Source organism: Nycticebus coucang, chromosome 5 (assembly GCF_027406575.1).
Source record: "Nycticebus coucang isolate mNycCou1 chromosome 5, mNycCou1.pri, whole genome shotgun sequence".
Lineage (NCBI taxonomy): Eukaryota > Metazoa > Chordata > Mammalia > Primates > Lorisidae > Nycticebus > Nycticebus coucang.
In genome coordinates, this window is record NC_069784.1 from 51065414 (window position 1) to 51353771 (window position 288358).

A 288358-nucleotide genomic window follows, 5' to 3' on the forward strand; every position below is an offset into this window, starting at 1 on the left:
TTTGACACCAGCCTGAGCAAGAGGGAAACCCTGTCTGTACTTAAAAAAATAGAAAAAACTAGCTGGGCATTGTGGCGGGCACCTGTAGTCCCAGCTACTCAGGGTGGGTAAGGCAAGAGAATTACTTGAGCCCAAGAGTTTGAGGTTTTTGTGAGCCATGATGCTATGGCACTCTGCCCAGGGAAACAGCGTGAGACTGTCTCTGAATAAATAAATACACAAATACATAATAAATAAACAAACAAATATTTCTCCAGTCACAGCCTTTCCTACTTCCATTCATAATGTTTGTACTTTTAAGTTTAACATTGTAACAAATTCGGCAAATTTCTATGTGAACATAATAGTTGCTTTCTTTAAAACAGTCACTTTGAGAAACTGCACATCTATTTTAATAATGTTGTCATAGCTGCAGTTGCTGCTGGAGTTGCTCTTTGGGGATAACTACCTGATAATCTACTGAATGTATTTTAGTAGTGACAAGTCTGATCTTCGTAGGTGATTTTTCAAATTTTTACATAGCCAAGTCATTGTGACCTACCTTTAGTAAGTAAAGAGGGTGATCAAACTGGTAACAGTTTGTAGGTCAACAAATAAAAAGTATTATTGTCTTTGTCCAAATATATTTACACAACAGAAATTCCAAAATTGGTCAGGCCTGTAATTCTAGCACTCTGGGAGGCTGAGGCAGGTAGATTGTTTGAGCTCAGGAGTTTAAAACCAGCCTGAGCAAGAGGGAGACCCCATTTTTACTAAAAATAACAAAACTGGGTGTTGTAGCCTGTGACTGTAGTCCCAGCTACTCAAGAGGCTGAGGCAAGAGGATCACTTGAACCCAGGAGTATGAGGTTGCTGTGAGCTATGAGGCCCTGGCACTCTACCCAGGTTGACAAAATGAGACTGTTTCAAAACAAAAGAAAACAACACAGGAAAGAAATTCCAAAACTATTTCTGAGCAATTATATTATTTTGAGAAGAGTTTCTAGCATCCAAGAGTGAGTACTTTTGATACTGCTACTACTAATTGCTTTTCTGTTCTAAAAAGCTTATTAAAGTAGAGTTTGGGACATCTTAGGACGATGCTTATACTGACATACCCTTGTTCAATGTTGCTTTACATTCTAGTTCAACATCTATCGTGTGATTGGTGCTGGGGATGAACAGGCCACCGTCCTTTTCAGAAAGACCTCCTAATGTAGTTGAGAAAATAGAAATAGCAAGAATCTTGCCTGAAAAATTGATATTGTGGTAAGATAAAGAACCAGTACTATTAGGGGTAGGAATTCGGTACACTGTTGGCAGAGCCTTCTAAGGATTGAAATATGAATGATAATCATAAGTTCATCAAGAGACGGTGAGAAAGAGAGAAAGAGGAGTCGTTTTAAGCCAGGAGAACAAAAGGTACAAAATATGTTTGGGGAATCTCAAGTTATATAGTAGTGTTATTGTAAGAAGTTCACAATGAGGACAGGGAGTACAGGAGATGGGGCCCAGGGAGGGAAAGGCCTGGGTGTACCCTTTTTTGAAGTTTGGATTTTATCCCATAGGAGTCAGGGAGAGGCTCTGTGGATAGAATTTCCCATCCCAACAGGATTGTAAACTCCCACATCCAATTAGTCAGAATAGGTTTTGCTCCAACTCCCTCCCTCAGTTTTTTTTTCAAGATTGTCTCATATCCATTTCTTCTGACATCTACCTCATTAATTCAGGCCTTCATCACTCCATGCTTGGGTTGTTGCACAAACTTCTGACTGGTCCTGGGGTTCCAGTTCACTTCTTGTTCCTGACATTCAATTTTGTACAGGATTATCAGAGCAACCTTCCTTTCCATCAAGTCTTACCTCTGTTCAAAAACCTTCAGTGGTTTTCTGTCACCTGAGAGGTAATTGTCTCCTCATCCTTTCAGTTAACATTCCAAGTCTGCATAACGTGGCCCAAAGCCCCCTCCACTTCTTCCCTCCCTCATCGGCTTATTCCCTTGTGTCTACCTTTGCCTTTATGATGCTTCTCCCCTGGAATGAGAGTCACAGGGAACTCTTGTTTTTTAGAAGCCCACTCAGACCCAGGCCTTATCACATGTCACTCTCCTGCCCTGGAAGTCCTAGTAACTACTCTACTGGTTATATTCTCTTACTATTAGTATGTATAGAGCAGTGGTTCTCAACCTTCCTGATGCCAATACCCTTTAATACAGTTCCTCACGTTGTGGTGATCCCCAACCATAAAATTATTTTTGTTACTTCATAACTGTATGAAGTACAGTTTGCTGGTGTTATGAACCATAATGTAAATATCTGATATGCAGGATGTATTTTCATTGTTACAAAGGGGCTGCAACCCACAGGTTATGTAAATGATATATTTCCTATTTCCCTCTGCAATTAGTATTTTCACTATCATTTTGTTTTTAAGATTTATCCCTATAACATATATAAATACGGTCTTTTCAATTACTGTATTACATTTCATTTCGTAAATATACCACGCTTTATTCATCCATTCCTTTAAGGGTGGGCATGTAGGTTGTTCTTAATTTTTGGCTATTACAATGTTGCAATGAATATCCTTTGTTGGTCTCCTTGTCTGACACAAATTCTATTGACCTTTCAAGATCTTGCTCCTCCTTCCCCAATCCCTAGCCCGCCGCAGTTAAGTCTCGGTCCTCGAAGAAGCTGTGCATCTTTGGTGTGCTACTGTGCCAAGCACATTGCTACGCAGTGAGGCGCTTAAGAAATATCCGCTAAATGAAAGAGCGATTGAATGAATGGTGTAGCACGGTTACTACACCACCGGTGTAGCCATAGGGCCGTCCTGTCTGCACCGACGTTGGCGGCTCGGCCCCCATTCCCTTCGTTGACAGCACCAGTCTATTTCTACCGCATTCCTTTAGCTAGCAGGGGAGCGTGTGGATGTGTGGGTGTGCGGGGGCGACACCAATCTCCCTGGACCAGGTCTGCCTCTCCCCGCAAATCACCATCTCGCAAACTCCAGCGTTAGAAGTTCAGAGTCCGAGCCCCCACCCCCGGCGCCCTCGGGCAGAGGTACGGCCCAGCCAGGCGCTGCAGCACCAAGTTCGGGCGCGCAGGCCCCCGAGGCGGGTCGGGGAGGGGGCGTCTGACTACTCGAAGCGGATCCCTCCGCGCGGAGCTCGGCCGGCGCTTCTTCCTGCGGGAAACCCCTGGGTGCCCAAGGCCGCGCGGCCGCGGCGACAAGGGGGCGGGGCTTGCGGTGGGAGGAGGCGGCCGAGGCGGAAGGACACATGAGACTGCTTCGCTGCACACCCAAGAAAGTTTCAGCCAAGCTTCGGGCGGCGGCTGAGGCGGTGACCGAGTGAGCGGCGGAGTCGGGGAGCGGGGCGTGGAGGCTCTTAACGCCTGGGCGTTGGGAGAGTCGCGCCAGGCTGTGAGCCGCAGAGGCAGGAGGAAGGGAGAAGAAAGTGGGGCTCCTCTGTCGGGACCCCCTCCCCATGTGGATCTGCCCAAGCAGCGGCGGCGGCGGAGGAGGCGACCGAGAAGATGCCCGCCCTGCGCCCCGCGCCGCTGTGGGCTCTGCTGGCGCTGGGGCTGTGCCGCGTGGCCCCCGCGCGCGGTGAGTATGGTGCTGAGGGGCGCTGTCCCCCACTCCATGCCTCCCCCGCCCTGACCAGCCACCTGGGGCGCTCATTCCCCCCCCTTCCGCGCTCCTCTGTGCGCGGAGGCCGGGCTCGGCCGTCGGCGTGGAGCGGAGCCGCTCGGTTCCCGAAAGTTTAGAAGTCGTCGGGGCCCGTCTCGTGGCCGGCCCCTCCCTCGCCCTCCCCGCAGCTCCCCACGCGCGTCCTCTTCGGCCTGAGGGAGCACGGACCACGAGTTTCAGAAACTCCCTTCAGGGAGGATTTGGTTCGGGGAGTTGGGCAGTTTTGCCCTTCAGGTTCGGCGGTTACCGAGGCCGAGGGCGAGCCGTCTGAGCGGACCGTCACCGGCCGCGGGTGGGCTGAGCGAAGGAATGCCAGATTCCGGAGGACAGCGCGGGGGCAGGGCCTCCCAGCCCAACCGCTTGCACCTTCACAGCCAGACTCAGCTTTGCCAAAGTGTGTGTGTGTGTGTGTGTGTGTTTGGTTCGGATGGGGACAGAGTTTTGCGGCGCGCCCGGGTTTTGACACTCCCGTCGTCCTTACGAGCCGGGTGTGGTGCTGGTGTCTTTGAAAGGTAGGGAGGCACAAGCCGTAGGGAAACTGGCGTGGCTGCACGCTGGGGCACATGATTTAAAAATCTCAACTGCTGTTATTCTTTCCGAGGCGCCGGGCTCTGGTGCTGTTTCAGTGTGTGTATCCAGACCCAGGAATGTGGTGTGACGATCATCGACTCCTCCAACCTGGCAGCAGCCTTGGCCGCTCTTTTGGCATGGTTGGGGGTGGAGCAGGGGCGGGTGAGGAAAAGTGGATACGTGAATTCAAAGCGCTTCCTTAGAAAGCCTCTTTATGGTTGGGTATTTCCAACAGTCTTTCAGAAACATGGTTGGAGCAAGGAGAGGAAATCCAATCGCATCATGTCGTACCCAACCCACTCATACTTTTAGATTCTAAATTTCTTCAGCCTGGAAGAGGTGGAACGAGGTTGGGCTTTGGAGTCTTGCTTTGGAATCCTGGCTTCAAATCTCTGCTATATGAACTCACCAATAAAATGGGAATGAAATTACTCATTTTATAGGATTAATTTAAAACATGTATATTAAACCCATGGCACTTAAAAGGTGTTGAGAGAGTCCTTTCAGGGCAGAGACTGTGTTTTATTCTTTATGAACTCTGTACTTCCAGTGGGATGATGCTTTCTGCATGTTTGTTGAACTGAAAGGAGCCCTTTCTTCTTGAGTCTAATCTGAAAGAATTTTGCCTTTACAAAAAAACCAGTACATGAGCTTCATCTCTTTTCAAAGAACAGGTTAAGAAGATGATGAGCTTTGGAAAAACATGTTCTTTGTTATTGTTAATAGGCAACTGATATGCTAATCGCAGATGTGTAAAAAGAGAACAGATTATTTATCACCTGAAAACAGAACTCAGTTGTTCAAGTTCGAATTTCATACCCCTCTGGGTCCCTAAGAATTTCAGAAGTGGACCAGGAAGCTTCCTGATGGTGACACAAAACTGTTGTTTCTGAAACAGTTAATAAAGAGCATATGATAGTATTTTTGCCTTGCCTTTTTCTCTGAGTGAAAGCTTTGCTTCATCTGTATATTTAGGACGCAAAGGAATATAATCAATGAGAGTCTGAGGGTCACAATCCTTGCTCTACCATTAACTTGTTTTGGTAAATAACTTTTGTGATCTGGAGTCTCCTCAACTGGGAAACAGGACTAAAGGAATAACTTATTTTAGAAAGTTGTAAGGAATAATAAATATGTTTGTAAAATGACTTGAAAAATTTAAGTGTTAAATGATAAGATTGATGTCAGAACTAGGATTACCCTGACACATAGGGTTTCTTTCATTCTAGGACCTCAGTGTGTAAAACTGTGAGTTACTGCTATTAATAGCTAGCTTTTAAGTAGCTAAGTTGAGTGTTAGGTTGACTTGCAGGATAGGATTTAGATATTTTGATTTTTAGACAGGTGTTCTTTAGATGCCAAACTACTACAATAGAAGAGATTAAGATGTATGTTTCTTGGTACAGATCTTAAATTTTCTCAGAGTCTAGCAGAGAAGGCTTCTTGAATCCTCCTAATTTATTATTGTGTTTTGCCAAGGTACTAATTATAACACCCTTCCAAACTTTTGAGTGTTTCTGTCTTTGGCTTGTGTCCAATTGTTAATTTAAACATCACTGAGTTTCTAAGGCAGGGAACTGTCAGCCCATCTGTCTGATTGTCTAAACAGCTATCCAGGACCAGCCCTTGCTCCTTGTTTTCTTTTGCTTTGCAGTAGGAAGTGACTCCCTGATTTTGCTGCCTGCTAGATAATTTCTCAGCTGACTTATTCTCTTGCTTTTAAAGAAATCACAAAGAACAATTGTTTTGTTCTTTCATATGGAAATGAAATTTTCCTAAACCAATTTTCCCTTTTCTTTTTCTTCTTTCTGTATTATTATCATCCCTTTTGGGGGGGTGGAGTGGAAGAGAGTGATTTCTTCTGCTCTTTCATTTTTCCCTATGTTTGGATTTTTAATATATTTACCCACATCTCTTTGGCATCTCTCTGCCCCATTCTAACTCTACTGCCTCTCTTGTAAATTACTATGGTGCAAAGGAGCAACTTTTGGTTCACCTGGATTGTAGTTGCTGACCTCAAGACCTTTCGAGAATTTTTAATTTCAGTGGGATATGCTTGGATGCCTCAGAAAAGCATTATAATACATTTTAAAAATATCACACCCACAGAAATTCTATTCTGCCCACAAAATTTGCATCAATCTAGTTCCCACTCTCTGATGCTATTCCTAGTGATCCTCTTGCCTGCCCCTTCCATTGTGGTAGAACTCAGCTCTGTGTCTTGCCCGCATCTAAATTGGCCATGATGATTCTTGGACTTGACACTGAGGGATTCTGATACAGTAGGTCCGATCTGTATTTTCTCAGGGTTTACAAGTGATTGTGACAGAGTAGCCGGGATCCACTGATTAAGTACATTTTTGCCATTATCTGTGCCTTTAGGTAGGCTCTTTCTTTCTAAATTTTAGTCATTTCTATAACAAGTCTAACCTAACCATTCTAGAATTTAATGATTCTAACTCTAAAGGAGTTTTAAAGTTGCTAACATAAAAGCGATGGACTATGTCATTTCTTTTTTTCATTTGGGCACAATGAGTCTCCATTATCTCTTTAGAAGACCTTCATGTATTTGAATGATATACTCTGCACCCCACCTTTTCTTCTGTTACGGCATTATTCATATGTATCTTTGAACCCTTTATTTGTCTGTTATGATTTTAGAGTAAAAGACTCTGAAGGTGTGATTTGAAAGATAACATAATAAGAAATATTTGGTCTGGTGAGGTGGCTCAGGGTACCTGATTCATTCCTGTAACAATTTGAGAGGGCAGGGCAGGAGGATTGCCTGAGGCCAGGAGTTCAAGACCAGCCTAAGCCAGAGTGAGACCCTTTTTCTTCAAAAAATAGAAAGAGTAGCCAGGTGGGGTAGTGTGTACCTGTCTCTGGTCCCACCGGCTCAGGAGGCTAAGGCAGGAGGGTTGCTTGAAATCAAGAGGTTTTCTTTTCTTCTACTTTTTTTTCTTCATCAGTCTACCATGTGTGCAGTATTTTGTAGAAATAACTCAACAAGGAGCCAGAAGGCCAGAATTCTCCTGCGGGTCTGCTATTAATTGGTCTTAGGACCTTGTAGGACAGTGTTTTGGTCCTCCACTTTCTCATGTACCTTGTCTGTGGTCACAAAGCTGATCAGAGTTGAGATGAGAATTCCTCTGTCCAATCCTCCATCCAGTGCCTCACCAGTCTTCACACGGTTTCCATCTCATGTACAAACGAGCGTATGTACACAAAACACCTGTAACATCCGCAAATGCTTATTGTTAATGTGTGCATGAGGAAAAGATATCTTTTAATTTGTGTGTTTAATCTAATGCCCACACCTCTACGCCTATGCCTGGCATGGTGCCTTGACATCTAAAAGGCACTCCATAAATATTTGTTCAATTGAACAGTTACTTTTAGACTAGTATAGTACTCCCAGATGTTTTTAAAATACTATCTTCAAGAGTCATTTCTTACCTTACATTTGGGGAAAAAACCAAATTTTTCCCATCCCCACAACTTTCATTTAAACTTGCCATTTTGAATTTCTTTGTGTGTGTGTGTTCTTTCTTTTTTGTTTTCTTGATCACTTCTGCAATTTATAAAGGTCACTTTGACTTTGGAATCTAACTTCAAAGGTGCTGGCATCCACCCCCTGCCTCTCACTCAGATTTGCCCCACTGCTTCCTGTATTACTAGGCCAGAAATTTTTATCATTGTGTTTAGGGTTGCCACATCTTATTGTACATTTGTCATTTTGGGGACTAGTTGTTTTTAGAATACTCTTTTTAAAATTAAAGAGTTAATTAAATTTTTGTTTGTTTTAATAAACTCTTTTGAGATTTTTCATCTTGGGCTAGATATTGGAAACTTATACTAGACTGAGAGAATGTGTACATTGAGTAAAGTATATTTGTTTTTTCCCCACCAAGAAAGTTCCCCAAACACTCTACCAATAAAAACTAAAGGTAAGATAGGATAAATGAATATCTGAGACAACCACATAGGATATGAGTTCACTCCACCACAAGAATTTCCTCCTTGAGAGCAGAGACATCCCTTCTCTGTGCTGTAGAACATGTGTGTGTGGGATGTACCCAAAATTCATTGTCAGTTGAGTAGCAGGCCTTGGTCACAGCACTTTTGCCACTTCTGGGACATTGAGTAGGTGAGTCTGATGGTGAGTCTGGGTGTGCCTTTTTTCCTTCGAGGAGATAGGATCAGTTGAAAGCTGTCCCCACCTACAGACTTGTATGCTGTCCTTTTTTAATTGCTGTCTTATGCATTGGCATGAACCTTAAAATTCATCTAGTCCCTCTATCCATCTCCTGATGGATCTGATCCTCTGATAGCATCCAGTTCAAGAAAGAGCATACCCTCTCTGCAGCTGATTCTGTGTCCTTGGCCAGCTCTAATTCTTAGAAAGATCTTCTTATATTCAACTGTAATCTGCCTCCTCTGGACTTACACCCATTGACTCTTCTCAGGATCCAAAAAGGGGTGCTTTACATACCCTCTACTGAACTGACACTCACCCCTCCATGAAGCTGGTCCCATCTGGTCCTTAGGTATGATGGCTTACGTGAACCACCTTAGCCTTGTATGTTTCATAGCTTCCTACAGGTGAACACTGGTGGGAGCAAAGCGTTTGTGGGGCAGTGTTTCCCTTACCTCTCTTAGGATAAGAATACCTGCGTGTTTTGGAGATTCTGACTCAGTGGGTCTGGATTGGTGTCTGGGAATTTGTATGTTTAAGAATTAGTCAGGTGATTATTATATTAGGGAAGTTTTAAAATGACTGTGGAGAGTGACTCTAGGGAAGTCAAGGTTTTTTGTTGCTGTTTGGTTGGGTTGGGTTTTTGTTTGTTCTTTGATAGTGCTAGAGGTGGGTTGCTTTGATTGGGTCCTGTGGTCATTTTTATCCCCTTGCTGAATGCCTAGTTTACTATAGAAAAGGAAGTGGCTCTGTATAAAGATAGTAAAGTTGTTTGTTTTGTCGTCGTCTTCTTTTTTTTTAATCTGCTACCATCCTATGTCTCAGGACTAATGTGTGTGTCCTGCATGATTTTGGTGGAGGCCTCTTTATCTCTCCATCAGAATGTTACCTGAGATTCTAGAGTGCATAGAGGCTGCAGCATTTTTGGTGTCCACTAAGCAACTAAGGAATTCTGTCCTCCATCCTTGTGAGTGATGCTTCCTTTGAGGATGTCTGCTTTGTTAGCCCATGAGCACATATCTGGTGTCAGGAATTTCCCTCAGATGTGTTAGTGCCAGGCGATAAAAGGTCGCAATTCTGCTTGCGGCAATCCTGCTTGAGGCAATCCTGCTTTTGGGTGTGTGGGATGCTGGAGCAAATTAAATGAAAGGAGAATAAAGGAGGAATCTGCAGCCTCCTGAGCGGAACAGAGCAGTCTGCAGGAAGGGGCCCAGGACTACTACTCTTACAAAGATATTATGTCCTTGCTAGGGGAAGGAAGTGGCTTCAGATCAGAAAAGATATGCTGTTGGGCTTGGGATGGGAGAGATGATGCAATAGTCACTGGTGGTGATAGGAGGCTTGTTGTAGATCCGCTTTTTTCTCTTCTGTTTTTTGAGAGGAATATTAGCTCCATGGCAGAAAATATATCATGGCCTTATAAAAAAGAGTAAAGCCAAGAAAGGGGATGATAAGAGCTATAGCTTGGAGTGAGAAAAGCAAAGAGATTTTTATATTATTTATATAAGAAAATGTGTACGTGTCTGTGTAATTCTCTGGTGGGAGGCCTAGCTGTCAGCTCTAAGATTTATTATTTTCGTAGCTCTGCTGTCTTAGTGGTGTGTTGGGGAGTATTGTGGTGGGTTGTCACACTTAATTTGTGTGTTTCCCTTGGCATCATGGGGTAACAAGTGCAGGGTAGTCTGCTGTTGTAGATGTGTGGGAATCTGACCAAGCAGAGGATATGGTCCTGCCCCCAAGGAGCTGACGTCATCGCATCGCAGAGACAAGACAGATGAAACTAGAATATGAAATACAGTTAGTTATTCGTTTGTCTATACTCTGTGAAAGCAGTTTCCTGCCACCAGGGTGACCGAGAGCTATCCGATCTAAGGTGTAAACTCAGGTCCCAGTAGGGCAGGGGCTTAGCAACCCTCAGCTCACCCTTGTTGGGCTTTTCTGCTCTAGTGAACTGACTGCCATTTTCTTCTTTCTCTGTTGTAATTTAGAAGTATCAACACTTGAATTGGGAAAAGGACAAAGACCACCTTTTCTGGTGGGGGTGTAAGTATAAATTTGGCACATGTTGCCATGTTTGTTAGTGGGGTTGTGGCAAGACAGAGAGCTGTGTTCTTAGTCCTGGATGCCAAGCCTGATCTAGGACAAGTTATGGTGGAAATTTCTTCTTTGGAAGATCCAGATCTCAGTGGTGGTAGCTGAAGGAACTTCTTGTGATAGCCACCATGTAAGACTGAAGTGTGGTGTGGTCATGCCCAGCATTGCTGCCTCAGGTGACATTGATTAATCATACTAACATCTCCCTCACCCTTCTGTACTTGTCTTGGCAAAACCCTGCTCAACTAGCTCCTCAAGTGTTTGCAGGAGCTCCTGGGGGGTTTCATTTTGCTGTTCCTGTCACTCCTGAACTTGAGGTGAGCTCCCTTGGCCCAGCTATGGTACCTTGGTCTTCAGATCAGGCACTGAGGGTCTCTCTTCTCATTGGAGACTGAAGTAGCTTTCCCAGGAGGCCCGCCTAGGGCAATTTCTGGTCTCCAAGTCAGTTCCTTCTGCTGGATGTTGGGAGCTGGGCAGGGCAGTAATTCTGGGTTCTTTGAATACATCAGCCAAACATTGTGCCAAGGTGGACTCGTTACTGCACAAAGACAGGTTGGATCTATGGATGTTGCAGAACCTGTTTCTGGGTTAGGAGTAACTCTCTCACCCATATGTTTATTCATAGGAGGAGTGTATGTGTGTGTTTTGTGAGGTAAGGAAAATAATGATGGTAAGATTTTGATTGGAGTCAGATATTGTCTCCTTAATAATATGTTGTCTTTTAACAAATAGCTTTCCTTTAAAATTCAGTTTTGCTTGCTGAATAATGTGTTGTATGAGAAGCTGTGGTTACATTCTATAGTAAACTGCCTTGTTCAGAAACAGGTGCATTTTTAAATTGTTGTGTGCTTATTTTTCATCTGTTTATTCTTATCTTTTTTTTTGTGGAAAGATTCTGAAGGGTTTTTAAGCCTTGAGCCTTTTCAGCAGTCTATTTTAACTAGTACCTACCAGGGAGGGATTGCTCTGTTGGTATACTTATCTAACATTCAAATATATGCACAACTGAATATTGCTACTCCTCTTCTGTTGGGTTTCTGAATGGAGTAGTTACAAAACTAGATAGTGCTAATTGTTAACTTTTCTAAATGGTAAATGTGGTAAGTTGCTAAGACACTTCTGCTTAATTCTACTCTCTCACATGCTTTTGTTCAGAAAACGTGGACTTACTAAAGTTTGAGGACATGTATATTTTGATTATTATTTTTCATTACATTTTTCTTTGTGGTGAACGTGACTTTATTTGCTAGATCTACTTTAATTGGAAACATTAAGGACATTTACTTTATGTTGTCATTTAAAGCATTTTCTAATCTTTCTAAGGATATTTAGGGAAAAGACCATATGCTGTGAATCACACAAATCTTAGGCAAATCTTAGACATTCTGTTACTGTTTAAATTAAGTAACAAGATGTATAGTGGCTCCTGTGACATATATTGTCTAAGAGATTTAAGGAAAAATGCTGTAACTAAAAACGAATGTTGTAACAGTTTAAGGTAGGTTTACATAGCAACAGAATTATTCCTTATATTTACACACAATTAACTCATATTTATACTTTGATTTTCTCTGGCACGTTTATAAGTTTTTTTTTTATGTAATGAAATATATTTAAAAGTGATTAAGGATGTTTGAAAAATCTAGAATCACAATTATGCCACTGTTAGTATTTTAATATACATTTTTAGTATTTTTGTTTTTGATTCATAATATATGCACAATTTTCTATTCTGTCTTTAATTATTAGAAATATTTTTCATATTTTCAATCATTTTTCTGTTATTGTAATGGGATCCTAATGTACAATTTTATTATCCGCTTTTGCACCACTTGAAATACTACAAACATTTCTACATATACATAAATATTCTTTAAGAATATGGTTTTAATGGCTTCATACTGTTCTTTTTTTCTTGTTTTCCACTGAGACAGAGTCCCACTGTGTCCCCTGGGTGCTATGGCATCAAACTCCTGGGCTGAAGAGATCCTGATGAGGTGGGGGCAGTGGCTCATGCCTGTAATCTTATTACTCTGGGAGGCTGAGGAGGGTGAATTGCCTGAGCTCAGGAGTTTAAGACCAGCCTGAGAAATAGTCAGACTCCCCTCTCTAAAAATATAGCTGGGTGTTGTGGTGGGCGCCTGGGGTCCCAGCTACTCCAGAGGCTGAAGCAAAAGGATCCCGTGAGCCCAAGAGTTTCAGGTTGCTGTGAATTATGATGATGACACCTTGGTCTCTACCCAGGGTGATAGAGTAAGACTCTGTTTCAAAAATAAATGAATACATAAATAAAATAGAGACTCTCATGCCCCAGCCTCCTGAGTATTTGGGACTACAGGTGCCTACCACAAGGCCTGGCTATTTTTTTCTGCTTTTCTATTTTTAGTAGAGGTAGGATCTCAATATGCTCAAGCTGGTCTGGAACTCCTGACCTCAAGAGATCTGGTCTCAAGGAATCCTCCTGCCCTAAGCCTCCCAGAGTGCTAGGATTACAGGCATGAGCCACCACACCCAACCCATTCTGTTCTGTCTTAAGGATCCACCTTATTTCATCTAAACTGAAATCTGTTTTTTTGTTTCCAACTTTCATAATTGTAAATAATCTTGTTATGAACATGCTTATTCATAAATCTTGGTAGGAATATTTATTTCCTAACTTAAATTCCGTGGAGTCCAATTATTATGTCAAAGAGTATGGACCACTTTTATGGATTTTGATTCACACGTCAAATTTAATGTCAAATTTCCTTCCATATGGCTTGACCAAGTTAAACTTTCATTTGCAGCATATGAGAATGTCAGTGTTTCCAACAATTGTCAACACTAGGTTTTATTTTTAAAATTCTTTACCATTTGGTAAGTGTTAAATGCTGCTTCATCTTAATTTGTTTCTCTGAATGCTCCACTGTGTCTTTTACTCATTAAAGTATTCACTTTTTTAGTTACTGATTTGAAAGCTCTTTAACTATTAAGGGTATTAATACTTTGCCTATCTTAAATATGTCACAATATGTATAGCAGTAATTAGCAGGCCATAGTGCCAAACTGCTGCCAACATGGAGGTGAAAATTGTTCATTCGATGGGTTAATTTTTTTAAACTTTTGATTTCTAATGAGTTTAGTCAGTTTTTAAAGTAATTGTTAACTGGTATTTTCTGTAGCTACTTTAAAGTTCTAATCTGACTATATCACAGATCAACACATTGTTGTTATGTGCCCAGGAAATGTATATTTATTTTAATACGTAAGCAAAAATATGTTCGAGAAAAATGGTATATTCTAGTGCCAAATATATGATTTTGGGTGGGTGAGGCATAATCTGCTACAGTCCTTTCTTCCTGGATATCCAAGATGTTTGAGGCGTTTAACAGCCCTGAAAGGCAGGACTAATGCTATGTGCACCATGCATTGCGAATTCTGACACTGACCTCATTGATAAGCCTGTGCAGTGGTCTAGCCAGTTTGGTTAGACAACAGGATGACTAAGATTCTCTCCCCCTCCCCTCACCAAATTGATTAGTTGTAGGACAGAAATGACTGAAGCAACCTGTTGTTTTGGCACCCCGTGGACGCCACCTGTTTCTTCCATTCCTCCCTCCTCTCACTGCCCCAGTGCTGTGCTATGTGCACAGTGGGTAGGAGATCAATGTTGTTGCTGAAGAATGTTGCAATAAAGAAGAATAGATTGCTTTTTCCAAGCTTGTGTGTTTTTAAGGCACCCCACTGCTTTTGGCATTCTGCTCTCAGCTGAACTGTTCTGTGCTGAAGCCCTGCAGGTCTCAAGTGTTTGTTTCAGAGTAATTTCAGGCAATATGAATGCTTTCTTAAGTATCATTGGAATTTACTGGGCTGGTTGTTTGCCATCTATTACCATATTTAGCATGAGGAGACCTGGGGAATGAGCACATTTTTGACCAATGACAGAAGGAAACCTTTTTGGAAGATAGCAACTTTTTTTTTTTTTATGAGATAGTTTATAGAGAATGCTAGTGAGACTGAGACTTGAGTTTGTGTCTACTGATCTTTGTTTGTGTGCCTTTCCACAAAATAAATTTAAGAATGGGAAAAGAGATTTGATAGTGAAGTTCTTTTTTAACCCTAAGGTCTCTAATACCATTTCTGGGAGGAATAAGAGAATTGTTATGCCCAGTTTGTGCTCTGAGAGCATTAAACAGCAGGTGAAACAGCTGATTAAAATGTAGGTTGATGGGTATTACTCTTCATCTATCTCCTTTAGGCCTTATTAGAAGTTTCTGCCTTGTCCTGGTCTGAATTTATTATGGCCCAGCCCTTGTCTCCACCCTACTTTTGGAACCCTTAGCCTTCCCTATCTGGCTTAACATTTCTCTGCCTCAATTTTTCCATTTTAAAGATGAAGTTAGTATTTGGAAGGGTTGGTAAATATAATTAACATAAAAGTATTTTTATAGAACAAAACAACCCCCAACATTTATATGGTAATTTATAGTTTACAGAATACTGTTACACAATTGCCTCCTTTAATCTTCATAAAACTTAGCTGGAAACTGAGCCTCTGAGGGGTTAGGTGGCTTGTGTACCATTGTTTACCCCTAGGTAATAAGTGACAGAGCTGGGACTTAACTTTGTGGTTTGATTTTTTTAAACATTAGCTTTTTTTTTCTTTTTTAAAAAAGCATTAGTTGAATTTTAGATAGACTATTTGTCTATCATTCTGCTGTTTTACGTATATTTCCTCATTTAATTTACATGGCCATCCTTTGGGGGTAGACAGCATTTTTATCTCTATTACAGATAAAAACGTTGGAGCAGGTCATGTGCTTAGTGAGGAAATAGCCAGGATTCAAACCCCTGTCTGGCTCCAGAGACTCTGCAGTAAATTATGGTAGTTTATGTATATTCATGTAGTTACACTTCACAACAGTCCTGTGACATAGTGGGTAGGTACATGGTGAAACAGAGGCTTTTAACATGCTTAGGATAATGCAGTTAGGAAGCATTTGAGAGGTTTATTTGAGATTCATAGCTGGGTCTGTCAGTCTCCATAATCTCACTCATTCCAGGTACATATTTTTCCGATGTGTAATTAAATATTAATTAAAAAAAAAAACACCTTCTTGACTGATGCATTGATGGCCCTTGCCTTCTTTCAGTTGATTTCCATTGCCAGGACAAGTAGATTGAATTTGGAGGGAGAGGAACTGAATTCCTATTAAGAGTGAAGCTAAAATGGCCATAGCAATGAACTCTTCACTGGGCTGTGGCCAGTGAATGGCCCAACTTCTGTGGGCTCTGCATGGGTATATTACTGTTTGTATTTATGGAGACTTATTTTTGGGAGAGATGTTAGCGTTGGTGTGGGGGAGAAATTGGGTCTAAACTTAGAAGTCTAGGTCTAAACTTACTAGCCCTGTGTCTTTGGGCAAGTTTCTTAAACATTCTGTGCCTCAATTTCATTATTTTTACAATAAGGGTAGCAGCAATATTTAATTATTGGGGTTGTTATGAAGATTAAACTAGTTAATAATTGTTAGATTCATTGGAGAGTGTCTGGCACATAGTAAGTGTAGTAAATGATATTGTTGTTGGTGGTGTTATTTTATGTTGGGGTATGGACTGGAATTTGTTGCATTCAACGTTTGAAAATCAAAAGTGAATGAGTGAGGCACTTACCAAATAGTAGCTTCTCACCTTTGCAACATGTGGGTTGTTCACTGGTATTTCCTGATCTAAAGAACATTTAAGGGTTTTAAATTTGAGGCTGTTTCCTTGATGGGATACACTTTCAGTATGGAGACATTTTGTCTATGGCATATGTCATTTTACTGTGCTGTGCTCTGCTGTGCTCCGCAGACCCTGTGTTTTTTTATGTATGGAAGGTTTGTGGCAATCCTGTATTGAGGGGGTGGTGCCTGTGGCTCAAAGGAGTAGGGCGCGGGCCCCATATCCTGGAGGTGGAGGGTTCAAACCTGGCCATGGCCAAAAACTGCAAAAAAAAAAAAATCCCGTATTGAGTAAGTGTATTGTGCCATTTTGCCAGTAGCGTGTGTGCTCAATTTGTGTTTCTGTCAGCATTTTCTAGCCACTAAGTATTTTTAAATTAAAGTGTACATATACATTTTTTAGACATAATGCTGTTGCACACCTAATAGACTATAGTATAATGTAAACATAAACTGCCCTGGGAAAATAAAACATTTGTGTGACTTGTTCTATTGTGAAGGTCTGGAACCTGCTGTATCTCTAAGATATATCTGTACAAATTGCACTGATAGGTGTAAAATCATTTTTTCGTTGTTTATTAACCAGACATTTGTGGTTGGATATTATGTTTAGTACAGATATTGCAATTTTCTGTGGTACTAATTTGAGAATAATTTCTTATTGCCAAATTTCCTGTGATATGACAGGTATCAGCATGTACCATCCAGTGTTGCTGTGTGGAGTAATATTCTGAAGCCAGAGTGCTGGATATTTTAACTAGTCTTAAAGCAGTTAGTCAACTATCTCTGTTAGGCATTTTGAAATAATAAAATCACATTCTCTCTCTCTGAGACAGAGTCTTACTCTGTTGCCCTGGGTACAATGCCATGGTGTTGTAGCTCAGAGCAACCACAAGCTCCTGGGCTCAAGCCATCCTCCTGCCTCAGCCTCCCAAGTAGCTAGGAGTACAGGAGCCTGCCAAACTCCCAGCAGTTTTTTTGTTGTAGTTGTCATTGTTGTTTAGCAGGCCTAGGCTGGGTTCGAACCCACCAGCCCCAGTGTATGTGGCTGGTGCCCTAACCACTGAACTACAGACGCCGAGCCCCCATTGTCTCTTATTACAACCTCAGGGGCTCCTGGAGATTTTGGGATCTCAGGCCGGGAACCACCTCACAAAATCCATCCTTATTTTATAGATAAGAAAACCAAAGCCCAAAGAAATAAAGTGACTAGCCAAAGTGCTCAAAGCTAGGTCAGGGTTGAGGTCAGAATCCAAGCTCTCAGCTCTTCCACTATGCTCATGATTCAAGTGTTGTCTCAGTATGTCAGCCCATGGTTTTTGATGTCTGAAGAGGGTTAATGTCAGCCAACCATAGTGAAAAGAAGTAGTAAGGGTGCAGCAGAGGAGAGGTGTAGCCACGTTGAAGATGTCAGGGACACTAGCGAAGGAAGTATCTGCCTATGAGCTCCTGCGTGTACCTTTGGACTTCTTTATAGTAGCTAGGACAGCCCAGCAGGTCTGGTGTCATTAGCCATTCACCATTGGATTAGCCAGAATTGGTGGAGTTACTTTCTCAGAAAAGGCCTTCATATTTTAACGTTTGTTTCCCATTATGGTTTGCTTATTCTCAAGTTTTGGCAATCTTGAACAAATGGTTGTCAGGTTTTTTGTTTTGTTTTAAGGCAAAATTCCAAATTTTATTCTGTAGATTTAGTAAACTGTTTTCTACCTGCCACTCCCTTCTGCTTTCTCTATAATTATTTCTAAGACTTTGTTTTTCCATTGTGGGAGCACTATGAAAGGTTTTCTTTTACAGTCTGAGATATTTATAATTATGTGTAAGTACACAGTTTACAAAACATGTAAGTGGTACATTTATTAACTCAAATGTCTTTAAAACGTTTGAAACGTTTTCCAGTAATTTGTCTTTCTACAAAAGTGGCTGAAGCTGCTTTATAGTAAAAGAGAAGTACACACTAAGTTAGCAGAATTTTTGGTTATAATTAATATAGACACATGAGAATGTCACTTTGGAGGAACTGGAGGTATTTGCATGAAAATTGATCAAGGTAGAGTGAACAAAACACACAAACATCTGTTTTCATGGAGCTTATATGAGTAATAGTAGCTTCCATATACTGAGGGCTTATTATGTAGCAGATGCTTGGAAAGAAAGTACATTACCTGTTCCATTTAGTCCTTAAAGTGGATGTTATGATTCTTGTTTACAAAGAGTGGTCCTGCAGGTCACCCTGCTGGTACAGAGCAACCAGTGCTTGGCTCCAGAGCTGACACACTTCAGAATATCTGCTTGGTAGAGTCCTGTAGTCTCACAGATAAAGTAATTTTGTATGTAATAATGTTTTGTATACAGTACTAAACTGACTTATATTTTATTCTTCTTAATAATATAGTATGATATCTTAACTCTGAACACTTGCATTATATGAGAATGATTTAAGTTGCAAAATTTCATTTTGAGGAGTTTAGTTCTTTTAAATCGTTTTGTAACCAAGAGGAATGGATTTATATTTGTTGTAATCCATGGAAAGTGGTTTAGCATTTCTTTCCCTGTTGCTTCTTGATCCTCAAAGAAATTCTTCGGTAGATTAAGAACAGGAATGAATATGTAGCTTTTATGGTAATAAAAAAAATTTAGAAAGATTGAAAATAGCAATCCAGAGTCATATCTGTGCTCAGAAATGTTTTATGCTAGCTTTTTAATTACAAATAGGTTTTTCTTGCCTGTGCAGTTGTATTCTTATTGTAGTATTCTGAAAGCGATGTCAGAGGCCATGTAATGACTGGAATGCCTCAGCATCTGAACAATGGACATAGCCAGTCATTAAAACTACCCAGTACTAACCTACTTGGCCTTGGAGCTTTGGAATTCACTGTTTGTGGTATTTCTACATAGATCATCACAGAACAAGTGTGATAACCTTGCCTTTTCTGTGATTTTTTTCCTTGTTACTATCTTCTTTGTTACTAAAAACTAGTAGTCATCTATACTAATAGATAAGAGAAGTATGTTTAACACTAGTACATAATCCCAGATTATCTCTTCTGTTTTAAACCTGCCTGTTTAGACGTGTGGGCCCTTTCAAACATACTGACTTCCTCTGCAGGCTGCAGTTGTTTCAGCCCACTGTTTCAGGAGTTGAATGGTGCAGGAGAGAATGCACAGGGGTAGTAAGGAGAATAAAAGAGATAAATGGCAGCAATCATTATTCTTAATTATATCTCAGAATGAATTTTAGATGCCCTTTCTCGCTACATTTTGATTTTTACTTTAGCGTAGCTGGTGAGTTTGGGGATCAGACATACCTGGCTTTGACTTGTAATAGCTAATGATATTGGACAAGCCATTTAATTTCTGTAAGTCTCAGTCCCCTTATTTATATGATATGATGGAAACAGTAACATCTAACTTGCAGGATTGTTTTTAAATATTGAAAATAACACATTTAATTGTGCCTGCATGGTTCTGAGTATGAAATAGACACCTAAGTGTCCCCTAAACTTAAACTTCATTAGTCTCATGGCAATTCCCTCTTTGGAGGGTACAGGCAGGGAATACGTTTGGGCTTGGCTGCATTACCAAGGCAAGATTATAGATCACGTAAAGAACGGCCTAAAGCGCTATTGTCTAGTAATTTCAAGTTTGTAGATTAACTCAGTGTGATTAAAAAGCTTTTCTAACTCTTTTCATAATTCTTAGTTTGCAGTGTCTGGCCCTTTTCATCTCGGAAGCTGTTGGTTCATAGAAAAAAAATAAGGATTTGGAAATAAAGCTGAAGACTCTCCAATAATTAGGAGCCTATTTCCTTGCATTATTTGTTTCCCTCTTTCACTCTTGAGTCTTCATGGAAATTAATTTTGTAATGTTAGAAGTAGTTGGTTTTTGGCTTTGGGGAAGCTTATCTAATCAGGCATGTGAAGTGGCCTATGTCAGATTGCTGGGCCACAGGAGGCTAAGGGAGGTCGAGGAGATTATTGCACTTGCTTGTAATTCCTGAGCATGGCTGAATCACTGAGTAACAAAGCCAGTGTAGAAATTGTTGTGTGGAAATTGTTTTTAATTGTTTCTAAAAAGTTGTTCAATGTAGATATTCTGACCTAACATACTTACACCTCTCACTCCCATTTGTGCTGGGGGAAGAGCCCTCAGGATAATACAGATGTATGTGCATTTGAATTATGTTGTCAGATGGTGAGGATTTTCTGATTCACAGAAGTTTGGACTGGAAATATTTTATGCTTAATAATGCTTACTATGTTGTAAGTATAATACCTTAGGAGGCATGATTTTTTTTTTTTTTTTTTGAGACAGAGTCTCTCTCCGTCACCCTGGTACAGTGCCGTGGCGTCATAACTCACAGCAACCTCAAACTCTTGGGCTCAAGCAATCTTCTTGCCTCAGAGTAGCTGGGACTATAGGTGCCTGCCACAATGCCTGGTTAGTTTTTCTATTTTTAGTAGACATGGGTCTAACTCTTGCTCAGGCTGGTCTGGAACTCCTGAGCTCAGGCAATCCACCCACCTTAACCTCCCAGAGTGCTAGGATTACAGGCAGAAGCTACCGTGCTCAGCCAGTAGACGTGATCTTAATTGAGCCACAGATGAACTCTGCTAAGGGTGGAGGGGTGCTTAGCAGAATTCAACTGTATTTTAGTTGTACAGATGAGAATAAATAGTCTCAAATAGTTTCAGGGAATTCCTCTAGATCACATGGTTAGTATATGGCAAAGCCAGGGCTAGAACCCAGATTCTGATTTCCGAGGTGTTTCTTATTTCATTATACTTCATTACTTCCTCCATAATGTCCCTAAATCTGAATTCTGTGCCTCATGATATAGAAGGATTCTCTTATTTCTTTTTGGTAAGCATTGTCAGAGCATGACAGTCATGAAGCAGAATTTGAGGACTCTTTCCCAGATGGGTCAGTTGGCTTTTCTTTTTTTTTTTTAGACACAAAGTCTCACTTTATTGCCCTCAGTGGAGTGCTGTAGCATCACAGTTCACAGCAACCTCTTAACTCCTCCTTGGCCTACGCAATTCTCTTGCCTCAGCCTCCAAGTAGCTGGGACTACAGGTGCCCACCAGAACGCCCGGCTATTTTTTTGTTGCAGTTTGGCTGGGGCTGGGTTCGAACCCACCACCCTCGGTATATGGGGCTGGCACCCTACTCACTGAGCCATAGGCGCCACCCCAGTTGGCTTTTCTTAAAGCGTTCTGTGCCTGGTTTATTAATCACTTTTCCCCATTACCTAGACAGGGTGTTGATCCAAAATGAGATAGGCAGAACTGGGCTGACTCTGCTTAACCTATCACACCTTTCATATGCCCTGCCAGTGGGTCCATACTGCCATGTTCATTTATAGGTATTTTGTATTTTCTGATGTCTATTTCTCAGTGTTTTTCCTCAGCCATTTTTTTAATGGCTGAGTCTTAGTCCTTCCTGAGTAGGCTGAAGTTATTTTATTATTTCCTAAAGCTTCCCTAAAATTTCTCAAGAAAAGCTTGTACTGTGTACACTTTTGATGTAATTTTATTTCCTAGTTGTTGACATTTCTCCCCTTAATCATTATAATGTTAAATTCAAAAAGAATACAAATCCTGTATGCATATGGGCATGTCAGTATTGCGCTGTCACTTATGTAAGTGCAGTTTAGCATTTCTTCTTTTAATCAAAATGAGGAAATAGAAAATGTTTTGTTATGGTAGTTTTACACATACACCCATAAGGAAATGAGTATTGAGCCTCTGTGGGAACTGTAACTGATATATTTCAGGGAAGAAAATGCATGATGGCTGAAATTTTAATTCTGCCAATGTTCATGGGGAAAGAAAGAAAAATGAGCAGACTCACATATTACACTTTAGTTTAGCTTACTAATTCTGAGGCTGATAACTTATACAAGAGCCCCTGCCTTGTTTAGTCTGTTAATACGTGAAACTGTGCTTGCCTTTCCTCAGTGGTGCATCATTTCACAAGTTGGGCTTTTGTTTAAGGGAGCCTTCTGCCTTCTTTTTTTTTGAGACAGTCTCACTTTGTTGCGCTCAGTAGAGTTCAACACTCACAGCAACCTCCGACTCTTGGGCTTGCATGATCCTCTTGCCTCAGCTTCCAGTGTAGCTGAGACTACAGGTGTCCGCTACAATGCTGGGCTATTTTTAGAGATGGGGTCTCGTTCTAGGTCAGGCTGATCTTGAACTCCTGAGCTCAGGTAGTCTACCTGCCTCAGCCTCTAAATGGATGTAATTTTCTTAATAGAATATTGGGAGTATGTTATTTTTTTTTATTTCAAGACAGGTTGAAATGAATAGATTTGTTACGTTCACTGTAGTAAAGAAATATATATGGTTTTGATAAAATTTTAAATTTGAAAAGGGGCATATCTAAATTAAAAGTTCAACATCTCTGACTTGAGAGTGAGAACGTGTGCTTATGTTGGGAGGAGTAATAGATTTTGGAATGACGGTTTTGAAAACTTTTTTCATAATAGTGCCTATTCTCAATTGGCAGAGAATAGCTGCCCAGAATGCTGCATAGGTCTAGTGAAAAGACTTAGGGAAGTTGTAACTAGTTTAATAACCATCTGTGGAGTGACATAGATCGACACACCCAATTGCACAAGACCTGAGTCTGAGAACTGTTGATGTGTAGTCATCCCATCAGCATCTGCTCATCATTATCAACAATAATGGCTAAACTATTTCTTTGAGGCCACATGAAAAGACAGTATACCCACAGCACAGGATAAGTCAGATCTGACAAAAACAGTCCTCTGCATCCTTTGTTCCCAAATGTCTTCTAATCTTTTGTGAAGTTTTGAAAGAATTCAATTTACTTTTTTTTTTTAACGAATTTTCTTCTTAAATACCATGTCTTTCCTGCTCAAATCCCTGCCCAAACCAGGAGGGGCCAATGTGGGTCATTTTTCTAACTCTTTTGTCACTTAAAGCCTTCTGTGGCTTTATATTGTCTTATGTGTATGTAAATATTCAGTTTCTTTTTTATTTATTTATTTATTTTTATTTATTTTATTTTTTTGAGACAGAGCCTCAAGCTGTCACCCTGGGTAGAGTGCTGTGGCATCACAGCTCATAGCAACCTCCAACTCCTGGGCTCGAGCAGTTCTCCTGCCTCCGCCTCCCAAGTTGCTGGGACTACAGGTGCCTGCCACAACGCCTCGCTATATTTTGGTTGCAGCCGTCATTGTTGTTTGGCAGGTCTGGGCTGGATTCAAACCCAGCAGCTCAGGTGTATGTGGCTGGTGCCTTAGCCGCTTGAGCCACAGGCGCCGAGTCCAGTATCTTCTTTAGTTTATACTTTTGTCAAAACTGTTTTTAACCACATATATGGTACTTTCTAACATAAAACATTTTAGTCACTGAGTGGGAGGGAAGAAATCAGTTCACAGAGATAAATTCGTATGTAATAGTCACAAAACGCTTCCATGTGCATTGTATCTTTTATGGAGACAAGGCCATGTGTTCACTTGCAGAGATGAGGCAGAGGCCCTGTCAGGCCTAATGCAGTGTCTCACTACAGATCTTAGGGCTAGCTGGGAGCACCAAAGCCACATCTTCTGTCTGCTTCTTGGTGTATAACTGGATCATTATTGTATTGGCAGATATATGGACTCTTCTGTTTTAAAGGTAGGTATTCCTTTATCCTCGGAAAGAAAGTATGCTTAGAAATCCTTTCTAGAGTTATAAGAAGATAGTTATGTTTTCCTGTCATTTGATAAAAACCGTTTTTTTTTTTTCCTATATCTTGTGTCTGACTGTGACTTGGTGGCAATGCAGAGCTTCTGACTAAGGTGCCTTTTGGGAAATTAAGGTTTAATAGAAATTACCAAGCTTTTTCCATGGCTTTTGCAGAGGTAGGCTCAATCTGGGGATACAAGTATGTATTATTTGATTTATCCACACATAACCAACCTTAACTTTGGAGTTTTAGTTATCTGCTTATCTTTTTCTGAAGCGCGTATCTGTGCACAAAATGAATGCTTAATAAGGTCTCATTATTTTAGCAAATGATCAAACACAAGGTGAGCTTTGGTAGAGCAGTGCCATTGTAACTTAGGTGCAAGATTCCTGTGTGCAGATTGGCTAGGGGACCCAGTTCATTTTTTGAGGTCTAATGTGAAGTTTGAGGAAGCACCCTGAGCCCGTATTCTAGAAGTCCTGGAATGGACATTGTGAACTCAGGAAATGTGATTAAATAAAACATCACTTAACACATAGGTTTTGCCTTCCTTTCGGAGTCAGGCCTTGTGTTGAATATTAGAGTAGTTGCTTTAGAGGGTCTCTTTTGCCTAGCTTAGTTGGTAAGCTAAGGAGAAGCAGTTACTGGGTATGTTCCTGGACGTTGCAGCTAACTCTGAAGAGTCTGGGTTGAACTACATGAGCAACTAGTTCCTGGGACCAGTAAACATTGTGGGAGTCTCTTGGTTATACATGTAGCTCCTGGAGATGGCTTTTGGTTCCTAAATCATCAAGGTTTATAATAGTGTTTTTCAAACTTGAGTGTGAATTAAGTTTTAAAGGGCCTAATAGAACACAGATTACTGGGCCAACCCCCAGAATTTCTGATATGATAGGCCTGGAGTGGGATGTGGAAATTTGCATTTCTGACAGGCTCCCTGGTAATGCTGCAGCTATTTTGGGAAGTACACTTTGAGAACCACTAGCTTAGAGCACCTCAAGGTGTTTGAATTTTTAGACAGGGGGTGCTATGCGTGCTTGGCAGGGGTCTCTTCACAGCTCTTCCAGTGCATAGAGGTGACCTCTGGATGTATTAATTTCTTCAACAAAGAAATGATGGACACTGCTGTAGTTGCTAGGGAATATTGTGAAGAAAGCAGACAAAACCCTGTGTGGAACTTCCATGAGCATATCCCACCCAGGTCTGGGTTAACCGGTTATCAGTCCTGCTGGTTATGGATGCTTACAGGTGAGCCTGCTCCTTTCTTTTAGCCACTTTTCATTTATTTTGCCTTTTTTTTAAGAGTCTTTGAACTTACTCATAATGATATCGATATTATTGCTCATCACCATAACATTTTGAGGGCTTATTTTGTCAAGTTAAATGCTTTACATGCATTATCTTATTTAACCCTCAGAAAACCCTAGCACTTGAATCTCAGTTTAAAAGATGATGAACTCTGGGTAGCTCACCCAAGACCGTGCAGCTAATTAATGGTGGTGCTGAGTCTGACTGCAGAGCCACATTTCTTACTGAACGCTGTAGTTCAGTGTTTCTAAAACTGCAGAATGTGACCACTAGTGGTTATGAAACCAAATGGGGAGGTTTCAGACATTCTTAGGGAAAAAAAAGAGTAGAATAGAGAATATCACAGAGTAAGGATAAACAGTGTTTCTTGAAATTTTTGTTTTTGCTATGTACATAAATTTGTGAATATCGAGTTCTGGTATAAGATCTATTTTTTACTATAGGTCACAGTAAAATATGGTTCTAAACTAGTGCTTTGTTGACTATGGGACCATAGGTTACCTAATAATTTTTTTTTTAACAGATTAGAATATTTAGGGCTTCAAAAGTATATCATTTTTTTCTTTTTTTTTTGAGACAGAGTCTCATTATGCCGCCCTTGGTAGAGTGCTGTGGTGTCACAGCTCACAGCAACCTCAAACTCTTGATTCTCTTGCCTCAGCCTCCCAAGTAGCTAGGACTATAGGTGCCCACCACAACACCCGGCTATTTTTTTTGTTGCAGTTGTCATTGTTGTTTAGCTGGGCCAGGGCAGGTTCAAACCCATCAGTCTTGGAGTATGTGGCCAATGCCGTAACCACTGTGCTACGGGCCTCGAGCCAAGTATATCGTTTTTTAAGAGTGCAAAAATAGTCATCGGTAGGAAAAAGACAAGATATCTAACTTTGTCAAAGCCCCAGCTCTACTAATTTATCCCTTACACCATACTACTTGCTTAGAAGAGCACCATAAGGCTTGGGAATTGAATCTTACCTTTCCTCCTGATGCAGTGGTTTTCAACCTGTGGGTTGCGACCCAGAGGAACTGTATTAAAGGGCTGTGGCATTAGGAAGGTTGAGAACCACTGCCCTGATGGGAAGTATGTTATAGAACCTTTAGGGATGTTGACAAAACCTGAAAAGGGAAGCCAAATCTCAGCCTGCTTTGGGTAGGTGAAAATTCTGCCCTGGAGCCCCCAACATTTGCAGATAAAGATACATCATTTCTCCTGTTAGTTCTGGTATACTTGATGGAATGAGGGTAATAATATTAACTAACAGTGCTAGGCTGCAAGTGCATTTCATATCCTAGCTTGTTTCATTACTAATTATTTTGACGGGTTGGTCATGCCTGGGATGTGGACTCCGCTGCTTTGAGTGAGAGGGGCATTCTACCAGCGTGAGTCAGCACTTCTCTGTGCTGTCTTCAGTTCCTCATTTTGTTCCTGCTGAATCCAGAACTATTTTTCTCATAGCCTGGTTTACCTGGGGATGGTCTCAACGTTATTTTCTTTTGCTAGATAATATATCTTCATAATATAAAATTATGTGGATAATTTTGCCTTCTGTTAATTTTCCCCCCAAATTATTGAATTGCTGATTGGGTCAAGGACAGGGCTAGGGACTGTCATCATGATTATGTGATGGCAGATTTTGGTCTTTCATGCATAATGTTGCCCTAGGCACTTAACCCATAGGAGCTTCCAGACTATCTAGAAGTAACTGGGGGGGACCCTGGAAGTGACCTGAAAGTACTTCCAGCAAGTGCCCGTTAGCATTGTACAGCTATTCAGTCCATGGAGACTGAAGGAATGCAAAGTCCAGACCTCATCAGAGATGGGGAAGGGAGGCTGAGCTTGGTTGAGCCGGGTGGCTAGGATGTTCTAGTTGGAAGAATGATGTACCAGGGCAGGAAGCAGGGGAGGGTGGGATGAAAAACTTAACATGTCAGTAACAAAATACTAGTAGGAAGGAGCCCAGGAGGCCTGGAAGAGTGAAGTGGTGGGCCCATGGTCAAATGGTAAGATGACAGAGAGCCGGCATGAAACCCAGAACCCAGGCCATCATTTTGTGGCCTCTTTCATCCTAAGACATGTTCACCAAGGTGTCTCAGAGAAGAATGAATACCACTTACCATAGAGATGTGTGCAGATGGGATGCCAGGAAGATGTCAGGTCAGGTTTATCCTGTTTTTTAGCATTTTTCCAGCATATTATGTACCCTTGGGGGTATATGTAATATATCCTACTCTGTGAAATATAGAGGGATAAAGCAAGACCGTCCAAACCTAAAAAAATGTATGCCCCAAGAAAAACACTTTTGACGCTTTTGAGCATACACCCTTCCTCTTCATAAATATTTATAAGTTATAAATTATATAAACTCACAACTATTGAATCATACACACATACAGTAACTCTCAGTAAAGCATAATTTTTTTTTTACATTGTGAATATGCGGATGTGTAAAGATGTCTTCCAATACTCTAGGGATGGTCTTGTACTTCCCCCATCTCTAGGGTACGCATATCTTATTTTTCAGACTACTGGTCCAGTCAAATCTATTAGTTCTTTTGTTAGTAGGTTATCTTTTACTCCCAATATTTCTTTTTTTTTTTTTTTTGAGACAGAGGCTCATTTTGTTGCCCTCGGTAGAGTGCCAGGGCATCATAGCTCACAGAAACCTCAAACTCTTAGGCACAGGTGATCCTCTTGCTTCAACCTCCTGAGTAGCTGGGACTACAGGTGTCTGCCACAATGCCCAGCTAGTTTTTTTTTTTTTTTTTAAATGTGGAACGCTTCACGAATTTGTGTGTCATCCTTGCATAGGGGCCATGTTAATCTTCTCTGTATCGTTCAATTTTAGTATATGTGCTGCTGAAGCGAGCACCAACGCCCGGCTAGTTTTAGAGATGGGGTCTTGCTCTTGCTCAGGCTGGTCTGGAACTCTTGAGCTGAAGGTAATTCACCTGTCTCTGCCTCTTGGAGTGCTAGGATTACAGGCTTCAGCCACTGTGTCCCAGCATACTCCCAATATTTCTAATGTCCCTTTGCAAAGTGATTTTTGAATTGAAGTTTTAAATTAAATAGCTGTCCTTTTCTTGCCTGATAGCGATGGTTAAGATTTCCATTACAATGTTGAAAAGCAGTGGAGACAATGGGCAACTTTGCTTGGTTCCTGATCTGAGTGGAAACGATTTCAATTTAACTCCATTCAGTACGATATTGGCTGTGGGTTTGCTGTAGATGGCCTCTATCAGTTTAAGAAATGTTTCTTCTATACCAATTTTCTTAAGTGTTCTGATCATGAAGGGATGCTGGACATTATCAAAAGCTTTTTCTGCATCAATTGAGAGAATCATATGGTCTTTGTTTTTTATTTTGTTTATGTGATGAATTATATTTATAGATTTATGTATATTGAACCAGCCTTGAGACCCTGGGATAAAACTCATTTGGTCACGGTATATAATTTGTTGGATGTATTGCTGGATTCTGTTTGGTAGGATCTTGTTGAATGTTTTTGCATCAATATTCATTAGTGATACTGGTCTATAATTTTATTTTCTTGTTGGGTCTTTTCCTGGTTTGGGGATCAAGGTGATGTTTGCTTCATAGAATGTGTTGGGTAGTATTCCTTCTTTTTCAATATTTTGGAAAAGGTTGAGTAATACAGATTCTAGTTCCTTTTAAAAGGTTTGGTAGAATTCTGATGTGAAGCCATCTGGTCCTGGGCTTTTCTTTTTAGGGAGATTTTGTATAGTTGATGCTATTTCAGAACTTGATATAGGCCTGTTCAACGTTTCCACTTTATTCTGTGTAAGTCTAGGAAGGTGTTGCACTTCTAAGAATTGGTCTAATTCCTTCAAATTTTCATATTTCTGAGAATAGACTTTCTTGTAGTATTCATTAAGGATTTTTTGAATTTCTGAGGAGCCTATTGTTATTTCATCTTTGCCATTTCTGATTGATGAGATTAGAGATTTTATTCTTTTTTTTTTTTTTTCCTGGTTAGGTTAGCCAAAGGTTTATCTATTTTATTGACCTTTTCAAAAAACCAACTTTTTGATTTATTGATCTGTTATATAATCCTTTTGTTTTCAATTTCATTTAATTCTGCTCTAATTTTGGTTATTTCTTTTCTTCTGCTGGGTTGGGTATTGGAGTTTTCTTCCTTTTCCAGTTGCTTGAGATGTCCCATTAAGTTGTTAACTTCCTCTCTTTCCCTTCTCTTGAGGAAGGCTTGCAATGCTATAAATTTCCCTCTTAGGACTGCCTTTGTGGTATCCCAGAGGTTCTAATAATTCGTCTTTATTATCATTTTGTTCCAAAATTTGATAATTTTCTTCTTAATCTTGTCTGTGACTCAGCTATCCTTCAGCATAAGGTTATTTAGTATTCAGATTCCTGTCCTTACTGAGTTCAACTTTTATTCCATTATGGTCCGAGAAGATGCAAGGAATAATTTCTATTCTTTTAAATTTGCTGAGGTTAGACATCTGTGACCCAAGATGTGATCAATTTTGGAGGATGTTCCATGGGCTGATGAGAAGAATGTGTATTCAAGTTTGTTAGGATGAAATGTTCTGTAGATGTCTGTTAAATCCAATTGTTGAATGGTTAAGTTTAAGTCTAAAATTTCTTTGCTGAGTTTTTTATTGGAGGATCTATCCAGCACTGCCAAAGGAGTGTTAAAATCTCAGACTATTATGGTGCTGGAGGAAATCAAGTTGCTCATGTCTGTTAGAATCTCTCTTATAAATTGAGGTGCAGTCTGTTTGGGTGCATAAATGTTAATAATTGAAATCTTATCATGTTGAGTGTTAACTCTTAACAAATATGAAGTGACCATCCTTATCTTTCATTACTTTTGTTGGTTTAAAGCCTGTTGTATCTGCAAATAGAATTGCAACACCTGCTTTTTTCTGATTTCCATTTGCCTGAAATATAAATAACCATCCCTTCACCCTGACTGTATCTTTATCTTTTAAGGTAAGATGAGTTTCTTGTATGCAGCAGATATCTGGCCTGAGTTTTTGTAAGGTGATCAGTGGTATCCATATAGGGTCAGAGGAGATCAAACTTTCACTCTTTGCGGACGATATGATTGTATATCTGGAAAACACCAGGGACTGTACTACAAAACTCTTACAAGTGATAAAGGAATACAGCAGCGTCTCAGGTTACAAAATCAACACTTGTAAATCTGTAGCCTTTATATCTACCAACAATAGTCAGCTGAAAAAACAGTCAAGGACTCTGTTCTGTTCACAGTAGTGCCAAAGAAGATGAAATATTTGGGAGTTTACCTAACAAAGAATGTGAAAGATCTCTATAAAGAGAACTATGAAACTCTAAGAAAAGAAATAGCTGAAGATGGGGCGGCACCTGTGGCTCAGTGAGTAGGGCACCGGCCCCATATGCTGAGGGTGGCGGGTTCAAGCCCAGCCCCGTTGCCAAACTGCAACAAAAAAATAGCCGGGCGTTGTGGTGGGCGCCTGTGGTCCCAGCTGCTCGGGAGGCTGAGGCAAGAGAATCGCATAAGCCCAGGAGATGGAGGTTGCTGTGAGCCGTGTGATGCCACAGCACTCTACCCAAGGGCGGTACAGTGAGACTCCTCTGTCTCTACAAAAAAAATAAATAAATAAATAGCTGAAGATGTTAACAGATGGAAAAACATACCCAGCTCATGGCTGGGAAGAATCAACATTGTTAAAATGTCCATATTACCCAAAGCAATATACAATTTTGATGCAATCCCTATTAAAGCTCCACTGTCATACTTTAAAGATCTAGAAAAAATAATGCTTCGTTTTATATGGAATCAGAAAAAACCTTGAATGGCCAAGACATTGCTCAGAAATCAAAACAAAGCAGGAGGCATCATGCTACCAGACCTCAGATTATACTATAAATTGATAATGATCAAAACTGCATGTTAGTGGCACAAAAACAGAGAGGTAGATGTATGGAACAGAATAGAGAACCAAGAGATGAACCCAGCTACTTACTGTTATTTGATCTTTGATAAGCCAATTAAAAACATTCAGCGGGGAAAAGATTCCCTATTTAACAAATGGTGCTGGGTGAACTGGATGGCGACCTGTAGAAGACTGAAACTGGACCCACATCTTTCACCATTAACTAAGATAGACTCTCACTGAATTAAAGATTTAAACTTAAGACATGAAACTATAAAAATACTAGAAGAAAGTGCAGGGAAAACACTTGAAGAAATCTGCTTGGGTGAATATTTTATGAGGAAGACCCCCTAGCAATTGAAGCAACACCAAAAATACATTATTGGGATCTGATCAAACTAAAAAGCTTCTGCACAGCCAAAACACAGTAAGTAAAGCAAGCAGACAGCCCTCGGGATGGGAGAAGATTTTTGCAGGTTATGTCTCTGACAAAGGTTTAATAACCAGAATCCACAGAGAACTCAAATGTATAAGCAAGAAAAGAACAAGTGATCCCATCGCAGTCTGGGCAAGGGACTTGAAGAGAAACTACTCTGAAGAAGACAGGCACATGGCCTACAGACATATGAAAAAATGCTCATCATCATCTCTCATCATCAGAGAAATGTAAATCAAAACCACTTTGAGATATTGTCTAACTCCAGTAAAAACCAGAGGTATTGGTGTGGATGTGGAGAAAAGGGAACACTTGTGCCCTGCTGGTGGGAATGCAAACTAATATGCTCATTTTGGAACGATGTTTGGAGATCACTTAGAGATCTAAAAATAGACCTTGCCATTTGATCCTTCAATTCCTTTACTAGGTATATATCTAGAAGACCAAAAATCACTTTATGACAAATATTTTGCACCAGAATGTTTATTGCATCCTAGTTCATAATTCCTAAGTCATGGAAGTAGCCCAAGTGCCCATCAACCCATGAATGGATTAATAAATTGTGGTATATGTACACTATGGAATGTTATGTAGCCTTAAAAAAGATGGAGACTTTACCTCTTTCATGTTTACATGGATGGAGCTAGAATTTATTCTTCTTAGCAAAGTATCTCAAGAATGGAAGAAAAAGTTTCCAATGTACTCAGCCCTACTATGAAACCAATTTATAGCTTTCCTATGAAAGGTAGAACACAACTATAGCCCAAGAATAAAGGGAAAGAGGGAAGGAAGGGAGGAGGGGGCAGGTTGGGTGGAGGAAGGATAATTTGTGGTATCACACCTATGGTGCATTTTACAAAGGAACATGTTAAATTTACTAAGTATAGAATATAAATGTCTTAACACAATAACTAGGAAAGTGCGATGAAGGCTATGTTAACCAGTTTGATGAAAATATTTCAAATGGTATATAATAAACCCAACACATTGTACCCCATGATTGCATTATATACACAGTTACGATTTAATTAAAAAAAACAAAACTGTCCTGTGATAGCTGATGTATGTGAATTAAAAGATGTGTGTGAAATAGATGGAATCTGTCCTTGAGAAAGATACACTCTTTTTGCTATAAGGAGAATTAATAACCTTTCCTTCTGTGGTCTGTATTGCTATAAGTAAAACCCTTGTTTGATGTCATTAAGCCTTTCTATTCCACTGTTATAGTGATTGGCCTGATTCATAATCTAGAGGTAGGGCTTGACCTTTAGGTTGCTGATTTTTTTTTTCTTTTAAATATTTCAGCCCTAACTAGAGAGCAAGCCAGACATGAAAGAGCAATGGAATTGGGAATCTACCAGGCTTTCCTATGGGACCATGTTGGATGATACTGGTAGCATGCAACGGTTGTGGAATTGTTGTGGGCTTTGTGCAACCCATTCTATCACGCAAATTTGAGCATGACATGTAACTAAGAGTAAGGAAAGTAAGTTAGACATTTCATTTGACTTCAGACTTTGGGAGCCCAAAACTGAGGGTTAACTAAGATAATGATATTCTGAGAAAATACAGTGAAAGATTGTTTTGATAAGTAGTAGCATTTCCGTTTTTGTCATGAAGTAGAAAGGAATAACACTGCTCATCATTTATGGAGAGGCTCTGGAGAGCACATTAGAAAGAGGGATAGAACTCTGCCTACACAGGGACATGTATACTATGTATGTAGGTGTTTCTGAGTGTTTTTTTTTCAGTTGTGGGGATGCAAATCATTTTAATATTAGAGAAGCTCAGTTCATTACTGTTACTGGAAAAACAGGTTAAACCAAGCCCATGTCTTACTGAGGGTGAGTCAGCAGTGCCATTTTAGCATAAGGAGGGATAGTACATTAAGTGAATTATTCCAAGTCCTGTGGTTTTCCTCCAGCTGAGCAAAGACAGCTGTTGTTTCAGAAGTGGGGCTTAGATGCACAGAAAGAAGTTGCCCATTTCCTTTCTTTCCTGATTATAGTCATTTGGTTTTCTTTTTGGATGAGACTTTTCAAAAATTCATTTTCTTCTTATATTTCTATAATCAAATGTCCTGAATTTTGATGGTATTTATAGTATACATAGAGTATATTCTTTTTTTTTTTTTTTTTGGCTGGGGCTGGGTTTGAACCCGCCACCTCCGGCATATGGGACCAGCGCCCTACTCCTTTAGCCACAGGCGCCGCCCCATGGAGTATATTTTTTATTATAGACTTATCATAGTTTAAAATTCTATTTTAATTCATCTCCCATTTCAAGGTCCATGGTTCTGTGTGTCAGATAACCTTTTAAAAAATGTCATAAGGAAAACAGAAGAGAGATCTATTTTATTTAACATGCCATTATTTTCTGTAGTTTTTATTGGTGTGAATGTGAAGTAAGGTGGTATTTCATGGGGTAGTATACCACACTGTAGTAATAAAATGTATGCTTTTGATTTTGGAAGTAAGAGTCTGGTGTTCTTAACTTTGTGGAAAAGACAGTGCTGTGAGCTGTCTGAGGTTTCCTCAGTTGAGACCTGACAATATAAAGGGTTTGTGTTTGCATCGTTTATGTCTTGGTTTGGGAGGGTGATTTTTTTTGTCTTCTCTCCTCTCAATTGATTTCTGTACTTGGAGAGAAGCGGACCAGATAAGAAAACAGTCTATCTCCTATAGTATTTTTGGTTTACTGAATTAGTTACTACCCACCTTCTCTGAGTAGCAGATCATGCTCTTCCTGTTCATTGGTACAGTTTTTACTAAGTTAACTGCAGATGCATTCTTTGGAGGGATTCATTTCTAATCAAGTAAATTATGGGTACTTTGATAAAATAATGATGAGTTGCCTACTTTTTTGTAGGGTCACCGGTTTTTAAGAGTAAAATCTTACATGATCATTCATATAAACTGGTTCTATCTTTAACACCACAATTTCTTTTTGCTTCTGTAATGCTACCCTAGTAGTGAGAAGTTATAATTTTACAAAGAAAAAACTCTGAAGAATTTCAGCCATTCTTTTACCTTACAGGGTAGCTTTTTTGTTTTTGTTTTCATTTCCGCCCCCCAGAGGAATAATACATAGCAGCATATTGAATCCTAGAGTTGAGAAGTTCTCAAAATGGGCTTTTTGTTGTCGTCGTTGTGTGAAGGTGGGGCGATAGAGACGGATGGAGTCAGTCCTAAGTGTGTGTGTGAAGGGTGGTCTGATGCAGCTCTGGTGACCCTGCTTACCCAGGATTCAGTCCTGGCTTTGTTTTTGGTGAGCATTTGGTCATTAGGTGATCTTTGGTGGACATGTTTATGCACATAGCTGGTAAGTGGGTAAATATCTCTTCAAGAATATAATAGCTACAAATGTGTATTATGGAAGTTTGTAGGTTAAGGTGGATATCAGGTTTTTCTAACTGCATCTCTACAGATGGAGTGAGTAAAAGGAAAACCAGATTACTAGGTAAAAGACTTGTGTTCTGGTTCTGACTCAGACACCTTGATTTGTAAGACTTTGGGCAGATCTCTTTTTGTCTTTGAATTACAGTTTCTTCTTTTGTGAATTGATGCTAACATGCATGCCTCATAGGTTTGGTTGGTTGTTTGAAAATCTTTGTAAACTCTGAAGGTAACTTTTACTATAGCATTGTCTTTGGCCAGCAGCTCTGTGTATGGTCAGCCTGCTCAGGGCTGAGAAATTGGGGGTTGTAAGATGACTTTATGATATGTTTGGCCATGGTGTTCACATAAGTCCTGGCATGCTTATAGGTTTGGGTGGGGGAACATATATGGAAATCTGCTGAAAACTCCTGCCAATCAGGAACTGGGATCTAACCCTTAGTGCATATCTTGGGGTGCTGTCTGATGCCCCTGCCAGTCAGGAGCTGGGATCTAACCCTCAGTGCATCCTATGGGGTGCTGTCTGATGCCCCTGCCAGTCAGGATCTAACCCTCAGTGCATCCTGTGGGGTGCTGTCCGATGCCCCTGCCAGTCAGGAGCTGGGATCTAACTCTAGTTGCATCCTGTGGAGTGTTGTATGATGCCCCTGCCAGTCAGGAGCTGGGATCTAACCCTCAGTGCATCCTATGGAGTGCTGTCTGATGCCCCTGTCAGTCAGGAGCTGGGATCTAACCGCGTCCTGTGGAGTGTTGTATGATGCCTTGGTTTTTCTTCCTGAGGCCAAGTCAATACCAGCTCATCTTTGGGTAGAGTAGGTGCCTGTTACTGTCGTTTCGCTTGTAGTGCACTGATCTGCCAGCTCGTTTAGGATATGGCTGGCTAATTTTTTTTTTTTTTTTTTATTTTTGGCCGGGGCTGGGCTTGAACCCGCCACCTCCAGCATATGGGACCGGCGCCCTACCCGTTGAGCCACAGGCGCCGCCCATGGCTGGCTAATTTTTGAAATTCACATTATTAGTGTTATTCCTTGAGAATAAAGGGTTGTGTCTGTGAAGATTGCTGCTTTAGGATTATTTTCTGTGGAAGTGCATTGGCACATACTGAAGCTCACCATACTCACATTTATGAAGTTGTTCTATTTAACAATTTTAAAGCCATATTACATTGGATGGAGGAGAGGATACTAGATTCACTTGATGGTTTTTATATAAAACTTAGAGTATTTGAGGCTTTCTGTGATAACATATATTTAGGCTTATAGCCAAAATGATTACAATGCCTTGGTTTAATTTTTTCAGTGAGGTAATGTGTGCATTAGTGGGGAGGAGGGGAAATGTTATTTAACCACCAGCACTGCACTAATAACCACATTTGCTAAACCCTTTGTCCCTTTGCTTGAACTGAGAGTTACTTGCTTTAATACTGGTTTTCCTTAATCCTGTTAATGCGATGAGGTGATGGTGGGAAGGACATTCCCACTGGGCCTGTGGTGGTGTAACAAGTGAAACTCCCTTTGTAAATCCCTCTCTTTCAACATGAGTGTCACTCCCACGTCCCCAAAGTGGAATGAATTTTTATTGAGGAGAGAATTTTAAGAGTGCTAAAAGAGATTAAAGTACCTCCTCTGCCAGGTCATCCTGACCTTAAAAGGCTAGAATAAACTGTTGTTTTACAGATTTTCTTTTTGTTTTGTGGGAAACTAAAGACTTGTTTATCATTCTCTTGGAGGGAGATGGAAAACTACTAGGTCTGCACCTTTAGCAGTTTGGTCTGGCAAACATTTCCCAAGTACTTAGCATGTACTTGGTGTCACACATAGCTGGGTGGAAGCTAGGTGGAGTAAACATTATTTAGATATTACCCAGCTCCAGAATCAGCCTTCTCCTGGAACTCCCTTAGGTCCTCAGACAGGAAGAGTGTCAGCATATCAGATGGATGTGAGGTAGGTCAGGGCATCTGCTTTTTATTTTAAATCCCTCTAGGAGATTTTGACTTATTTATGAAAATGGGGGAAGCATTGCGCTCAAGAAAGCTAACGCCCTTTACAGTATTTACCCCCCAATTTTTAATTTAATATATTGGATTTATGCTGTTTCTTTTGATTTTCTGAGAACTCCAAATCGAAACTGGAGCAAGAGAAATCTTGGCCTCTACAGAAAACTTTTATAAAAGGTTTGCTAAATCAGATGTTGCTGCAAATGGAGAAATCTAGAGTTCCCTTATCTAGCTTGAAGACACAAAAACATGGGAAGTTAAAATTCCAGTGTGGTCACTTAATGTATGCAAAATTATCTTTGTCATTCTAGCAACAATTGAATGAGCAGATAGAACGCACTTGAGCATTTACAGGTCTTCACTGTATGTTGGTGATTTGGGCTGTTTCTATTAAAATGACTGTTCCAACTCCACAGAAATCTCAGTAGTCTTGGAGATAAATTCTTGCTTATACTCATAATAAAGAAAGAATATGAGTAGTTTAATGGCTATGGCGTTAGAGGACTAGTGTTTTTAAGAGAAATTGCTTATTGAAATTCTTAGCTCTTCATCACGTATCTTTAAATGTGGATGATGATGATGATGATTTGTTGACTGTGAGGCCCAAGTTATGTTGATGTGGGACATAAATTTATGTTTGAAAAAAAATTAAAGGAAGAGAGAAATTAAAAACAAAACTAAATAAAAATTGAAGGTTGGTGTTGTATTTTGTGTTTTCTTCTCTGCTTAGTATTTAATAAAGATTTGGCATTTTTCTATACGAAGGTTTTTGGCTTCAGGCACAATCTCGAAATGAGGATGATAAACATTTACCATCTCTAGATTTAGATTGTTTCCTCTACATTGCTAGCAGTGGTGTTCAGCTTTTTTCTTCTCTCTGCACATTGGAAGAAGAGTTGTCGTGGGTCACACATTAAATACACAAACACTAACGAAAGCTGATGAGCAAAAAAAAAAGTCCCTGCATATTTTCCATGTTATTTGACACCACTGATAAACAGTCCTCACATATAATCCACGTGTAGCCTGTGGGCCGCAGGTTGGACATCCATAAGGATTAGGATCTTGTGAGGTTCATGGAGCCACTGTGACCCAGATAATAATATAAAAATAACCCAGATGTTAGGACCTTAGCTTCTGCAAACTCTGACTTTACAGCAAGCAGTTAGCTCTCCATGTAGTTGGACTTTATGGAGACTTCCAGTCGTCTCTCCAGTATTTTCCCCATTTGGTTTTTGTAAATTTCCATGATTTTATATAACATGCAGCAATCTTAGATTTTCCCATTTTTATTTCTAAACATGATTTTGTTCTTTATTCTTTATATTTGGGGGGAAATCTCCCTTTAAGTTAACGAATACTAGAAATTGTCTACTCCATTTAAAGAGTGTTCTAAACAATCTAAACTAAATGCATACTTTGTTTCTTTTGGGTGGGTAACAAGATTATATATACTGTAGAACCCCCATAGTTGACCTCCTCCCTATATTTACCACCTTCTTAAATTGACATAATTTTCATAGTCCGGACATGCACCACATGTATGTATCAGTACAGTAGGCCTAGTTCCTTATGTTGACAACCTCCATATGTTGACCACTTTGTTACAGGTCTCTTGGGTGGTCAATTTACAGAAGTTCTGTTTTTATATTTTCCGGCAAGAATACTTAAATGTTTTTGCATGCATTTAAAATTAAGCAGTATTAACAAAATAGTCTTAAGAAAGCTTTAAAAAAGGCAGAGTTTATTAAAAGTGTAGGAAATTGGTGATAGGCAAAATTTGTCCCAATAACAGAACAGATATAAATAGTAGAACATATAATAAAAGATACCTGATAAGATGGTGGAATAACAGCTCATGTTGGTCTTTTTTGACCACTAAGCAGCATACAAATATATAATCTTTCGTATAGAGAATAATTTAATTTCTAGATGTGATATACCTTCTTCCTCTCTGTTGGGTTTTATTACTCCAAGATCCGGAATTTTTTCTACATGTAAATTCTGATTATTTTGGTCATTTTACAAAGAATTAGATACTTATGCTGAAGAAATACATTGAGGCTTATTTGGATGACATTGGTGCTTATTATTCCATGGATGTGTATCAGTAAATCTACCCATGGGGAAATGGTTCTTTACGAATTGTGGTTTACCATTCAATTGAAATTTTTTATTATTGCGTTTTCTGCCTTTGCCATTTAGATGTAAATTATTTTGACTTCTATCAACCTGTTTCAACCAGTTTTTACCGTAACACATGTGGAGGATAATGGGGGCTAGGAGTGGAAGGTGTATCTTTATTCATGATAATTTTAAGACTTTCAAAGGCATTTCAGGTTTGCAAAGATTGGAAAAGTACAATTGCACTTTCTCAAGTATCGATGCTTGTTAAAGGCTTGGAAAGTTTGCATCATTTTTTTATTCTCACTTTTTTACCTACACAAAGTGAAATCTGACACATAAACACATAGATTGATTATTGGGTTTGTTAGTAGGTTTTATCTTGTTACAGATAGATATCTAATTCATTGACTAGCATATTAAGTATTGAGTAGCTGCTGTGGTCCAGGCACTATTAGGTCCCAGGTATAAAAAGATAATCTAATTATGGTCACTGCCTTTATGGAATTTGCATAGAGATGGATCGAGAGATAGCCAGCACTTATAATACTTCTGCCTAAGATGAAATGGGAGCACAGGGGAGGAACATGTAAATCAAACTGCTGGGTCTCTGAGGCTGCTTAAGGAAGGTAGTGCAGATTATCTATGATTTGAAATATAGTAGGAATTCAGCAAGATAGAGAAGGAAGAAAGGGAGAGGAAATATTTTTCAGGTGAAAGAATGTATGAATGTATAGAGGTATGATTAGCAAATTGGCCACATCCTGATTTATGAGCATATATAGATTTATCACACATGTATTTCATGTGGTAGGGCTAAATGCATTAGTTTCATCTCCAAGACCCAGGAATTGAAATTTGACTCATTCATAAGGTAAATTTTTTTTCCCCTGCAGTTCTTAAAACAACAGAAAAATGAAAGAAGGAAAAATACAATACATAGTAGATTTCAATATAGAACAGCAAATATCAGTGAATTTTGGGGTTTGCAATAAATCCAACATTATAAAATAGGACAAAGTTAAAATTTAAAAAAATCAAAGATTATTCTAGATTTATTAACTTCACTGGAATGAATTTCTTTAAAAATGAAAATTCTATTAGTAATGTTATTTATTTGTAAGTTCAGTTAAATAAGTTAAGTTAAATTTGTAAGTTCAGTTTTATTGATTATATTTTCTTAAATCAAGGTATATTTTCAGTTTTTGAAAAGCAGTAGTATTTTTCTTTGAACCTTATAGCCTAATTCTTAATCTCTGGATCTAGTATCAACATCTCCTTGGTAGAAGATACATTTTCTATTACAGATAATGTATATGAAAAGCATAGAAATCCTTGGAATGCTATTAGGAATATAATGTTAGTATCTCCTCCCTTACTGCATTTTTTTTTCCCTTTTAATCAAGACAAATTTCAAGGAGGAAAATAGATGTTTCTCCGCTTTGTTTTTATTTAAATGTACCCTTGGGATTTGAAGCTTCCCTACTTCTGTTTGTTTGGATTTTTTTTAATGGCTTGATCCTAAAAAATGGAATAAAAAATTTAGTGAAATCTTTGTTTGAAATTGCAGGGTCCTATGAGAATTACTGCAAATCCCTGATGTCTCCTTGTCTGCCCTCAGTTCTCCTATTTTTGGTAATAATGCAAGCAGTCATTTTAGAAAACTGAGCTTTGTTCATTTTACTGAGTCTCTTCCAGAGGCCATGTGCCAGAAGCAACAGCAGCCAACTGCAGCTGAGATCCTAGGGCATAAACTCAAGACTTCATCTGTCTCAAATACTGCTACTTAAAATTTGCATAAATGTTGAAGAAAAAATCAAAAGAGCCCTGTGTAACTCCTCTTCTTATATTTTAGGAACCCCAGCCATTCAAGACATGAAAATGTCTTGTGAGCGAGTGGTGGGTGTATGTGTGAGCAGGAACAGATACAACGCTGCAGACAGGGTGCAGGATGTAAAAAAATCATGTGAGATAGACAACAAGACAGAGGCTTATTTGAAGAGGCTGCAAAGCAACAAGTAATGCCAATTTTAGAAGATTACATGTTAATGCAGCGAGTGAGACACACTGAAGGCTGCTCAGATTACACGGGCTGGGGTACAGACTTAATTACTCATGTTAGAGATTCCTAAAACAAAAGGAGGCTTTCAAGACAGTGATATGTAGCTGGCATGCTGTTTAAAAGCCCTGGAAAACCTAGGTATATGCCCAGAGGAAATTTTAAGGAAGATTTCATTAAGTTTGGATACCTCAGGCCTATCCCTAAATGGGTAAATTCCTGAGGCACTGGAACTGGTTAAAATCAACAGAAAGCTTATTCTGTTGCTTGCAGTTTTTATATATAATTGGGATAAATAAACTTGAATAAATACTAAAGCCTTATCTGGACTGAATTAGTGCTAAACAAAAAGGGTTTATGTTGTATTTCTGAAAGGTTCTTTTTGGAATGATTCTGAGATTGATTTAAGAGTGTATGCTGAGGACATACTTAATTCCTTTGTATTTTATTTAGAGCCAACTGGGCAGGTCACATTCTCTCTGCCCCTGCTCCTAACTTCCCTCCATTAGATTGTAAGGACAACCATAGGACAGGCAGAGTTTCACTAGAGTGTAATTTCCCTGCAATGCCTAGTAAAGGGCAGTGTTCAGAGTAGTTGTTCAATAGATTACTAGTGGATCTAGTGGATTACTAAAATTGAATGAAATTTTTGCTTATATATAGTATTTTACCTCTGTTGAATCACTTCTTATGCTTGCAGTGCTGTATCTTTTTAAAAGAAGAGCAGTGTCCTCTTTTGGGTGTGTGTTTGTAGTAGTTCATTATGTCTTTAATTAGATTGTTAGTAGTGGCAACTGGGAAGAATTTATTCCACTTATTGATATCATGTTCTAAATTTCATAGGGCTCTTCAGTTATTCCAGATTTCTCAGTTTGTTTAAAACTGAGGTTTGAGTGATATAACAAGTTTCCAAAAGGTGTCATTTATCATTAGATCAGTACCAAGAATTTAAGCATCTACTGTGTGTTAGTCTTTCTTTAACTTTTACTGTGTATCAGGCATTGTTTTTAATTAATTCAGTTAATTGTCATTAGGAAACTGAGAGAGATTTTATTTTACAGATGAAGACTGAAGCACAAAGAGGATACAGAGATAGTTCATGGTGGAACTAGAACTCAAACCCAGATCTGAGTGATTTCTGTGGCCACACTTTCAGCTGCTACAGTGTATTGCTTCAGAAAAGAAGAAATGTTGTCTGTTTTGTAACAATTTAAAAGTGAAAAAGCAGAGAGAATTAGAAGACAACATATAATAGAATTATGTGGCAAATTGTGAGTTATGAGTGTTAGCTTGTAAAGGATGGTGGCCCTGTGAGGACCAACCAAAACCATAAAGGGAAGCTTTGCGGGTGAGGCAGGAGGTTATGAGGCCTTGGAGCAATGCGTAGAATTTAGAAGGTAAAGGGGAAGGCAGTAGGCAGAGGAAGAGAAGATACAAGGAGAGGCGTGGAAGGAGAGGTGGCAGTCTGTTCAGGAAAGGGGATAAACTGAGCGGAGTGCAGTGGGAGTGGGAAGCAATACTGGGCAGGTAAGGGAGGCCCTGACCTTGAAGACCAGTGTGACGGTTCAGCCTAGCTGAAGTAAGAAATAAAAGTACCGGGCTTGGTACTGTGTGATGGTACTTCAGGGACCTCCCAGCTGGCTCTTCTGAGAGGCAAATTGAGTAAGTTCTGGGAGCCAAGGAAGAACTGAAAGTCGTCATTGCAGGTAGAGAGTAGTGGATTGACACATTACATGTGGTGCTTCTAGAAGGGTAGATGCTATTAGAATAAAATCTTTACCATTTTAGGGGAGCTGGGAAAATGGATGTCCTCAGTCTAGTCTAAAAAGGGGTTACTTGAATAAGCTTATCTAAGAAGGGAAAAAATAAAAAAAAGGAGCATTTCATATTCTTGACTTTTTCAAACATAAATCTGTGTCATTTTCCTTATTTTTAAAACAGCCTAAGTAATTCACCCTCCCTTGCAGAGTACAAGCTGTGATCCATACAGTGGTCTTTTGTCATCTAACCCCTGCCTGCCTCCCTGGCCTCTTTACTTTCCTCCTTAATAATCCTCAGCCGTACGAACCTAGAATATCAGTTTCATTTCCACCTTAAGGCGTTTGCAATGATTGTTTCCTCTTCCTGAGGGGCTTTTTCCTCCTATCTTCATGATGCTTGTTCATTTAAGTTTTAGCTCAGAGGATTTCACCTCAGGGAGACCTTCACACACTTAATCTATCTAAAGATGCCCACATGCCTTCAGCCTTTGTGTTTTCCATTACTAGGTTTCCGAAATGATTTTATGTGTTCATTCATTTTTTTATCTTTTTCTATTAGAAATAAAGTTTATGGGGATAGGGACTTTATTCCATTAGCTGTGGTATCTCTGACATTAGATGCTTTCTAAGTCTGTTCTGACTATTATAAAATGGTAGTCCTTAAACACACTGCCTTGAAAATGTGTGAAAATTGGAAGTGGCCACGTGATGGGTGATGAGATTGAAATTCACTACTTCTCTTTGATTTTTCTTTTTTTGGTTGAGGGAGAGGGGTGGGGAGGGCATGTGCAGATACACATGCATGCAGAGTAAGTAAGATTGATTTCAGCCAGCCAGTATTTATTGAGTGCTTGCTGTTTGTGGCTTAAGATGAAAACTGGGGTGGGGGGGGGCGATCATTCTTTGTTAGTGACTAATTTCTTAGAGTCAGTTAAAGCATCAATTTAAGTGTGTCAGCTGTCTAACTAAAGTATGATTTAGTTTCTCTTTTTTTAACTTTACAAACATGAATCTACTTTCTTTTTTTTTTTTTTTTGTAGAGACAGAGTCTCACTTTATGGCCCTCTGTAGAGTGCTGTGGCCTCACACAGCTCACAGCAACCTCCAACTCCTGGGCTTAAGCGATTCTCTTGCCTCAGCCTCCCGAGTAGCTGGGACTACAGGCGCCCGCCACAACGCCTGGCTATACATGAATCTACTTTCAATTTCATTGTTACATTTGGTTTACATTGGAAAAAATGTGAATTGAATTTGAGGTCTTTCCCAGTCTCACTTTTGTGGTTTCAAGTTATCAAAATTTTTAATTTCTCTTTATATGGCAAATAATTACAGTATTCATTTAGAAGTAGCCCTTGAGTAAGGCTGAATCCCCAATTTTACTTTATTATACTTTTAAATTATAATTGACAGTTTAAAATTATAAAAATTTATGACGTATGAATGGTATTATTATTTACAAATACATTTTGGAAAAATTAAATCAAGCTAGTTAACATATCCATCACCTCGAATACTTAACATTTTTTTGTGGTGAGAACATTTGAAATTTACTCTCTTAGCAATTTGAAATGCACAAAATTATTAACTATGTTTGCCATCAGTCTGAGGCTTTGTACCCTGCGGCCATCATCTCCCCACTGCCTCTCTAACCACCATTCTACTCTCTGCTTTTGAGTTGGATTTTTTTAAAATTCCACACGTAAGTGAGAACATGTGGTATTGCTTTTCTGTGCCTGGCTTAATTCATTTAGCATAATGTCTTCCAGTTCTTATCCATATTGTTGCAAATGATAGAATTTCCTTCTTTTTTTTTTTTGAAGAGTCTCACTATGTTGCCCTGGGTAGAGTGCTGTGGTGTCACAGCCCCCAGCAACCTCCAACTCTTGGGTTTAAGCAATTCTCTTGCCCCAGCCTCCCAAGTAGCAGGGTCTATAGGCGTCCACCACAACACCCGGCTATTTTTTGTTGCAGTTGTCATTGCTGTTTAGCTGGCCCATGCTGGGTTTGAACCTGCCACCCTGGGTGTATGTGGCTGGCACCTTAAACACTGTGCTATGGGTGCTGAGCCAGAATTTTCTTCTTTTTAAAGGCTAATAGTATTCCATTGTGTGTGTGTGTGTGGGTGTGTGTGTGTGTATCCACATTTTCTTTGTCTATTAAATAGTGTCTGTTGGTGGACATTCAGGTTAGTAGCATTGTGAATAGTGCTGTAATGAACAGAGTGCAGACAACTTGTCAAGAAACTGATCTCAAATCTTTGGGTTAACATTCAGAAGTGGGATTGCTGGATCATATGGTAATTCTATTCTAGTTTTTTGAGGAACTTCCATATTGTTTTCCATTATGGTTGTGCTAATTTCCATTCCTACCAGCAGAGTATAAGGGTTCCCTTTTCTACACATCCTGTGTATTCAAAGCAGTACATTATCATCTGCATCATTCAAGGCCCCCACAGTGGATTATTTTGTTTGGGGGATTTTTAAAGTAGACACTCATGCTTTATTTAGTACAGTGGTTCTCAAAATGTGGTTCCTTCGCCCTCTAGCATTAGCAACACCTGGGAACATGTTAGGAATGCAGATTCTCAGGCCCCCTCTGGGCCCACTCGATCAGAAGTTGAAGGGGTCAAGTCCAACACTCTGCATTTTAACAAGCCCGTGAGGTGATTCTGATGCTTATTAAAGTTTGAGAACCATGGATTAGTAAATGTTAAAGGTTCAAGGTAGCATGATCCCACAAATCAGCCAAATGGCATTAATTATTAGCCTGGTAAGCCCACCTCCTTTTTAGTCATTGAGTTTGATTGGTTCACTAAGGCTAGGCTATAAAGTTATTTGTTAGATTGATTGCCACATATTGACTTTAGGTTGTTTGTATTTCTCTGAACCTGTCACTGTAATGATTTGCCAGGACACTTAATAGGAACAGGCCATGATTTTTTTGCACCCTTGGCTTTCTGAGTCATGGGTGGTTGAGTCCACTGGTTTGATATGCCTTCCCCGGGTAGATTTCACCAGGTGCTGGGCATGCCATTCATGTACTTTTAATGAGGGAGCTGTGGGTGTTGATTCACAGGGAACCTTCAGGGGCATTTAGTCCACTCCCAGGTTGGTTTACAGACAGGGAAAGTGAGCCCCCATGAGGCTGTGCTGTGCTTGAGGTTGAACAGCTAGATAGGGTGGAGGCAAGAACTTCAGGCCTCCTGACCCCCTCCACTGTGCTGGGGTTCCTGCAGGGGACAGAGCTGCGGTATATTTTGTGCCTGCAGAACATTTCTTTCTTACTGAGACTTTTTTTTTTTTTAATTTAAAGAAAAAGAGTAAATAGAAAAAAGCCAGGAAGTTCTCACTGAAACTAATAAAAGTGTCTAAAGAGAATGAAAATATCAGTTTGAGAACTTTGGTATGGAGGAAATAACCTGACATTAACTGTTTTAATTATAGTTGTTGCATTGAGCTTATCAGTGTGGGAAGAGGGAGCATTTGAGTCTTACAGGGAAGTGGGATGTGGACAAGATGACCCTCTTCCTGAATCTGCCTGTTCAGGCCAGCATCCTAGTGACTGCCTGTGTGATCCCAGTAGCTGTCATGCAGAAGGGCTGGACTTAGTAAGAGACCGGGATGCTAGGCCCAGCAGTGCCACCAGCTGACAGGTGAAGAGGCCATGTAACCTCCCTGACCTTCACTTTCTAGTAAGGGGGTATGATATTATCACCCTGCCCACTTGAAGCATTATCAGGTAGTGGGAATGGTGTCTCTCAGTCTCTGGATTCAGACTCCCTAGGTTCAAATTCTGGTGCTCTCACTCCACTGGTTTGATAACAGGCAGGCCAGTAATCCTCTCTGTTCTCTCACTTATGGAATGAGTCTAATGAAGTTAACTACTTCATAGGGTTGTTGTGAAGACTGAATTAGTTCATCTATGTAAATTGCTTAGGACAGTACTTTGTATTTAGTAAGTACATTGTGTTAGCCGCTGTTGTTATTACTATTAGTATTAAAACCTGTGGCTCAGTGAGTAGGGCGCCGGCCCCATATGCCGAGGGTGGCGGGTTCAAACCCAGCCCCGGCCAAACTGCAACAAAAAATAGCCGGGCGTTGTGGCGGGCGCCTGTAGTCCCAGCTGCTCGGGAGGCTGAGGCAAGAGAATCGCGTAAGCCCAAGAGTTAGAGGTTGCTGTGAGCCGTGTGACGCCACGGCACTCTACCCGAGGGCAGTACAGTGAGACTCTGTCTCTACAAAAAAAAAAAAAAAAAAAAAAAAAAAAATAATTATTTTAAGGATGAGATGAGATTTCTGTAAACATGTTCTCAAATGATTCCACCACTTGATACAGTACTGGGCAAATAAAGGGCTCTTATGCAGTAATTGTTAATGGAGGAGTTGTTCTGACATCCGTCTTATGCCTGGGCTGCTGGTTTTGATGTCCAGAACGAGTGGCCCCAGAGCCTCTGCTACTGCACAATTCATGCATAGGGTGGTGTGGCTGGAGGAGACTCAGAGGTGGGACTTCTCAGTTTTGCTTTGAGATGTTTATACATGAATCATCCTAGGAGATGGATATCTTAATATGCCCGCCAAAAGAGTTTATGTGGTTCAATTTTGATTTTTATTGTTTGACTAGGTTTCTTTCTGTCTTGCCTTTCTGTTAGGATTCTTTATATATATATTACATATAAGACACATATATATTAGTTCATATTTTGGTGATGAAATAAAAGCTAGACAATCAATGAAGATGTTGTAATTATCCAGCAACTGAGTAGCAGACTTTAGGTAGACTTCTTCCTCTCCTGGCTGAGATCAGTGAAAGTGCTCTTCTTTTTTTGTTGTAGTTGTTTGTTTGTTTTTAATAGTCTGTTTGTGGGAGGGACTCAAGGGACTGGGGAAATCAAGAGTTTGAGAATTTTTTTTTTTTTTTAATATGTATAAAATTAACTTCTCATTTTATTTATTTTGATCCTTCCTCCACCACAATTTCTATTCATGATCTATTCCCTATTTTTCTATAAATAGAAAAGTATGAGATTATAGATCAATCTATATTAAAATATAGATAAAATATATTAAAATATAAAATATATTAAAATATAGATTATGTTTTACTCATTTATTTGTGTATTTCATTTGTCCTTTTTTTCTGGATCCTAATGTAGTGCTTGGTACATGTGAGGCTCTTAATTTTAGTTTGTTTAATGAGTATTGATGATCTTTCTGATTACTTCTTGAAGTGGCCTGCTTTAAAACTTCACCTGAAGGCTAATTCATTAATATGGTGACTTAGTATTTACCTTGTTATCTTCCTAAAATGCCCACTGATGAATCCTTACATTATTTATTTGAAGTATCCAAATCCCAAGATAATGTGGCAAGTCATAGATATTATAGCTTTTATTTTCTTGCTGTCATTGGGAGATAGAAGTGTAACACCTGGGGATATGGCAGCACAGAGAAAGAGCATCATTCAAGACCACAAAAACACTGTTGTAGAAAGAGACTTTTGAGATGAGCTTCTGCGCTCAAAGCCAAAAGATGAAAAACTGATTAAAATTCCCAGATCAGGTTGGATGTGGGAATGAATGTTGATCTGGATGATATTACACTTCTTTGGTGGCTGAGGGTTATGATTAGTGACTTATTTCTAATGTGTATTTGTTTTTATTTTTAGCATTGCAGTGTCGGGATGTCTATGAACCCTGTGTAAATAAAGGAATGTGTGTCACCTACCATAATGGCACAGGATACTGCAAGTAAGTTTTTTTTATCTTTGTATATTTTCTTATTACATTAGGATACTGTATAAGATTTGGTTTGATTTATCTATTTTTAATACTTCTGGGAAATGCTACTGGTTATTGAACTTTCTTTTTTTAAGAAACAGAGTCTTACTCTGTTGCCCAGGTTTGGATTGCGGTGATGTGATCACAGCTCGTTGTAACCTCAAAATGCTGGGCTCAAATGATCTTTCTGCCTCATCCTCCTGAGTAGCTGAGGCTACAGGTGCACACCACCATGCCCAGCTAAATTTTTTGAGAGACGCAATCTTTATATATTGCCCAGGCTGGTGTTGAACTCTTGGCCTCTGGTGACCCTCCAATCTCAGCCTCCCAAAGTGCTGGGATTAGAGGTGTGAGCTGTTGCACCTGGCTTGGTTCTTGAACTTTTCCTGATGCAGTTTTTTGGGGGGATGAGAATGGAAGGATGTGAATATTAGATAAATGGTTAATAAGAACTTCTCACTATTTTATTCTTGTCTTTGTCATTCTGAGAAAAGACTTTTCAGTGAGTGGCTAGTTATTATATGTTGAATGCATTCTTTTGAATTTTTCAGTTAAGGCATTATCTTCGAATCACCCTTCAACAATGTTAGCTATGATCTTCTTTTTAAGTCAAACCAAATAGATAGCAACTTTAATTCTGGTCAGTATAAGTGAATTTTACAGTCCTATGAAACTTTTTTTCTAGCATAAAAAAATCTAGTTTTGTAAGAGAGTGAGGAAGGAAGATACATCCACATGTGTGGGGTGGGCTGGGTTGCAGAGGCTGTGGGTGTACATCATGGGGGTTAGGAGTGACGATGAACTAGAATAACGGGGGCTAGTTCTTGGCTCAAGGACATTTTCTTTTTCATCTTCTCCAACCATCTAGTTTAGCCAGACTTTGAGGAAGTCTGTGAGATAATTTCATAAATAGCTTTTCTAGATTTCCTATAGACCATTTTTTCCCCTTCTATGTCAACTGAAAATTTTTGACAGGAAAATGTATCCAATCTATTTGGATAGATTCATGGGAAATCTTGAGAAAGTAAGACTTGATGATACGACATTTCTGTTCATTTTCTGCTTTTTTATGGGGTATAGCTTTTCTTTGCTTTGGGGGAGGTACTTGCTTGTTAGATATTTTAAGTATTTTAAGTGAGTTTATCCAATCTAATTGTGTTTTTTTTTTTTCTGGATATTCAATGGAATACCAAAAATATAATTATGATGTTTTTTCCCAATTAACTTTATTCTGACATGAGGATCTAAGTTCTTTCATGTCATAAACAAGATCTTTTTTCCAAGTCAGAAACAATTATTTTTCACCAAAGTGAAAATATTTTAAGCTGTGATGACAGTAAAGCTTAACAGTGGGTTGTTTGGATTGGAATAAAGATAACATTGGAAATGAAAGTTTTTATGTAACTGATTGTGGGCTGCTCACTTAGTTTTTCTAGTTGGAAAAAAATGTGCAGTGTGTTATCCTCCAAGAATGGAAATAATGACTGGAGATAATAAGGGAGGGAACTTAATACTTCAGAGTTGGCCACTGAAATCTTGTTTAGTCTCTCTGTGGCACTCTGGGCCACAGGTGCCGCTTTATTCCATTGTTCAGCTCTCTTGGTTGTTAACCCCTTGTGATATGATCACTTGATGTGTTTGTTTCTCCCACAAGATTGTGAGGTCCTGGTCTTCATGCATTTTGTATAGTTACTGCCTAGCACAGGACCTATTGCTTAACATTATGTTTTTTGAACTAAAAGGTGTGTAGCAGATATCATCATTCACATGTCTCTTAATTCATTTACCTTCAATAAAAAGACAGTAGTTATCTTCTTTGAGAGTTTTATTTGTTCCTTATAATATTCAAGATGATAACAACATGTAGAGAGGAAAGTCAATTAGTTCTATTTGGAGGTAATTCAACTTAGTGACTTATGCAGGGAGAATTTCAAATAGGCCCTATATGTTGGCCTGTATATTTGTGGTCTGACATGGGGAGAGAAAGTTTTTAGGGGAGACCAGTCTCTAAACACTTACCAGGAGAGGACTCTAAGGGTCACTTGTGGGAGGAAGCAGATTTGTGGGTTGCTAGCCTCAGACTGTCTTCCAGGGTCAAGGAGACAAAGCTGCCCTCAGTTTCTGAAGAAACACTGCTAGGAGTAAGGAACTCACTTTGTGGTTAATCAAAGTGGAGCTGTCTATATTCTGTGCCTGGATAGTGGTTAACTATTGATAGAATGGACCATGTGTGGATATAGTCCTGAGTGTGTCTCTCAGATATCTTTCAGCCTATTGTGAGGGAAACAGCTCCTGGAGAAAGGGAGAGTCAGAAGAAAAATTGGTGAGGCCATCCTTTTGGGAGACCAAGATGAATAACCAAACTTGTGAAAAGGGAATGTTTCCCTACTTCAGCAAAAGTAGTATTAGCATCTTCAGGAGTGGCAGGGTGAACATAACTGGACAGAGGGAAAGCAAGGCTAGAAGGCCAAGTCAATTTCCACGATGCTGTGCCAACCTCCACAAAATTTTAAGCAAAAATAATGTTGGTTTAGCAGACCTTTCAGTATATTTTCACCAACCTTGCATTTTTCCCTGGGGAAGGAAGGAAGTTCAGCTTATTTAGTATTATTTTCACCAAAATAGTAAATAAATATTAAAACACTTACAGGGTTTATAAAAATTGTCCCAGGCATGCAGAACATGTGATTATCTTTTTATTCATGAGATGGCTTAGTGGATTAAGAAGAGAAAATTGAAGCCAAATTTCTTTTATGAGGGGGTGGGAATTGGGAGAAAATGTTTTAAAGTAGACGGTATCTGACTAAACATTGACTAGCTGTTGACTCAGCTAGAATATAATGATTGTTTATAGAAATTATAAAAGTCCTTGATAATATCACATTGACAGATGAGGATAAGTACTTTTAAAGATTAGTTTTGCACTCAGCGCAACTGTTTCTTCTCAACTCTTAACAGCCTAAGTACCCTATCAGTCTGTGATTAGATTTTGATGCCAGACAAGGAGAACTTGTGTAATCTTGCCTAAAACTCAGTTACTGCTGCTAAATAGCTGCTGTCAGGTCTTAATAAAACCTCCTCACTACAGAGAGCTAAGACGTTTTATTTTTTCCCTTGTCATACTGGGAGGTATAAATATATAATTAAATTTGGATGTCATTAATCACTTTCAAGTTATTTGCTTTGGGCCTTCAAATATAAACCTTTCCAAATCCCAATTTGGTTAAAAATCATGGGGAGCTCAAGTTCACTGGGTTGATCTCGGGTAGGTGAGGTTATGAGTTTTACAATTTACATAATGTGCATTTTAAGGACATATTTATTGTAGTTAAAATCCTTGCCTGCCAATTCTTAACATCTGGGTTGTCTGCGGGTGTGTTTCTATCAACTCTTCTTTCACTTGACCATGGGGACAATTCCTTTTCACAGGTGTGATACTTTTTAATTATTCGCTGGACATGTGGGTGATACATTTTAAAGTTTACCTTCTACTAGAGAATGTTTTGTTCTAGTAGGTGGTTACATTGCTGGCATGTCATCTTCAATCTCTGGATGCCTGGCTTTAGACTTCGGTAGGGTAGGTTGACCTCTATTTTGTCCTTGGTTCAACTATATAAATCTGTAAAGATATGGTCTTTATTCCCAAAATGTGACCCTTCTAGAGTCACAGTGGAAAGTGTGAGGAGTTTACCAAGCTCTGGTTTGGCAGGACCTGGATTCAGACCTCTGTTTCCCCAACAGCAGTAGGAGCTGTCTGCTCAGTCCTCTCAGCTTCCCAGCTCTTGCTTCCTCTTGGGTTTCTGGACTTAATATTGCTCGTTCAGGAATCATTTAAGGATTTGAGCAGAGTTGGGGGCTCAGATCTTTAGGGCTACCCCTGTGGGGTTCTGTCTTTTCCAGGATTTCTTCTCCTCAAATCCTAGCTTCTGTGACTGCTCCAGGTACCTCTGATGCCTCAGCTCAATTAAGACTTCCATTTTCTGCCTGCACACTATTCCTCTTCTGCATAGACTGGGCAGTACCTCAGGGGTGAGACTGGCTATGTAAATTGGGTTCCATAAAGTTTGCTTCCTTCTTTTCCAAGGCTTGTATCTTTCCCATTTCTGCCTGCTTTGGGTTATCCTCTTGTGCCTTTAATATTTTGTCTAGAGTTTAAACTTGTTAGGAGCAAGATGGTTGGTCTGATATGATTTACTCTGTCATCATTTTTAATAATGAAAATTGGAAATACAGAGGGGTTTTTCAGAATTTCCTACGTACCACTAAGGAGGTGTCTAACGCAGTGTTTGTGAAACAATGTAAAGTCACTGAGATACACAGGCTTCTGTGGATATGTGTTTGCACTTGAGAATTTCTGCTTTTTGCCAAAGCGCCTATCTAAAAGCTAGATATAAATAAAGTCAATTATTAAAAGTATTATAAATAAATGTCATGTTATCTAAAATTTGCCCACTAGCTGTAATAAACATTGAACATTAATGGCTAACAATTTTCCTTGCCAGGATTAGGGAGGGGTAATGGTGGTGGTCCAGGCCTCCTAAATCCATCCATTAAAATTGGAGCCCTTGCCTTCTTTGTCCTTTTTATAAATTTCTGTATAGTAAGTAGAGAATAGAGACACTCAGAGGCTCTCAAAACCCAGCTTATCATGGAGGTTGTGTTGTCAGCATTTTCTTTTGCTGTTCCTCCAGGTAGACATTTTCAAAAATGATGACTGACTCAACATTTGCCCCTTCACTCACCTTCTTGTCAGTGCATTTGGTGCTATACAGGGGCATGTCAGATCAAAGAAGTACACAGGGAAATATCAACTGTTAAATCACCTTCTTCTCTGCTGAAACTGGTTCTCCCAGCTTCTTCCTTCAAGTGGGTGCCCTACTTAGCAGAACATCATGTACAGTAGAACCTCTATAGTTGAGCACCTCCTTAAACTGACCTAATTTTCATAGACTGTAAATGCACTGCATGTACATATCAGTACTATAGGCCTAGTTCCTTGTGTTGAATACCTCCTTAAGTTAATCTAATTTTCATAGACTGACATGAACTACATGTACTTATCGGTACAGTAGACCTAGTCCTTATGTTGACCACCTCTGTATGTTGACCAGTTTGTTACAGTCCCTTGGGTGGTCAACTTACAACTAAAACTATAAATAGTTTTTCTGGAGATGTTAGCCAGAAGCCTAGTCACTCTTCTATGGTCATTTTCTCTTTTTAACATAAAACAAGGAATGCTATCTTTTGGCTCACTAAGTACCTTTCACAAAGTTATCTTTTTATGAAATTTACTTAGGGTATGCCGTGTACCCCATGAAATAGATAAGTCTGTGTTAGCAGTTGCAGTTAATTGGTATTGTTATCCTATGTGTATAATTTCACACTTCTTTGAGAAGTCATAAAATAATTACCAGTTCATTAACCTGAACTTCTCAGAGAGGTTCAGAGTAAAGTCTGGTATAAAATGCCCGATTGTAATGTGGTCTTCTGTGCAGGAACCACCAGTGAATGGCAAGACTGGGACTAGGGCAAGGAGAGTGTAGCAGTTGCCTCAGATGGGAAATTTAAGGGGGTGCCAAAAACTCAGTAATCAGGAGGGGCACGGTGGCTCACAACTATAATCCTAGCACTTGGGGAGACCAAGAAGGGAGAATCATTTGAGCTCAGGGGTTTAAGACCTGCCTAAGCAAGAGCTGAGACCCTGTTTCTACCAAAAGTTGAGAAAATTAGCCAGGCCTGGTGGTGCATGGCTGTAGTCCCAGCTACTCAAGAGGCTGAGGATCACTTGAGCTCAGGAGTTTGAGGTTGCTGTGAGTTAGGCTGATGCCACGGCACTCTAGCCTGGGCAACACAGGGAGATTCTGTCTCTAAAAACCAAAACAAAACAACTTAGTAATCAAGGTCAATGATATTTTAATGTTCAAAAAATAAAAATTAATGCAAAAAAGATGGAAATAATCAAAATTTCAAAGAAGTCAGTATTACTGATTTTTTTTTTTCTTTTGCCTTAGAATCTAGTTATGTTCAGCCTGGCATTGGTGAGTGGATTAAGGTACCTGGAAGAGCCTTGTCTGGTGATGTGAAGGAGACATAGGTTTTTATGCCAGGGTAGACTAGTTTGAGTCCTAATTTCTATTAACAATCAAATCTTTGCTAGCTAGCATTTATCAAGCACTTATCATGTACTAGAGTCCATTCTCAGCTAAGCTCTTTAACGTGCGTTATTTTAGTTCCCATAGGAGGTAGTGTTAATATCTCCCTTTAACAGTAAGTGTATGTAAACTCAGAGAAGTTAAAGTAATTTGCTCAAGATCACAGTCTTTAGCTGACCTGAGATGTGCTTTTGGAAAATGTGCATCATTCTGAATCTCAGTTTGCCTGACGATGAAATAGGACAGAATTACCCATATTAAAATGGTAGTTCAAGCAGGACCTGCTGAAAAGAAAGTGTAGAACATTTGAAAGTATTTGTAAGGTAACTTTTTAGGTCAAGAATATGATTAAAATTTCACTTTATATAGTTCCAGAATTTAAAGTAGAGATGGTAGCATTAAGTAGTCCTGAGCATCTCGTGTAAAACTAGAATAGTGAAACTACTAGCAAACAAGGATGTGTTGCCAAGTCTTTGGTTATCTCAAATTAGTTCAGGTCCTGTACTGGTTGTTTCCTCTGATTGTATAATACATGTCCAAGCCCTCAATTGTCCAGAATAAACCAGAGCTGCCTGTTCTGTATGGAAAACATTTTAGTGGTAATGATTCTCTTACCTAGACCATGATAGTGCCTTAGTCATTTAACTGCCTGCCACTTTAAGATTTTTGAAATGTTGGTTCTTTTTTTTTTTTTTTTTTTTTTGTAGAGACAGAGTCTCACTGTACTGCCCTCGGGTAGAGTGCCGTGGTGTCACACGGCTCACAGCAACCTCCAACTCCTGGGCTTACGTGATTCTCTTGCCTCAGCCTCCCGAGCAGCTGGGACTACAGGCGCCCGCCACAACGCCCGGCTATTTTTTGTTGCGGTTTGGCCGGGGCTGGGTTTGAACCCGCCACCCTCGGCATATGGGGCTGGCGCCCTACTCACTTGAGCCACAGGCACCGCCCGAAATGTTGGTTCTTAATGTAAAAGTCAGACACATCTCCTTGAGGAATTATTTTATTGGGCAACTTGCCCATTCTGAAACCTCAGTCACCCTGAAAAGTATCTCAGGAACCTCCTTGACTTGAATTTTTTTTTATCTTAGTCTTATTTGTATATAATGTTTATGGTGTCTGATTCTCTGTTTCATATTGCTGTAACTTATGGCCATCAATTTGGGTCACTCGTCAAAAATGGGCAGTCCTTGGTTACTCATGAAAAGGTGACTCATTTCCTTCCAGGCAAAGGCTGACACTGACAGTCAGGGTTCATGATTTGTCTCCATGGAGGCAAATTCTCTAAGCGTGGGATAGCACCTATTCTTTCCTAAATTTTGTAAGAATTAGAGATGTCATCATTAGCTAGAGAAGTAAGATAGGTATTTTTATGCTGTGTTGAGAGGACACATGAAAATGGTGTCTGGATAAGGGTCCTATAGGAATTTACTTAAGTGGTTTATTCCCTGTTAGTTTAAATTTAGTGCTCCCCCCCCAGACCATTGTCTCACACACACACCTCAGTTACTTCTAGTCTTACGTAATTTATCAGCATGTCAGATTCCATAAAGAGTCTGAAATGCCTTTTGCCTTCTCCACTGAAGAAAACAGGCTCCCATCTTAGCCAGTTGTTTGGGGACAATTAGTAAGGCCTTTCTGTACCTTTTAGATTCAGGATTCTTTTTCATTCTATTTATCTTATTTTATTTATTTATTTGTTTGAGACAGTCTCACTTTGTCACCCTCAGTAGAGTGCTATGTTGTCCCAGCTCACAGCAACCTCAGACTCTTGGGCTCAAGTGATTCTCCTGCCTGAGCCTCCTGAGTAGTTGGGACTATAGGCACGCACCACAACGCCCAGCTATTTTTAGAGATGGGGTCGCCCTCTGGCTCAGGCTGGTCTTGAACCTGTAAACTCAGGCAATTCGCCCACCTCAGCCTCCCCGAATGCTAAGAGTACAGGCATGAACCACTGCACCCAGCTGTTTATCTTGTTTCAATATATTGTTCCTTTTCTTTTGCTTCTTCTTTGCTTTCTTATGCTTCCTGTGAGTGGTTGTGCAACAGTTCATTTACATAAGCATGTATTGACCTATCTGTGCACTTTATTTATTATTATTTTTTAATCAATTCACTTTAGAAGGGTGATAGGCAAGCACTGTGCAAGAAATAAAAGAAGGGGGGCGGCGCCTGTGGCTCAGTGAGTAGGGCGCCGGCCCCCTATGCCAAGGGTGGCGGGTTCAAACCCAGCCCCGGCCAAACTGCAACCAAAAAATAGCCGGGCGTTGTGGCGGGCGCCTGTAGTCCCAGCTACTCGGGAGGCTGAGGCAGGAGAATCGCCTAAGCCCAGGAGTTGGAGGTTGCTGTGAGCTGTGTGACGCCACGGCACTCTACCCAGGGCCATAAAGTGAGACTCTGTCTCTACAAAAAAAAAAAAAAAAAAAGAAAGAAAAGAAGGGATATAGCACAATTCTTGCCCTAAAGTGGGGCAGTGGTCAAGATTTACACAGCCACAGATGTTCAAGCATTCACATCAGCAAACATCACTGCATCCTTTGGTGGTATTGCCGAGAAGTTCAGAGGCAAGATTGTAGAGTCATTATACTAGGAGGTTGAAGGGACTTTGGAAAGCACCTTTCTTATATACTTTGTTTTATATGTGAGGAGACCAAGACTTAATACACCTAATGAATTACCGTGTATGATGTGAGTGATTAGAATGTAGAGTGGGAGTAAGAGCTCTTTTTCCAGACGCCGTTAAGCAGTCTAAAGATTCAGCACTACTTCTTCTCATTTATGATAACCACATGGGTACTATTATTTTTGAACTAGGAATCTCTTCAGACTGAACAGTAAGCTTTTTAAACTATCCTGCTTTTAGACATTTTTTTGGACTTTTTTGGACTTTGGAACTTTGACTATGGTAACCTACCAATATTAGGGAATAGAAAACAGTGTCCCAGGTTCCATTTTCTTCCTAGAAATCTTATTTAATTGTAACTAGGGTGGTGGGTTCAAATCCAGCCCCGGCCAAACTGCAACAACAACAAAAAAAATAGCCGGGCGTTGTGGTGGGCGCCTGTAGTCCCAGCTGCTCGGGAGGCTGAGGCAAGAGAATTGCGTAAGCCCAAGAGTTAGAGGTTGCTGTGAGCCGTGTGACTCCACGGCACTCTACCCGAGGGCGGTACAGTGAGACTCTGTCTCTACCAAAAAAAAAAAACAAAAAGAAAACTACTAGTCTCTAAAGCAGTGGTTCTCAACCTTCCTAATTGCTGCATTGTTACAAATGGAACAAAGGGGTCGGAACCTACAGGTTGAGAACCGCTGCTCTAAAGAAACTAGCAGTTCATGCTGTTGAGGTCACTTTGTGGGATGTTCTGTGACTCTGTGTTCCAGGTGGTTCGTGTAGCTGATCTTTTGTCAAAGGCTAGTGAAAAAGTAAAAAAAGTCCAAGAGAGAATGAGGATTGTGTATGTGTGTGCATGTTAGTCAACTGCATATGTTGGTGGAAAATGTAATTAAAAATGATCTACTCTATATGGGGGTGACCCACTTTGAGTAATTTAAGGGTGGGCAAGGGTTAAGAAGTATTCTATATATCAGGAATCTTAATTAGTTTTGACAATCCTTTGGGTAAATAGCTCAATCTAGTGGTTTTCAAACTTCCTGTATAATTAACTGAGTATTTGAGTGCTCTCTCTATGCCAGTCACTGTGTTAGGCACTTAGGGCCCTTAGTCTGTTGGCTAAGACACATAATTATAATAAAGGCTAATAGCGATATTTTGTGTCAGGGTTATGGGAGCAAACAGAGGGGGTGTCAAGGCTGTTTCTCGGCGCCTGTGGCTCAGCGGGTAGGGCGCCGGCCCCATATGCCGAGGGTGGCGGGTTCAAACCCAGCCCCGGCCAAACTGCAACAACAAAAAAAATAGCCGGTCATTGTGGCGGGCGCCTGTAGTCCCAGCTACCTGGGAGGCTGAGTCAAGAGAATCGCCTAAGCCCAAGGATTTGGAGGTTGCTGTGAGCTGTGTGACGCCACAGCACTCTACCAAGGGCGATAAAGTGAGACTCTGTCTCTACAAAAAAAAAAAAAAAAAAAAAGGAAATGTTTAAGTTGAGGCTTAAAGGAGTTTTAGGGTTTATCTATGAAAGGAGGATAGGGAAAAGTACTTTGGGCTGAGTTAACAGAATATACAAAGGTCTGGAGGGTACTTTGTAGTTTATTCTGGGAGCTGAAAGAGTTGAGTTTCTAGGAGTGCAGTGCATAAAGGAGAGATGCTCTCGAGAGAAACCATTTCTTGGTCTGTTTGAATACAATGTATAATGACAATCTAAGAATTCAAGAATCATTTATAACAGCATCTCTATATATTCATATTGTCCATACTCAGATGTGGACAACACACATTTAGAGAGTGATTTATAAAGATTGCAGACCCCTTGCAATAACTCTGCAGCTCATAGCTTGGGAACAAGTGGCGTAAGTCATTCATTTTTGTCTGTCCCTTTGAAGGTACTTTTCGTAAACTCCTATGTCTAGGGCATGTGGCTATGTTTTAATCACCAGTAGATACTTCCTTAGGGTCCAGTGCAGTGAAGTGTGGTAAGGTCCTGATTGTGTGCCGGAAGAGAGGAAAGATCAGTTCTGTCACAGCTATGACATGAGCCTTTCAATACTATTCCTGTACCTGGGCCCAGTCTTTCAAGTGATGACTGAAGAGACCAGGTGCTCAGCTCGGCGTATGAGTTCTGATCAATGAGCCCAGACCATAACCTGGAGGATAAGGGTGTTTGCACAGTTCTTGTATAGACAAAGAGCAGTTTCCCATTGTGATCACTACTCATTTCAGAGAAGATGAGTTGAAGTTGTGAAGTAACAGCTTTAAAGTCTGTAACGCTTCAGCTTCTTTTTGGTTTGCATTAATTAAAAGTTATGTGTTTATTGCTTTTTATTCAGATGAAGGGGTGAAAAACCTGAACATATATAAACTAAGGGAGATGGAGTTTCAGAAGATAATTCTCAGCCTCACAATTCCCCGTGAATTTCTTTTCCTGTGGGAAACTTTTAATTTGGAAGCATGCATCCTAATGTGGGAACCAAGATTAACATTTTCTGAAATACTTTTACAAGAAAAGCAGAAATGTTCTTCTATCCAGGAAGCTGAATTTACATAGTAGAAAAATGGGCTGCCCTGCAGTATTTGGTAGTCTTTGTGTGTCAGTTGTGATTACAAGTTTGTGTTGTGGGTGTGTGTGAATGAGAGAGAGACAGAGAGAGGGGAGGAAGAGAGAAGACACAGAGATTGTATATTTGTCTTTGTTTCCTTTTTATCAAACTGGCCCTAGAAAGTGTGTTTTACCACAAACAGTCCAGTTCTGGGCCCTCCTTCTATACATGATTGCTTTTTCTTTTTCTTTTTTTTTTTTTTTTAGTTCTTTTTGTTTTTTCTTCTGCTGAGTAAGCTATCGTGTTTTCTTTCTTTCTTTCCTTTCTTTTTGGGATGGGGGTGAGAGTGGGAGTGGGAATGGCAAGAAGTCACCATGACAGAGCTTCTTCCCTTTTCTTCCCCGTTACCAGGAAGTTAACTAGATGTCTTCATGCATTTTTTAAAAACATAGTTAGTAATTAGTATAACTCAGTTAATTACCTTTACACAAAGTTCCAGAATTAAAAAGTGCACAGTCTGACGAGACCTCATATGGGAGGCACTGGGTGGAGGGGACTCTGAGTTAGACCAGTAGATTGAGTTGGGCGTCTTGAACACCAGCCTAGGAATTTAGACTTGATTCTATAGGCTCTGGGGTGTCTACAAGTTTTCAGCCAGAGTCTTGGGAATTGAATGTTATATAGGAACTTTCACTGGTTATAGCCAGCTTTGGCTGTTAGCAATTATTTTTATCTACTTTAACAGGGGAACAGGAGAAAGGGCAGGAAACTAAGCTGGCATTATGGTTGTAGGAAAGAACAGACTGATTTGGGGCCTTTTCAAACTGCGGACCTTTGTTACTGACCGATGCTTAATTTGGTTTCTGGGTTTTGTTAGTTTTCCCCCCTGCCCTTACCTCATTCACCTTAACGACAGCTCCCCCACTCTAGAGCTTAGTTAGGGCAGGCTGCCACTGCGGATTGGGAGGCCGAGAGGCCCGGAGCAAGAAGAAAGTGGGTTGAAAGCAGAGTTCTGTTTAAAGAATTTTCTGCTGGAAACTAGCCCAGAGGGAGTAAAGAGGAGCTTTAATGAGGAGCAGCTGCAGTGCCGATGCAACCCACAGGAGACATTTTTTTCCCCTTCATTCCACATTCTGTATAGTTTTTTAAAAATCATGATTTTGAAATAGCTGTTTTGTAAAGCACAATTCTCTTTTTCTTGTATGTAGTGGGGTTTCACTTTGTTGTTTTCTTTTAATGGGAAAATCCTCCCTAAAAAATCTAAAGACAGAGCTGCAGCAAAACCCTGGATGCAATTTGGGCTTACCCTGCTGATACAGAACATTCAGGGGAGAAAACAAGGGGGGAGAACACTGGCTTTTATTTGGAAAAGGGGCTTATTTCCTGCTTAGACTTCAGTCATCTTGGAGCTGACACAAGCTGCTACACTTTTCTAAGCTTTTCTCTAGAGGAGTGGCTATTCACTTAGAAACGTGAAAGAACAATTTTTTCTGTCTGGTATTACTAAGGAGACTGATCCCGAGACGTGCAGCCATTGCCAGATAGGTTGGAATTGGTATTCCAGTCCCAGCTCTGCTGAAATCTGTGAAGTGGCTACGTGTAAACTAATCCAGGCTGCTGGTGACACGTGAGAGTTGGGGTCTGGTTTTCATCTGCCTCAGTGAGGGGGGATTGTATGGGGATCCTTTCAAAGGGAGTGTTTTCTAGTTCCATTAGGAGGAATCCCTTGTTTTTCTCTTGTTTCCACCCTGCTTTCCTCCCCCTCACCCGTTCCCCATGTGTTTGAACAGTAATAATGAAAAAGAGCATCTCTCTTCATGTCAGAAACAGCAGACTTTTAAAGAAAAAGTTATTAATTTATTTGTATAGACCTTGTAAATATTCAGACTAGTTTACAGAATTATATTACAGGGCAAAAAGTCTCCACAGCTTTCCCTGTATTCACAGCCTCATGTGTAAACTGTGTTCTTTCAGAGTTCCAAAGCTACAGTGGAGGGTGGAGTAGAAGGAAGTCCCTAGGAACTCCCTGCAGGAGGGATGCATTCATACAGTTTTGGGAATGAAAAGTAACTGTTCGATTTATTTGGTTATTTTTTTAGAAAGCTTTTTACATACTCCTATGTATAGTTCAAGAGGCAATATTTTTCAAAATTTGTGCTGGGTAACTTAATCAAATTAGAGATTTGTGAGAAAACTTGGGTGTTTACCTAGTTATGGTTCCAGCTTCTAAGCAAACTCAACTTGAGCCATCTCAAGAAGACAGGTATTTAAACCCTGGTTTCCAAGCAGAGAGACTTACTTACCATTTACACTATCAGGGTGTATGGTATCTTTACGTTACCAGGGATTTGTAAGTTGAAAGATCTGCTGTAGGAAACAGGTTCATTATTTCGGGTGCCTCACCTATTATTCCCTTCTTCCAATGTTTATAATTCTGCTTAGCTTCCTGGAGTGTGAAGGGTAATTCTGAGCCTCAGGATGACTTGTAGGGTTGATTTGGCTTGCACTGAACTAGGCAGGTCACAGTGTAGAGTTGGGATCACATGGCAGATTTGGACTGAGAGACTGGCTTTATCATGAAATTTAACTGCTTTGGAACCAGTTGCTTAATGGGACTGAGGTACTCATCGTATTCAAGGAATACTCGCTAGCTGTTTAGGACATACTCTTTCTCACAAAAACTATCTAGATGGGAGTTTCAGAGAAGCACAGGAAAGATGCAACAATGGCTGAAGTGCAGAAGAGCCACACCGGCAGAAACTATCAGTCCCAGCACAGCACAGAATCTGCTGTTGGAGGGATCAGAGGCAGGTGGGTGGTTGGGAGGAGGCCTGCTGGAAAACACAGGCTTAAGGAGATCTTTGAAAGTGGGAAGAAAGGAACATAAGTTGGAGACATCTCAGACAGGAAGCATAATACTACTCACTGGAAATTAGAAGGTTTTGATATGGTGGACAGTAGACAGGACTGTGGAAATAATCTGGAATGTTCGAGTCATGGATTGCTAACAGAGTTGCTGTTAAGATGGTTAGGTTGGGCAATAGGGCAAATGGCTTAGAGACTCCAAGGAACTCGGATTTTAAAGTCTGGGCCCTAATCGTAGTTTCTGAGCAGCAGAGTGACATCTTTAAACTTCTACTTGAGAAGGATTATTTTTTTAAGTAGTGTGCTTAGTTTCAGCAAGGAATTTCCATACTGTCCTTATGAAAAGGCGTGGGTGGGATGTTGGCCCAGTCAGGATGACAGAGCTGACTGAAGAGGTGCTTGTCTTGGGGTTAGACTTAGTAGTTCCCTTCAGTAGTACACTGTTACTGCAAGAACTAGTGAAGGTAGGGATACCTTTGTAAAGCTGGTGGCAATTGCTAGATTCACAGATGACAAACTTGGGGCAGGTCATTAGTTTTGGTGTCCTCAACAGTGCTAGAAGGGGTACAGACCAGTTGGTTTCTGAGGTGTGGCTCAGTGCTGAATTTTTGTGATCGAATATAACGTAAAAGTTGTCTCAATCAAAGGAACTAGGAGTAGAGATTCAACATGGTGAATTTAAAAGGAATAAATGACAGTTCAGTTACTGGGTTCAAAAAACATGTGGCACAATTGAGAATGAGAGAAATATGGCACAAAAGTTGTTCATGTGAAAGAAAGCTCTGAACTTTTTAGCTGAGTTTGTTTTTAGGAGCACGTAGTGGTATTTTATGGCTTCTAAAAAAGTGAACACAGCTTTGGGCTGAGATAGTAGAAGCATAGCGTCCAGGTCAGGAGGTGATGGTCCACGTCTGTGAGAACACACGTCTTATGCAGTTTTCTGTTTGGGGCCTCACATTTTAAAGAGTTTTTTAATGACTGGAATCCTGCAGTGGGAGGATGCAGGACAGCTCAGGATTGAATGAAGCACATGTGCTCGGGTCACATTTGAGTTTGCTTCCTGCCTGTACTGTCTGCTAACTGTGAAATCTTAATTTTTCTAAGTTTCAAGTTCCCCATATATATAGAATGGAGGAAATTATGACATTGTAAGGAGTGATCAAAGAGATAATAGCTATAAAAAAAGTAGCAAATGTATAGTATGTAGTAAGTGCTTAAAAAATAATGGTCATTGTAAGTATTATTACTATTGTCTTAAGCATAGAAGAATTACCAAAAAAGGTGAGAAATGTGGAAATAACTTCAAAGCACTGTACCCTGGGAAAAAAGAAAACAAAGGGTCAACACACCTATCTTCACATTGCCAGAGGGCTGTGTGTGAGAGGGAGGAGCAGTTTGTTCCTTTTCATTCTAGAGGACAGGCATAGCCTGGAAATTGTAGAGTGAAGGATTTTATCATTTTAAAAGTTAAGACAAAATTTTCCCCTTTAAAGTGTACAAATCAGTGGTTTTTAGTATTTTCACAGAGTTTGGGACCACTACCACAATCTGATTTCAAAATGTTTTCGTCACCCCCAAAAGAAACTCTGCCCTCCTTAGGAGTCACTCTCCGTCTGTCCTTTCCTTAGTCCTGACAACGTTAATCCACTTTCCATCTCTATGGACTTTCCTATGTTGGACCTTTCATACAAATGGGATTAAGTAATATTTGTCCTTTTGTGTCTGGCTTCTTTCACTTAGCCCGAAGTTCTCAGGGTTCATCCGTGCTGTGGCATGTTCCAGCACTTTATTCCTTATTATGACAAAGTAATATTTCATTATATGGATAGAGCACATTTTATTTACCCATTCATCAGCTTGCAGACACTGGATTGTTCCTTCTTTTTGGCTATTAATGATTATTGATTCTGTGAACATTTTTTTGTGTGGACATAAGTTTTTAGTTATCTTGGGTATACTTGGAGGGTAGAATTTGAAGAAAGAGCTTTCTGAACATGGGATCCTCCTACACTGTTTTTCTTTACTTAACAAATGCAGGGTGTTTACCATGTGCTGGATAGTGTTCTATGTGCTTTATCTATCTAAGTGTCTTGTTATTTAAAAACTTTATGAGGTAGGCACTGCTATTAAATCTGTTTTATAATGAGGAGGTTTAGTACCTTGCCCAAGATTACATATCTAGTAAATTGTGGAGTTGGATTCAAACCCTGAAATCCAGGTGGTCTGGTTCTAGAATCTATACACTTTGTTACTTTTTTTTTTTTTTTTTGATGGGATCTCACTCTGTTGCTTAGGCTAGAATATAATTAATATCATCACAGATGACTGCAACCTTGAACTTCTAAGCTCAGGAGATCCTCTTGCCTCAGCCTTCTGAGTATCCAGAACTACAACACACGCCACCATGCTTGCCAATTTTTTTTTTTAGTTTTTTGGTAGAGATGGGGTTTTGCTGTTTCTCAGTATGATCTCTAACTCCTGGCCTCAAGTGATCCTCCAACCACAGCCTCCCAAAGTGCTAGGATCACAGGCTTGCGCCACACACCTTGCCTAGAGTTGGTACTCTTAAATAGCAGGAACGATAATGACTTCATGAACTTACTCGATTCTTACTGTTTGGCGGGTACCATGCTACATGCTTGTATTCAAGCAGAGGCTGATGAACTTCTTTTAGAAATGTTTTAAAAATGATTATTTCATTGGGTAGAAATTACCTTTGTGTACCTTGAATCTCAAGGTTGTGTTATTCCCAGGATGGATGGAAGTAAAAGGCAAAGCCAGCAACAAGATGTCTAACCTGAGGCTTTTAAGATGATCAGAATTTGTATCTACAGGAAACTGTGAACATGAATAAGTATAGGAATTCAGCTAACAAGGCTTGTCAGAATATCATAATAAATTATCTGTTGCTTATGGGGATTAGCTAAAAGTGACTTAAAACTTGAGTTAGAAAACTGTGCCTCAGAAAAATGGATAACTAAAGTTTCATGGGAAAATTATCTCCCTTTTCAAGTGTTTAGCTTCATATAATGGTAGGATATATTAGGGGAGACAGATGGCTTTCAGAATATTTTGGAGTCGTTTACATGCAGGTAGTTGTTTTAAACTCAGTGAACAATGACAAGAGCAAGTGTGTGTGAGAAAAAAGAGCAGTGTAGCCGTGCAGCAGTACTTCCAGATGGTTGCGACTGAGGGGAAAGAAGTATCAGCAGTCTCAACTAAGACTTTACTAGTGGACTTGGAGATGGACAGAGCAGAGGCCAAGGAGAAAAAGATGAAAATGGTTCACGGAGTGGTCAGCAATCCCTCCTGGTGGAGAGAGAATTTCCTTGTGATGAAATCTCTGATTTCAGTAGTCTTACTGAGCTTGACAGGAAAATCATTGCTCTTAGAACATAGTTTCTAGGCAATGATTAAAATAAAAGCTTTGTTGCAAAGGAACAAAGTAAATAGATGGAAAAGAAAGAGAAATATCTGTGAAATTAGGCTATAAGCATAGATTGTTAGTTGTGAAGGCAGAATTTGGAAAAGGAAATAGTATTTGGGCGGCGCCTGTGGCTCAAGGAGTAGGGTGCCGGTCCCATATGCCGGAGGTGGCGGGTTCAAACCCAGCCCTGGCCAAAAACCACAAAAAAAAAAAGAAAAGAAAAAAGGAAATAGTACTTAATGAAAAATGTAGGTTAAAAGAGACTTATATATGTTTTAAGGTAAAGAGGTATCCAGCAGCCTGCAGGCCAGATATGGATTTAGGTGAGGACTTTTTTGCTTATCTGTGGTGTCAGATATCATGAAAATTATGTATGAACCTTTTTATTTTGCTCATCAGCTTTGTTAGTGTTTCTAATCTGTGGCTCAAAATAACTCTTTTTTCCCAGTGTGCATCAGAGAAGAAAAAGGGTTGGACATCCCTGCATGTGTGATGCATTTTTAAGTTAAGAAATCAAGTTCTTTTTTTTTTTTTAGAGACAGGGTTTCACTTTGTCGCCCTTATTAGAGTGCTGTGGTGTCACAGCTCACAGCAACCTCCAGTTCTCGGGCTTAGGTGATTTTCTTGCCTCAGCCTCCCGAGTAGCTGGGACTACAGGTGCCTGGCACAGTGCCTGGCACAATGCCTGGCTATTTTTTATTGCAGTTGGGCCGGGGGTGGGTTTGAACATGCAACCCTTGATATATGGGGCCTGTGCCCTACTCATCGAGCCACAGGCGCTGCCCTATCAAGTCTTTATTATTACATAAACAGTAGGTCTATTTCCAGACAAAGAAAAGATGTGTTTCTGTAGATCGGCTTTAGGAGAGTAAACCTGTTGTATGTTATATCTAAGTATTAGCTGACTTACAGGAGAATCCAAATCCTTCTTTACACTGAGTGGCCTAAGAGCCCCACACAGTCTGCATTCTGGTTACAGGTCTCAGCTATTCCTCCTATTCTTTTTTTTTTTATTGCCTTTGGTAAAGCCACAGCAGTAGGTCTCCAGGTCTCCTTGTTCCTTAAACATGCCAGGGCTGTTTCCTATCTTAGGGCTTTTGCAATTACTGTTCCCTCTGTCTTGAACACTTTTCCCTTAGATATCTACATGGCTATTCCCTCACCACATTCATGCCTCAGCTCAAATGTTGCTTTGCTATGAGGCTTTTGAGGCTTTCCTCCTCAAAACTGAAATATCTTTCTTTATTCAGCCCACACCTCTGTCCCCAACTCTGTCCCTTCCAGTTTTATTTTTTCTTCACAGCACTTAATTCCATTTAACGCGTATCTTTTACTTATTACTTTCATTTTTGTTTTCTCCTGCTAGAATTTAAATTTCATCAGTGCGAGGATTTTCCTAGTGCTAGGAAAAGCCTGGCACGTAATGGTCACTTAACATTTATTGTATGAATAAATGAATATTATGAGTTTAATATTCTTTGCGGAAACTCATCATTATTAATAAGCACATTGGATACTATTTATAAAATATGCTTCATTTATTCTCTACTCAAAGGCTGGCAAACTTTTTCTGTAAAGCGCCAGAGAGTAAATGTTTTCGCAGGCTGTGTGGTCTCATTGCGACTCCTCAACTCTTTGTTCTAGTCTAGTGCTATATAAGCCACAGACAGTCTGCAAATGAATGAGCAAGGTTGTGTTCTAAGAGTATTTATGGACACTGAAATTTGAATTTTACATAATTTTTAAATGGTACACAATGTTACCCTTCTTTTGATTTTTTTTCCCCCCAATCATTTAAAAATTTAACAACCATTCACAGACCCTATAAAAAACAGGCAGTGGGCCAAATTAGATCGACAAGTTATACTTTGCCAATTTCTAGTTTCATTGGTTTCTTAAATATATTTTACTTGAAACTTCTTTTCCCATGTTTGGTAGGGTGCAACAATGTAGATTAAACTTTAGAAACAGATAATTAAAAAATATTTCTGTTTGGCTTCAGAAACTTTTCATACTGTGTCATTTTTGTTTTCTTAGGAACCTTATGTTTATTAAATGCATTTGCATTCTCTTAGCAGATGCCACATGATACTGTTGGGGAGGGGATGGTACTACCCTGTTTCCCTGAAAATAAGACAGTGTCTTATTTTAAGGTGTGCTCCCAAAGACGTGCTAGGTCTTATTTTCAGGGGATGTCTTATCTTTCCTGTAAGTAGGTCTTATTTTCGGGGAAACAGGGTATGTATAGGAGTCCAGGAGCAAAGCTAGGCAAAGTCCACCCAGGTTTAAAAGTTTGCATTATTTATAAAGTGAATAACTCCCATATGGGAGAACCAAGAGTCATCAGCCAGGCCTAAGGCTGACGACTGTGATTGAGAATTGTGTTATAGTTTTTAACACCATTAGTAACATATTTCTTGATTTATAACATATTTCTTTTTATAACGTATCTCAGAGTTAATTTTACCTTTACTACATTGGCAATTTTTGCTCCTCTACTTAAAAAAAAACCTAAACTATTCTATTACCAAATCAAGCTGTGATTTTGATAAGGCATCAATTTTTCCTAAACAAGAATGAAGGAGAAAAAAAATGTTTTTCACTTGCAAAACGTTTTAGTATTTTTAAGTTTTTTTTCACATACTCCATTTCGTTCAGTTCTCACAACAATTCTGTGATTATGGGTAGCCCACTTAACTATGTAAAATGAGAGAGAATGGATAGTCACTGAGGATGCATAACTTGTCCAGGGTCATGGCACCAGGACTCTCACAGACAAGCCCTTCCGACCTTCTGAGGTACAAATGCCTCAGTGTTGCTTCCAGCCAGTCATTGGTTTTGGTGCTGTGAATGCTTCATTGCCTCTTGGTCTTTGGCTTCACCTACTCGTGAAGATGCTCAGAGTCCCAGCTGCTCCCTGCTTTGCCACACTCGCCTTGTATAGGTCTGGGAAGGGGTGCGCAGGGTGTGGCCAGTTATCTCACTGCCACTCTGGCTGCTTACCAGCTCTGTTTGCTCCTCCAGCCATTTCAGCTGCTGTACAGTTCCTCTGGGCACATTCTGTCTTAGTTCCCTAATAACTGGCCTTCCTTCTTTTCTCAGTAAATGTGACCCTTGAAGACCTCATTTAGTCAACCAACAGCTAATGAAAGGTCTTGGGTATGATTGGCAAAGACAGAAGGGAGGCAAACATGACCCCTGTGCTCGAGGTCCGGACAATTAAGAGAATCAGGACACCAGGGATCGGACATGGGAAGACATGATAAGAGGTAGTTTTAAGGGGGAGATGTAGAGTCTGGTTTATATGTGTTATCTTTGAGGTAATGAGGTGACAACCTTCTAGATTTGCTTTTGTATCCTCCAAAAGTAAAATGAAGGAATAAGCTGAACTGGATATCTGGGGCACCAGCCTAATAGTTATAGTTTATAAAAATTTATAGTTAGAGTCAAAGTCTTTGCTTTGTGTTCCCACCTTTTATGGAGTCAGCGCCCACTCTGTTGCCCATGCTGGGGTACAGTAATGTGATCATAGCTCACTGCAACCTCAAACTCCAGGGCTCAATGATCTTCCTGCCCCCCTGAGTAGCTGGGCCTATGAGTATGTGCCACCATACCCAGTTAACTTTTTAAATTTTTGTAGAAATAGCATCTTACCATGTTGCCCACATTGTGTCTTGAACTTTCCACTCTAAGTGAACCCTCCCACCCTGGCCTCCCAAAGTGCTGGGACTACAGCCATGAGCCACGGTGCTAAACCCCCTTTTTGTTCCTTTTAAATGCTTCTTAGAGGTTCCATTAAAGTAACCTCCTCATTATGAAAACTAAGACTTCCAGTGCCTTTTTGATATTGGTAAGAGACAGTTGTCATAAATATCACACACAGTTTGAGATAATTGTGCATCTTATCAATCACAGATTCCTCAATACTCCAATGTGGAAAATGTTACAGGATTTTATTCTTGAATCGTTTCCTTGCTTCACTTTGGTGTTTGTTTATATGGTATCTTAAATATTTCATGTTATCTTATGCCTTTTTAGTTACTAGAAAAACTACCTACTACTTCTGTAGTAACAGATCTTTAAATCTCCCTGTGAACTAGTCCTCATTCTTATACCTTCATCCTTTTGTCTGTTCAGTTTTTGCCACTAGAGTATAACCCAGAAAGTGAGGCACAGGCCAAGTGATGTTTCAGTGGAAACAAGAGAAAGAAGAACTTGTTTCTCAATGTTTAAGTGGGAAAAAAGCACATGATGTCTTGTATATTTTAAATGGGAGGGGATAAGAGAGTCACATTCATGCATTGTCATGTGAACATCCTAATCCTATCAAGTGGCTTAGTCAAAATGAGAAAGTGTGAGTGTTCCCAATTCTGTATGAAATCAGCACATTGTCCCCCATAAATGCCTTCATGTATACATGGTCTATGTGTTTATGATTTAATAAAAAGGAAATAAAAAGACACAATGAGAAAGTAAATGAATTTAAGCAGACAAGTGCACTGCAAAGAAGTACTGTGATGCATGCCAGCCTGCACCTACGGGAAAAAAGCTCCAGTGTGTTTTGTTTTGAGAGAGGGCCGGGCTCACTGGCCATAGTAGACCCTGACATCTGCCAAGTATTCTGACATCTGCCAAGATCAAAATGACACACAAGTATGTGGGTAAGTTTTATAGGTTGCACATTTAGGTCTCTTGATTCACTGTCTAAATGTTCTTTTGAACAGACTGTTAGTTTTTTTTACTGTGAGTTTTTGGACTTAAAAGAGGTCAGGTGTTTTCATGGATTTTCCTCTTTTCTATACAGATGTCCAGAGGGCTTCTTGGGAGAGTACTGTCAACATCGAGACCCTTGTAAGAAGAACCGCTGCCAGAATGGTGGGACCTGTGCGGCCCAGGCCATGTTGGGGAAAGCCACATGCCGATGTGCCCCAGGGTTCACGGGAGAGGACTGCCAGTATTCGACCTCTCACCCCTGCTTTGTGTCTCATCCCTGCCTGAATGGAGGCACCTGCCATATGCTCAGCCGGGATGCCTATCAGTGCACCTGCCAAGTCGGTTTCACAGGTAACTCAGGCCTAGACTTTCCTACTCTTAGCAGGCATCTCTATTTAGCATCTTTTAGGTCTTGGTATCTGGCTCTGAAGGGTCACCCAACTCTGGTGCACATTTAACATCATGATAAGGAACTGGAATGTTCCAGACAACTATCCTTAACTTCCTTTGAGAGTTTTAGGGGTGGAGAAGGAGAAAGAATGGATAAGATATTTAGAAGTATTTGACTGCTTAAAGTTTGTATGTCAGTATGGGCATCAGAATTGCTTCAGCAATACACTATCACCGGAAGAAAAGCTCTGATGCTGTTGGTTCCTCACTTGGAATTTCCTCTCTCTCAACATTTAGGGCACTGGATTTTCTGGTTTTCTAAACTTTGGTTGTTCTTTTTGCTTCTCCATTGCCTTGACCTTACTTACAGAGTTTTTGTGTTCCCTGGAGCATTGTTTTGAGCCCTCCTTTGAGCCATACCCCAGCTCTCCCTAGGGAGTCTCACCATCTTCGGTTGCCTCCTCTTCTGTCATCTGCTCAGTTGCTAACGACTCTCATAGTCACTCCTTTAGCTCCACCTGACCTTCAGGCTTGTGTTTTGAACTATCCCTTGCATATTCATCTCAGAAATTCTATAGGTGCCTCCAACTCTACATGTTGATAGAAATAAGTAGCACCAACATGTGCCCCAAATACCCGGACTAGAAACTGTCTCTCCTTTGTCTTTACCTCGCTTAAACTCAGTCACTTAGCCCAGTCATCTGTCTTCTCTCCATTTCCTCTGCCACTCTCTAGCTGAGGGCCATGCTATCTCTCACCTGGACTCCTGAAGTCATTTCTGAATGGGTTTTTTAATTTTATTCTCTCCTTGTCTCATTCAGCCATCATTTTACTACACCTTTAATTATAAATGCAAATCTTTCAACAAACTCATCTGCTTTTACAATGTGTGATGATTTTTCATTATCTACAGGTTCCTTGCAAGCATCTATATCCAGTCACTCCCGATTCTCCTCATTTCCCGAAAAGTGTCATACTTGAGATTGCCCCCACTTGCACATTCTTTTGCCTGGAATACCCTTTTCTACAACTGGTGATTGCCCAGTGTTATTTAAAACAGTGTCTTAGTGACCCTTTTATGATTCCTTTAGGCCAGTGATTCTCAACCTTCCTAATGCCTCCTAATGCCGTGACCCTTTAATACAGTTCCTTATGTTGTGGTGACCCCCAACCATAAAATTATTTTCATTGCTACTTCGTAACTATAATTTTGCTACTGTTATGAATCATAATGTAAATATCTGATATGCAGGATGTATTTTTATTGTTACAAAGGGGTGGCGACCCACAGGTTGAGAACCGCTGCTTTAGGCAATTTGTCTTTAAGTTTCTATTATTTTTATGTCACATTTTATTGCAATTGTTTTTTTACATACCTGAACAGATTATGGGTTCTTTAGAGATGAGCCTGGGCTTTATTCAAAGTGAACTGTAGTGTTTATTAAATTAGATGAGAAAAGGAGAAATATTCTCTATTTTTCCCCCTGCTTTAAGCACTACATCAGTGGTTCTATAAATTTCATAAACCAAACATGAACAATCTACTCAGAAGACTAGACTGGATTGTTAGTTTGGAATACTTGCTCTACAAATTTTTCCTGAAAAGATGTTGGTGGGGGGAGAGTTGATTAGGATGATCAATTACTTCTATCGTGATTATGGTAGTATTGATGATGTAAGTCACTGAGGAGATTTGGTGGTTATGAGAGTAATTTCTTCCCAGTCGTCAGTTCTGGGTTGTATAGCTACCATAAGGCAAAAGAAAGGGCATGCCCTGGGTAGTGCCTGTGGCTCAGTGAGTAGGGTGCTGGTCCCATATACTGAGGGTGGTGAGTTCAAACCCAACCCTGGCCAAACTGCAACAATTAAAAAAAAAAAAAAAAAGAAAGGGCATGCCCTATTAATAAAAATTATTTTTGAGTAGTGGAAATGCCAGTAATGTCTTTTTCATAATTAAAATATCACTCTGAACTAGTCCCCGATTAAAACTACTTCTTTTGCCCTTGAAAGGATTTATTCTTGGTGTTTTTGGTTCTGATCAACTTTCTAAGTTTGCCACTGTTGTCTGTCGCTTTGGTTAAGTTCATTCTTTTGGTTTTTGTGATAGTCCTGTACCTCACATAGTCGGACCTTACTAGTGCATTTCCATTCAGAGATGAAGAGGCAGAGGCAGAGGTTAGTGCCTACACATAACATGCCTGGGTAACCAAGTCCAGGGCCCTTTCTTTTTTCAGTTGTGGGTAAACATTGTGATATCCACGGTTACCAGAAGTAAGCATTTTTATTTCTTCTCCACTGTAAGTAAATACCTCTTAGTGGAATGGTGAAAAAATAGGAAGAAAAATTGCAGCTCCTTCATTTTTACCCTGCTTTGTACCCCTAGATTTATGTGCTATGCCCACTTTTTTTTTTTTTATTATTATTATTTTTTTTTTGTAGAGACAGAGTCTCACTGTACCGCCCTCGGGTAGAGTGCTGTGGCGTCACACCGCTCACAGCAACCTCTAACTCTTGGGCTTACGTGATTCTCTTGCCTCAGCCTCCCGAGCAGCTGGGACTACAGGCGCCCGCCACAACGCCCGGCTATTTTTTGGTTGCAGTTTGGCCGGGGCTGGGTTTGAACCCGCCACCCCATTGTGCCTTTCCCCTTTGATTGACATTTCCTGGTAGAAAATATGGCTATTTGCTCACATGCCACCCTTGTCCTCTGGCAAAAAAGCTCTCATGGCCCTCAGTTGCTTTTCTATGCGGGTCAGAGATTTGGAGCTTTTCCTAGACAACCAATTGGAGTATTAACAAATTCAGGGAGTTTTCATCTTTTTAATTTAAAAAATAAAAGGCTTAGGCTAATTAAACAAAGCCACATGAATACAACATTTACTATTTTCATGAGCATATTTTTTTTTCTTTTTCTGCCTCAAAGAATCTGCTTTGCTTGCCTTAGGGTCCAGCCTGTCAGAATCTTCTTGCTACTGTCCTTTCCTCTTGAGAGAGCCCAGAGTTACTGTGGTGGACTTCTGCCCTCATGATAGCTTCTGTTTCTTTTGATTCATAGAGAGGTCCTTCAGCATCTTCAGAAACATCAAGCAATATTTATAAGACAACAATTAATGTTTCCCAGACCAGAATGTGTTTGTGTTGTGTTTAAAGGACATAGAAGTAGTATTGGACTGTTTTTATCACCAAAGAAGTCAATTTAATTATTGCATGTTATGGCAAATACCAATGCATTTTACTCATTCTATGGACATGATATTATAGGGACCTAACCCTTGCCAGTGTGGCAACTGGTATACAACAGAAGGAAACAGCAACCTTGGCGTGTGTGTCAGGGGGCAGGGGAACATTAAGAATGACTTTAGAGATTGTGATTTTTGAGCAGAGTTGTCAGGATAAGCGAGAGTTTTCTAGGTAAACAAAAAATAAGATGGCATTTCAAATGGAGCAGCAGCATGTGCAAAGATTAGAAGATGTGAGAGAGTAGATTGATCCAGACCCTTATTTGCCACAGGGTCTGATGAAAATTCTGCAGGACTGAGCTTCATGTGACAAACGTATAGTTCCCTCCCTGTGCACTATCCATTGATTCTTTGTGTTTCCACTGAGGGTTTTGGAGCATACCCTGGGTCAGATGGTCTTGAGAAGCCTTAGATTTGGCCTTCTGTAAAGTTCAGAGGTTAGACTCCCCATGCAAGAGCTCCATGATGTCACGTATGGGGGAAACGGGGAATGGCATTGAGAGTGGGGCTGGCTTCTATTTCTGTGACCAATACTAACTTCTGTTATCTTTCCTTTAGGTAAGCTGTGCCAGTGGACTGATGCCTGCCTGTCTCATCCCTGTGCAAATGGAAGCACCTGTACCACTGTGACCAACCAGTTCTCTTGCAGATGTCTTGCTGGCTTCACAGGGCAGAAGTGTGAGACTGATGTCAATGAGTGTGATATTCCAGGACACTGCCAGCATGGTGGCACCTGCCTCAACCTGCCTGGTTCCTACCAGTGTCAGTGCCCCCAGGGATTCACGGGCCAACATTGTGATAGTGTCTATGTCCCCTGTGCACCCTCCCCTTGTGTCAATGGAGGCACCTGCCGGCAGACTGGTGACTTCACTTTTGAGTGCAACTGCCTTCCAGGTAAGGAGTTCCTTAGTCCTGGGATTGGGGACAAACCCCAGCAGGAGGAGGGTGGGAAGTGCAGCTCAGTGGCTCCTGTAGGACACTTCCCAGAGCAGGGAAAAAGGGAAGTGAGAATTTTGTGTGGGGTAGGTTGCTGGTAAGGGAGGATTTTTATGGGCCCATTGTGGTCCATAAACTGAGCAGGGGGTAATTTAAGTTGTCAAGGTTTATGATGATGAGTGGCTAGAAAATTGTTTATTGTCCCTTTGGAGAGGCAGTGAGAAATAAGAGGAACAGAGCTCTGGGAAAGGGGCAAGAAAATCTGGAATGGAAAAGAACACAGTGAGATTTGGACATTGAAAAATATGGATGCATGATTAATAAAGGGCTTTTAACTGAATTGCCACTAAAAATCAACTTTCCTTTTATGCTTTTGCCTCTAATGGTGTAATTCATTTTTTTCTTGTTCATCTAAATGAATCTATCCACCGTTTTGTGATTTTCCTTGGGCTGCTGGCCTCCAGAACCCTTTCCCGTGTACTGTCTCTGACTTTGGGGTAACCCTGCCCTAACTTGAGGTAGGGAGTTTTGAGACTGAAGAGGAGATCCTATGTGAATCAATGAGCACTTTTGATGAGATTCTGTATGAGAGACTGTGTGACACAATGCTTTGTCACACTTTTCACTGGTGAGAGTTCCCAGAGCCGCAAGCCAACGCCAAGATAGAAGCAAAAAGGACAACCAGCATCTGGGCGCTTGAGACGAGGTGTTCCACAGAGAGGGAGAAGGAGTGAGCCTGGCCAGCTCCCTTAACTCCTTATAAAATGATGAGGAGGCTGAAAACCAAGAATTTTGATTGGGAGCAGAACATGAGCAGCTGGAGCAGATGAATTACTAAGCAACAAAGATCCTGTGTTTATACAAATATCCTTAGTACAGAAACAAAAGAAGGAAAACTGTAGGGGGAAAATGTGCTAAGTTAGCAGAATTGTCTTAAAAAGAAGTTGTTCTAGCCCCTCTTTCAGAGTGGGGATCTTAGATTCTGGTGTTGTGGATATGGTTCACATAGAATGGGATTATCTGCTTTATCTTTTGGGGATTAAAGATCATAGTTTGGTCCCCAGTATAATACCACCAAATGGTGATTTATTAATTTCATTCAGTAAAAGTTTATTGACTGCCCGTTATGTTCTGGGTGCAGTGTTGTGTGCCTGGGGTGCAGCAATATAAGACACTGCCACGGTCAAAAAGAGAACTTGATATCATTTTAACTAAGATACAAGAACAAGCTATTTAATTGTATTACTTTTAGTTTCTCTTTTAATAAAGAATAGAAAATACTGTGATTCTAGATACTAAATAAATATTTATTAACTTAATATCACTATCACCCACATTATCTTGAAGTAGAAATAACTAAAATATAGATTTCTTAACCTCTGTATTTGTTTGCATTTTAAGGATTAAAGAGAGAAGTAGAAATGTAAACAATTTAATATTGCAAATATTATAGTAGTGTAATATTCTGAAACTAATTGGCTGGTATTTAAGGTGTGATTTATTGTTGAAAGCTAAATAATTTTTCAGTTTTAAGAAAATTACTTTAATATTAATAGTTATCTACAGCAAGTTGTTGATTTGGCAGCAAGATAATTGATGGGAAGTTAGAGAAGCCAATAAAGGAAGTTTTTAGCAGGGGAGAGTGATTATTCACTCCCATAGTCTCTGCATTGTTATCCATTAGCCATGATAAGAACTGTAGGGAATTCTGAGACTGTGTCCCGGAAAGGATCTGTCAAACAATAGTATCTCCTCCTTGAGAAAGGAAATAACCAGAGATTCCGCAGTCGAGAGGCTGCCAGGGCTAGTGGGATGGAGTAAGGAGATCTTGGCTGTCTCTTAGAATCTGGTGGTAGCGTAAGCAAGAAATTTATTTGCTCGCTGAAGGGTGTATGTGTGTGTTAGGATAAGGGGTGCAAGTGGGAAGAAGATTTGGCAAAGAGAAAACTAACATTTTTTGGTGAGTCAGGTACTATGCCAGGTACTTCCCTGTCCATTAGCTCAGTTACATAAAAACTTTGGGGACAGATATTATTTTCTGAGTTTTCCCACATGAAGAAACTGGAGTTTGGGGATGTTAAGTGATTTCCCCAGTGTTGCACAGATGATGTGGTTAGGCTGGGTCCTGAAACCCAGGCAGGTTACAAAGCCTATATTTTGTGCATCTTACTTACCACACTGCATCACTCATCTGCTACCTGAAGATGTGTTGAAGACATAGGAAACTTTTTGTTAAATGTTTTGGGCTATTTGGGTTAAAAAATATGTTGAATTATAAGAGAAATGAGATACTTCTAAGTATAATCAAATAGTATTTGTTACATATCTATCTTGTGCATTTATTTAAAATATATTGTGCATTTATTTAAAAATAAGTAGACTAGTTCTTGCCTTGCAAGGTCTCATGATCTAAAACAGGTAACTTCAGCTTTGGATGAACATATAGAAGGAAATAAAAAAAATTCAAAACAATAGATGATGCAGTAACACTGTGAATAAATACGTAAACAATTTGTAAGATTTCATTCTCATTGTTCTTAAGTCCTAGGTGGATTTTGCAAAGTGTTCACTTTTTTTTCATGTAGGGAAATAGTGCCTTGAAATGGTTTTCTTTTAAAAACCTCTTTCATAATGCAATGCCATCTCCTAACCCCTCTTTAATAATTATTCCCCACACTTATCAAGAGACTAAAATGCTACTTAAAATAATAGTCACCACCTCAATGTTAATAGCACCCGTATTTGAAAACAATTATTATTTTGGTTCTAAAAATGGGGAAACTAAGTCAGCAAGAAGCAAAATACCTTGTTAAAATATTGTACAACTCCCAAATGGCTGCTTCCCACCACATTTCATGTATTTGCCTTTCTAATTGAGGCCTGCCCTGGCCACCCTATTTAAAATTGTAACTGTTCTTCTGACCCCCTTAATTACTGACCTTGGTCTACTTTTTGTTTTCTTTTTCTGTAACTTCTATCTTCTTACTATATAATTTGTACCATGTAATTTGCTTCATTATGTCTATTGTTTATTGTCTGTCTTTTTCAGATTCTCCCTCTTCTCTCTCCAGAATGAAAGATAGGATCTTTGTTTTTGTTTACTGATGTATCCCAAACACCTAAGAACAGGGCCTGGCACATAATAAGCCACACATGTTTATTGGCTGACTGGCTATCCGAGTTGAGCATCATGTCATCATATTGAGGCTGTAACTGTACTCTCACTTCTTGGTGTCGCGCACCCTGGACTTCATTGGGCTTTCTCTTCTGTCCTCATGCACTCTAATACTGGAGAAGAAACTTTGGAATCTTTTCCAGTTCTGAGTTGGTGAATGCCATAGTGTTTATATTTAAATAGCCAAGTTCTAATTCTTTTCCTGCAAAGGTACTGTAGTCTCTGTGAGTGTATTTTAGTATTATTTTAGGACTCATGTGGAGGGAATTAGAACTGCAAAAATGACTCATTTTGTGTGACATAGAAAGAAACTTTTCTTGGCCGGGCGTGATGGCTCACGCCTGTAATCCCAGCACTTGGGAGGCCAAGGCGGGTGGATTGCCTGAGCTCACAGGTTCGAGACCAGCCTGAGCCAGAACAAGACCTTGTCTCTAAAAATACTTGGTGTTGTGGCCAGCGCCTGTGGTCCTAGCTACTTGGGAGGCTGAGGCAAGAGAATCACTTAAGCCCAGGAGTTTGAGGTTGCTGTGAGCTTTGATGCCACGGCACTCTACCAAGGGAGGCAAAGTGAGACTCTGTCTCAAAAAAAAAAGAAAAAGTGTAACAATGTAAGGAAAACAATTCTTTTAGAGAAAACTAATACAATCAAATCAAGGAACTGCATTTCATCTTCTTTTTGGAACAGTAACTGTCAATATTCTAGTTACTTCATGAGCTTTCATTGTATAAAGTCTTTAGCAGAAGCTAAAGGACCGGTACTCAGCCATAGTGATTTTAACATTAAAAACAAAATAAAGCATGAAAATAAGTTACTGAATCATTGACTGTCCTTATTTTGGGGTTAAGGCCAACCAGTGGGGAGAGACTGAGTTAGAATGGTTTTGCGTTTATGGATATTTTATTTTATTATTATTTTTCTTGTAGAGACGGAGTCTCACTTTATTGCCCTGGGTAGAGTGCCGTGGCCTCACAGCTCACAGCAACCTCCAACTCCTGGGCTTTGGTGATTCTCGGGCCTCAGCCTCCTGAGTAGCTGGGACTACAGGTGCCCACCACAACACCTGGCTATTTTTGTTGCAGTTTGGCTGGGGCCGGGTTCAAACCCGCCACCTTCAGTATGTGGGGCCAGGACCCTACCCACTGACCCACAGGTGCCACCCTGTTTATGGCTATTTTAATAAAATAGCGCAAGTAATCTGAAAACCGAGGGCGGTTTTGAATCTACTGGCAGTGCCTTTTGAGTTCACAGTTGGAATGGATGGTCCTCAATGTACTTTCCCTTTCTTTTTTCTCCCATATCTCTTTATGCCTCTGTGATTTCTTTTAAACTTCATAAAAAGCTGTCTGATCTCTCCTCTCCAAATCGTGAAGGTTATCCTTTGTAAACCACCTCAACACTTCACAGGCTGATTATGTGTAATATCCCCACAGCATTAAAATAAAGCTTAAGCACACTTTGTGGCTTTTGTATCTACTCTGTTGTTGCTGAGCTTAAGAACTATTAGAAATAATTCCCTCTTGTATTTTCATACTCAGGGGCATGTGATGTTCTCTTGGGTATTATGCTAATCATACTTTGGCAGGTTTCTCTGGAGCAGATGCAGAAATGATCGTACCACTTTCCAGGATGTATTGTTTTAGCTCCTTTGACTTGAATCCCACGTACAGTTTTACCTGATGTTCCTGGAAGTGCCTGTTGTTTTCTCATACTTGTCGTTTTGGTCTTGCTGCATCCTTCTTTTTAAACCTTCTTCCTCCATTTTATATAGGACCCACTCTTTATGGTTTGTCAAAGGCAAACTATTTCACTGAAATGCCTTCTGTATGTCCTTCCCCACGGGGAATAGAGCCCTTCTGAGGTCTCAGCACCTGCATATCTCTAGCATAGTACTTACCAAATTGATTGCCTGTTTATCTTTTTAAGTATACATTCTTTTTTATATTATTTCAAAATATTATGGGGGTACGCATGTTTTTGGTTACATGGATGGCTTTTGTTATGCTTGAGTCGGGGCTGTAAAGTGTGCCTATCACCCAGATAGTGTTCACTGTGCCTGTTAGGTAGGTTTTTGCCCATCCCCTCATCCTCTTCTCCCCTGCTTTGATTTCCACTGAGATTTATTTCCTCTGTGTTCATGTGCTCATCCGTTAGTTCCAATTTTACAGCAAGTACATATAATATTTGTTTTCTCATTCTTTAGATACTTCACTTAGGATAATGGTCTCCAGTTTCATCTAAATTGTTGTAAAAGGCCTTGATTCATCCTTAGTTCATGGCTGAGTAGTGTTCCACACTGTACATACAACATATTTTGTTAATGCATTCATGGATTGATAGGCACTTGGGGTTGATTCCACATCTTTGCAATTGTAAATTGTGCTGCAGTAAGCATTCGAGGGCAGGTGTCTTTTTGGTAAAATGACTTCTTTTCCTTGAATGAAAACCCGGTAGTGGATTTGATGGATCAAATTGATAGATCATTGGCAGCCCTACCAACAATGTGTAAGTATTCCTTTCTCTCTGCATCCATGCCAGCATGTATTATGTTTAGACTTTAAAATAAAAGCCATTATAACTGGGGTAAGATGATAGCTCTGTGTGGTTTGATTTGATGATTAGTGACGTTGAGCATTATTTCATACGTTTACTGGCCATTTCTCTATCTTCTTTTGAAAAGCTTCTGTTTATGTCTTTTGCCCACTTTTTAAGGGGTTATTTTTATCTTGCTTATTTGCTTGAGTTGTTTGTATATTCTAGTTATTAGCCACGTACTGGATATATAGCTTGTGAATATTTTCTCCTATTCTGTAGGTTGTTCATTTGCTCTGTTGATTATTTCCTTAGTTGTAGAGAAGCTTTTTTAATTTAATCAAATTCCATTTATTTATATTTGTTGTTGCTGTGATTGCCATTGGGTCTTCTTTGCCTAGGTTTCTATCTAGAAGTGTTTTTCTAATACTTTCTTCTAGCATTCTTAGGGTTTCTTGCCTTACATTTAAGTCTTTTATCCATCTTGAATTAGTTTTTGTGAGTGGTGAGAGATATGGATCCTGTTTCATTCTTCTGCATGTGGCTAAGTAGTTCTCCTAGCACTATTTATTGAATAGGGCTTCTTTTGTCCAGTGATATTGTTGTCTGCTTTGTTACAGATCAGTTAGCTGTATGTGGATGGTTTTACATCTGGGTTTCCTGTTCTGTTGCATTGATCTGTTTCTCTATTTTTGTGCCCATACCATGTTGTTTTGGTTATTATAGCTTTGTAGTATAGTTTGAAGTCTGGTAATGTGATGCCTCCAGATTTGTTCTTTTTGCATAAGTTTACTTTGGCTGTTTGGGCTCTTTTCTGGTTCCAGATGAAGCATAGAATTATTTTTTCTAGATGTGTGAAATATGACATTGGTATTTTGAAGGGGATTGCATTGAATCTGTAAATCATTTTAGATACTATGGACATTTTAACAATGTTGATTCTACCAGTTCATGATCGTGTTTTTCCATTTGCTTTATCACCTGTGACTTCTTTCCTCAATGTTTTGTAGTTCTCTTTGTAGGATCTTTCACATCCTTGCTTAAGTATATTCCTAGATATTTTATTTTCTTTGTGGCTGTTGTGAATGGCACTGAGTCTTTTATTTGACTCTCAGATCAACTGTTATTGATGTATAGGAATGCTACTGATTTGTGTACATTGATTTTATAACCTGAGACTTAGCTGAATTTATTCATCAATTCCAGGAGTCTCTTGGTGTGGAGTCTTTGGGGTTTTCTAGATGTAAGATCATATTGTCAACAAAAGTGATAGTTTGACCTCTTCTTTCCTGATTGAATACCCTTTATTTCTTTCTCTTGCCTGATTGCTCTGGCAGGGAATTTCAGCTCTATGTTGAATAGAAGTGACGGCAGTAGGCACCCTTGTCTTGTTCCAGTTCTTAGTGAGAATGCTTTTAGCTTTTCCCTATTCAGTGTGATGTTTGTTAAGAGTTTGTCATATACAGCTTCTATGCCTAGTTTGTTGAAGGTTTTTATCATGAAAAGATGCTGAATTTTGTTAAACGTTTTTTCTCCATCTATTGAGATGATTATATAGTCTTTGTTTTTGCTTCTGTTTGTGTGGTGAGTCACATTTATTGATTTGCATATGTTGAACCATCCTTGCATCCCTGGGATGAAGCCTGTTTGGTCATGGTTGTTTATTTTTTGATGTCCTGTTAAATTCAATTTGCTAATATTTTATTAAGGATTTTTGGAACTCTACTACCCAACATAGTGCCTGTCACAAATTGAGCATTAATGAATATTTGACAAACGAAAGAATTGAACATGGTAAACAGAAGAAAATTCTTACATTCTACAAATTTTTTAATGTACTTAACATTTTTTTGACTCCCCATGGTCTTGTCTTTGGCTTTTTAATGATAAAGTTAGAAAAAAGTAGGGATCATTGGGAGATATCAGGGGAGGCAGGTGGGAGTAGCAAGCCTGAAGAAGTGAGGGTCAAGGACATAGGGGAAGCCCTGGGGGAGGTGAGCTAGTGTGGGCCCAGTCAAGGATGGAAGGTGGTGCCATGAAAATGACCTGGGCAAGCACAGGACAGGGATTCTTGCATTTTCACATTCAGGGGTACTTAAAGTTTTCTTGAGGGTTATTCTAACTGTGTTTTTGAAGATTTGATTTTACGATAGACTTCTTCCCAGGAAAAAAAGAAGTAGCCTTGTACCTTGTTGCCTTCCTCCAATTCCCTGATTATTTTCCACGCTCTTTCATCCCTGTTCATGAAAGCTTTTCCTGAGGATTTTTGGCCTGGCCGAAGAGAATCCTGGTTGGGCCATCTTATCCTCCTATTTCTGCTCACTTCTTGCTCCTCTCCACTGAGCCTTCCTACCACAGTCTGAAAATGGAAAGACAGCGAGAGATGCTGTTATCTGTGTAGGATGACAGTGACTCTCTTCTGCTCCCCACCTTCGTTGCTGTCATTAATCAGTTAAGCGGCCTATGGTTTTATAACAGCACAGTCTTAAAATGTTTCTTCTAAGTTTAATTTCTCTCCTATTGGCCTTTTAAGGATGTGAATTGGCTTTAGGCTAGATTCCTTTTAGCATGGCCATGTGGGCTTCTCCATGAATCTGCTACACCCATCCCACCGACAGGTCTGGAGACTTGTCTGTTTTCCTTTCCTCTAAAAACTTAAAATATTTTCAAGAAGTGACTGCCTTGTAACTTATCTATATAGCATATAGTCTTTGCTCCCCATTTGAGTAGTATTTGAGCCTTTCCTCCCCATTTCTTATAAGAACTTGGTAGGTCTTTCTCAAAAGAATTCTGTATCTATTTTTAAAGCATAAATCCTGTCTAAATTTTGGAAGAGAACTGATTTGGCTTCAGTTTCATCAGACATGGGAACTTTTAACCTAAGGTCAGTTTTTCACATTGTTGAAAGGAAACTCTAGGGTTCCAGAAAACATACTGACTGAAACTGGGTAAAGTTTGTTTCAGCACTGATTCTGAACTGCTAGTCATGGAACCGTGGGCAAGTTAGCCATGTGGTGTTCCATTTCCCCATCTCTAACATGAGAAGATTAGCATAGATAATCTCTCCAATGGATGCTATAACACCATCGATCTATAATAATATTAGCTAATATGTGTAAGGCACTGTTTTAAGTGCTTTCTCCCTCTTATAATAGCTTTATTGAGATAGAATGTACATGTCATACATTTTGATCTTTTAAAGTATACTGTTTAGTAGATTTTAGTATGTTTATAGATTTGTGTAACCATCACCAGAATCAATTTTAGGATAATTTCTTTTTTTTACTCCAGAAGAAACCTGTACTTGTTATCAGTTATCCTCCATTTCTTATACCTCCCTCCCAGCTCTAGGCAACTACTGATCTACTTTCTGTCCCTATGTGTCTGTTCTGGACAGTTCACATAATGGAAGCATACAATATGCAGTTGTTGTGACTGGCTTCTTTTACTTAACATAGTGTTTTCAAAGTCTATCCATCTTGTATAAAAGCGTGTATTAGTACTTTATTCCTTTTCGTGGCTGAATGATATTCCTTTATATGGATTTACCACATTTTATTTATTCATTCATCAGTTGATTGACATTTGGGTTGCTTCTGCTTTAGGGCTATTATGAATAATGCTACTATGAACATTCTTGTACAAGTTTTATGTAGACATATGTCTTCATTTTTCTCAGGAATTTACTAATATGTAAGAACAGAATTACTGGGTCATATGGTAATGCTGTGTAACCTTTTCAGGATCTGCCAGACTGTATTCTAAAGTGGGTACCCTATTTTATATTCTAACCAGCAGTGTATGAGTATTCCAGTGTCTCTACATTCTTGCTAACACTTGTTCTTACCTTTTTTTTCAATCATTGATCACATCCTAATGGATGTGAAATGATATTTCCTTCTGGTTTTGATTTACATTTCCCTGATGGCTGATGATGTTGAGCATCTTTTCATAGGCTTATTGGTCATTTGTGTATCTTCTTTGGAGACTATCTACTCCAAAAATAACTCATTTTATAATTGAGTTATTTATCTTTTTATTACTAAGCTGTAACAGTTCTTATATATCCTACATACAAGTCTCTTATCAGATAATATGATCTGCAAATATTTTTTCTCATTCTGTGGACTGCCTTTTTACTTTCTTGGTGATATCCTTTAAAGGCCAAATGTTTTTAATTTGAAGAACTCCAGTTTATCTGGAGGCACTGTTTTTTTTTTTTTTCTTGTTGGTTGCACTTTTGGTCATATTTAAGAAGGCTTTGCTTAGCCCAACTTACAAAGATTTACTATGCTTCCCCCCCCCAAGAGTTTTATAATTTTAGCCCATACCTTTAGTTGTCTGATCCGTTTTGAGTTAATTTCTGTGTATGAGGAAGGGTCCAACTTTATTCTTTTACGTATGGAATATTTAGTTATCCCAGGACCATTTATTAAGTACTGTTTAAATGTAACTCATTTAATATTTACAATAACCCTTTGAAGTATGTCCTGTATATCCCTCAAGAAATTTTAAGTGTCTTACCCACTTTCACTCAGCTATTGCATTGCAAGGCTGAAAGTTGAGCCCAGATAGTTTGGCCTTGGAGGCTGTGCTTTTAAGCAGAATTAATTCTGTTACCTACCTCCTTACTTGCCTATCTAGGTAAGACAGGGAAGAAATACCTAAAATATAGTCAATAAGTCACAAAAAGAAAACATTATTTCTTACCTGTTTTGGTTATGTTTCTGCTTTCTTAATTTGTCTGTGATTGGTGAGTTCAGTTAGTTGTAACAGTGGCTAATACCAAATCAGCCACAGTTTCTGTTCCTTGTAGCTTAGCTATAAGGGCTTTACTATCTCCCTGACACCCTAGACAACCCTATTTAGTCTTAGTTACTAGAGAGAACAAGTTCAGAGGAGGATGAGCATCACCAGTTCTAGTGCACCACCAGACAATACCAGGTCTAGTTGTGCTGGGCCAGGAGCCCATTACCCCCAGAGCCTGAAACTGTATCTTTAACTTTTTGAAAGAATGTCTTTGTGACCAGTACTAGAGTAGGAACACAAGCCCTAGTCCTCATTCAGGGAGTGCTACCTGATGGGTCTAGAGTCAGCTTCACTTTTTTTTTTCATAATTCGGGATGGCCTTAAAAAATTCATCATTTTCAGGCTCATTAGTCTAATTCTATGACTTTTCATGTAGTTAAACAGAAATATGGTACATGATAAATTTTTAGAAATTCAGGTGTATTTTCATAGTCTTTCTCAGGCTTACTTAGTGATTCATCCACTTGAATGAATTGAGTACCTAATACTTGGAGAAACACAATTTCCTTTTCAATTATTTCTATCTTCCATGAAGTGATTTCTTGGCTACATGTTTTAATTTTTTGGCTACGTGGTTTATGTTCATTTACTTGACTGATGCCATATTCAGAAAAGCAAGCCATGTTCTAATGTAGCAGAGCAGATTCAGAATACCACATTAACTGTGGTAAGGAACGAACAAAACAATGTGTCACTAATGTCTGTCTCACAGACTAGACTGTCTAGTAAATGCCAGGGACACAGGGATTCCATCTCTTGTAATCGCTGTTATCTCGCCAGGACCTAGTGTAAGATCCAATAAATGTTTTCAGTGAGTGAGAGGAACCTTAAGGGATATTTTGAGGAGGCCAAATACTTAATCATGTTATATTTCACATAGGAGAATGTTCACTGAATATTGTCTTATCTTGAAGCTGGTAGTAGTCTAATTTATTAACTCAGTGGTTTGGTAGCCAGGAAAGAGAAAGGAAGAAGCCCAATATATAAATTACTGTGGGCAGTTAGGGTGAGAGTTAATGTGCTAGTTCCATTTTTCATATAAGAAAAAAATCAAGAGGAAGGAAGCAGTGCTATAAATTTAGAGAGGAGCATCAGGAATCTGAAGTGCTGGTAAGTTTAATTAGTAAAAATGCCACCCCATTTTCAGCCAGCTTTTAACATTTGTTTGGCAGTTTACTGATGATGTAGCATTTATAGCAATCCAGAAGGGCAGGCTGGGCAAGTGGAATTAGCCTTGTTTTACAGATCAGAAAGCTGATTCAGAATTTTACATTACCATGTATTAAATAGCTTGTAGGTGTGGAGATTGAGTCTTGACTCATATCTTTGTGGTTTAAGTTCAACATTTTTCCTATGTCCTTCCTATTCTCTTCCCCATCTAGTTAGGAGGCCTCCTTGAGTAGTCATCCCCACCTCCCCCCAAAAAGAAAGGAACTTCAATTTAATTAGGTAGTCTTTTTTCTGTTCTTCCTGTTAATCTAGTATGGAGCTGGGGAAATTTATTATCCTGTTTTGTAGAACTAGTGAATGTCTGTCCCAGTTGGACAGTTATCTTTCCTGGGATTTTATGTCATAAAAACTTTGAAATACTGTGAGGTAACTATGAAGGCATGTCACTGGCATAAGTAACTTTATCTACCTATGCTTGAGGCCAGGGAAGATTGGGGGATTTTTCATGTGGGGAGTCCTGGGTTGAGCAGCTGCTGGCTGGTGAACTGAAATGAAGCAGGTCTGTTCTGGCACCTGTGTCCTGTGGGAGAAGGGAAGGTTACTTCTGCTTTAGAAAGATTCATCCTTTTGTTCTTTTCTTACCAGGTTTTGAAGGGAGCACCTGTGAGCGGAATATCGATGACTGCCCTAACCACAAGTGTCAGAACGGAGGGGTTTGTGTGGATGGGGTCAACACTTACAACTGCCGCTGCCCCCCTCAGTGGACAGGTATGTGCAGTGTGGCAAGTCTACCAGAGTAGGGTGTGAATTGGTAACCAGAGGTATGAATTGGTAATCAGTAACACGGTTCCTGAAATCAGCACCTTTTCTGAATTATCTTGGGGCTGGTCTGGGAGCAGTGTGTGACTAAGCAGGATTTCCATGCTAGGTCTTTGGATGCAATGCTAATCCAGGATGTTCTCCTATGTTCACTCAAGGAAAGACATATTTTCACACGTATTATTGGGCAGCTGCTGTGAACTCAGTATCGTGTGGCATTAAGCTGATTATCTGGAAAAATCAGCATGTTATCTGCAGCATAGTAGATACTTAATAAATATTTGAGAGAAAAAAAAACATACTAAAATGCCAAAATAAATTGCATAGGCCACAAGAGCTCAGCGCGTATTGTTTGTTCATGGACAGAAATGAAATCTGTCTCATCATGTTGTTCTGTCCCATAGCCAGGCAGAGGGCTGCACAGGGACTCCTGGTGATGTCATTTTTATGCTGTCCACCCTACAGTTCCGTCTGTCTTCTATTTCTTTTTTCACACAGGACAAAGTTAGCTTTTTCTGCCTGTCACATTAGAAGAGTGATCTTGTTTAATTTACAGCCTCTTGGAAGTTTCTGACAGTGTCTTAATCAGGTTTTTCACTTATTTTTGAAAGTTTAGTGATTTTTATGCAGACATTTGGTTCTAATTTCTCTTTATATCTATACCTGAAAGAAGAGGCAATAAGAATTATTAAAGGACTAAGGACTGAATCTTTCTAAGAAAAAATGATCGACTTAATCTGGAAACCCAAGAAGTAAGTTAGTATTGTCAGAAAAAAACTAACGAACCAGAGATGGACTGTGTCCTGCAAGGAAGTCTTCATGTTGTATTGCAGCTATCACTACCTGATACTCCTTTAGCATCTCAGGATTGCTTTTCCTCATCTGTAGCATCTGATTATTTAGGGATTTAAATAATCCCTAATATTGATAGCTATAAACTATAAATAGCAAAAGACAAAAAGGACTTCAAACTTCAATAACATGATTTCCTGGAAGGGAATACATTTTTGCTTTTAATCTTTAAACTGCTCTTTTTTATGTTTTCCCACTGGGTTTCCTTAGAATGGGACTTCCCCTGGAATTTCTTCATGGTGTCTTGATTCTAGGACTTTACTCATTATCCTTTGCTGGTTCTATCATATTCTTTCTTCTTCTAGCTTTGCCATTTCTATAGTAGATTTTTCAGAGGGTATTTTTTAAACTTTAAAAAAATACTGAGAAGTTAATTATATGACAATAAGTAGAAAGATTTTAATTTTTTTTTCTTTTTAATGATCTTCACAGTATTGGGAAAAATGAGATTTGGAATTTGACTATTTTAATCTGCTTGTCCTGTGGGAGAGTGACTGTGTGGAACTGAAGCTTCTGATGCCGTGAAGATCAAATGACATTATAATTTCATTGCTGGTTTTTCTTTGATACCACACTTGGTTTTCTGCTTTGTTATTAATTAGGAAGGCCTACTCTTGGGGGCGACTTTTCCAGTGAAATGATACTTTACCAAAATTTCTTACTCCAGGAGGTTTAATAAATGCCACTTTTCTGTCAAAGTGCTTATAAAATATTTCTTTCTGTGTCTTTTATATTTCTAGAAAGGGTGGCATAGATCATAGATAAGTTAATGTGGCAATTTTTATTTATTTTGATCTGCTGTCTGTCATTTAGAGTGACCCTCAGTTTTTGATTTTCCACTAGTTTCCTTCCTCTTTGTCATTTTTTCATGCCAATTTTTTTTTTCTTTTTGGAGACTGAGTCTTGGTCTGTTACTTAGAGCTGGAATGTAGTTATATTATCATAGCTCATAGCAACCTCAGACTCCTAGGCTGAAGCGATCTTCTTGCCTCAGCCTCCTGAGTAGCTAGGACCATAGGCACCAGCTGATTTCTCTCTCTCTCTCTCTCTCCCTATACATACATATATATACATATATATATGTGTGTAATATATATATATAAAATTACTTTTTTGTCAGAGTTACATTTATGTTGCTTAGGCTGTTCATATACATTCTTCGATTTCCACTGAGAAGCCTTCAGGCTGCCCAAGGTCTTTTCTCTGTTATATAAAGCCCCATAGGGCCCCGTGTGCCTCCCTAGTCTTCTCCTCACCCATCCCAAGCACCTCATACTCTAGCAATAAGATCTGCTCCCAGCTCTGCTGTAAGGACTGTATTTTGTAACTTCATTCACACTGTTCCTTTTCTTTAGGTTTCCCTTCTCTAGTCCTCACCAATTTTTGCCTGCCTGATGCAGATCAAGTGGTTACTTTCTTCAGAGTGCTTCCACCGATCTCTCTCCAGGGAGAGCTAAGTGCTCTTCCCTGGACTCCCTTAGTACCCCATGCCTTCTTCTTTGGTAACATTCACCACCTTTATATTGATGTTAGTATATGCTTGATGTGAAGGAGATACCAATTTATGGGGTGGTTGAACTCTTGATGACAGTGGTTACCTACTACTCCTTACAAAACTTTGTTCTCAGTAGCATGTAGCTGAACTGGTTACCATCCAGCCCTTACCCCATTGTGAAGAGAAGAATAGAAGAAAAGAAGTTTGTGTCATGGAGTTCCATTTCTTTTTATTTTATTTTATTTTATTATTAAATCATAGCTGTGTACATTAATGCAATCATGGGGCACCATACACTGGTTTTATAGGCTGTTTGACATATTTTCATCACACTGGTTAAAATAGCCTTCCTGGCATTTTCTTAGTTATTGTGTTAAGACATTTATATTCTACATTTACTAAGTTTCACAAGTATCCTTGTAAGATGCACTATAGGTGTAATCCCACCAATCACCCTCCCTCTGCCCATCGTCCCCTCTCCCACCCCTCCCTCTCCCTGTTCCCCACATTTTTAGGTTATAACTGGGTTATCACTTTCATATGAAAGCCATAAATTAGTTTCATAGTAGGGCTGAATATATTGGATACTTTTTCATCCATTCTTGAGATACTTTACTAAGAAGAATATGTTCCAGCTCCATCCATGTAAACATGAAACAGGTAAAGTCTTCATCTTTCTTTAAGGCTGCATAATACTCCATGGTGTACATATACCACAATTTATTAATCCATTCATGGATCTATGGGCACTTGGGCTGGAGTTCCATTTCTATTGATGTTGGATCTATAAATTCAGATTAGTATTTTCTGCTTTATATTGAGCTAATTACCATTTTTAAAATTTTGTACAGTCTTTGCAATAACTATAATAGGAGAATTTATTGAATATCCTTTTTATAAATGATGATGCATATTTAAAAGGGTTAAATAATTTGCCCAAGACAAAAAGTGGCTGGGTTAGAGTTTGAATATAGGCTTACTGAACTCCAAATCTGTGGTCTTTATTTCTGTATAAAGTTGATTCTGTTAATTGCCTTGTCTATTTTCTGAAAATTCAATTTAAAATTTTATTATTCTAAGATTTAGTAATTTACACTTTATGTTTTTCCTTTTTTTAGAACCTGGCTGGTTACTTTGAGGTTAGAAGTTAACATTATGCAAATGTTTGGTGCTTTTGTCACTATACTGAAGAGTTTTATGAAAACTTTGTTCATAATCCCCTTTACAAGTTACATCTATAGAGTTTGGTCTGGCTTTTGAAAAAATAGAAAAAGTCAAGTGGGATAGAAAATGAAGTTGCCAGTTATCTGAAACAGAATATGTGGGATTATACAGCTGAAAACAAGCTAGGCGTTAATTTTAAATAAATGGAGATATGGAAATGTGCCTTATTTTTAGTAAGAGCCTCATAGCTATGGTTTTGTTTAGTAAGCGCACATACATAAAAGGCTAGTTCTTTTGTATCCAGTTTTAGACTTCAAGATGAGCAGAAATTTTGCCAGCTCTATTCATGGTCTGATTTGGGGTGAATATGTCAGTCAGAATACTTTTTTTAGAAGGGTTTATTTGCTTCTTATGAAACTATTATCTCTTACTTCATTGGGGTATTGGGAGAATCAGTGATGCAATAAAAAACTTTTCACCTTTTTGTTTATTCAGAAAACACCTATCATGCTAAACATTCTCGATTCTTGCTGTTCAGTATAGTGGTCATGAGTTAAATCTTGCTATTAAACATCTGCTGTGTGATTGGTCTGAACTGAGATGTGTTGTAACTGTATAATGCCTGATGTTGAAGTCTTAGTATATAAACAAGTAAAATATCATTTTAATGATGTTTAAATATTAATTAGATGCTAAAATAGTAATGTTTTAGATACATTACATTAAATAAAATATAATATTAAATTTAATTTCACCTGTTCCTTTTTACTTTCTTTTTAGTGACCACTGAACAATTTTAAAATTGTATCTGTGACTCTCATATTTCTGTTGGACAGCATTACTCTGGATTCAAAGATGGTCTGTGGGTATTATCTCTGGAACTGCTAAGTGGTAGTATCCATTCTGACTCTCAGAGGTAGAGGAATAGACTTGTAACCATTCCTAGGGGAGGTCTTATGTTGGCATCACTAGAAGAAAGGGTGTTAGCCTTGTACTGATTTGGTTCTGCATAATCTATGGGCAGAACTGTGTTGTAGCCCTAATTTAGGCCTTTTTAAGTATGGTGGCTATCTAAATAGAGTGTCTTTGTGCCTCCAAAAACGACCACTCTTCTGCACTAGCTTATGCTCAGGTGGAAAAAAGTAAATTGGGGCTCAGCGCTCGTAGCACAGTGGATACGGCCCCAGCCACATACACCAAGGTTGGTGGGTTCAAACCCAGCCTATGACAGCTAAAATAACAATGACAACTGCAATAAAAAATAGCTGGGCATTGTGGTGGGCACCTGTGGTCCCAGCTACTTGGGAGGCTGAGGCAAGAGACTCGCTTAAGCCCAAGAGTTTGAGGTTGCTGTGAGCTATGACCCCACAGCACTCTACTGAGGGCAACATAGTAAGGCTCTATCTCAAAAAAAAAAGAAAAGAAAAGAAAAAAGTAAATTGGTATTAGGGAATAAGGGTGGACAGATGGTTTAGTCCTTCATAGGAATCTTTCTGTAGAGATATATCTGAATAACTGGATGTTTCTTCAGGAAGTGGAAGTATACCTAAGGGTTTGGTGAAGACAGAGCACAAATGTATTTATTATACTGTGATTGGCTCCAAGCCATCTTATCAGAGAAGTTCTGTGCTGGGAGACCATTTAAGGGTAAAAAAAGGGTTTATAAAGGACTCAAAAATTTATTAGAACAGTGTAGATAAATGTTTTGTCTATGTAGATTGTTACTGGGATTTTCCTTTCAAAGGTTCATTTCCTTCAAAATTAAAGTTGACTCTAAGCTCAACTCACAAATTCCTCTCTGTGGCTGCTTTTGGTTTTGGGTTCACTCCTAGGGCAGATGTGATTTATTTTCCTGTGCTTATTATTAATCTGGAAGTGTAATTTCAGTTTGGTTTTAGAATAGTGCTTTGGGACATTAAGCAGAAGTGAACAATGGAAGTTAGGTGGGTGTAAGTCACATAAAACTGACCAGTTTTCTTCAGCTCTCCCTCTAGCACGAGGAGCCTAAAGAGTTGGTTGAGATTTCTGTTGTTGTTAGTTGCTCCAATTTCAGTAAAAATGTTTGACGTGAATTATCAAGTACACACGCAGAGGAAGTGGGTGGTTCCTTGAGTCTGGGAAAGGGTCTTTTCATCGTAGTATTTAATTTTGAGCCAGATGTTTCAGTCCAGCCTCTAGTTGGTAACATTTTTTGTAGCTTTGTTATAGTTTTTCCAAAAACTTTTCTGCCTTTTTTTTTGTTGTTTTTAAGAATATAAGGATAGAACTTTTCGTTTGAAAGTGGACATGATTTAATTATATTTGGGACTGCAAAGGCGGGTCCTAGATATAATTAAATCTCTCTATATAGATTCTTATCTATATTTTGCATAGGGAAACGCATCTCAAATTTCCATTTCTTACTGTCAGCTTAATTGTGGGGAATCTATAATAAGCCTATTTTCTGGAATTCTGCCTCTTCACCTCAATTCCAATCTCTTGTCAGTTAGACAGACTTCTAACATGTTTTTCCAGAGCACCCTGATCCCAGAGGTTCCAGAGTGGCCATTGTGGAAACAGGTGAGTGGATGGTGTAGCTCTGCAGATTGCTGGGGTGCCACTGAAGGATCTTTTCTTCCCTGTGGTCCATGACTCAGTGTCTAGCTTTAACTTAATTCATGTTTTTCAAGTTCCTGTGGAATAGTTGTGAGTAGTTTCAATAACATATTTACGGAACAGTCAACTACTTCAACCAGTCTACTGTGCTAGAGGCTATAAGAGACACAAAGAAAAGAAATTAATTTCTGTCTTTAAAGAGTGGTAAAATTTACCAGGAAGAAATAAGAAAATCTATACATAACTACAATAGGAGGTAGAAAGTATGAATGAATGTGAATTTGAAAGAAGCACGGGTAGGAATTGGAAATGATTTAAGTACTTGGTGAGGTAAGGGAGGAAATTGAGCAGAGTTCATTTCTGCTTACATCTGAGTAATGGGAGAATGTGGGGGCTGTTGACAGAGAAATAGGATAGAGATGATGGTAACTTTGAGGGGAGCATTTCCAGTGAAAAAGAGACATCAGGAGAACCCAGGAGCTCAGAATAAAGGTAGGGGGTGAACACTCGGCTTCTAAGTCATTTTGGGGGTACCACAGAATATGTAAAGTCTATAAAGGAAAGTGTGTGGAGTGAGAAGGGGGGGATTGAACAGAAACTTCTCTGATGAAGACAGATGCATAGCCAGCAAACGCATGAAAAAATGCTCATCATCCTTAATCATCAGAGAAATGCAAATCAAAACCATTTTGAGATACCATCTAACTCCACTAAGATTAGCCCACATAACAAAATCCCCAAACTACATGTTTGGCTTGGATGGGGAGAGAAGGGAATGCTTCTACACTGCTGCTGGGAATGCAATCTAATATGACCTTTTTGGAAAGAAGTTTGGAGAACACTCAAGGAACTAAAAGTAGACCTACCCTTTAATCCTGCAATTCCTCTACTAGTTATATACCCAGATGATCAAAAATTATTTTACAACAAGACATTTGCACCAGAATGTTTATTGCAGCCCAATTCATAATAGCCAAGACATGGAAACAGCCCAAGTGCCCATCAACCCATGAATGGATGAACAAATTGTGGTACATGTACACCATGGAATACTATGCAGCCATAAAAAGATGGAGACTTCACATCTTTTATGTTTACCTAGATGGAGCTGAAACATATTCTTTTAAGTATCTCAAGAATGGAAAAAAAAGTATCCAGTGTACTCATTACTACTATGAAATCAATATATAATCACCTACACACTTATGAATGGCAAAACATAGCTATAGTCCAGAAAGTAGGAGAGAGGGGAGAGGAGGGGGGAGGTGGGAGGAGGGAGGGTATTTGGAGGGACCTCACCTAATGTGCATGATGCAGTGGTACATTTCAAAACTGTTAAGAAAAGAGTATAGTTGTGATGGATGTGTTAGTTCAATGTAAGCATTTCACATTGTGTATCGAATCAGTACACTGAAACTCATAAATGCATCAATGTCCACAGTTATGATTTAATAAAATAAATAAACAGTAGTGAGTATTTGGACATGAAGTGTAAGAAAAATGTCTGCACTGCAGAAATGGATGAGGAAGGGGATCCAAAGAAGCAAGACAAGCAAAGGAGAGGCAGGAGAGGTGGGAAGAGAGCTCAGCCATGGGGCAACATTGAGTCGAAGTGATCAGCCAATAGGCTTGGCCTTGAGTCAACTCTATGCACTTCTAGGCAGCTCCTGTAATATTTTACATCTCTTACTGGATAGCCGCTAAGCTCACCCAATGGACTGTTAGCCTCTGGAAGACTGGGAATTGCTTTTACTTATTTTGACATTCCCAAAACAATTTTTTTTAAAACTATGGTTATTGAATGAGTGTCAACCAGCAGACTCCAATAAATATGGTAATTGCAAAAGCTTAATCAGAATTTTTGAGGTTATTGGAAATTTTCCGAAGCGCAGTTTCAGCACAAAGAAGAGAAGCCAAACTGCAGGAGGTTAAAGAGAAAGTGGGTGTTGAGGAAAGAGGAAAGGGAGTTTGGGGAGTGACTTTGCACAGACTGCAGAGAAAGGAAGAGTTTCCGACAAAGGAAGAGAGGGGTATAGGGCAGAACTTCAGGGGACAGGACCTGTGACCCACCACAGAGCCTGGGCTAGACTGTGAGGTCAGGCAGCCAGAGGGGGCACTGAGGCCAGCGTGTGGGAGGGGCTCACTCTGCAGGTTAGAGGGGGATAAATCAGGTGCAGGTGTGGGCATGGGAGGACGCCTGTCTGTGGTGAGGTCTAAAGGTGAGTGTGCTTGTGAGATGGCGTGAGCATGGAGCTCTGGCAGGTGACTAAGGTAAGAATCCTCGACTCAGGTAACCTTGTTGGCCCTCAGCCTAGATGTTGACTTCACCGGACACAGGAGAGACAAGAGGAGAAGAATCTAAGTTGTGTGTGGGTCGTTCAGGGAAGTGGAGGTTGGCCCACGAGCACAACAGACAGCAGTGCAGTGACCAAAATTACAGGGCTTAGGATTTGCATTTTGATAGGAAAGTGTGTTTAGAAAAGTTTGGACTTGAGTAACTTGACTTCCCTAATTATTTGTGTCACAAATGACACTGTATTTACTGATTCCCTACGTGTAAAATGGGGAATTCTTCTTTGTTTTCCTGTCACTCTGCAGATTTTGTTTATATGATGTGGTATTGAAGAATTCATTTTATATTGAACAATTCATTCTTATAATTATGATGATTGGATTTAAAAAAATATTCTTTATTTACAATGTTTTATAGCCCAATATATAATCTCTCAGATTAAGTTTTACATGGAACTTGATTTGTGTTAACCATCCCAATATTTGTCACAATTTTTTCATTTCTGAGTTCTTTATTTTGATTATTTTTTGAGTCAGATGCCGTATCTTTGAGTAACTTCTGTTTGCAGGGAAGGTACACGTTGGCCTATTTTCAGGACTCTTAGATATTTATAAAACCTCCTTTGATCTGTCGCTTTATACACTAAGGGCTTATACTCAGTGACTAGCTTGGGCCACATTCCTGGGAAGATCCAGTGTCGCTTCATGGCTTTTCATGATCCCACAGAATAGTTGTAAGTTACTTCAATAATAGATATTTCTTGAAGAATTATTACATCTAATATACATACTAGATACTGTTAGAGGCACAAGAAAAGATTCAGTTCTCTCCCTAGATATCGAATTCTTGGGTCAAACAATAATCTCTGGAAGCTTCTAGATGATTCCCTAGCCTCTTGTGGAGAGTATTATAGGGAAATCTAATATCAGAGGGGGTTTCCTCTTTCGTGGCAGCTATCCTGCCTTTCTCTCTCTGTCTTTAAAAACAAGTCTTTAGCCATTACTTGTCTAGGTATAACTCTCCTTATTAATTGTTTTTTTCCCTAGACTTGTTGAGCCCTTTGGATTTGCAGACTCAGATCTGTGCTCAACTCAGAAAAGAATGCCTTTGCCCCACCTTCAGGCACCCCATTACCTTTCCACTGAGTCTCCGTTCTTCTCCCCCCGACCTCAGATCTTCTCTTAATATTTTAACCTGCTTGGTTCTCCCTTTGTATTTACGAGAGGTTCTCACACTTTTCATGTTTTGTGTTCCTTGCGTGCAGTGTCAGTTCCGTACTTCATAGCTTCCAGTCCTGGTTTTTCTCTGCATTGTGCTCTGGTTTTCTTTAATAATTACTCTTCTCATCTAGATCCTCTGCCTCTCAGCCCTCTCCTTCGTCAGAGTCTGTCTGATGCCCTACTTGACTTTTCCTTTCTTTTAAAAACCTACATATGTGTAAATGTCTTGAGATCACAGAACCAATTTTTTCCTAAAACATATCAGCTTCAGAAGTGAATGATTTTCACAGTGTGCTTTCATTCCAACTTGAGTGTTCCGTGTTGTAGAATCTTTCAATAGGTGCCCTTCGGTTCTTTCCACCTCAGTCATTCTGCACAGAGTAACTGCTCGCTCCTAACGAGGGGAGGCTGCTGCTCTTTGGATCCCCTCACTCCCCACCTGCCAACAGCTGCTCCTCCCAGGGAGGTGAGGGGGGCTCTCTTATGTAAACTGGCCTGACAGCCCCGCAGCCTGAGGAAGTGAGCAGAGGGCCAGAGAGTGAGGGCCTCCCAGTAGCAGACTGAGCTGGGCACCACTTTCTCCTCCACGTGGAGAAGCTGCTGTCACAGAGGTCAGCTTTCTAAACGCCCTGGCCCGCCCCGGCCAGCTTCCACAGCTCGCCCTCCGTGGCTGAGCCTGGATGCTCTTTGGTGCTGCTGCATCTGGAATTTGCCCGAGATGCACTACAGGCTGTCTTGTTGCTATTGTGGCCACAGGGGTCTGGACTCCCAGGGCTTGGAATTGCTGCTGACCTGGAAGGGTGACATGAGTCGAGTCCGTTCTCCCTGCCGCAGAGTGGGCTTTCTCAAACACAAACGGACCGAGTTGTTGCTTGCTGAGAAGGCTTCAGTGGGCCCTCCTTGTCTTTGGATACAGCTCCAAGGCTGTTCGTGTCACTCCCTCGCCAGCCACATCTCCCCACTCTCCCGCGCATGCCTTGGAATTCAGCCCTGCTGGTCTTTTTCATTGCCTCAAATGAGCCATGCTCTGCCTTCTATTGAAGCCTGCACACATCACTTCCTTCTGCCTGAGATACTCTTCCCCCACCCCACCCTCCACACGCTCTCAAGCTTGCACACAACCTCAACCTGGCAGACTCCCCTGGGTTCTCTGCAGGCGTTCCTGTAGAATTTACACCTTCCAGTTTTTCTATTGTCCCTACTGTGTGCTCCCAAGGCAGCGAGTGTCTTTTAAAGCAGGTGTTATTCTATGTTACCACTGTTTGTAAGTTCTGGCAGGGAGAAGCCGTGACCGGTTCACCATTTCAGTCCAGTGTGCATAGGTCAGGGCCTGGTACATGGTGTGCACATGTGGGTGTGTATGTACACACACACACACACACACACAGGCAGAGCAGGTGTGCGCTGTCCTCATACATGTATTTGTTGAATAAGCAAACAAGCGAATGAATTGCAGCACTCAGCTTTCCACTTGTTCCTGGATTGACCTCATCTCTCAAAATTCACAGCTCTTCCCTCCCCGAAATACTTTAATATTTTTTTCATTGTGGCCCAGGTTTGTATTAAATCTGTACAACTGAACTAATGGTATATGAAGACTGTATTTGACAATCAGTATAATGCACTTTCACCATGTCTGGCATCTAGAAATAACCTGGTACATGTATTTTTACTGTTTGACGTCAGTAGTGGTGTCAGGAAATAAAGCTGAAATCTACCCTTTTATCTGTATTTCCCCGTTGGTGGAGGTGTTTGCAAGAGGAGGACCAGAAGAGTCCTGCCGGAGAAGATGGTTCTGACAGTGCTTGCTGGGGATGCTTAGGTCTCAGTTAAAGAAGGGAAGTGTCCACTGTGACGGGGATTTGGGACAGAGGTGAAGTGTTAATGCGGAAAGGGGAGGGGACCTTGTGTGTGTATAAGTGAGATGGAGTTTAGTGACAAAGGAATGGGATTGAGATGACAGATTTGTCTGTGGACTGGTGGATATAGATAAGGGGATCGTGGAAATTTTGGTGTGAACAGAACAGAGAAGATCTTCTTTGTTGCTATGAGAGGGAGAGTTGAAAGATGATTATTATTTGGAGATTAGGACGAATTCCGGGTGGCGCCTATGGCTCAGTGAGTAGGTGCCGGCCCCATATACCGAGGGTGGCGGGTTCAAACCCAGCCCCGGCCGAACTGCAACCAAAAAATAGCGGGGCGTTGGGACGGGCGCCTGTAGTCCCAGCTGCTCGGGAGGCTGAGGCAGGAGAATTGCGGAAGCCCAAGAGCTGGAGGTTGCTGTGAGTCCTGTGACGTCATGGCACTTTACCGAGGGTGGTAAAGTGAGACTCTGTCTCTACAAAAAAAAAAAAAAAAAGAGAGAGAGAAAACAGAAGCAGATAAACACTCATTCAGCATACACTTACTGAGCCATTCTTTTTTAAAATTTCAAATTAATATGAGGGTACAAATTTTTAGATGACAGGGTTCTCACTTCCATGATAAAGTTCCAGTTGCAAAAGAGCCCTCACCCCTGGGGTGTGCTATATACCCTGGCAAAGTGCACATTGGGTGAGATCCCGCCTCATGCCCTCCCTCCTTCTGCCAATCATCCTCCCCTCCCCTCCCACATCCTTCTTCCCTCTGTCCCCACACTAATAGTTTCATATGAGCATTTACTTGTTTATATATTGGTTTCATATTAGTATTGAGCACACTGGATATTTATTTTTCCATTCTTGCAATACTTTACTAAGAAGAATGTATTTCAGCTTGATCCAGGTAAATGTAAAAGATGTAAAATCTCCACTTTTTTTAATGGCTGAATAGTACTCCATGGTATACGTATACCACAATTTGTTGATCCATTCATGGGTTGATGGGCACTTAGGTTCCTTCCATCACTTGGTGATTATGAATTGAGCCACAGTAAACATTCTGGTGGAAATATCTTGTCTCAAAGTGATTTTTGTTCTTCTGGGTAGATGCCTAGTAATGGGATTGCAAGATCAAATAGAAGGTCAACTTCTAGTTCTTTGAGGATTCGCCATACTTCTTTCCAAAAAGGCTGTATTAATTTGCAATCCCACCAATAGGGCAGAAGTGTTCCCTTCTGTCCTCATTCATGCCAGCATCTGCTGTTTTGGGACTTTGTAATGAGGGCTAGTCTTACTGGGGTTATGTGATATAGGCTGGTTTAGATTTGTATTTCTTTGATGATTAAAGATGATGAGCATTTTTTCATATGTTTGTTGGCCATTTGTCTGTCATGTTCAGAGAAGTTTCTGTTCAAGTCTTTTGCCCACTTATAGAGGGGGTCGTTAGCTGTTTTCTCACTGTTTAATTTGAGTTCCCTGTAGATTCTAGTTATCAAGCCTTCATCAGATTCATAACATGCCAACATCTTCCCCTATTCTGAAGTCTGTGTGTTTGCTTTGTTTACTGAACAATTCTTGACTAGTGTTACTTGCTGGGCACTGTCCTAAGTGCTGAGGTCTCAGTGTTGCGGTGAACAGCTGCCACCATTTCTACATGGAACTGATGGTCTAGTGAGAAACACAGGCATTGATCATGTGAGCATCTAAGAAATTCTGAACAGTTAGAAATACCTTGCAGGAGGAGTAAAGCCTGTCTATAGAGCATATTAATAGGCAGAAATGATTGAGATTGGTTTAGGCAAGGTGAAGTCTCTTTGAGAAAGTGATATTTCAGCTGTGCCTTTAAGATTAGGCAGGCCCTGTAGACACCAGTGTTTACACAGAGTGTTTCACCTAGCTGTAGTCCCAGAAGGTTGAAGAACAGTCAGATGTGTCTTCTGCTCTTGAACTTCAGCAGTGGAATAGCAACTCTGTGTCTAGAGCAGAGGTTTTGTAGGATTGAGATTATGAAAATGCCGTGTTCTGATATGGAAAGAGACAAAACTCCAAAACTCGGGGGCCCAAGTGATGGCTGGTTGGAAAGATGGATCAGAAACTGAATTCTCTGGATTTAAACACTAAGTGTAAGGTGGCAGGACCAGGGCAAGGGCCAGCCAAGTTCCTCTTTCATATGTTTCTTGTGTGGGGATTGTTGTTGCAATGAGAGTTGACCCTTAACAAGAGCACTGATGTGATAAAACTTTTCCCACAGGCCTCAGAGTTGAGAGTTGAGCCGAAAGGTGAGGACTTCTCCACAAACTATAAGGCTCAGCAATCTTCATGTCGCTTTCCTTCCTTTCCCTTCCCTTTTCCCTTCCCTTTTTCCTTTTTGTGCCTGTTACTTGTAACTCCAAGTCAGAGTGATGGTTTGTTGCTTGTAACTTCAGACTGATATAGTTTGAGCTGTTTGCATCCCTGTGTGCAAGAGCTGTGTAGTGTCCCCACTCCCTTGACTAGAGGATGGTGTAAACAAAGGCCAGGCCATGGTTTTCATTTTAGTACAGACCTCTAAGGTTGACTCTGTTACATTTACTGCCAAGGCTGTGACATAACCTCATTTACTTATTGTAAAACCATAGGACGGGGAAACAAGAACAATCAGTGTTAAAGTGACCCTCGTCCTGAACCAGTACCAGGTACTCACGTTAGGAATGGTGGACTAGTAGTCATCTGACCAGTACCAGGTACTTACATCAGTAATGGTGGACAAGGAGTGTCGTGCCATCTGACCAGTACTAGGTACTTACGTCAGTAATGGTGGACTAGCAGTGTCGTGCCGTCTGACCAGTACTAGGTACTTACGTCGGTAATGAAGGACTAGGAGTGTCGTGCCGTCTGACCAGTGCCAGGTACTTACGTCGGTAATGGAGGGCTAGGAGTGTCGTGCCGTCTGACCAGTACCAGGTACTTACGTCAGTAATGGAGGGCTAGGAGTGTCGTGCCGTCTGACCAGTGCCAGGTACTTACGTCAGTAATGGAGGACTAGGAGTGTTGTGTTGTCAGAGCCTTAGCATGAGCAGCTGTCTTCTTCTTCTTTATCCGCCAGCAGTCAGCTTGGATTCCCCTTCTCTGTGTTGAATGATGTGCAATAATCCCACCTCCCCAAGTCTTTTTTAGCATGTGAGAATGTCTGTTTCTGCCAACCAGCTTTGTAAATGTGAAGAATTCCATGTGCCTCGCTGGTCCTCATTTCCTCCTCTGTGAACTGAGCATGTTACATTAGAGGGTGTCTCAGCTCTCTGCCTCAACTGTCACCAGTGTCTGACATGCACACTGAGGTGAATGGTAGGTACAGTCCCTGCCATCCTGGAGCTAACAGTGTGATGAGGGAAGGGGTTGCAAATAGAAAAGAAGCATCAAATCACAAAGTGTGAAATAGGCCAGGATGGATGGAAGGGAGTGGATGCAGTGGTGGAAGTCATGGGGAGGTGTGCACTTAGGGATCCTGTTATTATAGGACAGGTGACCAGGCCTGTGGGTAAGGGGAAGAGTGTTTGAGCGTCGAGCAGCAAGTGCAGAGGCCCTGAGGTGATGAGCACATGATTTCTGGGGTCTAGCAGGAAGCCTTGGTAGCAAGGGTAACCTGTATGGAGGAGAGTATGGATTTGAGTATGTTTACAGGTCCGAAATGATCTGCCAGAAAATTGTCACTGGTAATAGGTGGCTGGCAGTATTTAAGGTGTCACATAAGGATTTGATAGTTTGACATTTTATTTCAGATGAGTGGAGACTCATAGTGGGTATTCGAGAAGGGAGTTCTAAAAAACAAAATTACCATAGAGCCTCCATAATTGACCACCTCCTACAGTGGCCACCTCCTCAAGTTGACTGAGTTTTCATAGACTGGACATGCATCACATGTCCTAAGGCCTAATTCTTTAGGTTGACCACTTCTGTATGTTGACCAATTTGTTACAGCCTCTTAAGTCAACCTACAGGGGTTCTACTCAATTTTCTTTCTTTTTTGCCTGTAGAAAATGGAAAAAGGACCTAACTGGGCCTTAGTACTGATAATAAAGGGCAGTAGCTTACAGTATCTGCAGGTGGAAATTACTAAGAGGTTAATTATTTCCCCTGAAAACTTGCCTAACTGAGGTTTGTGCAACATATTGGGAGTTCACCAGCAAAGTGTGTGTGTTGACAGAAGTGTTGTTACATGCTGAGACTTGTTTCAGTTGAAGATTTAGGAGCATGGTTGGGCATGGAAAGAACGCAGCTCTCCCTTTTCACCAATGGCTTTTATTTGCTAGGTAGCTCATAACTTAACGTTCTCTCCCCTAACCTTATTAACAGAAAATTGTTTGCTTTGAGTTCCTCCTGCATTCTGCCATCCAACTCATTTTTAGATAGATCATCGATCATGTCATCTTCACTCCCCGCTTTGCTTGTTGTAGTGAACTTAGAATTCATATTTAAATTTAAAACCTCTGATATCCTTCTGTCTTTCCTTCTCGTAATATGCCAGCCACAGAATCCACTCCTGTCATTTTGATATCTTCAAGACCCTACATCTCTCAGTAAGCCTTCTCCTTCTAGGCCAGGCTGGTGTTTGTTGCCATGGAGTAGTGCAGAAAAGCCTAATAACTTTAGACAGTAAATCTAGTGCTTCCTAGGGGTGTCCAGCCTGCGGTCCACAGTGCACATGCGTATTGTTTGAGGACTGGCTTATCCGTGGTGCTGGATCTCACAAAAAGTATGCATGAACTTTTTTGCTTTGTTTTGTTTTTTGCTCATTGGCTGTCATTAGTGTTTGTGTATTTAATGTGTGGCCCACTGTGTGGCAGAAAAGAAAAAAGATTGGATACTTTAGGCACTGATACCAAGAGCTTTTCCTACCCCAATATCTAGTGACCTTTTTGGATTTATTCCTTTCTTTAGTGAGTGTCCCTTCACTATTTTTTGCATTATGTCTTCCCAGGATACCATAAGCTCCTGGGACCAGGGGCCTAGTCTGTAGATCCTATTGATCAAGTCCAGGGCTAGATGCTCAATTTTGCTGTGTGTAGTTGGAGAGAGTTAGAATGGCAGTGCTCTCATTTACCACCTTTTTAAACTTGGGAGCTTATTTACTTTCTGAGTCTTGGGTTTCTTATTTTCAGGCTTGTGCTGGGGAGGTGGTGACCTGCAGGACGTTTAGTGTCTCAGCAATTGGGAGTTTGGAACAAGCCATTGTAGTCATGGCCATCCTGGTTACCATTTTCCTCATACTGAACTCTAGAACTGGCTGATAAAATTATATAATAAGCCGAAAAAAACTTCTGGCCAAAATGAAACTGGGATAGAATGCCATTCTAAAAAAATGGGCCTGGACCTTAGGGATGGGTGATTCATCCTGTAGAAAGTTATTTATAAGCTAGTGTGCTCTCAGATCTCTTGATTCCATGTGTCTGACAAACACTGTCTAACAGATACACGGTTCTAAGGTGTTCAGGGAAGGCATTTCGTCTTCAAAAGTCATTCTCCATTTCACCATCCAAAAAATGGTGCAAGTTTGCGACCACAAGGTTTTTTTTACTAGTAAGCAGCTGTTTGAGCCCTCTGTTCCTCTTCCATCTGCTGCACTTTTCCATGCCTTCCTGCCCTTGCCCTAGGGAAAAGCAAGGCCTGCAGAGATGGTTTGATATGGTTCACACCTCACATCTTCCTTAGGAATTTTGGAGTCAGGAAACCCAGCTCTCTTATATTCTTCACACAGGCAAGTTGTTTTTACCTGAGTCTGTTTCCTTAGCTACAAATGAGATCATTTTTGTGACCACCCCAACCACAATGGCTGCTTCATCGTAAGCAATCAGTGTCTGCTGCTTCCCTTTTCTAGAATTCATTGCATGCATTGTTTGATTTGCCCAGTCTGTCTTAATACATTATTTCAGTGCCTGAGTATTATAATGCATAAGAAACATAGGGCTGGGCATAGTTGCTCACTCCTGTTTTTCCAGCACTTTGGGAGCTCACCGATGCAGGAGGATCCCTTCAGTCAAAGGGCTCAAGACTAGCCTGGGCAATACAGGGAGACCCCATCTCTAGGACCTCTGACCCAAAAAAGAAATAGCTGGGCTTTGTGGTGCATTCCTACTATAGTCTCAGCTACTTAGGAGGCTGAGTCATAAGGACCGCTTCAGCACAGGAGTTTGAGGTTGTAGAGAGCTGTGATGGTGCTAGTGCAGTCCAGTCTGGGGGACAGAGCAGGATCTCATTTCTTAAAAAGAAAAAGAAATACATACAAAATATTTTTAGACACCCATGACTTACATTTCTCGGAATCATCACAGATCCTTAATACATCTAAATTGATTGATGAGCAGCATTGATATCATAGACAAGACTCAGTGATTTTCCAAGTTACACCAGCTCTTCTACTTCTTGGTCATGTTTTCATTTCTCAATCCTGCCTGCATCCCAGTGACACAGCTGTCATTACTTTGAGCATTGTAAGGGAGCGACATTTTCTTTAATAAATGGCATCATTGGCCCTGGTCGAGAGGATTGCCACCGAGTACCCCTCCCTCCCTCATGAACACCCTGATGGCTCACCCCTTCCCTCCCTCTCTCACTCACTGCCGTAGTCATCCACTCATTCCTTCCTTCTCTTATTAACTCACTTTCTCACTCACTCAGTTTGTGTTGGTTGATGCTTTGGATTGCATTCCTCATCTCAAATTAGGTCACCCTTTTCCAACAGACATCTCTCAGAATGGGTATGCCACTGAATGAATTCAGGAGGAGTTGGGTTTCAGGAACAACTGGAACCAAGAACTTGAATGCCTCCATGATTTTATCTCCTGATTCACTCTTATCACTTTCTTTGCAGAACAGCCTCCTAGCCCTAGTCCAATAATTTGGGAAGGAAATACAGTGATGTAGCTTGGATCAGATTCTGGCCTTGGACCAGTCAGCTCTGTCTGATCATGTAAAGACATGGTGGTTCCTTCAGGAATTGTATGGATGGAGTGAGGAGAGAAACGTGGAAAGGGGATGCTGAGTACAAAGCTCCAGAGACTTCCACATACCTGTTCTGCCATCATAGGTAGCGGGTTTTTTGCTTGAAATATTAAATACATACATATATATATATCCCTAAACGCAGGCTCCTTGCAGCCATGTCTTTGAAGATGAAGGTGCCAACAAATAATTGCAGTGAAGTGATGCTAGTTTTGTAGTAATGGAGGTACATGTTAGATAGGAGTAAAGAGGAGGTGGTCTTTTGCTTAGGACAGACACAACCAGCCCCTGCCAGTGCTGATGGCTGCACAGCTGAGCATAGTGTAAGCCTTCAACAAATACATGAGCCAGTTGAACTGTTAGATATTCTGGGGACTAGGGAGAGCCTTGGAATTTTCTAAGTACAAACATTTTCATTAAGAGGCCTCTTTATCGGATTGCCTTTTAAAAATTATTTGTTGCCAGTGTAACCTGGCTTATTGTACCCTCAATGAATCCCCAACAATAAAAAAAAAAAAATTAAAAAAAAAAATTATTTGTTGCGTTTCATTTACAAAGCAGAAATGAAGGACACCTTGACCTTTGTTAAGTGTCACCAACTTGTCATGTTTTAGAGAATTCGTATGATCTAAATGTTAATTCCCTTTGATAGCTTTCTGAACTGGTTTAAAAGACCCCATGCAGGGCCAATTCATTTATTTATTTTATAGTTCTTGTGGCCTGGCACCTAACTGCTTTTGTTGATCACACATTTCTCGGTTGTAAGTTGGAGACTTCATCTTGTTCTTTGTGAAGGGCAGTGGCCTCCCTCAGAGCTGTAGGGTCTCATGGTCAGCGTCCTTCTCTGAGCTCTTTATCACACAGAGCATGATTTTTCCATCTCTTTTTACATTGAGTGGGCTCTTTGTGTTTTATTGTACAAATCTGCTTTCTTTAAGCACAGGGCCTCAAGCTGAGATCAGTGTGCCGCAGTCTCACTCTGGGCCTTGCCTTTCTTGTCCACACCTCCCCGGGGCTTTTCCTCATCCTTTATCTCTTCTCTCTATCCTTGCTTACACTAACTTTGTTAAAAATTATACTTTTTCGTTTGAGATAATTGTAGTTTCATAGGAGTTAATTTAGAGAGAAACCGTGGACCCTTTTCCAAGTGTTTTCCAGGGGTGACATCTTACAGCACAGTGTCATAAGCAGGACATTGACATTGCACAGTCCAGACAGTTGCCCTTAACATTTTGATGTGTACGTTCCTTCTTATTTTTTCTTTAGCCCCTTCATAGATTCCTCTCTCCTTGTTCTTTTTATTTGTGTCTTCATTGCCTCAGGGATTTAACTGAGTCAAGGGGTCCTACAGATCTCACCTTCTCTTTGATGGCTTGTCAGAGTTTCTAGGGGCAGTAACTTCTGAGCAAAGAGTTCTTCCTGAAATGACCTACCCTGAAAATCATTGGAAGGCTCCAGGGCCTTAATAAATTCGTGTTTGTGTCTGGTCTACTGTGAGCTCTTAAAGGTGAATCGTGTACAGGGACTGATATGGTACTAATCTTTTGAGACTCAAGGGCCATAATCAAAGGTCCTTTTCTCCCCAAAAGGACAGTTCTGCACAGAGGATGTGGATGAGTGCCTGCTGCAACCCAATGCCTGTCAGAATGGGGGGACCTGTACCAACCGCAATGGAGGCTACGGCTGTGTGTGTGTGAACGGCTGGAGCGGAGAGGACTGCAGCGAGAACATCGACGACTGTGCCTTCGCCTCCTGCACTCCCGGCTCCACCTGCATTGACCGTGTGGCCTCCTTCTCTTGCATGTGCCCAGAGGGGAAGGCAGGTAAGACCAGCAGGACAGAGCTGAAGAACAGGGGAGGGACAGGACTTCTGCCTTTTTTGTCATCCCGATAGCTGTGTTTTATGAATTACCATCTGCAGGAACATACCACTCAGGACTGTTCTTCTGGAAGTGTAATCTACTGGCCATAGTGCTATGGAGTTAGTCTTCCTCCTTACAACTGTATCTCTCCTCTCAACTCTATGTATTTTAGTTTTGCATTCCAAAAAAGGAAAGTTAGTAACCATGACTTGGGAGCATCTGCTGAAGTCCTTAAGATCTTAAGCTGAAAACCACCTATGGTATTATGACTAATAAATGGATTCACAGACTTTATTTGAAGAAGAAATAATATATTTACTCAAAAGGAGTTGGCAAAAAGAAGCATTGAAGTGCCTTTCACTTCTCAGTGTCTGACGCATACCAATGGCAGTTGGTTTTGCATGTTGACTTGTCTGTCCAGCTTAACCAGATATATGAAAACTGCTTTGGGGGGGTCACTTCCTGATCTCCCCCCTTTGGCATATGACAGTTTAAGGAAAGATTTTTACGGTCTGTAAAGTTAACATTGCTCAAGCCTGTCAATTTAACAGTTGCTAGTTCTAAGAGTAGGAGAGCACTGTAGGGAGGAATGAAATGGAAGAATAGTTTAGCTGAAAGAACTTCTATCCAGCAGTTTTGAAATGTCCTTATACCCTGCCTTTTCAAAAACCCCACCTCCAGCTTTGTGGAAGAAGCCTTAGTTACCTGTTTTTAAGTTAATTGCAGACTGGAAAATCCAGTTCCCATGTGAACTACACAAAACAGGAAGCCTAGTAAATATCTTTAGAGACCTAGGGGCACCTGAATCAGGAATGTTGCTGCTATTAAAAAACGCTGCCCCAGTAGAGACTAATGACATTCGGTTGCTTTTTTCTTCTAAGGCAAGTGAAATGTTGGTGGCCCCATGATCATAAGGTAACAGAATTTTGGGGAAGTAGGATGCCAGACAAAATACAGGATGTGTAGCCTATTTGAGACATACTTATACTTTAAAAGTTAATCTGAAATTCAAATCAACTGGGCTGATTTTATTTATTTGCTAAATTTGGCGCACTTTTAGTGTCTAACTTCATTTTCATGTCTTCCTCTTCTTATTTTCTGGGCTGTAGATGTCTCTGCCCTGGAGGAGAGGTCTAGCTGAGGGCTCAGTTATCAGAACCCTGGGGTGGTCTGGAGTAGCTAGTTGCTTTGCTGATGGCTACAGCATGTCCCTCAGGTAGGATCAGGCAAAGGGGAAGCTGCCTCATCTCCATGTTGGATTGTGAAGGTTTTCCCTCCTTGGTGAAAGAGAAAGCTCTTCCCCAAGTGAGGGACGTTTTCTCTTAGCTCTCCTCTGCCCCACCCTGTGACAGGTCTCCTGTGCCATCTGGATGATGCATGCATCAGCAATCCTTGCCACAAGGGGGCACTGTGTGACACCAACCCCCTGAATGGGCAGTATATTTGCACTTGCCCTCAAGGATACAAAGGGGCTGACTGCACGGAAGATGTAGATGAGTGTGCCATGGGTGAGTACACCGAGGCTTTGCTTAGCAAGTGTTGCAACTGAGCATATTTTACTCTTCGAAGTGTGTCACACCAAACCTCAGGTTTCTCCTATTCCATGCTTAGTGTTTATAACTAACCCTTTCAGTGTCACGGTAGTGTGTACTCCATTCCAGGACTGAAGTATATGAGATGTCTATACTTGACTCTTAGTAGAAGCCCTACCTCCGGGACAGTTTGAGGAGAAACTGAAATAGCAAAAATGTACAAGAGTTGAGATTAGTGTTATTTCTTTTTTGAAAGTTTAGGAAGAAAATAGAAAATTGATAGTGAGATCGTTAAAGACCTGGCTCTGATGTTATAAACATCAGACCCTCTTTTTTTTTTTTAAGACAAAGTCAAGCTCTGTTGCTCTGAGTAGACTACAGTGGTGTTGTCATAGCTCTCGGCAACCTCAAACTCCTGGGCTCAAGTAGTCCCTCTGCCTCAGGCTTCTAGTAGCTGGGATTGCCCATGTTTGCCATGGTGCCAGCTAATTTTTGTGATTTTAGTAGAGATGGGGTCTCGATCTTGCTCAGGCTGGTCTTGAACTCTTGAGTTCAAACAATCCCCCCTCTCCAGCCTCCCAGAGTGTTAGGACTACAGGTATGAGCCACTGTGTCTGGCCAGGTCCCCTTTTATAATCCACATTTGTGGAAACTTTTTCAAAGTGCTTTGATCCCAGTAATCGGTGTTTTTGTCTTGCAGCCAATAGCAACCCTTGTGAGCATGCAGGGAAATGTGTGAATACGGATGGTGCCTTCCACTGTGAGTGTCTGAAGGGTTATGCAGGGCCTCGTTGTGAGATGGACATCAATGAGTGCCATTCAGACCCCTGCCAGAATGATGCCACCTGCCTCGATAAGATTGGAGGCTTCACATGTCTGTGCATGCCAGGTATATGGGCCCAGTAGAGAGGGGGATTGCACTGTACTTCTCTTAGCAGAACAGTCGGTGTACAATACTAATTCTGTAGTTCTGTTAACAGTTAGTTCCTCATGCTGACTAGGGGTATAGGAAGTCAGCATTCTCAGGCAAACCCCTTACTTAAAGACTGAGGCAGTGCTAAAATCCTTAAAGCTGTGTAGACCAACTTAAATAAGCCTGTTATGTCAAAATTCAGGTACATGTAATAGAAAATTTCAGAAATAATTTACTATGAGAATCCTTTATATAGTGAGCTTTTCTGATCTCCTGGTCTATTATAATACCCCATCATTCCATTTATAGAAATACATTTTACCTGCAGTTATATAGAAACTTGCCATTTATCGAAAATGAAGCACATGTTTAGTTCTATTCTAGAGCTTTTCTGCAGAGACCATGTCTTGAAACTTCAGAGGATGCAGCCATATCCAGTTTCAGATGGCAGCTTACCTTGGCTACTCTGCCTAATTAAGGATGCTGGCTGCTCTAGCCTGGAAGGGCCTCCTGACCTTGACCAGCACCCTGAGAGCAGCCATGGTTCCAACTTACTGGTCTTTGGGAACATAGAATGGGGACACTTTGGGCCGGGCACAGTCCTTAAATCGTGGATTGGTCACAGAAAGTGTGGAACAGTGTTTGTTTACATGACAAGGTCTTCCCAGTGTCTTTATGGATGTCTCGTAGTCTTCCACAGTCCTGCTAATGCTCAGAGGAACTTGCTCCCATCAGGGTAGGAGCCCCTTTCTCTTTGCAGAAGTGTTTATGCTCGTATGGAGCCATCTTTGCAAATTTGTGCTTTTCTTGGCTGGACTATGCCTTTCTCTTCTTCTAAGCCACTTGTGCGGTCCATTTCATTCAGGTTTCAAAGGTGTGCATTGTGAATTGGAGATAAATGAATGTCAGAGCAACCCTTGTGTGAACAATGGGCAGTGTGTGGATAAAGTCAATCGCTTCCAGTGTCTGTGTCCACCTGGTAAGTCCCACCCCCTGCCTCTGTTTTCTCTTAAAGTATAAAGACAGCTGACCACAGAGAAGGGAGGAGGGATAGAGTGTGTGTGGGCTGTACATGAGGAGATCATTACAACGAGTACTTGGTGATAGGAGTGTGTGGGTACAGAAGTGGGAATTTGTTTTAGCTAGTATATCTTCCAAATCCTCTGTGGCCAGAAGTCCAAGTCTATTCTTGAATGGCCCATGACCTCTCTGTCTGTGTATATATTTCAAAATACTCATACTTCACAAAAGTCTTAGTTGTAGGCTATTCAGGATTTTATTTTTTCCCATGGGTCATATTCTTGAAGGCACTCTGTGAGATTATTATTTTTAGACATTTCACCCCATGAGTTCAGAAATAGACAACACATGTCAATTTTTTCCAAGATTTTCTGTCTTTCCTCTTTTTTCCCTAAGCTATGGTTGAATATATGCCAAACTGTCTGCCATAGATTAGGGCCTCTCCCATTGTTCTTCAGAGAAGAAGATTCCTGTTGCCTGTGAAGCTACAGTTACTTGTTTGAGAGCTTTGCCTATAACATTTCTGTCCTACTTGGTTTATTTAGAGGTGAAATCTGTACTGTGATGTGGATACATTCCACAAGTGCCCTGAACTTTACCCATTTGATCCAGTAACCTTTTGGGGTCTATGCTTGCTGGCCCATTGGTGTAATCCCTGCCAGTTGCCTAACCCACCCCTCCTTAGACATCATTCTCATAGTGAAGGAAGACACAGGATAATCTATTGACTTGTGTCATCATTGTGCCTTTTTAAGGTTTTACTGGGCCAGTTTGCCAGATTGATATTGATGACTGTTCCAGTACTCCGTGCCTAAATGGAGCAAAGTGTATCGATCACCCGAATGGCTATGAATGCCAGTGTGCCACAGGTAAGAAGATTCTTTCCACTTTCATCCCTTTGTAGCTCCATTTGAATAAAATAGGCTAATAGTCCTTGTCCTCTGCAAGCTGCTTTACTGGGCCAGTGCACTACCAGGATCTACTCTGTATTTAGAGAGAGCTTCTTCCAAAAGATTTTTTTTTTTGGAGATGGAGTCTCAGTTACTTTGGAGAAGAGTGCTATGGTATCATAGCTCACAACAACCTCAAACTCTTGGGCTCAAGTGATCTTCTTGTCTTAGCCTCCCTAGTAGCTGGGACTACATACAGTGCCCGCCACCACACCTGGCTAGTTTTTCTATATGTAGAGATAGGGTCTTGCTTTGCTCATGTTGGTCTTGAACTCCTGAGTTCAGGAGATCCACCCGTCTCGCCCTCCATAGTGGTAGGATTACAGGTGTGAGCCCAACAAATTTTTTGATGCTGTCACTGTCTCCTACAACACCTGCCTCTTTCTCCACCACAACAGTGGTCTGGCTGGATATTTCCATTTGGTGTCCACATCTTTCTAGGACAGATTTTGGCAGCAGTGATTTCCAGCTGGCTTGATTTACTCCTTCAGGAAAGGGAAGAATTCCAGTTAAAAGCTATTTTTCATTGGAGTTTCTCAGCAGGAGGCCTGTCTCTGTATTTCTTGAGCCAAATAACAAAAAAAAAAAAAAAGCCCAGAAATCTAAAGGCTGAATGTGAACAGGAGCAGAGATTTTTTGCACAAAGGGCACCTAACAGTGTTGAGAATCCTGTGTGGAGATGACGAGAGCTCCAGTACGCACGTACCAACGGGAGGTGTTGGGAGCTTCTTTGCTAACTTCTGCTGCGTGAGTCAAAAGGGTCTGCTCACACGTGTTCCACAGTGGGGGTCTGCACTTGTACTTCTCACTTGGGAGTGGTTTCAGTCAGCCAGATATTCTGTTACATATTTGCTTCTACACAGACCAATATCGCAGAGGGGCTAGAATATATTAGAAGAAGTGGACTTCTTTACTGTCTGACTCCTTGACAGAGAAGTTATCGTATTATTCAAGATACTATTATGTTTTAGAGAATGGATTATTAAAGGATTGTAGGCATTATGTGTGTGATTTCTTTCCAATCACAGAAAAGCAAATTTTGTCAATAAAAATCAGTACAGAGAGTTAATACTACATATGTCTAATATTAGACCTACTAAGTTAGGAAGACCTGTGTAACTTTCTTCATTTTTTTACAAATAGTTGTTTCTTCTTGGAGAAGTTCCAGGTTTTGTCTACACCTGGCCAGGTTGTTTTTATGGAGGATAAGCTTCACTAGAGAACGATTAAAAACCTTAAACTCACATTTAAAAGGGAAGAGAGGACTAATGGTTCCTTTTAGGGAGAGGTTTGATGTCAGTCTGTTTAAACCTGGAAAACAAGAACTCTAGTTTCTTTTACTTTTAAATGCTCATAATTACTTCATTTTATTCAATACATATTAAAACTAGTATATATGTTGGGTGGTGCCTGTGGCTCAACGGGTAGGGCGCCGGTCCCATATGCCGGAGGTGGCGGGTTCAAGCCCAGCCCCGGCCAAAAAAAAAAAAAAAAAACTAGTATATATGCATAGTACACTGGGAGGGATTGAGAGAAATAAAAATATTATCTGCCTCACCAAGGTAAGAAATTATTTAGCTATATGTTGGGTTTGGGAGGAAAAAGAATACAGAGATAAATACATAAAGGAAAAATGTTTTGTGCTATAACAAGCTGAAGCCAAATAAATGAAGATGCAGTTGAAGCATTTCTGCAACGAAACTCTTAATCAGTCACAAAGGTCTAAAATTTGATTTGGAAATCTGTGTCGTAAGCATAACTCTCCATGATGCTTCCTAAATCAGTGAGCATAAGTCAATTTCTACTGCTTAAGACCAGCAGCATTAGCTGGCCACGTGGGATGTGCAGAGTGAATGGAGGTGGCTGCTTTGTCTTTGAGACTCACTGGAAAATACCTCCTAAAGGTTTCACTGGTGTGCTGTGTGAGGAGAATATCAACAACTGTGACCCTGATCCTTGCCACCATGGCCAGTGCCAGGATGGTATTGATTCCTACACCTGCATCTGCAATCCTGGGTACATAGGTGCCATCTGCAGTGACCAGATTGATGAATGCCATAGCAGCCCTTGCTTGAATGATGGGCGCTGCATCGACCTGGTGAATGGCTACCAGTGCAACTGCCAGCCGGGCACATCAGGTAAGTCCACCCTGCCTGTGTGTGGTGTGAGTTGTCACTGTTTCTCACAAACAATTTATATAGATGTCTCAGACTGTTGGCACATGCTCAGATACATAAAGAATAGTCCTGATTCTGAGAAGTACAGCCAAAGCCACACACCCAGACATCTCACAGGCAGATGGCACTAGACAGTGGAGAATTTGGAAAGCTGATAATTTTGTGTGAAAGTATATTGGGGGCACACCACTCCAAAAATGGAAATTATTATTTAAAATAGAAAATCCTCTCACCTTAGTGGCTTAATTTCATTTTGTTTTTTCTTTAACCTCCCTCCCCCGCCCCACTTCACCCAGATTGATGAAGTCTCTGCCTCCCTCCCTCTTTCCCTCTCCCTCCCTCCCTCCTTCGTCTCTTTCTTCTTTACTTCCCTCTTCCCTCGTTTACAATCCAGTGTTCTTAATGTGACACTTTTCTTCTGCCCTTTTCGCTGGTGGGGCCTTAGGCATCTTGGGAGATTCTCAGGGGCAGGAGATACTTTGCAGCACATCAGAGAAGTTATAAAGTGGAGCTGCCATTTCCCACCCTCAGGGTTCAGTGCTGTCCCCTGACCCTGGTTGAATGACTGCTTGTCAGTTGTGAGAGCATCTGCTCCTTGTTGAGGGCGAGTTATGTTCTCAGGGTGCAGCATCTCACAGGTTTCACTGGATTCTGTTTTACTTATTAGATGAATGGTTATGGTCACAACTGTGGTTAATGGACAGAGAAGTACTATGCTCAGATCAAAGGAAAATACATTAGTGGAAGATTAACCAATGTGCGCCTTTGTTCGAAAGGAACCTGCCAATATAAGGGAGTGATTTATTGAGAACTCATTCTGGACTGGAGGAAAATGACCTACATAGTGGGCAGAGGGTGAAGAAGTAGTTAGGTGCCCTCATTTTATTTTGTTATTTCCAAATCCATCTCTTCAGACTTGTCAAAGGCCCTGGTCTCTATCCAGGACCTCGTACATGCCAAGTTTGAAAACAAAGTCCTTTTTGAATTGCTCAAGCATACGAAAAACATCCCATGCAGTCACAGCTGAAAATGCCTTCCTCTCCTCACATTTAGATAACTTGCTAAAAGGGCTGAATAGGTCTTTGTGAAAACTTCCAAAAGCAATTTGCTTCTGGGTTGGTCCCCAGACTTGAGAAATTGCAGGACGAAAAGAAATTTGAGAGATTTACAAGCAATTGAATGGATGCCTTTAGAATGGAGGGGCTGTTTAAGGCTTTGCTATCATTCCCATCATAACAAACATGCTGGAAACCTGGGCGAGGGGTGGGTTGGCAAGCAGGTTGTTTTCGCCGAGATTCTATCCTTGTGCCAGGATGTATCAGGTGTGTATTCGGGGGGAGGACAGAGAGGCACGGTGTATGTGGCTGTCACCGAGAAGGCAAGAAGTCAGTGTGAGTTGTCTGCAGGCAGAATGAGGAAAGAAAGACCCAGAATCTCTCGAATCTGCCAAATCCATTCCTTGCAGCTGTTTGGAGAATTAAAGCAAAGAGAGGCAGCCAACATAAAGAAATGTCGGCCTGTAATGGATGGAGAAGGAGCTGGCACATACCAGGGACTTGGGTGGAAAGTCCATTAAGTGAGGTATTATGATTAGACTCTCAAGTTTCAGAGGAAGAATTCCTGATCTTTTTACAAAATGGTGTATGCTGGTAGTTCAGGCTTTGGATGGGTGTGGAAGGGAGTGGCACTTTACCAGTTTGCTTGTTGAGATTGTGGTGTTCACTCACCAGGTACTTGAAGTGAGGTATATACCCGGAGTCACTTTCACTGCCTCTTCTCATCTGAGCTTTTATGATGGCAAAACTATTTTAAATTTGTTTTTTTTAAGTTTCATGTAATAGAGACCTACTTGAGCTAGCTTAAGAGTTATTTACAAACAAGCAAACAACCACAAACCCCAGTAACAATGAATTTAGTGTAAACACATAGAACCTCTTCTGGATTCCCAGCAAGAATCGATGATGAGGCTTTGGAGTGACTGGCAGGAGGCAGGGCAGTTTGCAGAGCAGAGGACACAGGGTCAGCCTTGCAGGGAGAGAAGCTCGTTGGCCCAGCTTGATCCAGATGACTGTTCCTGCTGGACTAATACCAGGACAACAGGGGTCTGGGTGGCATTGGATCACCAGGGTTTCATGATGTGGGGCTGCCTTCTGGGCTGAGAGTGAATGGGGTTGTCAGCCAAGGGCTGGAAACATCTCCTGAAGGTATCCACCGGTCTGCAAGGTTATGCAAATCCTTTCCGCATTTTGGCCTGCGAGGCAGTGCAGCCTCACTCATTATGGAAGGACGGTGTGGTGGAAAGTGTAGAGAGCTGTGGAGTCAGAGAGGGTTCAGATCTCAGCTGTCCTGTCCCAACCGTGACTCTGTGCAGGTCACCTCTGTTTCCTTTATAATTGTTACCAATAAATATTAATGCAAAGAGTAAGTGAATTATAAACATGGAATTTATCCTGAATGTTTTGTTTTTTATATTCTTATTACCAGGTTTTATTTTTAGTTTTTTTAAAGTACCAAAGTATTCTTCTGGCATTTCTAGAAAATATCATTAAATTCATGCTAGTGAAATACCATGGATATTTTTACAAAATAAGAGTAACAATAATGATTGATTGATTCCTACAATTAGTTATTCATACCTATAGTCATATCTGTGTTAACACAGACAAACTCTTACATTCATCTGGGGAGTAGGTCAGGATGATAGCAGCGTACCTCCACATGAAGATAGCACTTTGTGCTCTGGAATTTAGTCCAGAAGAAAGAAGGCCTAGAACTTAAATATTTGAGATCTTTGCCTTTTGGGAATGCTTCTGCAGAAATCAGGACTTATTTTGTTCTATTTGGTAAACTATCTTTGGCTGCATATAGGGAAAGTGTAAAATTTTCAGCTCCACTTAACTGACCACTTAATTGTACTCTGGTGAGCCTATAATCTTTTTTTTAAAGACTAGTCAAGTGCCATACTGAGACTTGGGGAAAAGTAGAACAAGTGGCTTGCCCTGTAACTGACTGCGCACAATCAACGGAGTGGCAGCCCCACTCCTGAAAGGACTGAGAATCTCGAAGAGATTTTCTTTACCATGTTAGAAACTAAAATAAGACTTTTTAAAAATATTTATTTATATATTTATTTAAAATGACAATAACATACAGATTACATGTTAACATAAATAAAATATTTTTTATGAAAGAATCACTACTTCCAAAATGAAAATATGTCAGTGACAACTGCCGTTGTGTGACAGCTTTGCCAATCTCTAATGTGTCCCCTGAAGAGGAGAGCTGGTGTCTCACAGCTTCTTTTTCCTTCAGTCTTCAGAATGGGTAGTTTGGGTTGGGGTAGATACCGAAAACACAGCCTCACCCAGAGAAGTAATTGAAAAAGAGAGGCACACGTAGTCGCCCTCTCAGAAAACTGTGCGTATTATTCTTTGCTATCACGCCAAATACCAGTAAGTGGTTGTTTCCTAAAGTTTGCAGTGTGGAATCTCATATCACACCAATAAACTTTTCACACTTTGATTGGTCTGTCTTGCATTTTGAATGCACCTTAATTACATGTGAATTATATTGCTATATCACTTTTTGGTCGTTTTGACAATTTGCTTCCCTGACTAATATAAATCTTACAAATATAGATACATTTCATTATATAATATCAAAGGATAAAATGAAGTAGTATTACCAATCTCTTTGGAAATGTCTTTAACTATTGGGAAGCTGCCAAGCTTATAGGGTGCAAGCAAATCTTCCAGAATCGTAATTTTCACTGGAAAGCTCAAATTTTAACTATGCCAAAAAATAGAGTCAATTGTCTTTCCTGAGATGATAGGTTTTCTTTATTCACTTACATCTGCCAGATACTCGAGTGTTCATAACCCTGGTTTGTCAGTTGTTCTTTGACTTAAATGAGGCTCCATGAAGAAAGCAGCCATTTGCGCTCCCAACTCCAGCGGGCCCTCGACTGCTTTTCCTGGAGACAGCTCTTGTACTCTGCGTGCTTTATGACTTCCCATTTCATCACACGGGGTAGTAGACAAACACTCGGGGTTTAAGACTGAATAAAACTGTGAAGTTAATCATTTTAACGTCTTCACCAAAGCCACACTTTCCGTGAACTGGCATTTTTGCTTGCTTGCTTTTACTGTGGGCAGTGGAGGTGGGGAAAAGAACGACTGCTAGTACAGTGTGGTGCCATGATGCCACCAGCTTTGTCCCTTGCCTGTGCACCACCAATGTGACTGTCAACACAGTGAAAAGGGCAAACAGCCACCATAAACAGCTGACATCAATGGACCCCAGTGTCCCCTGCCTGAGTCTCTGGGCTGCGCTCTGTGAACTGCTGCTTCGCGCTGCCCGAGGCTGGCCGGGTCCCCCTGAGCTTTGTTAGCACACAGCATCGCAGACAGACAGCCTTGCTGTTTCTGGGGTGACATTGAATGGCTTCTCCCGGTTTTCTCTGCAGGGGTTCACTGTGAAATTAACTTTGATGACTGTGCAAGTGCCCCTTGTGTTCATGGTGTCTGTATGGATGGCATCAGTCGTTACACTTGTGTCTGCTCCCCCGGATTCACAGGTAATGTGCCTTTTATTGGAAAGCCTCTCCTTCAGCCCTATCACTTTGGGGAAATGGCACAAAAATGAAAATTATTTTTCAAACATCTCTCCCCCTCCCTGTTTTTTCTTTCTGGAGAGTCAGAAGTCTGTTTCTTTGCTTTTATAGACCAGTTTTCTGCTAATAAGCCATTTCTAAATTGAAACATGACAATTTTTATTAGTTGGGGTTTTAGACTATGTGTTTATTGCCCCTAGAAAATGGTTCCTAGGCTTGGCTCCTGTTATTTAGCAGCGAGAGCGCCAGCTACCTACAGCAGAGCTGGCAGGTTGGAATCCAGCCCGGACCTGCCAAATAACAATGACAACTACAACCAAAAAAAGCCAGGGGTTGTGGTAGGTGCCTGTAGTCCAGCTACTTGGGAGGCTAAAGCAAGAGAATCACTTAAGCCCAGGTGTTTGAGGGTGCCGTGAGCTGTGATGCCACAGCACTCTACCGATGACACCTTGAGACTCTGTCTCAAAAAAAAGAAAAATGATTTCTAGACAGGCCATAAGTTTCTATTGCTTTCATGACACACCTAAGTTTGTTAGTCACCATCAGAGGACATTCTATTCTATGCACACACTGTATTCTATTCTTTCTGGACATTGCCACATACAAGCAGCCACTAACATAACATTGCCTTTACTAATTTCCATATGGTCATCTACACCCTATGTGAAAAACAGCCGTTAGACCTTTTGACAGAGCCTGCAAGAGGCAGCCAGAGTCAAGCAAAGTGAATGTCTGCTGTTTGTCTGCCAAGAGTGTTCTTTGCTTTTTATTTCACGATCGTGGACACATGAGAAAAAATTCTATGGCTCATGTGGGTCACAAGTATCCCTGTTCAGTGAGCAATGACTGAGAATCCAGCTATGATGAAAACTTCCATGCTCAGTGCCCAGCTACTGTGGTAGTCTGAAACTGTTACCCAAGATCAAGTGAACATGCAAAATCCCTGCTAGGTAGGATAATAGGTGCATTGTTGTTCAGTGGGTAACAGGAAGAGAATAGCTAACATTATCAAGGATTTACTCTGATCTGGGACTAAATTAAGTGCCAAATGTTCCTTGTCACTACTATTTTCATTCCTGTGGTGTTGACGAGAAACCCAGAGCTCAGAGAAGTTAGTGATGTACCAGTGCTCTGCAGCCAGGGTTCCAGGCTCATTCCTCTGAGTGGGAGCCTGTAGAATGTCTTTTTGGATTTATATAAGGCTCTACTGGACCCTTTTTTCCTTTCTGAAATTCCAGTGAATCATATTCTTTCTCTTTTTTCACATTCAGAAAACCAGGAAGGTCAAGGAGGGAGGACATAGGCTAAAAATATTCTAAAACAAACTTGAGGTGTAGCATGAAACTCCATAACTAAGAACTGGAATGTTTTGGTTACTGGGTGGTTACCCTGTCCTTGGAACTGTTTGCTGTGTCTGAGATTATTTTTTAAACAAGCTGCTGAAAATATCACAGACTGCTGTGGTATATATTACATATACTCATCAGCAGCAAATGTGAGGAGTCATGTTCTTGTTTTATTTTAATACTTTTTTATGTACCAATTTAAACAGCATTGACAGATTTTAGGGAAAGGTTTTTTTGTTTGAGCTAGCTTTCTTTTCTTTTCTTTTCCTTTCTTTATTTTCTTTCCTGGTTTTAAGAGTAAGTTCTCTGTTTTCCTAGCCCTCGCTGAATACAGCAAATTAAGGAATTATGTGATGCGCCTGTAAATTGCTTTTCAGTTTTGTTAATGCACCTTCATATTCATTGTCTTCCTGGATTCTCATAACAGCCCAGAGAAGAAGTTCTACTACTACTCTTGAACGTGACAACTGAGAGATGGAACTCTGCATAATGAGTTCAGCTAATGAGTCGCACAGGGATGGCTCTCAGTTCCCAGAAGGCAGAGATTACGTTTAATCATCTTTATACCAAGTGCCTAAAGCAATGTCTAGCACAAAGGAGACACTCAGTAAACGTTGCTTAATGAAAGAATGAATGAATAGGACTTGAATACAGCACTTTTGCTATCCACCTTCAGACTGTAGAGTGTGGACTATACCATTCCTTCAATTATTAAACACCAGAGCCCAGCAAGGTGCATGGCCTTGCAATAGAAAGGAAGGAAACTCCTTGAGTATGAACCTGGCTGGTGGTACAGCTGTCAGCCAACCCAGCAGACTGCACAAGGAGATAGACACTTAACACACTTGGGTAAACACGGCTTGAAAATGTTTTTCTGCACAGAGATTAAAAGCAGTGAAGTAATCTTGGGAGAAGCAGCTTCTGAGGAGAAGTTTCTAAAACAGAACAACTATGAAAAAAGCTTTTCCTTACCCTCCACTGCTTTGTGGGCAGAGGCCTGCTCTGCGGTGGAAGAGCTCTGGTTCATATCTTGGTGCCAGTGGCAAACATCTTGAAGAATCAGTGTTTGAGGCCAAGGAAATATTATTTTAAAAGAAGTTATTAATAAAACAGTCCAGAGGAAAAGAGAAACCACTTCCAGATTATGGGTCTTTACCACAAGAACCACCAGTAGAGAGCAATGGAGGGTGAAAAATGTTAGTACTCATACTTTATATGAGTAGGTATCTATTTCACTTGGAATATCCTAGTGTAAATGCAAGGTTGCTGTTTCTTAAATGAAAAAACATGCCGATTTATAAATTCCTTCTTCGTGGTTGCTCAATGTTATTTATTTACAAATTATGAGTAATTTTAAAATAGCATATTATCCAGAAATAATACAGTTAAATCTCAGTTATTCAAAAAGTAATAAATCATAACACTTATATAACTGTCCTGGTAACTTTTTTTATTTTTTTAAGTTTATTTATTTATTTATTTATTTATTTATTTATTGAGACAGTCTCTCACTTTATCACCCTTGGTAGAGTACCGTGGCCTCACACAGCTCACAGCAACCTCCAACTCCTGGGCTTAAGCGATTCTCTTGCCTCAGCCTCCCGAGTAGCTGGGACTACAGGTGCCCGCCGCAACACCCGGCTGTTTTTTTGTTGCAGTTTGGCTGGGGCCAGGTTTGAACCTGCCACCCTTGGTATATGGGGCCGGCGCCTTACCGACTGAGCCACAGGTGCCGCCCAGTCTTGGTAAATTTATTTAGCTTGATGCAACAAATATTATTAAAGCAGACATCTTTTCAAAGTACAATTTTATATGTCTTAGAGGAAGAACATATTCACTTCAGTTCATATACTGTCATCATTTACACTATTAGATGATGGGAAATAATAATTGTCTAGAAAAGAATTTATCAAAATACATTGTTTATAACCCCTACATTAAAAAAGAAAAAATCTTGCTTGATTCTGTCTATCACAGTCTATACCAATGGGGCCTAGACATTTCCATTTAAAATAACTACCGAAGGCTGGTATTCTTCATATACTAAAGTTTGATAACCACATGTCTAGACTGAGAGACCCTGATTGTCTTCTCTGTCATCAAAGGCAATAAAATATAATGCTTAGAGACTATATCTTGAGATTTAAAAGATAGATTGATGCAACTCTAATAAGGAAAACATCTTTTTTCCCCTAGCTTTTTTATAATCAATTTAATCATTAAATTTATAGTTCATTCACTGATGAATTTCAGTTTGACCAGAAATATAAGAGGCTAATTAAATGGCTAGGCGCAGTGGCTCATGCCTGTAATCCTCCTCCTCCGACAGGCCAAGGCCAGTGGATCACTTGAGCTCAGGAGTTCAAAACCAGCCTGAGCAAGAGCAAGACCTTGTCTCTACTAACAGTAGAAAAAGTAGCCAGGCATTGTGACTGGCACCTGTAGTCTCAGATACTCAGGAGGCTGAGGCAAGAAGATCTCTTGAGCCTAAGAGTTTGAGGTTGCTGTGAGCTGTGATGTGAGGGGGACTTTACCCAGGGTGACAGACCGAGACACTGTCTAAAAAAAAAGGAGGCTAACTAAAAAAATGAATTTGGATAAATGAGCAGATAAGATGTTAAGGAAAGCTTCTTTGAGTATTCTTAGGACAGCATTAAGAGGAGAAGCCATCTTTGGTAACATTTTAATTCTCTTTATAAAACTCTGTGAAGTTTCCCCATTTCTAAGAGCAAAAGAAAAAGACATACGTGTCAGAATGCTTCAGCACTATTCCAGCCTTCCGCTAAATTTGCTTCATGAACAGAAGTCAGTTTGCTTTCCTTGCGTGGTATTAAGTGCTATTATTGGGTGTCTCTCCTTAAATCTTGGCATTTGGTGTCCCAAGGCAGCTGAAGGCCTATGCAGACTCCTAGTGCTGGGTCTGTTCTGTAAGCACTTGGAATGTGAGTAACACTGTCCCGCTTCTCCACAGGGCAGAGATGTAACATTGACATTGACGAGTGTGCCTCTAATCCCTGTCGCAAGGGTGCCACGTGTATCAATGATGTGAATGGTTTCCGCTGTGTGTGCCCTGAGGGGCCCCACCACCCCAGCTGCTACTCACAGGTGAACGAGTGCCTCAGCAATCCCTGCATCCATGGAAACTGTACTGGAGGCCTCAGTGGGTGAGCAGCTGCGTGTGCGATGTTTGTACTGACCCATGTCAAGACGGTGGTTTTTAGCATAGGCAATAGCTTGAAGAAGTCAGCTGGGGACATGAGCTGAGACTTGGTTGAAGATTTTGGTAGTCTGCATCAAAGCCTTCCAGGTCACCACTTTATCTGTAGAAGCTGGCCCCAACATCCTATGACTGAAGCCAGGTGGAAAATAAGGAAGAATGTCTCTTGTACACAGGTCATCAGCTAGGACCTTATTGAGAAGAGCCCAGGCTTACTTCATGAGGCTTTGACAATTGTTTTTTTAGTACTTACCACAGGATTGATTTCTGAGGAATGTTCTAGCCTTTGATTTTTTTCCCCTGCTTGAACACAGCTCAGCTCTGTCCCGTCACGGTACCAGTTCGTGCTCTGAAGTAGGGCTGCTTCAGCCAACTGTAAACATTCCTACTTTAAAAGCCCTTAGGATTGTGTGAAGTGTTGGCATTTTCTAGACTCAGGAATGTGACTTTAAATCCCATGAGATAGTCTTGTACTCTTGCTGTGGTTGCCATAGGACAAGGCTTCAGGCCTTTCCATTTGCCAAATTTCCACAGTTAAAATAATAAAAAGCGTATTAAGAGGTAAGTGCGAAATAAAGTATAACTATTACTGTTTCAGAGTAGAGCAAGTTTCAAAGCACCCTCATCCATCTGCCTTTTTCTTAGAGATCACCAAAGATCACATATCACAATTTAAATGCTAATGATGATCAAATTAGAGCTTATGTATATGTAAATAATATCAAATTTCTTCATTCTTGTACTTTTTCCAGCTGGATGCTTTCTGAGGTTAGGTTTCAGGTCAGAATAATGTGCTCCTTAGATGTGAGGTAACCAAGGATTACCTCAGAGTGGCTCAGGGTCTTTGCTGGTCACCTGTTTCCTGAGTGTCTATTTTGCACAAGAAATAAGTGATCCTAAGATTTGTTTTACTCTAGTTTTATGTTTAATAAAATACATTGTGCACATTTATCCTTGTAAACGAAACCTTCATATTTTCCCAATGTATTGTACAAACTATTGTTTACATATGAAATTTCATTCCAATTGAGTAATTTCATGACCTTTGTCAGCCAGGGAAGCACCATGTAGGTGTCTTTCCTGGATGGCCCAGATGGGTCCATGTTACACACATCGTCTGCAAATTGAACAAGTATAGACCAGAGGGAAGTAGAAATGATACTAGTTTACCTGTCAGTTCTTCTCTTTCCTATTTCTTCATCAGGTCTTGTATTCACCCTGTGAATCAATTATAATGTCATACCTCCCACAGTAAAAAGTTCTCTCTTCTTTCAGATATAAGTGCCTCTGTGATGCAGGCTGGGTTGGCATCAACTGTGACATGGACAAAGATGAGTGTCATTCTAACCCATGCCAGAATGGAGGAATTTGTGACAATCTGGTGAATGGATACAGGTGTACTTGCAAGAAAGGCTTTAAAGGTAAAAACAAAAGTACATCTTTCTGTGTCTCCTCCTTTTGTGGTTTTGCATATTGCTGGACTCATTCTTAGTTTTCCTTTCTTTGTTTTCATTCATTTATGTAGTAAACATAAGGAGCAAATATTACTTATAAGGTGCTTGGGGAATAAAAACATGAATAAATATAATTTCTACCTTCGCACTAGCAATGAGGTGAGCTTTGAAGATGAGCAGTTTAAGACTCTGCTCAAACAGTTTTTGATAAATGTCTGACTGTATGCTTCCTGGTCCAGGTTTAACTCTATGATAAACAGATAACATAGAAATAAAATGAAAATATTTTGCTTACTGTATCATAATAGCAATAGTATCCTGGTGGAATCCAGATGTTCAGAACTCTTTCAACAAACTCTGAGATATTCTTATGTGCTTAGTTACCTGTGGACTTACAGGCATGGTAATCATGTAAAGTCTTTTCTTTGTCACTGTCACGTTGCTACATTCAGTTTTCTCTGAGAAACTCACTAAGGAGACGTGTGTGTCAGTCACTCGTGTTTGCACTTATCTATCTGCTTAGTCACTGATTGCCCCATTCAGACTTTGTGCCAGGTGGTTGTGATACACCAATAGATTTTAGAGCCAAATTGATTACTCAAAAATTTTCTGAGACCATATTCAAGTCTTTAATTTTCTGATACATTGCATTACATTTGCAAAGAAATTGTAGATTTAAAAGACTTTTATTTCTTCGTTTCACTGGGAGTTGTTTATCTATTAGTGGGCAAAATAAAACTCAGGAGTAAAATAGAAAGTCACGTTCCCAGCGAGCAACTGTGCGGTGCGTATCTTAAACCCAGAACTCTGTGCTCCTAGACCATCGCTTTCTTTAGTGCGGTGCCAGAGTGTCTCAATTTTAAGGCCCTGTGCAAAGGTTCCCATTAATCCTTCATTCTTTCTCTCCTTTTCTTAGTGGGAGAGGGTTTCATGCCTTGAATCAGTAGAAGACAGCTTGGTAGACTCTACTTATGAAAGAGTGCATGGAAATCAGAGGCGTTGGTTAATGTGTTTAAAAGGTTATCCCTTTTCCAGACCAGAATCTTTATATCCCAAGGGGCTTATATTTACATCAAAGAACAGGCTTTCACCTTTAATAAATTTCTCTGTTCTTTATGGTGCAATTACTTGCATTTGGAGGAGCATCGGGCTTTCTGACCGTTAAATAGGCTGTTGTGCCATTCATCTTTCAACTCACCAAGTCCTGGCATTTACTGACTGTATATCACGGACCTGTGGGTGAACTGAATAAACAGGTGTTCCAGTGGCCTGAAGAGATGAGTGCAGTTTCCCAGGTATTCAGTAAGGAGGCTGACAGAAAGTTTCACTGTTTTTGCTTTTTTTCCTTTCTGTCTACAGGCTATAACTGCCAGGTGAATATTGATGAGTGTGCTTCAAATCCCTGCCTGAACCAAGGAACTTGCCTTGATGACATAAGTGGCTATACTTGCCAGTGTGTGCTGCCATACACAGGTGGGTCCTGCAGGTGCCAGCAGAGAGCACAGGGGACACGTGGCCCTGCCTTGGGTCTCTGCGTCCTGGTCTGTGGTGCAGCGATGCTGCTCTGAGGACTCACTTCTTGATTTTCCTTTTTGAACTCATGGACTAGCTGTTGAGCTTTGAACAAAACATTGTTTTCTCCTCAGTGCACGTGTGGGGCAATTATTTGCTGCCTTTATGCTTTAATGTTTGGAATTTAAAAAAAAATTATATATGGCTGGAACTTGGTACACACCTAGTAGTTTACTCCGTTATTTGAATTAACCTGTGTTTTTTGGATTTACCCTATTAATTTTAGTTTCAATCATTTATCAGTAATTTCTGATACACTAGATGCTTTTTGCACTTTGGGTTATTTAATCTATTCCTAAGTACATCTACAAGGCAGAAGTCGCTATTTCCGTTTTGTACTTGAGGAGGCTGAGACAAAGGGGGCTCACTTGCTCATAGTCCGTAGGTAAGCAGTCCATCTAGGATTTACCCACAAGTCTCTCTGAATCCAGATTCCTCTTAACTTCCTTTCTGCCCCTCGCATTTAGTTCTGCTGTGCCTCTCTCAAAGGCATTGCCCTGGGACAGCTGTCACACACTGAGGAGACACACGGGACTTTGCTTCAGGTGCCCTTTCTTTCGGGTGTTATGTTTGCAGTGTGCGTAGGACGTTCAGCCTCTGTTTTCTGTGGCCTTATTGCTGCCGTCTTGTGACTGTCAGTATTTCTGTGACTGTGGATCTGCTTTATTCCATTTTACACGTTCAGAGGGAACGGTGCACAAATAGGGGCAGTGGCTTTGCCTGTTTCATCAGACTGCGGCATGTAGGCAGATGCATGGCCAATGTTTCCTCCCTGGTGTCCTGGGCTAGTCGCAGCAGCTGTTGATGATGACGCTGAGCTATACAGACCAGCAGAGTGCCACAGGCATGACTGTGTTATCTTGAAGGTCTTGATTCTGCCATCTTACCTTTGTGCCCCTTTTGTGTGAAATATTACTGTAGGGAAACTGCACTTAACCTGTCTGGTTTATCAAATCAGAGTTATAGGAAGTCTGTAACTATCCCCAGACAAAAGCAGTATCAGTAACGTCATTTGATAGTGAGAGTGCTGCTCACCTTTGTTGATAGTGAAAAGATTATCTCATGTACAGCTATGAGGGGTGAGAAGTGACGAATGTGGGGAGATGGGCTTACTTACTACGTGTCTTAGGCAATTTTTATTTGGTCATCGTGCTATTGAGACACACTAAGATTATTTAACTATATGCTGGCAGTTTATTATTTTTTTTCAGAGGATACTAATTAAAGAATTTACTGTGTATGGCCTTGGAGAAGTTATATCTGACCCACAGCCTTTACAGGTTCACTTTTTAGTTTTCCATGTGACTAGGAGTTCTAAGCTTTGTGGAGTTTGTCCAGAATAGGGGATAAGCAGCTTTGCTTACCCATGTAAACCACTGTCTGATCAGGTATATTTAAAACTGGTTGAGGCTATATTAAGGAAGATTTGTGGTAACTGTTCCTTCTTTCTGAATGCAGAATTTTAGAGTGAAACCTAAAGTTGAGTTAGTTGTAACTTTAAATAAAGATGACCTCATCTGTCTCTTAATAAAAGCATTCTTATTTAATTTTTTGTTTGTTTTTGCTGTACGCTTTTATCTAGCATACTAGGTAGGATGTATGGGTGGGCTGCTCGGGCCATATTGATAGAAGCGCGAGAAGATAGAAGGGCGAGAAGAATTGCTGCCCTGCCTCCCTCCTCTGACGTGCCTGCTTTTAGGAGAGGAGAGGTCGTGAAGTGCAGGAAGCCGTGCTTGCCTCTTCCCTGCCTTGCACAGATGGATCTGTGTGGCTGAGCTCATGAGAGCTGAATCTGAGCTAGGGAGATGCAGAACACCTGACTGATGAGGTGTCCAAATCCATGTAAACACTCACAATGTAAAAGTGAAGATGACAGCAGCCCAGAAATGGTGGAGCACGCATTCTGTGCTCCAGGGTCTGTGGGATTAAGGACTTGGTGTGTATTATTTTCTTTTGACACACACGAATTCTCTATAAGTTACATACTATTCTAATTCTCATTGCATTTATGAAGCACTCAGGTAAGATCAATAACTTGCCCAAGGTCATACACCTATGTCAGAGCCGAGAGAACCAGGACTATGAGTCTTTCAGACACCAAAGCCTCTTACTAACTACTTCCTATGTGAATTCTGAGAACATCCTTGGTATACATTTGGGGAATTTTTTCATTTTCTTGGCTGGTTCTTTATCATAAATGCTGTCATTTACTTTCTAGGCAAGAATTGTCAGACTGTATTGGCTCCTTGTTCCCCAAACCCTTGTGAGAATGCTGCTGTTTGCAAAGAGGCACCAAATTTTGAGAGTTACAGCTGTTTGTGTGCTCCTGGATGGCAAGGTAACAATGTGGGGGTGGACACCAAGGATATACATTCTGAACTTTAAACACAGTGATGAGGGCATCAGACAACTTGAGAGGCCCTGGTCTCCTGAGCCTTACACAGGAGCTGCTGACTGGAATGGCCTTTCTTCCTATTGTCCATGTCTTTGGGGCCCCCTAGTGGTTAGAAGACTCCAAGCTAGGAATCAAAACCATGATGTTCTTTCTATGGTGAGTTTAGCACTTTGTCAACACTTCACAGGGGCACAGAAGCCTTGATGGGACTTTCCAAAGGAGGAGACCAACCAGGATTTCCTTGGAGTAGCCCCATCCACCCTACCTAAGCTCAGGCTCTGCCTAGATGACTGTGGGAATTAGCTTCTGGCTGGGTTGTTCATCGCCCTGTATTTCTAGGTCAGCGATGCACAATTGACATTGATGAGTGCGTCTCCAAGCCCTGCATGAACCACGGTCTGTGCCATAACACCCAGGGCAGCTACATGTGTGAATGCCCTCCAGGCTTCAGTGGTGTGGACTGTGAAGAGGACATCGATGACTGCCTCGCCAGTGAGTACACCTGCATCCCCTGACCCCCAGGGAGTAGCCGGGAGCTGGTGTAGGCTGCCTCCTCTCATGCTGACATCAGCTGTAGTAGTCATTTGTGGAGAATATTTAACCCTCGTGTTTTAACTGTTTCTTTCGAAAGTAGTGTCATTAGGATTTGTGGCAATAGATTCCTTTTTAACCATTCTTTGAAGTTTCGAACATTGACAAAATAGGAACAATGCCAGAATAGCCATTTTTTAAAAATGATTTGTTAAGGTATGATTAACATATAATGAACTGCAAATATTTTAATTATCCATTTGACAATTTTTACATATGACAACTGAATCTGTCATCCAAGATAATGAACATAGGTAAAAGTATCTTTATCCCCTTGTAATTTAATCCTCCATCCCTCTTTCTTGCTTCACACAACTTTAGATCTACCTTCTATCAGTAGAGATTAAATGACATTTTTTGCCATTTTATATAAATGCAATCATATAAGCATAATTTGGGGGAGGAGAGGTTAACTTTTCCATGTTGGTGTTTATATGAATAGTTCATTCTATAATATTTTATATTTGTGTAGTGTTCCCATATGTGGATGTACTATAGTTTAATAGATGATAGCTATTTGGGATTTTTTTCCCCCCCAGTTTGGGATTATTACAAAGCTGCTGTGAATGAGTTTCTGTGGGGATAAGATTTTATTTGTCTTGAGTAAATATGTAGGAGCAGAACGGGTGAATCTCGTGGTAAGTGTGTATTTAACTTTTTAAAAAGTTGCAAAGATGTTTTCCAGCATGATTGTCCCATTTTTTTTTATTTTTATTTTATTTTATTTTTTTTATTTTATATTTTTTATTGTTGGGGATTCATTGAGGGTACAATAAGCCAGGTTACACTGATTGCAATTGTTAGGTAAAGTCCCTCTTGCAATCATGTCTTGCCCCCATAAAGTGTGACACACACCAAGGCCCCACCCCCTTCCCTCTGTCCCTCTTTCTGTTTTCCCCCCCTCATAACCTTAATTGTCATTAATTGTCCTCATATCAAAATTTGAGTACATAGGATTCATGCTTCTCCATTCTTGTGATGCTTTACTAAGAATAATGTCTTCCACTTCCATCCAGGTTAATACAAAGGATGTAAAGTCTCCATTTTTTTAATGGCTGAATAGTATTCCATGGTATACATATACCGCAGCTTATTAATCCATTCCTGGGTTGGTGGGCATTTAGGCTGTTTCCACATTTTGGCGATTGTAAATTGAGCTTAACAGAATTGTATTAAAGCTCTAGCTATACCACGTACGTAGGAACATTTAGTAATACATTTATTTGAACTTAAAGCTCTTTCATGGATAGATAATGGTATTATCCATTGTGATTTCCATTTGTATTATCCTCTTTACTAATGGTGTTAAACATCTTATATGCTCTTTGCCTGTCTACATATCGTCTTTGGTAAAATGTCTGTTCAAATCTTTTGCCAATTTGAAAAAATTGTTTTCTCATTATTGAGTTGAAAGAGGTCTTTATGTTCTAAATACCAACTCTTTGCCAGATGTTTGCTTTACAGTAATTTTCTCTCAGTTTATAGTCTCTCTTTTACTCTTCTTTCGAAGAGGAGGATTGTAATACTGAGACATTCAGTGCACAGATACTTTCCTTTTATAGTCCACGCTTAGCAAACCTTGCCTAATCCAAACTAAAGGTTTATCTCCTAAAATTTTTCTAAAGGTTTTATACTTTTCAGCTCTTATCTGTGATCTATTTTAAGTTAATTTTTACATGTTTTATGAGTTAAAAGTTAAGTATCATTTTTTTGGTAAGTGTAGAAAATTTCTTTATGAGTTCTAAGTTCCTAGATTAGCATTTAGGTCAGTTCAGATGCCAAGAATTTTCTACAGAGATAATCATGTTATCTATAAATAAAGACAACCTTTATGCCAGTTATTTTATTTTATTTTATTATTTTGTATGACTGTATTCACTAACACATTCAGAAAATGTAGAATAGAAGGGGTGAAAGAAGTCTTTATAGTTACCTACATATTTATAATTCTTGATCTTCATTTCTTGTGTGTGAATTTGCATTTCCATCAGTATCATTTTCCTTCATTGTGAAGAAATTCCTTTAATGTGTCATTTAGTTCTTGTCTCCTGGTGATGAATTGTTTCTGCTTTTGTTTGGCCGAAAGACGTTTATTTTGCCTTAGTTTTCAAAGATATTTTCGTAGGGAATAGAGTTCTAAATCAGCTTTCCCCTTTCGTACTATTGTCTTCTGGCTTGCTTTATTTCAGAAGAGAATTCTGCTGTAATTCTTTTATTTGTTCTTTTATATGTAATTTTCTCACTTGTGGCTCCTTTTAAGATATTCTCCTTCCACTGATTTTTTTAGCCCCTTCTCATGATGTCTGTGGGTCATGGTCTTCATGTTTCTTCTGTTTAGGGTTCATTTTTTGGTGTTTTTTCCTCGTCAGTCTTTCATTTTAGATTATTTGATTATTTAAAGATAATCTTACTATAGTATTTTTAAGTTCACTAATTGCTTCCTCTGTATTGTCTTGTTTACTGTCAATCACATTTAGCGTATTTTTTCTCAGATACTGTAGTTTTATAGCTGGTTAGTTTAATATGAGTCTGTCTTACAACTATTTCTTTGTCAGGTTCATGCTTTTATTTCCTTCTTGAACATATGGTATAAGGTTGTTTTGTAGTTTATAATAGTTGTTTTCTTTCTTCTACCATACGAAAAATTCCTGGATATGTTCCTACTCATTAAATTGTATTTTCTTGGCCTTCCTGGTAATTATTTATTGGATGTAGAGATTGTGAATTTCACATAGTTCCATGCGTGACTTCGTTCAGGTTATTTTACCTTTATGAATCTAAGATTAAATTGATGCTGCTGATCACAGCTCTAATTCTTGCATAATGGCTTAGATCCTTGCCAGAATGGAGGTTCCTGTGTGGATGGAGTGAATACTTTTTCCTGCCTCTGCCTCCCGGGCTTCACTGGAGATAAGTGCCAGACAGACATGAATGAGTGTCTGAGCGAACCCTGTAAGAATGGAGGGACCTGCTCTGACTATGTCAACAGTTACACTTGCAAGTGCCAGGCAGGATTTGATGGAGTCCACTGTGAGAACAACATTGACGAATGCACAGAGAGGTAAGTAGCCAGTGCACGGGCAGGAGCACCTTAGGAGAAAATGGAGAAAGGGGAGGAAACTTCAGAGCAGAATGCTAGGATTGTAGGGCAGGGATGAGACGTCCACTTGGGTAGCACTCCACGGTCCTCTCCTGTTGCCCAGTTCCTGATAGACATAGAGTTAATGAAAAGGTCAAAAGTCAGAGGTTGACAAGCTTAGTGGAGTGGTTCATCATTTATTTCTTGCTTAGAAACAGAAAGGCCTATGATTTTATTGTTTTCCCTTTGGCTTCTTGTTCATTTCAGTTAATAATTGATCTAACAATTCCCATTGTGTTACTCTTCTTTTAAGTAACTTTGGGGAGATAATGTTTCGGGTTTTTGAAATTTTTTTTTTAATTTTTTGAGACAGAGTCTCACTTTGTGGCCCTTGGTAGAGTGCCATAGCATCATAGCTCACAGCAACCTCAAACTCTTGGGCTCAAGTGATTCTCTTGCCTCACCCTCTCGAGTAGCTGGGATTACAGGTGCTTGCCACAGCGTCCAGCTAATTTTTAGAGAAGAGGTCCCACTCTGGCTCAGGCTGGTCTCGAACCTATGAGCTCAGGCAATCCAGCCTTCAGTCTCCCAGAGTGCTAGAGTTACAGGTGGTCAGCCACTGTGCCCATCCTTGTTTCATTTTTTTGTATTATATTATGAATGTTTGTTCTAGTTCTCTTTCATAAAGAAATCTAGAGCAAAAAGGTATCTATTTATCATTTTTCATATAAATTAAGTTGACTTAGGGATAAAGTGAAATATGATACATGGAAACCACAGAAGGAGTGAATAAAACCTGGGAAAACTTCACTTTCCCTAGGAATCCAGTAGATACAGCCTTTTAAATACTCTCAAGACTTTTGGTTGTAGAAAGGTTGGCACTTGGGGCTTCGGGTGCCCAGTCTAGCTCGGCAAAAAGTAAAATTTACTGAATATAGGATTTTGAGATACTCAAGCGTATTTGCCTCTGTAATATCTTAGATTCCAGAAATCGTGCTTTCCAAATAGCAGGTCAGAGGAACCAGATGCATCGCTGATGTGGCTCTCCCTGTTTTGTTCTTCAGCTCCTGTTTCAATGGTGGCACTTGTGCTGATGGAATTAATTCCTTCTCTTGCTTATGCCCTGTGGGTTTCACTGGTCCCTTCTGCCTCCATGAGATCAATGAATGTAACTCTTATCCGTGCCTGAATGAGGGAACGTGCGTTGACGGCCTGGGTACCTACCACTGCACCTGTTCCTTGGGCTACACTGGGAAAAACTGTCAGGTAATTAACTTCCTTCCCATTCTTCACCTTTCTGGGAGCAGTTGAATTATACACCCATTCACTTTCTAGGCAGAATATGCCCCTTTAAAAAGAGAAAATTATGGACCTCAGGAGTGTCCTTGAGATAAAGCTTGGTAACTTCTTAATAGTTGGTAGATTCCAGAATGATGACACTGGAAATGTATGGATTAACACACGTAAGATTGTTAGTAGAGGTTGACCAAGAACTGCAGAAAAATAACATGTGGGAAGTAAGCACATAGTTATCTTTTACATCGAAAACACTAAAAGAGAAAAGAATCAAAACTTTTAAAGGTCAGATGAAATAACTAAGGGTATGATAATAATAATTACTATGCATTGTAATATTACAACATCCTAAAGGCAAACTATTTATGTGTCTTTTAAATTCAAACATGTAATATACATTTTCATAATGTTGGATGAAAGGAACCCTCCTAAGGCTCAAGTCTAACATTTCATTTCATGAAGAAGTAACTGAACTCTTAAGAGGAGCAAAGTAACTTTTCCAAGGTTGCATACCAAACAACATTGTGTTTAATTTTGTGCTATGTTGCCTCTTTAACAATAATAGAATAATAGAACTCTAAAGAGCATAGGAATAATTTGACTTAGAGGGCACACTTGCATAAGGGTTTGGCTGTGTTGGAAACACACATCCACCTCCAGCTCATTCTGTGGGTCAAGAGGGCGTTCTTTATTGCGCTCCTCAGTCCTACAGTGAAGACTGGACCAGCTGGGGAGCACTCTTCCCTTCCTCCAGCGAATTGTAGGTGAAGGTGGCCTTTCTGTTTATTCACTCCAGGTGAATAAACATGAGAGGTGCTAGTCCTCTGGCACTCGTTGCCTCACATTTTCCTAAGCCTGATTATCTGTATCCCTTTTGAAACAAGCTGTTTAACAGCTTGCAGTTTATTGACAGGCTTTCCCTCCCTTAGCCTGTATTCACTGCAGGTAGATTTGGTCAAAGACCCATGTGAATTTTTCACATGTACTCAGCCCAGGAAGAATGAATCTACACGACAGTATTGACTCTCTTTCTAGCCCTACTGGGTGGCTCTAGACATAATTATGTATGTAGACATAATTATGTCTAGAGCATTAGGAATAATGAAACATGTTGGGTTTCCTTGAATTCTTAAAAGTCTCTGGCAAGAACTTTCTAAATAGCAGAGCTAAGGGGAATTAGACCTTAAATAACGTCATTTTGTTCAACATTATTGTGTTATGATGTCAGTGAGAAAAGAAACTGATTCTTGACTGGTGCCATCACCTGTGTGGAGTTTGCATGCTTTCCACGTTTGTGTAGGTTTCCTCCATATCCTGGAGATGTGCCCACTAGGTGAACTGGTCTGAGTGGTGTGGTGTGACTTGTGATGAGATGGGCTCCACCCTGGCTGCGGCTACTCTGACCATCCACACCCCTGAATTGGAATAACGAGATTGAAAATTGAATGAATGGATATGCAAATTACTATAAAATACAAATTTGTAAAATCTACGATAATCATGGAAATGCACGCCCATAAATGATGCAGTCTGGAAGTGCTCAGTGAGCTGACCGTATTTGTTACTGTTCTTTAACTGTGTGGGTAGGAGGAGGCGCTCCTTAGAATTTTCACTTTGCAAACATTTATTTCTTGAATTAACCTACCACTACTATGACTACTGTCACTCACTGATTCACCAAAAATTAGGTAGGTAATTCTCTTTAGTTGTTTTTATGACTCTTTCTTAAATGTATGTATAGCTCACATTTACTTCAATATTTAATATTAGAAGTGTCTGCATCTTTATTTTGAAGTTTGGTGATGATTTTGTGACCAGAATATGCTAGAGGAACTTAAATTCTTGTCTGTATCAATTAGCCTATAGTAAAATTGGTTCCATTACACATCTTGGAAACTGTGACTTCACTAACAGCTGTAGTTTCCAAGAATCTGCTAAAGGTGTTGCATGTGGACCTATTGTATATAAAAATGATGAGGTGTATGTTGGGACACTTGATGTAGTTTAAGGCTTGGGTAAGGGCTCTTTATTTTTGTAATTGGCATTCTTTCCTTTGATTTCTTACAGTACAATGGAACTATCTTCTCCGTTTCCAGTGTTTGGGGTTTGACGTATGCGCACCTCTACTTCTGTTTCAGACCCTGGTGAACCTCTGCAGTCGGTCTCCATGTAAAAACAAAGGCACTTGCATTCAGGAAAAAGCAGAGTCTCGTTGTCTGTGTCCATCTGGATGGGCTGGTTCTTACTGTGATGTGCCCAGTGTCTCCTGTGAGGTGGCAGCCTCCCGCAGAGGTGAGCGCAGCCCTGTTCAGGGAGGGAAGATGTTACTGTGGGAAGAGAGGGAAGGGCAGAATAGTGGACAGGCAGGGCCCTGGAGAAAGGGCCTGAGACAGAAGGTGAAGGGTAAAGGAATATGCTCACTGATTCCAAAAAGAAATCTATTTGAAATGAAACTGACATACTCCACTTTCAGGGTGTTGTACCCAGATCTTGAAATCTCCCACAAAGACCACCAGGGAGCTGAGTCCGATACAAAAGCAAAAAAGCCGTTTTATTGCAAGTTCGAACTTGGCCTCCCGGGGTCTCCGCTACAACAGATCTGAGCCAGGAGCCCCGAGCTCTGGAGCAGGGGGTTTTTATGGTCCCGCGCGGCGGGTGGGCGCTTCTGGATTGGTTGGGGGGGGGGTTCCCTGATTGGTGGGCAGTTGTCTTATGATTCTGGGGAATTGCCTGGGCTTGCCTGAAAGGTGAAACTTACTGAGTGAAATGACAGAGGGTGGGGGGAGCGAAACTTTTAAGATGGCGCTGGTCTGGTTCTTTCAAGGGCTTTTGTATTTTTAATACAAATCTGGTGCTGAGGGTTGTGAAGAACTAGATAGGAGTAAAGTTTGATTGTCAGCCAGTTTGGATTTGCTTCCTCATTTGCTGGTTTAACCCTGTGTGTTGTATGCTCTCTGGTACCTCCTCCTCACTGGGTTTTTAGGTGTACCTGTTGACCGCCTGTGCCAGCACTCGGGCGTCTGTATCAGTGCTGGCAGCATGCACCACTGCCAGTGCCCCCTGGGCTACACTGGTAGCTACTGCGAGGAGCAGCTGGATGAGTGTGTGTCCAACCCTTGCCAGCATGGGGCCACCTGCAGTGACTTCATTGGTGGCTACAGATGTGAGGTGAGGACTCTGAGTGGGCAGAGGGCAGAGGCCTCCCAGGGGATTGTGCAGCTGTGCTGAGCACTAGGATGTTGGACTGAGCAGCTGTGTCTCGTGTTTGCAGTTGATAGATTTTTACCAGTCACCAGCATAGTGTTTACTGATCACTGTTTCTTTCAGCTTCCCTGTGCAGTAAATTAACATGCCCTGGTAAGATATTTTTATAGAGGTCTAGAGCCATCTCCTCCTCAGGCCTGCTTCCAGGATTCAGAGCCAAAAGTCACCTCCAGGGTGCATTTTGGAGGTCTACATAGCACAGCGACCCCTAGCACTTCCCTAAATAGCAACTGAGGTAGGAGAAGCTGCTTTGAGGTGTGTTCCTTAGGCCCATGTCACCTTTGTGTATAGTCATTGATTAGTCAACTACTAATTCTCTCTCTCAAAAAAAAATGTTGCTCACGTTGTTCCCCATAGCACCATGCTAAGGGTTGGTTACATGTGTATATTTGAGGAAGTACATGTCTTTAAAGGACATATCACTATCTCCTTAATGTCTGGGCCGATAATAGTTAGAGCAAGATATTAAAAACACCAGAGACATGGACTTGATGCCAGCTCCACCCATCAAGCAGCACTGAGGAAGGCTTTCCGAGAATTTCTGCCTCTGTGTGGTGGCAGAAATTAGATCAAAAGCCTACAGTGGCCAAACCAAATTCGTTTTACGTATCTGATTGTTTTAAAAACACCCCAGATAAGCAGGTTTTTAGCATTTAGAGCCTGCCTGCCTTGCATATCTTGCAGGACTGCAGCCAGCACCTTCTAGCCATAGGATAAGTCATAATGGGTAAACGCCAGAGCTATAAAGCCTCTAGGCCAGGGGTCCTCAAACTGCGGCCTGTGGGCCACATGAAGTGGTGTGATTGTGTTTGTTCCCGTTTTTGCTTTTTTACTTCAAAATAAGATATGTGCAGTGTGCATAGGAATTTGGTCATAGTTTTTTTTTTTTTTTAAACTATAGTCCAGTCCTCCAACGGTCTGAGGGACAGTGAATTGGACCCCTGTTTAAAAGGTTTGAGGATGCCTGCTCTAGGCTGATTTTCCTGTCCTAGAGTTTGCTTGCTCACCTCTCACCACTGCCCCGTGGAAGACCCCTCTTAGTTGTGAGGGATAGCCCCATGTGCAAACATATCAAGCAAAGAGTTGCCCAAATAAATCTACCTGACAGATTTATTTTCTTAATCAGCCCCCAGATCCTTCTAAGCCACTATACCAATTACATTCAGCCAGCACCCCAGTTTCTGTCTCCCCACACAACCCATCTCAGTCTGTTTCTCATTCATACATGCAATTTCCCAAACCTGGAGATGGATAAATGCTGTCTTCACTACTATCCACATGTGCTGCTTGGCTGAGGGCTGAGGACCTCATCCCGTCCCCCCACAGGAATATTCACAACCATTCACATGTACTGCTTGGCCGAGGGCTGGGGACCTCATCCCGTCCACAGGAATATTCACTACCATCCACATGTACTGCTTGGCCGAGGGCTGGGGACCTCATCCCGTCCACAGGAATATTCAGTACCATCCACATGTACTGCTTGGCCAAGGGCTGAGGACCTCATCCCGTCCACAGGAATATTCACTACCATCCACATGTACTGCTTGGCCGAGGGCTGGGGACCTCATCCCGTCCACAGGAATATTCAGTACCATCCACATGTACTGCTTGGCCAAGGGCTGAGGACCTCATCCCGTCCACAGGAATATTCACTACCATCCACATGTACTGCTTGGCCGAGGGCTGAGGACCTCATCCCGTCCACAGGAATATTCACTACCATCCACATGTACTGCTTGGCCGAGGGCTGAGGACCTCATCCCGTCCACAGGAATATTCACTACCATCCACATGTACCACTTGACCGAGGGCTGGGGACCTCATCTTGTCCACAGGAATATTCACTACCATCCACATGTACCGCTTGGCCGAGGGCTGGGGACCTCATCCCGTCCACAGGAATATTCACTACCATCCACATGTACTTCTTGTTTGAGGGCTGGGGACCTCATCCCGTCCACAGGAATATTCACTACCATCCACATGTACTTCTTGGCTGAGGGCTGAGGACCTCATCCCATCTACAGGAATATATATTTTAAAGATGGGGAAACCTGTACACAGGAGGAAGGAAAGTTTGCACAGGGATCTGAAATATCTTTGAGAATCTTCAGTCCTTGCCTTCCTTTCAGGTGGCCTTTTTAGCTGGAGGAGGAATGGGTGGGTGCCAGGGGCCTGCAGGCTGTCCCTGTGCAGGATGATTGGCGGAGTGATGATTCCAGAGAAACGTAGAAGTGGGGAGGAGGGAAGGGTCACAGTAATGTTCCAGATATCACTTGCTGTCATGGTCTTTTGCCAATAGTGGTGCAATATTCCTTATTCTTTTTGGTTCCTCCTGGCAGTGTGTCCCAGGATATCAGGGTGTCAACTGCGAGTACGAAGTAGATGAGTGCCAGAATCAGCCTTGCCAGAATGGAGGCACCTGTATCGACCTCGTGAACCATTTCAAGTGCTCCTGCCCACCAGGCACTCGGGGTATGAATTCAATCTCACCCAAGGTCCACACGGAGCATTCTGTAAACTATAAATGTATTCTTAGTGTTGAAGGGATTTTAAAAATTAAAGACAGTAAGATTTACTTCATTCCAAGCATATGGTTCTGCGTCCTGGTAATTCAAGACATTTTATTCTCTCATCTCTTGTTAGCTTCGAGGCTCCAGTTTATGTTCTTAGTTTTATCCAGTTTTTTGACTTCTTTTGTTCCAGGAAATATAGAATGTGAATCTAATATAATGTTACAATAAAATTAGGCGAATTCTCAAGACAAGGGAAAGCAAGTAACAGCCTCTTAATAAATAATTCATGCTCACCCACTTTTGTATTTTTCTAAAACTCTTGCCTCCACAGGTGGGAAAATGAATGAAATTTCTATTTCCTCTAACCATTTGTTAAGGATGGGAAGTAATGGTTTTGTTATTATTGACAATCTTTTTCTTTCATCATTTTAAATTTGCCACCTGTCTGCTTTCTTATGTCCATGCTCGTTAATGAGAAACCAGCTGCTGATCTCACTGACACTCCCCTCTTGTATGTGATAAGTTGCTTCTCTACTGATGCTTTTATGATTCCTTTATTGTCTTTGCCTTTTGACAGTTTGTGGTTTTTGTAGGTGTAGGTCTCTTTGAGTTTATCCTTTTCTTAGAATTCCTTGGATTATTATACCATGTGTGCTTATTTAGATATGTGGAACAGTGTTTTTTTTTCATCGTGACCTAAATGACCACACAAAACATTGAGGAACATGTAGTCTGATTAGCTGCGCAGGTGTGAGCAGGGGTGTTGTCCCTTGCTGGAAGGCACTGCTCAAAGGATTTTCATAATTTTGTATCTCTTCCTCTCTTCCTCAGGCCTCCTTTGTGAAGAGAATGTTGATGACTGTGCCGGGGGCCCCCATTGCCTTAATGGTGGTCGGTGTGTGGACAGGATTGGGGGCTACACTTGTCACTGCCTGCCTGGCTTTGCTGGGGAGCGGTGTGAGGGGGATATCAACGAGTGCCTCTCTAGCCCCTGCAGCTCCGAGGGCAGCCTGGACTGTGTGCAGCTCACCAACGACTACCTGTGTGTCTGCCGCAGCACCTTCACTGGTGAGGGCCGCTCCAGCCTCTTGCCACTCTGCCTGGGAAGAGGGTTTTAGTGAAGTTTTTCTTACATATAAAGAACAAGAGCAGTTTAATTAAGGGCCCAGTTTTTTCTTATTTCTCTACTTCATGGATATTGGACTCAATCTCTGCCATTATTTCTTCTGGGAGACTTTTTGTTAGGCATTGATTAATTGTGATATAGCAGGACTATTAAAAAACTGTTGGGAGTAGTAGAACAAAATGACATTTTTTGATTTTGGGAAATTCACAAAACCTTAAATTTACCATCTGAATCCTTTTTAAGCATATAATTCAGTGGCATTTAGTATACTGACATTATTTTTCTACTATCATCACCACCCACCCTCGGAACTCTTTTTATATGAGCAAAATAGCATTTTGTTTTCAGGGACCTTATGTCTAACTCTGGTCTCATCACTCTGCCTCCTTTGGATGTAATGACTTGAGTTAGTCGACAGTTCCTATCACTGGGATCTCTCCATTCCTGAGACCCAAGGAACCTTTAGATCTGCTAGGACATTTAAAGGGAGCAAGTCCAAGCTGCATGTCTAACCAGAGATGGTTCATGCGGGTATAACTGGAAAGCTGCAGTAATCTCAAACATGTCCTGCCCAGCTAAGGCCTATCCAGGCTCCTAGTCTTTTCTTGAGCTTCTTTCTCTTCATCTCAGGATATAAAGGTGCCCAAGCCCTGCCTTGGATTAGAGGCTTTATCACAGGCACTTATTAGTCACTTTTGGAGAAGAGCAATGTGGTGACTTTTAGGGACCAACTTGGGTTCTTGTATCTAGAAGTGACAAGATCATCAGATAGTCATATTAGAAATCTGTCTTGTATTTTCTGGGGTTTGTAGGTATATATTTTATATTGAGGATATGGTCAGGTGCCTTGGGAGTCTGCTAATAATTTGGCAGGATAAACTGCTACATCCTGAACCCATCTCTGGCCTTTTTCCTTCCAATTTTTAAGATACGCTACCTTTGAGAATCTTGAAATTTTATAAAGAGCAGAGGGGTGAAGGGAATTTTTGCAATATGGAAACTGTCTGGATGCATTAATATCAAAAGAGGAACATTCCCTTACGAACACGTTACCAGTTGAGGCAGTGTGGGACAGAAAGAGTAAGAACAGTCTATCTACAGTGGTTTGTTAATTGTCCCCTTCAACTTATGAAAGCTGAAGTGCCTTCAATAAGCTGAAGGTGGATTTACCATGTTTTCTTTTTCGATGGGATTTGAGTCAATTCTTGCATCTGTCCTGCCAAGGGAGAAGGTTTGGAGATGTGAGATGTTTGCCATGTGTCCTTACTGTGCAGGCAGAGCAGAGGCAGGCAGTTTTGTTGGAATTCAGTTTTCTTTGTGTGCTCAGATCCCCGTAGGCTTAGAGCTGAACTCGCATCCCCTTTGCTCCATTTGTGGCTGGTTCCCACCCCAGCAGGATGTTGTTCAGTGGCTTACGATTACTACTTCTGCCTTTTAAAGTCTCTTTTTATCTTCTGAGGTCGTCACTGTGAAACCTTCGTGGATGTGTGTCCCCAGATGCCTTGCTTGAATGGAGGAACGTGTGCTGTGGCCAGCAACGTGCCCGATGGCTTCATTTGCCGCTGTCCTCCAGTAAGTGCCATGTTGCAGACTTCAGTGGCCTTCTCTCTTCCATACAATCTGTGACAAAACGGGGATTAAACCTGGCTTTATTGCTTGATTTTAGCTTTTTCAGAAGAAAGGTTTTGAGTTTTCTCATAAAAGCTATTTAGATATGCCCAAGAAACAGCTTCCTAATCTGTGACTGTCAATCTTCAGAAGCACCCAGGGAAAGCCACAGGAAGTGGTGGTATGTTCCCTTGAAAATACGGCTGATATCTCTGGTTTCTTGGTCTCATGCTGAGGGCAGTCTCACTGCTCAGGATGGACCAGAGCTGGTAGAAGTACTCTCTGCTTATGTTCTTTTAGCAAGGACCATTTGGGAGTAAGTTGCCTCTTAACTAGAAGGAAACTTAATTTTAGCCCCTTTGGTGCTAAAATTTTGCAATTTCCAGAGGCTGAAATCTCCCTAAAACAGAGATCCCTGCGTGGGGGGGAGATAACCAAAAGGAAACTGATCTAGTAACCTCAGCTTGGGCTGAACAGAAAGTACAAAAATGAAGTAAGATGTGGAAGTCTTCTAGAAACCCCAAATTCTCCATATGACTTTTCCCCCTAGACATTACATGAGTGGTCTGACAATTGGAGAAGGTACCTTTACATACAATGCCACCTGCCTTTTATCCCACCGTGACTTGTGGATGTAATTTCTAGAAGTGAGCTCTTCAAATGTGAGAACTCCACATTCATCCCATGGAACCTTCAGCCCTAACCTGAAGGTTGACTTGAAAGAGGTCTTTCCTTAAACTTGGTCCAGGAGTTCCCATGGAGGGATCTGAGCTGAGTGCCCCTAGACTTTATCTCCCTAGTGGTTGGCAGAGAGGGGGTTGGGAGAGAAAATGAGACATGCCTTCGAGAGTCCGCCTGCCATCCTTATTTCTTCTCTGATTTTTACAGGGATTCTCTGGGGCAAGATGCCAGAGCAGCTGTGGACACGTGAAATGCAGGCGAGGGGAGCAGTGTGTACACACTTCCTCAGGACCACGCTGCTTCTGCCCTGACCCCCGGGACTGTGAATCTGGCTGTGCCAGTGGCCCCTGCCAACACGGGGGCAGCTGCTACCCTCAGCGCCAGCCTCCTTACTATTCCTGCCAGTGCCCACCACCATTCTGGGGCAGCCACTGTGAGCTCTACATGGCCCCCACCAGCACCCCTCCGGCCACCTGTCTGAGCCAGTATTGTGCCGACAAAGCCCGGGATGGTGTCTGTGATGAGGCCTGCAACAGCCATGCCTGCCAGTGGGATGGGGGTGACTGCTCCCTCACCATGGAAGACCCTTGGGCCAACTGCTCCTCCCCCCTTCCCTGCTGGGATTATATCAACAACCAGTGCGATGAGCTGTGCAACACAGCTGAGTGCCTGTTTGACAACTTTGAATGCCAGGGGAACAGCAAGACATGCAAGTAAGGGATGCAGGTTCTTCAGGAGCTGAGGGTGACTGTCACTAACACACCTTGGTTTCTGGTTCTTGCTCCTAACCACTCCAGTGCTTCACCCCAAGCTGCCTCTGCTTTTCAGATGGTGCCAGCCTTGTCCCATCGCACACTATCCTGTGCTCTCCCTTGCTGACAGAGGGCCAGGAATGCTCAGTGCTCACCCCCTCCCCCCGCCTATCTCTGCCTTCTCACCTGCTGCTCTCATGACCTGGGGGAAATAACTTTTGGAAGTGGTGTTACCCACTTTCAGGCAGCCACTCCCATAACCTGCCCGCAGGATGGATGGAAAGGTCTGTATCTCCCTCTCTTTACCCCATTCTATCTCCTAAGACTAGTAGTTTTCCCCATCTAGATTTATCAAAGAAGGAATAGCTAGGTTGCACCTCTTAACTCTGCTGGTCCTTATTGTTGCAATTGTAAGATGCTTTTGGTTTACATGGTAGCTTTCTTATGAATCATTCCATCTGATTTAACCCACTTAATTCTCAACAACCTGATGAGGTTGTTGATATAGTTAGTGACCTTTCATAGGTGACGAAACTGAGGCCCAGGAGGTTAAAGAACTTGCCAAAGCACAGATAGCTGCTTCTGACTCTTGTACTACATGGTGTGAATATCAAAGGGTGAAAGGTGAGGGCAGGAAGAGAGGAAAGTATACATGAAATAGTTTGTGCTTTCTTTATTAGGGGGTTCTAATTTTGCTCCCTAGTATTTGAAAGAAGCTGTGCAAGTTAGACCTGGTATCCTGTATGGACATTCTATAGTTGGGGATCAGTTCTGAAAAGTAATGAAATAGGCCAAATTGACATGATTCTCTATACAGCAGCTCTTGCTCGTTCAGGGCTATTTGTCCAGTTTCTGGAGCCTTTTAGAGGCCCCTTTCACTTCCTATAGCCCATTGCCACCTGTTGTTTTAGATATGCAGCTTTGTTTAAAAATCTGACTTAAGGTGAGCTGCCTGGGGGCCCCTGCGCTGCCAACATAGTGAGCGCAGTGTTATTCCCCACTCAGGGAGCACTCGACAGGGATGAGGGTGCAGATGATGTGTGCTGTGTGATGTCAGGGATGGGAGAGGCAAAGAAGACGTCACAGAGCATGTGGGTCCTGACAGGGACCACAGAACATGGCTAGGAAAATCCTAGTAATTCCACATGAAAAACCAAATAGAGCTCCAGTCTAGTCTGAGTCCCTCTCCCTGTCTTCTCTATCCTCTGTCTCCTTCTGCCTAGGTATGACAAATACTGTGCAGACCACTTCAAAGACAACCATTGTGACCAGGGGTGCAACAGTGAGGAGTGTGGCTGGGACGGGCTGGACTGTGCTGCTGACTGGCCTGAGAACCTGGCAGAGGGGACCCTGGTCATTGTGGTGCTGATGCCACCTGAGCAACTGCTCCAGGACGCTCGCAGCTTCTTGCGGGCACTGGGCACCCTGCTGCACACAAATCTCCGCATCAAGCGGGACTCCCAGGGGGAGCTCATGGTGTACCCCTATTATGGTGAGAAGTCAGCTGCCATGAAGAAGCACAGGATGACACGCAGGTCCCTTCCTGGGGAGCACGAACAGGAGGTGGCGGGGTAGGTTTTTGTTTTCTGAACTTCTTAAAAGTTAATTTTCATAAAGCTGAGCACTTTGATACACGGCAGAAGCCATAACTCGACCCATAAAAGTGCAAACCTCAGGCAGACAGAATGGCCCACCACTTAATACACACCCATTATCCTAGTACTTAACTTTCAGAGTGAAGCCTTGCCTTGATTTTGGGGTCCTGAAAGGTGAGCTGGCGCACGCTTCTCACAGCATGCCCCACTTTAGCAGAGTTGCCTCAGATTCTCGAATTAGTAACTTTCCTTTTGTGTTAGTCATTGTCTTATTATCAAGGCCTTTATTCATCAGTCTCTCTGATTATGCTAATAAACTTAGTTGCTCTGTGATTCACATTCTGCTATTTGTTGGTATATCCCCAAATTTTCAGCCCTCTAGCTAACTGAGATACAGATGCAGAGACAAAACAGAATAAGGACCAGAAGTGTGCAGGGATATGTTTTAGGTAGCACTGAGTACCACTGAGTCAGTAGGAAAGGGCAGAAGAAGACCCCCAAAACCTTTAGGTGAGAAGCATTAGGTATCCGCTGGACCAGTCTTCTTGCTTGGTCATGTGCCCCCTCCATCAGCAGGCTTAGCTCCGCCAGACAAGGAAGGGGAGATGTCTCCTACATGGGAATTAGTGTTTAGCACATGAAGGAACAGTATCCTGATTTCTGTGCCCTTTCCGAGGGCAGTGTCCCAGGAGGGAAGTCTGATGCTTCAAGGGAGGATTGAAGGCTGTTCATGTCACCCTGTGACTCACTGCTGTGCCTGCACCCTTCTGTAATCCCCGTTTTCCTTCCCCCTTCCTTTGGCATCCCACAGCTCTGAGGTCTTTCTGGAAATTGACAACCGCCAATGTATTCAAGACTCAGACCAATGCTTCAAGAACACAGATGCTGCAGCAGCTCTGCTGGCTTCTCACGCCATCCAGGGGACCCTGTCATACCCTCTTGTGTCTGTTGTCAGTGAGTGATACTGATGTGGTGGGGAAGGGTAGGGGAAGGCAGCACTGGGTGACGCTTTGCAGCACGTAGCCCCCTCTTTCTCAGGGTGAGTGCCCTCTAAATGGATAGGATATTGGTATTGAGAGGTGGATGTTTTACTCAGCACTCTCCTGGTCTCTCTTGACTTTCAGGTAAATCCCAGATTCCAAAACGCACTCAGCTCCTTTACCTACTTGCCGTTGCTGTTGTCATTATCCTATTTATTATTCTGCTGGGGGTGATCATGGCAAAACGCAAGCGTAAGCATGGCTCTCTCTGGCTGCCTGAGGGCTTCACCCTTCGCCGAGATGCGAGCAACCACAAACGTCGTGAGCCAGTGGGACAGGATGCTGTGGGACTGAAGTAAGAGGTGCTCCCAACAAGCCACTGTGCACGGGAATGAAGTAGGGATGCATGGAACCGTGTAGCTCATTGAAGCATTATAAATTCTGACCTCTGGACACTGAAGGGATCATGCTGACCATGGTTCTCAATGCTTCGCGAGCGACTATGAAATCTCAGTCAGAGGCGTGGTCTGGGCTCACCTGTTCTGCACGTGTTGACACAGTGATGCACAGCTTCTGTGCTGAGGCACATTTTCCTCATAAGCTCTTGCTCAGTGGGAAGGGAAAGGAGGAATACTCAGAGAATGGCACATAACATCCTCTCTGGGCCAAGGCCTCCAAAAGTTATTACAGCTGTGGGAATGTGTCATGGTAGAAAAAGTATTGAGAAAATCATTATACTTAATTTAGTTTATGACATCACTTTTGCTCTCGTTTTCCCCCTTTATAATCATATCAGAAATCTCTCAGTGCAAGTTTCAGAGGCTAACCTGATTGGTTCTGGAACAAGTGAACATTGGGTTGATGACGAAGGGCCCCAGCCAAAGAAAGTCAAGGTAAGCTGGTCATGGTGGAACTACCATTGTCTGCCATTATCTGGTTGCATTTCAGATCTCTGTTTTTTAGTTCTAGCATGCCCTGAATGGGAGGAAAAGGCCTTTATTGTGCTCAGGCGAGCTATCTCAGGTTCTCATGAACAGCAGGAATTGTTAGGCTATTGTTGACCTTGGGTTACCTATGATTCTCAAGGACTCTTTAAAAATATTCAAATAAGCTCTTCCACTAGTATCGTGCTGATTGGTGGTAGTCCACCAATGCTATGTGTAAACGGGAATTCCTTGATGTCTAGATTGCTCTCTTATCCTCTATGGGCACTTCCCTTTTTCTAAGAGAAGATGAGATTAAATAGTGAGAGAGCCAGTGACAATTGACATTGGAGGCTCCACATCCGGAGCCCTCAGAACTGAGACCATATGGAAGTGCGTGGTTGACTTGGCTGAGGCTGAGGCTGCGGTGAAAAGGAATCCATCCCGTCCAGAGCTGGTAGAGCCCCTGGCAAAGAACATTGCTTTAGTTATAGTCAGAACTGGGTTCAGGTTTGAAGCTCTGCTGTTGAGGAGCTGAGAAATTATTTCACCATTTTGTATTTATTATCCTAAAATGGGGATGATAATAACTCTTTCCCCTGTGAGTTGTTATGAGGATGAAATATTGTAGTTGGTGTAATGTGCCTTACCTATTTCCTATAACACACTAAATATTCAGTAAAGGGTAGCTACTTTAAATTACTGCAATTATTATCACTCAGCAGTCTTTTCTGAGTGCTTGCTGTGCACTGGGCCCTGTGTTAAGGGCAGGGTGGCTGCCTTGAAGAAGGCTTAGCCCCTCTTCTTGAGAAGCTTGCAGTCTGGCAGTAGAGACTGCAGTGTAGTGTGACATGGCCAGTTAAGTAGAGGAAAGCAGAATGTGCGTTTTAGGGCCAACAGGAGTGAAGTCCAGTTTCTATTTGGAGGGTAGGTAGAAGTTACTTTATCTGCTGAGAATTGGAGGAGACCATTTCAGGCAAAGGGAACAACATGGACAAAGGCCCAGAAGCAAGAATATGGTGCTTGGGGATCTAGAAGTAGCATTTTAAAGCTAAAGTTTGGGATGGGGAAGCAGGCAGCTGAAGTGGTAGTCATCCGTGTTAGAGCATGAAGAGAGAAAACCGGGTGGGGAATAGGGGAAGGTGGGGAGAGGCTGGAACAGTCTTTGCCAGCAGTTTCTGGAGGTGGGCAGATTGAGAGGGAGTGTGTTTTCTCCTTTCAGGCTGAAGATGAGGCCTTGTTGTCAGAAGAAGATGACCATGTCGATCGACGCCCGTGGACACAGCAGCACCTGGAAGCTGCAGACATCCGAAGGACGCCATCGTTGGCCCTGACTCCTCCTCAGGCAGAGCAGGATGTGGATGTGCTGGACGTAAATGTCCGGGGCCCTGGTCAGTGCCAGGGAACCTTCTCTTCTTCTGTAGGCTGGGCTTGCCCTTGGTTCTGCATCACTGGCCTGTGTTTGCCCCACCTGGCCTTATGTCCCTGTGCAATTTCACAGATTCTAAATCTTGAGGAAATGAATGCTGAAAGAATACAGACAAGCATAAATTATGAACTCAGAAGGGAGGGGAGGATTTCACGTTGCTTTATATACTGTGTTTTAGACTACATAGGCTGATGAAATGGGTTAGATTTTAGTAGGATAGAAAAATAATATTCCAAAGCAGAGGATAGAGAATAGTTTGCCTGATCCTTTATGCATATATTAATAGTTCTATTAATATTAGATATTCTTAAATGTCCAATTTAAATGAACATAAAACTTAAACAGAAAAGCTTAGCTTAAAGTAGAACCCCCAGCTCCAAAAGAGTCTTACTTGCTCTTTACTCTTTATAGAAATTACATTATCGGAGGAAAAGTAGATGGAAATGTAAAACTAATTGCCAGTTACCACAGGAAATACAGGAAGTCTTTGCCCCTAAGAAAAATTTTACACAAATAGACCTATCCCAACAATAGGTTTAGCGCCTTCTCCCCTTGAATACCTTTTGGAATTTTCCTTCCCGCAGATGGGTGCACGCCATTGATGTTGGCTTCTCTCCGAGGAGGCAGCTCAGATGTGAGTGATGAAGATGAAGACGCCGAGGACTCCTCTGCCAACATCATCACAGACTTGGTCTACCAAGGCGCCAGCCTCCAGGCCCAGACAGACCGGACCGGAGAGATGGCCCTTCACCTGGCAGCCCGCTACTCCCGGGCTGATGCTGCCAAGCGCCTTCTGGATGCAGGTGCGGATGCCAACGCTCAGGACAACATGGGCCGTTGCCCTCTCCACGCTGCGGTGGCTGCTGACGCCCAGGGTGTCTTCCAGGTACAGAATGTAACAAGAGCTGTTTTAAAAAACAAGAATTCTCTAGGACTTCATAGTGTTTCATCTTTTTGAAGGCACAAATATGTCATAGACTATATTAAATTATTTGCGATGTTAGGACAGGTGTTAGTCATGTTTCCTAAATGGGAAAGCAGGAAAATGGAGGCAGGAAACTGACCTGGGTTTGTACAGTCATTGTGATAGAGCCAACAGCAGATCATACCAGCTTTCTGGTAACTAATCAACGATATTATGCTGTGCCAAGACACCACCTGAGGCACAGATCAGATGAGGATGACATCTGTCCTGAAGCCTCTCACAAGTGTCATGTCACCAGCTCCCTGTAGATTTGCCTAACTGTATGGAGTTGGAGCTGCTCATTGGCAATTTTCTTTTTTTTTACTTATTATGCTCACATAATAGTTTCATATTAAAGAGTACATGCTATGTTTTGATACAGGCATACAATATGAATTAATCAAACCTGGATATTTGGGACATGGACCACCTTAGGCATTTATCATTTCTTTGTGTTAGGAACATTCTACTCTTCTAGTTATTTTTAAATATGCCCTAACATACCATTGATTATAGTCATTCTGTTGTATTCTCAAATATTGTTCATTCTAACCAACTTTATCTGCACTTTATTACTCTTCCCACCTCCTCTCTCAACCATCCTTCTTCAGTCTGTCTCCATGAGATCGATTGTTTTTAATATTGAGCTCCCATGTATGAGTAAGGACACATGAGATGTGCCTTTCTGTGCTTGGCTTATTTCACTTACTATAATGGTCTCCAGTTCCAGCCGTGTTTTTGTATATAGCAGAATTTCATTTCTTTTTGTGACTATATAACATTTTTTTTGTGTATATATGCCACAATTTCTTTATCCATTCATCCACTGATGGACACTTAGGTTGATTCCAAATCTTGGCTATTGTAAGTAGTGCTGCAGTGAACTTTGAGTGCAGGCATCTTTGATATACTGAGTTCCCCTCCCTGGGTTATATCCCCAGCAGTGGGATTGCTATGGTAGTTTTCTTGACATGAGGTGATAGCATATTTTCTGATGCTCTTTTATTTTAATTCATGAGGAAATAGGAATGACATATATTGTACATTGTGACTGAAGTTGTGATATTTTCCCACCTCCTTTTTTCCTTAGAAAATAAAAAGGTCTATCACTTTGCATGGCCCATTGTGCCTTGAGCATCCATTTGTTGATTTATTTATTAATTCGACAAATATTTATTGATTGGCCATGATAGAATCTTGGGCACAAAGATAACTAGACTTTCTCTGCCCTCCAGGAACTTTAAGAATATAGCCTTAACTCTGAGTTTCATTGCTTTTCTTCATCCAAGTGACTCCTTTTCTGTACTTTCTCCTTACCTAGATTCTGATTCGCAACCGAGTAACTGATCTAGATGCCAGAATGAACGATGGCACTACACCCCTCATCTTGGCTGCCCGCCTGGCCGTGGAAGGAATGGTGGCAGAACTGATCAACTGCCAGGCAGACGTTAATGCAGTGGATGACCACGGTAAGGATGAGAGGCAGGAGTTTGGACTCTTACTCAAAAAACATACCTCTGGGGAGGAGAATCGTGACATGACCCTTAAAGAACTGTCTTAGATCCAAATCCATTTAGAGATTCACTCATTCTTTCATTTATGCATTCATCTGTTCTTCCTTCAACATGTTGACCTCAAGAGAACTGAACTATAGGAGGTCCCTAATTTAGATGAGAATAGAAGCCAGGCATGGGGGTGGGCACCTGTATTCTCAGCTGCTTGGGAGGCTGAGGCAGGAGAATCTCTTGAATCCAGCAGTTCTAGTCCAGCCTGGGCAAGTCACATAGCAAGACTCTGCCTCTTCAAAAAACAAAAGAATTAGTAAAAGATGAGAAAGGAATTTTTGGTTGTTTTTGGACCTTAAAGCAAATCTATGAAAGTTTTGCCTGTGTAGTTTCCTAGGCATACTGCCCTTGGTAAGAGGATTTGTAAGAGCTGTCTTCACTAAGAGAGTTATGGGAGATCCTGAGTATACGTTCCGGCATGTAATAAATAGGTTATTGCTTTCAGTACGTAAAGGGATAGATGACACCATGTGGAGGATGTGGATACCTCATGCAAGTGATCCTTTTACCTAAAAGTCTTCTGTAGACTGGGCAGGCTGAACTGAAGTATTTCTAGAACAGAGGAATGAAGGATATTAGGCTTTTCTAGTTGGCTCCCACAGAGAACTGGCTTTCTGCTGATGTCTACAGAGTTTAGGGGTTTCCTTGCACAAGGCATACAAGCTATGGTGTATACTAAGAGCAGGACATGTCTGCTTATAAAAATGCTTTTGCTTTTGTTCTGCAGGAAAGTCTGCTCTTCATTGGGCAGCTGCTGTCAATAATGTGGAGGCAACTCTTCTGCTGTTGAAAAATGGGGCCAACCGAGACATGCAGGACAACAAGGTACAGTCCGCGAGCCCCAAGCTGGAGAAGGCCCCTAGCTGTGCCCCTGCTACAGGGCTCTTCCCAGTCTCCTTAGAGCTTCTCTTGTGGCTTGTACAGTGGAGATGGAAGCGGGTTGGGCACAAACTGGGAGAGCTTGATGAAGGGCTGGGCTTGCCTGCGGGATGTCTGGGGGTGTCTGGGCTGAGTCCGCTGCCCACTTAGTGCTCACCTGGCATCCAGCTGGCCTGGAGATGGGTTCGTGTAGCTTTTCTGCCTTTTCTCTGCCCAGTGTTCCCTTTTCTCCAGTTTTCTCTCCTGTTCATGTTTACTCCCTTTTCTCTTGTTTTCTTTCACTTTCTTCCTGTTGTTTGTTTTTTTCCCCTTCTGTCCTCAGATTCCATAAAGTTTTCCTTTTTGTCTTTATCTCTCTGAGTTTGTCGTGCTTCTTTCTCTGATTTACTTCTTCTTTTCCGTAATTTCATTTCCTTCTTGTATATATTTAGTCTCATCTTGGTTTTACTCTTCTCCTTGTTTTTCCCAGTTCTGTACATGATTAGTTTCTTTTCCTCTCCTCTTTCTTACTTCTACCTCCTTTTCCTATTGAAACCTTATTTTGATAAGCTTGATATTTATTCTTCTAAGTGAGTTTCTGGTTCAGGACATGCTTTATTTTATGAATTCCTAGCAGAGGTGATGTTGTCTTCAAGGGGCAAACTTGGTTTTGGGGGAGGGCTCTTTTTATGTATACATCACAGAAATATACAGAGTACATAGGTAGATATGTAGCCTAATCTGTGGTATGGATATCTCATGGGGGACACAATGCAGAACAAAATGTCTAAGGGGATCATGATGAAAAGGTGGTGATATACTGCTGTATTCTTGAGAGTATCATTAAAATGTGTTCTGTGGCTTGCCTTTTCTGTAGGAAGAGACACCCCTGTTTCTTGCTGCCCGGGAGGGGAGCTATGAAGCAGCTAAGATCCTGTTAGACCATTTTGCCAATCGAGACATCACCGACCACATGGACCGCCTTCCCCGGGATGTGGCTCGGGACCGCATGCACCATGACATCGTGCGCCTCCTGGATGAGTACAACGTGACACCGAGCCCTCCAGGCACGGTGCTGACCTCCGCCCTCTCGCCCGTCATCTGTGGGCCCAACAGGTCTTTCCTCAGTCTGAAGCACACCCCAGTGGGCAAGAAGCCTAGACGGCCCAACACCAAAAGCACCATGCCCACTAGCCTCCCTAACCTCGCCAAGGAAGCCAAGGAGGCCAAGGGCAATAGGAGGAAGAAGTCTCTGAACGAGAAGGTCCAGCTCTCCGAGAGCTCTGTGACGTTATCCCCTGTCGACTCCCTCGAGTCTCCTCACACATACGTTTCTGATGCGACATCTTCTCCAATGATTACATCCCCTGGAATCTTGCAGGCCTCACCCAACCCTATGCTGGCTGCTGCCGCCCCTGCTGCCCCCATCCACGCACAGCATGCACTGTCTTTCTCTAACCTTCATGAAATGCAGCCTCTGGCTCATGGGGCTGGCACAGTGCTTCCCTCAGTGAGCCAGTTGCTGTCCCACCACCATATCGTTCCCCCAGGCAATGGAAGTGCTGGGAGCTTGGGTAGGCATCATCCAGTTGCAGTCCCGGCAGACTGGATGAACCGCGTAGAGGTAAATGAGACCCAGTACAATGAGATGTTTGGGATGGTCCTGGCTCCAGCTGAGGGCACCCACGCTGGCATGGCTCCCCAGAGCAGGCCGTCTGAAGGGAAGCATGTGGCTGTCCCCCGGGAACCCCTGCCCCCTATTGTGACTTTCCAGCTCATCCCCAAAGGCAGTATCACCCAACCAGCCGGGGCTCCCCAGCCTCAGGCCAACTGCCCTGCAGCTGTCGCGGGCCCCCTGCCCACCATGTACCAGATCCCAGAAATGGCCCGTTTGCCCAGTGTGGCTTTCCCCACTGCCATGATGCCCCAGCAGGACGAGCAGGTAGCTCAGACCATCCTCCCAGCCTATCACCCTTTCCCGGCCTCTGTGGGCAAGTACCCCACACCCCCTTCACAGCACAGTTATACTTCCTCAAATGCTGCTGAGCGAACGCCCAGTCACAGCGGTCACCTCCAGGGTGAACATCCCTACCTGACCCCATCCCCAGAGTCCCCTGACCAGTGGTCAAGTTCATCTCCCCACTCTGCTTCTGACTGGTCAGATGTGACCACCAGCCCTACTCCTGGGGGTGCTGGAGGAGGTCAGCGAGGCCCTGGGACACACATGTCTGAGCCACCACACAGCAGCATGCAGGTGTATGCGTGAAGGCGCCTCCAGCACAGGGACACGGCCTGTGGTGAGTGCTGCTGAGGAGCAATGAAGGTCATCCGGGAGAGCAATGAAGAAATCTCGGGAACCAGCTTCTGGAGGCAAGAGAGAGAAGATGTTCATATTTTTCAGATAATTCCAGAGGGGACATGGCTCCTTCTTCTAATCTCTTCCTCATCAAGCCACGTTCATAGAAGTGCAAGATGAAACGTTTACTCTTTTGTATTTGGAGAACAAGATGGATGCTTGTTGTAGCTCAGATATTCTTGCATCTTGGACTACATATTAAGCCATGGGGGCTTCTGCCGTATTGATGAGAAGGTGCTGTACTAGAGTCCTGCTGGGAATTTTGCCCTGGAATTCTCTTAGTTGCCTTACCTTCTCATCCTTGGAAATTGCTTCATCTTCATTTGGTGCTGCATTCTCGCACCTCTCTTGTGATTGTAGCCCTACCAGCTGTTACAGGGCAAGACCTCTGTGCTTTGAATCATTCCTGCCCTGGAAAGCAACTTAAGCAACTTCAGCCCCCTTTTCCCCTCCTGTTTTCCCAGCCTCCCTCGGAGTCTCACAAAGTTTACTTTGGTTATGGTTCTCAGCATAAACCTTTCAAGTATGTTTCTTTGGAAAATGGAAATATTATATTGTGTTCTTCATATATCATTCCTGGAGAGAGATGGGGAGCAAAATATTTTTGTCCAAACTAGTTTTGGGGGCAGAAGATCCCTTCAAGAAGCTGTACCTTAATTTCTGTTGTCTGCCTGCAGGTCTTCATATAAACTTTGCCCGGAAGGATGTGAGTCAATCGTTTTTTCCCATTGTGGGCCTACAGATTTTGTCCTTGGTAGCCTAGTCACTATGACCCTCTTCTTTTTTAAACCAGAAAAAGGGTTGGAATTTTGGAATGACCAAGATACAAGCTCACTTGTACAGGGAGTAGTTGCCCACCCACAGGTCCCTCCACTTACTGCCAAGTACACCACTGACTGCTGGTGAAACATGCTTATCCCAGATCTTAGAGCCCTCGCCCTGTTTCATTCACTCATCCAGCAGATGAAAGTACTCTTAGCTTTTGAGCTTTTCTTTCCATCTCCACAGAAGACAATGTCTCAGATGATACACCTTTGCTGTTTAGGACTGCACTTTCCTTAGCCCGAGAGACCCAGGGACAGTCATCTTCCTTTCCTTAGTAATCACAGTCTGTGCCTCTGATTCTCTTTTGGATCACAGGCATGTTCACCAGTCTTCCCTCCACACCGTGTGGTCTGAGTTGCAGGTGCACCTGGTAGGTTCTCACTGAAGAACCTACTTCAGGTTTTCTTTGTGAAAGTTCAGGAAATGGGAAGCTATGCTACACAGCTTGTGTCCAAGACAGTCCTGTAAGGTGGGAAAAGAAAGAACAGTAGAAGAAGTAGGCTTTGCTATTTTTTGCTACCATTTTTTTACTCTGAAATTCCCTTTGACAACTAACTTAAAAACTTACCAGGAACATTGTCCTTTCCTAGAGTCATCTTCTAAATGACGAATGGGCAACTGAAGCTTGCTCATCACCGCCATCCTCATGCTCAGACTGATTGTGCCTCACTGGAGCCTGCTCTCTGTATTTTTGTCTTGGCAGCTGGCTTCTCTGTCTTTCAAGGGCTGAGCATTTTAGTCAACTATAAAAATAGGAGAAAGTTTTCTTTCTGTACTTCCTGGATCTGTTAGTAATTGGTCCCATGGCTACCTTGTCACTTCTGTCCAGTGCTGTGATGCCCATGACACCAGGAAAGCTGGTTCCTTTGTGTCTGCTCTTTTCTGTGGATGACATTCTCATTCCGGCTGTGGCTGAGGAGTGTACAGCAGTGCTGCCCGTGTATCTGACCAGTCTTTTTGAGGCCCCATGTGGGAACCCTGAGTTCTGTTGGCACAGCCTCTACAAGTGCTTTTTTCAGTCCCATCTGGGTTCATCAAACCAGCAAAAACAATTAGTTCTACCATGATATAAGCAGATTACATTTGTTCATTCCATTTTATTCCCTTATGTGGCAATATTCTGCCAGCCTCTTTCACAGTGTGCAAACATTTTATTATTCTGGATGGTGGCTCTCTACCTTTGGACACATTTATTATTTCAGTTGGGGAGAACCTATCTGCACGGACCTCTCTGGACCACAACACATCTGCCCCCTCTGCCTTCCTGCTCCAGCCCCACTTCCTGAAAGTATCAACCTCCGACCAGCTGCCTGGATCATATTTTATATCTGCCTTCCTCCCCAAGCACAGTTTAGGATTAACTTGCTTCTTTTTCTTGGAACACTTTAATTTGGATCCTTTGGGTTTGGGGGAAGGCGATGTGAAAGCTGTCATTATAATGGCAGGCTACAGTGATGAACAGGACAGTGCTGCTTTTCAAACATTGACCAATCTCTTAAATTTTAATAACTTGTGAGTTGTATAGTGTCTAATAAAAGGGAAGGTAAGATGAATGATCATTTTCTCATTTGGATTCTAAATTAGAGCCTCAGTTTTTGTGGGACACATCTTTTATGCCATGTAAAATCTCCCCCTACTTTTGGTTAATTTTTATTTTTATAAATACTTCCTTTCTTTGACTTCTCTTCTGCCTGCCTTTGAGGATAGGGGTTTTTTTTTTGTTTATGTTTTATGTTTCGTTTTCAGTATCATTTTCTGATTTATGGGATGATAGGGGAGGGAGAGGCTTGAGGGAAAGAAAACTGAGAACTATTAAGATTTTAGTGTAAGCAGTCAGCTGTGATGCTCAAGTCCATTATATTGTCTATTATTAAATTTGCCAGTTTGTAATTCTCACATAGAAAAGAACCAAAGGTGTAATATTTTGTTGGCAGGTGGTTTGAGGATTTTGGCCTTAACCAGTAAATACATTGAACGTATGATGACTATTTGAGAGACACAGTTATATGCCCTAAGGCCCCCGTTAATGATTGGTACTATGATGACTTCCTTGTGTACATTTCTCTTAAAAGTGGTATTTTATCTGTTTGTATGAGAAACCCAATAACCATTAAAATGACTGCATATTCCTGACTATATATAGTAAGGAAAATGTACACTTTTGTTTTTACTTTGCAAAGTTTCATTCTAAAAGTAGTTAAAATGAAATTTATATGAAAGCATTTTTATCACAAAATAAAAAAGGTTACATGTCAAGCTCAGTGGTGTCACAATGTTTTTATTTCTCATCCTGCATCCCTGGCCTTGTAAGTAATCACTTCATGATGTCATAATTCGCTAAGACAGAAATAATTTCCTTTTCATTCTTGTTCCACAAGGCCCAGCATTAAGCTTTTTTTCTTCCTTTAATCAGATCATAAATAAATGCTTTTGAGGAGTAAGCATTAAAGAGGAAGCATCATGAGGCTGGGCACACCTCATAGCTAGTGACACTCACCACAGCTAGAGACAGGCAGTTGCTTAGGACAAAGCTCCTTGCAGCGGAAATGCAGAGTATTTGCTATAGCGAGAATTGAAAATTATAATAGGCAGTAAGGTTTATGATGCTGCTACCTAAACCATTGGTTGTAACATTCCCCCAATTTTGTATAGAACTTGATATGTAGGATTATAAAATCATTTTGCATGCAAATTCTATAACCAAGTTCACATTTTCACATTTACACATTTACTCATTAAAATGAATCAGTGAGACACAGAGATCTGGTGTTGGTGAAAACATATGGCATTAGCAGTCTTAACCTTAGTGTCTTATTTCCATATTGCATTATTTTCCAGAAACTTCTGGATCATACATGCATGATTATAAATGGGAACAGTATTTTTAAAAACTATTTGACTTGAAATCTTAGGATATGCTTCTGTTAAGCAGGTAATGGAGCTTTACACAAGACCCGCACAAATATGTTTTAACACAGGAACATTTCTTTGTCACTCTCAGAGTTTGTGAATTTTGTATAAAATATATTTGAGTCTCCCTGTTGGTTTTGTAATGGTGAAAGAAGAAAATTAATTTAAGAGTTAAGAAATTACTGCCCCTGCAGACCAAGACTTCAAGAGCTAGAAGTGCCTCCCCTGTAGAGCAAAGGGAAGTGAAACTTGCTCCATGAAAACCTGCTTCAGTAGATCTGGGCTGCTGGCTGCTGGGTCTCTAACCACATCCTACCCCTGCGATCATAAAAGCCTTAAAACCTAGTCCTTGATGGCGCAGGAAGGATTCAGGGCTTTCCCAGCCATGAAAGCCAAGGAGGGAGCAGGGCTGAGGCCATGCGCTGCCCCAGGACACAGACAGAGCATAGTGTGGCTACTGGACAGTGAGCATGCAGGAGAGGGGTGGAAGCCTCTCTGTCATGCAGCTAAGGAGCCTCGTGGCCCAAGGTGAGGGGCTCGTTCCTGTGTCAGAGCAACCCTCCTACTGTCCACACACTGTCCAGGATATGAGCACTATACAGGACAGGAGGCTTGCAGCCCAAGGTGAGGGGCTGGTTCCTGTGTCAGAACAACCTTTCTACTGTCCACATACTGTACACGATATAGGCAATATGGTTTTAGGTATGTACAAATGGGACAGGAGATTACCTGTAGAGCTACCTGGAGACCACATGATGGCATTGGTCAGAGAGGGAGCTCACACTGCAAGCCTGTTACTGCTTCTGCCACTAGATTTTCCAGCCATGGGATGTACGTCAGTGTGTGAGTGTGCGTGTGTGTGTGTGTGTGTGTGTGTGTGAATGTATGTGGAATAGAATACAACTCTTCCTTCTTTTGACTTAGAGCTCAGCAAAATACATTTAAAACTTGTACACCAGTGAAATCCCAACTTCAAAGTGTGAACACACTCAAATTAGGATAAATCAGAGAGCACTATTTATAAAAAAGATTAATTACAAAGGCATATGAGAGGTGTAGGGGATCCACACAGGGTAGCGCATAAACCTACCATGTTGGCAAGATCAGAGCTATTTTCACTTGTGGGTCTGAAGGGGCAATGGCTTGGAGAAGTTCCTGGGACCTAGAAGAAAGGAGTCCTGTCTACAGGCAAGCTTCCTCAAGAAGATTTTGTGACTTCTGTCAAAGCACACAGTGATCCTCAGGACTTCTCAGAAAAGGAGCCAAGGAATGAATGCCTGAACTCATTCCCCACCACACCTCTACTGGGGGCTTTCTATTTGCTGAATGCAAGTGGAAGCCTAAAACATGGGCATCGTTGATTCGGTTCATCCATAGAGGTCAGCCTTCTGAGATGAGCACATAGTAGGGGAGGGAAGAGATTCTGTCTGCAGGTGCAAACATATTTTATCTAGAACAAGATTCTCCCTCCAAATAGATACTTCTTAGAAATGTCCACAGAACCTATCGTTGGTGTGCGAAGGCACAGAACACAGAGTAAAAAGAATTACATGTTGATAATACTTGACTGCTTTTTCTGATATACTGGTACATTCTTCACCACTTATGCTATGAGTATGCAAACTGGAGAAAATGATCAGCAGTATGGTCACATACACATAATGTGAGGGAAAATAAGTCAGACACCAAAGAATACATTCTGTATGATTCTGTTATATAAGTTCAGAAAAAACAAACCAATAGGCGATAGAGATCCTAACAGGGGATGCCTTTTTGGGAGAAAGGTCTTGACTGAGATGAGGGCAGGAAGAATCCTTCTGGAGTCTGAAAGTTTCTTGAACTGGGTGGTGGTTACAAGGATGTATACATATGTAACGTTTAAGATTTATACATTTGACTTATGTAAATTGTACTTAGATAAAATCTATAATATGTAATATGGTACACAAATGTAAAAATACCTAATATTGGAATTTATAAAAGATTAAAATTTTATATTTATTTTAGGCATTTAAAGATAACACTTGTATTTCCCTCTCTAGTTCTGTCTCCTCCTTTTGCTACTTACTTGTTTTAGTTAATTTGGTTTGTGGGGATTATTTTCTTCTTGAAAACATTGTTATTTACAACAGTTGATCCGTGAAAAAGTATATTTTCAAATTCAGTTGTGTAAAACATGAGACTCCAAGACTGTGAAGTTAATTAAGTGATGACATCAGCTCTGGGCTCCAGCTGACTAATCCATTTCCATCTGGGCCCCAGATACTATTTGGCACAACCTGGTGGCACTTCTGTGCTTCAGTGTAAATATGTTTGGGGCTGACTCTGGGTTTTGTAACCTGGCTGGGAATTTTAAGAGCCTCATTGTAAATCATCACCTGCCTACTTCATATACCAATTTGAGAGAATTTAGGCCAGGCAAAAACTGGGATGTAGGGACCCAGCCCTGCCTTCTGTCACGGAATCATCTCCTATCTCTACCTCTACCCTCTTCTCTCCCCATGACCCTTTGCCTTTGCCTCCTGGGGAAGATTTAGGAATGCTGAGTTGGCAGAGGATGGGCATCAACCACTACTCATGTAATATCTGAATATGTGTTATTGTGTGGTTATTGTAGGATTTTAGGTATATACGAATGGGAGAGGAGATTAATAGGACCCGAACAATCCAAGAAAACTTACTGAAAAACTGCCATAAATGGTTACGGATTCAATAAATAAAGTCATGTACAATTAATTCACAGAAACAACCTTTATTATAAACAAAAAGCAGCTGGAGGATGTAAAAAGAACACATTTACAATAGCAGACACACACCATATACATACCTCCCCTCCAATAATGTTTAAAAAAATTGCAAACCTAGAGAAAAGACATCAAGATGGCTGACGAGAGGCATCTGATACTTGTCTCCTTCATAAAGGAGACCCAAAATAGTAAGGACATAATCACACGTCAAATGGATCATAGGAATTCAACAGATAAGTGACAGGAAACATCTAAGGCAAGGAAGGGGAGGGAAGCCGGGCAGTTTGCTGTGCTGGGGTCAGCTGTGGAGCCCAGAAAGACTCTACCATGTGGGGAAAGGGTAAGTGAGAGACCACTCAGTGGTCTACATTCCCATCACAGACTCCTACAATAGTAACCTTAGGAGAGCCCTTGATCCTCTCAGGCCCATAGAGAGCTACCTAGAGACCATGTGATGGCATTGGTCCAGAGAGAGAGCTCACACTAGGCCCACACACCCCTGAGTCCTAAGCAACTACAACAAGGTATCATTTTGAAAACCTAGCACCCACCAGGCTGCATCCTGCCCTGGGTCCCAAGAGCCTCTATATCTCAACATCCTGGGGGCCCCATTGACATCCCACCTCGACAGTCACCTGCACTGCTGGCTATTGCACAAGCCATTGGCAATGACCCCATCTCCCCCTCGCAGTGGGCTGTTGCATATTTACAAGCAACCTGAGGACAAGCTACATAACCCATAGCCACTACCTGGGGCCAACACATATTCTTTATAGCCACCTCCCTACCATTGCTGCCACTGAGAACAATACTGCCCTCCCCAGCAACAGGTCACAGTGCACCCACTGCCATCCCTACCAAGACATACTGCCAGCAATGTGGAGATAAACCTACTTCTGCCTACCATAGCCAGTGACCACATGCATCACTTGGGTGCCTGAGGATAGGCCTGACGTCTCGATGCCCAGACACACTGCCTGAGGACCTGGGGACTACTCTTGCCTTATCCACAACCTTTAGCACCTGAACACATCTATGGGTCTAAACCAACCTGTCACTACCACCCACAGCTGGCACCCTCACTCACATACCACTTATGAATCTGGGAATTGACCCAAACATCTGTACAGACTGCTTGGGAGCCAGAGGGTTGTACCGTCACTGCTACTACCATGGCCCATACCGTGTCCACGGCCCAGGGGCCCAAGGACCCACCCACGTGTTCCACTCTTGCTACTGGTGGCACCTGGGCAAGCTGTCACTCCATCTTTGTGTGCTTGCACCAATTCCAACATATTCCACCCTGAAGTCCAAGGATAGGCATACTTGGTTCATTCACTGTTGCCAATACTTGGACTCAAAGACTGGCCCACTCAGCATCCCTCTCCCCAGCAAAATATCACCACAACCTCCACTAACAACTGTACCCTAGGCCACTGAGAAAATAACAAACACCACTGATGCTGTTTACGGACAAAGAAATCACACACAGACTACACTACGGCAGGCAATCAGCATCAAAGCCAAAGTACCCTACTCCACCAACACCAAGATAGATCTTCAGGAAAAAGTCTTCCCCTTGCTACAGAAGCTAATTGAAAAAATTGGAAGAGGCAACTGTTACATTAGATGTTCAGATATCAATGTAAAGACACAATAAATGTGAAAGAGCAAGCAAATGTGACATTCCCCAAAGGAACACAGTAATTCTCCAGCAAGAGATTCCAATATAAAGAAATGTATAAAATCCTAGAAAAAGAATTTAAAAGTTGATAAGTAAAACAGTCAGTGAGATACCAGAGAACACAAGCAATACACAATAAAAAAAAAATCATAGAAACAATTCACCAAATGAATGAGAAATTTGCTAAAGGGATAGGCATCATAAAAAAAGAAACTGAGGCTTGGTGCCCATAGCTCAGTGTTTAGGGCACCAGCCACGTACATCAGGGCTGCTGGTGGCTTTGAACCTGGCCTGGGCCTGCTAGACAGCAATCACAACTACAACAACAAGAACAAACAACAAATAGCTGGGTGTTGTGGCAGGCACCTGTAGTCCCAGCTACTTGGGAGGCTGAGGCAAAAGAATTGCTTTAGCCCAAGAGTTTGAGGTTTCTGTGAGCTGTGATGCCACAGCACTCTACTCAGGGAGACATAGTGAGACTCTGTCTCAAAAAAAAAAAAGTGAAATTCTAGAACTAAAAATTCATTGAATCAGAAGATATATCTGATCACTTCCAAAATAGACTAGATCAAGCAGCAGAAAGAATTTCAGAACTTAAAGAAAAATCTTTTTAAATAACCCAGGCAGGCAAAAGTAAAAAAAGAAGTAAAAAGAATGAACAAAGCCTATGTGACATATAGAACCATAAAGCAACCAAATATTGTTAATGTCTCAGAGAAAACTAAAAGGGTAGAAAATCTATTTAACAGAATAATAGCTGATAAATTCCCAAGTCTGTCTGGATATTTAGACATCCAGATACACGAAATTCAAAGATATCCAAATGGATACAACTCAAAAAGTTCAGCTAGGTCAGGTGTAGTGGCTTACACCTGTAGTCCTAGCACTCTGGGAGGCTGAGCTGGGTGGATTGCTTTTATGCTCATGAGTTTGAGACCTGTCTCTAAGAGGGAGACCTGTCTCTACTAAAATCAGAAGGCTCTGTGGTGCATGCCTGTACTCTCAGCTACTTGAGAGGCTGAGGCAAGAGGATAGTTTGAGGTTTCTGTGAGCTATGATGATACCATGGCACTCTACCCAAGGTGATAGCATGAGACTCTGTCTCAAAAAAAAAAAAAAGGTCATCTGCACAGCACATAATAGCAAAACTGTGTAAGTCAAAAGACCAACAGAGTATTCTAAAAATAGCAGGAGAAATGTGTCTAGTTATTTATAAGGAGCCTCCATCAGCGTAACAGCAGATTTCTCAGCAGAAACTTTGCAGGCCAGGAGAGAATAAGATGATACATTCCAAATGGTGAAAGAAAACATTTTCAGCCAAGGATAAAGTTAACCTTAAACCCAATAAAATTATCCTTCCAAAATGAAGGAGAAATAAAGTCTTTTCCCAGACAAGCAAAGACCGATGGAATTTATTACCACTAGACAAGCCCTACAAGAAATGCTTAAGGAAGTCCTACACCTGTAAATGAAAGGATAATATCTACCATCATGAAAACACATGAAAGTATAAAAGCCACTGGTAGAACAAACATAAAAATAAGAAAAAGAAGGATTCAAATGGTACCACTACAGAAAACCACCAAACCACAATGATAAATGTCAAAATAAGAGAGGATAAAAAGGAACAAACAAAACAACCAGAAAGCAATTAGTAAAGTAACAGAAGTAAGCCCTCCCATATCAATAATAATCTAGAACAGGGGTCCTCAAACTGTGGCCTGTGGGCCACATGAGGCGGTGTGATTGTATTTGTTCCTGTTTTGTTTTTTTACTTCAAAATAAGATATGTGCAGTGTGCATAGGAATTTGTTCATAGTTTTTTTTTTTTAAACAACAGTCCAGCCCTCCAATGGTCTGAGGGACAGTGAATTGGCCCCGTGTTTAAAAAGTTTGAAGACGCCTGATCTAGAATGTAAATGGATTAAATATCTCACACTCATCTTAGCCAAGACATGATTGGATTAATCCAATTAATTAAAAGTAATTGGATTACTTTTCATTTAAAAGGTATGGACTGGCTGAATATAGGAAAAAAATTTATGCTATCTACAAGAAACTCATCTATAAAGACACAGAGACTGCAAGAATGGGATAAAAAGTGGTGTTCCATGCAAACAGAAACCAAAAGCCAACAGAAGTAATACTTCTGTTGTATCAGATAAAATAGACTTTAAGGCAAAAACAGTAAAGAGGGGCAAAGGCCATCATATAATGATAAAGGAATCAGTTCAGAAAGAAGATATAACAATTCAAAACATATGCATCCAACACCATGACACCCAGATATATAAAGCAAATAGTATTATATCTAAAGGGAGAGATAGACTCCAGTATAATAATAGTTGGGGGCTTTAACCTCCCTTTCTTAGCATTAGACATACTATGTAGATAGAAAATTAACAAAGAAATATTGGATTTAAAGTGTAAGCTACGATTTGGACTAAATGAACCTAAAAGAGATTTATAGAGCATTTCATCCAACAGCTACAGAATGTGCATTTTTCTCATCATTACATGGACCATTCTCTAGGATAGACCAAGTATTAGGGCAAAAAGCAAGTATTAACAAATTTTTAAAAATATAAATCATATCAAGTATCTTCTTAAACTACAATGGAATAAGACTAGAATTCAGTAAAAAGAAAAACTTTGAAAACTGCGCAAATACATGGAAATTAACACATTAACTGCCATGTGAGTTGTATTTAACTTACACTAGTTTCGAACCCAGGGCTTTGTGAAGCATATATAATTCACATGTATCTTGGCCTAATAAAACACTGTGGCCCCAGGGAAAAGTTGTTTTTCTGCTGTGGAGTCAATGTATTAAATAACATGTTCCTAAAATGACAGTTGAATCAAGGAAGATTAATTAGAATAAGAGAAGGATGCCCATTTTCATCACTCCTATTCTACATAGTAGTGGAAGTCCTAGCCAGAACAGTCAGGCTAGAGAAAGAAATAAATGGCATCCAAATTGGAAGAGAGAATGTCAAATTGTCCCTCTTTGCAGATGACATGATATAATATCTAGAAAAACCCAAAGACTCCACCAAAAAAACCTTTAGATCTAATAAATAAATTCAGTAAAGTTGCAGAACATAAAATAAATAAAAATCAGAAAACTGTAGCATTTCTATACACTATCTTGGTGTCTAGAACCAGCTGAGAAAAAAGAAGACAATCATATTTATAATATCTAAAAATAAACAAAAACAAAAAAACCCTCAGAATAAATTTAACCAAGGAGGTTAAAGACACTGATGAAATTAAAGAGCATACAAACAAATGGAAAGACATGCTATGCTCATTGATTGAAAGAATTAATATCATTAAAATGACCATACTACCCAAAGCAATCTACAGATTCAATGTAATCCCTATTAAAATATCAATGTCAAAATTCAGATGAAATCACAAAAGAACCTAAATAGTCAAAGCAATCATGAACAAAAGGAACAAAGGTGGAGGTATCAATTACTTGATTTCAAAATACATTACAAAGGTATAGTTACCAAAAAGGCATGGTATTATTAGAAAAACAGGCCAATGGAATGAAATAGAGAATCCAGAAATAGATTTATATATTTATAGCCAACTGATTTTGACAAAAGCATCAAAAACATACTTTGGAGAAAGGGCACACTCTTCCACAAATGGTGCTGGGAAAATAGGATATTGATATGTATTAAAGACTTAAATGTAAGACCAAAAGCTATAAAACTACCAGAATAAAACACAGGAGTGACACTTCTGAACATTGGCCTAGGTAAATATTTATAGCTAAGACCTCAAAAGCACAGAAAACAAAAACAAAACATGGTACCAGATTAAAATCTTCTGCATATCAAAGGAATCAAGAGAGAGTGACGGGAAAACTTGTTGAACGGGAGAAAATATTTTCAAACTATTCATAGGACAAGGGATTAAAATTCAAAATATACAAGGAACTGAACTCAACAGTGAAAAGAATAATTCCACTTAAAAGTGGACAAAGAAGATGAATCTACATTTCTTAAAAGAAAATATGCAAATGTCCAATGGCTATATGAAAAATCGCTCAACATCACTATCATTAGGGAAATGCAGATTAAAACCACAAAGAGATATCATCTTATCCCAGTCAGAATGGCTATCATTAAAAAGACAAAAATGATAGATGTAAGCAAGGATGTGGAGAAAAGGGAACGCTTACTGTGGGTGGGAATGTAAATGACTACAGTTACTATGGAAAACAGACTATTTTTCAAAAAACTAAAAATAGAACTACCATATGATCTAGTAATCCCACTACTGAGTATTTGTCAAAAGGAAACAAAATCAGTATGTCAAGAGATACTCTAATTTTCACTGCAGCATTATTCACAATGGCCCTTGGTGATTCCATTCATCAGTGGAAGAATGGATAAAGAAAATGTCGTATATACAAGTATACCTAATAAAATACTATTTTGCCATAAAAATGAAATCCTGTCATGTGCAGCAACATAGATGGAATTAGAGGTCATTATGTTTAATGAAATATGCCAGTCACAGAAAGACAAACATTTCATCTTCTCCCTCAAATGTGGGAGCTTAAAAAGTTGATCTTACGGAGGCAGAGAGTAGAATGGTAGATACCAATGGGTAGGTTTATGAGCAGGATGAAGAGAAGTTGGTTAATGGATACAAACATATACAAGGAATAAGTTTTAATGTTCAACATAAGAGTAGTGTGACTATGGGTAATGACAAGGTTTTATATATTTCAAAATCGCTAGGAGAGAGGACTTGAAATGCTGCCAACACACAGAAATGGTAACTACTTGAGGTGATGAACACTCTAAATATCCTGAATTGATCACTACACACTCTATGCGGGTAACAGAATATCACATGCACACCTTAAATACGTATACATAGTATAATATAGATCAATAAAAATTGCAAACGTCAAATATTATCAAACATCCCAACTGCTTCTTTATCCATTATAGCTTCATCAATCACTGCTGCTTTATCAAATACAGTTTCAACTTTGCTTTATTCTTTCCATTTTTTTACTCCAGTCTTCCTATTTTTTTGTTCTCTTTATTTTCTAGATGAAAATCAAATATAGCTCATCATGCCCACAGCTTAGATAAAATTCACTAAGAAATATAATCATTTCAACCCACCTTAATATCACCAACATAAGTTTGAATCCTGAGATACCCATCTTTCCCCCAAAAGTGCCATTTTTCTTGCTGCAAAAAGCATCAATAAGACCATCTTTGACTTACAGAGTTGTTATTGACAGACTTTGACTAATGGATATCAACAAAACTTTAAGCTGAAACTTTGAGACAGAAAACATTCCCATTTTAGCACTCCATTCCATACAAAACACTGAAACAGTGAAAATTTATTTCAAGAGCATTTAGAATATTCACAAAAATTAAATGAGCAAATCTCAGAAAGTTTTAAAGAATCAGTATGATACTATCTCTCAACACATCAATAATATGATCACATTAGAAATAAAAATGTAAACCAACACATTTGTATAAAAATTTTTTAAATGTATAAATAATTCAGTTATTAACATTAACGTAAAACAGAAGATATTTAGGACTGCACAGAAATACTTAAATGATCCCACTATAATTGAAACACTTATTATTAAAACTTACAGATAGCACTAAAGTTTTCAATAGGAAAATTTTTGGCCAAATACTTACACTGTAGCAGAAAGACTGAATCCATAATGTAAACATCTTATTTAAGAAATTCAAAGAACTGCAGACTAATTCCAAGGAGACAGAAAAAAGGATATAACCATGACAAGCAGAAATTAATAACTACTTGAAATAAACAGATAATTAAAAGAAACATAACTAAATCAACAAGGTGCTGGGGCTTTGAAAAACATAAAATGGAAAACTCTTGCGAAAGAAACAAGAAAACTACAAAGCAGGCACAACTAACAAATACTGGGAAAGTAAAAGTAGGATTTGCCAGTAAACACTGCAGATTAAAAATTATAAAAGGATATAAATAATTTTTCTGATGTATTTGGGAAAAAACCAGGCCTAAATGTTATAATAATAAGTTCTATTGAACTTCTAAAGACCAAGAAGTCCCTATCATAAACCTTCCAGCGAATTAAAAAGGAAAATACTCCAACTCATTTTATGAGCCCAACTAATATGACTCTGAAAGCTAAATCTCACAAGGACAATACAAGTAAGGAAAATTATAGATTCATTTTTACCTACATAGTATACACATAGACGCAAAAATCCTAAATCAATTATTACTAAACTGAAGCTAGTAATATATGTTATAGAATTCCATCATGACCAAGAAATTTTTCCTCAAGGAAAGAAAAGATGGTTAACAGTAAATCCGTTAATAGATGTTGCCACATTAAAAAGAAGACTTATAGAATGGTTGCAATAGACTTAGCAATGTTTTTGGTAAAATTGAATCTTCATGATAAGAATTATGAACTAGAACAGCAAAACAGGATCGGGGAGAAACTTTCTAAAACTGATAAGTGGTATCGACCAGCATCTATAGCAAGCATCATACTTACTGTGAAATTATAAATTTGAAAGTTAGGTATAGTGCAGATGCCAGCTTTCTACCTCATATATTATACTCAACATGGTCTGGAAATCCTAGCTCTAGCCAGGGAAACAAGTGAGTGTCATTGCTTATTTCTGATTATATACATAAAAAGTCAAAAAAGCTCCCAAAGTATTAGAACTCGTTGCCATTAAAGAGAACAGAAGAAACTGTCTAACAAATCAGAATCTTTCCCGTCAGTGATTAGTTGAATCCAATCAAATTGTGAAGGAAATTAACTACATTCTGGCCGTAGGGTGCAGGATTTACCTATGTCAAGTAAGAAAGCTGGCTTGTGGAGGGGCATGGATTTGGAGAACTCTGATGATCTAAAGGAGAGTGCTGGAGGGAAGACGTGGATTCAGCAGTTCCATCTGTGCCTCAGGAGGTATCATCCTGGGCATATAAATTCCTGATTCTTTGTCTCAGCCTCAAACACAGGGTAAGAGAAATAGAGCACTAACTAGAATCTTGTAATGTTGCCTCTCTTGACAGGGAAATCCTCATAGAAGACTGTGTTGATTATTTATTGCCTCTTTGCTCTAAAATAATTCTTTTGATCGCTCAGTGAAAATGGATCTGGGCCCTTTAAATATTTTTGCTTTGCAAGCTGGCACTGTGTTAAGCTTTTGGTAAAAGTGCCAGCACTTTTGGTAAAAAGTGCTGAAGAGATATGCCAGGAGTAAGAGGTTTTATTTCCTGGTTCAAGTGACTCTTTGGACAGGCTCTCTTACAGTATTATAAATGGATTCCCTAGTGCCAGGCTCCTGCAGAACAGGCAGCTTCTCCAGTACCCAGCATCCCACACTGCAGTATCTGGCAGCCAGAAGCACCCAGCAACCAGCAGCATGGAGGCACCCCCACCCGAGTGTCCTTTCCTGTGAACAATTTCCCCCCAAAGCCCCTGAGCGCCTCAGTGAGACACCTTTCTGTGAATGGCTTTCCCTAGTACTTTGGCATTTGGGTTTCTAGCAAGATTTGCTGATATCATACCTCACTGATTTTTCTGCCATTCAGTTGAGTCGTGGCCATGCCCATGGATCTCAGCCCTGGAGAGAGGAAAGCTCTTTCTTGGATGCTCTATTTCAACCTTAAGGGTAGAGACTAATATTATATCAATATCATAAACTATCTGCTGTATTATGTATTATGTCTACTATTCCAAGGTTAAGTTCTTTTTTACATTTTACTAGCCAAACTCTAGTTATATCAATCTCTCGTTATTATATAATTTATAATTTTTATATTACATTTTCCCACTTCAATTACTGTACGGTTTCTCTCTCCTAAAGCTAATAGATACAGAAAGTCACTTTTGTAGAGCAACAAACATTGTCTTGTGTTGGTCTTAGTTTTAGTATAAGTAAGTCAGAGCATCTTGGAATCTATGTAATTCTTACATATTAATTCTTTTGCAAAAGGGACATAATGAATCATGAAGCCTATCTCAAAGCTGAAAATATTTTTAATTTTTTTTTTTTATTTTTTGGAGACAAAGTGCCACGGCATCATCATATCTTACTGCAACCTCAGACTCCCAGGCTCAAGCGATCCTCCTGCCTCAGACTTCCAATTACCTAGGACACCAGGAACCCACCACCAGACCCCAGCTAAGTTTTCTATTTTCAGTAGCAATGGGGTCTTGTTCTTTCTTACTCAGGCTGGTTCTGAACTCCCACCTAGATATTCCAAAATATTATAGACATGAGCCACTGTGTGCAGCCCTTGAAGCTTTTCTTTTTTATTTTAGGAGGAAAATAAGTCATAGGGAGGGACAAAACACATTTGTGATAAAATTTGCTACAATTTAAGTCAAAAATATCAGCCATATGTAATCTACTACCATTATTCCTTCATGATTCTTCCTTTCTTTTTTCTTTTTTTATTATTTTATTTTTTATTAAGTCTTTTGTACATAGATCATAAATACATTTATGCCCATTTCAGTGTGTTGATTGTACAAATTGGAGTGCTTACATCATACTAATCAGCATAGTTTTTTTTTTTTTTTGAGACAGAGTTTGACTTTGTTGCCCTGGGTAGAATGCCATGGTGTCATAGCTCATAGCAACCTCAAACTCCTAGGCTTAAGTAATTCACTTGTCTCAGCCTCCCAAGTAGCTGGGACTACAGGTGCCCGCCACAATGCCTATTTATTTATTTTGGAGATAGAGTCTCACTCTTGCTCAGGTTGGTCTTGAACTCATGTGTTCAAGCAATCCTACTGTCTTGGCCTCCCAGACTGCTAGGATTATAGGCATGAGCCACCACACCCAGCTTCGTCATGATTTCAAGCTAATCTTTCAACTTAAAGATTAATGTTTAAACGTGTCATCTAGGAAAATAGACAAAAATATTTATATTATTGAATTTTTCTTTTTTCATTGTGTTAAGTGTGTCCCAAGTAGCCTCTGTACTTGGTTAATAAAGTTTGTTCAAAGAGATCTTCAGAGGCAGTAAATCATACCCTACCTTGATGTATAAACAAGTTCAGACCAAAGTTAGGAATATACCTTTGTTAGCAAGCAACTGAGTCTCAGCCTATTATAGCAGCTGAACTCTCCCTCGTCCAATTTCAGGTGGAAAAACTGCCAAATTATGCCCAATTAAGGTAAAGTATATCAATCAGGTAATTCCTGTATGTCATTTCCTATTTTCTGATTATAAATATAGCTATGTTGGAGGTTAAGGTTTTCTGAACAATCTTTGATTCAGAATGCTACCCAGTTCTTGACCCTTTAACTGCTCAAAAAAAAAAAAAAAACTTTGTTAAATTTAACTTGTCTTAAGTTTTTCCTAAACAACTGCAAAATAAACCACAAACAGAAATGAGCATATGACTTTTAGGAATAGTTTAATAAATACATAAAGCAATTGGTAGTGGTCAAGAAATATATTGCTAATACCCTCGCACCTTGAAAGATACACCATCCATACCCTGCTTCCCCCTCTCCATTGTTTCCTAATTATAGACCCTTTCCTTCACCTTAGAAGTAACTACTCCCCTGACAATTTTAATAATCATTTCTGCAATTTCTCTTACCAACCATACATGTATTCTGTATTAGTCCATTTGGGCTACTCTGACAAAATGCCTTAGAAACTTATTGCTCACCATTCCAGAGGCTGAGAAGTCCAGGATCAAGTCTCCAGTATATTCAGTGCCTGATGAGGGCTCTCTTTCTCTACTTGAAATATGGTACCTTCTTGCTATGTGTTCACATAGCAGAAGGGCAAACAAGCTCACACTGGCATCTTTTATAAGGGCACTGATCCCTTTCATAAGGGTGGAGTCCTGCTGATTTAATGATTTTCCCAAAAGGGCCATCTCTTAATAACACCACACTGAAAATTTAAGTTTTAACACATGAATTTTGAGAGTACAAAAACATTCAAACCTTAGCGTTCTGCCTGTGGCCTCTCAAAACTTAAACCATTCTCACGTGCATCCTCATAACCACCCAAATCTTAACTCGTCTGTCATCAATACAAAAGTCTAATGTCCAGAGTCTCATCTAAATATCATCTAAATCTGGCCAGGCATGATGGCTCATGCCTGTAATCTCAGCACTCTGGGAGGCTAATGCAGTTGGATTGCTTGAGCTCAGGAATTCGAGACCAGCCTGAGCAAGAGCAAGACCCCTATTTTCTGATTATAAATATAGCTACTCAGGGGGCTGAAGCAAGAGGATTGCTTGAGCCCAAGAGTTTCAGGTTGCTGTGAGCTATGAGGAGGCCATGGTACTCTACCCAGGGCAACAGAGTGAGACACTATCTCAAAAAATAAATAAATAAAATCTAAATCAGATTTTGGTGAGGATTAAAGTATAATTCATTTTGAAACAAATTGTCTTCTAATTATGAACCTATGAGATTAAACTTATGTACTTTCAAAATGCAATGATATGACAGGCATAGGATCATCATTCACATTTCAGAAGGGAGAAATAGGAAGGAATAAAGAGGTAACTGGTCCCAGCTAATTCCAAAACCTATCAGGGTAAACTACATTAAATCTTAAGGCTTGAGAATCGTCTCTGATTCAGTGCCCTGCCTTTCAGACACACTGTACAGGGGTTGGACCCTAAAGGTTCCAGGCAACCTCATCCATGGGTTTGCTGGGCACACAGCAGTTCTCAGGGCTCAGAGCCATGTGCCTGAGGCCCTCCCAGGCTGAGGTTGCACACTGGTGGCTCTACAGTTTGGGGTTTTGGAGACAGTCTTGCTCCCATGGCTCCACAAGACTCTTTGCAGTGGCCCCATGCCCACAGCTCCACTGGGTGATGCTCTAGTAGACACTGTCTCTGGTGGTCTCTCCCCTGTGGCAGTTCACGAAGCCTAGGCTTTGTGACCCTCTAGACCCTCCATTTAAATCTAGATGGAGGTAGCCATGCCCCCACAGCTCTTGCACTGAGTGCCTATAGACTTGATACCATATGGACACTGCAAAACTTTACCATCTGTGCCCTCTGGAGGGACAACCACTGCTGCCTGCATCACACCTGGGCCATACCTGGGGTGCCCCAAAAGTGCTGCATTTTAAGTCAAAGACAGAGAATTGAGGTGGAACTGGGTAATGAGTGGAAGTTGCCACAGAGGCAACCTGATGGGCACAGCATCAGACAGCAGCTTTAACTTTCAGCACTCTGTTTAGCAGTGTGGCTGAGAACTTTCTTGTTTATTGACCATATGAATTTCCTCTTTTGTGAAGTTTCTCTTAAACTTGTTTGCTCATTTTTCTATTAGATTATCTTTTTGTCATTGATTTGTAAGAGTCACTTATTACATGTTCTTTGTCAATTATAGGATTATTCAATATCTTGACCCAATAATAATCCCAAAGAATCCTACCTTTGATGAGATCCAGAATTGTATTCTATATAAAAAATCAGAGATATATGAAAAGTATTCATTTAACATCGTTAGACATCTTTATAATCATAAAATGAGATAGGACCAAAGAATGACAAGAAGCTCAGAAATTGAATTGGATTAAGGTGTTCTGCATGGCAAAAACGATGATAAAAGTTAGTGACAGAGCAGGGAGGAGGGAGGAGGTAAGATGGCTGACTAGAGGCAGCTTTTACCAGAGGCTTCTGTCCAGAGGGAGAAATACTGGACAGAACGGACTCAGTGAAGCAGAAGGTAGGGAGCTAAACCAGGAAAGAGGATAGACAAGTGCACATGGTCTCTGCATGTGGCAAACTGCCCTCTAAGAAAACAAATTCCAGGTATAAAGCCCATGGCCAGAGAATGAGATACCCCTTCCGGAAGCTGGAGGCTCAGTGTGAGCTCTCTGCAGTGAGCAGGGAACAAAAGACCTCTCATTTTACCCTCTACAGGAGAGAGCAGCTAAACACCGGCCTTCTTATCCAGGGAGAGCCCTCTTGTGAACCTAGGCATCATCCTGCCCAGCATAAAATTGAACAAATATTTTCCCTGCAATTCTGAATTTCCAGTCCACCCTTTCCTCCTCACATGGTGGTCTGAAGTTCTGCCCCCCTGCAGAGCCCAGAGTGTTTGGTAATTCCCTGGATGCCTGGGTATTGTGTGGGCTGCTAAAAAAAAAAAAAAAAAAAAAAATCTGTGTGGAAACAGTCACTGGAGTGGAATGGAGGTGGGGGTGGGGGGAGGGGGGAAGGAGAGAGAGGGGCATGTAGGAGAGGGAGAAGCTCTGTGAAGGTACATGGTAGGTGGAGGCACTGAAGTCCCTGTTCAGACTTTGGCAAGCAACATTTCTGGTCACCAAAAGGCACCAGGCTCCATCCCCTCGGGTTTGTGGGATGGAACTGCCTGTGGATTGTTACTACTGGCCACTGGAGACCCTTTGAACTCTCCCTGTTGAGCAGTGATTGTACTGCTTGGGACAATCTGATTTGAACTCTGGACCTGGTGCAAGAAGCTTATGAGGGCGGGCCTTCTACAGGGATACAGCCTTCTTAGTTCTGCCTGCTGGGATCTGACCTCCAATCATGATAGGCTCAGGGACTCCTGCACCCCACAGGAACTGTTGTCTGGGGGCATAGTGAGACCTGCTTCTGAAGAATTCTGGAGAGCTTTGAGATCCCAACCCACTGGGCCCTGAATGCTGAGGAAATAATTAGGTGATCACTGTGGACAAGTTGGGAAACAGGTCTATGCCTGGGAACTAAAGAAAATTTACTAGTGGTGTTATCAGTCCCCTAAAGCTACAGTGCCACCTGGTGTCTGGACAATATATTGCACCACAAATATATTCTGCTAAAGTCAGACCTTTCTGCTATACAGTATGTGTGTGTGTGTGTGTGTGTGTGTGTGTGTGTGTGTGTGTGTGTGTGTGTGTGTGTGTGTGTGTATGTAATTTTTCTTTTCTCTTTTTTTTCTTCTTTATTCTTATTATTTTTTCTTTTTTGGTTCCTTGATTTATTTGTTGCTGAGGTTGCTCATTTTTATTAGAGTTTTTGGTTGTTTTGTATAGATGTGTTTTGGTTCTCACTAATTTGTGTGGTTTGTTTCTTAACTTCTATTTTTACTTTCATCAAGAGCTAGAGCACCTGTATTTTTTGGTTACAGTACGTTAGCTTCACTTATTCTCTCTCCCTATTTCACTCCTCTACATTCTCTCTTTGGATAGGACGCTTCTACCTTTCTTATCTCTCTCACATAAATCACTTCTGCAACAGTTAAGATATCCCCTCCTCTTTTTTTTGTCTTTCTCCTTTCTTTCTTTATTTCACTTCCCTCTCTTTCCTTACAACAGTATTTTTAGTTTCCCTTATCTATTATTATTCTGTTATTAATTTTTTCTTTCTTTCCTTTTTTATTTTCTTCCTTTTTTGCTGAAAGCTGGGGTGATGTAGATGTGGTCTGGCAGACAGGCCACAGCAGTAGTCTGGCTCAAGGGGGTTAAGTGACCTTTCTACACTTGGCCTTAGGAAGATTATATTGGCAAATCACACTGCAGAATTTTTCCTATTTTGTTTTCATCTCTACTTAATTTTTCCTTCTTGTTTTTTGTTTTTGCTCTTTTTCTTCTCTTTCTATTTTGGCAGGAAGAGTCTGGCTCTACTCAGGCTGGTAAGGAGAGCCTGATATCGGGGAACCCACTCAGCCAAGCCCTTCAAAATCCTTGAGTTACAGGTGTAGCCTTAGCACCATGCTGATCAATACCATTTCCTTTTTTCCCCACAAATAGCACATTGTGCCAATTTATTATAAAAAAAATTTTTGAGGTTAGCCTCTCCAGTTTAAAACCATTTAACTGGAAACACTTGAACAACAATATAATGATATCTTGCTTACTGGCCCCCTCTTATCAAGTACTGTAAAACAGGGTTTTGAGAACCTTAAATCAATTACTTGATGTTAACAATAAAAGAATTTAATTTAAACATATTTGCTTCTCAAAGAAAACCATCTTTCAAACTCCCAAAGCATGCATTGTTGCTTGGCATTAGGCATTTCAAAATGACAAACTGTGTTATAGTATTGTCAGGCCGAAATACAATACCTATTTACCAGAAGACATACACATTACAACTAGAAAAAAATTACAAATGTTAACAATACTATATTATATACTAATACTATAACAATTCCATGAAGAATTAATGGGGAAAGGCGCTGCATCCCTTTCATATAACCACAGATTTACTAGCCACTTTGCATGCTTTGAACTTGAGTCCTGTTAAACATGTGAACAGTATTTTCTACAATTTAGATTCACAGGTATATTGACACATCTTACACTCTATTCTTTCACTGCCATATTTTTCACCCAAATGTATAGTGGGTATGAATATATGCTATCAGATTTATTTACAAGTGTATCTTGATGTCTTAGTGGGGCAAAAAAAATTAACTATTTCAACCAACAGTTCCACAAAAGGTTTTTGGCTGTGTTCATGTATATAAACCACCACGTAAAAGAAATAATGGAAACCAATGTACAACCCCAAAAACCTAAATTAAAATTTCTCACTCATTACAAGTGACAGTGAAACTGCTATTCTCTGAATTAGATAAGCTAAACTCTGCTGAGGAACTTCAGGTCAACTTATTTTGCAAATGCACCAATTACATGTTGCTCTGTGGAGGATGCTGAGTGAATGGATTCCAGGTGGAGTTCCACATGTGAGTGCTGTTGCAGAGTTTAGAATCCAGATGGAAAAGTGATATGTTTTACAAATGCTTTCCTAGCTTCCCAGAAAATGAAAAACAACAATGGCGTTAACTTTATATATGAACAAAGGTTAGTCTTGAAAATCAGTAATACACATGCACAAACATTAGAACATGAGGGAAGAAATGAAATGCTACAACGTCCACATTGCATTGTCATTGTTTACACAAACTTTTTGCACTAGGAGGCTTTGGTGGTGCCTCTTCCCACCATCAGAGAGTCAACCCTGTAAGCTGGTTAGAAATAGAAAGCTCTCCCCAGACCCACTGATCAACCTATCCTTGGCAAAAACAGAACCTACCAGAAAAGAACAGGTACAAAACACTATCATTATCTATTTTCTCAAGGCAGTCCAGCTGTCGTTGTGCAATCACCGTAGACTCAGTGATTGGCCCAAGACATTCCAGGGTACCATGAATGTGGCAGCATTAGAACAAGTAATCAAAGCCTTGACTCTCTTCTGAGCAATGTGAACTAGGATTTCTGCCATGCGAGCATGGCTGCCACCTCCAAAGTCATGACCAGCCAATTCTACAGTAAAAGATTCCTCATCATGAGTATGATTTGGAATGCTCCCTCATCTGTGTGCCAGCTCAGCTCAGACAGGCATGTACTATGGCCTCCTGATCTGGATAAATTTTGGCTTGCGTGTTTTCATCCTCTCCACCTCCTCTTCTTCTTCCTTCTCTTCATCACTCTCACACACATGTACCACCATGCTGGGTGTTGGGTTGGTCACTTCATGCAATTCATACTTTTCTCCTGGCCCCAGCTTGGAAATAGCATATAAGAGATCATAGTTTGACTGGAGTAACAGCTTCCACTTGTTTAAAGCCAACCAGTGGGAAGGCAGGAGGAGCGATCAGAAACTGTTTGTCTGGATTTTGCAGAGCCATGTGAGAGCTTCCTATGTGTAAAGTCTGAGCAAAATATAACTTCATTTCCTTATCAAGAAACTCAGTCTTGTGCAGGTAGAGTCTGGCATCTGTGGCAGATAAGGGATTGCTGAAGTTTATTCTGACTCTTTTGAAGCTCTTAAAATACTAAAAGATGACATTCTTGTCATGTGTCCTAAAGAGGGCCTCAAATTTGGCAACACTCATAGTATGAAAACCACACAAGACCAAAACACTATCTTTCTAGCCAGTTGGTCCAGCACATTCTCTAATGCTGAGATCTTTAAAAATTTCTTCACAGTTAATTCCTCAGGCAACAGCTTTTCATTTTCAAGGCTCAAAATCATCAATACCACTTCTTCCATCACTCTTATCCTCTCTTCCTGACCTTCATATCCCCTGTTCTTCAAGTTTTTTCCTGTTACTCACTCTTCTCTTTTTTCTTTTCATTTATTCTTTCCTTCTATTTTCCTCTCTCTTTCTTTTCCTCTTATTTCTCCCTGCTTACTCTTTACCTTTCTCCTTCTTTTGGCCACAAACCAAGAGGTCTCTTCATCACCTAAACTCTGACACAAGGTAATTTGAAGCAAAGGAGGAAGTGAAAAGGAAAAAGGAACACAAGGATCTGACCAAGAAGAAAGCACACAAGACAAAGAACCAACAGAAAAATTCAGACACCTTGAAAAAGCAAAATAGAGTAACTCCTTCAAGGACCATGAGGCAGCTTTTACAGAAGATGCCTCCTATGAAGAATTAATGGATTTGACAGAAAGGGATTAAGACAAAGGGAATGGATGAGAAAATGGAAAGTTGGAACCAAAAGTTGGACAAGAGATATATAGAATATAGAAAGGATATAGTGCAGCTTAAGAAAACGAAGGAGACAATCAGGGAATGTAAAGATGCAGTAGAAAGTATGAAAAACAGATTGGACCATGGAGAAGAAAGAATCTCAGAGCTAGAGGAATAAAGTTTTTGAGTAAACCCAGATAGTTACAGAGGCAGAAGAGAAAAGAGAGAAAGCAGAGCAGGTGCTTAGAGAACTATGAGACTCCATGAAGCATTTAAACATATGGATAACAGGAATCCCTGAAGGGAAAGAAGATTTTCCCAAAGGTATGGAAGCCCTCCTGGAGACTATCATTAATGAAAACTTTCCAAGTTTTACTAAAGATCCTGACACAATTCTTTCAGATAATATCGAGCCCCGGGTCATCTCAACTCTAACAGAGCTTCTCCAAAACACATTGTAATGAACCTGTCCAAACTCAAGATGAAGGAGAAAATTTTGCAAGCAGCTAAGAGTAAGTGCCAACTGACCTATAGGAGCAGAGCCATTAATACAACAGCAAACTTTTCAACTGAAACTTTCCAAGCCAGATGAGCACAGTCATCCACTTTCAACATCCTTAAACAAAATAATTTTCAGCCCAGAATTCTGTATCCTGTTAAAATAAGCTTCAAAATTGATGGAGAGGGGGAGGAGAGCAAGATGGCGGTCGAGTAACAGCTTCCTTGCATCTGGGCACCGTGAGTCCGGGGAGATAGGACTCTAGGCACCTCTGGAAGGTGGGATCTGCCTATCATCACCCTGGTGAGGATACAGAGAGTCAGCGAGAGACTTCTGGACCCAAAGAGGAGGACTAAAACAGTGGAAAACCGGCAAGTGGTTGCATGTGTTCAATCCATCTAAACCTGCCCGCAACTTCCACAGGCACGAGAACTTCAAGAGCAAGAGGAAGTGAAAGGAAAATTAGGGCAAGGAAACAGATAAAAGAAATCACTCATGAGGAACAATCAGCAGAAAACTCCAGGCAACATGAAGAACCAGGCCAGAACAACCCCGCCAAGGGACCAGGAGGTAGTTACTGCAGAGGATTCCACCTATAAAGAAATGATAGGAATGTCAGAAAGGGAATTTAGAATACACATGATGAAAACAATGAAAGAAATGATGGACACAATGAAGGAAACTGCTAATAAAGTGGAAAATAACCAAAATGAAATCCAAATACAGAATCAAATAAGAGATGAACGATATGAAGAATATAAAAAGGATATATCAGAGCTGAAGGAAATGAAACAGTCAATCAGGGAACTTAAAGATGCAATGGAAAGGATCAGCAACAGGTTAGACCAGGCAGAAGAAAGAATTTCAGAGGTAGAAGACAAAGTTCTTGAGATAACTCAGATAGTAAAAGAGGCAGAAAAGAAGAGAGAGAAAGCAGAACGTTCACTGTCAGAATTATGGGACTTTATGAAGTGGTCCAACATACGAGTTATAGGAATCCCAGAAGGGGAAGAAGAATGCCCCAGAGGAATGGAAGCCATACTAGAGAATATTATAAAAGAAAATTTCCCAAATATCACCAAAGATTCTGACACACGGCTTTCAGAGGGATATTGGACCCCAGGTCGCATCAACTCTAACCGAGCTTCTCCAAGACACACTGTGATGAACTTGTCCAAAGTCAAGACAAAAGAAAAGATTCTGCAAGCTGCCAGGAGTAAGCGCCAGTTGACCTACAGGGGCAAATCCATCAGAGTGACCGCAGACTTCTCTAATGAAACTTTCCAAGCAAGAAGAAAATGTTCACCTACCTTTAATCTACTTAAACAGAACAATTTCCAGCCCAGAATTCTGTGCCCTGCTAAGCTAAGCTTCAAAATTGACAGAGAAATCAAATCATTTACGGATATACAAACATTGAGGAAATTTGCCACAACAAGACCAGCTTTACAGGAAATACTTAAACCTGTTCTGCACACTGACCACCACAATGGATCAGCAGCAAAGTAAGAACTCAGAAATTAAAGGACAGAACCTAACCACACTGATGCAAGGGATAAAACTAAGCAATGGACTCTCACAAAATAAGATGAATAGAATACTACCACACTTATCAATTATCTCAATAAACGTCAATGGCTTGAATTCCCCACTGAAGAGACATAGATTGGCTGACTGGATTAAAAACACAAGCCATCCATTTTCTGTCTGCAAGAAACACACCTGGCTTCAAAAGACAAATTAAAGCTCCGAGTCAAGGGTTGGAAGACAATTTTTAAGGCAAATGGCATTGAAAAGAAAAGAGGAGTTGCAATCTTATTTTCAGATTCATGTGGACTTAAAGCAACTAAAGTAAAAAAAGACAAAGATGGTCACTTTTATTGGTCAAGGGAAAAATACAACAAGAAGATGTTTCAATTCTAAATATTTATGCACCCAATTTAAATGCTCCCAGATTCTTGAAACAGACCTTACTCAGTCTGAGCAATATGATATCCAATAATAGCATGATAACAAGGGACTTTAACACTCCTCTTACAGAACTGGACAGATCCTCTAAAGAGAAATTAAACAAAGATATAAGAGATTTAAATGAGACCCTAGAACAACTGTGCTTGATAGATGCATATAGAACACTCCATCCCAAAGATAAAGAATATACATTCTTCTCATCACCCCATGGAACATTCTCCAAAATTGATCATATCCTGGGACACAAAACAAATATCAACAGAATCAAAAGAATTGAAATTTTACCTTGTATCTTCTCAGACCATAAGGCACTAAAGGTGGGACTCAACTCTAACAAAAATGCTCGACCCCACACAAAGGCATGGAAATTAAACAATCTGTTGTTGAATAACAGATGGGTGCAGGAAGAAATAAAACAGGAAATCATTAACTTCCTTGAGCATAACAACAATGAAGACACAAGCTACCAAAACCTGTGGGATACTGCAAAAGCAGTTTTGAGAGGAAAATTTATCACTTTAGATGCCTACATTCGAAAAACAGAAAGAGAGCGCATACACAATCTCACAAGCCATCTTATGGAATTGGAAAAAGAAGAACAATGTAAGCCTAAACTTAGTAGAAGAAAAGAAATATCCAAAATCAAATCAGAGATCAATGACATTGAAAACAAAAGAATCATTCAGAAAATTAATGAAACAAGGAGTTGGTTTTTTGAAAAAATAAATAAAATAGACACACCATTGGCCAGATTAACGAGAAATAGAAAAGTAAAATCTCTAGTAACCTCAATCAGAAATGATAAAGGGGAAATAACAACTGATCCCACAGAGATACAAGAGATCATCTCTGAATACTACCAGAAACTCTATGCCCAGAAATTTGACAATGTGAAGGAAATGGATCAATATTTGGAATCACACCCTCTCCCTAGACTTAGCCAGGAAGAAATAGAGCTCCCGAACAGACCAATTTCAAGCACTGAGATCAAAGAAACAATAAAAAATCTTCCAACCAAAAAATGCCCTGGTCCAGATGGCTTCACACCAGAATTCTATCAAACCTTCAAGGAAGAGCTTATTCCTGTACTGCAGAAATTATTCCAAAAAATTGAGGAAGAAGGAATCCTCCCCAACACATTCTATGCAGCAAACATCACCCCGATACCAAAACCAGGAAAAGACACAAACAAAAAGGAGAATTTCAGGCCAATCTCACTAATGAATACAGATGCAAAAATTCTCAACAAAATCCTAGCCAACAGATTACAGCTTATCATCAAAAAAGTCATTCATCATGATCAGGTAGGCTTCATCCCAGGGATGCAAGGCTGGTTTAACATACCCAACTCCAAAAATGTTATCCACCATATTAACAGAGGCAAAAATAAAGATCACATGATCCTCTCAATAGATGCAGAAAAAGCATTTGATAAAATCCAGCATCCTTTTCTAATTAGAACACTGAAGAGTATAGGCATAGGTGGCACATTTCTAAAACTGATTGAAGCTATCTATGACAAACCCACAGCTAATATTTTATTGAATGGAGTAAAACTGAAAGCTTTTTCTCTTAGAACTGGAACCAGACAAGGTTGTCCTCTGTCACCTTTACTATTCAACATAGTGCTGGAAGTTCTAGCCAATACAATTAGGCAAGACAAGGAAATAAAGGGAATCCAAATGGGAGCAGAGAAGGTCAAACTCTCCCTCTTTGCTGACGACATGGTGTTATACTTAGAGAACCCCAAAGACTCAACCACAAGACTCGTAGAAGTCATAAAAAAATACAGTAATGTTCTAGGATGTAAAATCAATGTCCACAAGTCAGTAGCCTTTGTATACACCAAAAACAGTCAAGATGAGAAGCTAATTAAGGACACAACTCCCTTCACCATAGTTTCAAAGAAAATGAAATACCTAGGAATATACCTAACGAAGGAGGTGAAGGACCTCTATAAAGAAAACTATGAAATCCTCAGAAAGGAAATAGCAGAGGATACTAACAAATGGAAGAACATACCATGCTCATGGATGGGAAGAATCAACATTGTTAAAATGTCTATACTTCCCAAAGCAATCTACCTATTCAATGCCATTCCTATCAAAATACCAACGTCGTACTTTCAAGATTTGGAGAAAATGATTCTGCGTTTTGTATGGAACTGGAAAAAACCCTGTATAGCTAAGGCAGTTCTTAGTAATAAAAATAAAGCTAGGGGCATCAGCTTACCAGATTTTAGTCTGTACTACAAAGCCATAGTGCTCAAGACAGCATGGTACTGGCACAAAAACAGAGACATAGACACTTGGAATCGAATTGAAAACCAAGAAATGAAACTAACATCTTACAACCACCTAATCTTTGATAAACCAAACAAGAACCTACCTTGGGGGAAAAACTCCCTATTCAATAAATGGTGTTGGGAGAACTGGATGTCTACATGTAAAAGACCAAAACTGGACCCACATCTTTCCCCACTCACAAAAATTGATTCAAAATGGATAAAGGACTTAAATTTAACGCATGAAACAATAAAAATCCTCAAAGAAAGCATAGGAAAAACACTGGAAGATATTGGCCTGGGGAAATATTTCATGAAGAAGACTGCCATGGCAATTGCAACAAAAACAAAAATAAACAAATGGGACTTCATTAAACTGAAAAGCTTCTGTACAGCTAAGGACACAATAACCAAAGCAAAGAGACAACCTACACAATGGGAAAGGATATTTGCATATTTTCAATCAGACAAAAGCTTGATAACTAGGATCTATAGAGAACTCAAATTAATCCACATGAAAAAAGCCAACAATCCCTTATATCAATGGGCAAGAGACATGAATAGAACCTTCTCTAAAGATGACAGATGAATGGCTAACAAACACATGAAAAAATGTTCATCATCTCTATATATTAGAGAAATGCAAATCAAAACAACCCTGAGATATCATCTAACCCCAGTAAGAATGGCCCACATCACAAAATCCCAAAACTGCAGATGCTGGCGTGGATGTGGAGAGAAGGGAACACTTTTACACTGCTGGTGGGACTGCAAACTAGTACAACCTTTCTGAAAGGAAGTATGGAGAAACCTCCAAGCACTCAAGCTAGACCTCCCATTTGATCCTGCAATCCCATTACCGGGCATCTACCCAGAAGGAAAAAAATCCTTTTATCATAAGGACACTTGTACTAGACTGTTTATTGCAGCTCAATTTACAATCGCCAAAATGTGGAAACAGCCTAAATGCCCACCAACCCAGGAATGGATTAACAAGCTGTGGTATATGTACACCATGGAATACTATTCAGCTATTAAAAAAAATGGAGACTTCACATCCTTCGTATTAACCTGGATGGAAGTGGAAGACATTATTCTTAGTAAAGCATCACAAGAATGGAGAAGCATGAATCCTATGTACTCAATTTTGATATGAGGACAATTAATGACCATTAAGGTTATGAGGGGGAGGAAAAGCAGAAAGAGGGATGGAGGGAGGGGGTGGGGCCTTGGTGTGTGTCACACTTTATGGGGGCAAGACATGATTGCACGAGGGACTTTACCTAACAATTGCAATCAGTGTAATCTGGCTTATTGTACCCTCAATGAATTCCCTAGCAAAAAAAAAAAAAAAATTAAAAAAACAAAAAAACAAAATTGATGGAGAAATCAAATATTTTGCAGCTATACAAGCACTGAGGAAATTTGCCACAAGACCAGGTTTACAGGAAATACTTAGACCTATTCACAACACTGAACACCACAGTGGGCCACCACCAAAGTAAACACCTAGAAGTCAAAGACCAAAACTTAGTTTCCACACTGGTGCAAAGGATAAAACTACATAATAGACTTTCTCATAACAAGATGAATTAAATTCTAGCACACTTATCAATACACTCATTAAATGTCAATGGATTGAATTCCCCACTGAAGAGGCACAGGCTGGCTGATTGGATGAAAAATGAGAAGCTATCCTATGATGTCTCCAGTGGACACACCTAGTCCTGAAGGACAAATAAAGATTCAGGATTAAGGGATGGAAAAATAGTTTTTCAAACAAATGGAAATCAGAAGAAAGGATGGGTTACAATCTTATTCTCAGATACAAGCAGATTCAAAGCAACTCTAGTTAAGAAAGACAAAGATGGACACTTCATACCGCTCAAAGGAACAATATGATAAGAAGACATTGCAATTTTAAATATTTATGCACCTAACTGAAATGCTCCCAGTTTTATGAACCAGACCTTGAGGGATCTGAGCAATATGATATCCCATAACACCATAATACCTGGGAACTTTAACACCCCTCTCACAGAACTGGACATATCCTCTAAACAGAAACTAAAGAAGGATGCAAAGGACTTAAACATGATCTTACAACAAATGGGATTAATAGACATATACAGAACACACCATCCAAAGCTAAAGAATAGAGTGTTTTCTCATCGGCACATGGCACATACTCCAAAATAGATTACATCCTAGGATACAAATCAAACCTCAGCAAAATTGAAGGAATAGAAATTATACTTTGTCTTTTCTCAGATCACAAAGCTAAAGGTGGAACTCAACTCCAACAAAAACGTTCACCCCCACACAAAGGCATGGAAATCAAACAACCTTATGCTGAATGATAGTTGAGTTTAGGATGAGATAAAAGAGAAAATAGTCCTCAAACATAAAAGCAATGAAGGCACAAGTTACCAAAATCTGTGGGATACAGCAACAGGTTTCCCGAGAGGAAAATTTATTGTACTAGACACCTACATTCAAAAAAAAAAAAAGAAGAAGAAAGAAAGAAAGACAAAAAGTGAGTGCATTAACATACTCACAAACCAACTTGTGGAATTGGAAGAAGAACAATCTAACCATAAGCCCAGCAGAAGAAAAATTATATCAAAATTAAACCAGAAATTAATGAAATTGAAAACAAAAGAAAATCATTCAGAAAATTAATAAAACAAAAGTTGGATTTTTTTTTTATTGTTGGAGATTCATTTTTTTGTTGTTGGAGATTCATTTACAAAGAATCAAGTTACATTGATTGCATTTGTCTCACCGCTCCCAAAGGTGAGCCACATACCATGACCCCCCCACCTCCTCTTCCTTCCCTCTTTTGGCTCTCCGCTTCCCCCATTCCTCCACCACATCTTTAATTATCCTCATATCAGAATTGAGTACATAGGATTCTTGCTTCTCTATTCTTGTGATGCTTTACTAAGAATAATATGTTCCACTTCCATCCAGGTTAATACAAAAGATGTAAAGTCTCCATCTTTTTTAATGGCTGAATAGTATTCCATGGTATACACATACCACAGCTTTTTAATCCATTCCTGGGTTGGTGGGCATTTAGGCTGTTTCCACATTTTGACAATAGTAAATTGAGCTGCAATGAACAATCCAATGCAAGTGTCCTTGTGGTAAAAGGATTTTTTTTTCTTCTGGGTAGATGCCCAGTAATAGGATTGCAGGGTCAAATGGGATGTCAAGTTTGAGTTCTTTGGGGGTTCTCCATAATTCCTTCCAAAAAGGTTGTACTAGTTTTCAGTCCCACCATCAGTGCAAAAGTGTTCCCTTCTCTCCACATCCATGCCAGTATCTGTAGTTTGGGGCCTTTGTGATGTGGGCCACTCTCAGTGGGGTTAGATGATATGTCAGGGTGGTTTTGATTATCATTTCTCTGATAATTAGTAATGATGAGAATTTTTTCACACGTTTGTTAGCCATTCATCTGTCTTCTTTAGAGAAGGTTCTATTCATCTCTTTTGCCCAGTGATCTAAGGGATTGCTGGCTCTTTTTATGTTTATTAATTTGAGTTCTCTGTAGATCCTAGTTATCAAGCTTTTGTGAAATTCAAAGTACATAAATATTGGGTGGCACCTGTGGCTCAATGGAGTAGGGCACCAGCCCCATAAGCCACAGGTGGTGGGTTCAAACCCAACCCCAGCCAAAAACTATAAAAAATAAATAAATAAATAAACACACACACACACACACACAAAAATAAAATATCTGTTCCCATTGTACAGGTAGTCTATTTGCTTTTGTTGTTGTCTCCTTAGCTGTACAGAAGCTTTCAGTTTCATCTAGCCTCATTTGTTCATTTTTGTTGTTTTTGCAATTGCCACAGAAGTCTTCCTTATAAAGTCTTTCCCCTGGCTGATAGCTTCAAGTGTTTCCCCCACACTTTCTTTGAGGATTTTTATTGTTTCATTTCTTATATTTAGGTCTTTTATCCATCTTGAATCAATTTTTTGAGTGGAGAAAGGTGCAGGTCCAGTTTCAGTCTTTTACATCCAGTTCTCCCAGCACCATTTATTGAAAGGGGATTCTTTCCCCCAGTGTATGTTTGGTTTATCAAAGATTAGGTGGCTATAAGATGTTAGTTTCACCTCATGGTTCTATTCAGTTCCAGATTTCTATGTCTCTATTTTTGTGCCAATACCATGCTGTTTTGATCACGATGGCCTTGTAGTACAGCCTAAAGTCTGGTAGGCTGATGCCCCTGGCTTTATTTTTATTACTAAGAATTGCCTTGGTTATACAGAGTTTTTTTCTGGTTCCATACAAAATGAAGAATTATTTTTTCCAAGTGTTATGTTGGTATTTTAATAGGGATGGCATTGAATCTGTAGATTGTTTGGGAAGTATAGGCATTTTCATGATGTTGAGTTTTCCAAGCCATGAGCATGGTATGTTCTTCCATATGTTAATATCATCTGCTATTTCTTTTCTTAAGGTTTCATAGTTTTCTTTATGGAGGTCCTTCACCTCTTTTGTTATGTATATTCCTAGGTATTTCATTTTCTTGGAAGCTACTGAGAAGAGAATTGTGTCCTTGACTATCTTGTCATCTTGGCTGTCATTGGCATATACAAAGGCTACTAATTTGTGGATATTGATTTATATCCTGAAACATTGCTATATTTTTTGATCACTTCCAGGAGTCTTGTGGTTGAGTCTTTGGGGTTCTCTAAGTATAAAATCATATTTGATTAATAGACATATACAGAACACACCATCCCAAAGCAAAAGAATATACTTTTTTCTCTTCAGCCCATGGCACATTCTCCAAAATAGATTTCATCCAAGGACAAAAATCAAACCTTAGCAAAATTAAAGGAACAGAAATTATACCATGTCTTTTTTCAGACCACAGGGCTATAATGTGAAGCTCAACTCCAACAAAAATGTTCATCCTTACACAAAGTCTTGGAAACTAAAGAACCTCATCCTGAATGATAGTTGGGTTCAGGAAGAGATGGAAGATGAATTTGTTAATTTCCTCAAACATAACAACAATGAAGGCACAAGCTAACAAAACCTCTGGGATACAGCAAAAGCAGTCATGTAAGGAAAATTTATTGTGCTAGATGCCTACCTTCGAAAAACAGAAAGTGAGCACATTGGCAGACTCAAAAACCATCTTATGGAATTGGAAAATGAACAATATAACTCTAAACCAAGCAGAAGAAATAGCCAAAATTAAATCATAAATTAATGCAATTGAAAACAAAAGAATCATTCAGAACATTAATAAAACAAGAAGTTGGTTATTTGAGAAAGTAAATAAAATAGATAAACCTTTGGCAAGACTAACTAGAAACAGAAAGTAAACTCTCTAGTAACCTCAATCAGGAATGATAAAGGGGAAATAAGAACAGATGCCGCAGATATACAAGAGATTATCTCTGACTACTACAAGAAACTCGATGCCTAGAAATTTGGCAATGTGGAGGAAATGGATCAACACTTGGAATCACATCCTCTCCTTAGACTTAATCAAGAAGAAATAGATCTCCTGCACAGACCAATTTCCAGCACTGAGATCAAAGAAACAATAAAAAATCTCCCAACAAAAATATGCCCATAGCACAGTGGTTACTGCAGCAGCCACATACACTGAAGGTGGTGGGTTTGAAACTGGCCCAGGCCAGCTAAACAACAATGACAACTGCAACAAAAAATAGCCAGGTGTTGTGGTGGGTGCCTATAGTCCCAGCTACTTGGAAGTCTGAGGCAAGAGAATCACTTAAGCTCAAGAGTTTGAGGTTGCTGTGAGCTGTGACGCCATGGCATTCTACCAAAGTGTGACATAGTGAGACTCTGTCTCAATAAAAAAAAAAGTCATACATCACAAACTAGGTTTCATCCCAGGGATGCAAGGCTGGTTGAACATACACAAGTACATGAACATAATTCATAGACCATATGGAATCCTCTCAATAGTAAATGCATTTGATAAAATTCAACATTATTTTCTAATTAGAACTCTAAAGAATATAGGCATTGGTGGCATATCGCTTAAACTGATCAAAGCCATCCATGATAAACCCACAGCTAACATTATAGTGAATGGAGCTAAACTGAAAGCTTTTCCACTCAGAACTGGAATAAGACAAGTTTGTCCTCTATCACCCCTACTATTCAACATAGTGCTGGAAGTTCTAGCCAATACAATCAGGCAAGAGAAGGAAATAAAGGGCATCCAAATGGAGGCAGAGGAAGTGAAACTCTCCCTCTTTGCCGATGATATGATCTTACACTTAGAGACTTCCCAAGACTCAACTCCAAGACTCCTGGAAGTGATCAAAAAATACAGTAATGTCTCAGGATATAAAATCAATAGCCACAAATCAGTAGCCTTTGTACATGCCAATAACAGCCAAGATGACAAGCTAATCAGAGACACAATTCCCTTCACAGTACCTTCACAGAAAATGAAATACCCAGGAATATACATAACAAAAGAGGCAAAGGATCTTTATAAAGAAAATTATAAAACCCTAAGAATAGAAACAGCAACTGATATTAACAAATGGAAGAACATAGCGTGCTCATGGCTTGGAAGAATCAGATTCAATGCCATCCCTATTAAAATACCGACATCATACTTTCAAGACTTGGAAAAAATAATTCTTTTTGTGTAGAACCAGAAAAAACTCTGTATAACCAAGGCAATTTTTAGTAATAAAATCAAAGCTGGGGGCATCAGCCTACCAGACTTTAGTCTATACTACAAGGCCATAGTGATCAATAGAGCATGGTATTGGCACAAAAATAGAGACATAGACATCTGGAACTGAATAGAAAACCTTAAAGAAATTGTGGGAAAACACTTGTAGCTATCAGCCTGGGGGAAGACTTTCTAAGGAAGACTTCCATGGCTATCACAGAAACAACAACAACAAAAATAAACAAATGGGATTTAGGGGGACGGTGGAAAGATGGCTGAATGGAGCCCAGCTCCATACAGAAGTATAGACAAAAGACAGAAAGTTATCAAGAAAGCTGATTGTTCAGAGCTGAGCTAAGAGAGAAGATTGAGGAGTGCACATCACCCCTGCTGAGGCAAGCTGCGACTCCAAGGAAACAAGCTACAGGTACAAAACCCATCTCAGGTGAATGAGAGTCCCCTCCCCCAAGACAGTGGCTCACTGGGTGTTTTCTACCAACAAGGGAGCAGAGTTCAGATCTCCTCTTATTTTATCCAAAGGAGAGAGGCGCTAAATGCCAGAACTCCTCCAGAGAGATCCCACCTGTAAGCCTAGGCATTCTCCTGCCCAACATAAAATTGAACATATATTCTACATGCAATTCTGAACTCCAAATTCATCCCTCACTCCCTGGTGGTCTGGAAACCTGTCCTCTGTGGAGTCCAGAGTATTTGGCAATTTCTGAGAGGTATGGACATGTTGTGGGCTACTACAAGTCTGTTCTGAAACAGCAGCACACATGTAAAGTGGGGAATGCAAAGTGAGGTAGTCAAGTGGGAGAGGGAGTAATGTGGCCATGGCAGAGTGCAGCAGCTGCTGCAACAACAGGGCTCACACCCAGGTTGTATTTTGGACAAACACTTCTCATTTGTCTTGGCAACAGGAGGGAGCCAGGCCTCAACCACCAGGTGGCCACAGGGGGAACGCAACTGGCACAGACAGACTCCATGAGCAGGGGGTACCCCCTGCTTGGGTAGCTGACCGCAGGAAGCACAGACTTCACGAGAGTGCATACTGCTGCAGCACCCATCTATGGTGGGATGGGGATGGAACACAGACTCAGCCTCTGTGAGTGCAAAATACACCCAGTGGTGCTACCCACCCAAGGTGGAGTACAGCTGGGACATTGATGCAGACTCTCTGAGAGTACCCATGGTAGCAGCACCTACCCGTGACAGGGTGGGGCTGGGACCAAAACAAAGACTTTGTGAGTGCAAATTATGTCTGCAGCAGTACCCAGCCACAGACGGTGGTGAATACACCCAGGGACTGATGGTGCATTCCCGAGAGGCCATTGAACACTAGAGGGAGCCAGGCTTCAGACCCAAGAGGTTGCCCTGGTGGCAGAGTATAGCACTGGAGGAGGCACTGACCCTCCTTGTCTCCGGCAGCCCATATCTCTGCAGGTTTTACCCACTAAAGGGAACTGGGCCACAGACCATGGGGTTACCAGTGGCAGGGCAAGGCTGCAGCATAAGGCAGGGAAGGAGGCACCAATCCCTCTGGCCTGACTTTTTGGCTGGGCAAGCCTTCCTGACCCCATTGACCACCAGTGAGAGCTAAACTCCAGCATCTTGGGTTTCTGGGTCTGAGCTTCCTGTGGATCCCTACTGCCAGGCTGCTGGTCACCGATTGAACTCTTGCAGTTGAACAGTGATTGTACTGACTGAGATAATTGGTTTGGAACTATCCACTTGGACTGTCCACCCAGATACCCTCCAGGGTTGAGCCATGGTTGTGTTGAACTGGGAGGGACTGATACTCCTCCTGCAATTGTCACTGGGGGGTGGGGGGGTGGGGAGGGGATCTCAGTGGTTTCTCCCCCCAGCTGACATTTCAGCCTAATTTTGAGACTCAATAGGATTGGATAGAGGCTGGCTAACTACAAGGCAGAGCCAACTAGCCTTATGCACCAATCAGGTCCTCAGAGTCTTTAGCTGCAGATCTGAAAGGGACCTTTGTAAAGCTGTAAGGAAAAAGCTACAATCACTAGTCCAAACTCTTTGGTAAAGGGCTAGTTAACTACAATTCCTGCAACCCCCAATTGAATTACACGCTACCAATTTTAATACCCAAACTGCAGAACATAAACATGGGGTAGAATCAGAGGAAGAACTCTGGCAAGATGAATAATCAGAGTAGTTCAACTCTCCAAAGGAACAAGTAAGGTAATACATCAGAAGATGCCATTCATAAACAAATGGCTGAAATGTCAGAACTAGAATTCAGAATATGGACGGCAAATAAGATAAATAAATTGGAGGAAAAGATGGAAATTAAAAGACAAAAAAATGTGCAAAAGTTTTCTCAAGAAATTAATGAATTCAAAGACAATTTTACCAAGGATAAAGAGATAATAAGAAAGGAGATAGCAGAGCTCAAAGTAATGAAAAAATTATTCGAGGAGCTCCAAAATACAGTAGAATCCCTCAGTAATAGAGTGGATCAAGCAGAATAAGGGATCTCTGAAATCAAAGACAAAGCTTTTGAAAGTTCCCAAACACTCAAAGAGTCAGACAGATGGAGAGAAAAAACTGATCATTCCCTGAGAGAGTTGTGGGACCAGTCCAAAAGATCAAACATTCATCTTATAGGAATTACTGAAGGAGAAGAGGATGGTACTAAAGGCACAGATGCTCCACTCCAAGAGATTATGGAGGAGAATTTCAAGCATTGCAAGGGACATTGAAATTCAGAGGGTAGACAGTTTCAGAACCCCAGTATGACTCAACCAAATAAAGCATCTCCTAGACAAATTGTAATTAACTTTGCCAGTTAAGATGAAGGAGAAAATTCTGCAAGGAGCCAGATGTAAGAATAGCATTACTTACAAAGGGGGAAATATTAGAATCACTGCAGATCTCTCATCTGAAACTTTCCAAGCCAATGATGGTCATTGACCTTCAATCTCCTAAAACAAAACTATTTCCAGCCCAGAATCCTGTATCCAGCTAAACTGAGATTCATCTGTGATGGAGAAATCAATTACTTTACTGACATGCACATGTTGAAGAAATGTGCCATAAGTAAACCAGCTCTCCAGGATATTCTCAGTCACATCCTCTACAATGATCAGCACAATGGTCCATAGCCAAAATAAACTCACCCAGAAACTTTTGAACAAAACCTAACTTCCATAGTAGGGAAAAGACTAAAAATATACATTAGAAATTTGAAAAACATGACACCCAAAACACTACTATGCTTATCAATTCTCTCAATTAGTGCGAATGGCTTAAATTGTCCTCTAAAGAGGCACACATTGGCTGACAGGATACATAAACTCAGACCAGATATCTGTTGCATACAAGAGTTTCATTTTACCCTAAGGGATAAAAATAGACTCAAGGTGAAGGGATGTACATCTATAATTCAGGCAAATGAAAATCAGAAAAAAGCAGGTGCTTTAACAGATACCATAGGCTTTAAACCAACAAAAGTAAGAAAAGATAAAGATGGTCACTTCATATTTGTCAGGGGAAACACTCAGCATGAAGAGATTTTCATTATTAAACATTTATGTGCCCTGCCAGAATGTTCCTCAATTTATAAAGGAAACCCTAATAGACATGAACAAATTTGATATCTTCCTGCACTATAATGGTTGGAGATTTTAATACCCCTTTGGCAGTTTTGGATAGATCTTCTAAGAAGAAACTAAACAAAGAAATGTTGGACTTAAATTTGACCCTACAACAAATAGACAACACAAATCTACAGAACCTTTCATCCTAATAAAACTCAATACATATTCTTCTCATCAGCCCATGGATCACCCTCCAAAATTGATCATATCATAGGACACAAGTCTAATCTCAGCCTTTTTAAGAAAATAGAAATTATTCCTTGTATCTTCTTGGACCATCACGGTATAAAAGTTGAACTAAACAGTAACAGGATTCTTCATACTCAAACAAAGACATGAAAGCTAAATAATCTTATGCTAAACGATAGCTAGGTCAAAGATGAGATTAAGAAGGAAATCACCGAATTTATGGAACAAAATGATACTGAAAACACAAATTATCAAAACCCGTGAGATACAGCAAAGGCAGTCCTAAGTTGGAAATTCATGCCATTGGAAGTCTTCCTCAAGAAAACATAAAGAAAGAAAGTCATCAATTTAATGTGACATCTCAAGCAATTAAAAAAGGAAGAACATTACCATCCAAAACCCAGCAAAAGAAAGGTAATAACCAAAATTAAGGCAGAACTAAATGAAATTAAAAACAAGAACCATTCAGAAGACCAACAAAACAAAAAGTTAGTTTTTTTAAAAGATCAATAAAATTGATAAACCTTTGGCTAATCTAACCAGAGACAGAAAAGTAAAATCGCTAATGTCATCAATCAGAAATGATAAAGAAGAAATAACAACAGACATCTCAGAAAACCAAAAAATCCTCAATGATTACCACAAAAAACTCTATTCTCCGAAATGTGAAAATATGGTGGAAATGGAAGGATGCTGCCTTTCTAGACTCAGCCAGAAAGAATTAGAAATACTGAATAGATCTATATGAAGCACTGAAATAGCATCGACAATGCAAAATCTCCCAAAAAAGAAAAATCTGGGACCAGATGGCTTCACATCAGAATTCTACCAAATCATCAGAGGTAGAATATATTATGTAACCTATATTACATAACCTTTTCCAAACATAGAAAAGGAAGGAATACTCCCCAACACATTCTATGAAGCAAATATCACCCCAATCCCCAAACTAGGAAAAGACCCAACAAAGAAAGAAAACCACAGAGCAATATCATTAATAAATATTGGTGCAAAAATATTCAATAAGATCCTAGCAAATAGAATTCAACAACACATCAAAAAAATTATATACCATGATCAAGTCAGTTTTACCCCAGGATTACAAGGCTGGTTCAACATATGTAAATCCATAAATATATACATATATAAAATAAAAATAAAGTAAAAAACAAGGAGCACATGATTCTCAATTGATGCAGAAAAAGCTTTTGATAATATCCAGCACCCTTTCATGATCAGAACACTCAAGAAAATAGCCTTAGAAGGGTCATTTCTGAAACTGATAGAGGCCATATACAGAAAATCCCACAGCCAATATCATACTAAATGGAGTAAAATTGAAAATGTTTCCACTCAGATCCAGAACTAGGCAAGGATGCCCACTGTCTCCACTGCTATTCAACATAGTAATGGAAGTTCTAGCCATCACAATCAGGCAACAGAAGGGGGTCAAGGGTATTCAGATGGGATCAGAGGAGATCAAACTCTCACTCTGTGGATGATATGATTCTATACCTAAAAAAACCCAGGGACTACAAAACTCTTAGACATGATCAAGAAATACAGCAACGTCTCAGGATACAAAATCAATACTTAAAAATCAGTAGCTTTTGTATATGCCAATAATCAAGCTGAAAATATAGTTAAGGACAATATTCCCTTTACAGTAGTGCCAAAGAAGATGAAATATCTGGGAATTTATCTAACAAAGGATGTAAAAGATCTCTATAAAGAGAACTATGAAACACTGAGAAAAGAAATAGCTGAAGATGTTAACAAATGGAAAAACATACCATGCTCATGATTGGGAAGAATCAACATTGTTAAAATGTCTATACTACCCAAAGCAATCTACAGATTTCCTATTAAAGCACCATCATCATACTTTAAAGAGCTTGAAAAATAGTGCTTCATTTTATATGGAATCAGAAAAAAACCTTGAATAGCAAATACACTACTCAGAAATAAAAACAGATCAGGAGGTATCACATTAACAGACATCAGGCTATACAATAAAGCTATAGTGATCAAAACAGCCTGGTACTGGCACAAAAATAGAGAGGTGGATTATGGAACAGAATAGCGAACCAAGAGATGAATGTAGCCACTTACAGTCATTTGATATTTGACAAACCTATCAAAAACATTCCCTATTTAACAAATGGTGCTGGGTGAACTGGCTGGCAAGCTGTAGAAGAATGAAATTGGACCCTCATTTCTCAACATTAACAAAGATTGATTCTCATTGGATAAAAGATCTAAACTTAAGATATGAAAGTACAAACTGTAAAATATTAGAAGAGAGTGTAAGGAAAATGCTTGAAAAAATTGACCTAGGAGAATTTTTTATGAGGAGGACTCCCCTGGCAATTGAAGCAACAGCAAAATTATATTACTGGGGATTTGATCAAACTAAAACGATTCTGTACAGCCAAGAGCACAGTAAATGAAGCAAACAGACAGCCTTCAGAATGGGAAAAGATATTTGCAGGTTACACTTCTCACAAAGTTCTGATAAATAGAATCCACAGAGAGCTCAAATTAACCAAGAAGAAAAGAACAAATAACCTATGTTATTTGAAAAGAACAAATATTCTTATGTGGGCAAGAGACTTAAATAGAAACTTCTCTGATGAAGACAGGCTCATGGTCTACAAACTCATGAAAAATGCTCATCGTCTTTAATCATCAGAGAAATGCAAATCAAAACCACTTTGAGATATTATCTAACTCCAGTAAGATTAGCTCACATAAAAATAAATCCCAAAACTACAGATGTTGGCATGCATGCAGTGAGAAGGGAACACTTCTGCATTGCTGGTGGGAATGCAAGCTAATACAGCATTTTTGGAAAGATTGGAGAATACTCAAGGAACTAAAAGTGGACCTACTGTTTGATCCTGCAATCCCTCTATTAGATATTTATCCAGATGATCAAAAATAATTTTACAACAAAGACATTTGCACCAGAATGTTTATTGCAGCCCAATTCATAATTGCCAAGTCATGGAAGAAGTCCAAGTTCCCATCAACTCATGAGTGGATCAACAAGTTGTGGTATATGTATACCATGAAATACTATGCAGCCATAAAAAGATGGAGACTTCACATCTTTTATGTTTACCTGGATGGAGCTGGAACATATTCTTCTTAGTAAAGTATTTCAAGAATGGGAGGAAAATGTATCCAGTGTATTCAATACCACTAGGAAATCAGTATATAATCACCTAATCAGTATATAATCACCTACATTCATAGGAATGGTAAAACATAACTATAGTCCAGAAAGAAGGTGGGAAAAGAAAGGAGAGGGAAGGGGAGGGGGGAAGACCAGGAGAAGGGCGGGTATTTGGTGGGACCTAACCTAATGTGCATAATGCAGCGATATATTTTTAATCTATTAAGAATAGAATATGAATGTCTTACCACAACAAATAAGTAGGCAAAGAGGTGGTTATGCTAATCAGTTAGATGTAAACATTTCACATTGTACATCAAATCAGCACATTGTATCTCATAAATGCATTAATGTACACAGTTATGATTTTATAAAGAAAAAAATGGGACTTAAACTAAAAAGCTTCTGTACAGCTAAGGAGACAACAACCAAAGCAAAGAGACAACCCTCAGAATGGGAAAAGATATTTGTATATTACCAATTGGACAAAAGCTTGATGACTAGGATCTACAGAGAACTCGAATTAATCAACATAAAAGAGCCAACAATCCCTTACATCAATGGGCAAGGGAGATGAATAGAACCTTCTTTAAAGAAGACAGATGAATGGCTAACAAACCTGTGAAAAAATTCTCGTCACTAATTATCAGAGAAATGTTAATCAAAACCACCCTGAGATATCACCGAACCCCAGTGAGAATGGCCCATATCACAAAGTCTCAATGCTGCTGATACTGGTGTGCATGTGGAGAGAAGAGAACACTTTTATGCTGCTGGTGGGACTGCAAACGAGTACAACCTTTTGGAACGAAATATGGAGAATTGACCTCACATTTGATCCTGCAATTCCATTATTGGGCATCTACCCAGAAGAAAAAAAAAATCATTTTATCTTCAGGACATTTGCACTAGACTGTTCATCGCAGCTCAATTTGCAATTGCCAAATTGTGGAAACAACCTAAATGCCCACCAATCCAGGAATGGATTAACAAACTGTGGTATATGTATACCATGGTGTATGGATGGTGACTTTACATCTTTTGCATTAACCTGGATGGATTTGAAAAACATACTCCCTAGTAAAGCATCACAAGAATGGAGAATCCAACATACTCAATTCTGATATGAGGACATTGATGCTAATACGTGGTGGGGTTGGGGGAAAGGGAGACTGGAGAGAGGGAAGAAGGGAGGAGATGGGGGGTCATGGTATGTGACACACTCAATTATAAGAGGGACTTGACCTAACAAATATCAGCAATGTAACCTAGTTCTTTGTACCCTCAATGATTCCCCAACAATAAAAAAGAAAAAACAATTAGATTGGCAGAACATACATGTATTATATAAATAGTTCCTATCAGCAGAGCAAATCACACAATAGAAGACTGGGTAAAGAATATGAAAAGACAAATTTAAGAGTAAAAGAAGTAGATTGGCTTTCAGCTACTAAGTGTGCTCAACCTCACTATTAATCAGAGAATTCTAATTAAAATAATGAGTTACTTTCTTTATCTAATGTGAATCTAGGTTAAAGAGTCAGGTATTATATATGTTGGAAATGTTGGAAGATTAGGGGTCTTCTCTATCTGTTTAATATGAAAGCTACTGGCCACATGTGGCTATTTAAATTTAAATTTAACAAATTTTAAAGTATAAAATTCATTTACTCAGTCACATTAATCACATTTAGGTGTTCAATATCCAGAGGTGACAATAGTATTGGACAATAATAACATTTTTATCATCATAAAATTTCTATTGGACTATGCTGGTTTTTAGATAGTTTATAAAAAAGTACAAGAGTTTTGGAAGGCAATTTGATAATATCAACTAATGTGGGCACCTACATTTTCTTTGATCTAACACTCTCAATCTATATAAATACTATCAAGGGGCAAAAAATGTATTTATACATAAATATGAGCATATAAATTGTTGTAAATATATGCATCTGTATTTATATTTACTAACATAATATAGAAAATATTTTAAACAAGATAAATGTAAAATTTTAAACAACACGACTGTGTCATCTATACATGAGGGAAATGGTTAAATATTTACTTCCATACTTTAGAATAGTGTGCATTTGTTTGAGGCAATGCCCTAAATCCAGAAAACTATTTACAATATGTTTTTCACTAAAAAAGGAAGTGCCAAAACAATGTGGATAGTATGTACCTATAAATTTAGTTATTTGAACCACTTTATTGAGTCATGATCACATGTAAAAATCTGTACATATTTAATGTATATATCTCCATGATTTGGGGGATATAGAGCTGTGAAGCCATTACCATCAGCAAGGCCATGAAGATAGCCATCATATCCCAAATTTTCTTCCCATTCCTTACTAATTTTTTGTATGTGTCTGCAGTAAGAATATAGTAAAGTTTCCACCCTCTTAGCAAATTTTAAGTATATGATACAGAACTGTTGGCTATAGGCACTATAAGTGGATCTCCAGAATTTATTTAACTTGCATAATAGAAACTTTGTACAGTTTGGAACCTGGCAACTACCCATTCTACTCTCTGCTTCTATGATTTTTGACTATTTTATTCCAAAGATAAGTGAGATCGTACAGTATTTGTCTTTCTGGGTCTGGCTTATTTCACTTGTCATAATGCCTTAAAACATATCACAATTTCTATACTTCTAAAAATATATCAACAGATAGAGACAGAATCATTCCTAGCAAATCCCACCTGAAGAGGGTGGATTGGAGACCCGTGCAGAATTGGAGGATAATGGAAGATTTCATTTGCTGCTCTAATTCATTCTGGTTATTTGTACCCTTTATGACATACATACATAATTTTCGTAAATAAAGAGAAATGTGTCAAAACAGGCTATATCTAGAAGACTTGGTGTCTACAACACAGATCCTATTGAGTTTAGCATGCAGATTGTATTTTACCCTTAGGAATTGATGAACTAGTGTGTGTCTTCAAGAAATTCAACAGCGTAAAGAAAAATGGTACAGAGATGAAAACAATAATAAATTGGATAGAACCAGGAACTCTTCAACTTAGGCTGTTGGGCATGGCTTGAGAAAAGCAAACCGATTTACAGACCAGGGAAACTGCAGTTTCTGGTTTGCAGCCTTTACGTGGACCTCACGCACTTGGTGCTATTTTCATTTTTGCCATGATTTCTGCGGACACAACATGACTTGGTATGAGAGTTCCTAACCAGTCTCCCTAACTCAAGCCTGGTCCTTTTATAATCTTTTCCTGAAATGCTGCTAGACGGAAGCACCCGGGAACAAAACTGAAAACGTTTCTCTTCTGCCAGAATCCCGGCAAGTCATCTCCTGACCCTGTGATGTGCCCTCTCCATGGATGGTAAGCCGCACTGCGATGCGAGCTGGGGTCTTCTTTGCACCTCTTTCCTCACCACTCAACTATAAATCTAACAGCTCTTTGCCTCGCTCTGAAAGCTCCTGGATCATGCTCTTGTACTAGGTACTTTTTCTAGATTCTACCACCCCTGCACACGGACACAAAAAACCACGCTGATCTCCAGGCACCCCAAGGACACGGCACAGCAGAAAGAACCAGGCAAAATGCCCTCAGAGCCTTTCTCTTGCCTGGGCGCAGTTGGAGGTGCGGGACCTTCTCTGGGGAGACAGCAGCTGAAGCCAGAGGTGATGCTCTCAGGCTCTAATCAGACCTGGAGGGTTCTTTCTCGTGCTCTTTCCTCTTGCCGCAAGAGACCCTGGTGGAAAACTGGGAAGGTCCAACCGTGAGGTGAGCACAGTGACCTATGAAGCATCTGATTCCAACCTGTGTGTACCAGGCCGAATAGTCACAGGCTCAACAGCAAGAGGTAGTGAGCCTTTAACAAGTCCTCTTTTGTTCCTCCTATTTCTGTCCCTTTCTCTGTTTGCGAGGCTACTCTCTGCCTCTCTCTATCCTACACGCCAAATTGCCAATCTTTTCTCATTTACTCTCCCCACCTTCTCCTCCATTCTTTCTTGTGCGCCCAACCGCACAGCCCAGAGAACGTTGGACAGGGCACGTGTCTGTTGGGAAGGTCAGCTAGACCAAGCACTGGGAGATTGGGGTCCTCCAAATCCTAACCCAGGGGGGCTCCACACTTTGCGCTCGGGTGCCTCCAGCGGTGGCCCACTGAAGCCGGAGCTGCAAGACAACCGGGGACAGGGACTGAGGGGGGAACAGACCATGTCAGTGTGGGTCTTCCTCTCCCCAGGCTGCTCTCTCCCTGCGCTGGTTCTGGCGGTGTTCGTTGTCGACTCTCTTGGTGAAGATATGATTTTTCACCCCGAGGATATAATTTTTCACCCCGAATGGGGGTTTGAGTCCTACGAAGTCACCGTCCCCTTGAAGCTCACCTTCCGGAGAGGGGGGCAGAATGTGACCAGTCCTGTGTCATATCTTCTGCAGATAAAAGGCAAGAAGCACGTCCTCAACTTGTGGCCCAAGAGGTTTCTGTTGCCCCGACATCTGCGCGTTTTCTCCTTCACAGAAGAAGGGAAACTGCTGGAAGATCACCCTTCAATTCTCCAGGACTGCAGCTACATGGGCTCTGTGGAGGGGTCTCCAGACTCCGAAGCTACTATAAGCACGTGCATGGGCGGTCTCCGAGGTGTGTTGTACCTAGATGCCAAACATTACCAAATTGAGCCCCTGAAGTCCTCTTCCAGTTTTGAGCACGTGGTCTATCTCCTGAAGAAAGAACAGTTTAGTAATCACATATGTGGCTTAACTAATGGTAAAGTGGAAGGGCGAACGGACTATGTGCACTCCCTGACTAATCTAAGGGACTATCCTGGATCCTATACACACCCAAAATATTTAGAATTGGTCCTGATCTTTGATAAAAATAGATACAGGTTTGCTAATGGCAATCTTTCTCAAGTCATAAATGATGCCATTCTTTTGGCGGCGATTATGGACACTTACTTTCAGGATGTCCATATGAGGATACACCTAAAAGCTCTGGAAGTATGGACAGATTTTAACAGAATATTTCTTGGATATTCCGAGTTAGCTGATGTTGTAAACAGACTTGCACTATATAGAAGAAGTGTACTAGATCAGCGGCTTCCATCAGATTGGGCACATTTATATGTTCACAAAAAATATAAAGATGCCCTCGCAGGGTCCAATGGAACAGTGTGTTCTGAAAATTTGGGGGCATCAGCAAGTACTTTACTAGATGCAAATATCCTTGCCCCTGCCACCTGGTCTTCTCATGAACTGGGCCATGCTGTGGGGATGGCACATGATGAAGACTACTGCCAGTGTAAGGGTAGGCTTAACTGCATCATGGGCACAGGACGCACTGGGTTTAGTAATTGTAGTTATGTCTCTTTTTTTAAATATATACACACCGAAGCAAACTGCCTAAATAATATCCCAGGAATGGGTTATGTGGTTAAGAGATGTGGAAACAAAATTGTGGAAGAAAATGAGGAATGTGACTGTGGTTCCGAAGAAGACTGTAAGGAAAACATTTGTTGCCATGCTAATTGTACATTGAAACAAGGCGCCAACTGTAGCATTGGACTTTGCTGTCATGAATGTCACTTTCGTCGCTCTGGATACGTGTGCAGGCAGGAAAAAAATGAATGTGACCTTGCAGAGTACTGTGATGGTAATTCAAGTTACTGCCCAAGGGACTTTTATAAGCAAGATGGAACTCCATGCAAGTATGGGGGTCGTTGTTTCCAAAAGGGGTGCCGATCCAGATATATGCAGTGCCAAAGCATTTTTGGACCTGATGCTAGGGAGGCTCCTCATCAGTGCTATGATGCAGTTAATGTAATAGGTGATCAATATGGTAACTGTGAGATCACTGGAGTTGGAAGCTATAAAAAGTGTGACAAGGAAAATTCAATGTGTGGCAGGCTACAGTGTATAAATGTCAAAACCATCCCTGATTTGCCGGAGCATACTACCTTAATCTCTACTCATTTGCGGGCAGAAAATCTCATGTGCTGGGGCACTGGCTACCATCTAGCCATGAGACCCTTAGGAATACCTGACCTAGGTGTGATAAATGATGGGACATCATGTGGTGAGAACCGGGTATGTTATAACAAAAATTGCATCAATAGCTCGGCTTTGAACTTTGACTGCGTGCCTGAGAAGTGCAGTGCCCGAGGTGTTTGCAACAATAAAAAAAACTGCCACTGCATGTATGGCTGGGCCCCTCCGTTCTGTGAGGAGGTAGGGTATGGGGGAAGCATTGACAGTGGGCCTCCTGGACTGCTAAGAATAGATGTGAGCTCATCAATCCAGACTGTGTTTATCATGATATTGCGCCTTCTTTTATTCGTCATCTCAATGATTTTTGTGTATTTCCGCCAAGCGATAGGAAATACTTTAATGCCCAAACAAGAAACATCACCAGCTCAACGACCCTACAGAAAACCTGAACATAAAGACCCTGTAGGGACTAAAGTGACCTCTGAAGGTCCTTTAGTGACCCCTGAAGGGCCTATAGTGACCCCTGAAGGACCTAAAGTGACCCCTGAAGGCGAATCACCCAAACCAAAGAGTGTTAAGAGAAAGTAATGGGCAATCCACCCCCATTCAGTGACACAGGCTCATTTACTTCACAAGCTAATCATTATCCACAGATGCTCCATTCTTTCTTCCAGACCTTTTTATTCAAACTTTTCCACAAGTTCTGATCAGCAAATAAATGATATTTGTTTGGAAACATGTCAATGTATTTTATTTCTCTAGTATGTATGTGCCCCTCAGTTTGTGATCAAGTTTTGGATATCCCGAAAAGTATGCCCTACATGGCTCTTCTGAACACTAAAGCTGGTGTTCTATTTCACAGAATAACCATGGCTTGCAAAGCACAGCCTGTCTCTCAGAATCCCAGCAAACAAAATGATTGCCTCTCCCTCTGCTTCCCTCAACTCGACCTGTGCGAACATCTGTGGCTGTGCCCAGGCAGAGCAGGAAATGACAAGACGTTTTATGAACAGAATGCACACATCACAGGAAGCATACCCTCTCCACACATTTCCCGTTGCTGTCACTCTAGGGGTCACTCCAGCTCAGTAGACATGTGGTCTCTGATGCAGTGTTTGAGGTGACCTCAGATGGGTGAGCAGCACCCTACTGTCCTGACTCCTGTCTTGTACCACAGTCTGCAGATGATGGCGAGCCCTGGTGACTGTAGACAAACTTTCACATTTGGGATTTCTGCTTGCGGGAGCAGGTGTTTTGTGAGTGTATGCTGAGGCTCTGTGTTTGCCGTGCCCCAAGTGGAGTGCAATGGAGTGAGCAACGTCTTCACTCCTAAGGACCCCATGTCTCTGCTTTCACATCTTCTCTCCCCTTTGCACAGCACTTTGGGCAGCAAAAGAGGAGGACTGAAGGGCCTTAGGGGAGTTAGTGTCCACCTCTTATGTCCAGGGAGGGTCCTTTCCCTCCCAGACCTGTGCCAACCCCAAGTTTTTAGTCTTTTTCTGGGCTAGGTCCTCTTGCTGTCACCTCATTTTATCCCAGCACTTCTTTCCTTCCACAAGCAGCACTGCAAGCCCACGGTACCCCCTACCGAATCTCCTGTTTCTCCGCAGCACAGTTCTTTTCATTAAAGACAGAGCTGGAGCAGTCTCACTGCTTGTCTTCCAAACTGTTCTGGGACCATTTTTACTCAGAGTAGAATATCTAGATTTCTCAGATCTTTTTTTTTTTTTTTTCTGAGACACAGTCTCACTCTGTCACCTGAGCAGAGTGTCTTGGCATCATAGCTCACAGCAACCTCAAGCTCTTGGGCTCAAGTGATCCTCCTGCTTCAGCCCCCTGAGTAGCTGGGACAACGCTAATCTGCCACAATGCCTGGCTATTTTTAGTAGAGATGGGGTCTCACTCTTGTTCAGGCTGGTCTTGAACTCCTGAACTCAAGCAAGCCACCTGCTTTGGCCTCCCAAAGTGTTAGAATTCCAGTCATGAGACACCATACCTAGCCAGATTTATCGGATTTTGTGATAATTATAATTCTAAACACTTACCAACTGTGGCCATCACCTGATAGTGTTCTAAAACAATCCAGAACAAGTCATAACTGCAACATTAATAACAACAGCTAATCTCTCTTGAGAGTTCATTCATCATGTAGCAGGCCATGTTTTAAGAGCCTCATGGGTATATTAATGTTCATTCTGCTGAAAATAACTCCATAAGATCGGAGTTAGTATTTTCTTGTTTTCCAAAAGAGAAATAGAGCCACATCAAGGTGGAGTAATCTGCCTAAGGTCACACAGCTAATAAGTAATCACATTATTCAAGGAAACTTTATCTAAAAATTAGGAAATTGAATTTAGGGAAGATAATTAATTTTAAAATCATAAGGATATTCATACATCAGAAATCACTTTTTAAATTTTGGTTGTGGTGAAACGTACATAATATAATTTACCATCATAATCATTTTTATGTGTATAGTTCAGTACTGTTAAGTATATTCACATTGCTGTGCAAATAGTCTCCAAAATTATTTTCATCTTGCAAAACTGAACCTCTGTACTCATTAAACAATTACCTATTCTTCCCTCCCCACTCCCTGGAAACCAACATTCTAGTTCCTGTCTCTATGAACTTGGCTATTCTACTTCATGTAAGTAGAGTCATACAGTATTTGTCTCTTTGTAAATGGCTTATTTTGCCTAGAACCATGTCTTTAGAGTTTACCTACGATGTGCTGTGTCTTCTGTGTCTTGGAGTATCTTTCTTTTGTAAGGCTAAGTCATATTTCAGTGTCTATATGTCTCTATACCATATCGTGTCTAACTGTTCATTTGCAGATGAACTCTAGAGTTATTTCCAAGCACCTTTTGCCTTTGGTGATCAATAACCCAAAATGAGTGACTGAGACAAGGATTTCAATCAGTCTAGGTTTATTAAGCCAGCTTTAGGGTGTGTCCAGGAAAAATGTAAGCTGTAGATTCATTTGTGTTTCCAAAGAGGCATTCAAAGGGTTTAATATTTATACATTTCCTGGGAGAGGGGGACATGTATGTAGGAGAAGGTGCAGGTAGGCAGTAAGACAAATGGTTACATTCTTGTGAGACCTTAGTACATGGGAAATCTACATTTTACATAAGATAAGGTGAACAAAGTGAAAAAGAGAGGCAAGGAAGAATCAAATACGAGGACATCTCTGAGTGGGTGGAGGAATGATTGATCTTTTCTTGTCTTTGTTCTGCACCAGGAAAGATAAGCATGGAATCCCCGTAATTAATGTGGAATTGAACAGACTTTAGTTTTAGGAGCTAGAATTAGCCTGCACACTTAAAGTTACAGTAGACATGTCCTTATGGGAAGCCACACAGAATTTCTTTATGTCTGATCTGTGGGGGCAGTCCTTGTAGATGCCTGAGGCCTTTTTTTTTATTTTTTATTTTTATTGAATCATACCTGTGTACATTAGTATGATCATGGGGCACCATACACTTTTCCTTAGGGATTTTGCTGACTCATGTAACAGCTACTCACTTGAAAAGAGATGTTGCATGACTCAGCCCCAAGTTTGACCTTCTCTTTGTAGTAGGAGTTTGGGTGGGTGGGTAGGGTAGAGGGCTGGGGGATTTTTACTTTCCTTTACATGAGTAATGCTTCTGTGAACATTGAGTATACAAATACCTGCTCATGTCCCTGCTTTTAATTCTTATGGGTATATATCCAGAAGTGGAATTGCTAGATCATATGTAAATTCCCCCAGGTAATATCTTGGAACTGTGCTTAGAAGAATAGATGAAAAGTTGGTCAGGACATGGTGATAACTTCTGGTTTCATCTCTTCTCTGGTGGTTGTTTTTTCTGATTATTTGATGAAATTCCTAGGGAGGTGGTTGTGAGACAATTGTATTTCTTTTGGAAAGTTTTCTTAGTTCAATAAAAAAATTCCAGAAAGAGTCCCTCCCAGATATTTGGAAAAGAAAGAGGATCAGAGAGATGGAAACAGGAGAAAGTTAAGGGCAAGAACTTGAGACTGCTTCTTTAGTTCATCATGTCAAAGCAGCATATTTTGGGGTATTATTCCTCAAGCACAAGTAAGTAGTTTAACACATCCATTACCTCCCATGGTTACCTCTTTTTTTGTGTGGTAAGAACACCTAACATTTACTCTCAGCAAATTTAAAATCTACAGTAAGTATTATTAACTATAGTCATCTGCTCTAAGATTAGATCTCTAGACTTATTTGTCCTCCATAATCACAAGTTTGCACACATAGACTTACATGTCTCCATTTTCTCCCCCTCCCTTGGTAATACTATTCTGTTCTCTGCTTCTATGTATTCTACCTTTTTCCTAGATCTTACCTATGTGTGATAATGCAGGATTTTTATATCTGTGTCTGGCTTATTTACTTAGCATAATGCTCTCAAGGTTGTCATGAATGGAAGTATCTCCTTTTAAAAAAAATATAATATTTTATTATATATTATATATATATACACACACACACATATATATTACTATTTCCCTGGAGACAAATCAGTGCCAAAACTGCCACACCCATATCTCACTAGTTCAGCAGGAGCACACAGCCATTGTTGGAGCCCAGCCTCCAGTTTGAGCTGCCTCTGACACCTCTGCTGCTGTTGGGCCAGGGAGGAAACTAGGAATCTAGGCACTTTCATGCACCCTAAGGACAAAAACTACTGCCCCTCCTGAAGGAGGGAGGGTTGAGCAGTTTACAGGCCCTCAACTGCCTGCTTCTACTGGGGGGAGCCAGCCCTCCCTGGAGGCAAGTCTGTGGCACAAATTTCAGCAGCATCCTGGTGGCTACTGTGGAAGTCCAGCTCACAGCAGTTTGAGCTGCCTCCTCTGTTGTCTCCAGACCAGGAAGGGAGCTGGGTATCAGTGCTTTCACACTCCCAAAGGACAGAAACCACAGCTACTTCTCAGGGAACGAGGTATAAGTGGGTTCCACATCCCACAACTGCCCACCTACCCCACAGCTGCCTGCTTTTGCTAATCTTGCCAAGACGGGGCCACCCTGTCCAGTGGTAGGCTTACAGTACACCTGCCTTCTCTTGCCAGAGCATTCTTCTGGATGAGATCATCTAGCCCCTCCCTATCATACCTAGTGCCTGAACCCAGGGAAGCCTGAGGACCAGTTTGCCAGCACAGTCTCAGTCTGATACCCCTCCCCACACCCAATAGAATCAGATCACTGACCTGCCCAGGATCCCTTTCCTGGGAAGCATGTCCCTCCCAGGAAATAATGAATGGACCTATCCAGTTCTCCCTAAACTTTCCCCACCCACCTGCCTAGGTAAAGGTAACCCACACAAGAACGGAGTGTATGTCCCTCCTAAGAAGTGGTCGATGGACCAATCCTGGCTTTCCTAACCCTTTAAATATCCGTCCACCATAGTCCATGTGTGGATTTCTCCCCAGTCAGGGATCTCACGCCAACTGCATCCCAGGTGGAATAAAGCTACTTTGATTGCACATAACGGGACTCTGCCTTCCTTTCATCTCATGCCTCAGAATGATGTTTATCTTTGGGTCTGGAGCCTTTCACCAACCCCACCCCACGACTCAAGCATGCCATATAGGGGCCTGGGGCTTGGAAATTAACTAACCTAGTCCACTAGTACTGGCAACTGAATACTGCTCCAGGATTCAGAGTTCTAGCCAACCCAAATTGTCAACAACACCACAGTGGATAATAACCTGCACATTGCCACACACCTCTCCCTCTCTACACAGCAGCAGTGCTCCCTACATAGGAAAAGAGATGAATCACAAAGCTATTTGTTTTGAGCTGAGGGAAGAGGCTCTGCTGCAAAGCCACTTAGGCAGAAAGCTGTCAGGTGTTTCTACAGATCTCAGCAATATAACCTGTAGATAGATGATAGAGATTTGATTGATCTGAGAATCAAGATCCCCAGGATAAGGACGTGCTAGGGAAGTGGATCACTTTCCTAAATACAGACTAGTCCATTGCCTGAGCCAACAAAGAATCCCTCAACATAAACAAAGTCCAATCCCTATCCACCAGTTCTGCTAGAGCTGGCTCTTATCCACAAGTGCCACCTAATTGCCCTGGAGGTTGAAATCCAGGACTGTATTTAATACTTGTCAGATGAGCATGGTGCTGGAGAACACGATAGGCTTCATGAGACCGCTGCAGTTGCAGTACTGCGGAAGGTAGTGAGCCTACTCATATTCCCAGGACCTCTCTACTACAATTAGCATCTGAGAAAGCCATTGCACAAAGGAACTCACACAGAGCCTTAGCCCCCTAAAGAAGCCCAAATCAAAGCTGAACAGCCAAATATAACATACAATATGTTTGCCCTCTCAAGGTAGAAAAATAAAATAAAATAACAAAAAAGAAAATGTCCTATTCCTAATGAAAGTAAATTCAAAAATAAGTAGTGAAAGTTTCTATAGATAAGAAAGAACAATCATAAGAACTCTGGCAATATGAAAAAGCAGTCTGTTTTGACACCCACCAAATGATCATGTTCTCTAGCAACGGTTTCCAAACAAAAGGAAAATTTTGAAATGACAGATAAACAGTTCAAATATGGATTGCAGGTAAGCTCAGTAAGAGCTAAGAGAAAGTTGAACACTAGCACAAATAAACCAGAAAACATTCAGGACATGAACAAAAAAATTACTAAAGAGATAAATATATTTTAAAATCCCAGAACATCTGGAAATGAAAGATTCATTAAGGGAAGTATAAAATACTAGGGAAAGATTTAACAATAGACTAAACCAAGCAGAGGAAAACAATTCAGAGCTTAAAGAAAAGGCTTTTGAATTAACCCTGTCAGACTGAAATAAAAATTAATTAAAAGAAATGAGCACACTTTCAAAGAAGTAAGGTGGGAGGATTGCTTGAGGCCAGAATTTCACAATATCCAGGAAATATGAAATGATGTAAAAATGCAAACCTAAGAAACATAGGTATTTCTGAGGGAGAAGAATAAAAAACAAATAGTTTTAAAAACCTGTTTGAGAGAAAAATAGAGGAAAATTTCCCTGATCTTAGAGATTTAGATATCCAGATATAAAAAGTTCAAAGAATACCTAGAGATTTAAGGCAAAAAAGATATTGCTCACCCCCCAAAAAGAGACATTGCCTAGCTATAGTCATCAGACTACACATGGTCAACCTGAAGCATAAAATCCAATTAGCATTGAGAAAAGAAAGAAAAGCCCATCAAACTACATACTAACACCAAACTTTTCAACAGAAACCTTGCAAGCCAGAGGGACTGAGATCCTATTTTTAGTCTTATGAAAGTATCAGCCAAGAATTTGTTATGTTGCAAACCTAAGTTTTGAAGGAAAACTTAAAGAAAAATAAATTTTTTCCCAGACAAGCAAACACTGAGGAAATTTGTTGCCACCAGATTGACCCTATGAAAAATGTTTAATGGGGGTTTAAATGTCAAAACAAAATGTCGACACTCACCATTATAAGAACACTCAAAAGTAAAAAACTCACAGCTCTTGTAAAACAGTAACACAATTGGAAATGCAAAGCTGCTAAGTAACAATCAACATGATGTTAACTTTGAATGGAAATTGTGTAAATGCCCCCACTTAAAAGATACAGATTGGGGTCAGGAGCAAGATGTCGGACTAAAGACATCTCTTGAGTAGCCACTCATGGTGAAACAAGGGAGAGAGGACTCCAGCTACCTCTGGCTGGGTGTACTGCCCAAAATCGTCAGTTTGGGGGCACAGAGAAACAGTAGGAGACTCTAGGAGCCAGCGAGGAGATCAGGAGCAGCGGAAGGCCAGCACAGATGGTGAGTGCTTGGTTGGGTGCCAGTAGAGCCTGGCTGGCCCTCTGGTGGTGAGTTAGAGACTCGTTTTATTTATTTATTTACTTATTTTTTATTTGAATACACACCAGAGCTACCTTCCGAGAGCTTAAGCAAGCAAGTGAACTTGAACAGTGCCTAGCAGTGGGATTGAACCACTAAGTGGGGGTAGAGTTCTCATCATTAGACTGCTGACAGGGCAGTGTCATTGTGGGAGGGCTGTCCAGGAGAAACAGGCCCACAGGGTCCTAGGGCAAGTCCAGATCTGGCACACCCACTGAGCTGGGCAGCCACCCTTCGGGGAGGTTGGGCAGATCCTGTCCCCCAGGAAAGCTGCTTTGTGGCCAAGGGGCATGGATAGGAAATGTTGAGTCTTGTCTCTGAGCGGTCTGGCAAAAGCGTCAGGCTCCTACGTTTTCAAGGACTGAGGGCAAATAAATCAGGAAGACGGAAACAGGTCTCCTCAGCAAATACATAGTGGTTTCTGGCCCCCATCTTATACAGCAGAATCCATGGCATCATTACTGTTTACTAACCCCAGAGCACCACCTGATGTCCACATAATATATTGATTGCAATATATATACATTTTTCCTTTATACGTTTTTTTCCCCCTAGGGTTTTTTTTGTTTGCTGTATTTTTATTTCTTCATTTTTACTTCCTTCAATAGTAAGAGTTCCATTTTTGCTATGGTTTTTTGCTTATTTTATTCTTTCTTTTTTCAATTTTTTCACCCTAAGTTTTTGTTGTTGTTGCTTTGTATTTTTTTTTTTTTTCCATTTTTACTATCTTCAATAGTAAGGGCTCCATTTTTACTATGGATTTTCTATCCCTTTCATTATTTCTTTCCTTTTCATTTTCCTTCTTTCTCTCCCTTTTTGTAGAGATTTTTATACTTTTCTTATCTTTTACACACAAAGATCTCAAACAACAGCTAAGATTTTCCCTTTCTTAGCATCTTATATAATTTTATTTTCAATTTTCTTCATATACTTTTATTATTATTCTTTTTCTTTTTATCAGATCTGTTTTATTCCATTTCATTCAGTATTCCATTTATGTGACAGAGCCTCAAGCTGACGCCTGGGTTTGAGTCCCACAGCATTGGCCTGGCTCAAGGAGGCCCACAGCATCGGCCTGGGTCAAGGGTATCCTTAAAGCTCAGCCTTTGGAAGGAAAGTGTTGGTAGGTCCTACTGCAACATACTACTGATTTTTTTTACAATATTTGGCGGAGGTGTGGTCTTCTTTTTGCTCAGGCTTGTAAGGAGCTCTTGACCTCAAGGGACCCACCCACCCTATCCCCTCAGAGGCCTGGAATTTGGGTGTGGGTCAAAGTATCCTGCTGAACACCACTATTACTCCCATCTCTTTCTGTTCTTCTTCTCTCCTTTTTTTTTTTTCAGTGTTTTCCTTTTACCACCACCACCCCCTTTTTGCTTTTTGTTTCCTTTCTCCCTTCTCTTTCTTTACTCATCTCTTACTTAGTGGCCCTATTCCAAAAGGACACTTCAACACCTAATCAAAGAGACAAGGTAATTTAAGAGAAGGAGGAAGTGAAAGGAAAAAGTAGGGGAAAGATGTGAACAAGAAGTAAACACTCATGACAAGGAAACAACAGAATATTTTTGGCAACATGAAAAATCAGAACATATCACCCACCCTGCAAGGGATCATGAGGTAGCTGCTGCAGAAGATTCCACCTATAAAGAATTTATGAAATTTACAGAAAGGGGATTTAAAATATGGATGGCAAAAACAATGAAGGAAATTGAAGGAAAAGTGCAGAATAACAAAAAATAAATTTAAAAACTGACCTGAATGATGAATGAAAACAAGGAGATATTAGAAAGGATATATCAGAGCTTAAAGAAGTGAAGGAGTCATTCAAAGAACTTAAAGATGCAGTAGAAAGAATCAATAACAGACTGGATCATGGAGAAGAAACAATCTCAGAGCCACAGGATAAGCCTCTTGTGTTGCTGTCGGCTAGCCCAATCAATGACACAGAGGTATTACTGCAGATGGAATGAATTATTTATTAAGGGAAGACTGGAGGCTCGTTCAGTCCTTCAGCGATTGTTCATCTTTATTCACTGTATTATATATTCAAATTTGTCAGATAAGAATAAGTAAGAATAAAGAACAAAAGCACTAGTTGAGACTGCCATAAAAATTTCTCCTCAGCATAAATGTTACAAAGTACATACACATCATTTCTAAGTCTGGAGTGTTCAACATAAAGATAAACTACAAGGACACCAGGCTGTCTGTTCTGTTCACCCACCTCCCTAACAGCTTAAATGAAACTTTTGTGTAATTTGAAGTTAGGGAATGAAGAGTAACAGTTCAGCTCCAGACGGGTGCTAAATCTCCAGCTACAACTTGGCAGGGACCTCAGGGAAATATTTCTCAAGGCCTTTTCAGCAAGCAGGGAGGATTAACCCCTGCATCTCTGCTGTTTTAGCAAGCAGGGAGGAATTAACCCCTGAGTCTCACTTATGATCATGAATGGAATTTTCCCTTCTTAGGGCCTCCCATACCTCGAGGAGTGCATATGAGACAAAGCCACCTTTCTGGGGTGCAGAAAACCATGCCCTTCATTATTGAGCTAATCCAGGCAGTTAAAGAGGAAGGCTGATAAAAAGAGAAAGCAGAGGGCAGCGCCTGTGGCTCAAAGGGGTAGGACACTGGTCCCATATGCCAGAGGTGGTGGGTTCAAACCCAGCCCTGGCCAAAAAAAAAAAAAAAAAGAGAAAGCAGAGAGTTCACTCAATTTGAGCGCTTCATGGAGCTTTCAAACATATGAATTATAGATATCCCTAAAGGGGAAAAAAATACCTCAAAGAAATGGAAGCCCTACTGGAGGATATCATAAATGAAAATTTCCCAAGCATCACCGAAGATTCCAACACACTCTTTTCAGAGGAATATTGAACCCCAGGTCATCTCAACACAAATATAGCATCTCCAAGACAGATTGTAATGAACCTGTCCAAAGTCAAGACAAAAAAGAAAATTGTGCAAGCAACAAGGAGTAAGTACCAGTTGACATACAAGGGCATTTCCATCAAGGTGACAGCTGAAGCTTTTCAAACCAGAAGAGAATGGTCATCTACCTTTAAGCTGCTTAAACAAATTTCAGCCCAGAATTCTGTATCCTGATAAACAAGCTTCAAACTTGATGGAGAAATCATATCTTTCACTGACATGCAAAGATTGAGGAATTTCACCACAAGAAGACCAACTCTTCAGGAAATACTCAGACCTGTTCTCCACACTGATGATCAGGAAAGGCCACTAGCAAGTAACCACCCAGAAACTAAAGGGCAAAACCTAGCTTCCACGATGGCACAAGAAATAAAACTAAGCAACAGATTTTCACAAAAGAAGATGAACAGAACTCCACCATACTTATCAATTCTCTCAATAAATGTAAATGGTTTGAATTGTGCACTGAAGGGTACAGGATGGCTGATGGGATTTAAAAAACACAAGCCATCTATATTCTGTCTCCAGGAAACACACCTAACTTTGAAGGACAAAATAAGACTCAGGGTGAAGTGTTGGAAAACAATGTTTCAGGCAAATGGAAATCAGAAGAAAGGACATGTCACAATTTTATTTTCAGATACAAGTGGATTTAAAGCAACTAAAGTTAAGAAAAACAAAGATAGTCACTTCATATTGGTCAAGGGAACAAACAATACGAAAACAGGATATTTCAATTCTAAATATTTATGCACCCAACTTAAATGCTCCCAGATTTATGAAATGGACCTTAATTTGTCTGAACAATATGATATGATATTCTGCAACACCATAATAGCTGAGAACTTTAACACTCCCCTGACTGAACTGACAAGATCCTCTAAACAGAGACTGAATAAAGAAACAAAGGACTTAAATGTGACCCTAAAACACACAGGCTTAATAGACATATACACCATCCCAAAGCTAAGGAATATATGTTCTTCTCTTCAGCCCATGGAACATACTCCAAAGTAGATCATATCCTAGGACACAAATCAAATCTCAACAAAATTAAAATAGTTGATATTACACCTTTTATCTTCTCAGACCACAGGCAATAAAGGTAGAACTCAGTTCCAACATAAATTTTGATCCCCACAAAAAGGCATAGAAACTAAACAACCTTATGTTCAAAGACAGTTGGGTCAAGGAAAAGATAAAGGAAGAAATTATTAAATTCCTTGAACAAAACAATAATGAAGTCACAAGCTAACAAAACCAATGGGATACTGCAAAAGCAGACCTAAGAGGGAAAATTATCACATTAGATGCCTATATCCAAAAAACACAAAGACAGCACATGAAAAACCTAATGAAGCATCTCAAGGAAATGGGAAAGGTAGAGCTGTCCAATCATAAACCTAGCAGAAGAAAAGAAATAAACAAAATTAAATAAAAAACAAATAAGTTGGAAGAGCAGAGGTAAGATGGCTAACTAAAGCTAGCTTTTCACACAGGCTCCCGTCCACAAGAAGAGTTAAAGGACAGAAATTTAGCATGTAACCTGGTGGATTAGATCTGTTCCAAGAGAGAACATTGAAGAACGCACATCAACCCTGCTGAGCTGAGCTGCGACCCCAAGGATACAAACAAAGGATAAAAAATCCATCACCTCCCCCATAACAACAGCTTGGAGTACCCCATAAACAAATGAGCAGAGTTCAAAAGTCCTCCCATTATACTCCATGGGAGAGACCCCCTAAAAACTGGACCTATTTCCCCTACTACAGTGCCATGGCGTTCTCCTGCCAGGCATAAAACTGTGTAAAATTGTATATATTCTCTACCTGCAATTCTGAGCTCCCAGGACTCCCCTCCACTCTCATTCTGAGGTCTGGAGGCCTGTCCCCCAAGAGTCCAGACTCTTGGGTGTTTTCTTGAGAGGTGTGGACAGGGCATGAACTAATGCTGGCCAGGGCTGATTCTGTGGCAGGGGAGTGAGGAGAGGACAGTCAGCTGAGAGGGAACCATGCCAGAGTGGTGCTGCCCTGAGGCACAGAGCAGCAGCCATTTTTGGCAACAACAGGACTCACCCCTGGATATTCTGGAGTTACATCCCCTGCCTCTCTGGGCAACCAGAGGAGGCCAGGCATCTTCTCAGGTGGCAACCACCAGTGGAACGGATCTGGAATGGAAATACAGGCCCCATGAGTAAAGGGTTTGCGTGAGGCGATACCGGCCTGGGTGGAGCATGGGGACTAGAAAACGCACACACAGTGCTGGCAGAATCCCAGGGTGGGGCTGACCCAGAGGACCGCTTTACTGAGCCTAAAATGCACCCGGCCTCAGGGAATCATTAGCCTAGACAAAGGAGGGCAGGAGGCTAGAACTCACAGCTACCTGTGATGCGAATACAAACCACCAGCAGCAAAAACAGGGCCTGGGGCGCAGGTTCTGTGAACTCAAAACAGCTTCTCTTCTACAGGGGAATTTAGCTGGGACAGAAACAAATTCCACAAAGTTGTTCTGTCCTGTCAGTAACATCAAGCAGGGGTGGGGCTGGAACTGAGTGAACAGCCCAGCCTCCATCAAGTGCCCAAGCTTGTCAGGCCTCACCTCCCCCTGCCAGATAGTGGCAGAGAGCAGCAGCCTGACAAAGGAGACATAGATTTCCTTGTAATTCAGGCAGGTGGAAACCACTGGAGTATCTGCTAATTGGAGGCAACTGGGTCACAGCCCTGCAGGGTTATAAGTGACTGCGTGTGACAGAGGTGCAAGGTGGGGAAGGAGGCAGCAACGTTCCCAGATGAATCTATTTGCTGGATGGGTGCTCCTGACCTCATGGAGCACCAGAGCAACTCATATTTGAGTTGTCAGCAGATCCCTGCTATCTAGTTGCCAGAGACCTTTTAAACTCTCCCACCTGAGACAGGTGCTGACTGAGACAATTGATTTGGACCTTTTGAACTGAGCCAATCGCCTGATTATCCAAGTTGTGCCATGGGTGTGTGTGGTTGTAGGAAGGTTTGATTTTCCTTTTCCAATTGCTGCCTGTGGGGGGCAAGTTGACTTAATTGCTGGTATTTCTCCACAGCTAAGACTTCAACCCAGAGTAACTGTTTCACTAGGGTTAGACAGAGACCAGCTGAAGACAAGACAGAGCCACTTAGCCCCATCACACTAAGCAGGCTCCCAGTTTCTCAGGCCGTAGCACTGTACAGGTTCTCAGCAAAGCTCCAGGGGAAAAGGTACAGACATCAGTCCCAGCTTTTGGGCAAAGGGCTGGTTAATCACTACTCCTGGATCCTGAACCCAACTTTTCTTTATCCACTCATTTAATCAAATGGTGTAAAATAATCATGGGGTGGAATCAGTGGAAAAATTCTCGTAACATGAATAACCAGAGTAGATCAATCCCCCCAAAGTAAGATATGGCAGATGGAACTGAAGATCCCATTCTTTAACAGATGGCTGAGATGTCAGAAATCAAATTTAAAATTTGTATTGCAAACAAGATTAATAGAATGGAGGAAAAGTTGGAATTAGAAATTCAAGGAGCAATTCAAAAGTTGTCTCAAGAATTCAACGAATTTAAAGACAAAACCACCAAAAATTTTGACACATTGAAGCAAGAATTTGCAGCCCTCAAAGATCTGAAAAATACAGTAGAATCCCTCAGTAACAGAATGGAGCAAGCAGAAGAAAGGATATCTGACCTTGAAGACAAAGCTTTTGAACACTTTCAAACTCTCAAAGAGGAAGAGAAATGGAGAGCAAAAATGGATCATTCTCTCAGAGAGTGCTGAGATAATTCGAAGAAGGCTAATATCTGCCTCATTAGAATCCCAGAAAGCAATGAAGGTCCCCACAAGGCACAGAGGCTCTTCTCTATGAAATTATGAAAGAGAATTTTCCAGACATGCCAAGAGATTCTGAAATTCAGATAGCAGACAGTTTCAGAACTCCAGCAAGACTCAACTTGAATAAGACATCCCCCAGGCACATCATAATTAACTTCACTAAAGTTAATATGAAGGAGAAAATTCTGAAAGTAGACAGATGTAAGAAAACCATAACCTACAAAGGGAAGAATATTAGAATGACTGCAGATCTCACTGCTGAAACCTTTCAAGCCAGGAGAGGGTGGTCATTGACTTTTAATCTGCTAAAAACAAAATAACTTTCAACTCCAGATCCTGTATGCAGCTAAACTGAGTTTCATTTATGATGGAGAAATTAAATACTTTAATGACATTCACATGTTGAAGAAATTAGCCATAACCAAATCAACTCTTCAGGATATTCTCAGACCTATCCTCCATAATGCCCAGCCCAACCCTCTACCACAAAAGTAAACTCACTCAGAAACTTTTGATCGAACTCCAATTTCCACAGTGGTGAAAGAATTAAAAATGTCCACTGCACTTTTGAAAAACTCAATTTTACCAGACTTATCAATATTCTCCATTAATGTGAATGGCTTAAATTGTCCTCTAAAGAGGCACGGGTTGGCTGAATGGATACCAAACCAGATATCTCTGGCCTGATATTGGCTGCATACAAGAATCTCATCTTACCTTAAAAGATAAAGATAGACTTAGGGTGAAAGGATGGTCATCCATATTTTAGGCAATTGGAAATTAGAAAAAAGCAGCTGTTGCAATTGTATTTGCACATAAAATCGGTTTTAAATGAACAAAAGTAAGGAAGGATAAGAATGGTCACTTCACATTTCTCAAGGGTAATACTCAATAAGATGAGATTTCAATTATTAATATCTATGCACACAACCAGAATGCAACTCAATTTGTAATAGAAACTAACAGACACAAGAAACTTGATTTCCTCCAGCTCCATAATAGTTGGAGATTTTAACAATCCTTTGGCAGTGTTGGATAGATCCTCCAAGAAGAAGCTGAGCAAAGATATTTTAGATTAAACCACAACCATTCAATATTTGGATTTAGCAGACATCTACAGAACATTTCATCCCAACAAAACTGAATACACATACTTCTCATCAGCCTACAAAACATACTCCAAAATCTATCACTTCTTAGGTCACAAGTCTAACCTCAGGAAATTTAAAGGAATAGAAATTATTCCTTGCATCTTCTTGGAACACCATGGAATAAAAGTTGAACTCAGTAACAACAGGAATCTGCATACTCATACAAGAACATGGAAATTAAACAACCTTATGTTGAATGATAGCTGGGTCAGAGATGAGATCAAGAATGAAATTGGCAAAGTTTTGGAACAAAACGACAATGAAGACACGAATTATCAGAACCTCTGGGATACCACAAAGGCAGACCTAAGAAGGAAATTTATAGCACTGCAAGCCTTCCTCAAGAGAACAGTAAAAGAGGAAGTTGACAAATTAATGGGACATCACAAGCAACTGGAAAAGGAAGAACATTCCAACCCCAAACCCAGGAGAAGAAAAGAAATAACTAAAATCAGAGCAGAAGTAAATGAAATTGAAAACAAAAGAATTATACAACAGATCAATAAATCAAAAAGTTGATTTTTTGAAAAGGTCAATAAAATAGATAAACCTTTGGCTAATATAACCAGGAAAAAAACAGTAAAATCTCTAATTTCATCAATCAGAAACGACAAAGAAGAAATAACAACGGACTCCTCAGAAATTCAAAAAATCCTTAATGAATATTACAAGAAACTTTATTCTCAGAAATATGAAAATCTGAAGGAAATTGACCAATACTTAGAAGCACATCACCTTCCAAGTCTTAGCCAGAATCAAGTGGAAATGTTGAACAGGCCTATATCAAGTTCTGAAATAGCATCAATCATACAAAATCTACCTAAAAAGAAAAGCCCAGGACCAGATGGCTTCACGTCAGAATTCTACCAAACCTTTAAAGAGGGATTAGTACCTCTATTACTGAACCTGTTCCAAAAGATAGAAAAAGAAGGAAGACTACCCAACACATTCTATGAAGCAAACATCACCCTGAACCCCAAACCAGGAAAAGACCCAACAAGAAAAGAAAATTAAAGATCAATATCACTAATGAATACAGATGCAAAAATATTCAACAAGATCCTAACAAACAGAATCCAGCAGCACATGGAACAAATTACACATCATGACCAATTCGGATTTATCCCACGGTCTCAAGGGTGGTTCAATATACATAAATATATAAATATAATTCAGCACATAAACAAATTAAAAAGCAAAGACCATATGATTCTCTCAGTTGATGCAGAAAAAGCTTTTGATAATATCCAGCATCCCTTCATGATCAGAACACTTAAGAAAATTGGTATAGAAGGGACATTTTCTAAACTGATAGAGGCCATCTACAGCAAACCCACAGCCAATATTATATTGAATGGAGTTAAATTCAAATCATTTCCACTTAGATCAGGAACCAGGCAAGGTTACCCATTGTCTCCATTGCTCTTTAATATTGTATTTTTTAAATTTATTTTATTAAATCATAGCTGTGTACATTAATGTGATCATGGGGCACCATACACTAGTTTCATAGACTGTTTGACACATTTTCATCACAGTGGTTAACATAGTCTTCCTGGCATTTTCTTAGTTATTGTGCTAAGACATTTACATTCCACGTTTACTAAGTTTCCAATATACCCTTGTAAGATGCACTGCAGGTGTAATCCCACCAATGCCCCTCCTTCTGCCCACCTCCCTCTTCCCTCCCCCTCCCTTTTCCCCTTCCCCCTATTCTTAGGTTGTAACTGGGTTATAGCTTTCATGTGAAAGCCATACATTAGATTCATAGTAGGGCTGAGTACATTGGATACTTTTTCTTCCATTCTTTAGATACTTTACTAAGAAGAATATGTTCCAGCTCCATCCAGGTAAACATGAAAGAGGTAAAGTCTCCATCTTTCTTTAAGGCTGCATAATATTCCATGGTGTACATATACCACGATTTATTAACACATTCATGGATGGATGGGCACTTGGGCTTTTTCCATGATTTAGAGATTATGAATAGGGCTGCAACAAACATTCTGGTACAAATATCTTTGTTATGATGTGATTTTTGGTCTTCTGGGTATATGCCTAGTAGAGGAATTATAGGATTGAATGGCAGGTCTATTTTTACATCTCTAAGTGTTCTCCATGTATCTTTCCAAAAGGAATGTATTAATTTGCATTCCCACCAGCAGTGTAGAAGTGTTCCCTTTTCTCCACATCCACGCCAACATCTCTGGTCTTGGGATTTTGTGATATAGGTTAATCTTACTGGAGTTAGATGATATCTCAAAGTAGTTTTGATTTGCATTTCTCTGATGATTAAAGATGATAAGCATTTTTTTCATATGTCTGTAGGCCACGCGCCTGTCATCTTGAGAGAAGTTTCTCTTCAAATCCCTTGCCCAGCCTGCGATGGGATCACTTGTTCTTTTCTTGCTTATACATTTGAGTTCTCTGTGGATTCTGGTTATTAAACCTTTGTCGGAGACATAACCTGCAAATATCTTCTCTCATTCTGAGGGCTGTTGGCTTGCTTTACTTACTGTGTTCTTGGCTGTGCAGAAGCTTTTTAGTTTGATCAGGTCCCAGTAGTGTATTTTTGAAGCTGCTTCAATTGCCCAGGGGTCCTCCTCATAAAATACTCACCCAGACTGATTTCTTCAAGGGTTTTCCATGCACTCTCTTCTAGTATTTTTATAGTTTCATGTCTTAAGTTTAAATCTTTAATCCAGTGAGAGTCTATCTTAGTTAATGGTGAAAGGTGTGGGTCCAGTTTCAGTCTTCTGCAGGTTGCCAGCCAGTTCGCCCAGCACCATTTGCTAAATAGGGAATCTTTTCCCCACTGAATGTTTTTAATTGTCTTGTCAAAGATTAAATAACAGTAAGTAGCTGGATTCATCTCTTAGTTCTCTATTCTGTTCCAGACATTTACCTCTCTGTTTTTGTGCCAGTACCATGCTGTTTTGATCACTATCGATTTGTAGTATAGTCTGAGGTCTGGTAGTGTGATTCCTCCTGCTTTGTTTTTATTTCTGAGTAATGTTTTGGCTATTGGAGGTTTTTTCTGATTCCATATAAAACAAAGTATTATTTTTTCAAGGTCTTTAATGTATGACAGTAGAGCTTTAATAGGGATTGTGTTAAAATTATATATTGCTTTGGGTAGTATGGACATTTTAACAATGTTGATTCTTCCCAGCCATGAGCATGGTATATTTTTCCATTTGTTAACATTTTCAGCTATTTCTTTTCTTAGAGTTTCATAGTTCTCTTTATAGAGATCTTTCACGTCTTTTGTTAGATAAACTCCCAAATATTTCATCTTCTTTGGCACTACTGTGAAAGGAATAGAGTCCTTAACTGATTTTTCAACTTGACTTCTTTTGGTATATATAAAGGCTACCAATTTATGAATGTTGATATTGTAACCTGAGACACTTCTGTATTCCTTGATCACTTCTAAGAGTTTTGTAGTAGAATCTCTGGTGTTTTCCAGATATACAATCATATCATGTGTGAAGAGCGACAGTTTGATCTCTTTTGACCCTATATGGATACTCTTGATCGCCTTTTCTTCCCTAATTTCAGTGGCTAAAACTTCCATTACAATATTAAAGAGCAATGGAGACAATGGGCAGCCTTGTCTGGTTCCCGATCTAAGTGGAAATGATTTCAATTTAACTCCATTCAATATGATATTAGCTGTGGGTTTGCTGTAGATGGCCTCTATCAGTTTAAGAAATGTCCCTGCTATACCAATTTTCTTAAGTGTTCTGATCATGAAGGGATGCTGGATATTATCAAAAGCTTTTTCTGCATCAATTGAGAGAATCATATGGTCTTTGTTTTTTAATTTGTTTATGTGCTGAATTATAGTTATTGATTAATGGATATTTAACCAGCCTTGAGACACTGGGATTAAACCCACTTGGTCATGATGTATAATTTGTTTGATGTGTTGTTGGATTCTGTTTATTAGGATCTTGTTGAATATTTTTGCATCTATGTTCATTAGTGATATTGGTCTATAATTTTATTTTCTTGTTGGGTCTTTTCCTGGTTTGGGGATCAGGGTGATGTTTGCTTCATAGAACGTGTTAGGTAGTCTTCCTTCTTTTTCTACCTTTTGGAACAGGTTGAGTAATAGAGGTACTAATTCCTCTTTAAAGGATTGGTAGAATACTGACGTGAATTGATCTGGTCCTGGGCTTTTCTTTTTAGGGAGGTTTTGTGTGGTTGATGCTATTTCAGAACTTGATATGAGCCTGTTCAACATTTCCACTTGATTCTGGCTAAGTTTTGAAAGGTGGTGTGCTTCCAAGTATTGGTCAATTTCTTTCAGATTTTCATATTTCTGGGAATAAAGTTTCTGAGAATTTCATATTTTCAGATTTTCATATTTCTGAGAATAAAGTAATATTCATTGAGGATTTTTTGAATTTCTGAGGAGTCTATTGTTATTTCTTCTTTGTCATTTCTGATTGATGAGATTAGAGATTTTACTCTTTTTTTCCTGATTAGGTTGGCCAAAGGTTTATCTATTTTATTGACCTTTTCAAAAAATCAACTTTTTGATTTATTGATCTGTTGTATAATTCTTTTGTTTTCAATTTCATTTAATTCTGCTCTGATTTTGGTTATTTCTTTTCTTCTACTGGGTTTGGGGTTGGAATGTTCTTCCTTTTCCAGTCGCTTGAGATGTCCCATTGAGTAGTTAACTTCCTCTCTTTCCGTTCTCTTGAAGAAGGCTTGCAGTGCTATAAATTTCCCTTGTAGGACTGCCTTTGTAGTATCCCAGAGGTTCTGATAATTCGTGTCTTCATTGTCGTTTTGTTCCAAAACTTTGCCAATTTCATTCTTGATCTCATCTCTGACCCAGCTATCATTCAACATAAGGTTGTTTAACTTCCATGTTTTTGTAGAGTATGCAGATTCCTGTTGTTACTGAGCTCAACTTTTATTCCATGGTGGTCCAAGAAGATGCAAGGAATAATTTCTATTCTTTTAAATGTCCTGAGGTTAGAGTTGTGACCTACGTTGTGATCGATTTTGGAGTAAGTTCTGTGGGCTGATGAGAAGTATGTGTATTCAGTTTTGTTGGGATGAAATGTTCTGTAGATGTCTGCTAAATCCAAATGTTGGTTTGTTAGGTTTAAATCTAAAATTTCTATGCTCAGCTTCTTATTGGAGGATCAATCCAACACTGCCAAAGGAGTGTTGAAATCTCTGACTATTTTGAAGCTGGAGGAAATCAAGTGGCTCATGTCTGTTAGAGTTTCTCTTATAAATTGATGCACATTCTGGTTGGGTACATAGATATTAATCATTGAAATCTCATCATATGAAGTATTACCCTTAACGAATATGAAGTGACCATTTTTATCCTTCCTTACTTTTGTTGGTTTAAAGCCTATTGTATCTGCAGATAAAATTGCAATACCTGCTTTTTCTGATTACCATTTGCCTGAAATATGGATGACCATCCTTTCACCCTGAGTCTATATTTGTCTTTTAAGTTAAGATGTGATTCTTGTATGCAACAAATATCTGGCCTGAATTTTTGTATCCAGTCAGCTAACTTATGCCTCTTTACAGGACAGTTTAAGCCATTCACATTAATGGAGAATATTGATAAGTCTGGTAAAATTTTGGGTATCGAGTTTTTCAAAAGTCCAGTGGACATTTTTAATCTTTTTGCCATGTGGAAGTTGGGGTTTTATCAAAAGTTTCTGAGTGAGTTACTTTTGTGGTAGAGGATTGGGTTGGTCATTATGGAGTATACGTCTGAGGATATCCTGAAGAGCTGGTTTTGTTATGGCAAATTTCTTCAACATATGAATGTCATTAAAGTATTTAATTTCTCCATCATAAATGAAACTCACTTTAGGTGGATACAGGATCCGGGGTTGAAAGTTATTTTGCTTTAGGAGATTAAAAGTCGATGACCACCCTCTTCTGGCTTGAAAAGTTTTAGCAGAGAGATCTGCAGTCATTCTAATATTCTTCCCTTTGTAGGTAATGGCTTTCTTATGTCTGGCTGCTTTGAGAATCTTCTCCTTCATATTAACTTTAGTGAAGTTAATTATGATATGCCTAGGGGATGTCTTATTGGGGCTGAGTTGTGCTGGGGTTCTGAAGCTGTCTGATATCTGAATTTCAGAATCTCTAGGCCTGTCTGGAAAATTCTCTTTCATAATTTCATGGAAAAGGGCCTCTGTGCCTATCAAGGCCACTTCATTGGTTTCAGGGATTCCAATGAGTCAGATATTAGCCTTCTTGAAATTATTCCAGAGCTCTCTGAGAGAATGATCAGTTTTTGCTCTCCATTTCTCTTCTTCTTTGAGAGTTTGGGTGCATTCAAAGGCTTTGTCTTCAATGTCAGAAATCCTTTCTTCCGCTTTCTCCACTCTGTTACTGAGGGATTCTACTATATTTTTCAGATCTTTGAGGGCTGCAAATTCTTGCTTCAGTGTGTCTAAGTCTTTGGTGGTTTTGTCTTTAAATTCATTAAATTCTTGAGACAATTTTTGAATTTCTCCTTGAATTCCTAATTACATTTTATTAATCTTGTTTGCAATCCAAATTCTGAATTCGATTTCTGACATCTCAGCCAGTTGTTTGTGAATGGGATCTTCAATTACATCTGCCATATCTTTCCTTGGGGGGGTTGATCTATTCTGGTTATTCATGTTACCAGAATTTTTCTGCTGATTCCGCTCCATGATTGTTTTACTCCCTTTGATTTTTCCCCTGGAGCTTTGTCGAGGACCTGTACAGTGCTGTGGCCTGAGAGACTGGGGCCTTGTTTGGTGTGGTGGGGCTAATTGGTTCTGTCTTGTTTTCAGCTGGTTTCTGTTTGACCCTAGAGAAACAGTTACTCTCGATTGAAGTCTCAGCTGTGGAGAAATACCAGCAATTAAGTCACCCTGCCCACCGCAGCCAACAATTGGAAAAGGAAAATCAAACCTTCCTACAACCACACACCCAGGCACCACCGGAATAGCCCTCAGATGACTGGCTCAGTTCAAAGGGTCCAAAATCAATTGTTTCAGTCAGCATCTGTCCCGGGTGGGAGAGTTTAAGAGGTCTCTGGGAACTGGATCACAGGGGTCTTGTGACTACTCTGATATAGTTTGCTCCAGTGCTGCGTGGAGTCAGGAGGAGCCATCCAGCAAATATATCAGTTTGGGATGGTTGATGCCTCCTTCCCCACCTTGCAGCTCTGTGACACCCAGTTGCTGCTAGCCCCGCAGGGCTGTGACCCAGTCAGTTGTCTGCAGTGAGCAGTTACTTCAGAGGTTTGCACCTGCCTAAATCACAGGGAAGTCTGTATCTGCTCATCCAGGCCACTGCTCTCTGCCTCTATCTGGCAGGGGGTGGTGAGGCCTGTCAACCTCGGGCACTTGATGGTGGCTGGGGGTGTTCACTGAGTTCCAGCCCCACCCTTAGTTTATGTTACTGGCTGAACAGAACAACCCTGTGGGAGTTTGTTTCTGACCCTGCTAAATTCCTCTGCAGAGGAGAGGCTGATTTGAGTTCTCAGAACCTGTGCCTCAGGCCCTGTCTTTACTCCTGCAGGTTTGTATTCACAGCACGATTAGTTGTTAGCTGTAGCCTCTTGGTATCCTTTGTCTATAAGCTGATGATCCCCTGAGGGCTGGGTGCATCTTAGGCTCAGTAAAGTGGTCCTCTGTTTCAGCCCCACCCTGGGAGTTTCCCGGCTCTGCATGTGCATTTTTTAGTCCTCATGTTCCACCCAGGCCAGTACCGCCTCAGGCAAACCCTTTACAAACAGGGCCTATGTTTCCATCCCAGCTCTGTTCCATGGTGGTTGCCATCTGAGAAGATGCCCGGCCTCATCTGGTTGACCAGGTAGACAGGAGGAGTGGCTATGGGATATCTGGGAGTCGGCCTTGTTATTGCTAAAGACAGCTGCTGCTCTGCACCTTGGGGCACTGCTGTTCTGGCATGATTCCCTCTTAGCTGACCATTGTCTCCTCACTCCTGTGCTGCAGAATCAGCACTGTCCAGCTGCAGTCCAGGTCCTGTCTACACCTCTTGGGAGATCACCCAAGAATCTGGACTCCTGGGGGGCAGGCCTCCAGACCTCAGAGTGAGAGTGGAGGGGAGTGCTGGGAGCTCAGAGTTGCAGGTCATAACACCAAGCTCATTGAGAGCAAATGAACAAATTAACAGATACAAAGGCTACCAGACACACGAGCCCATAGATACAGAAACAGATGGAGACACATAGACATAAAGACAACACCCATGACAACAGCAACATAAAAACAACTGCAATAAAAGTAGTGATAATCATAAAATAATTGAAAAAAGAAAAGAAAAAGTTGTGTTCTTAGAAAAGTTAAAAGAGAAGAAAGGAGAAATTGAAAATAGAAAAAATAGAAATAAAAATATATCTATATAAAAAGTAATAATAAAAAATTAACGAAAGCTCCTCCAAGAAAATGGTGAGGAAAAAACAGAACAAAAGAAAAAAAAAGAAAGAAAAAGAGAAAAGAAAAAAAGTCACCAACCACAAAAATATTATTCTTGTATGTAGAAATATACATCTATATGTATGATATAGGGATCAACTTTCGTAGGAATATATTCATACTGCAATATACCGTCTGGACACCCAGTGTCGCTGTGAGTGGTTTTCAGGCTTATACCTGATTCACAGTTTATACTATTACCATGGTAAACACCTTCCATGGCCAATAGCCATTTTGGAGTTTCTGTAAAGTTTGTCACCTAAGTATTGTGTAACCTCGGCTGTTCTGCTCCAGACAGCACTCGCGACTGACCTTCCCCTCCATGCTTCTCAAATCTTTCCACTAAGCTCCCAGTTTCTCCTGCAAACTGGCGACTGCTGTGGGGGAGGGTGCTGCTGGGTTCGTGTGGTTGTGGCAGGTCAGCCGTGTCCCACAGCTGTAGCCAGTTGCCGCTGGTGGAGCACTCAGGTACCTTATTCTGAGTTTTATGGTTGAGAGTTTCCCTTTTGGATCGGGACCCACCAGTTCTCCGCGCAGTCTGAACCACTAACCCCCTCCAACATTCTTCAACAGGAATGCTCCGGTATATTCAGGTCTGGGGGAAGGTGCCTGCCCTTTTGGGTAGTTCAAAATGTCTGTTTCCCGGGCGGGATCCCTTCCCTTCAATTTTCCATCAGGTTGCCCAGCTGCCCGTGGTTTTGAGTGGCTCTCCTTTTGGATGCCTCCCTCGGTTCAGGAATAAATATTTGTCAATTGGGTTTTGTCAACATTTGCAAGCTGCTGTCCTCCATAAGGGAGGAGCCTGCTGGCCAGCATGGCCAAGCAGGGAAGAATCTCTACAACAGAGTCTGTGGTTTTAAATTACCCCTCATAGATAGCAATCCGCCAATTCACTGAGCATCTCCAGCTGTCCGTTCACACCAATAATCCACACAAGGGGAAGGTCCAGACCCCCTTTCCTCTCACCTGATGGCTTGGGAGAGGTGGGCTACACATCCATCCTGTCTGCCATAATGCTCCACCTTCTCTTTTTAACATTGTAATGGAAGTTTTAGCCATTGCAATTAGGGAAGAAAAGGTGATCAAGAGTATCCACATAGGGTCAGAAGAGATCAAACTTTCCCTCTTCACAGATGACATGATCATATATCTGGAAAAGACTAGGGATTCTACTACAAAACTTTTGGAAGTGATCAACGAATACAGCAATGTCTCAGGCTACAAAATCAACACCCATAAATCTGTAGCCTTTATATATACCAACAATAGCCAAGCCAAAAAGCAGTCAAGGACTCTATTCCTTTCACAGTAGTGCCAAAGAAGATGAAATATTTGGGAGTTTATCAAACAAAAGATGTGAAAGATCTCTATAAAGAGAACTATGAAACTTTAAGAAAAGAAATAGCTGAAGATGTTGACAAATGGAAAAATATACCATGCTCATGGCTGGGAAGAATCAACATCATTAAAAGGTCTATACTACCCAAAGCAATATATAATTTTAATGCAATTCCTATTAAAGCTCCATTGTCATATTTTAAAGATTTGAAAAAATAATACTTCATTTTATATGGAATCAGAAAATACCTCAAATAGCCAAAACATTACTCAGAAATAAAAAGCAGGAGGAATCATGCTACCAGACCTGAGACTGTACTATAAATTGATAGTGATCAAAACAGCATAAAAACAGAGAAGTAGATGTCTGGAACAGAATAGAGAACCAAGAGATGAATCCAGCTATTTACTGTGATTTGATCTTTGACAAGCCAATTAAAAACATTCAGTGGGGAAAAGATTCCCTATTTAACAAATGATGCTGGGTGAACTGGCTGGCGATCTGTAAAAGACTGAAACTGGACCCACACCTTTCACCATTAACTAAGATAAACTCTCACTGGATAAAAGATTTAAACTTAAGACATGAAACTAGAAAAATACTTGAAGAAAGTGCAGGGAAAACTCTTGAAGGAAACGGCCTGGGTGAATATTTTATGAGGAGGACTCCCCAGGCAATTGAAGCAGTATCAAAAATGCATTACTGGGACCTGATCAAACTAAAAAGCTTCTGTACAGCCAAGAACATAGTAAGTAAAGCAAGCAGACAGCCCTCAGAATGGGAGAAAATATTTGCAGGTTATACCTCCAATAAAGGTTTAATAACCAGAATCTAGAGAGAACTCAAACGTATTAGCAAGAAAAGAACAAGTGATCCCATGTCACGGTGGGCAAAGCACTTGAAGAGAAACTTCTCTAAAGAAGACAGACACATGAAAAAAGGCTCATCATCCTTAATCATCAGAGAAATGCAAATCAAAACTACCTTGAGATATCACCTAACCCCAGTAAGAGTAGCCCACATAACAAAATCCCAAAACCAGAGATGTTAGCATGGATGTGGAGAAAAGGGCACACTTCTACACTGCTGGTGGGAATGCACACTAATATGTTCCTTCTGGAAGGATGTTTGGAGAATACTTAGGGATCTAAAAACAGACCTGCCATTCGATCCTATAATTCCTTTACTATATTTATACCCAGAAGACCAAAAATCACAATATAACAAAGACATCTGTACCAGAATGTTTATTGCAGCCCAATTCATAATTGCTAAGTCATGGAAGAAGCCCAAGTGCCCATCGACCCACAAATGGACTAGCAAATTGTGGTACATGGATACCACGGAATATTATGCAGCCTTAAAGAAAGATGGAGACTTTACCTCTTTCATGTTGACATGGATGGAGCTGGAACATATTCTTCTTAGCAAAGTATCTCAGGAATGGAAGAAAAAGTATCCAATGTACTCAGCCCTAGTATGAAGCTAATTTATAGCTTTCCTTTGAAGGCTATAACCCAACTATTGCACAAGCATATGGGGAAAGGGCCAAGGGAAGGGAAGGGAGGGGGGAGGTTAGGGTGGAGGGAGGGTAACGGGTAGGGCCCCACCTATGGTGCATCTCAGAATGGGTACAGGTGAAACCTACTAAATGCAGAATACAAATGTCTACATACAGTAACTAAGAAAATGCCATGAAGGCTATGTTGAATAGTTTGATGAGAATATTTCAGATTGTATATGAAACCAGCACATTGTACCCCTTGATTGCACAAATGTACACAGCTATGATTTAACAATAAAAAAAGATTTTAAAAAAAGAGAGAGAAATGAAACCAATGAAACCAGTCTCTTATCACTATCTGATCTTCAATAAACCAAACAAAAGTATACACGGGAGAAAAGAATCCTTATTCAATAAATTGTGCTGGGAGAACTGGATAACCATACATAAATGACTCAAATTGGACCTACACCTTTCACCACTTACAAAAATTGATTCAAGATGGATAAAATATTTAATTTGAAGACATGAAATGGTAAAAATCCTAGAAGTGGGTGTACTGGGAAGATATTTAAAGTCAGTCATCTACAAGCCAAGGAGGGAAGCCTCAGGTGAAATCAGCCCCATGGATACCTTCATCCTGGACTTCTACCCTCTGTAACTGCTATTAGGAGAAGATGGTGGATCTCTTGGCAAACAGTGAAGCAAATACTAGACGTTTAAATATAGTGGAAAATTGTTTTGGAGCGGCTAGTCAATCCTTAACTATACCTGGACCGGTTCTTATTGGAGAAGGAGTATTGACTAAGTTGTGCAGAAAAAATCCCAAAGCAAGGCAGTTTTTCTTATTTAATGATATTCTAGTATTGTCATCCAGAAGAAAAATATAACAAACAACGTATTATTCCCCTGGAAAACATCACTATTAATTCCATCAAAGATGAGGGAAACTTAAGGAATGGATGGCTTATCAAGACACCAACTAAATCATTTGCAGTCTATGCTGCCACTGCTACTGAGAAATCAGAATAGATGAATCACATAATCAAATGTGTTACTGATTTACTCTCTAAAAGTGGGAAGACACCCACTAATGGACATGTTGCTGTCTGGGTTCCTGACTCTGAGGCAACTGTATGTATGTGTTGTCAGAAAGCAAAATTCACACCTGTTAGTCGTCGTCACCATTGCTGCAAATGTGGTTTTGTTGTCTGTGCACTCTGCTCTGAAAAGAGATTTCTTCTTCCCAGCCAGTCCTCTAAGCCTGTGTGGATTTTTGACTTCTGCTATGACCTCCTTTCTATTGGGGACATGGCCACATGCCAGCCTACTAGATCAGACTCTTACAGTCAATCATTGAAGTCCTCTTTAAATGATGTATCTGATGATGATGATGATAGTGATAATAGCAGTAACTAAGGACATGTTTTGCAATATTTAATTGAGTATGACTATCTGAGAAATCAACTTTGTGGGGAGATGTAAAATTCTGAGTTGTGTCTCAATTTTGCTCTAGCCATGAATTTGCCTGAGAAACTTGTAACCTATGCGCCTCAATATATTCTTAGAAAGTAGTTTCCCCTGCCTTTTCCCCCTCCTTACACTATTCTACAGGGATAGACTTTTGCAAATATATTGGATACATTTTTCTTTCTTTCTTCTTTCTTTCATTTTTCTTTCTTTCCTTCCCTTCTTCCCTCCCTCCCTCCCTCCCTCCCTCCCTCCCTCTCTCCCTCCCTTCTTTCTTTCTTTCTTTCTTTCTTTCTTTCTTTCTTTCTTTCTTTCTTTCTTTCTTTCTTTCTTTCTTTCTTTCTTTCTTTCTTTCTTTCTTTCTTTCGTTGTTGCAGTTTTTGGCCGGGCCAGGTTTGAACCCACCACCTCCGGTATATGGGGCCTGTGCCCTACTCCTTGAGCCACAGGTGCCACCCCTACATAATTGTTTCTTGCTTATTTCTAGATTATTTTCTTGGAAGTTTGGGAAAAGATGTTTATTAACAGATCATGTACAACATTGTTATTTTCATTTGTTACATGGAAAAACTAAAAGCACACAGTGATGCAGAAAGGAGTGTAATGTGGTTAGTTAATGCTGTCATTAGCATTTGTCTGACCATATGATCTAATGGTTAAGACACCAGTACAAAAATATATGATTTGGAAATTCTTTGTTTGGCTTTTTCATATACCTAGTGGTACCTTATCATAATAGCACTGTTACACAAAATAAGCCCTACCTTCTCACTTTTTGGTTTGTTTAACAAATATACTGGTGTTCTTTGCAGTGATAAAATGAGTGTTTATGACTTGATATAATTAGGAAATACTTGGCCATCTTATAGCTACAAATAAGTAATAGAGGTAATGTTCATTCTATCGCTTTTCAGCCTTTTGGTTAAGATCAAGTGAGGTATTTTCATTCTGCATGAACACATATTTTTCCATTTGATTATATTTTAGGTTTTATGGGTCTCAAATTATAATTGTCAAGTATATGTTTTAAATTAATAATAGCTTGTCATCCTTAGGAATTTGGTTTGAAAATTATAAATAATATAGAATTGTCATATTGCGTTAGCATTTACTTTCAGTTAATACATTTTTAGATACAAATTCATCTTCTGTAACATTATTTCAAGAATTAAAATCTTCCTATAAAACCCTTGAAAATAATCTCTTTAAACAAAATCCCATGATAGAGCACAGATTTACTTAGGTTTGAAGATTTGGAAGAAATAATATGTTAAGTCTGACTAGACTTTGTATCTGATTGTCTATTTCAGTGTGAAACTAGCTTGAATTTACAAATATAGTGTTATATTTTATAAAGTTTTGTAAAGTCCCAAACAGTATTTCTATTTTCATAAAACAGTTGTATGTATAATCTGTTTCTGAAATAATTTTGCAATCTATGGAAATAGAGTAGCAATTGATATATCTAAATTGTGAACTTTAAGTCAGTCTAGCTTTGTTTTGAGAAGTGGAAATTTTTCAATCTTTGCTGTTGAAGCAGCTGTTATGATGAAAGTATATTTGTCATATAAAACTTGGTATGTTTTGCACTACTTTCCATTGGTATGCTGCAAATAACTGCCATCTTTAAAATATGGAAAATCAACAGTTTAAAGTTTCTTTTAAATTCTCAATTTAAGAAAAATCTTTAAATTTGGATGTACTGCAACTTCTGATGGAGGATTCTTTGCTATCTTATTATTATTTGGTTAAGACACTAATTTTATTTTACTGCTAAATTTTTAAAGCACATGAGATAGATAGATCTCCCTGTAGGAATGTAAAAGAAAAGCACAATGGGACTATGTTATTTTGGTCTTTTTTTTTCTGATATCATATATGGGCCTTTGTGCCTAAGCAACATATACATATAATCAGTCAACACATCTGAAAGGGGCCATGGAACCCGAGAAATGCTAATGGAGATTTGCTTGTTCTTAGGAAACTAGCAAGTTTAGGAAGTAAGGGAAAATGTTCTGGGGTAACATTTGCATTTTTCACTGTCCATGTCAACCTCTATTGATTGTTTCTACAATAAAAAGTATTTTACAACTTAAAAAAAATCCTAGAAGTGTGGGTAAAACTGTTTAAGGTCAGCCTGGGAAAGATTTTATGAAGCTGACTTTAGTGACAATCACAACAACAAAATAAACAAATAGGATTTACTTAAGCTAAAAATGCTTCTGCATAGCTAAAGACACAACAACTAAAGCAAATAGACGACCCTCAGAATGGGAAAGGTATTCATATGTTATGAATGTGACAAAGGGCTGATAACTAGAATGTATGGAGAACTCAAATTAATCAACAAGAAAGGAGTGAACTATTGCATTTATCATTGAGCAAAATACATGAACAGAACATGAGAAAATAGATGAATGGCTAACAAACACATGAACAAGTGCTCATCATTCTCATCAGAGAAATGCAAATCAAAACCACCCTGAGATATCACCTAACCCCAGTGAGAATAGTCCACATCACAAAGTCCCAAATCTGCAGATTCTGTGTGGATGTGGAGAGAAGGGAACACTTTTACACTGTTGGTGGGATTGAAAACTAATATGGCTTCTTTGGAAAGAAGTATGGAGAATTCTCAAAGAATTCAAAATTGACTGTCTGTTTGATCTTGCAATCTACCCAGAAGAAAGAAATAATTTTATCATAAGGACGTCTGCACTAGATTGTTTGTTAGCTCAATTTATTATTGCCAAGTTATGGAAGCAACCTAAATGCCCATCAACCCAGGAATAGATTTATAAACTGTGGTATCTGTATACTATGGAATACTATGTAGCCATAAAAACTGTGGTATCTGTATAGTATGGAATACTATGTAGCCAAAATACTTTTGTATTAACCTACATGGAGTTGAAATACAACTTACTTCTTAGTAAACTATTATAAGAATGGAAAAGCAAGTATTCAGTGTATTCAACACTAACATGAAGCCAGCAGCCATCTAATACACACCCACACAAGAGAAAAACTCAATTGAATTCAAGAGGAAAGAAGGGGTAAGAAGGAATGAGGGAGCGGGAGAGGAAGGGAAATTGATGTGCTCCCACTTATTGAACACAATATGGGGGTATATGGCACACCTCCTTGGGTCAGCACACTACTATAAGAGGGACTGTACCTAACATATGCAAACATTGTAACCTCATTCTTTGTATCCTCAAATTAACACGAAATTAAAAATATATATATGAAAAAATTGTAATAATATACATCAATAACAAAAAATGATGAATTCAAGTCACATTGAGAAGCTCATGTAATTGCTGAATTCAAACCAAACTTGAGTATTACAAATTTAATACAGTTTTTTCTTTTCTTAAAAAAAGTAGATTGGCTCAGTGTGGTCGCTCATGCCTATAATCCTAGCACTCTGGGAGGCTGAAGCACGTGGATTGCTTAAGCTCAGGATTTTTCGGACAGCCTGAGCAAGAGCCAGACCCTATTTCTAAAAATACCTGTGCACTGTGGCAGGTACCTGTAGTCCCAGCCAATCTGGAGGCTGAGGCAAGAGGATCACTTGAACTCCAAGAGTTTGAGATTGCTGTAAACTATGATGCCATGACACTCTATCAAAGGCAACAAAATGAGACTCTGCCTTAAAAAAAGTATATATACATATATATATATCGCATATTATATGTGTATTATATATATACTACATATATATATGCACAAAATGGATCAAAAAATACAACCCAAATATCTGCTGCCTTCAAGAGACCCACTTACCTCATAAAGATTCTCATAGACACAAGGTAATAGGTTGGAAACCAAAACAAAAAGCAAGCAAGCAAGCAGGAGTAGCTATTCTATAGCAGATAAAACAAACATTAAATCAACAACAGTAAAAAAAGAAAGACATATGTAATAACAAATGAGAAGATATAACAATTCTAATTATATATGCACCTAACACTGGAGCTTCCATATTCATAAAACGAATACTGCTAGACATAAGAAAAGAAATAACAATACAATAACAGTGGGGGACTTCAACACTCTACTGACAGAACTAGACAATCGAGGCAGGAAATCAACAAAGAAACATTGGACTTATACTGGACTCTAGAACAAATGGGCCTAACAGAAATTTACAGAACAATCTTCCCTAAAATTGTATAATATACATTTTTTCTCATCAGCACATATAACATTTCCAAGATATATCATATGTTAGGCCACAAAATAAATCGCAGTGAACTTTACAAAATAGAAATCATATGAAGTATCTTCTCAGACCACAGTGGAATATAACTAGAAATCAATTTCAAGATAACCTCTCAAAACTACACAGATACATGGAAATTAAACAACAATGATTTTGGGATCACTGATGAAATCAAGGTGGAAACTTAAAAATTGTTTGGAAATGAATAATAATAGTGACACAATAGTTAAGAAAATCTCACAAAAGCAGGGCTAACAGAGAAGTTTATAGCACTAAATGCCTGCACGATAAAGACATAAAGATCACAAATTAACAACCCAACATCACACTTCAAGAAACTAGAAAAACAAGAAGAAACCAAATTCAAAGCTAGCAAAAGACAAGAAATAACAAAGATCAGAGCAGCATTAAATAAAGTTGACACACACAAAAAAAATACAAAAGATCAATGAAACAAAAAGTTATTTCTTCACAAAGATAAACCAAATTGATAGACCACCAGTTAGATTAGCCAAGAAGAGAGAGGATTCAAATAGCTCAATTAGAAATAAAAAGGGAGGCCAGGTGTGCTCGTCACGCCTGTAATCCTAGCACTCTGGGAGACTGAGGTGGGTGGATTGCCTGAGCTCACAGGCACACAGCTCACAGGTTTGAGACCATCCTGAACCAGAGAGAGACCTTGTCTCTAAAAATAGCCACGCACTGTGTTGGGTACCTGTAGTCCCAGCTACTTGGGAGGCTGAGGCAAGAGAATGGCTTGAGCCCAGGAGTCTGAGGTTGCTGTGAGCTATGACACTATAGCACTCTACTGAGGGTGACAAAGTGAGACTGTCTCAAAAAAGAAAAAATGAAAAAGGAGATATTGCAACTAATGCCACAGAAATTTAAAAGATTATCCAAATCTACTATGAATATCCCTTTGCTCACGAACTAGGAAAACTAGGGGAAATGGAGAAATTCCTGCAAACATACACCTCCCAAGCTTGAATCAGGAAGAAATAGAAACTTTGAACAAACCAATAATGAGTAGTGTGATTGAATAAGTAATAAAATGTCCCCCTAAGAAACCTAGTACTGGAAACACACACACTGATGAAAGAAACTGTAGATGACAAGACAAATGGAAAAATATCCCATGGTCATGGATTGGAAGAATCAATACTGATAAAATGACCATACTGTTCAAAGTAATCTACAGATTTGATTAGAACCCTATCAAAATACCAACATAATTTTTCATAGAATCAGAAAAAAAATCCTAAATTCATTTGGAGCCAAAAAAGATCTTAAACAGCTAAAGCAGTTCTAAGCAAAAAGAACAAAACTAGAGGCATCAAATTATCTGACTTCAAATTATACTACAAAGCTATAGAAACCAAAACCACATGGTACTGTCATAAAAGTAAACACATAAATCAATGGAATAGACTAGAGAATCCAGAAATAAAACCACATACCAATGAACAACTGATGTTTGACAAAGCAGACAAGAACATATACTAGAGAGTACATCCTATTTAATAAATGGTGCAACAAAAGGAAACTGGATCTTATCTCACACCATGTAAAAAAATTAACTCAAGGTTGATTACAGACTTAGTGTAAACCTGAAACCATAACGACTGCAGAAGAAAACTTAGGAAAAACTATTCTCCACCCTAGCCAGGCAGAGAATTTGTGACTAAGTACCCAAAAGCAAATGTGGCAAGAGTAAGAAAATAGACAAATGATATTACAACTTGATACTTAAACTAAAAAAGCATCTAAACAGCAGAAGAAATAATTAATAGCACAAATAGACAACCTAAAGAATGGGAGAATATATTCACAAACTATAAATCTGACAAAAGCCTAACATCCAGAATCTACATGGATCTCAAACAAATAAGCAAAGCCAAATAACCCCATTACAACATGGACAAATGACATGAACAGATATTTTTTCAAAAGAAGAGATACAAATGGCCAAAAAACTTATGAAAAACATGCTCCACATCACTAACCATCAAATTAAAACTACAATGAGATAGCATCTTACTTATGTCAGAATTGCCATTACTAAAAAGTCAAAAACCAACAGATGTCAAGATGGATATAGAGAAAAGGGAATGCTTATTGGTGGGAATGGAAATGAGTACAACTCTATGGAAAACAATATGGAGATGTCTTAAAGAACTAAAAGTCAGGCTTGGCGCTGTAGCACAGTGGTTACGGTGCTGGCCACATACACCAAGGCTGGCGGGTTTGAACCCAGCCTGGGCCAGCTAAACAGCAATGACAATTGCAACAAAAAATAGCAGGGTGTTCTGGCAGGCACCTGTACTCCCAGCTACTTGGGAGGCTGAGGCAAGAGAATTGCTTGAGCCCAAGATTTTGAGGTTGCTGTGAGTGGTGCCACCACAGCACCCTACCGAGGATGACAAAAAGAAAAAAAAGAAGAAGAAGAAACTAAAAGCCAGTCTACCATTCAATCCAACAATTTCACTACTAGGTATATACCCGAAGAAAAATAAGTCATTATATCAAAAAGACACCTGCATTCATGTGTTCACCACAGTGCAATTCACAAATGTAAAGGTAAAGAATCAACTTCAGTGCCCATCAACCAATGAGTGGATAAAGAAAGTGTGGCATATACTGTATACACATACATACAATGGAAGAGTTCTCAGCCATTATAAAGAATGAAATAATGTCTTTTGAAGCAACTTAGTTGAAATTGAAGGCCATCATCCTAAGTGAAGTAACTTAGGAACAAAATCAAACCCTGCATGTCCTCTCTTATAAGTAGGAGCTAAGCAATGAGTATGCATGGTTATACAGACATCATGGACTACAAAACGTGGGAGGGAAGGTAGAGGGAGAAGAATGAAAAGTTAACTATTTGGGAGATGGGTACACTATAAGAAGCCCAGACTTCACCACCATACAATTCATCAAAAAGCACTTGTACCACCTAAATTCATAGAAATTTAAAAAATAGGCTTGGTGCCTGTAGCTCAAGTGGCTAAGGCACCAGCTACATACACCAGAGCTGGTGGGTTCGACCCCAGCCCAGGTCTGCCAAACAGCAATGATAACTACAACCAAAAACTAGCCAGGCTATGTGGCGGGTGCCTGTGGTCCCAGCTACTTGGGAGGCTGAGGCAAGAGAATCATTTAAGCCTAGGAGTTGGAGGTTGCTGTGAGCTGTGAGGCCACAGCACTCTACCCAGGGTGACAGCTTGAGGGTCCATCTAAAAAAAAAGAAAAGAAAAGAAATTTAAAAAATAAAAATGACTGAAAGGAGGGCCCTGCCTTCTGGGAACTCACAGTCCTCTCCGTGTGATCCCCTAACTGGGGCCATGGGCGTGTAACAAGCTTTATCTCACAGTTGTCTCATTAGTTAAATGAGGATAATAGAGAACACATAACTTAGTCATAAAAAATACTCTCTCAAATCTGTCAAAACCATTATAAAAAAAATGATGAAGAAAGAGAAGAAGAGGAGGGAGAAGGAAAATAAGAAGAGGAAGAAGGCAGAGAAAATAATTTTTGTATTAATGAAACAAATGAAAGAATAAAACTTCCACTTACTGCTCATGAATAAGGAGTATTATATACTGGAGTATTCTCTGATATTTTCAGCAGCTAGTTAAAAAAGAAACAAACAAAAATCTCAGACATGGCAAACAGTTCCAAAGACAGGGTACCACCCAGTAACCAAAACATTCCATTTCTTAGTTATGGAGTTTCATGCTACACCTCAAGTTTGTTTTAGAATATTTTTGGCCTATTGGAGGCTAAAGGTCTCCCTCCTTGACCTTCCTGGTTTTCTGAATGTTAAAAAGAGAAAGAATATGATTCACTGGAATTTCAGAAAGGAAAAAAGGGTCCAGTAGAGCCTTATATAAATCCAAAAGGACATTCTACAGGCTCCCACTCAGAGGAATGAGCCTGGAACCCTGGCTGCAGAGCACTGGTACATCACTAACTTCTCTGAGCTCTGGGTTTCTCGTCAACACCACAGGAATGAAAATAGTAGGACAAGGAACATTTGGAATTTAATGTAGTCCCAGCTCAGAATAAGTTCTTGGTAATGTCAGCTATTCTCTTCCCATCAGCCACTGAACAACAATGCACCTATTATCCTACCTAGCAGGGATTTTGCATGTTCACTTGATCTTGGGTAACAGTTTCAGACTACCAGAGTAGCTGGGCACTGAGCATGGAAGTTTTCATCATAGCTGGATTCTCAGTCATTGCTCACTGAACAGGGATACTTGTGACCCACATGAGCCATAGAATTTTTTCTCATGTGTCCATGATCGTGAAATAAAAAGCAAAGAACACTCTTGGCAGACAAACAGCAGACATTCACTTTGCTTGACTCTGGCTGCCTCTTGCAGGCTCTGTCAAAAGGTCTAACGGCTGTTTTTCACATAGGGTGTAGATGACCATATGGAAATTAGTAAAGGCAATGTTATGTTAGTGGCTGCTTGTATGTGGCAATGTCCAGAAAGAATAGAATACAGTGTGTGTATAGAATAGAATGTCCTCTGATGGTGACTAACAAACTTAGGTGTGTCATGAAAGCAATAGAAACTTATGGCCTGTCTAGAAATCATTTTTCTTTTTTTTGAGACAGAGTCTCAAGGTGTCATCGGTAGAGTGCTGTGGCATCACAGCTCACGGCACCCTCAAACACCTGGGCTTAAGTGATTCTCTTGCTTTAGCCTCCCAAGTAGCTGGACTACAGGCACCTACCACAACCCCTGGCTTTTTTTGGTTGTAGTTGTCATTGTTATTTGGCAGGTCGGGGCTGGATTCCAACCTGCCAGCTCTGCTGTAGGTAGCTGGCGCTCTCGCTGCTAAATAACAGGAGCCAAGCCTAGGAACCATTTTCTAGGGGCAATAAACACATAGTCTAAAACCCCAACTAATAAAAATTGTCATGTTTCAATTTAGAAATGGCTTATTAGCAGAAAACTGGTCTATAAAAGCAAAGAAACAGACTTCTGACTCTCCAGAAAGAAAAAACAGGGAGGGGGAGAGATGTTTGAAAAATAATTTTCGTTTTTGTGCCATTTCCCCAAAGTGATAGGGCTGAAGGAGAGGCTTTCCAATAAAAGGCACATTACCTGTGAATCCGGGGGAGCAGACACAAGTGTAACGACTGATGCCATCCATACAGACACCATGAACACAAGGGGCACTTGCACAGTCATCAAAGTTAATTTCACAGTGAACCCCTGCAGAGAAAACCGGGAGAAGCCATTCAATGTCACCCCAGAAACAGCAAGGCTGTCTGTCTGCGATGCTGTGTGCTAACAAAGCTCAGGGGGACCCGGCCAGCCTCGGGCAGCGCGAAGCAGCAGTTCACAGAGCGCAGCCCAGAGACTCAGGCAGGGGACACTGGGGTCCATTGATGTCAGCTGTTTATAGGCCACTGTTCGCCCTTTTCACTGTTGACAGTCACATTGGTGGTGCACAGGCAAGGGACAAAGCTGGTGGCATCATGGCACCACACTGTACTAGCAGTCGTTCTTTTCCCCACCTCCACTGCCCACAGTAAAAGCAAGCAAGCAAAAATGCCAGTTCACGGAAAGTGTGGCTTTGGTGAAGACGTTAAAATGATTAACTTCACAGTTTTATTCAGTCTTAAACCCCGAGTGTTTGTCTACTACCCCGTGTGATGAAATGGGAAGTCATAAAGCACGCAGAGTACAAGAGCTGTCTCCAGGAAAAGCAGTCGAGGGCCCGCTGGAGTTGGGAGCGCAAATGGCTGCTTTCTTCATGGAGCCTCATTTAAGTCAAAGAACAACTGACAAACCAGGGTTATGAACACTCGAGTATCTGGCAGATGTAAGTGAATAAAGAAAACCTATCATCTCAGGAAAGACAATTGACTCTATTTTTTGGCATAGTTAAAATTTGAGCTTTCCAGTGAAAATTACGATTCTGGAAGATTTGCTTGCACCCTATAAGCTTGGCAGCTTCCCAATAGTTAAAGACATTTCCAAAGAGATTGGTAATACTACTTCATTTTATCCTTTGATATTATATAATGAAATGTATCTATATTTGTAAGATTTATATTAGTCAGGGAAGCAAATTGTCAAAACGACCAAAAAGTGATATAGCAATATAATTCACATGTAATTAAGGTGCATTCAAAATGCAAGACAGACCAATCAAAGTGTGAAAAGTTTATTGGTGTGATATGAGATTCCACACTGCAAACTTTAGGAAACAACCACTCACTGGTATTTGGCGTGATAGCAAAGAATAATACGCACAGTTTTCTGAGAGGGCGACTACGTGTGCCTCTCTTTTTCAATTACTTCTCTGGGTGAGGCTGTGTTTTCGGTATCTACCCCAACCCAAACTACCCATTCTGAAGACTGAAGGAAAAAGAAGCTGTGAGACACCAGCTCTCCTCTTCAGGGGACACATTAGAGATTGGCAAAGCTGTCACACAACGGCAGTTGTCACTGACATATTTTCATTTTGAAAGTAGTGATTCTTTCATAAAAAATATTTTATTTATGTTAACATGTAATCCGTATGTTATTGTCATTTTAAATAAATATATAAATAAATATTTTTTAAAAGTCTTATTTTAGTTTCTAACATGGTAAAGAAAATCTCTTCGAGATTCTCAGTCCTTTCAGGAGTGGGGCTGCCACTCCGTTGATTGTGCGCAGTCAGTTACAGGGCAAGCCACTTGTTCTACTTTTCCCCAAGTCTCAGTATGGCACTTGACTAGTCTTTAAAAAAAAGATTATAGGCTCACCAGAGTACAATTAAGTGGTCAGTTAAGTGGAGCTGAAAATTTTACACTTTCCCTATATGCAGCCAAAGATAGTTTACCAAATAGAACAAAATAAGTCCTGATTTCTGCAGAAGCATTCCCAAAAGGCAAAGATCTCAAATATTTAAGTTCTAGGCCTTCTTTCTTCTGGACTAAATTCCAGAGCACAAAGTGCTATCTTCATGTGGAGGTACGCTGCTATCATCCTGACCTACTCCCCAGATGAATGTAAGAGTTTGTCTGTGTTAACACAGATATGACTATAGGTATGAATAACTAATTGTAGGAATCAATCAATCATTATTGTTACTCTTATTTTGTAAAAATATCCATGGTATTTCACTAGCATGAATTTAATGATATTTTCTAGAAATGCCAGAAGAATACTTTGGTACTTTAAAAAAACTAAAAATAAAACCTGGTAATAAGAATATAAAAAACAAAACATTCAGGATAAATTCCATGTTTATAATTCACTTACACTTTGCATTAATATTTATTGGTAACAATTATAAAGGAAACAGAGTTGACCTGCACAGAGTCACGGTTGGGACAGGACAGCTGAGGTCTGAACCCTCTCTGACTCCACAGCTCTCTACACTTTCCACCACACCGTCCTTCCATGATGAGTGAGGCTGCACTGCCTCGCAGGCCAAAATGCGGAAAGGATTTGCATAACCTTGCAGACCGGTGGATACCTTCAGGAGATGTTTCCAGCCCTTGGCTGACAACCCCATTCACTCTCAGCCCAGAAGGCAGCCCCACATCATGAAACCCTGGTGATCCAATGCCACCCAGACCCCTGTTGTCCTGGTATTAGTCCAGCAGGAACAGTCATCTGGATCAAGCTGGGCCAACGAGCTTCTCTCCCTGCAAGGCTGACCCTGTGTCCTCTGCTCTGCAAACTGCCCTGCCTCCTGCCAGTCGCTCCAAAGCCTCATCATCGATTCTTGCTGGGAATCCAGAAGAGGTTCTATGTGTTTACACTAAATTCATTGTTACTGGGGTTTGTGGTTGTTTGCTTGTTTGTAAATAACTCTTAAGCTAGCTCAAGTAGGTCTCTATTACATGAAACTTAAAAAAAACAAATTTAAAATAGTTTTGCCATCATAAAAGCTCAGATGAGAAGAGGCAGTGAAAGTGACTCCGGGTATATACCTCACTTCAAGTACCTGGTGAGTGAACACCACAATCTCAACAAGCAAACTGGTAAAGTGCCACTCCCTTCCACACCCATCCAAAGCCTGAACTACCAGCATACACCATTTTGTAAAAAGATCAGGAATTCTTCCTCTGAAACTTGAGAGTCTAATCATAATACCTCACTTAATGGACTTTCCACCCAAGTCCCTGGTATGTGCCAGCTCCTTCTCCATCCATTACAGGCCGACATTTCTTTATGTTGGCTGCCTCTCTTTGCTTTAATTCTCCAAACAGCTGCAAGGAATGGATTTGGCAGATTCGAGAGATTCTGGGTCTTTCTTTCCTCATTCTGCCTGCAGACAACTCACACTGACTTCTTGCCTTCTCGGTGACAGCCACATACACCGTGCCTCTCTGTCCTCCCCCCGAATACACACCTGATACATCCTGGCACAAGGATAGAATCTCGGCAAAAACAACCTGCTTGCCAACCCACCGGCCCAGGTTTCCAGTATGTTTGTTATGATGGGAATGATAGCAAAGCCTCAAACAGCCCCTCCATTCTAAAGGCATCCATTCAATTGCTTGTAAATCTCTCAAATTTCTTTTTGTCTTTCAATTTCTCATATCTGGGGACCAACCCAGAAGCAAATTGCTTTTGGAATTTTTTGCAAAGACCTATTCAGCCCTGGTTGTGGCAGGCACCTGTAGTCCCTGCTAGTTGGGAGGCTGAGGCGAGTGAATCACTTAAGCCCAAGAGTTTGAGGTTGCTGTTAGCTGTGATGCCATGGCACTTGACTGAGGGCAACATAGTGAGACTCTGTCTCAAAAACTAACTAACTAACTAAATAAATAAATAAACATGAGGAGAGGAAGGTGTTTTCAGCTGGGATAGCAGGGGATATTTTTTGTATGCTTGAGCAATTCAAAAAGGACTTTGTTTTCTAACTTGCATGTATGAGGCCCTGGATAGCTACCAGGGCCTTTGACAAGTCTGAAGAAATGGATTTGGAAAAAGTAAAATAAAATGAGGGCACCTAACTACTTCTTCACCCTCTGCTCACTAAATCACTCCCTTATATTGGCAGGTTCCCTTCGAACAAAGGCGCACATTGGTTAATCTTCCACTAATGTATTTTCCTTTGATCTGAGCATAGTACTTCTCTGTCCATTAACCACAGCTGTGACCATAACCATTCATCTAATAAGTAAAACAGAATCCAATGAAACCTATGAGATGCTGCAGCCTGAGAACATAACTCACCCCCAACAAGGAGCAGATGCTCTCGAAACTGACAAGCAGTCATTCAACCAGGGTCAGGGGACAGCACTGAACCCTGAGAGTGGGGAATGGCAGCTCCACTTTATAACTTCTCTGATGTGCTGCAAAGTATTTCCTGCCCCTTAGAATCTCCCAAGATGCCTAAGGCCCCACCAGGGAAAGGGGCAGAAGGAAAGTGTCACATTAAGAACACTGGATTGTGGAAGAAGGAAGAGGAAAGAGAAGAGGGAAGGAAAGAAGGAAGAGACGGAAGGAGGGAGGGAGGGTTACTGGAATTTCTCTCCTCAGTAGGTCCTTGGTCTTGGGGATTTGAAGAATGAACCCACAGACCACAGGTCAGTGGTAAGATAGGATTTTATTAGGAAGGAAAACAGAAGTAAAAAGCACTAGAGGTTCTGGCTAGGGAAAAACCAAGTAGGGAGTCTCTATGTGGGCTTTTTATCTAGGGGTTTTAGGTCTTGAGAATTACAGTTGGCCAGGACTTGGCAAATAGAAACACATTTTCAACATTAATGAGTGTTGTTGACCAATAGAAGAAAACAGCTCAGGGAAAAGGTCAGGGCATTCCCTTCATGAAATTGCCCAAGTCTAGGAAAACTGGGGTCCCCTGTCCAGCCTTAAATGAGGAAACCCTTTATCAAGTCTCCCTCTCCAATTAGAAAGTCTAACTGCTATTAGGGAAAAAGGATGAGACTCAATCTAACTGCTTCCTGCTGAACTGGGTGATGAGAGAAGGGGGCAATTAGGGTTTCTGCGGAGGGAGGGCAATCCAGGGGTCCATAATAGAATCATGTCTTGGACTGGAACCATCTTTACTGTTTGTGACATCATCTCTGCAAGCCACAAATCTGGTTAGCAAATTAAAAAGTGAGAGTAGAACAGTGAGAGGAGGGGGTTAGTTACAGTGCTATTGGTGTCACGTTGGAAATAATAAAGCCAGTGATTTCAAGAGAAAACTACATTAGTACTTTCCTTGCTGGTTTTTAAATAACTTCAAATTTTCTTTTGGTTCACAAGTGCAGGTGGACTGTGGTTGATTCTCTTCATGGTCTGCTTCTGTAGGAGATGGTGGGTTCCAGGATTTTATTTGTGAATCATGTTTCCAAAAATCTATCTCCATAACTTTAGCAGCTGTAGAAAAAGACAAGATAACAAGAAAGGGACCTTCCCAAGTTGTGGTCAGGGAAGGTGAATTGGAGGGAAGAGTTTTGATCATAATTAGATCTCCAGGAGAGAAAAGCTCCTTTAGTATTAAATGTGAAAATGTATTTGGGAGGTTCTTAAGGATCTGTTGAAATTTAGCTAAAGAAGTAATATATTTTACAAATTCTGTAGTTTGTTGATCTAATAATAAATCATTAGTTAAAAAGTGTCTTCCATATAATAACTCAAATGGGTTACAATGGAGTTCCTGAGGTAAGTTTCTTATCTAAGGACAACAATGAAAAGTAATTTAGTCCAAGGGAGATGAGTCTCTTGAGTTAGCTTTCATAACTGTCCTTTGATTTTTATCATTCATTTTCTCTACATTTCCAGAGGACTGGGTCCTCCAAGAACAGGGTAGATGAAATTCTATGCCTAGGACTTTACATACTCCCTGTGTAACAGCTGCTTTGAAGGCAGGCCCATTATCATTTTGCAAACTCCAAGGGAGTCCAAACCTCAGAATGATCTCATGTACGAAAGCCTTTACAACTTCCTGGGCCTTTTCTGTCCTTCTAGGGAATGCTTCAACCCAATTAGTAAAAGTATCTACAAATACCAGCAGATATTGTGAAACATGTACCTTAGGGAGATGAGTAAAATCTATCTGCTAATATTCACCTGGATATTTACCTTGTTTCTGTATACCTGGGAGAGCTAGATAGTGATTGGAAAGATTGTTCCTTTGACATACCTCACAAGTCCTTGTTATCTGTTTTATGGTTCCCATTCTAGAGTGACCAGGCACTCCTTTTGAGCATTTCTAATTAAAGAATAGAGTAGTCTAGCTATTTCACTATATCCAGGAATCAAGATTCTGCAAAAGCCTGTAATTCCTAAGAAGCCTTGAAGTTGTCTGAGAATTCGAGGTTCAGGGTGAGCTAATATTGATTCTATTCTTTCTTTCCCCAAAGCTCTTTTCCCAATTTTGTGAAAGTTGGAGACCTAAATAGTGCACTTCAGGCACACATAATTGGGCTGTAGCCTAGGAAACTTTACCCACAATCAGCTAGAAAGTTTAATAGGGCTTGGGTAGCTTTGTGGCATTCCTCTGTGTCTGGTGCTCCCAAAAGAATGTCGTCTATATACTGAGTAAGAGTCACTGTGGGATATGAGAAATGACTCAAGTCTTGGTCTAAGACTTGCCCAAACAAGTGAGGGCTATGTTTAAATTCCTGAGATGACATGATCCATGTAAGTGGGGTGTTGGAGTCAGAGGGGAATTCAAAACAAAAAGGTATTGGGAATTTTCATGAAGAGGAATGCAGAAAACGATATCTTTTAAGTCTAGGTATGTGGAACAGGCAGCTGTTTCAGGGATTTGAGATAATAAAGTACAGGGATTGGGAACTATAGGATGGAGAGGAAAAACTGCTTCATTTATAATGTGGAAGTCTTGTACTAATCTCCAAGTACTGTTTGGCTTTGACACTCCTAGAATAGGAGTGTTACATGGACTATTGCAAGGAATTAATAATTTCTGTCACTTTAGATTCTGTGTTATGGGTATTAGCCCATTCTTAGCTTCTGCTTTTAGAGGGTATTGCTTTTGATGAGATAGATGGTGGGACTTTTTAACTTAATTTGGACTGGTTGAGCATATCTTCCTCTTCCCACCTGTCTCTCATTAGCCCACACTTCTGAGTTAATTTCTGTCTCTAAAAAGGGAAGGCATAATATTGGTTCTTGTCATACATTCATATAAATGGTTGTTCCTGCTTTAGTTACTATGTTCCTCTCCAAAAGGGGAGCAGGACTTTCAGACATGATTAAGAGGGTGTGAGAGAACAGCTAGTTACCCCCAATTGCAGCTTAAAGGCTGAGAGAAGAATTTGGTAACCAGCTTTCCAGATACCCACTGTATAGATACAGATTTGGGGGATAGAAGATCAGGGTTAGAGGGGAGTACAGAAAAGGTTTCTCCAGGGTCCAGAAGAAATTCTGTCTCCTGGCCCTCCACTATGAGGGAGACCCAGGTCTCTTGAGGGGTGATGACACAAGCTGGAGCCATGAGAAACTGCTCCAGGCACCCTCAGTCCAGTTTAGGGACTTACAGAGTCACTGTCCCAGGAGGCCTTTGCCTCTGAGGACAGGCTACCCTCCAGTGGTCACCCTTGCATTATGGACAGGGGCCCAGTGGCTTGCCTGGAAGATGGTGCTGTCATGGGCAATCTCTCCTGAAGTGGCCAGTCTGGCCACATTGGAAGCACTTGTTCTCAGCTCCTCTGGCTTCCCTCTGCCCCAGAATGATGCCCGTTGTCAAAGGGCCATTACTAGAGCTGTCAGTCTTTTTTTAGTCCCTTCTTTTTTCTCCTCTTCTTCCTGATCTTGATTATAAAAGACCACTGTGGACATTTTAAGAAGATTCTCCAGGTTATGATCAGGGACTAGAGCCAATTTTTGGAGTTTTCTGCAAATGTCTGGGGCTGTCTGAATGATAAATTTATCTTTTAAGATAATTTGCCCCTCTAAAGAGTTAGGTGTCAACTGAGTGTGTTTTCTCATTGCTTCCCTAAGCTGCTCAAGAAAGACTGAGGGACTTTCATTTTGCTCCTGGTAGATAGTAGACAAATTAGAATAATTCATAGGCTTTTTCTTGGATCAATATAAACCTTCCAGGATACATGTTAGAAAATGTTTATGCCACCAGTCACCTTGTCTCAGGGTCTCATTCAGGATCCTCAAAGGGAATCGCCTGTCTTCCCACAGGGTATCTATCCCTTTCCTCGAAGGATATGCTGCTATCAGTATTAGACATGAACCACAAATCACCCCACTTTCTAGCTTCATCTAAGACTTCATTTTTTCCTCCTCTAAAGTTAAAGTTTGATCTAGTAGTAGCATTACATCTCTCCAAGAGAGGTCAAATCTTTGTCCTAACCTTTGGAGAACATCTGCATATCTATCAGGCCCTCAGAAAATTTTCCTAAATAAACTTCAATTTGTTTCAAATCTGCCAGAGAAAATTGAATGAATACTGACCCATTTCCTCTCTCACCACCCATGGTTTTGACCCAGGGACACACAGAAGGATATAGTTGCTTTCTGTGGGTCCCAAAAAGACCAGAAGAAACTCTTGAAACAAATTCTTTCCTGGGGTTTTCCAAAGGCACTGAGGAATATGCCGAAGAAGTAGGTGGTGGGTTTGAGCTAGGTGGTGACAGCATCACAAATCCCTGGCCACTTGAGGAAGTTATTACAGCTAAGAGAGCTGGTTCCAGCTGACAGGTTTTTGTCTCTGAGAAGAAAGAAAGAAATCTTGCACATAGGTAATTCAGACCATTTCCCCTCTGTTTACCATAATTTTAGAGTACTTTCTAGTGGTTATTATTCACCATTACAGAGTCGATATTAAGGCCAAGCCTGGGTGCAGAAGAAAACCATACACTCTTCTTCAGCGTCTGGGGATCAAACATGTCCCAACACTTTAGAATATAGCCCAATGGAGTGTTCTGGCTGCACTGGCCAAAAAATCAGGTATCCGGAAGCCATAGTGGTCCCACCTGATGAAAGTTCTATTGGCAAGAGAACATGTTCCTGGGTATTCTCTGAGAGAGAACATTACCCATCTGTGGGAAAGAACAAATGACCAGTTTCTTAATCAATCCCATCCTCTGTATTCCTGGGTTGCCAAAGTGTCCTCTGACCAACCCAGGAAGTCTTATAGACAAACAAAAGAAAGCATCCCTCCAATGCTTAGGGAAGAATCCCTGAGGAGAGTGACCTCCCCAGCCCATGCACTTGTCTGGATTTAGCCACAATTACCAGTGTAGTGCTTTGCACCCACTGGCTTGCCTTTGCTTATTACTTGCCAGCAGCACAGCCTGAGAAATCAGATATCTGGGAGCCTGGTCCACCTGATGAAAAGTTCTGTCCCTTTCTGCGACTGCCCCAGAGTATCAGTCAAAGTGGGGATGAGCCCTGCCTTGGAGAAAACGGCTGTGTAGTGCTTGCACATTTAACCCTTTATAATTTTTACAAGCTTCTTCTAAATTCTCAGTGATAAAGGAAAAAAGGCTTTCTGTCAGGTCTTAAATGTTTTCCAATATGCTTTCTTCTCCCAAAGTTAGCAAGGTAACTAAACTCAGGGATGAGTTTAATTATTGCATGAGAACCAGCTAAAACAAGGCAAAGTCTTAGAGAAACCAGGTATTATTTTGAACTTTCCCATTTCACTAATAGACAAGAAAAAAATCAAACAGCCAGTGCAATTGCCTTTCTTCACTTTTTAAAGTTTTCTTTCTTTCCTTTTTTTCTTTTAAGGAAGAGACTGAACTGTAGCCTAGGGGTTAGGGCCATTCTTACCTTGGGGATTGCCCTGAGCTTCCCTTCTTAGGCTCTGGGGAGTCATTTTGTTCTTTGTTTGGACCCAATTTCTTGGTCTCTAACCATTAACATAAACATAGTTCACCTTTTTTCTTGAATACCCAAAAAGCCAATTGAATTTAATTTTGCAATAAAAGGCAATAAGAAGAACCTTACAAGACACATACAACAACAACTAAAGCACACTTACAACATCTGAAAAATACCAGAAAGAGCAGTACAAACATAATTAAATATATAAAACAATCTTTTATTGACATTAAAACAAAGCACACAAACTAAATGTAGAGAGAAAGATAAAGAGGTAGGGGTCTGTAGAGATAAACAGAAGAAGTTTGGGACCATAGAAGACAAGAGCAGATGGTAAAAGAGCTGGAAGAGCAGGTTTTTTGAGAAGGCCCTCCAGTGCCCTGGGGTCAGAACCATTGCTGGGAACCCCAGGACCTCTGGATGCTACTTCTATTTTGCTTGGCTCTCAACCAGAGAAAAGGAGTGAATACAGAATGGGTTCAGAAGCCTTCTAACATTCCCTTCAACTCCTTTCTTTTGGAGCCTACAGGAATTAGAAAGTTTGTTCCCCAATGGCCTCTCATCCAGGACCTGGAGGTCGGCAGCCAGGTGCTTTTAAAGGCTGACGGGCTTCCAAATTATTAGTCTCCATTATCATGATTATGGAGAAAAACAGGATAGAGGTAAGTGGTCCAATTGCTTACCACAAATCTTCAATCCCAGACAAGCCCCCAAAATATGCTACTGTGATTTCTGTCCTCAGTAGGTCCTTGGTCTTGGAGATTCAAGGAGTGAACCCACAAACCACAGGTCAGTGGTAAGATAGGATTTTATTAGAAAGGAATACAGAAGAACTAAACAGCACCAGAGCTTCTGGAAGGGGAAAAACCAAGTGGGAAGTCTCTAAGTGGGCTCTTTATCTAAGGGTATTAGGTCTTCAGAATTACACTCGGCCAAGACTTGGCAAATAGAAACACATTTTCAACATTACTGAGTGTTATCGATGATGAATGAATACAGTCCCTCCAGCTCAGGGCAAAAGGTCAGGGCATACTCTTCATGAAATTGCCCAAGCCTAGGATGACTGGGGTCCCCTGCCCAGCCTTCAATAGGGGCTGTATCAAAAGGGAGGAAGGAAGGAAGGGAGGAAGAAAGGAAAGAAGAAGAGAGACAGGAAATAAGGAAGCCAGCACGGAGGGAGGGAGAGACTTCATTAATCTAGGTGAAGGGCACGGGGCTTAAAGAAAAACCAAGTGAAGTCAAACCACTAAGGTAAGAGGGTTTTCAATTTTAAATCATATATATATATATATATATATATATATATATATATATATATATATATTTAGACAGAGGCCATGTGAGGCCAGTTTATTGCAGTTAAATACCTTTCTACGTGGCAAATCTTAAATAATTTAAAATCATACAGTAGAACCTCTCTAACTTGACCACCCAGGGGATTGTAACATACTGGTCAATCTATGGAGGTGGTCAACATAAGGAACTAGGCATACTGTACTGACATACATGTACTTCACTGTCTTGTGCAGCTTTTATTAGAGATTATAATATAAAATCAAATGTAATCAAAACACAATAAAATCATATATACAGTATCATACAAAATCAATATATTTACTGTTTTCTCATAGTTTAATTATCGTTTCTGGAAAAAGAATCAGTATTTGTTTGCTTCTTATTGTTGTTACAAATGTAAGTGGACAAAGCATGGTCAATGTCTCAGTACACTCAGCATTTTTCCATAGTAAATGACTTCAACTGCACTACCAGATGCCTTCTTTTGGAGTCTCTGCAGTTTCTGTGTCTTCCTCATTGCTTCTTACATATCATCAGCTACTTCATGCACTTTTACACTGGTCTGTACTTTGGCCAATATTGCTTGGAAAATCGCTCCTGGGCCAGGTTCATTACAGGTTGCCACCTCATCATCCACTGCAACAACGTCTTCAAAATCTCCTCCTTTGAATTCTGCCATGGGAGATAGACAGTCTGATGAGCCCAAAACATCATGCTCTTGGGTTGTGACAAATCCAAATTTCTTGAAACACTTCTGTGTCATTTCTGGTTGAACTTAATTTCAAGCAGAACTGATCTAGAGGACAGCATCCATAGAATTAACTGATGCAGCAGATGAAATGAAACTGTTTCCACAGGCAGACCACCTACAGGCATTAGGGGTATGGTCTAAGGTCATTTGGCTTTTCTCTACTATTCCATAGAAAGAAAGTCCAGCCTGGGATTAAGGGAGAAGGCTTGCTGAGGGAGGAAGGGAGGGGCTTAAAAGGAGAAAAGATTGAATATCGTTAGGAGCTTTGAATTCTAATATGAATTCTGAACTTGATACTATACAATAAGTAAAGCAGAATGTAAGTTCATGGGTGAAAAACGACATCAGCACCAATGCATTTGTAAAGAGTGAAGCAGCACAGAGGAGGGACTAGAGGCCAATCACTCTGTCAATAAGCAGAGGAGGAGAGTGTGCTAAGTTAAAAGCTATCTAAAAATGACAGCCTCTGGCGGAAAGGGAGAGCTGTGTGGTTTCTGTGCCCAATCAAGCCACTAAATCTTCAGTAAGTCTTAGCATGTATTATTATTTATGTCAACACACAAACTTTGGATGTGAACTCCCAAAATGTTGCACAAAATTCAGGCATGTTTATTGAGGGCAACACTAATCCCACTTAGTAATTTCCACCTGCCAGATATTGTAAGCTAGGGTCATTTAACATCAGGCTGTGGCAAGAGGCTCATATGTCCTTCTCATTTTTATATACCGAAAAGAAAGACAATAACAGCTTGCTTTTAGAAACTGTTTTCTCTAATGCCACCATGCGTCTAACTATCCTGGCATGACACATCACCTTATACAATACTTGGCTTAACCTTTAAAACCTAGAATCACTCATACCTTGTGGGGGCACTTCTACTTCTTGCACATATTTTGCATCTTCCTTCTTCCAGTTCATATGTCAGCATATTTTACTAGGAAATCAAGATCTCTCTGCTAGCTGATGCAACAGCCTCTTTATTGGAAGTCCCACTTCTATTCCTGCCCTGCTTCAATCTCACACAATCTCCAGAACAAAAATATTTTTAAGATAAAAATCAGATTATTGTTGTTTCCTGCTTAAACTTCCAATTATTCAAAAACAATTAAGACCACTTTCCATGACTCATTATCCTGACAATCCTTTCTCTCCAATCTTATGAAGCTCCACTTTCTCTTTATATCTGCATGTTACTCTTGCCACCAAGGATTCCTGCTAGACTGCAGACATCACATGCTCATCACTTCAGGGCCGCTGCACTTGCTGCTCTACACCCAAACACTCTTCCACTTACACACAGGCCTGGTCACCTGTTTTACTATAGTGAACACAGATCCCAAGTGCACATCTCCCTGGGACTCCCGTCACTGCATCCACTCCCTTCCATCCATCTTGGCGTATCTCACACATTGTGATTTTATGCTATTTTCTCTTTGCAACCTCTTCATGCATCACACTGTTAGCTCCAGGAGAGCAGGGACTGTACTTGCCATTCACTTGGTATACATGTCAGGCACTGTGCCAGACCCTTGGTGTCAGTGGAGAAAGAGAGCCAAGACATCCTCTAGGTAACATGCTCTGTCAGTGCTGTCACCAAGGAAGCAGGGCAGACAACAGATTGTAAGATTGAAGCTTGCAGGTGAGCCTCCCCATACATGTCTGGGAAAAGGCCCCAGCAGCCTCCACAGCTATTGATTATTGAGAAAAAGCTCCCCTCCCTCGAGTCTGACCCCCACACTGGAATTCTTTTTTTTTTTTTTTAATTAAATCATAGCTGTGTACATTAATGTGATCATGGGGCACCATACACTGGTTTTATAGACCATTTGACAACATATTTTCATCACACTGGCTAACATAGACTTCCTGGCATTTTCTTAGTTATTGTGTTAAGACATTTACATTCTACATTTACTAAGGTTCACATATACCCTTGTAAGAGGCACCGCAGGTGTAATCCCACCAATCACCCTCCCTTCACCCACCTCCCCCCTCCCTCCCCTCCTTTTCCCTCTTCACCCTATTCTTAGGTTATAACTGGGTTATAGTTTTCATGTGAAAGCCATAAATTAGTTTCATAGTAGGGCTGAGTACATTGGATACTTTTTCTTCCATTCTTGAGATACTTTACTAAGAAGAATATGTTCCAGCTCCATCTAGATAAACATAAAAGATGTGCAGTCTCCATCTTTCTTTAAGGCTGCATAATATTCCATGGTGTACATATACCACAATTTATTAATCCATTTGTGGATCGATGGGCACTTGGGCTTTTTCCATGACTTAGCAATTATGAATTGGGCTGCAATAAACATTCTGGTACAAATATCTTTGTTATGTTGTGATTTTTGGACTTCTCGGTATATGCCTAGTAGAGGAATTATAGGATTGAATGGCAGGTCTATTTTTAGATTTCTAAGTGTTCTCCAAACATCTTTCCAAAAGGAATGTATGAATTTGCATTCCCACCAGCAGTGTAGAAGTATTCCCTTTTCTCCACATCCACGCCAACATCTCTGGTCTTAGGATTTTGTGATATAGGTTAATCTTACTGGAGTTAGATGATATCTCAAAGTAGTTTTGATTTGGATTTCTCTGATGATTAAAGACGATGAGCATTTTTTCATATGTCTGTAGGCCACGTGCCTGTCTTCTTCAGAGAAGTTTCTCTTCAAGTCCCTTGCCCAACCTGTGATGGGATCACTTGTTCTTTTCTTGCTTATACGTTTGAGTTCTCTGTGGATTCTGGTTATTAAACCTTTGTCAGAGACATAACCTGCAAATATCTTCTCCCATTCTGAGGGCTGTTGGCGTGCTTTACTTACTGTGTTCTTGGCTGCGCAGAAGCTTTTTAGTTTGATCAGGTCCCAGTAGTGTATTTTTGAAGCTGCTTCAATTGCCCAGGGGTCCTCCTCATAAAATACTCACCCAGACCGATTTCTTCAAGGGTTTTCCCTGCACTCTTCTCTAGTATCTTTATAGTTTCATGTCTTAAGTTTAAATCTTTGATCCAGTGAGAGTCTATCTTAGTTAATGGTGAAAGGTGTGGGTCCAGTTTCAGTCTTCTACAGGTTGCCAGCCAGTTCACCCAGCACCATTTGTTAAATAGGGAATCTTTTCCCCACTGAATGCTTTTAATTGGCTTGTCAAAGATTAAATAACGGTAAGTAGCTGGGTTCATCTCTTGGTTCTCTATTCTGTTCCAGACATCTGCTTCTCTGTTTTTGTGCCAATACCATGCTGTTTTGATCACTATCGATTTGTAGTAGTATGGTCTGAGGTCTGGTAGTGTGATTCTTCCTGCTTTGTTTTTATTTCTGAGTAATGTCTTGGCTATTCGAGGTTTTTTTCTGATTCCATATTAAATGAAGTATTGTTTTTTCAAGATCTTTAAAGTATAACAGTGGAGCTTTAATAGGGATTGCATTGAAATTATATATTGCTTTGGGTAGTATGGACATTTTAACCATGTTGATTCTTCCCAGCCATGAGCATGGTATGTTTTTCCATTTGTTAACAGTTTCAGCTATTTCTTTTCTTAGAGTTTCATAGTTCTCTTTATAGAGATCTTTCACGTCCTTTGTTAGATAAATTCCCAAATATTTCATCTTCTTTGGCACTACTGTGAATGGAATAGAGTCCTTAACTGTTTTTTCAGCTTGACTATTGTTGGTATATATAAAGGCTACTGATTTATGAATGTTGATATTGTAACCTGAGACACTGCTGTATTCCTTGATCACTTCTAAGAGTTTTGTAGTAGAGTCCCTAGTGTTTTCCAGATACACAATCATATCATCTGCAAAGAGCGAAAGTTTGATCTCTTCTGACCCTATGTGAATACCCTTGATTGCTTTTTCTTCCCTAATTGCGGTGGCTAAAACTTCCATTACAATGTTAAAGAGCAAAGGAGACAATGGGCAGCCTTGTGTGGTTCCTGATCTGAGTGGAAATGATTTCAATTTAACTCCATTTGATACGATATTGGCTGTGGGTTTGCTGTCGATGGCCTCTATCAGTTTAAGAAATGTCCCTTCTATACCAATTTTCTTAAGTGTTCTGATCATGAAGGGATGCTGGATATTATCAAAAGCTTTTTCTGCATCAATTGAGAGAATCATATGGTCTTTGTTTTTTAATTTGTTTATGTGCTGAGTTATACTTATAGATTTATGGATATCGAACCAGACTTGAGACCCTGGGATAAAACCGACTTGGTCGTGATGTATAATTTGTTTGATGTGTTGTTGGATTCTGTTTGTTAGGATCTTGTTGAATATTTTTGCATCTATATTGATTAGTGATATTGGTCTATAATTTTATTTTCTTGTTGGGTCTTTTCCTGGTTTGGGGATCAGGGTGATGTTTACTTCATAGAATGTGTTCGGTAGTCTTCCTTCTTTTTGTACATTTTGGAACAGGTTGCGTAATATAGGTACTAATTCCCCTTTAAAGGTTTGGTAGAATTCTGACGTGAAGCCATCTGGTCCCGGGCTTTTCTTTCTAGGGAGGTTTTGTATGGTTGATGGTATTTCAGAACTTGATGTGAGCCTGTTCAACATTTCCACTTGATTCTGGATCAGACTGGTTTTGATTTGCATTTCTCTGATGATTAAAGATGATGAGCATTTTTTCATATATTTGTTGGCCACTTGTCTGTCATGTTCAGAGAAGTTTCTGTTCAAGTCTCTTGCCCATTTATAGAGGGGGTTGTTTGCTTTTTTCACACTGTTTAATTTGAGTTCTCTGTAGATTCTAGTTATCAGGCCATCGTCAGATTCATAACATGCCAACATCTTCTCCTATTCTGAAGGTTGTCTGTTTGCTTTGTTTTACTGAACAATTCTTGACTAGTGTTACTTGCTGGGCACTGTCCTAAGTGCTGAGGTCAGCTCAATTCATAATTGCCAAGTAATGGAAGGAACCTAAGTGCCCATCAACCATGAATGGATGAACAAATTGTGGTATATGTATACCATGGAGTAATATTCAGCCATTAAAAAGATGGAGATTTTACACCTTTTACATTTACCTGGATCGAGTTGAAATACATTCTTCTTAGTAAAGTATTGCAAGAATGGAAAAATAAATATCCAATGTTCTCAATACTAATACGAAACTAATATGTAAACAAGTAAATGCTCATATGAAACTACTAGTGTGGGGGCAGGGGGAAGAGGGATGCGGGAGGGGAGGGGGAGGATGATTGCCAGAAGGAGGGAGTGCATGAGGTGGGATCTCACCCAATGTGCACATTGCCAGGGTATATAGAACGCCCCAAGGGTGAGGGCTCTTTTACAACTGGAACTTTACCATGGAAGTGAGAACCCTATAATCTAAAAATTTGTACCCTCATATTAATTTGAAATTTTAAAAAAGAATGGCTCAGTAAGTGTGTGCTGAATGAGTGTTTATCTGCTTCTGTTTCTTTTATGGAATTCGTCCTAATCCCCAAATAATAATCATCTTTCAACTCTCCCTCTCATAGCAACAAAGGGGATCTTCTCTGTTCTGTTCATACCAAAATTTCCACGATCCCCTTATCTACATCCAGCCATCCACAGACAAATTTGTCATCTCAATCCCATTCCTTTGTCACTACACTCCATCTCACTTATACACACACAAGGTCCCCTCCCCTTTCCTCATTAACACTTCACCTCTGTCCCAACTTCCCGTCACAGTGGACACTTCCCTTCCTTTTTTTTTTTTTTTTTTTTTTTATTGTTGGGGATTCATTGACGGTACAATAAGCCAGGTTACACTGATTGCAATTGTTAGGTAAAGTCCCTCTTGCAATCATGTCTTGCCCCCATAAAGTGTGAAACACACCAAGGCCCCACCACCGGCCACCTCCCTCTTTCTGCTTTTACTTCCCCCCATAACCTTACCTGTCATTAATTGTTCTCATATCAAAATTGAGCACATAGGATTCATGCTTCTCCATTCTTGTGATGCTTTACTAAGAATAATGTCTTCCACTTCCATCCAGGTTAATACGAAGGATGTAAAGTCTCCATTTTTTTAAATAGCTGAATAGTATTCCATGGTATACATATACCACAGCTTGTTAATCCATTCCTGGGTTGGTGGACATTTAGGCTGTTTCCACATTTTGGCGATTGTAAATTGAGCTGCAATAAACAATCTAGTACAAGTGTCCTTATGATAAAAGGATTTTTTTCCTTCTGTGTAGATGCTCAGTAATGGGATTGCAGGATCAAATGGGAGGTCTAGCTTGAGTGCTTGGAGGTTTCTCCATACTTCCTTCCAGAAAGGTTGTACTAGTTTGCAGTCCCACCAGCAATGTCAAAGTGTTCCCTTCTCTCCACATCCACGCCAGCATCTGCAGTTTTGGGATTTTGTGATGTGGGCCATTCTCACTGGGGTTAGATGATATCTCAGGGTTGTTTTGATTTGCATTTCTCTAATATATAGAGATGATGAACATTTTCTCATGTGTTTGTTAGCCATTCGTCTGTCATCTTTAGAGAAGGTTCTATTCATGTCTCTTGCCCATTGATACATGGGATTGTTGGCTTTTTTCATGTGGATTAATTTGAGTTCTCTATAGATCCTAGTTATCAAGCATTTGTCTGATTGAAAATATGCAAATATCCTTTCCCATTGTGTAGGTTGTCTCTTTGCTTTGGTTGTTCTCACCTTAGCTGTACAGAAGCTTTTCAGTTTAATGAAGTCCCATTGGTTTATTTTTGTTGTTGTTGCGATTGCCATGGCAGTCTTCTTCATGAAGTCTTTCCCCAGGCCAATATCTTCCAATGTTTTTCCTATGCTTTCTTTGAGGATTTTTATTGTTTCATGCCTTAAATTTAAGTCCTTTATCCATTTGAATCAATTTTTGTGAGTGAGGAAAGGTGTGGGTCCAGTTTCAGTCTTTTACATGTAGACATCCAGTTCTCCCAACACCATTTATTGAATAGGGAGTCTTTCCCCCAAGGTATGTTCTTGTTTGGTTTATAGAAGATTAGGTGGTTGTAAGATGTTAGTTTCATTTCTTGGTTTTCAATTCGATTCCAAGTGTCTATGTCTCTGTTTTTGTGCCAGTACCATGCTGTCTTGACCACAATGGCTTTGTAGTACAGACTAAAATCTGGTATGCTGGTGCCCCCAGCTTTATTTTTATTACTGAGAACTTCCTTAGCTATACGTTTTTTCCAGTTCCATACAAAACGCAGAATCATTTTCTCCAAATCTTGAAAGTACGATGTTGGTATTTTGATAGGAATGGCATTGAATACGTAGATTGCTTTGGGAAGTATAGACATTTTAACAATGTTGATTCTTCCCATCCATGAGCATGGTATGTTCTTCCATTTGTTAATATCCTCTGCTATTTCCTTTCTGAGGATTTCATAATTTTCTTTATAGAGGTCCTTCACCTCCTTCATTAGGTATATTCCTAGGTATTTCATTTTCTTTGAAACTATGGTGAAGGGAGTTGTGTCCTTAATTAGCTTCTCATCTTGACTGTTTTTGGTGTATACAAAGGCTACTGACTTGTGGACATTGATTTTATATCCTGAAACATTACTGTTTTTTTTTGATGACTTTTAGGGGTCTTGTGGTTGAGTCTTTGGGGTTCTCTAAGTATAAGATCATGTCGTCAGCAAAGAGGGAGAGCTTGATCTCCTCTGCTCCCATTTGGATTCCATTGATTTCCTTGTCTTGCCTAATTGTATTGGCTAGAACATCCAGCACTATGTTGAATAGTAAAGGTGACAGAGGACAACCTTGTCTGGTTCCAGTTCTAAGAGGGAAAAACTTTCAGTTTTACTCCATTCAGTAGAATATTAGCTGTGGGTTTGTCATAGATAGCTTCAATGAGTTTTAGAAATGTGCCACCTATGCCTATACTCTTCAGTGTTCTAATTAGAAAAGGATGATGGATTTTATCAAATGCTTTTTTCTGCATCTATTGAGAGGATCATGTGATCTTTATTTTTGCCTCTGTTAACATGGTGGATAACGTTTATGGACTTGCGTATGTTAAACCAGCCTTGCATCCCTGGGATGAAGCCTACTTGATCATGATGAATGACTTTTTTGATGATAAGCTGTAATCTATTGGGTAGGATTTTGTTGAGAATTTTTGCATCTATATTTATGAGTGAGATTGGTCTGAAATTCTCCTTTTTGTTTGGGTCTTTTCCTGGTTTTGCTATCGGGGTGATGTTTGCTGCATAGAATGTGTTGGGGAAGATTCCTTCTTCCTCAATTTTTTGGAATAATTTCTGCAGTACAGGAATAAGCTCTTCCTTGAAGGTTTGATAGAATTCTGGTGTGAAGCCATCTGGACCAGGGCATTTTTTGGTTGGAAGATTTTTTATTGTTTCTTTGATCTCAGTGCTTGAAATTGGTCTGTTCAGGAGCTCTATTTCTTCCTGGCTAAGTCTAGGGAGAGGGTGTGATTCCAAATATTTATCCATTTCCTTAACATTGTCAAATTTCTGGGCATAGAGTTTCTGGTAGTATTCAGAGATGATCTCTTGTATCTCTGTGGGATCAGTTGTTATTTCCCCTTTATCGTTTCTGATTGAGGTTACTAGAGATTTTACTTTTCTATTTCTCATTAGTCTGGCCAATGATTTATCTATTTTATTTATTTTTTCAAAAAAACAACTCCTTGTTTCATTAATTTTCTGAATGATTCTTTTGTTTTCAATGTCATTGATCTCTGATTTGATTTTGGATATTTCTTTTCTTCTACTGAGTTTAGGCTTAGATTGTTCTTCTTTTTCCAATTCCATAAGATGGCTTGTGAGATTGTGTATGCGCTCTCTTTCTGTTTTTTGAATGTAGGCATCTAAAGCGATGAATTTTCCTCTCAAAACTGCTTTTGCAGTATCCCACAGGTTTTGGTAGCTTGTGTCTTCATTGTTGTTATGCTCAAGGAAGTTAATGATTTCCAGTTTTATTTCTTCCTGCACCCATCTGTTATTCAACAGAAGATTTTTTAATTTCCATGCCTTTGGGTGGGGTTGAGTATTTTTGTTAGAGTTGAGTTCCACCTTCAGTGCCTTATGGTCTGAGAACATGCAAGGTAAAATTTCAGTTCTTTTGATTCTGTTGATATTTGTTTTGTGTCCCAGGATATGATCAATTTTAGAGAATGTCCCATGGGGTGATGAGAAGAATGTATATTCTTTATCTTTGGGATGGTGTGTTCTATATGCGTCTATCAAGCACAGTTGTTCTAGGGTCTCATTTAAATCTCTTATACCTTTGTTTAATTTCTGTTTAGAGGATCTGTCCAGTTCTGTAAGAGGAGTGTTAAAGTCCCCTGTTATTATGGTATTATCAGATATCATATTGCTCAGACTGAGTAAGGTCTGTTTCAAGAATCTGAGAGCATTTAAATTGCGTGCATAAATATTTAGAATTGAAACATCTTCTTGTTGTATTTTTCCCTTGACAAATATAAAGTGACCATCTTTGTCTTTTTTGACTTTAGTTGCTTTAAGTCCACATGTATCTGAAAATAAGATTGCAACTTCTCTTTTCTTCTGAATTCCATTTGCCTGAAAAATTGTCTTCCAACCCTTGACTCAGAGCTTTAATTTGTCTTTTGAAGGCAGGTGTGTTTCTTGTAGACAGCAAATGGATGGCTTGTGTTTTTCAATCCAATCAGCGCATCTATGTCTCTTCAGTAGGGAATTCAAGCCATTAACATTTATTAAGATAATTGATAAGTGTGGTAGTATTCTAATCATCTTATTTTGTGAGAGTCCGTTGCTTGGTTTTATCTTTTGCATCAGTGTGGAGGTTAGGTTCTGTCCTTTAATTTCTAAGTTCTTATTTTGCTGCTGATCCATTGTGGTGGTCAGTGTGCAGAACAGGTTGAAGTATTTCCTGTAGAGCTGGTGTTGTTGTGGCGAATTTCCTCAATGTTTGTATATCTGTAAATGATTTGATTTCTCCGTCAATTTTATTTATTTATTTATTTATTTATTTTTTGTAGAGACAGAGTCTCACCTTATCGCCCTCGGTAGAGTGCCATGGCGTCACACGGCTCATAGCAACCTCCAAATCCCTGGGCTTAGGCGATTCTCTTGCCTCAGCCTCCCAAGTAGCTCGGACTACAGGCACCTGCCACAACGCCCGGCTACTTTTTTGTTGCAGTTTGGCTGGGGCTGGGTTTGAACCCACCACCCTCGGCATATGGGGCCGGCGCCCTACCCACTGAGCCACAGGCTCCGCCCTCTCCATCAATTTTAAAGCTTAGCTTAGCAGGGTACAGAATTCTGGGCTGGAAATTGTTCTGTTTAAGTAGATTAAAGATAAATGACAATTGTCTTCTTGCTTGGAAAGTTTCATTAGAAAAGTCTGCGGTCACTGTGATGGATTTGCCCCTGTAAGTCAACTGGCACTTACTCCTGGCAGCTTGCAGAATCTTTTCTTTTGTCTTGACTTTGGACAGGTTCATCACAATGTGTCTTGGAGAAGCTCGGTTAGATTTGAGGCAACCTGGGGTCCGATATCCCTCTGAAAGCAGTGTGTCAGAATCTTTGGTGATATTTGGGAAATTTTCTTTTATAATATTCTCTAGTATGGCTTCCATTCCTCTGGGGCATTCTTCTTCCCCTTCTGGAATTCCTATAACTTGTATGTTGGAACGCTTCATAAAGTCCCATAATTCTGACAGTGAACGTTCTGCTTTCTCTCTCTTCTTTTCTGCCTCTTTTACTATCTGAGTTATCTCAAGAACTTTGTCTTTTACCTCTGAAATTCTTTCTTCTGCCTGGTGTAACCTGTTGCTGATACTTTCCATTGCATCTTTAAGTTTCCTAATTGACTATTTCAGTTCCTTTAGCTCTGCTATATCCTTTTTATATTCTTCATATCGTTCATCTCTTATTTGATTCTGTTTTTGGATTTCCTTTTGGTTATTTTCCACTTTTTAAAATTTTTTTTTGTTTACAGTTCAGCCAGGGCTGGGTTTGAACCTGCCACCCTTGGTATATGGGGCCAGCGCCTTACCGACTGAGCCACAGGCACTGCCCCAGTTATTTTCCACTTTATTAGCAGTTTCCTTCATTGTTTCCATCATTTCTTTCATTGTTTTCATCATGTGTATTCTGAATTCCCTTTCTGTCATTCCTAACATTTCTTTAGAGGTGGAATCCTCTGCAGTAGCTACCTCCTGGTCCCTTGGCAGGGTTGTTCTGGACTGGTTCTTCATGTTGCCTGGAGCTTTCTGCTGATTCTTCCTCATGAGTGATTTCTTTTATCTGTTTCCTTGCCCTAATTTTCCTTTCACTTCCTCTTGCTCTTTAAGTTCTCATGCCTGTGGACGAAGGGTTCGATGAGTCCTTTTGGTACAGGACCAGAGGGGTGAGAAGGTTGAAGAGCAAGAAAGGGATGAAAGAAAGGAGGACTGAGTGAAAAGAAAAAAACATTGAGAAAGGAGAGGGGGTGGGTAAAAGGACTATTGACAAAAAGAAGAGAGGCACAGAAAGAGGGAGACAGAGCAATATGTGTACAGTAGGGTACTTTGACACAACCTTAAAAAAAACCCACCTTCTGGGGGTGCCCATTTGGGTTGTTCCCTTGAGGTCAGCAGCTCTTTGCTAACCTGATCAGACACAGTACCCTACCTCCACCAAGTAGAGAGGAAAGACAAAAATGCTATAAATCAAACCAAAACAAGCAAACAGAAAACTTTACGGGATAAAATTGGGTGGAAAACCAAATAATAGCGGTAGAAACACTAGCAAAAATGAAGTTCTAATTATTGAAAAAGGCAGCAATGGGAAATTATAATTAAACTAGAAAAATTGAGAAAGAAAAAGGATCTGTATGGAAAAGGTTGAAATTAAAAAACAAAACAACATCAACAACATCAAAATAAACAAAAACAACCAAACCAAAAAAAAAAAAACACAACCAAAAACAAAGCAACATATGTATATGTTGTTGAATATTGTCTGGGCAACACGTGGTCTTCTGGGGTATGAGATGTTAATCACAGTTCTGATACGACTGGAGGCTGCTGATTTCTCAAACCCCAGCAGGTAGACACCCTAAATCTCTCTTCAGCCCACTTAAAAGGCACTTTGAACTTGTAAACTTGCTGAGCAGAAGCTTTCTCAGGAAAGTGCTTGTTGCCGGAATCACTGCTAAAGTGGCTATCCACTTACCCAGTGTGCCAAAACCGGTCTCACTTTGCCCGTGAGGGTTAGGGCTGCAAGGCAGCTCAGACCCCACCCTTAGGCGACTCAGTCGCTAGGTTACCAGCTCCCAACCATTCTAGCTCTGTGACCCTGAGGGCGGAGCTTGCCAGGGCAGATCACTCACAATGGCTCCCTGTGGCCCACAGTCAAACACTATTAGCACTGTCTGTCTCAGCGGCTCAGATTGGGGCCCTAGACAACGGCCAAAGTTCTCTGCAGTCCCGCTCAGGCTCTCCTCAAGGCAGTTCAGCTGAGTGCCAAGTCCAAAGACACCAAAACAGTTCACAGTTAAGGCCTTTCCAGTTTGCAGTCTTGCTGCTACTGAACTTATAGTTTTAGGCAGGTTTAGAACGATTGAGCACACGCAACCACTTGCCGGTTTTCCACTGTTTTAGTCCTCCTCTTGGGGTGCAGAAGTCTCTCTCTGACTCCCTGTATCCTCACAGGGGTGATGATAGGCAGATCCCACCAGCTAGAGATGCCTGGAGTCCTGTCTCCCCAGACTCACGGTGCCCAAATGCAAGGAAGCTGTTACTCGGCCGCCATCTTGCTCTCCCTCCTGGACACTTCCCTTCTTTAACTGAGACCTAAGCATCCCCAGCAAGCACTGTCAGAACCGCCTTCTCCTGCAGGACTCTTCTGGTCCTCCTCTTGCAAACACCTCCACCAACAGGGAAATACAGATAAAAGGGTAGATTTCAGCTTTATTTCCTGACACCACTACTGACGTCAAACAGTAAAAATACATGTACCAGGTTATTTCTAGATGCCAGACATGGTGAAAGTGCATTATACTGATTGTCAAATACAGTCTTCATATACCATTAGTTCAGTTGTACAGATTTAATACAAACCTGGGCCACAATGAAAAAAATACTAAAGTATTTCGGGGAGGGAAGAGCTGTGAATTTTGAGAGATGAGGTCAATCCAGGAACAAGTGGAAAGCTGAGTGCTGCAATTCATTCGCTTGTTTGCTTATTCAACAAATACATGTATGAGGACAGCACACACCTGCTCTGCCTCTGTGTGTGTGTGTGTGTGTGTACATACACACCCACATGTGCACACCATGTACCAGGCCCTGACCTATGCACACTGGACTGAAATGGTGAACCGGTCACGGCTTCTCCCTGCCAGAACTTACAAACAGTGGTAACATAGAATAACACCTGCTTTAAAAGACACTCGCTGCCTTGGGAGCACACAGTAGGGACAATAGAAAAACTGGAAGGTATAAATTCTACAGGAACGCCTGCAGAGAACCCATGGGAGTCTGCCAGGTTGAGGTGTGTGCAAGCTTGAGAGCGTGTGGAGGGTGGGGTGGGGGAAGAGTACCTCAGGCAGAAGGAAGCGATGTGTGCAGGCTTCAATAGAAGGCAGAGCATGGCTCATTTGAGGCAATGAAAAAGACCAGCAGGGCTGAATTCCAAGGCATGTGCGGCAGAGTGGGGAGATGTGGCTGTAGAGGAGTGACACGCACAGCCTTGGAGCTGGATCCAAAGACAAGGAGGGCCCACTGAAGCCTTCTCAGCAAGCAACAACTCGGTCCGTTTGTGTTTGAGAAAGCCCACTCTGCGGCAGAGAGAACGGACTCGACTCATGTCACCCTTCCAGGTCAGCAGCAATTCCAAGCCCTGGGAGTCCAGACCCCTGTGGCCACGATAGCAACAAGACAGCCTGTAGTGCATCTCGGGCAAATTCCAGATGCAGCAGCACCAAAGAGCATCCAGGCTCAGCCATGGAGGGCGAGCTGTGGAAGCTGGCCGGGGCGGGCCAGGGCGTTTAGAAAGCTGACCTCTGTGACAGCAGCTTCTCCACGTGGAGGAGAAAGTGGTGCCCAGCTCAGTCTGCTACTGGGAGGCCCTCACTCTCTGGCCCTCTGCTCACTTCCTCAGGCTGCGGGGCTGTCAGGCCAGTTTACATAAGAGAGCCCCCCTCACCTCCCTGGGAGGAGCAGCTGCTGGCAGGTGGGGAGTGAGGGGATCCAAAGAGCAGCAGCCTCCCCTCGTTAGGAGCGAGCAGTTACTCTGTGCAGAATGACTGAGGTGGAAACAACCGAAGGGCACCTATTGAAAGATTCTACAACACGGAACACTCAAGTTGGAATGAAAGCACACTGTGAAAATCATTCACTTCTGAAGCTGATATGTTTTAGGAAAAAATTGGTTCTGTGATCTCAAGACATTTACACATATGTAGGTTTTTAAAAGAAAGGAAAAGTCAAGTAGGGCATCAGACAGACTCTGACGAAGGAGAGGGCTGAGAGGCAGAGGATCTAGATGAGAAGAGTAATTATTAAAGAAAACCAGAGCACAATGCAGAGAAAAACCAGGACTGGAAGCTATGAAGTACGGAACTGGCACTGCACGCAAGGAACACAAAACATGAAAAGTGTGAGAACCTCTCGTAAATACAAAGGGAGAACCAAGCAGGTTAAAATATTAAGAGAAGATCTGAGGTCGGGGGGAGAAGAACGGAGACTCAGTGGAAAGGTAATGGGGTGCCTGAAGGTGGGGCAAAGGCATTCTTTTCTGAGTTGAGCACAGATCTGAGTCTGCAAATCCAAAGGGCTCAACAAGTCTAGGGAAAAAAACAATTAATAAGGAGAGTATACCTAGACAAGTAATGGCTAAAGACTTGTTTTTAAAGACAGAGAGAGAAAGGCAGGATAGCTGCCACGAAAGAGGAAACCCCCTCTGATATTAGATTTCCCTATAATACTCTCCACAAGAGGCTAGGGAATCATCTAGAAGCTTCCAGAGATTATTGTTTGACCCAAGAATTCGATATCTAGGGAGAGAACTGAATCTTTTCTTGTGCCTCTAACAGTATCTAGTATGTATATTAGATGTAATAATTCTTCAAGAAATATCTATTATTGAAGTAACTTACAACTATTCTGTGGGATCACGAAAAGCCATGAAGCGACACTGGATCTTCCCAGGAATGTGGCCCAAGCTAGTCACTGAGTATAAGCCCTTAGTGTATAAAGCGACAGATCAAAGGAGGTTTTATAAATATCTAAGAGTCCTGAAAATAGGCCAACGTGTACCTTCCCTGCAAACAGAAGTTACTCAAAGATACGGCATCTGACTCAAAAAATAATCAAAATAAAGAACTCAGAAATGAAAAAATTGTGACAAATATTGGGATGGTTAACACAAATCAAGTTCCATGTAAAACTCAATCTGAGAGATTATATATTGGGCTATAAAACATTGTAAATAAAGAATATTTTTTTAAATCCAATCATCATAATTATAATATAAAATGAATTCTTCAATCCCACATCGTATAAACAAAATCTGCAGAGTGACAGGAAAACAAAGAAGAATTCCTCATTTTACACGTAGGGAATCAGTAAATACAGTGTCATTTGTGACACAAATAATTAGGGAAGTCAAGTTACTCAAGTCCAAACTTTTCTAAACACGCTTTCCTATCAAAATGCAAATCCTAAGCCCTGTAATTTCGGTCACTGCACTGCTGTCTGTTGTGCTCGTGGGCCAACCTCCACTTCCCTGAACGACCAGCACGCGGCTTAGATTCTTCTCCTCTTGTCTCTCCTGTGTCCGGTGAAGTCAACATCTGGGCTGAGGGCCAACAAGGTTACCTGAGTCGAGGATTCTTACCTTAGTCACCTGCCAGAGCTCCATGCTCACGCCATCTCACAAGCACACTCACCTTTAGACCTCACCACAGACAGGCGTCCTCCCATGCCCACACCTGCACCTGATTTATCCCCCTCTAACCTGCAGAGTGAGCCCCTCCCACACGCTGGCCTCAGTGCCCCCTCTGGCTGCCTGACCTCACAGTCTAGCCCAGGCTCTGTGGTGGGTCACAGGTCCTGTCCCCTGAAGCTCTGCCCTGTACCCCTCTCTTCCTTTGTCGGAAACTCTTTCTTTCTCTGCAGTCTGTGCAAAGTCACTCCCCAAACTCCCTTTCCTCTTTCCTCAACACCCACTTTCTCTTTAACCTCCTGCAGTTCGGCTTCTCTTCTTTGTGCTGAAACTGCGCTTCGGAAAATTTCCAATAACCTCAAAAATTCTGATTAAGCTTTTGCAATTACCATATTTATTGGAGTCTGCTGGTTGACACTCATTCAATAACAATAGTTTAAAAAATAATTGTCCTGGGGCTGGGCACAGTGGCATATAATCCTAGCACTCCGGAAGGCTGAGGTGGGTGGATTGCCTGAACTCATGGGTTCAAGACCAGCCTGAGCAAGAGCAAGACCCTGTCTCTAAAAATAGCTGAGCATTGTGGGGAGCCCCTGTAGTCCCAGCTATATGGGAGGCTGAGGCAAGAGAGTCACTTGAGCTCAAGAGTTTGAGGTTCCTGTGAGCTACTCCCCATCACTCTACTGAGGGTGACAAAGTGAGACTCTGTCCAAAAAAAAAAAAGAAAAAGAAAAGAAAAGAAAAGAAAAAAGAAATTTATCCTGGGAACATTAAAATAAGTAGAAGCAATTCCCAGTCTTCCAGAGGCTGACAGTCCATTGGGTGAGCTTAGCAGCTATCCAGTAAGAGATGTAAAATATTACAGGAGCTGCCCAGAAGTGCACAGAGTTGAGTCAAGGCCAATCCTGTAATGCTGATCCCTTCGACTTGGTGTTGCCACATGGCCGAACTCTTTTCCCACCTCTCCTGCCTCTCCTTTGCTTGTCTTGCTTCTTTGGATCCCCTTCCTTATGCTCTTCCAAAGTTTGGACATCAGAGAAATTGAAATTTGAGATGCATTTTCCCATTTCCCCATGCAGAATACAAATGAGAATACCTTTGCAATCCCAGATATAACTAGTTTTCATTTTCAAACAAAAAGCTGCATCTCTATAGTTTTCTTTTTTAAAAAATCAGAAAATAGAAAAGTGGTTGTGAGAAAAGCCTTGTGCTAGAGAATAACTTGTCACCAAGTAGAGGCTGGACTGAGACAGGAAGATCTGGCTCACAATTAACTGCCACGAGGAAAAGACCCTTCCCAGACTCAAGGAACCACCCACCGCCTCTGCATGTGTACTTGCTAATTCACGTCAAACATTTTACTGAAATTGGAGCAACTGACAACAAGGGAAATCTCAACAAGCTTTAGGCTCCTTGTGCTAGAGGGAGAGCTGAAGAAAATCGGTCGGTTTTATGTGTGTGACTCACACACACCTAACTTCCACTGTTCACTTCTGCTGAATGTCCCAAAACACCATTCCAAGACCAAGCTTCAATTCCATTTCTGGAATAGTAACAAGTACAGGAAAATAAATCATCTCTGCCCTCATAATGAACTCCAAACCAAAAGCAGCCACAGAAAGGAATTTGTGAGCTGAGCTTACATCGACTTGAATTCTTGAAAAAAAAAAAAGAAAAGAATCTTTAAAAAGAAAATTCCAGTAACAATCTATGTAGAAGAAAACCATTAATCTGCATTGCTTTAATTAGTATTGGGGCCTTTAAAAACTTTTCTTTCACAAATAGATATCTATCAGAGCAGGATTTCTGTGACAAGATGACCTCTCGGCTTTATCAAATCTTTAGGTGTATTTCTGTTTCCTACCAGATGGTTCAGTTTTGTCTCTACAACATTATTTCACTATGAAGAAGCAAACCATCTGCCCCCTGTAAGGATAGCTCCCTTGCACACAGGTTCAAGTGAATGGTTACAGAGTTGTCACTCTATCATTGCTGTAAGCTTCTGTTTGTTTTTTTTTTCTTTCTGTTTTTGTTGTTTCTGTACATATGGGAGATGATATGTGTGAGGACACAGGCACACTCACATACATTTACACTGTGAATATGCTTTTGAGGATACACAGTGGATTCCTTGAAGTGGATGTGAGAACCTCAGGCTATATCCTCTAGGCTCTACCTCATCTCTGGCTGTCCACTGCTTTCACGTTTGCTGGACTCTATTGGAGGACACTAACCCTCCCTTCTGCTTTTAGACATGCTGTCTAAATGCCTCTGTAATATCTGGAACACTCCAACAACCCTGCCCTCGTGGAGCTCTATCCTACAGGCTCACAAAACTTGAGACCAATGGAGAAGTGTTCTGCTCTTCCAAGGTCACCACATGTTGACACTTCATGCTATGAAAGGCACAAAATTTAGGATAATTCTCTCATCCCTGTGCAGTGCTGGGCACCACAGTCCAAGGCTGTAGCATGCCAAGCATTTCCGGCTCCTCAGACAGATTTCTGATGCTCCAGGGATTTTAGGTCAGGTCTGTGGTCTCCATCTGCACAGAGGTCCTCCTCAAGTCTGCCATCACCTCTGGCCTGGTGAGGACCGAGAGTCACCTCCTATGCTTCCTCCATGAACCCACAGATCATCTTGCTGTGCAGATTGAAATACTCCACCTGCATGTTTAGCATGGTGTGGTTCCTGATTTGAGATTACTGACAGGCATTGATATTTTTTCTTTAATTGTGTAATACAATACACAGAAAGGTGAATAGAATGAATGTCAGCACCACCTGGAATATTACTAGCTCCCAGAAGCTTCCCACGTGGCCCTTGCAGACCACAATTCTCCTCCTGCCCCTGGCAGTTGCCCCTGTCTGCTGTGCAGGATGTTCAGTCCTTACTTTGTAATTTTATACCTATTGTGAACTCCTAACAGGTCTGGCTTTTAACCTGTTATCATACAATATATGTTTTCTTACATCTGGCTTTTTCTTTTCAGTAAAAATTATAGATTTAGTAGTCAACAGTGGGACCACGTGTCAGAAACCACTGGACACTCAAGGGTAACATTTAGCTCACCGTGTTCTAGAATTTTGGAATCTTGCCTCCGGACAAGCCGAGTTCCAAGGGGAAGAGCCATGGCGCCCTCTTGCGGTCCCTACGGGACCTGCAGGCAGAGGGTCGCAGGGATCGTCACGTCCCCAGAAGCTGCACCTAACCTGGAGGGCAGGAGACTGAGACCAACCTATTCTTTCCGTATGGTACAGTAGGCACACCAAAACGTTTAATTCACATTAAAATAAGAAAAGTATAAATTAGCAGCAATTATGGTGCAAGTCCTTTGTCCTTTGGGGCCTGTAGCAAGGAACTTCCCTCCCCTAGTGAGTGGTGTTCTATGCCGGGTGGTGTGTACACAGTCTCATCACTGTCATAAAATAACTATTTGGACACACCACAGAGAATTTAATGTAATCTAGAATATATCGTGCTTTGGTCTGTACATTCGCGAAGCTACCATTAGCTGACGTAATACATAAACCCCCATTTTGCAGGCTGTTACCGTACCTGTCCTGTGGAGTCCAGACCGGGGCTCCATGTCCAGCATGGAGGCTTTCCTCCAGCCTGCGGCTCAGGAGCCCAGACTCTTTCATCTCATAATTTGTGATAGTTAAGGTCGCCATGCCCATTTGCATCAGGCAGGTGAGTGTGGAAAGACCAGGATGGACAGCAAGTGGAGGGTTTCAGGCTGGGCTGGGAGCTGACAGGCATCACCTGTAGTTGCATTTATTCTTTTTTTTCACATTGTAAAATTTATGCTTTTATTACTTATTTATTTATTTTGAAATTAATATGAGGGTACAAAGTTTTAGGTTACATTGTTCTTACTTCCAAGGTAAGGTTGTAGAAGAGCCCTTCACCCAGGGGTGTGCTGAACACACTTGCATTGTGTGCATTAGGTGAGATCCCACCAATTACCCTCCCTCCTCCCTCCAACTGCCCTCCCCCTTTCCCTCTGCTTTCCCTTTCAACCTTTCCCCTTGCTAGACTATATTTGATTTTTTTTAAGATTTAGAAGATATGCTTTATTTTCTTGTAAGTGCAGTTATAAAACAAGTAAAGCAGATTAAACTATGCTAAGAACAATTTTGTTGAATATTAGAATAATAAATAGCCATGGAGAAAAACTACTCTGAAAAGATTTGCAGTTAAATTAGCCAATTTTATAACTGACTTAATGTCAAAATGCTTGCATCTGCCTAGTTATATAAAATTGTATTAATTTATCTCCATGGTGAATGAACAGTCCTATCAACAGAAATTGATAACATTTTCCCCTCTTCTCTTTCCCCATAGCTCATTGTTTGTGCTATTTTATTATTATTATTGTTGGGGATTCATTGAGGGTACAAGAAACCAGGTTACACTGATTGCAATACTTGGTATTAGAGAGAGAAATCAAGTCAGAGTCTCTCAGGTCCTACTGAAGGCTGAGTCTGAAGGGACAGCTAACTAGGCCAGGCCCAGGGGTAAGCTGAGCTTCTGTGGGAGGATGAGCCTAGTGAATCCAGGGCTGCCTGAATAGGAAAGTGACAGCCACAAGGGAGAAGACAATCGTTCTGAACTTACAGGGGCAGCATTTAAGGACCCTGTCTCCGCCCAACCAGGACCTGGTGATATCAGCCTCTTTCCTCCTTCATTTGCAGCAAAGCAATGGTTTCACACCTCTGGTGAGAGACACGATCAGTGTCAACTGTCAATCACCACACTGAGAAGCAGACTGCGGCAGGTGGGAGAGGCCCTTTGCAGAGAAACATGCCCTCTCACAACTCCAAGTTTCAGTCCTTTAGGAGAGGAGTGGCTGGGCTTTGGGAAAAGCCCGGATATGAGAGTCCGCGGTGACCTCGGACCACATCCAAGTCCTGTTTCAGGATTTGCTGATGAGGCAGTGTCAAAGGTCTAAAACTCAGCTACAGCCCCAGACCCTGTTGTTGACCTTATAACTAGAAGCCCAGCCTCAAGGCTTTTCTATAAAGTTTGGAGGAAGGGATAGTAAGGACTCCAATTTGGAGACATCAATAAGCACTAGAGGATGTTGTATCACCTTGTCTGGGACAGAATACAAAGAATAGTATAAGTATTCTTCCAAAAGGGATAAGAAAGAAAACACACACACACATGCACAGGAGACTTACAATGGAATGAGCATAAAAAGCGGGGAATTTAACCTTGGCACAACTCATTTAATTTTTATTTATTAATATTGTTTTTGGAGACAGAGTCTCACTCTGTTGCCCTGGGTTGAGCGCTGTGGCATCATCATAGCTCACAGAAACCTCAAACTCTTAGGCTCAATTGATCCTCCTCACTCAGCCTCCCAAGTACCTGGGACTACAGGCACCTGCCACAACACCTGGCTAGTTTTTCTATTTCTAGTAGAGATGGGGTCTTGCTCTTACTCAGGCTGGTCTCGAACTCCTGAGCTCAAGCAATCTGACTTTCTTGGTCTCCCAGAATGCTAGGATTACAGATGTCAGCCACCTCACCTGCTCTTAACTCATTTTAATCCCATGGACACCAACCTTCCTGGTAGCTGATTCCATACCCAAACCTGTTAGAGCATTTCTAGGAATATTCCCAATAGCTGAAACCACAAAATCATGGAAGGAAAATGAAAAAGCATTAGTTTTAGTCATACCAGGGTCTCATAATCTCTTCTTTAAACTTACCCCTGAGGAAGGAGTCTGTTTTTGTATGTTATACTAGTGTAAAGAAGAGCACAAAGAAGTAAGAACATGGGAGAAATGAGATCTGAGATTCCTTACCGGGCTTTTGTACATTGACAAAGTTAGATTAAAGATGGTCTTTTCAACTTGTGTTGCTGAACAGATTAGTGGACTGTGAAAACTAGTCAGTACAAAAAAAAAAAAAAAGACAGAAAACTAGTCAGTCATAATGATTTGCAGGTTTCATTTTTTGAAGTAGAAAACACTAAATTTAATGGCTTATAAGAGGAAAGGGATATTGTATTTTGTACAGTGGGTGCCTATGTAATATTTATTACTATATCTTGCACTCAAAAATTGGGAGCAGTTATGAAAGACACAGTTTGCCAATCATTAATCATTGGGCTTGTAGGGTTCTCAGTAAGATTTTACGATAGTTCATGTTGGGCTGATGGGGAAATTATCTTGAAACAACAAATCTCCTGGTGAAAGGTCAAACCCGGGTGTCCCAGTTCTGCTCCTCTGCATGTGCTCTTAAGCAAGCTGTTAGAATGATTTTAATCATCACTGCTTAATTTCCTGATGTTTTTTTATCTGTCTTTTCCAGAATACTGTGTCTTATTAAACTTATGCATTGGACACTCTTTGCATTTACTGGGGGAAAGGGAAAACATTTTCTCAGGCTTCTGAAGACTGCACATATTAGTTGGGCACATAGGGAAAAGAGCTCAACAACAGCCCAAGTTACCATTTAGCCTGTGTTCATGTTGTTTCTGCTGGGGTTTCCCTATAAGGAGAGGGTGAGGAGAGAAGACTGCTGCTGTGGTCCAAGCTGTGCACTGTGTCCGCTATTGACACATCATCCCAAGGAATCCACGCAGGGGCCCCTGTACATTGTGAGTCCATCTTAAGAGATGAACTGGCTTCTCCTGGCTTGTGTTTAATGAGTCCTAGGCAGAGCCATCCCTTCCCAAACTCATCTCACCTCAGAGACATGTGTCTGGCCATTTCCCTACCTCCTCATGGGAGCCTAGTCCCAGATGGAGTGGTTCTGAGACAACCTGAAGCTTTACAAGGCTTTCCCTTTCCCTAAAACAGTCAAGGTAAGAGCAGAGATCCTGGGACAGGGGTGGACGAGAGAAGGACCTTTCATCCCCTGGTTGATGTCCCTCAGAGGCCCAGGGAGCTGCAGCTGCAGGGCAGAATGTGCGGCTGGCTCAGCTCCTAAATGCCTCCGGGGGCTACTCACTGGGGAATCTGAGGAGGTGCCATGGCAGGCTGTCAAGCAGACTGGCAACTTTCTGTGTAAGCCTGAAATTAGTTCAAAGTAATTTGCTACAAAAAACAAAAGGAAAGGGCAAGCACCCCTTGCAGCCTGGTTCCTGGCAGATCCAGCTGCAGAGCTGTGGACAGAGCCTGTGCCCTGTAGCTGGTGTTCACACTGAGTCACCTGCTGTGCCCAGGTGTCCTCAGCTCCAACATGAGATACACTGACTACTCGGGAGTCCTTGAGGATGGAATGGGTTACAGTGTATACAGAGCTCCCAGGCAGGGAGAAGGCATACAATAGATGCAAAATATATGTGCATTTCATTTCTATGTTGTCAATCGCTGTGATGCTGGGAAAGGGCTTTGCTTCCTTGAACCTCAGAGAGAAATGGAAAGCAGGAAAGAGGAAAAGCCCAGCTTGAAAAGGCAATTGCTGACCAAAAGCAGATGGAGGAAAAAAAATTTAATTGCTAATTTCATCACAAAATATTCAGATATATTGGGGGACAGCCCACAGTTTCTTGCTCCTTCTTTGTCTGGACACTTGATTTTAGATTCTGACGCCAATCAATGTGTGTCTCCAGGTCCTGCCTACACCGATGGCAGCTCTCAGCCCAGCTGGGGCTGGGAAGTGGAAGGATTAAGGGGGCTACCTGGGAAACCATTAGAACTTTATGACACAGCTGCCAGCATTACAACCCAGACAGACATGCTTTTGTTTTTAAAAAAAACACAAAGCAAGCTCCTATGGGGGTGGTAGGAGTCAGGTCGGAAGAATGGAAGGAATCAAATAACATCCATCCAGAGAGTCCTGAGAGACTTCAGGCTCCTTCACCTCTGGGCATTCCCTGCTGAGCCTGCTGGGAGAGGAAGACCAAAGATGAATCCAGGGGGAACAGGCACCAAAGACCCTCCCTGAGTTTGATTTGAGGAATAAGGGAGTATTCACAGAAAACAAAGGGGAAACCCCAGTAAAGCCCTCAATATTATCTTCTTAACAGAACACAGTGAGGTTACCAGCAGTTTAGGTAAGAGGTAGAGAGATATAGAGAGAAAGAGAGAGAGAGACACTGCATGCGCTTTGTGAATGGTCCAGAATTTTTTGTTTTGAGACAGAGTCTCACTCTGCTGCTCTGGGTAGAGTGCTCTGGCATCATAGCTCACAGCAACAAACTTTTGGGCTCAAGCCTCTTGCCTCCACCTTCCCCATAGTGCCTGGGTATAGGTGTACACCACCTTGCCCAGCTAGTTTTTTCTATTCAGTAGAGAGGAGGTCTTATTCTTGTCCAGGCTTGTCTCAAACTCCTGAGCTCAAGCAATCCACCCTCCTCAGCCTCCTGAGTGCTAGGATTACAGGTGTGAGCCACCATGCCTGGAAAATTGTGCAGATTAGGATTTGCTGAGGAAGGACTGTAGGGTTCAGTCAGGACTTATTGAATATCACATCCTCTAACTGTGGCTTCCTTTATTTTTACTTAATGATGTTGACTTTTATATGTAGTGGCCAAGTAAACACAGCCTTTGAGGCATTATAATATCCCCAAATTTTCTTCCTGTCAATATTGTGGCAAAATATGTTTTCTACATGATTTTCTTGCCATGAAATACTTGCCAATGTTCTAGTGTGAAACAAGAGAAGGAAGAGATCCATCTCATGCTGGTTAAACCATCAGAAGAAGGTAGGTACTTACAGGAAGTCTCTGTGACTGATTAGTTCACAGAGTCAACTGATATTTTGTACAAAAGTTAAGAAGTTAATACGAAACAGAAACCAATACAAATACCACAGTGAGAACACAAGAAGATCATTTCTGGTTGGCTAAATAGATGAAATAGGTATAGTCACCTCTTAATCATTTTCCCTGGATATGAGTTTTGCGGAATTAATAGCCCATGAATTTTCCAAATTACCTGGGGGCAATTGTTTCTTGTCTTTTTATCACTTCATAATCATTTTGATTTTTCTGTAAATAAATTAAGGCCTGTGACATTAACTTGATCACACTTTACACATGCCCAATATTGTGTCCAACCTATCACAGGCGCATAAATATCCTCAGTGTTAAGAATAGGATATTGTGAAAGAAATTTTCCAGGAAGCCTCAGTCTGGCCCTTGTCAGAGTTCACTGGGTTTGCTTTTCTCAACCATTAGGCAAATTTCCCTAATGTGACAGGTCATCACCCCAATATCCTCTGTTCTGAGTCTGTGCAAACAGATAGCATGTTAAGAGATCCTAGAAGTGCAATAGTCTCTTCCCAACCTGAAAAGCTGATAGATGGGAACAGAAAAATACTCAGCGCTACACAGAAACACTGGCCTTTCCCTGTGGTTGGAAATTCCAAGGCCCAGTCTTCTTCAGGGAAATATATAAAGTATAACAGTGGTGTTTATATTCTAACACACAGATTACTTCTAAGCAAAGACAAGCCAACTGAAAAGAGATAGACTTTGGGTAGAGAGTAGTAAATCAGGGCAATAGCTGCAGGGATACAGTGGCTTTGGACAGGCAAAGAAATTCACATTTTTTTGAGAAGGAAAATTAAACATCTCATGTGAGATGACAAGTTCAGTCTAAATTAAGAGGACTGAAGGATATACCCCACCCTTTTGCTGCATAGGTGGGTGTGAAGTTGTCAAATTAACCTTGAGTCTGGTGACTTCCCAGTGACTCCTTGGCTCATGGGATGTCTTTCTCCAAACACAATCCTAGAGCCTGATTCAAACCAGTATGTGAGTATAGGGTCTACCCAAAGGTATGACATCTCTCAGTCTGGACAGACTAAGGAACACAAAAAATGTGGATTCTATCCAGGAAGCCAATTGCGGCTTCATTTCTTTTAGAATTAGAGATTCATTGGCTGCTTCCTGAGCAGAGGACACTTCCTGTTCACTGAATGCTACAGAGGAACTTCCACAAGGCTGGCAAGAGTCAGACAGATCACAGTCAACAAACAAGTCAGAAAACTTGCATCCAGTGAGTCCTGTAGGATTTCCTTGTCTTCAAACACCTCTACTTCCTGATGAACCAGGTGGGATAGGATGACAAGGGATTAGACACCACAGTGTCCCAGCTGATACCATGGCAGACAAAAGGGAGTAGTTGCAGAAAGCAAAGCAGCAGTCCCCTCAAAATGGGAAAAGCTGCCCTCCTACATGCAGGGGGGGCATGTGCCTGCCTGGAGGTGGAGTACCAGCCAGCTGCTGGTGTGCAGTGCTACAGAACCAGCTGGTGCAGGATGTTAAACTCTCCCTGTGTGACACAACCAGGTCTCACAGCACCCACAGAGGCCTAGAGCAGGGTGTCAGCTCTGTCACATAAATTTTGTTGAGTTTTACATGCCACATCCAAGAAACAGAACTCTTGAAGCATTCCAGATTCCCAGATCTTGTGTTTTTAATGCCTCATTTATTTTTAATATTTTGACAGGAAAAGTTTTTTTTGTTGTTTGTTTTCATATTGTTTCTCTAGCAATGAAATACTTGCCCATATACTAACGCCAAAGAGAAAGAAAGTAAATGGGCATCTCACCTGGGTCAGCTAACCAAAGTTGAAGTCAGGTGAAGAGACTGAAGAATTGCAATCTATGCAAGCACCTCCATGAAAAAGCCCACATTGTTAGAAAGGATAATTTGTGGCTGGCTGACTGAATGAAACAACTACAGTCAGCACACTTTATTTTCCCCCTGGATCTTCAGTCTCTAAGTGTCACTGTTGAATTAACAGTCCATGACTCTTCAGAGTTACCCAGGGGATACTGGTTGATGTCTTCCTTCTTCCTCATGATAATTTTGATTTTCTGCAAATAAATTCAGAAAAGCAGGTCACATTAAGCAAATCACATATACATATGACCAAATCAGGGTCCGATCACAGCAGCAAGACACAAACATGCTCAGGCTTACACCAGGACCTCCTGAGAGGTCCATGGGTTAAATCCTGTGAGGAGCAGATGAGCCTGCTGTCCAGACCCCTGGGCAAAATATCCCTGAACTAGTAGATCATGATCTTACATCCTCTGACCTCTATCTTGCAAACAGGTAAACGCACTTTTCCCTGGATCTTCAGGAATTGGCCTAGAAGTGTTGCTGAAAGAGAGCTCTCTCATTGGATATCACAGTTGTTGAGTAGTTAAAAAAACTTATAGACATTACCGGACCAGTGGAAGAATTCTATAAACCCTAACCCAAAATGAATCTGTGGTGTTTCACAGAAACGTTGCTCATATAAAGGCCCAGTCTTGCTTCATGAAAAGCAAGATAAATGCAGACGTGTGCACGTGCTGAATTTAAGCTGACTGCTTAGCTAAGAAAAGCCAACTTAGGAAATAGAGACTGGGGCTCACAGCAGTGAAACTAGGGTGACAGCATCTCCAAATATGCAGGCAAAGCTGCTGGTGGTCTGGGACAGGCACAGAGACTTCATGGACATTGTGCAGAAACATGAATTACATCATTGCAAGTGACAAGAGACATCAGATCCACACAAGTAGATCTAATAGACACCGATTGTATACCTCCTGTACACAGGCAGGTATGAGCTTATCACAGCTGCCTGGTGTCCAATAACCTGACAGTGGGGCCAGTGAGACAAAGGCATGGCATAGGCTGAGGAAAAGAGGGAAGTTCCCTGGCCCACCTGACATCTGTTTAATATTCCACTTCTGATTCCATCCAATATGTCTACAGGGCCTGCCTTTGGAGTGGACCCTGCCAAGCCTAAACACAAGCAGAAGCCACCTGGAAGAATATTGAGACTTCTTCCTCATCATGGTGGCAAGGTTCACTGTCTACATCCAGAGCACAGTGACTTCTTCCTCAAATGGGAATTTGGGAGCTGCTGTAAGGCTGTTCCGAGTCAGGCCACGGCAAATTCAAAGAGTGAAAGATGCTCCTCCAGTGAATCCAGGCCTCCCTCCCTCAACCTCCTGCAGCTCCTGATGAGCCAGGTTGGGGAGGATGACAAGAGATTACATCAAGAGGAATGAGACACGAGGGAGTTTGGTAGGAGTCATGAGAGTGACCCCAGAAAGCAAAGGTGCAGGGTGGTGGGGTGGTGGATAATGTGTGTGGCTGCCATGGGAACCAGAGAGAAAGGAAACAGTTGGTGCTCACTGCATGAGAAATACAGAAGCCACTGGGGAAGGAGACTCAACCACGCCTGCACAGCATGGTCATGATGTGCAGCACACAGGGAGAACTGTGGCAGGTGCCCCACCACGTGTCTGGGGGTGGTACCCTTGAGTGATGGTAGACTCCAGAAATGGTGTGGTTTCTATGCCTCTTTCTTTTTTAAAAATTTATTTTGTACTTGTTATTTCAGGTTAATGTGAGGGTACAAATGAATAGGTTACAATGTTTGCATTTTTTAGGTAGAGTCTCTTTTATAGCTGTGTCCTGCACCCAAAAGGTGTGCCATATACCCTTATATTGTGCCCATTAAGTAGGAGCATACAGATCCTCTCCAGGCTGCCCTAAACTTGAATTGAGTTTTTCTCTTATGTGGGCATGTATTAGATTATCTATTGGCATCATATTAGTAATGAGTACATTGGATACTTGCTTTTCCATTCTTATGATACTTTACTACTAAGATTGTTTCAACTACAACCAGTTAATACAAAAGATGTGAAGTCTCTGTCTTTTTATGGTGAATAGTATTCCATGGTACACATATACCACAGTTTGTTAATCCATCCTGGGTTGATGGGCACTTGGGTTGCTCCCACATCTTGGCAGTTGTAAACTGAGCTGCAATAATCATTCTAGTGCAATGTCCCTATGCTAAAATGATTTTTTTTTTCTTGAGGGTGCCTAGCAGTGGGATTGCAGGATCAAATGGGAGGTCTAATGTGAGATCTTTGAGGATTCTCCATACTTCTTTCCAAAGAGGCTGTATTAGTTTGCAGTCCCACCAACAGTGTAAAAGTGTTCCCTTCTCTCCACATTCACGTCTAGGCCTCTTTCTTTTAATATTGTGACAGAAAAACTGAATTTGTTGTCTAGGTACTGGTGTTTAACTTCGCTAGTTATGCCCTAATTTCTCTGCTTGTGTTTAACTTTGGCTAGTTATGCCCTAATTTCTCTGCTTGTGTTTAACTTTGGTTTGTGTTTCTCTGCTTGTGTTTAACTTTTAATTTCTTTGCTTGTTACCACTGCTATTTATCCTTCCTAACAAGAACCTAAAGATAACTACTGAGAAAGCAGATATGCATCTCCTCCTGGTTTTCATGAAGAGAGAAAACAGGTGTTCTCTGGGTGTTCAGGAAAACCCTAAGGCTGGTTCATCTTATAAGTAACACAAAGACAACAGGCAACTGTGCTAACTGGGCTATTTCATTGTTGAGTACATTAAATCAATAAAATCTGTGGTGTTGTTAATCCTTGCACCTGGAATCTGTCATCACCTTCACCTCATTATAGGCCCTTTCTGAGACCTCCTCCATGTCTTATACATCCATTACCAGCTTCTGATTCTTCACTGTTACCCAGGGGTAAGCAGGTGTTGTGCTTATTCAACCTCCTCACCCACATGATATTCTGCAAATACACAAGTGTCCACTCTGCTATTTTCCACTTCACACACTACAAACCCAGTGACCTATATGTGCACCGAGATATAACCATCTACGTGTAAGTCAGTATCATAATGAAACTCCTCCTGTTTTGTCTTTAATGAAATGCCCTGGATGGTTTCCTAATCCATCCGACAACGTGCCTTTGATCTGGTGGGATCACCACCCTGGCATGCTCATCTCCAAACTGGGCCAAATAAAAAACACCTTTTCCTCCCATCTTAAAGGTGTTTGTGAGCTTCTCTCTGGGTTTCTGCAGCTCTGTCTCCAATTGTGCCACAGATCTGACCCCAGGCATAGGCTTTATGTCCCTTAATAGCTGTCAATAAGAACCCATTTCTTTCTCTAAGCAGCAAACAATCCTGTCCCATAGCCCCCCATATATTAGGGAACTTCATGGGCCCTCCAACTTGACTTCTGCTATATTATTGAGGGAAATTCTCTCCATGGGAAGTGTTTCAGTATAAACCACATTTCTACCACCAAGCACCACTATTTCAAGTATCTTAACACCACAGAGCAAGGAGCAGTATCCTATTCTGAAATAGATTTATAAATATTCCTAAATTTCAATGGCGTATCTACTGTTACAGAGATTATTTGATCCTTTTTCCTGAGGGGAAGACAGAAATTCAGGAAGGATGAATTAATCACTCTTGCACAGTTACTAAAGACAATGCTTTAGGTTAGAGCCTTCCATTCTGAGCCCAGGGCTCTTTTCACTCTAATAGGCTGCCTCCTGTCACATCCTCCTTCCTGTACTTTAAAACTGGGTAGATACTGCCTCCTGCTCCAAAAACCATGCTGCATCATGGAAGAAGGATATATTTGAAATACCGTGACCACCAACACCTTTGGTTTCTCATCTCAGTTGCTATCCATCCGTTTCTGGTCAGGTCATAACCACAATATTTAGTGGAAAGAAAAGTCACTGGTGTGTTGTCATTTCTGGAGGTATGACCCTCTGGAGTCTCTCATAAGCCTGGGACATTGGATAATCAGGGTCTGTGGCCAACTTACCTGGGCTGAGTGTGTAGAGAGGTGCTCTGCTAGCCTGTGCCCCTCAGTCAGTTGCTCTCGGAGGCCCTGCCCCTGGCAGTTGTCATTGTAGGTGAGGAAAGCCCTAACATGTGATAGAGTAAGGAGGCGACATCCCTTTCTTCCCATAACTGCTCTTTTAACAGGGCCAACTTCTGCTCCTGAATGTGAATTATGACACTATTTCCTAAGATAAGAGAGTAGAGAAAATTTGTGTGAGAGAGGGATGAGTGACAAGTTCTAAGTATTACAGCAGAGATTTCTGTGAAAGTATTGTTAAGGACCCCTTCAAGCATAATTTCATCATATGTTTGGTGAAATGCTAGTGGTAAAAAGAAAGGCCTTGCCAGTAATGGAGAGTGCTCCTTAAGATTCCACATTCCATTCCTGTTTTTCTTCTGCACACAAAATTGCATCAGTTCCTAATCAGATTCACAAAGATATCCCTTTGTTTCCTCGTTTTGGCCAGTCAACTCCATATGAAAATACACTGGGTGGGTTTGTAGCTAGAGCGAAGAGATGAAGACATAGAAATGATAGATGTGAGATACTACTGCTAAGTAAAGAGGAAAGACATGGTGGGGATGGTCCATGAAAAAAATAGAGAGGGGAAGAAGAAGTTGTAGAGATTAGGGTTGGGAATGGAGAAGGATTGTGGGGGGCATGGGGGAGGAAAGAAGGGGGTTAGCAAGGTAATTTTGGAGTGGATGAGGAAATTTGAGAGGATTCACCCAGGTGGCCTCACAGAACAAGACTCAGAAGTTCCAGCATCAGACCAAGAAAGGTACGAAGGCAGTGAAAATAACCAGCCACAGATGAATGGCCAACAAGCACATGAAAAATGCTCATTGTCTTTAATCATCAGAGAAATGCAAACCAAAACCACTCAGGGATATCACCTAACTCCAGTAAGATTAACCCACATTATTAAGTCCCAAATCTGAAGACTCTGGAATGGATGAGGAGAATAAGGAAGACTTCTTCACTGCTGGTGGAATTACAAACTAATACAAATTTTATGCAAGGAAGTATGGAGAACACTTAAAGAACTAAAAGTCAACCTTCCATTTCATTCCTCAATACACCCAGTAGAACAAAAAACATTTTACCACAGAGACATTTGCACCAGAATGTTTATGGCAGCTCAATTCATAATTGCCAAGACATACTAGCAATACAAATGCCCATCAATCCATGAATGGATTAGCAAACCGTGGCAGATATATATCATGGAACACTCTTCAGCCATAAGACAAGATAGAGACTTTACATCTTTTATGTGTACATGGATGGAGTTGTCACACATTCTTCATAATAAAGTATGTCAAGAATGGGGGGGAAAAAGAAAAGAAAATACACTGGGTGCACTGTGTACACAGCCACACACAGATATGTGACCAGGTCCAGCTGGGGCTAAGTGGAAATATGAAAGAACAGAAGACGACAGGGTCAAGAAGACCACATGCTTTAGGTGAAAAAATCAGAAGCCACAGTCAGGAGGGAGGGAGGTGATTGCCATCAGAGCTAATGTGGTGGCGGCTGCGCTCCATTTTGAGTATCCTCAAATGTTGACTTATTTGCTTTTCCTTGGTTAATCTGAAGTGAATTTCACTTTCATAACTAGGTGTTTTGGAAACAGAACACATAGCTCTGTGTAACAACTGCAGAACTTACCATTATTTTTGTTATCCTTGTTTTATAAATATTTGTGAGACATGTGGCCACCATGTCAACTTCTACCCTCCTCCTGGCCCACATGAACTCTTAGTGTCTCAGCTGAGCTTTCCCCTCTCAGCAATTCTCACATCTTCCCACCTACCTGCCCCCCACAGCCCCCTTACCTGAGCTTTTTAGCTAGGGTTGATGTCTCTGCCTGCTCCTCCACTTCGAAATTTGGCTTCTCACCCAGCATGGACTCCACGATGTCTCTGCACTCTTCACACTGAGAAAAGACAGACACACGAACCACAGTGAAAGCTGGCCATGCTGCTGTGGTCACTGCCTACAGGGAGGGAGGCAGGGCCTATCCAGGGACAAAAGTATCCCCAGCACCAGGCTCTCGTATTTCTCAATACATAGCATTGATAATTCTCTATTTAGAGATGAAGAGAGAGAAACTTAAAGGCACAGGAAGTAATTTCACCAGATGATTGTACTGCATTTGGTAGAGTCTGAATTCACATTATCTAAGGCAGTGATTTTCAACTGGTGTGCCATAGAACACTGGTGTGCCATGAGAGCATCTTAGGTGTGCTGCAAAAATTTTTAAAAATCATTAAATTGTTTTCAAAAGAAATTCAAAGCATAGTAAGTATATTCCTTCTTTTACTTATTTTGGTTAAACAGAATTTAAGTGTGCTGTGGAAGTGTGCTATGAGATAAAAAAGATCGAAAAACACTGGTCTAAAGCCTGACTTTGAATTACCAGTCATTCACCAAGCCTGCAGCCTGCTATGTAAAACCGTGTGGTGGAGCAGGAAGGAGCAATTTCCTGGGCAGCTGGGAAGGCCCTGAGGATGACAGGACTGATGGTTCCCTTGTGCTGGAAATTTCAAGCACTTTACCACAAAGATTAAAAAAAAAAAATCATATGTGAATGCAATTGTGTAAAATGTAAGAGCATAAAACCATGAAGGAAATAATCCAAATACTAATAAAGTTTGTGTTAAATTGGCAATAGAAGAACTAGTAAGAGATTTACAAGAAGTATGTCACATAATTCATTGCAGAGATTTAAAAAGGTTGGTACTATGATAGCTCCTAATTAACAGAGAAGGAAACTGGCACAGAGAAGACAGGCCTCGGGAGCCCAGGAGTCCTGCCCAGGGTCCCTGCTGTACACACCGCTCTGAACAGCGCTGGATGCTTGCTCCGCTGGTCCCGGGGAAAAGAGTCTGTTCCAGGAAACGGGACTTCTTTCTCACCAGGTGATGGTGTCACCTACAGAGGCCATAGTTTCTGTTAGAAGCATACTCCTCATTAACCTTTAAAGCAAGTATTGTGTCCCACCGCCACCTTCCCCGGTGTATCCAGCACAGTGCTTTCCTATTTGGCCTTCACAGAAGCTTGAATTTTTTTTTAAATTTCAGATTAATATTGAGGGTACAAATGATAAGGTTCCAATGATTGTGTTTGTTAGGTAAGGTCCCTGTAGTAGTTGTATCCCGTGCCCAAGAGGTGTGCCCACGTACCCTACCTTAGGCGGGAGCCTGCCAATCTCCCCTCCTTCCTCCCTGCCCCTATCCCCACCTTGAATTAAATTGAAATTTTCTCTCATGTGTGTTAGTTCATATCCTGGAGAAGCTTCAATTTGAGACAGGGAAAAGACAGGCATTGCTTCAGACAGCCTGAGTCAGGAAGTCTTGAAACAAAGTTTCCACCTGACCTGGTGAAAACAAGGCAGGACAAGTTCCAACCCGTTAGAACCAAGATGGCAGAGGAATGACTGCCCTTGACTTTACAGCTTCATCACAGGACTCATTACCTCACAGGTTTCTAAGCAAACCTCCCACCACCTGTGTGCCTGACGTAGATACTTTCCGTTTGATCGTATTTACTCAAAAAGAGGGCATCACCCTAATTCCAGAAAGCACCGTCTCTTTCCAAGAAATAACATAAGTATTCCCCGCTTCTTTACCCTATAATTAAATGATTGCTTAAATAGCGGGGCTAAAGGAACCGTGGGGCCAGTTTTCCTCCACAGGGGGAACTTTCCTCTATTCTGTGTAGTAGATTTGAATAAGACTTACTTTCACTTATACTGTCGTCGGCTCCTGAATTTTTTGTGTAAAGCCAAGAACCTACCTGGACCTCAAGTGGCTCCCAGCATTGAGGGGGGTTCAGGGGTTTGATTTTTCCAGTCAAAATTGAATTGGAATTAATTAGTTCCAGAAATCTGCACCACAGACTAAATGCTACCTGTCTGCAGGATTTGTGTGTGTGTGTGGAGTCTTACATGATACCGAGAGGATCCTCATAAAAACGGCTTAACCTATTTCTGAGGAAAACAGAAGTTCACTATCTACACTAGGAATCAATAAATGGGATTTTAACCCAAGCCCCAGCCTACACTTCGCTGCAAACTTGGAAA

General features: G+C 40.7%; 2 protein-coding genes, 1 non-coding gene and 3 pseudogenes across 5 annotated transcripts; 3 read left to right on the forward strand and 3 right to left on the reverse strand.

The window, feature by feature from the left end:
- Positions 1-3221: 3221 nt before the first annotated feature.
- Positions 3222-158234, forward strand: NOTCH2 (notch receptor 2). Of its 3 annotated transcripts, XM_053590948.1 has the most exons (34): positions 3222-3588; positions 48575-48656; positions 71080-71339; positions 75176-75511; positions 87883-88005; positions 108102-108335; positions 109727-109882; positions 110607-110795; positions 111685-111798; positions 112595-112708; positions 114694-114927; positions 119432-119542; positions 123896-124088; positions 125417-125562; positions 126955-127068; positions 129386-129505; positions 129902-130054; positions 132986-133214; positions 134297-134498; positions 136667-136820; positions 137512-137696; positions 140138-140270; positions 141143-141379; positions 142897-143009; positions 143934-144439; positions 145702-146049; positions 146885-147027; positions 147198-147408; positions 147850-147946; positions 149199-149367; positions 149990-150291; positions 151691-151838; positions 152662-152759; positions 153670-158234. In XM_053590948.1, exons 1-34 carry the CDS (start codon positions 3516-3518, stop codon positions 155056-155058), a joined length of 7416 nt encoding a protein of 2471 aa, XP_053446923.1. In that variant the 5' UTR covers positions 3222-3515; the 3' UTR covers positions 155059-158234. The 3 variants fall into 3 exon arrangements, with proteins under 3 accessions (XP_053446923.1, XP_053446924.1, XP_053446925.1); XM_053590949.1 differs by lacking the exons at positions 140138-140270; positions 141143-141379; positions 142897-143009; ... (8 more) ...; positions 152662-152759; positions 153670-158234 and having other exon boundaries at positions 3263-3588; positions 137002-137541; XM_053590950.1 differs by lacking the exons at positions 87883-88005; positions 108102-108335; positions 109727-109882; ... (25 more) ...; positions 152662-152759; positions 153670-158234 and adding an exon at positions 75776-75878 and having other exon boundaries at positions 3357-3588.
- On the reverse strand, positions 28001-28106 carry LOC128586933 (U6 spliceosomal RNA). Its single transcript, XR_008380389.1, has one exon. It is a non-coding gene; the product is annotated as a U6 spliceosomal RNA (small nuclear RNA).
- A 20430-nt stretch (positions 158235-178664) lies between the features above and the next one.
- On the reverse strand, positions 178665-179169 carry LOC128586406 (calcipressin-1-like; annotated as a pseudogene).
- Positions 179170-201759: 22590 nt separating this feature from the next.
- ADAM30 (ADAM metallopeptidase domain 30) lies at positions 201760-204736 on the forward strand. Its single transcript, XM_053590577.1, has 2 exons — positions 201760-201938; positions 202087-204736. Exons 1-2 carry the CDS (start codon positions 201760-201762, stop codon positions 204734-204736), a joined length of 2829 nt encoding a protein of 942 aa, XP_053446552.1.
- A 27216-nt stretch (positions 204737-231952) lies between these two features.
- LOC128585472 (pleckstrin homology domain-containing family F member 2-like) lies at positions 231953-232694 on the forward strand (annotated as a pseudogene).
- Positions 232695-280036: 47342 nt separating this feature from the next.
- LOC128585474 (putative neuroblastoma breakpoint family member 5) overlaps positions 280037-288358 on the reverse strand; it is an 8702-nt pseudogene continuing 380 nt past the window's right edge.

Bases quoted from the DNA above. Each gene is read 5' to 3' on its own strand.
- ADAM30 (XM_053590577.1), top strand. From the start codon at position 201,760: ATGCCCTCAGAGCCTTTCTCTTGCCTGGGCGCAGTTGGAGGTGCGGGA. The intron at 201,939-202,086 runs GTGAGGTGAGCA...TCTGTTTGCGAG, and splicing joins AAAACTGGGAAGGTCCAACC to GCTACTCTCTGCCTCTCTCT.
- NOTCH2 (XM_053590948.1), top strand. From the start codon at position 3,516: ATGCCCGCCCTGCGCCCCGCGCCGCTGTGGGCTCTGCTGGCGCTGGGG. The intron at 109,883-110,606 runs GTGAGTACACCG...TTTGTCTTGCAG, and splicing joins TGTAGATGAGTGTGCCATGG to CCAATAGCAACCCTTGTGAG. The intron at 130,055-132,985 runs GTGAGTACACCT...ATAATGGCTTAG, and splicing joins CATCGATGACTGCCTCGCCA to ATCCTTGCCAGAATGGAGGT.